The 288,358-nt window shown below is 42.6% G+C and overlaps 4 protein-coding genes across 5 annotated transcripts in view; 2 read left to right on the forward strand and 2 right to left on the reverse strand.

Moving 5' to 3' along the window:
- Window positions 1–32,715, reverse strand: part of PPP4R1 (protein phosphatase 4 regulatory subunit 1) — a gene marked incomplete at both ends in the record, with an annotated part of 72,208 nt that extends 39,493 nt beyond the window's left edge. The window contains 3 exons of the mRNA XM_082014525.1: window positions 6,279–6,385; window positions 15,577–15,712; window positions 32,631–32,715. Coding sequence (XP_081870651.1) covers window positions 6,279–6,385; window positions 15,577–15,712; window positions 32,631–32,715 — 328 coding nt within the window. The remainder of the gene's footprint in view (window positions 1–6,278; window positions 6,386–15,576; window positions 15,713–32,630) is intronic.
- A 21,725-nt stretch (window positions 32,716–54,440) lies between these two features.
- On the forward strand, window positions 54,441–119,210 carry RAB31 (RAB31, member RAS oncogene family; the record flags this gene model as incomplete). Of its 2 annotated transcripts, none has more annotated exons than XM_082014764.1 (7): window positions 54,441–54,479; window positions 81,853–81,932; window positions 84,491–84,572; window positions 99,183–99,254; window positions 101,137–101,243; window positions 107,624–107,733; window positions 119,113–119,210. In XM_082014764.1, 7 exons carry the CDS (start codon window positions 54,441–54,443, stop codon window positions 119,208–119,210), a joined length of 588 nt encoding a protein of 195 aa, XP_081870890.1. The 2 variants fall into 2 exon arrangements, with proteins under 2 accessions (XP_081870890.1, XP_081870889.1); XM_082014763.1 differs by lacking the exon at window positions 119,113–119,210 and adding an exon at window positions 108,211–108,543.
- A 19,465-nt stretch (window positions 119,211–138,675) lies between these two features.
- VAPA (VAMP associated protein A) lies at window positions 138,676–177,817 on the forward strand (the record flags this gene model as incomplete). Its single annotated transcript, XM_082014629.1, has 6 exons — window positions 138,676–138,751; window positions 164,269–164,421; window positions 170,617–170,720; window positions 172,744–172,824; window positions 175,663–175,839; window positions 176,799–177,817. The coding sequence occupies 6 exons, from the start codon at window positions 138,676–138,678 to the stop codon at window positions 176,955–176,957; spliced, it is 750 nt and encodes a 249-aa protein (XP_081870755.1). The 3' UTR covers window positions 176,958–177,817.
- Window positions 177,818–192,837: 15,020 nt separating this feature from the next.
- On the reverse strand, window positions 192,838–222,882 carry APCDD1 (APC down-regulated 1; the record flags this gene model as incomplete). Its single annotated transcript, XM_081996436.1, has 5 exons — window positions 192,838–193,295; window positions 197,056–197,377; window positions 211,594–212,125; window positions 213,447–213,630; window positions 222,825–222,882. The coding sequence occupies 5 exons, from the start codon at window positions 222,880–222,882 to the stop codon at window positions 192,838–192,840; spliced, it is 1,554 nt and encodes a 517-aa protein (XP_081852562.1).
- Window positions 222,883–288,358: the final 65,476 nt, after the last annotated feature.

Raw genomic sequence — 288,358 nt, forward strand, 5'->3', positions numbered from 1 at the left:
AGAATCAAAAGCAATGCAAGGCAGCACCTTTCTCGCTGCAGCTGTAACTATTCTAGGGAACTCACTATCAAAGACAGTGGGGAAGTCCAGAGTTCAGAAGAATTGAAAAATACCCAAACCCCACAGCAAAATCACAGACTTAGCAGTAACACCCAAAAACAACAACAAATACTAACACCAAAGAAAACAAGCCTTCCAAAGCACTGAAATTTGGAGAAAAAGTTTCTTTTGCAATTAAGGGGGCTGGAGGCAGCAGATTATTCCCCAGCTGCCACTGACAGTTTACCTCCACTGGAACAGCTATTCTGTGCTGCTGTTTACATACCGCAGGACATGATATCAGGACAGACCAACTCCTCTGTTCCGTCAGCACTGGGAGCAGCTCATTTCCAATGTGGATATTTTTTTCCCCAGTAGAAAAACATACTAGTGATCTTAAGGCTGCAAACCCACATGTAACCTGGAACTAATTCATTAGAAAGAGTCCAAACTGCCATGTCAGGAGAAGACCAACTTCATATCATTTGTATGTGCAGTTATGCAATGGTAGTCAGAACTCTCCTTCTCAAAATAAGTTTCACTACAATTCATCTGTCCACCTGCAGCCCACACACTGACTGTTGACAGAGAGATGATAAAACATCACTTAGCATTCTTTAGGGATAAGCAACACTTCGTTCTTCCCCTCCCAAGACACTTTCATAAATTAGTGATATTAATAAGACATTACTCAAAGAGTCCAAATGAGTTCCCACCAAAAGCTATTTCTTTCAGAATTTTTTGTCAACAGTTTTTTTAAAATAGTTTTAGAGCTGATATTTGCCTTTACCATGATGCCTCAAAAAGTTTACGTCATGGCTAGCCAGTATGTCAAGATTTGTGCCAATCATACAAAAACAGAGTCTCAAGATTTTTTGTGGCTTGCATCCTACAATCATGTATTTGTACCCAGATCTTTTTCTAGTAAATATTAATTTTTATTTCACATTAATGCAGTATTTACAGAATCACAGAATCACTAGGTTGGAAAGGACCTTCAAGATCATCAATCAACCATTAATCCAGCACCACCATGTCCCCTAAACCATGTCCTGAAGTGCCACATCCACACGTTTTTTGAACACTTCCAGAGATGGCGACTCCACCACCTCCCTGGGCAGCCTGTTCCAATGCCCGACCAGCCTCTCAGTGAAGAAATTTTTCCCAATATCCAATCTAAACCTCCCCTGGCGCAACTTGAGGCCATTTCCTCTTGTCCTATCACTAGTTACTTGGGAGAAGAGGCCAACACCCTCGTCGCCACAACCCCCTTTTAGGTAGTTGTAGAGAGCAATAAGGTCTCCCCTCAGCCTCCTCTTCCCCAGACTAAACAACCCCAGTTCCCTCAGCCGCTCCTCATAAGACTTGTGCTCCAGACCCCTCACCAGCTTCGTTGCCCTTCTCTGGACACGCTGCAGCACCTCAGCATCCTTCTTGTACTGAGGGGCCCAAAACTGAACACAGGATTCAAGGTGCGGCCTCACCAGTGCAGAGTACAGGGGCACGATCACTTCCCTACTCCTGCTGGCCACACTATTCCTGATACAGGCCAGGACGCTGTTGGCCTTCTTGGCCACCTGGGCACACTGCCGGCTCATATTCAGCCTGCTGTCAACCAGCACCCCCAGGTCCCTTTCCGCCAGGCAGCTCTCCAGCCACTCCTCCCCAAGCCTGCAGCGTTGCATGGGGTTGTTGTGGCCAAAGTGCAGGACCCGGCACTTGGCCATATTAAACCTCATACAGTTGACCTCTGCCCATCGATCCAGCCTGTCCAGATCCCTCTGCAGAGCCCTCCTACCCTCCAGCAGATCAACACTCCCACCCAACTTGGTGTCATCTGCAAACTTACTGAGGGAGCACTCGATCCCCTCATCCAGATCATCTATAAAGCTATTGAACAAGACCGGCCCCAGAACCGAGCCCTGGGGAACACCGCTTGTGACCGGCCGCCAGCCGGATTTAACGCCGTTCACCACAACTCTCTGGGCTCGGCCATCCAGCCAGTTCCTCACCCAGCGAAGAGTAAACCTGTCTAAGCCACGAGCCGCCAGTTTCTCCAGGAGAATGCTGTGGGAGACGCTGTCAAAGGCTTTACTAAAGTCCAGGTAGACAACATCCACAGTCTTTCCCTCATCCACTAGGCGGGTCACCTGGTCATAGAAGGAGATCAGGTTGGTCAAGCAGGACCTGCCTTTCATGAACCCATGCTGGCTGGGCCTGATCCCTTGGTTGTCCTGCACATGCCCTGTGAGCACTCTCAAGACCAACCGCTCCATGATCTTCCCTGGTACAGGTCAGGCTGACAGGCCTGTAGTTCCCAGGATCCTCCTTCCAGCCTTTCTTGTAGACGGGTGTCACATTGGCAAGCCTGCAGTCTTCTGGGACCTCCCCTGTTAACCAGGACTGATGATAAATGATGGAGAGTGGCTTGGCAAGCTCCTCCGCCAGCTCTCTCAGTACTCTCGGGTGGATCCCATCAGGCCCCATAGACTTGTGGGTGTCCAGGTGGTTTAACATGTCCTTGACTGCTTCCTCCTGGATTATGAGGAGTACATTGGGCTCTCCCTTCCCATCTTCCAGCTCAGGGGGCTGAATACCCTGCGGATACCTGGACTGGCTATTAAAGACTGAGGCAAAGAAGGCATTAAGTACCTCAGCCTTGTCCTCGTCCTTGGAGACAATGTTCCCCGCCATATCCAGTAGGGGATGGAGATTCTCCTTGCCTCTCTCTTTGTTGTTAATATATTTGTAAAAACATTTTTTATTATCCTTTACAACTGTGGCCAGACTGAGCTCTAGCTGGGCTTTTGCCTTTCTAATTTTGTCCCTGCTTGACCTAACGAGATCCTTGTACTCTTTGTGAGTTGCCTTCCCCTTCTTCCAGAGGTGATAAATTCTCCTCTTTTCCCTGAGTCCCAGCAAAATCTCCCTGTTCAGTCAGGCCAGTCGCCTTCCCCGCCAGCTCTTCTTACGGCACATGGGAACCCCCTGCTCCTGTGCCTTTAAGATTTCCTTCTTGAAGACTGTCCAGCCTTCCTGGACCCCTTTGTCCTTCAGGACTGTCTCCCATGGGACTCTCTCAATCAGTGACCTGAACAGGCCAAAGTCTGCCCTCCGGAAGTCCATGGTAGCAGTTTTGCTGACCCCTCTCCTTACTTCACTCACAACTGAGAATTCTATCAGCCCAAGATGGCCTCCGACCACCACATCTCTCACCAGTCCTTCTCTGTTTGTAAACAGCAGGTCCAGCAAGGCACTTCCCCCGGTGGGCTCACTCACCAGCTGTGTCAGGAAGTTATCCTCCACCCACTCCAGGAACCTCCCAGATTGTTTCCTCTCTGCCGTGTTATACTTCCAGCAGATGTCCTGTAGGTTGAAGTCCCCCACAAGAACAAGGGCCAGCGAATGCGAGACTTCTGCCAGTCGCTTATAATGTCTCATCTGCCTCTTCGTCCTGGTTGGGTGGTCTGTAACAGACTCCCAGCAGGATATCTGCCTCATTGGCCTTCCCCCTCATCCTTACCCATAAGCACTATACTTAGCATAACAGAGAAGCATACTCTATGTAGCATAACAGAGATGACATTTAGCTCCTTAAAGTGTTACCATAGTATACAAAGAATAAAAAGAATTATTGTTTTGAAAGTTGCTTGCTCTCAAACACTGAAATGACTGTCTCATCGTAACCCCAGCTTTTTTAAAAAAAAAAAAAGGTGGGGAAAAAACCCCCACATAAGCCCCCCCCAAACAAACAAAACAAAAAATAAACCAAAACAAACACAAAATGCCTAAACATGTTTCTTTTTCAAGCAAAGACCATGTCTGAAACAGACTTCTGAAGCTGCAAGGTATTAACAGGACAGACGACTGCTTAGGCAACTTCAGGACAATTGGTATTTCTAGTTCACTGCTGTACTCGTATTTTAGACAGCAGCAACAGCACAAAGAGCATGGATATGGTGTACCCCAACTACATTCTTCAATTCAATCCTCACTATACCGACTATTGAGGGGGGGGGGGGGGAAAAAAGTACCTCACTTGCTGTGACTTGATTTGACAAGATAAAACAAATACTTCTAAATGTTAAAAAACAGGCATAAGACTAATGAGTACCACCTATTAGAAATTAGAAGATCTGTCCATAGTTTAGACTTCCCAACAGTTTGTTTTGGGTTTTTTTTAATTTATTTATGCATTTAAACATGAAGGCTTGACTCCAGGATGGCTCAAATCATACACGTATCTGGCTCTAACCAAGCAAGTCAAAATGCACAGATACTTTTATACGGTTTTCTTATTCCAAATTCAGTTATTTATTTTGTTTTACAGAACAAGTTGGAAAAAATATCATAAATGGATAAAAGCATCAGATAAGAGAAAAATGAAAAGTAAGTCCAATAATAGCAACTGTAACACACACCAAAAAAAAAAAACCCCACCAACTAACAGAAAACACTGTGCTGCAGTTTGAGTAATAGTCAAGCACATAGATTAAGAAAACACAAAGCAGATTTAGTTCCCTAATGAATTTTCACATGGTTTAAGACACAAGAATATTCTAATAACCTGTCTTACAGAAACAGGCTAAGTCCAATATTGCAACTGCTCGAGGCACAAAAATCAGTTAAGTTTGCAGACACTTAATTTGTGGCGCTGCTGCAGAATCCAGTGCTACTAGTTTGGCAGTTCTGAGACAACTTCTACAACACAGGAAAAGCCTGAAATACTGCTTCTACTGATGCTGAGAAAATACCAACCCTGACTAGAAATGTACTCCACCTTGTTAAAGGAAACAAATTGATTTGAGCTCAACTCTTCCATTACATTTCTACCTAAACAAACTTCAATTTGGCACACTTAGCTGGTCACCAACGAGAAGCCTAAGGCTACAAACTTGCTGCACAAGGCTATTTTCCCCTGGACACATCTGTCCTATTTTCCAAACTTGAAATGAAGCTTCTCAAAGTTTCTGATGCGCAAAACTGTTAACATGATCACACAAATAAGCACTGTATATACACATTTTAGAAGAGGAGCTTTCTTAGAATGCTTTCCTAGCAACAGTAGTACACCACTATTCTCAATTAAAGACACATTTAATCTTAAATGAATAGTGACTTTTTCTGCCCCTGAAAGAACCCCTGGAGAGGTACTCAATACAGCTGAGAGGTACTCAATGTAATGCTTACAACAGGCTATTTTTATTGGCTAAACAGGGATATTCCCTCAGAAAAATAAAAACGTGCTTTTTAAATGAAGACAGTAATGACAGAAAAACAGAAATGAGTGGAATACCTTTTTACCCTTAGAAAGCATTATGTTCTGCAATTCCAGAAGAAGAGAGAAAAAACTAACAGACATTAAACAGAAGAACATTTTCTTCTCATACAAGATTTAATACAAATTTCTCTCTATAGACTCCTACAATGACAAAAGATTGAACTTCAGATCTTCTCTGATGTTTTGCCTCTAAAGCCTTCCTTCTTTCTTCTGGTACTTCAACTATATCAGCTATGTCAAAATCAAGCTCTTAATTCTTTCTAGAGCATCTTCAACCTGGAATTTTGTTGCAGCTTTGTCCTCACCATTTTTCCCTTCATTCACTCCCCCACTGCTGTTTAAACATTCCTTTTCTTTCACATTTGTTTTTCATTATTCTTCTGCTTTTGCTTTTTATTCCAAACACCCAGTAGTCTCAATACATTCACAAGCAAAAGCCCCTCTCTATCTGCAGAGCCCTTCTACTCATTACTTAAATCTTCTTCTTGCTTACCAATTCCTGCTGCCTCTGTTATCTTCACAACTGGTTGCCCAAAAGGGACCAAGGAAACAATTTCAGCATTTAAATTCTATCAAAACTAATGGGAGTATTGCACAGATGTTTTGAAAGGTTCTTTTCAAGGCAAGAAATTAATCTTTATCTACAAATCTAAAATAATCATGTAGATTTGCTGAGTAGCCTACGTACATAATAAAAGTTATTCAAAAATGTACTGATGGAAAGTGGTAATCCTACATTTTGAAGGGGCTGAATTCTGTTGATGAAAATTAGTAAGGGAAAAAGTAATCTTTGGGAGTATGATTTAGCAAAATGAAATTTTACAGCATTTTATTGCATTTGCAGAACCCTAGTTTGAATACTGAAGACAAGAAAGAACAAAATGGTCCTGTGCTGAACGCAGGTTCAGCAATTCTGACCTTCCCTCATTAGCCCAGTAAAATGTTTAATGCTACCTACCTGAATCATCAGCTAATCTGCTGATTCTCTCCAACACAGCAATACAATCTCTCTCATCATCACTGACTTCCTTCAAAGTGTCCAGCAAACTTCGAGCCACCATTTGCCTAGTTTACAAGAAAGATTAAAAATTAGCATTATTTGTGTCCAGAAATACAGCCGAATCAAAAAGTTATGCAATCATACAAGTTTCTTAAACAAAACAGTAAAATTTTACATAGATTCACTTTTAACTCAGTAAATTTAGTTAGTCCTGCTTTGGGAATTCTTAATCCTGATACCTGGTGTAATCCTAAAGAATTGTTAACTTTAAATGTGACATTAAAAGTGTCCCTTTGGTTTACAAGGATAAGGGAAACCAGCCACGACGATAAAAAATAGTAATCATCTGCTAAGTGGGCAAACAGGAGCTGAATGTTAGGCAGTCAGTGTCAGCCTTCCATCCTCAACTCTGAATTCCCTAACTTGTGTTGCCTTGCTTTGTATGGAACAAGAACAGTTTTAAACAGAATTATGAACTTATTTCACAAACAAAAGCATGAACACTCAAGCTGAAGATTTCCATTCTGATGCTGACATTTAGAAGCTAAACTTCATTCGTATATGCTGTGAAAATAAAATGTACTAGCCCATGTGTGCCTGTGACGTACATGAAGCAAAGCAGAAAATAAAGCATTAAGAAAATATTAAACAAGTCAGAATCAACTCAGTTACTACTTCTAATGCATCAGAAATTTGTCTAAGGATTAGCTTGTCAGTGACAAGATATAGTCAAATTTGGCTTTCTGCCCTCCAAGGTTCTGTTGCAGCCTATGTTACAAAGCCATACCCATCAGTTACTTAGAAAGCCCTAAACATTATGTTTTTAAACAACACAGCTGGCAATGTGTTGCAATCAACCTTTCTCCTCAAGGTGAGCCTGCAATGGCATAACTCTCTTTTTTCACCCTTTTAGACAGTGTGGGTTGGACATTAGTTCAGAGAGCTAGCAAGATTATCCCAACAGTGGAATGGGCCAAGGAACAGTGTCCAACACACGCTAGCTCTTGTGCTGCCCTGGAGCAATTTATCAAAATGCTGAAGCAGCAAGGATCAAGTGCCAGGTATTTCTAGAACAGACTGACAGAAACAGCATTAGGATGTAGCCCAGATATAAGCACTGTTGACAAACAGCAGTGCTGTAGACAAGAGCAGAAGCATAGCTAAACTTGATCATGTTCACTACAAACGGTGAACATAAGCGATGGTCACAAACTGGTACAGAAACAGATGGTTTCATTCCTAGTCTATGGGGAAAACTTGAGAACTTCACAATTCCATGCAACTGGAGAAATGCAGTAGGTTGTCTTGTATTCCCAAAGCTAAGCAGACATTTCCATTTTCTCAAACTGAAAATCAATTATTTAAATGTTTCACATTGGCCACTTGCAAAACTGTATGAAAACCATTTGCCTTTAACAAATTTCCTCTCCCACACTCTTTTCAGCTTGGTAAAAGTGCAACATCACTCAGCAGAGATCTTGATAGGCAGTTGGAAGTTCAGCTATCAAAGTCCTAATGGAGGGAAACAGACTATGTGACACACTAACCTAGAAGCAGAGTTGACTTGGTCTTTTAAAGGGCTGGACACCTCTGAAAAGAGAAGAGGAACAGATGAAGCATATTTCATAAACCAGCCTGCCTGGATGCATGTGTCTCCTATATATGAAATGTAATCCTGGAAAGCGAGAGACAAGTCAACTGACCTACTGAGTTGGCCTCAGCAAGTAAGGAACCACAATAAACAGTACTACATCCCATCTGGCTCCTGGGGACTACGGAACAGCCCTCTACTATGCTGGGATTTTGAGAAGACTGTCATCTCCTCACAGAGCTTTTTTAGCAGTATCCTGAACTGTGGTGGTGGAATCCCACAGTAAGTCTTTGTTAGTTCCTGTGAGTTGGACAGATGGCTATGCAGAAGTAGTCACCCTGTAAGCTGAAGGCCACAAACCTTCTGCTCAAGAGGTGGAGATGGAAACACAAATCCTAACCTGAAGTAGATATGACTTATTTATCAAATCCACTCCAAGATAGGAAAGGACATTCAACTTCTTCCCTGGACTAAAGGTAGATGATGGTCCCTACCTGCATCCAGGTGGTATTTCCCTCTTTGGCTTGTAAAGGAATCAATGCATCTACTTTTAGGTTTAGCAGATTCCGGTAAAAAGCATTACAACAAAAGGCAACAGGGCAAGCTAAGCTCACTTTAGAAAACCTAACTGGGTAGGCATCTAGTAATGACAGGGCAATCTCTTAACTCCATCCAGTGTTCAGAGAGATGATGTCCATACATGTCCTCCAAACATTATGGGCTCTGACCTAGTTCTGCCACTACCCCCAACAATCTGTCAAAATTCTTCTTGTGCCTCCAAGGCACAAACAGAGGACACAAAGCTAAACCTAGCTCGCATTTGCCACAGTCTGAGAGCTAGCATGTAGGCAACTAATGTGGAATGACTTGAGCCCTCCAAGGTCACACTTCAACATGCTCCACTTACTGAAGAGTACAGTAAGCAAGGGTCCCTTGTGCCCTGTCTGGCAGTCTGATCTTCCATCTCATGCAAGCATTGGTGGTAGAGCTACAAAATCTTACAACAGAGGACTACCATGAACTATCAATCCATAGTAGCATAACATCAGGCAAGCAGTAGCTTGCCCAGCAACTTGCCAGGTGAGTACCAGGTGAGCATTTGTGAAATTGTAACAGAGCTCTGAAGGACAACCTGTCTGGTCTAGACACAAACAAAACAAAAACAGGCAGACATGCTTCATGCTCAAGAGGCAAGGAGATACCTCCTGTGACAGGGAAAAAGAAGAGGAACAGGTTTCCTCTTGGGATAATGGCAATATGTGCCCATAAACTGCATTCTGACAAGGAATCAGACTCCTTCAAGTACGTATGTGACAGAAATGACTCCACCATTATTAATGATGAAAATATAAGTTATTTCAATGGCATATGTTCTGTTACCATACATTACTCCTGGTTATCAGGGCATGATTTGGGACTAGGATTAATGGTTTCTTGCCATTTCCCCTCTGCTACTGGCTTGGGTTTGTGCAGTGCTTGTCTCTAATGAGATATCAAGCTCCAGTAAGAACATCTACCTTTACACGTCCTCAGTGCCAGCAGAATTGTCTTTGCTGCAACAATTAATAAAAGTCACATCTTCTGACCCATTCAGTCAGATCTTGTACCTGATTCCTCCAGGTCCAAAGAGACTTTTGTTAGCTGCTCTGGCAAATGAAGCTTCAAATCAATAAACCTATAGCTGTGAATTCTCAAAGAAAATTATTTATTCACCATATGTGTCTTTGGTATACGACTGCCACCTAAGCAGCAATGCATCCATTTATCCATTAAAAAGCTTACAGGCCAAACCATAGGTCAAAGGGTTGAGTGTAGGATGCAGTACAAGCACTTCAGCTATTAAGTGCAGAAGTAGAGGATAACTAGCTGTCCTGGTTTCAGCCAGGGTAGAGTTAATTTTCTTCATAGAAGCTAGCGTGAGGCTATGTTTTGAATTTGGGATGAGAAAATGTTGATAAGGTGCTGATGTTTTGAGTTGTTGCTAAGTAGTCAAGGACAGTCCAGCTTCTCGTGCTGGCCTGCAGCGAGCAGGCTGGGGGTGCACGGGAAGCTGGGAGGGGACACAGCTGGGACAGCTGACCAAAGAGATATTCCCTACCATATAACGTCATGCTCAGTATATAAAGCTGGGACGAAGAAGAAGGAAGGGGTGGAGGGACGTTCGGAGTTATGGCGTCTGTCTTCCCAAGAAACCATTACGTGTGACGGAGCCCTGCTTCCCGGGAGATGGCTGAACACCTGCCTGCCCATGGGCAGTAGTGAATGAATTCTTTGTCTTGCTTTGCTTACGTGCGTGGCTTTTGCTTTACTTATTAAACTGTCTTTATCTCAAACCATGAGTTTCCTCACTTTTACTCTTCCGATTCTCTCCCCCGTCCCACCGTGGGGGAGTGAGTGAGCGGCTGCGTGGGGCTTAGTTGCCAGCTGGGGCTAAACCGCAACATTAGCAAAGTTCAAGTTTTCATGAGCATGCATGGGGAGAGCTTGTCCAATAGTAGAAAAACTGACAGTTAGGATACTGATAGTAGGCGCACTTCACTGCAGTTAGCAGCAGGACAAAATGGGGACAGATTACAAACACCCTGCCTTTATGTCCACATGCAAGGAACAGATATTTTGAAGACTCTGCATGCACAGACATAATTAGGATTTGCGACAATATACTCTGAGAAGAGCTATAAATATCTTTGCTTGGCTCATTCAAACTCCTTTTATACACTCCTTTCACCTTATTTGGAATCAATACTGGGAGTTCTAAGTGGTATAATTACTGTGTACCAATCACCATCATTAGCCCTTTAATAAATGTCTCCTATGGAGTTTAAATTAGTTCATCTGCACAAGGACTGCATTTGGCTAGTAAGCATATGTTAAAAGAAAAAACAAAGCAAAAGAGAGAAAGAGAAGGAAAGAAGATAATTTTTTCTTTGCCCATTTTTGCAGAACTTCTAAATCAAGATTTCATGACGTTTCGTGTTTAAGTGACTATCGAGCTTAGCTAGGTGCCGTTCTCCTCAAACAATCTCAAAAGATATTCTGAATAAACTCCCAATTTCAAAATCAACATCTTTGCACCCTTCTTAAGAAGAAAGGCTAAATACACAGAGGTGCATTCAGTATTGTTGAAGTAATTAAGACTTAGTGCTTTGAGAAAATTCTGTCCTTTGATAGTTCAGCTTACATCATTTTAATGTACACTCACAAGGTAAACTTTGGCAATCTATATAGTGAAAGTTAAACTTAAGTAATTTATTTGGTATGCCCCATTTGCAAATTTGTATGCAGGAAACATGTGTTTTGAGCTTTATTTCATTTTTACCGAATTTTATTCTTTGACATACAGTGCACTTGCAAACACTGAAACGTGAAAACAGAGCAAAGGAGAGTTAAAGATTAGGAGAGATAACCTCATTTATCCTAAAATGATGAGAAGTGTCCTAGTCAAAATGAATGCCATTATAGTTCTACCTGCATGGCTTTGGTATGAGTTTGGCATTTCTTTATTGGCAGTACTCAACATTAATACCCCAAAAAAGAGCAAGTTTACACTGGGTTAGGCTGCACAAACAGAAGGAAAGTGAGCGGGGAGAAAAAAAACCTGTAGTATAATCAAATTCTCAATTAACTTGTTGGTTATAATCTGATCATACGTAAATGAAAATAAGGAAAGGTCATTTCTTATACTTAAGGAAGGTCTTGATAAGATTCTCAACATCCCACTAAACACACTGTATTAGAGAGGTTTTTGATGTGCATTACAGCAGGGGATGAAAACAGCATTATTCTGTTTTAGTGGGGGTACTTTCTGCAGGCAAGTCCTAGTTTTTAAATCCACAGCAAAATTACATTCTTGACTCTGCAAAAGCGAGTGGAGAACTGGAAAGGCTTATGGTATATCCCCAATACATCTAAAAATTTATCGTTATCCTTAATTCCTTGTAAAGAAATTGATTTCTCAGTTCTTGAAACAGAACATATATTCTAAAAACTTCTAGACTATTTTCCAGAATTACAGACATGTAAAACCAAGGTTTATATTGTGACTGTTGGAATCGGGAACCAGATAACCACATTAAAATAATTCACTACCATACATGGTACAGCCTCCTTCCTGATGCCAATCTCTCTTCCATCTAGAGTCTAGAAAGCAAGAAGGCTACCTTCTACTGACCATATCAGAAACCACGTCTGTGCCATGAAGCCAGAGAAGCGTATCTTTTAACCAAAAAAAAAAAAGACAAATTACCCAGAATGCTTTAGGCCAAATCCTCACCTACAGTGTAGACAGCAAATGTGATACTAATAAGTTCTATGTGAGTACAAACACCTATGCTTAATCCCTCCTTGAGATCCAATATATCCTCAGTTACTGCTGAGTGCTGCTCTGAGTATTTTGAGTTAAACTGTTTTTTAAAAAAAACTATGTTGAAAGACATCATGTATTCTCCCAAGGGAAAAGCAAAGAAGTACTGCAGAACACAAAGAACTATGGCAAGAGAATAGCTTAAAAATGTCTACATTGATATGTAGATACAGTCTTGATATCCAAGGTTGATCATACTGATGAATGAGAGTCTGCTGCCAAAATCTGCTTTGGTTTGAAGAGAAAGGGCAACAGCAATTACGCAAAAAGTAGGCTGATCAAAAGGAAGGGTCTGTTGTTCCAGAACTGCCTCACTGTTCCAACAGATCTATTGGTGAGTGTTGTATACCTCTGAGCCTTTTTAATGAAGAATGGAAGCAAGTTAATGGCAATAAAGCTCAGGAAAACCCACAAAAGATTTTTAAAGTGCAAAGAGACAAAAGCTATACTCCAATATGCAGCAGCAATTGGTTTTTACAGCAAATAACAAAAGGGAATCCTCATCCACGCATGCATGCACACACACCACTGCTACCTGATACAAGGCAAGGAGACCTTGTGTTTCAGGGTAATGGTCTTGGCGTTCTGCTCAGCATCTACTCATGCTGCAATATGATACTGGACTATTAAGGCATATGCTAGAGATGCTTCTCAAATACAGTCTGGAGGCTGCCTCTTCATTTATAAAACCATACAAGAGGGGTTATTTATTTTAATATTTGTCAGGTTCCCTTCCGTTCTCATAGACTAAGACAAACATCTGTGGTGCTGAGCAGCAACTCTCAAAACAGTGAGGACAGAGACCATAACATGCCAAAAATTGTCACACAGCAACTCCATTTTCTCAGTTCATCTTGTCAAAAATCATATATATTTAAATGAAGAAGCAACTCCTATTTGCAAGTTCCAAGTCCAACCTGCTAAAATTTCTTAGGTTGCAGACATAGATCCATTTCCATCTCAGAGCAACTGGCTTTGGCCTTCAGACACCAGCTGAGAAATTAGGAGCACTCAAGGAATCCACTCAAAGGAGACTAGGCTTTTGTAGTAATTGTTACAAAGCACTTCAATCATTCCATATAGTCACACACTGCAAATATGATACGTATGAAGATAGCTAACCAGATAGAAAGTTATAATCAATTCAAAGAGAAATAATACTTAACATGAAATTGAAATATTTTTAAAAAAAAAAAAAAAAACCACCCCACACTAAGAGCAAATTCATCCATTTAAAGAAAAAAAAAAAGTAATTTACCCTAATTTATCCAGGCTCAATTATTATGTTTCAAGGGTTTGGACATCCGTAATTGGAAGGTTCCACACAAATGCAGGTTCAAGGTCACAGAAACAGCCAAAATATTATTAACTCAATCATAATATAAAATAATATTAAACTACACTGAAATAATTGGATGTGATTATACCATACTATGAGAGATAAATTAAATTACATTTAAGTTGTTTATTCTTATCTTTTCCCTATGAAATGCTCCAGTTCATCTGTCTAGCAAAAATCTCTCCAATTATTCCTGAGACTGACTAATGCCGAATCATCATAAACTGCTTGCAATAGTTACTCACTATCCCTTACAGTGATATAACTGCTACTCACAGTCATAGCATATGATAGCCGTTAGTGATATTTTCTGTATTTTCTTATGCTACATAACACAGTAGGCCTACAAAGAGAGCTAGGATTAAACAACATGCTTATGCTGGGGGGGGGTGGGGGGGTAGTGTCGCAGTGCGGCTCAAACAAGCAAACACAGAAGAAAACCCAGGGAAAACTATAGTTACTCCACCCATCTTCCCCTGCAGAAAAGCATGGGCAAGCACAGAATGCATCAAGCTGGAAAGCATCATTAAAAAAATTTCAAGCTTATGCATGCCCCACAGCCCATGCAATCCATACTGAGAGAATCAGAGAGACAGTTTTTTCTTAAATGTGCAAGTAAAATAATAGGACCACTATTCTTGTTTAAAATGCAAGTCACACAACTTGATTTCTGAGCTCGCTTTCCTCCCTACTGGCCTTTATTACGTAACTGTCACCTCTAGCCCTAAAGGCTCCTCTTCCCTCCCTCCCCATGAAAAGTCAAGCACACAAAAACTCTCTCCTTGTTGGCAAATTGATGATTTCATATAGAATTGTAAAATACCACAAACTTTGTACTTCAGGAAAACAAAACACTTTAAAAATCAGCATTTCAGAACTAACTTATGCATACAGATTTATGCAGGTTGTAGTAAGAGAAACCATTCTAGAATTGTTACTTTCAGTTCAATCAGTATGAAAACCTTCCAAACGAGGGATGTTCATACATGTAGTATGGACATGTAAGGATATTTTAAGTATACTTCACATGATTCAAGTTAAGCACAGGGCTAAATCCTTACAGAACTCAGGCCACAAAAAACAAAACAGAGGCTAATCTACGGGGTGGTTGATCATAGACTTCCGCATACTACTGAATTAAGAATTCAACATAAAAGCAAACATGCTTTATTAAAGATTTACTTGGAGCGCAAACTAAACTATGTTAAAATAAGCCATCAGAATCTTGTGATCTTCTAACTGTTTGCAGTTACAATTAAAACAAATGCTCATTTTGCATTTCTCCATTCCATTGCAGAGTGTCTGTATACAGGGGATGGGGGGGGGGGGCTGTCTGAAGTATGCTACAGTATCTGTACTTTTAAATGAACAACTAGCTCAGTGGCATTACAGAAATAAAAAGGGGAAAATGCAGATCACAGTATTAAGTGGATAAGACAAGACTTTCTTTTCAGCAGCTTTTCATCTTCAATAACCAGGAGCAGCAATACTCAAACTGTAAACTATGGATGCAGATAACATTTTTTGGGTTCCTCTGGCAATCTACAGTGCTGTTCACTATCCTCTCCTGACCATTCATGAAGTATTTTCTTAAAGTCACTTTCCACACAGAGTTATGGATACAGTTTACTATTATCTTTTAGTGTCAAAAGGAATGCTAGCATCCAAACAAAACCTAAAAGGATGTGGTCCAATTAATGAGAAAGTTCAAGTAGTTCTGAACTACAGTTGCTTAAAGGTAAGCAAATGTTTTTCTGTTATCATTAATATTTTGCTCTCTGTAAGTAGGAGTATCAGCAAACAGAAGGAGGAGTGGAAACTGAAGAATTTTGTAAAGTTGTTGGTTTTGTTTTTGGTTTTTTTTTTCAATTATTTGTATTTCATGCAAATTAACTTTGGTCAGATTTGAATCAGGTGAATAGCTTGCATACCATTAGCCAGACAGGACATTTAAAAAGCATACCTGTTAAATATGTTCTCACTTGCAGCGTACTTGTCCAGTCTTCCCAAAGGCGTCAACATTTCATCTTGTGAGACAAAGTCCAGGGCTGAAGGTATAATAATCACATCAGACTCTGAGCTGTAGTCATCCACACCAACTATCAGAGACACCAGAAATATTCCTTATAATCACAGTAGTTTAACACTAAAATGATGTCTGTTGTTGGTCTGAAATACAGAAGTCTAGGCAAGGTCCCATTGACAAAATATTTACTAAATGCACTACATCATCCCCCCTAGCTTTCCCCAATCCCCATGAAGCATTTTCTATACAAGAGGGATTGATTACGTATAAATTGGACTAAATAGATTTTGAGTAATTTTCTCTAAATTCCCAAATATGATGTTTCACTAAACATCCAAGGTTCAGATTTTTAGCTGACAAACAATATTTTTATACCTTATGTTTTTATTAAGCAAATGACTTTTAGCTAATTCTAAAGTCAGCTTTTTGAAGGCACATAGACTAAAATCGTAACGGCAATTAGCCCAGAGATAAATACTTAATACAATATCATCATCTAACAGAACAAAATTTTTTTAGAGAATAAAAATCTAAATTAAGCATGTTAAAAAGTTCAGATGTGTGTGGCTACACCCCATTACCAATTAAAATAGGCACAATTCACCTATCGCTTAAATACTAGACAGCACATCAATAGGGAGCTTCATATAAACAGATACCTTTATCAACATGGAACCACAATGAAATGGAAAAGGGGTCCATCCCTGCTCTGCAGACCAGCTTGAAGAACTAGGATCTGAACTACCATGTTTTCTGGCTTCCATATGCCCCCTAAACTGCTTGAAAACTCAGTCCCATAACAAATATCTTAGCCTGCAAATGCAATCACTTATTTGCTAGTACTGCAAATGCAATCACTTATTTGCAAGAACTATCCCAGGTCATGTGCTTTACTCCTGAAAATACAACACTACAGTACACTACAACTATTCTTCAGTCTAGCCAGTCTTCAGACACTCTTTCTCTGAAAAGCCTTTTGAAAACTGGCAAATGGAGATGGAGAGAAGACAAAGACAGATCTACAAGTCCAATAACAATTTTCAAAAAGTGAACTCTATAGAGGCAAAAATAAAAGATTATTGTCCTCTTACCTTCCATATAATTATACTGTGTTATGTAAATTGGTTATCAGACATTGTATCATTACCTTCAATATTCAGAATACACAAGCAGCTACCATTTTCTGAACACCTTCCTTAACATATTTCAAATGTCAAAAGATTTAACATCAAATTCTCCATATGAGTAATGTTTTTAGGCCTAAACTGAGTTAATGGCAGCCCTTTACCGACAAACTAATTCTCACATTTTCTAGGTAGAGAATCAATAGACATTGTTTAATTGGTAATAAAAGCCCATCCCTAGAGGAGGGGATCTGCAGTTGCTGATAGGACGTAAAATCCTTGCCAGAAATCAAATTAAGAAGTAATGGGAAAAGAGCAAGGGTATACGAACAATCTATGAGACAGGCACAACGAAGAAAGTACGCTAGAAGCTGTGAGACAAAGAAGATGGAAAAGCAATCTGGGGAGAGACACTAGTGCTCTTGGACATGCCTAAAGTAGAGGATAACAAACTGCAGGGGGAGGAAGGGAAGTCCCAAAACACACACACACACAAAAAAAAAGGACAGCTGCAGAAAGTTATTGCAACACAAAGGGAAAGAAACTTAGCAATCCTAGGTTTACACAACTGTTTGTTTGAACCTGTGTTTGGTCTGGGTTTGCAGGTTTGGTTGGGGTTTTTTTTGGTTTGTTTTGGTTTTTTGCAAGAATCAGTTTTATTTTCACAGGAAAGGTGGGGGAAGGTAAAAATGCACTCATAATGCAAGTTAGGATTTTATGCCAGGTTAAGTTAACAAGGAACAGGCTACATCCTTGGGTAGGCTCATAGGCCTTTAATTCAACCCATTGATCCAACTAAAACCAGAGTTTTTCCTGTGTTTATAATTATGCCATCCACCTTTCTCACACAGACTAGTCTTTCTAGACTAGACTATATCAGTTGAAGGGACCTACACTGATCATCTAGTCCAACTGCCTGAACCAATACAGGGCTGACCAAAAGCTCAAGCAAATTATTAAGGGCATTGTACAGATGCCTCTCAAACACTGACAGGCCTGGGGCATCGACCACCTCTATAGGAAGCCTGTTCCAGTGTCTGACCATCTTCTTGGTAAAGAAATGCTTCCTAATGTGCAGCCTACACCTCCTCTGATGGACACAACTGCGAACCATTCCCACGTGTCCTATCGCTGGATCCCAGGGAGAAGAGATCAGCACCTCCCTCTCCATGTACCCTCCTTAGGAAGCCAAGGAGAGCAGTGAGGTTGCCCCTTTTCTCCAAACGAGACAAATCCAAAGTCCTCAGCTGCTCCTCAGTGGAGCTCCTCATAGAACATTTTACTGTATGCAAGCTCCTATTCTTGGAAGGCTGACTCAAGACATACTCGGAAGCAACAAACACATTCTGCAGCATCCACACATGAAGTAAGTTACACAGACACTCCTCAATCCAGGAAATGAACTGCATAAATTTTTTTTTTTTTGTATCATTATAACTGCACCCTTCACTAGGGAGCTAAACCACTGAACCCAGATCGATTTCTAAACTACAGAACTTAAATTCATACACTTAAGTTGTGACATGAACAACTGGGAAGAAAAAAAAAAATCACTTTAATATTCAGTGAAATTAATTCTGACAGGGTCCTATTTTCCTATTTTAAAGTCCGTTGCTCACACTATACATTTAGAAGCATAAACTGAAGAATCTATGTCAAAATACCAACAAAATTATTGTCACCAATATAATTATTTTTATTTAGCTATCAAATGCATGAATAAAATAAATAAATGCTGACCTTTATATCAACGACCACTAGTTTTACTTCCTCCACTTCTCTCCTCTGAACTTCAATATTATGTTCAATGTTCTTCTCTTTCCCCTCTACATTTATTCTCCCATGATACACCTACAGTGAGTGGTCCAATGTAGATGCCATCTTAGATGGTGCAGAGCATGGCAGCTGCACACTCTACATGTTTTCACATATAAAACATTGTATTGCATTTGTGTGGCAAGGTTTTGGTAGTGGGGGGGCTACAGGGGTGGCTTCTGTGAGAAGCTGCTAGAAGCTTCCCCTGTGTCCAATAGAGCCAATGCCAGCCAGCTCCAAGACAGACCCACTGCTGGCCAAGGTCGAGCCCACCAGCGATGGTGGTAGTGCCTCTGGGAGAACAGAGTTAAGAAAGGGGGGAAAAAACCAGCACGCAGCAATCACAGCCGGAGAGAGGAGTGAGAATGTGAGAGAAACAACTCTGCAGACACCCAGGTCAGTGAAGAAGGAGGGGGAGAAGGTGCTCCAGGCGCCAGAGCAGAGATTCCCCTGCAGCCCCTGGTGAGGCCAGCTGTCTCCCTGCAGCCCATGGAGCTCCATGCTGGAGCAGATCTCCACCTGCAGCCCAGGGAGGACCCCACACCAGAGCAGGTGGATACCTGAAGGAGGCTGTGATGCTGGAGGAGGCTCCTGGCGGGACCTGTGGCTCTGTGGAAAGAGGAGCCCAGGCTGGAGCAGGGTTGCTGGCAGGACTTGTGACCCTGAGGGGTACCCAACTGGAGCAGTCTGTTCCTGAAGGACTGCACCCTGTGGAAGGGACCCAGGCTGGAGCAGTTCGTGGGAAAGACTCACGTTGGGGAAGTTCATGGAGGGCTGTCTCCTGTGGGAGGGATCCCACGCTGGAGGAGGGGAAGTGTGTGTGGAGTCCTCCCCCTGAGGAGGAAGGAGCAACACAGATAACGTGTGACAAATTGACCACAGCTCCCATTCCTCATCCCCCTGTGCCTCTAGGGGGAGAAAGGGAGTGAATCAGGAGTGAAGTTGAGCCTGGGAAGAAGGGATGGGTATGGGGAAGGTGTTTTAAGATTTGGTTTTAGCTTTCATTATTCTACACTGATTTGATTGGTAATAAATTAAACTAATTTTCCCAAGTCGAGTTTGTTTTGCCCATGATGGTAATTGGTGAGGGATGTCCTTGTCCTTATCTTGACCCAAGAGCCTTTCATTACATTTTTTCTCTCCCCTGTCCAGCTGAGGAGAGGAGCAATAGAGCAGCTTTGATGGGCACCTAGCATCCAGCCAGGGTCAACCCACGACAAACATGCACCAAAATTGACTACCTCTGATGCCTCTGATTTTAATGAACTGAAAGTTATGATGATTTTTGCCTCGCAAAACCAGTTAAGTCAACAAAACTGCTAAATCCACTCTATAGCTGTTGTAAATATCAATACCAAAAATACGAGCAGCTGCTTACAATCTGTCTGATGCCTTCTACTAGTTCAAAGAGAAAGTGCGGTGTGGGGATTTGACTCCACTGTGTGTGTGCACTGTAAAATTAAGTTTAGCACTACATTGGGCTTGATGTGCCTCTGCTACTGATGCTGAGCAACACTTATTATTTAAATCCAGTATCTCAGCTCATAGTCACAAAAGAGATCGCTCAAAACGGCAGCATCCTGATAAATACAACACTAACACCAATGGGGAAAAGAGGGGTGATATATCAATCGGTGAATGAACAGTTTATAGTTCTTTCAAAGTACTGTTACAGTTATCTTGCATATTAATTTTTGCTTTCATCATCAAGACAGCAATCCAAGTGAAGAGAGGCATCAACCTGGTAGAATTCCCATTCTAACAAAGCCCCTCAAGTGGATGTTTGTCTTCAACTTGCCCCAAATATGATTTGTCAACATTCTAGCCACTCCTCATCTAAAATGCATAAGGAGCATACTTTGCATTATTCAATAAACCAAGTCACTTTGATATTTCCTACACTTGGAAGATTATTCCAAAAAAAGCTATCAAAATGGCTGTTAACTGAATATTGCCTCCTCACTGACCTGTTGTATGGCACAAGCCAAGTAACTCCTCTCTCTACCTTCATTTTCCTGTCCAATCATTTGTTTGACTGTTGTTTATAGAAGTTGTTGTCTGGTTTAACCCAGCAGGCAGCTAGACACCACACAGCCCTTCACTCACTTCCCACCCAATGGGCTGGGGGAAGAGAATCAGGAAAAAAAAAGTAAAATTCATAGGCTGAGATAAAGACAGTCTAATAGGACAGAAAAGGAAGGGGTAATAATCATAGTGATAAAAGGATATACAAAATAAGTGATATACAATGCAATTGCTCACCACCCACCGACTGATCCCAACAGTTGCCAGTTCCCAAGCAGCAGCCCCCCCAGCCAACTCCCCCAGTTTATATACTGAGCATGATGTCATATAATATGGAATATCCCTTTCGCCAGTTTGGGTCAGCTGTCCTGGCTGTGCCCCCTCCCATCTTCCCATGTGCCCCCAGCCTACTTGCTGGCCAGCCAGCATGAGAAGCTGAACAGTCCTTGACTATTTAGCAACAATTGAAAACATCAGTATGTTATCAACATTACTTTCATCCCAAATCCAAAACACAGCACTATACCAGCTATCAGGAAGAAAATTAACTCTGTCCCAGCTGAAACCAGGACAGTTGTTCATGCTTGTCTATCTATTTGCATCTGGTCCATACTGTACCAAGAATATATTAACACTCCCTGCTTTAAGTTCTCCTGTTTCCCTTAAGTTCTCCTCTGTTTTATGGCAAGGATACAACAATTGCCACAATTATTAACTAACGTGGACCATGCAGCAACCTTCCCGAGACAGACCGTTTAGAGGTGCTTAGTCAACCATTGACAAGCTTGGCTGAGCATACAACAAAACAGAAGTCCATTTAAAACCCAGTCCCCTATGAAACCATAGTCCATAGGCCAATTTTCAAGTGAGTTGATTTTTCTACTACATATCTCATCATCATAGTATCTTTCACAAAGATCTTGATCATATTGTGTCTTTTACAGACAGGTGCACAAGATCATGTTCAAAAAAATAATTACTATTTTTCTTTTAATTAATAATGCATGAACTCTGCCATGGACTGTTCAGCAGCAAGCTCTACACATATTCTTTTTGTTCTTCTGTATCCACTATGGGGTCCATGGCAGAAACACACCCTCCCTCGTTTTGGCATGGGAACTCAGTAACAAGACCACAGGTATTTTAAAAATCTTCATTTCTCAAAGCTGAGCAACAAACAATTTTAAAGATTCAAGATTTCCAATTACTATTAGTTCCCACATTTTATCTTCTGCACTCCCAAAGATCTATTAAGAAGTCTCTATGGCAGTTGCTACAGATATACCTAGTAAAATGGACTAATTTTTATTCAGCTGTAGTACAGGCTATTTGCTATGGTCTACAGCAATTGTTACCATAAGCGTGTTCAGGTTAATACAGTACTTACATGCATAACGGACTTAGTTCTGCTGTTCAAGCAAGTAATTTTTCTGTTTAACCCTAAAGCAAAAATAGTAGTCCTACAGGCCCAAACATTTGATATCATAACCACAAAACAATAGCAGCAAGTTTTGTTCTAAGTCACCATCCTTTATGCTATGAAAGAATAAATTCACCTTACATTTGGATTTCTGCACAATACAAGTAGTGTTCTGAGCCCTTCAATACTGAAAATCATAGAATCATTAGAGCTGGAAAAGACTTCTAAGATCATCAAGTCCAACCATCAACCCAACACCACCATGCCCACTAAACCATGTCCAGGAGTGCCATGTCCACACATTTTTTGAACACTTCCAGTGATGGTGACTCCACCACCTCTCTGGGCAGCCTGTTCCAATGCTTGACTACTCTTTCAGTAAAGAATTTTTTCCTAATATCTAATTTAAACCTCCCTTGGTGCAACTTGAGACCATTTCCTCTCATCCTATTGCTAGTTACTTGGGAGAAGAGACCAACACCCACCTCACTACAGCCTTTCCATCTTATTTTATATAAGAAGTATATCATATATATATAAGATGTATCTTATCATATAAGTATCATCTCATATGTGTCATGATCTACATATAAGTATCATAAGTAGTATATATCATATTTATATAAGTATCATTTTGCATCATGATGCTCTACAAAGAGAAATCCACTCAGCATGAGCATAGAAGCTAAACATCTCTGTCCACGGTTAGGAACTTATTACTCTTACCCTTTCATACTACACTATATTCAAGCTCCGGTTCTGCAGTTGCATCACAGACCAAAGCATCAGTCACGCTATTTCAACTTCATTTGCTAACACAAATTTACTGCACTGCTTCAGTAACATTAATCAAGAGCTATTGCGATGACAGTTACACAATATTACGAAATGCATTTGTAATGCCGAGCTCCACCATCTTGCCTGCCAGATCCAGGTATCACTCAGCAAGGCTTACCTCATTAGCCCCTATGTAGCACTTTCATAGCGGAGCTTGCTAACACCTTGAAGCACAGACAGAGCAAACCCTTTAAAATACAGCTTCAGTACAGGCTTGGAGGGGAGCGGGGGGAAGCATTTAGCAGATGAAAGACAGACACACGAATCAAAATCGGCAGCTATTTACATACACTACTTACACAAGTATAGCACAGCAGATTTAAAAGACCCACTAGACTAAACATAACAGATTAAGAGAATATTTTCATTTAGCAAAGGCCTTCAAAAAAAGATACAGTTATCAAGCATGCCAAAGGAGTTGCATTTCTCATCAAGCATCAGAGGAAACAAGGGACAATGCAAAATTCTTTAAGCAACAAGGACAGGTGTTGCTACAGACCAGCCTGTCCTTGCAAGGCATACACAAGCAGCACTGAGAATCCTGGTTTGTTCTGAAACAAAGGAATAGTTCTATCTCATATTGCTCACTCGTCACTTATTTGCACAACGTGCAATGTACCTTCTACCAGTTAACGGTTTGACCTGCAACAAAAGCTGGTCCAGAGGAAATAGAAACAAAGAAAGGGACATCCAAGCTACCAGTTAAAACAATCAACAGTTTATATTTTATCCACCGATTTCCTGCTGGGAGCATGTCACGCCCATCACCATGGTACTCAAGTCCCCTGCTATTTATGTCCATACCTTTTACACCTTCCAAACAACTGCATACAATTAAGAATCGTGCCATGAGGCTGGAGTGAAGCAAAAGTCAACTAGTGTGAGGAAGAAGTTCCTCTAAGGTACTTTTTTCTCCTCTACAAGTTCCTTACAGTCGAAGAAAGGTATCCACCCTCTCTCTGCAGAGCACTGCTGCTTGTGGGGTTTTTGATGGCCTCCATGACAGACTGAGAATTTTGTAGCACTGAAAAGAGAATTCTACTTCCATCTTCAGCGAAGATGTTCCCCCTGGTCCCACCATGAAATTGCATTGCATTTGCATGGCAAGGTTCTGGTAGTGGGGGTGCTACAGGGGTGGCTTCTGTGAGAAGGGGAAGCTTCTAGCAGCCATGTCAGAAAGGGCCAATGCCAGCCGGCTCCAGGACAGACCTGCTGCTGGCCAAGGCCGAGCCCATCAGCAATGGTGGTAGTGCCTCTGGGAGAACAGAGTTAAGAAAGGGGGAAAAAACCAGCACGCAGCAATCACAGCCGGAGAGAGGAGTGAGAATATGTGAGAGAAACAGCCCTGCAGACTGTTCAGTTCAGTGAAGAAGGAGGAGCAGGAGGAGCTCCAGGTGCAGGAGCAGAGATTCTCCTGCAGCCCCTGGTGAAGACTACGGTGAGGCCGGCTGTCCCCCTGCAGCCCATGGAGCTCCACACTGGAGCAGATCTTCACCTGCAGCCTGTGGACAACCTCAGGGTAGAGCAGGTAGATGTGCCTGAAGGAGGCTGTGACCCTGTGGGAAGCCCACACTGGAGCAGGGTTGCTGGCAGGACTTGCGATACCACGCGGCGACCCACACTGGAGTGGTCTGTTCCTGAAGGACGGCACCCTGTGGAAGGGACCCAGGCTGGAGCAGTTTGTGAAGAACTGCAGCCTGTGGGAAGGACTGACATTAAAGAAGTTCGTGGAGTGCTGTCTCCCATGGGAGGGACCCCACGCTAGAGCAGGGGGAAGTGTGTGACAAGTCCTTCCCCGAGGAGGAAGGAACAGCAGAGACAATGTGTGATGAACTGACCACAACCCCCATTCCTCATCCGCCTGCACCGCTCAGGGGGAGGAGGTAGAGAAAATTGGGAGTGAAGTTGAGTCCAGGAAGAAGGAAGGGGTGAGGGAAGGTGTTTTAAGATTTGGTTTTAGTTCTCATTACCCTAGTCTGTTTTGACTGGCAATATTTCCCCAAGTCAAGTCTGTTTTGCCCATGACAGTAATTGCTGACTGATTGCTCCCTGTCCTTATCCTGACCCACACTCTTCTCATTATACTCTCTCCTCTGTCCAGCTGAGGAAGGGAATGATAAAGCAGGCTTTGGTGGGCACCTGGCATCTAGACAAGGTCAACCCACCACACAGGACATATGCATGCACTGGATGTGGGGCCATGCTCAAGTTCTGCCCCTAACTGGCTATCTGGTAAACACAAAAAACCATGAATTTCAAATTATGCTTTAACCTTGGACTAACTGGAAGGGAGAGGATTATGAAGAAAGGAGCTGAAGCTCAAATGCTCCAAAGGCTTGTGCTAGCTTGCAATGCTGATGTGACACCAAGAGTTAAAACACTAACCCAACTGCTCCACCTGAATGAAGTGTTGCTCCACTGTGCAGTTACTTCGTCTAGTTCAGTCACGGTAACTGAAATACACTTACTTGGGCTAAACACTGCAGAGAAGGCAAGTTCTGTGACTAGTACGTCCATAATCTATAAAACATGGCTTTGCAACATAAATCACCTTGAACTTCCTAACCGTACCTCTCCTTTCCCTACTTAAACCCCAGACAACATTCATGAGATGTTGTTTAACAGTAGTCAAAACTCTTGGTGGGATAAGTCTTCATGTTTCCTGAGCATTCAAAGGCAGAAATTCTTTCTGCAACTCTCCACACTTTTCTTCCTTCTGCAACTCCCCACAATTTTCCTGCTTGCCCTCAGTAGAAAGTATAAAACTGGTCTATGGGAGAAGATTGAGCAGTACAGAATGCAGTGGAGTCACTCTTAGAAAAAGAACAGCCATGGGTGTTAATTTCAGTGTTATTTAAACAGAGTTTCCTCTAAAAAAACATACGTAGAAGCAAACTTGTACAAGCAGGTATCCCTACAGACTAATCAAGATATTCCTTCTGCAGGCTAGAGAGGAAGGAAAAGGTGGTCTCTCTTCCATTCAAATATTTGGGAACTGTTCAGGCACTATGGCAACAAGACAAAAAATACTTAATCAGACTTGTTTATTGGAGAAAACAGCTCCAACAGTCTGCATTAGAGCTCATACAGAATGACACTTTTACGCATTAATATATTTAGCTTTTACAGAAATTGTATCCCAGAATAATGCATATTTACTGTACTATTTGCCTTTCATTTTTCTTTGTCTTAAAAATAGCAAAAAAGCACCACCAAACCAATACTCTCAACTCTCAGTGCAGTTGTTCTGCTGTTGCAAATGAACACCTTCACAAACATATGTTGATACTTCATTCAGCCTATACACTGGACAGGATTTTAACACCCTACTGCCAGAAAGAACCGCGGTGTCCCACCCAAACCAAGAAAAAGCCACATTAATTTTTCTTATGCTATACTTTCTAAAGCAGAGAGAGAAGCCCTGATGTTCTGGGTTCCTTTAGCTGTCCCTGCTTCGCTCTTCCAAAGATGGAACCGTTACTCCAGCTCTCAAAGCAGAAGCTATCCTTTCATCCAGTTCTACTACTGTTATAAGCCATCTCTTGCAGCTACTACTCTTACAATGAAAACTTCCTGCCCACACAGAGGGAAAGTCTCAGCAGCAAGAGACACCCACAGGAGAGGCATTTTACCTTCAGCGCACTGCAGTCTGCCACCTCCACAACAGGTCATCAGTCAGAAACAACTGCACGAACACCAAGGTTTCACTCCATTTTTAAGATTTTGAAAATTTCCATCTCTTTCCTAACTCATTCACACCTTCCCCTTTTTGTTTTTTTCCTCCAAGTGGGAGAAAAAGGGAGAAGGAGAATACCTGAAGCCCTAGGAGATAGATCAGAAGACAAAATTAAAAAAAAAAAAAAAAAAAAAATTTGGAGCTGACAACTTTAATTGAGGATTCCTGCCAGAGACAGGAACATAAAAATGTGGCTGGTGAAAAGCACATTTCCCATCAGAAATTTTCAGCCTTGAAGCTGAAAGCCTAGAAAATTACCTCTTCTTCAATCCTCTGGTATGTGTAATGGAGAAAATGTGCAGCATGAGGAAGGTTCATTAGCCTGTATTAAATCAAGCACAACCCTTTCTCACATCATCTCCTTCTCGCTAGGATCCTAAGAGATTGCTCAAGAAAAAGACACTAACCATTACTCACCTGAGACCACTAAAATCAGAACCCTGTGGGGACACAGCCATTCACCTGAGTCTCCCAGTTTGTATAAGGGTCAATCACCCCATTAAAAGACAAAGAAATTAAATGAAGAGTCTGGAGAATTAAAACCTGATCTCCAGGGGAAATGACAGATTTAACAAGTATGCTTCATTAGCATTAAAAACAGGTTATTAGATTCCCAAAGGAACAAAATCTCAGTCACAGCAGAGAACTGAAACAGAAAGTCTGCCATTAATTTGTTATTATTTTTTGCAACACAGACATTAAAGATTGCAGAGTACTGAAATGCCAACCCAGTAACTCAAACTGTCTCAGCACTCTTTCACCAGAGCTAAGACTCTGATGAGACCAAAAGGTCAGTACTGCAACATGGCATATGAATGTTACATTGGAAATTTAGCTGTACTCAAAGTTGGAATTAAGTCCAAGAAGTGACCTGACTTGTAGTCTATACGTAACAACTAACAGCATAGCAAAATTTGCTAATTCTTGTTCTGCGGTAAAGGAACAAAGAAACCACAATACAAAAGCTTCTGATATTACTATGTACAGCTGCGGGAAAGGTAAGGTGAATTTTAACACATTGAATGCAAGTTATCCCAGCATAATTCACTGCAAGGCAGTACAAACTACAACACAGCATGCAAGGCAGTACAAACTACAACACAGCATCAAGCTTTGATTGTGATTTGACACCACAGGGAAAACAAACAAACAAAAAAATGCCAACCTTCTGACTTTAAGTATAATGAACAAAGAAAAAAACTTCAAAGAAAAAAATTAAATTGAAATTAGCTTCTATTTGGGAAGAGACTGTGTGCTACCCTAAATCCAGAAGAGTAATTTAATTAAAAGTATTCAACCAACACAAGCTCACTGCTAATGCCAGAGGATTTGCTCTTCACCTGGAACAAGAACATATCATCAAAGATAAACCATCTTTTGACACCTGCAGATGCACAAAGAGTATTTTCTTTAGCTCAGCTAAATAACTGGTTCACTCACAGTTGAGAAGCATGCTAGGAGGAAAGGCTAGAAAGACCTGTCCTCCCTTTCCAATCAATGAAAAAGAACTCAATACTAAAACCAGAGGTGTATCAGATTATAGCAACTATATATTTTTTAAATCCTTAGAACTGTTTAATCCACTAGTAAAATCTAACCAGTAACACTAGATTTCCCAGTTATAAAAACCTTATTGTTAAATTTTAAATCTATCTTACTGTTAAACTCTTATGCTAAGGAAAACAAGTTTACATACAGGCATGTGTGTATATATATAGAGAGCGAGCTGTAAAAACTCATTTAACAGTTCTAAACTACAACTGTCTAAACTATCCTTAGATATTAAAATACCATTTTCTGCGGTTTTAGTTAAAACATCTGAACACGTAAGTGTACAGAAAAAGGTAACTATCACTCACCATTTTTCAACATGATAAAAGGTAAAGCTTCAGAATACAAATTTTAAGCTACATAACCACCAAAGCATGTATACAGTACTTGCAACTGTCAAAAGCTGTATGTAAATGCAGCTGCCAGTTATCAATAATAAACATTTTTTCAAAAAACACCAATGCAAAGCAATATTAAAACCAGTTATTAGATCAAAATTTCTTTTCTTTCATGATGCAATTCACAATTAAAATCCCCAGTTAAATAAAGCTACCCTCTTTCACAATCTGATTTCTAATTACAGATGGCTCTATTTTTCAGAATACACATCCTGCACACATCAGTGGACAGACTGAAAGAAGTCAGCATCATGGTACATTTGATTGCATTTATCTGTACTGATCAGTTCAATCTTCAGAAACATCCGGGGGGGAAGGAGGTGTGGAACACAAACTATCTAGGAAGAGTCATAAGGAACATTTTACTTATCATCAAAACTATACAGTTCTACAATCCCCCATGTTTGCTTTTCAACCATTTCTGTTGCTTATTTTCTTTTCTGTTCTATACTTAGTTTATACAGTTATGTTATTCTATTTTGATTTTGTATGCACAAAACAAAGATTTGAACAAAAGCCAAATTTCCCCCAACTTCTTTTCGTATACTGTGCAAGATTTTAGACAAAAGATCAAGGAAGCCAACAGTCCAAGTAGCATTAGGGCTAACTGTCCAGCTGACACTGAACTGCTACCTCAATTTTGCCACCTTATAGCAGACAGATGGGATAGGGAGTCTTCTTCAGGCTTCCACTTTGAATTTTCACCCTGTTGCCTTTAGGGTGGAGCTTTTTTGCCTCAATGGATGTCATGCAAGGATTCTTGTTAGGTTCACCTTCACACAGATGACATGCAATGATATGTTACCTTTTTGGGGTCAATAACAAAGTTGCCTTTCACAATAGAACTTACATTTAGGAAATTTTTTTTTTTTTATAACCTTCTGTATGTTCAGCCAGGATACATTAATTGATTTTTTTTTTTTTTTAACACTTCAAACTACCAAACAAGGAAAAGACACTGGCTGAATATGGGAGAACCAGAATTTCTTTAATTATTATCATAGCCTCTGACATCAGGGAGCTACCTCTACAGAAGCAAAATATTAGCTAAAATTGAAGTACTGAAATACCACATGCCAAGCTACGTTACTACTTAAAGCAATCATCTGTGTAATGTATCATCAGGTGTAAAGTATGCATTCACCTTGGAGGGGGGGGGGGGGAATCAGAGCTTTCCAGTGGTTACCAAGCAACCAAGAGCAGAAAATAATAAGAAGCTTTCAAAATAGAAATGCAAACCAAAGCTGCAATTAATTATTTAAAGTCAATCCAGATGGTTTATCAACCACTCTCTAAAAGCATTTCTTATAAAGCTCTTGTTTAATCTCTGACCTCTTAAACAAATAAAAAAAAGGCAATTTTTAAATAGGTGTCTTCCACAGCATATATTCTGAAGGTCTCCCACGGCTCCAAAAGAAGATTTACTACTCTGTTGAAATCTAGTAATGTTTCATTTAACCTAAATATTTATCAAATTCTCTTTGGGAAAAGGTAAACTTTCTTTTACAGGCAACTATTAAAACAGTACTCCAAAGATATAATAATTTACTGTTTTATATTTCAGGTTAATTAGCATCCAGTGAGTTGGCACAATAAATGAGGGAAAGCACAAATTGTACAGTTGTTGACTGAACTCCAACTTTCCAGTAAAATACTTAATTCCAGAGACCTTAAAGACAACGATCATAAAATAGCTGTTCTTAACTCTGCACATTTAAAGATAAGATGCTTGGTTCATTACTTTTATCAGCAACTGCACATTGTTGTTTGCTTGACTCCAGGACTTTCTCCTACTGCTTTAAAACATGACCAATAAAAGCTATCTATTAGTCACCTTAATGATTCTTTCTAATACAATAAAAGTACAAAAGAAAATTAAAATGGTTAATCACATTGTAAATTATCATTATTAAAAACAACCCACATTTTTGTGATTCAGAATCAAACCTAGACTCACTGATGAGTTACAACAGAACACCTAGTCCAGCAAATGGTCCTAAGCCATATGCCTCATCAGACATCAAGCTTCAGATGTCCAATCCAGATCTGTACACATGCATCTAGTCTTAATCAGTCCTGGCTCCTCCAGTGTACCTCACAAATGTTTTGCTATTACTTGATACCAGATCAATTAAAAGCCCAAAGATTTATTAAAAGCTAGATAGTTCACTTCTCAAAATAGCCAAACAATTGATCCCATCTCAGTCTTCTCTTATAATTCATATTATTTGATATTTACCTAATTTCTCCTCCTAAATTACACCACCAGGACTACAGGTATGCCCGCACGTCGCTTTCCTTGTTTGTCCTTAAATATAGCTTAGCACATCCAATAGCAAGACCATGGCTGGCAGAATCACACATGCATAAAAGCTGCCAGCACTTCCAGTTTCCCCAGAATTGCATTACTACTTCAGGAACACACCTCTAACTCAGTGTCCAACTCAACCGCTCGAAAGAGCTATAAATATTTGAAATATTTACCAGAGAGGCAGTGTAGGGCGGGGTTCGGGCTTGGCACAGCCAGGCAAAAATTGGAGCGTTTTGTCTTTTTTTGACACGTCTATTTCCTATTTGCAACCATGAAATGTAATCCCAAACAACACATCAATTAGGAACGCTTTCATAAATTGTGTAAGACCTGTTGTACACGGGTACAAAACATGGTTATTTCAAAGAAATACCACAGCACAAGAAACAGTGCTTTTGACTAGATATGTACAGTCTCCCTGGTCTGTACTATTTTTCTTTAGCTCAAACCCACCTCACAAGACAATAAAATGTAACACCATAAAAGACATTGTGTGATTGAACTATGTCCAGACAGCACATACCGATTCAAACAGATTCCTGTTTTTTTTCTCTTAAAACAATACACATAACTACTGAGCTATTAGCTTTTATCTACTTCCATCAAAACCTCAGTAATTTTTAATGAGGTTTCAACTTTTTAGATTTCTATGGCTCCTACCTTCAGTATGCTCTCATCTGGATTGAGTCATACCTCCACACATATATTACGCTTTTAAAGACAAGACCATAACATTCAAATCATCACCAAACCCACGGGTTCAGAATTCTCTCTCCAATGACTGCACACATATCTTACTTTAATTCCTGTCAAGAAAAATCACAATCTAAGTGCAAATTTAAGAACACACTTTTTTTTAAAAGTGTGTTAGTCCTTTTGTAATCACACAAAGTTTTCAAACAGCTATGCTATCAATCTGAATTTCAAGCAAGCAGAATTGAAAAAAAAAAGCCTTAGAGAAAGGCTACCTCTTTGTGCAAGGTGACACATGGTAAAAGCCTTTTAAACATCAGATCACAAACTGAAAAAGATGTAAAACGTTTACAGTTAAGCTCTGACAAGTTAAAATAACACTCCCCTAAAAATGTAAGACATAAAATGAAAGCTTTTTCTCCTGCAACGTAGTCCTGGTGAGCGGATTGCTGTGCAGACTGCACATCAGACAAAATACCTTCAGACAGCGACAAGGGTCTGCATGCCCACGGCAGACTGCGAGGCAGACGCCTGCGTTACCAGCTGCCTCCGCCTCCATTTTCACTTTCCGCCCAAAATTTATCCTCCTCTTGCTTCCAGGAAGCTCCCTCGATACTGACATTACCAACAGACACCTTCTCACCTGAGTAACATTTTACAGTCTGCCCAGCCAGGCTTCATACCCCTGAGTCAGTAATTTTGCACCACCGCCACATTCTGCAATTTGCACCCTGACATTAACTCTTTTCCACACATCTCTCCAGCGGGGTCAGGAAGAGGGGGCCTGAGGCGGGGAAGGAGGGAGTGGGACACAAAAAAAACCCACAAAGCCATACATATATAGAGAAAGATAGAGATAGAGATATAAAAGGAACGAGCAACCCACACTCTGCAGCCTCCGACCCGGCAGGTTCCTCCTCCCTGGAGGCATCCCCCCGTGCCCGGGCCATGAGGGGACGACTCCCCTCGGCGGCCCGCAGCCTGCCACACCTCCCAGCAGGGCGGCCTCCCGCCCGCCCGCGGTGGCCGTTAACGGAACCCCCGGCCCCCTGCGCGCGCGCGCCCCGCCGTCCCAACGCACCCCGCTGCGCGCCGCCGCCGCTGCTCCCCCGCGGGAAAGCCCGGCGGAGCCCGGCCTGCCCCACACGCGCCCGGGTGCGTGTCATATACACAGTAAAGCGCGGAGCATGGCCTCCTCCTCCTCCCCCCGCCTCCCACAATGCACTGTGGGCTCTCCCCTCTGAAGCCACTTCCTCGCCCGAAAGCCGTTCCGCGCCGCCGCCCCCCGGCCCCACTCACATCCGTCGATCTCCTCCTGCAGGTCCTCCTGGAGCAGCGACAGATCTGCGGGAGACACACCATGTACCAACGCGCCCGGCCTGCCGCCCCCCCGCCACGCGTGACCCGGCCCGCCCGCGGAGTCCCCGTGCCCCCCCCCCCCCGCCGCCGCCGCTGCTACGGGGTTCTGCAGGCTGCGCCCCACTGCCTCCCGCCCCGACGCCGCAGCCCCCCGTGCTCCGAGCCGGACAGCGGCGGGAAGCGCTCCCGCAAGCCGGGGCGGGGGAGAGGAGGGGGGAAGAGGAGGGCTGGCGCCTCACCGGGGAGGCGGCGTGTGCGGAAAGGGGGAGGGGGGGGGCGCTACCTACCCGCCATCTTGCTGCAGCCCCCGTGGGGCGCTGGGCTACATTTAACCCGCGGCCGAGCGGCGAAGGGGGAAGGCGGCGGTTCTGGGCGGCGGGAGGGGACAGGCCCAGCGCGGTCCAGGCCCTGGGCCCGGCGGCGTCTCCCCGCGTCCCCGGGAGAGTCGCGCAGGGAGGGCGGAGGGAGCGGGCGGGCGGAGGAAGGCGGGAGGAGGGGTCTGGGCCGGACACGCTGCCCCCGCCTCCGCCCGGTGGAACCGCGCTGGCTCCCTCGCACAGGCGGACGCGCCTCCCCGCCCCTTGCTTTGACTCATGCCCGGCCCGGTCCGGTCCGGTCCTGCCCGCGGGCGGCGGGGCCACTGGCCCCGGCCCGCTCACCTGGCCTCGCCGCTCCCCCGACCTCGCCGCCATCTCAGGGCTCGGGCTCCTCCTGCAGGGAGGGCGGTGGGGACGAGGCAAGGCCCCACCGCGCTCCCGGCCCTGCCCTGCCCTGCCAGGCCCCGTTTTGGGTGTTGTGAGGTCAGCTGGAGAGATGGGCCCCCGCGGGGTGGCGGCGCCACGATGGTCCTCCTCACCCTGGGCTGCGTGGGGTCGCTTCTAGAGGAGAGGGGTCTCGGCCAGGCAGCGGGGCCGCAGAATGCCCTGCTTCGGGCGTGGTGGGGTCACCTAGAGAGAAGGGTCCCTGGAGAGGTGGCCGTGCCCACGAGCACCCTTCCTGTGTGAACGGCCGAGTTTCAGCAGCTGGGAACCTGTGGCTTAAAAACGGGATGTTCTCCGCTGCTGTGTGTTCTGACTTCTACTTTAAAAATAATGCAATTCAGTTGCCCTTTTTCAGTAATTAAAGGGGCTTCTAAGAAAGATGGGGACAGACTTTTTTGCAGGGCCTGTTGCAATAGGACAAGGACTAATGGTTTTAAACTAAAAGAGGGTAGATTTAGACTAGGTGTAAGGAAGACATTTTTCACAATGAGAGTGGTGAAACACAGGCATAGGTTGCCCAGAGAGGTGGTAGATGCCCCGTCGCTGGCAACATTCAAGGTCAGGCTGGGACGGGGCTCTGAGCAACCTGATCTAGCTGAAGGGGCATTGGACTAGATGATCTTAAAAGATCCCTTCCAACCCAAACTATTCTATGACTACGTATGTGCAAATGTATCCACCATTTTCTGCTTTTGTTGGCTGTATTGTATGGTCAGTGTTAGTGGTTGTTGTAATTTTAACTGTTTTAATAGATTTTTCAACTGTAAATTGGGAGATTAGAAGTGTGGGATAAAGCAAATCTCTAATTAGTTTATACCCAGAGCACCTGATAAAGGAAAGGACCATTACTAGTACTGGTGCTACCTGGGAGTCTTATCTGAGTCTTCCAGAGTCTTATTTTTATCTTGGTAATAGTTGATGAAGTTGTTAATACACAGAAAAGCAAAATAAGTTATTTTTGCTCTTTTTTTTAAAAAAGGATGCAATTTCAGTATCTCTGTTTTTAACGGAATGTTTGACAGCATGTCTTGTGAGCTGCTTTTTAACATTATATGGTTGTTTTTATTTTGTTAGTTGGACAAGGATTAAATCTCTATAGTCATTCATTCTCTTTGCTATAGCGGCTGAAAATGTGTAATCTTCTTTTAAAATGCATACCTCGCTTTCCTTACAATCCCATAGAACAAGCTCTGCCCTGTTTCATACCCGCTCAATCTTTAGACGAGTCACTAGGGCCTACTGGATACTGATTATACAGTATTCCTTTTATTCAGACATATAACCTCAAAATGTGAGTAAGTCAAGTAAATTCACCATGACTAAGTTATGTGAACCATGCTATTCTCTGCCAGTGTAATTTAAGAGGAGATTCAGGGGAAATATTTTACATCACAAATCGCTGACAATGCTGGATATAATAGCAATAGACCTAGAACAAAAAAAAAAAGTGTACTTGAAGATCCCATTTTTAAAATCTCTATTACCGCGTTATTTTCAGGAAGTTTTTCTCTCATCTCCACACTGCATCCTTTACCACAATTAAGGCCTAGTTTTGCTTCCTCTGAATTCAAAAGCAACAGCCTAAAATGTGATACGCTTCGTTTTACTGAAAGAATCGAGGGGTTTGATTCCTTTTTCCAACTCTTTACGAAGAGGCACTAATGCACACTAACCAGAGATTACTGTGGTCTGAGAGCATCAAAGCTGCCTTGACCATTATTATTATTATCAACAGAATGAGAAATTGAACTTATTGAGAATCATCTACGACAACTGGCTTTCTGACTTCGAATGCACTGGAATTGCTGCTCTTAAAATTGTATTAATAGTGTGAATTATCCTCAATTAATTATTGCCCCATATGTAATGGTCTCTAGAGTATTTAGGATTTTTTTATTTCTATGTACATATTTGTTTAAAGAGAAGAAGTACAATTTATGCAATAAAGCAAGGTAATATGGTGATTGCAAGAGATCATACTTAACATAAATTCATATAAATGAATTTTGTATCTTCCTAGGTGCATGTGATGTTCTGAAGTGGTGGCTAGTTCTTTCTCTGTAGGCAGGACTGCATGGGTAGGAGGGCTCTGCAGAGGGATTTGGACACGCTGGATCGATGGGCAGAGGTCAACTGTATGAGGTTTAATATGGCCAAGTGCCGGGTCCTGCACTTCGGTCACAACAACCCCATGCAATGCTACAGGCTTGGGGAGGAGTGGCTGGAGAGCTGCCTGGTGGAAAGGGACCTGGGGGTGCTGGTTGACAGCTGAACATGAGCCAGCAGTGTGCCCACGTGGCCAAGAAGGCCAACAGCGTCCTGGCCTGTATCAGCAATAGTGTGGCCAGCAGGAGTAGGGAAGTGATTGTGCCCCTGTACTCGGCACTGGTGAGGCTGCAGCTTGAATCCTGTGTTCAGTTTTGGGCCCCTCACTACAAGAAGGATGCTGAGGTGCTGGAGTGTGCCCAGAGAAGGGCAACAAATCTGGTGAGGGGTCTGGAGCACAAGTCTTCTGAGGAGCGGCTGAGGGAACTGGGGTTGTTTAGTCTGGAGAAGAGGAGGCTGAGGAGAGACCTTATTGCTCTCTACAACTACCTGAAAGGGAGTTGTGGCGACGTGGGTGTTGGTCTCTTCTCCCAAGTAACTAGTGATAGGACAAGAGGAAATGGCCTCAAGTTGCGCCAAGGGAGGTTCAGATTGGATATTAGGAAAAATTTCTTCACCGAGAGGGTGGTCAAGCATTGGAACAGGCTGCCCAGGGAGGTGGTGGAGTCGCCATCTCTGGAAGTGTTCAAAAAACGTGTGGATGTGGCGCTTCAGGACATGGTTTAGGGGACATGGTGGTGCTGGATTAATGGTTGGACTTTATGATCTTGAAGGTCCTTTCCAACCTTAGTGATTCTGTGATTCTGTATTTAAATAGCACAGATGGCAAGGATCAGTGTGATTTAGCCTTGCAAGGCAAGTTACAATTGTTCAGGAATTGCAATATTTTTTGCTACATATTACCCATAGAACATCGGACTCTGTTCCTCAGGCACAGTTGGTCCTAGCACCATCGCTAGCAGCCATCAGGGAAGGTCTCTCTCTGTGAGTAGAAACTCTGTGGCAAAAGCTTTGGCCTATACAGTGACACACACAAAATTATTTGGCTTCATGCCAACACACAACACAAAATCCCACTTAATAAGTAGCCAGGTATTTCTAAACTTCTTGGCCTCAGTAAATTCCCACTTACGAGCCTGATCCAAAGTTCAAGTTGATGGTAAGATTCCCTGCCACTGGTCACAAGCAAGACAGACAGAGACCCTGTAAGTGTAGGACAGACCGTGACTCTTTCAGACAGCATGATGAACTGACATTCTAAAATAACATACCTAAGTATGAAAGAAAATTTTCATAACAGACTTATTTCATTACATGAGGCATGTCAGGGAGTGACCAGTATAGCACCTGCCAAAACGTTCTAACAGATTTTGTGCTGGAGTTCTCGTAGTCAATTTGAGCACACTTACAGGCACTGGGAAGTAAAAAAATGTAAGAAATAGATAAACTCATGTTCGCACGCTCTTATCTCAGGGAAAAACTCACTACAAAGGGTGGAAGCCAAGGCTATGGATGGAAGGATACAAATGGAAGGCTGCTTGGCAAGATCCTTTGCATGTGATAAGACACCTGTATTGCTATCTACATGATGCATCTCAAAAAAGTCCATAGCAATCAGCAAGACATTACAGTATTTACATAAATCCTTTCAAACCTACACAGGTGACCAAGCTAGACACAAGATACCCAACATCTATCTAGACATTTTTGCAACATGTTATTCTGTAGTTGGATTAGTGACATTTCTTCAGCCAAAGCCACTCCAGGCATAAGGACCTCAGGCTCAAAGACCCTGCAGCCCCAAGAACTCACCCATATTATTATATTATTATCTAGCATATTATTATCTGTTTTCTCTCATTTGCTGTGAAGAAGCAAGTCTGATCAGACAATGATGCCAGCTTTCAATGTCCACATATTAACTAGCTTTGCATTTCTCCCAGGCTACCCTTCATGTGTGGGAAGAGCTTCCCATAAATGTCTGCGCAGCCATCTCGCCATCCTCCTTCGGATTCCTCTGCAAAACTCTCTTTTCCTGTAAAGCCTACCAAAAATGTATCGGGGTTAGACTGCTGGTGCACAAAGGCAACTGCTATCTTCTTGAGTAATACTGACTCATAGTTTTCTTGCTCACCCCCAGGATTCTGTCTGCACGCATATGCTGTGCTTTATGGTTAAACTATACGCTCTTTACTTTTTTAGACCTTTTTTTTTGTTCTTTATAGAGTGCTTAACCAAAATTGGCCCATGACTAAATATATGGATTAAGATACATATACACACATAAGCACAGGGGCATCTGTAGTACGTATGGATGCACGTGAAAACCTGAGGGCTGAAGACTGGAGCACAGTCGATTTGCGTTTGAAAATATAGTAAAGCATTTCTGCTAAAAAGAGATGTTTGTCATAAAATCTTTCCTGTCTTCTCCTTTCCCTTTTCCTTCCTTTCTTTCCTTCTCTCCTTCCTTTCCCCTTCCCTATTCCTGTTCTTTTTTTCCCCTCCAATAAAAATACTGGAGGGTTTTTTTGATACTTCCCTGTGGTTGTGAAAGTTTTTGACTGTGCACCACTTGGTTTTGTTTCACTTTCCCTGCTTCCTGGGTAAGAGCTTAAGCTGGTGACTGTCCATGAACCTTAACAGCAGAGTCCAGCTGCCACTCCTCCCAGTGAAGAAAGGTTAGAAACATATTAGCGTGCCAACCATGAATAAATTAACACCTGAATTTGCTGACAAAGAGCGCAGTTAATACAAAGTTAAGTTTGTCTTGTGGATTCCTCATGTCATTCCAGGATGGCAATGAATTCAGTGGCAAGTTCAAGTGATGCTCATACCTCTGAAAACTAGGAAATACCCACCAGAGGTACATCCTGGTGTAACGTTATAGCTGAACCTGGAGCTCATGATGGCTCTTGGCATTAATTTTCAAGCAAATCTATTGCACCAATGGCATGAAGATGATAGCTGTGTGGGCAAAAGGAAGAGAGGCGTGTACATCAGGAGACAAGTCTTGATGCCTCATTTTGCAATGAAGACCACTACCAGTGGTGATGTCCCCAAGTCCTTTGGCTAGATGCTGCAAGAGGGTGGTCTGTGATCTGTATAGCAGGCAAGTGGAAGTCTATGTCTGCATCTGATCCTATGGGTGCTCAAGCTCACTGTGAAATAGGACAAAGAATTAATATATCAGAGGCTGTTTCAGGGAGCTGGGTCTCAGTGTTTGAGTGCAGCATACGTACAGGATTCCTTGTTTAGCAGCACTCGCCTAGACATAGGTTTTCCTTTAAGAGAGCTGTGCTACAGCTCTGAGATGCTCTGCTTCAGGAATCATATGTCATGCATATGTATGCTAGGGGAAGACTGAATCACTGATCAAACACAGCAGAGTTCAGGTTGTACCGATATACCTTAGCTCTGGATTTCCTGGTTCTCAGGTTTGTGTTTCACCAACATACTAGAAGGAAACAAGACTGGGCAACCAGAAACTGAATCTTTTCCTCACTGAATTGCCTGCTGAAAAAAATTTTTTCTTGAACAGAGAGGAAAAAAATCCAAATTTTTGCTATTTCAAGAAATTACAGCAATCACATATATGTGCAGCTGGGGTACTATTGTAGTAGATACTGATATCCCCCAGCCCTTCATCCTAGATCTCCAAATCATTTTGAAAGGAAATAAAAGCCATTATTCTTGTCTTACAGGTAAAGAAACAGAGAACAAAAGAAGCAAAGTGATGTGCCTGATACTGCTTGAGGCCTGAGATGGAAAATAGTGAATAAAATAAAACACACCCAGTGCTATTTTTCACTACCTGATGCCATTACTTATATGACAGGTGGGAATCTAATGCATGGTTCCTAATGTGCCAGCTCTGAGTTGTATGCCAGGCCAGACCCTGCCTCCCTGTTAGACTTGGCCTTGAGTCAGCCAGGCTTTCCAGCCTTTCCTGGAGCCTCCCTTCCCACCCAACCAGTCCCTACCTGGCAATACCTAACCTGATTTTTCAGATTAATATATTTGCATTTACGCACTCCTCCTTTTCCTGGTCTACTGAGTTTAAATTTGCATCGCTCTAGGTCTGCTTAGATATTGGCACATACAATCAGCTCACACTCTTCTTGTGAATCAGAGATGAGTTATCCAAATCCCAGAAAACATCTCAGAGGGACAAATGGGACTGAATTACTACTACCAACAAACCTGCTTTTTCTTTTGGCAGTTGTCTTCCAACATCAGTTTTACATCCTTCCAACCAGTCCCTTCCCATGATCCTTCCTCTTCTTTCTACGGCACCAGCTCTCCCCACCCTCTTGCTTCTCCATCCTGAACTCCTCTCAGCAAGCTGCTGTGTGCAGCTCTTTTAATTGTTTTTGTTGACAGTTCTTGAACCTTCTCACTGTTTTCTTATACTCACATTGCATTTTTCCAAAGTAAAATGGAAACAAAACCTAAATCCTGGCAGAAGTGGAGTCTGGCAACCTGTCTGCAGACTTTTTTAAGATTTGAAGTGGGCTTAGGTCAAATTCAAGAGTAACACTGTTCCACAACCCACGTGAATACTAGCTGGCTGGAAGTCTTCTTGGCCACCCTACTCAGCCAACAACAGTGTAATCCATTTAGTCAGGGAGAATTGGGTACCTGCTTATGCAGGCAGCTAAGCTCTTTTTTGGTTGATCTGAAGGGTAGTAGGTGCCAGTGGGATGCATGTCAGGAGAATGATTGCTTTGGGACATGGCTTGATATCCTGGCCTGTGTGATTGCTAGGACCTGTCAGTCCTAAAAAATGTGAGGGGTGAAGAAGTCAAGGGGTTACATCCTAAGAAGTCTTTGTTTAGATAACCCTGGCTTTTGTAGGAAGCACACTGAATTTCAGGGTCAGTTACACACGTGTATTTTAGACCTTTGGAGGAGTCAGTCTTTAGATGTGTGTATTTTTACAGTCTTTTGAGGGCAGATGTGAACTCATTCTGCTTGTGCTCCAACTCAATCAGCAGCTGTGTAATTACAGTTCATGTAGCACTGAGCCCAGACAGACATATGGACAGACAGTGGCATGACATTTGGAAACGAGTCAAATATATGCAAAATATAGCAGAGGTCCATTCACTGAAGAAATAATTGAAATCAAAATTGTTGGTCCTCTAAAAGTAGAGGCTGAGAATATTCTAAAAGGCTCAATGTGTGTCTTATTTACAGTGTTAGAAAATGATCTACAGACTATGAGCAAGGATTGTAGTAGAACAGAGGAAACAACCACCAAAAAGCTACCCAAAATAAGGAGGACAACTGAATGATGGTTCTTGACATATGCCAGTTTCTACACAGAACTTTCCAGCTATTGAACTGGGAGGAAATCCAAAGAATGAACGGATTTATCTGAAATAAATGTACACAAAACTAGAGGGGATATAAATAAACATAAAACCCCACATATAATCTCTGAGGAAGATGGTGATACAGTATGAGTTATGAAATCTGACAATATACACGGCCAGATGGTTTGTAATAGCAAGTATCAAAAGCTTAAAGGCCTGTCTGGTCCAAAAATAGTTCCTTTGTTGAGTCAAATTACCTAAGATGTGGAAGGGCAATTACAGTCCTAACATAGCTCCTGGTTAGGCTCATTGTCTCAATAATTTCCAAATCAGCTTTGCTTACTTGATATATAAATAACCGTTTCCTTGTTTCCTTTTTTTTTTTTTTTTTTTTACCGTTACATGGGGCTTGAACCACTGGGTGCTTGGTTGTGGTATAAATGTAAGCTGTAACACTTTTTAACTGTGGGAACAGTTAAAGGGTGTCAGGTATATTAAGAAGCTTTACATTACTGCACTTCAACTTCTTGGATTCGAGCACTGGCAACATTTCAGCTTCAAAGGTTTTTGTTTAAAATGAGATTTAATGTATGTAGACTGTAGCATTGCCAATAATATCTTGAACTGTGTGTGTTTTATTGGGTGATTCATAAAGAAAGTCAGACAAAGTATGCACAGTGGTATTGGAACGTGGGTGGGATCAAAGTTATGATTTAGTGGAATATGTTTGTCAAGCACAGCATACAGGAAATCTTCTTTCTGAATAAAGATGGATTTGAGAACCTCAGCATATTTCCAAGTGTCATTTATTGCAGTGAATCCTGGTGAAAATATCAAAGTAAACTGAGAAAGCTGCATCATTCACCCTCAGATATTCCATTGGCAATGAGACTACAGTCAGACTTGTTGGGAGTAAAGGGCAGGAAAACAAATAAAATTAATAAAAGTAACATTGACTCAAGGCAACGCTGTCTGCAGTTCCAACACAGAAGAAAATTCTATCTGTTCTCTAGCAGGGTGGCTGCAACATTTTTATTTAAATGCAATTTTGCTATTAGTTGAGCATCCATAAGCCTGCTGAGCTGGGTTTGTTGTGATTGTACATTTGCATGCATATACCTCACTCTCTCTGCACTCTTCCTGTTCACATCTCGCTCCAGGCAGCATTTTGAAAACCACAGTGTTGATTTTGTTTCTGAGACTAAGGAGCCACTCGTACTGAGAACAAGGAGCTCTAACACTGGGAAACTGAGTCCTCTAGAGGGTTTCATACTGGTATGAGTGATAATGTTGTCCTGAGTACAATTATTAAAAAGAAAGCTGTTATGTTTATAAAACATCTGTTTAATTTCTCTTTGGCTCCTGATCAGGAATTATGTCTCTCTGTTTTTATACTGCTTGCTAAACAGCATAAAATGCCTTTTTATAATGCTCTTATCCTTGCTTTCTCCATTCGGATGCTCTTGGAGGGCATAACCACCTTGGAAGCCCGGCCACGCTTTCCAAACACCGCACCGCAGGACTGAGGGATGTTGTGGTCCCATCAGCAGAACACCTCTGCTTCTGTGCATACGCGGAGGATGGCACAGCACACGCCGTACCACGCAGAGTACAGGCGCTGTACGTCAGGGAACCAGAGGAGATGGGCTTTCTCGTTGCTTTAACAGTACCAGCGCCATTTTTCAATGCTTCAGTACGGTTCAGTGGATAAATGATGTTATTACAGTGGTCCTAACCGCTTCCTTGGCAAAATCCACGCATTTGTGAGGTAGGACAGCTTACCTGAATAAAAGGAAAACTAGCAAAAGGCAGGCTGTGGATACCCTTGTTTCGTGAGGAAGAGTTTTATGGAGGAGAGAGAGCTTGCAACATTCCCAAAAAACAGGCAGAATGGAACAAGGTGAACTCTCCTGCTAACAGGAGCTAAAAGACAGACTCTGGCTCTCACCCTAGTGCTGGAAAGGATTCAGTATAGGAAACAGTGCAGATACAATGTTTTCTGAGGGCTTTCTACCTTTGACTTTGAAAGGCAGTCTGCTGTTTTTCAAGACCTGTGTAAAGAGAATGAATATTCCACAGATGCTATTTAGTTCCCAAAATTTCCTACCAACAGGGGTTTTTTAAGGGTACGAATGCTATTAACCTATAGGTTAATGCATCAGCTTTAAATAATACATGACATCCTTTCACTCAAATATACTTTAAGATTTAAATTACATTAAATATACAGGGAAGATTTTAGTTTGTAACCTGCCTCAGCAAGAAATAGATGAAATAGAAGGCTGTGCTTGCTGTGGTGTCCTTCACCTACCCATTTAAAGTTAATCTGTACAGTTCCCAAAATTGCCAAGGAACAAAACTTCAGGATTTTAGCGACTTGAGAATAAAGGGAAAGTTCTTTCTTTTGGAAAGCTCTAGTTTATATGCATTAATTATCTCATGATACCTTTTGGTAAGTAAAGAGAAAAGCATGCAGTGTACAGCATGCCAGCGCAAGTTAGAGGAGAGGCAGTGAAAATTTGGCTTATCTTGAAAAAACAAGCTGTGAGAGTGATTTTGTTTCTTTGATGCAGAGATACACCTTTCATAAAGATAGAGCTGGGAACAGCATGTCTTGCTTTAAGACAGGCTTTATGTGTTCTTATCCTCAAAAATCTCTGCATCCTTTTTTCTTCCACTTTTATCTCCTTAGATGCCACTAACGTAGCATATATACATTGAGCCTGATTACATGCCTATGTTAATTCTTCCCTTGAGCTAGATAAACAAATGAACCAGCCCTCAGTTTGAGCTTCTTTTTTGAGTGACCAGTCCAAGAATAGGTGTAGAATAGGTGTCCCCTCAAAGGCATCCTTATGTCCTCACTCCTGTGTTGGATTAAATAAGACGCTATGAACTTGCTATTGCTATGGGATAACACACCCAAGCAGCTCTGCATTTGGATAAAGTCTTTGAACTCACACAGTGTCATTTACCTCCCCTTCCTGCAGGATAAAGCCAGCCAGGAGTTCAGTTTTTCCCCCTCCTCTATGCAAATCATTTGGGACCCTGGCCCCCAAATCCTCTGTTGTTTCCAGAGGTCTGATTTCCTTCCTTCCCAGGGTGCTGTCTGTTCTGCAGTCACAAGCAAGTGCTACGACCTAGGTCACCCAGATGCCCAAGTGCTCCCATTCTCTGCGTAGGAGCCAAAGGGGATATTCCCACCGAGGTGCAGTTCATCTGAGCTTTTTTGGACGAGGGATTACACTCAAGACACATGCCCAGAAGTTCAGTGAACGATAGTAGCTTGAATAAAGTCCAAATTGTTCACGGGCTAAGGCTCTCCCTTGCTGATGACTGCATGAACACCCCGACCATGGGGCTGGGGACCACATCTCCATTCCAGCCGCCTGTCTTACTGAAAGGACTTATTTGGCTTCAGCAGGACTATCTCAAACGCAGACTTCAGCCAAGAGTTAAAGAGTTCAACCAAGATTTTTTTTTTAATATGTCCTAACCACAAAATGAGACTTTTGACTCCTTCTGGGGTTTGACAGAATGGTATGTGGTCTCTCTCAGAGTGTCAGATTTAATATTTTCTAATCCATTTTATGACCCTCCTGAAATCATTAGAAAGATTATGACTGTGATAGCTTCCTTCTAAGGTTGTCCCACAGATAGATCTTCACTTTGCTGACCCTATTACTGTAGATAACTAGTGTCAGTTCTCTTTAAACTATGCCTTCACAACTGACCTTTCCAATTACTGCTCTATTATTTTTATTCTAATCAGTTCTTAAAACTTTTCTAACTGTGAAGGTGAGAGATGTGATTTCCTGATCTACCTACTACTTGGTGAAGGCATGTCTGCATACTTATATATGTCTGCAGGCTTAGTATAGAACTTTGCTTGGCATTTAACTGTCCTAAAAAAATAACATTTAGAGCCTCCTAGTGTACCACAGGATCTTTGGACCTGATGCACCCATGACCATTCAATCATCTTTAGAGAAACCATGAAAAATTATTGAAGAGGACGGTAAAAAATCTGGACTGCTAAAATACACTGCATTGTGCATACTTCCAATTTCTGCTCTTCAAGAGAGTCTCTTAGCTATTAGTTATGTCAGGCTAATCAGCATCTGTTGGTGCACTCTATGCCCTGATAAGTTATTGCTTATTTGAAGAGATTACTATATTGACTCCTCATTAGAAAAATAAAGCTGATGATCAAGTAGTGCATCATTTTCCCCCTTATAAAATATTTTATTACTCAATATTCCAGAACCTATAAAACAAAACATACAGGTTTCTTATTTATTTTTAGGTTTGAACAAATTCAGATTATCTGTGTTGGAGGCAAATTCTGAAGTCCATTAACAGGCAGTACTACCACTGATGTACATGAAATTGGAATGAATATTAAACAAGGACTTGTCCTGAAAAGAAAAATACAGACATCATAACAGCAACAATTATCATTTGTGTGGTCAAGACTTTGCAAAACTGCAGACTTCTTTAAGGGTTAATTTGTCCTCATAAAGGACATAAAGAGGATTTGGAGTTTACATAAAACATCCTCCGCATTTCAGGACTGTTTAGACTGGCGCTGGGAAGAGGAGAGGCCACACTCCCAAACTCAGGCTTAAACTCATTCAAACACAAAAATTTTATTCATAGCAGAAACAGAAAAAAAAAAAAAAGTTAGGAACTCTATCTTTCATGCTGCAGGAGATTTTTCGGATTGATGAGTATTTCTCGATCAGATTTTTCTCCCTCTGAGATTTCTTTCTCAGATTGTTCTCCTATTTACTGTTTGGACTGCAAAGAACCCTCTCACTGTTAAATCTAAACAAATTAGTCAACCTTAGTCCATAAAGTAGGTCTCCTCAGTCACCACCTGGCTTACAACTGAATTTTAATTTCTCCTTTTCAGTTGCCTTATGATTGTTTAGAATGAACACCCAGTTCCACTGATGCAGACAAAAGGACGGGAATGACACCACAAGCTGGCTATAGACACCCTACTCACCACCTAAACTACTGCAAAGCCAGGATGGATAGATGCATTTTCATTTGAATATTTTAATTTGAGGTTTGTTTGGAAGATCCCTGTTTGGGTCTACTGTAACCAGAGGAAGCACCTATGAATGTGCATTCACTGCCTGAGGATTTAATGAGAAAAATCAATGTGAAGTTCAAACCTTCTCTGGCTGGCAGCACACACACACTGGGCATGTTGTAGACAAACCTGATGCCCACTTGGCAGGACAAATTTCTGACAGTATAAGAGCCCTGTTATCTCTCCTTGGCAATATGCACAATAGGAGCCTGCTTGCTTGACAATAAAACGCTGGCCTTAATATAATACTCTTTTCATAGTTTACAAGGCTAAGCTTAATTAAAAGGAGAATTGTGGAAGAATTGTCCTTTCATTTGGTGGTAAACACAGGCTCCTTCACACCATACAAAGCTAATGGTGGTAAACTGGGCAAAGTTAACCACTAGATACTATGCTATTCTGTATGAGAATAGTGTACTGTGGAATATACTGCTGGAAGGAAACAGCATTACTGTTCATTAAATCCAGTTGTAATTTATAATGCGACCCTGACTGGGCTGCTCCTGCAGTGAGCTGGGAGGCAAGAAGGTATCGATGTCCTGCTGCAAAGTGTCCCCGCATTTTGAAGTAGAGATCTCTTTCCAATTATTGCTCCTATCAGACATCATCTAGTTGGGTGAAGCTCATCTTTACATTCCCTTTTCAAGCAGCAACTAACAGGTATCAGCGATACCAGAAACATGAAAAGAGTGGAGCAAGCCAATGTCAGCACCACCGAAAGTAAACTGAGACGGTTCATGTCACCTCCGTGGACTCACTCAGAATAATCATCATGCTGTCTTTTCAAACTGTTCTCAAAATTGGCAGCCCAAGGAAAGGACCTGCAAAATGAAACATGTTACAATAGCTACAGACACTACCAAATTACAACCTTGAATGCCGATTTATCAGTGAGCCCCCTGTTTTGAACTGCACCTTGGTACATGAAATCACAACAACCTTTTCTTTGCATTGGTTCTTACATTGCAAACACGTGCATGCTCAGGCATATTTTTATATAGAATACAACATGACAAAGGACTCATCCAGCATTGTGGGCTCACATTAGTATTTTCATAAAGTTTCTATGGAGAAGGAGGTTGATAATAAGATATGAAGCCTTCAACAGGAATTGACTGTATGAATTCATCCTATACAAGTAATATACAGGCTGAAGGAGCTGGATGGCTTTTGCTGGACTAAATGAAATATGTTGGTGATTTCAATCTGAGTAGAAAGAGCTCTAACAGTTGGCCTCAGCCCATCGATCCAGCCTGTCCAGATCCCTCTGTAGAGCCTTCCTACCCTCAGGCAGATCAACACTTCTGCCCAACTTGGTGTCATCTGCAAACTTACAGGGGGTGCACTTGATCTCCTTGTCCAGACCATTGATAAACGCTAAGCGGGTCACCTTGTCATAGAAGGTGATCAGGTTGGTCAAGCAGGACCTGCCTTTCATAAACCCATGCTGACTGGGCCTGATCGCCTGATTGCTGCTGCTTCATGGCACTCAAGATGGTCTGCTCCATGACCTTCCCCAGCACTGAGGTCAGACTGACAGGCGTGTAGTTATGTCCTTCTAGCCCTTCTTGTATGTGGGCGTCACATTTGCTAACTTCCAGTCAACTGGGACCTCCCTGGTTAGCCAGGACTGCTGATAAATGATGGAAAATGTCTTGGTGAGCACTGCCTCCAGCTCCCTCAGTACCCTTGGGTGGATCCCATCTGGCCCCATAGACTTGTGTGTGTCTAAGTGGTGTAGCAGGTCACTAATCATTTCCCCTTGGATTATGGGGGCTTCATTCTGCTCCCCATCCCTGTCTTCCAGCTCAGGGGACTGGGTACCCAGAGAACAACTGGTCTAATTATTAAAGACTGAGGCAAAGAAAGCATTAAGTACCTCAGCCTTTTCCTCATCCTTTGTCACTATGGTTTCCCTCCGCATCCAACAAAGGATGGAGATTCTCCTTAGCCCTCCTTTTGTTGCTTATGTATTTACAGAAACATTTTTATTCTCTTTTATGGCAGTAGCCAAATTAAGTTCTAGCTGGGCTTTGGCCCTTCTAATTTTCTCCCTGCATAACCTCACTACATCCTTGTAGTCCTCCTGAGTTGCTTCCCCCTTCTTCCAAAGACCATAAACTCTCCTTTTTTTTCCCTGAGTTCTAGACAAAGTTCTCTGTTCAGCCCAGCTGGTCTTCTTCCCCAACAGCTCATCTTTTGTCACGTGGAAACGTCCTGCTCCTGCGCCTTTAAGATTTCCTTCTTGAAGAATGTCCAGCCTTCCTGGAGTCCTTTGCCCTTCAGGACTGCCTCACAAGGGAGTCTGTCAAACAGGCTCCTAAACAGCCCAAAGTCTGCCCTCCGGAAGTCCAAGCTAGCAGTTCTGTGAGAATTACTTCTCCAAGAATTGAAAACTATAATTTTATGATCGCTATGCCCAAGACGGCCTCCAACCGTCACATCACCCACAAGTCCTTCTCTGTTCACAAACAACAGGTCCAGCGAGGCACCTTCCCTAGTTGTTTCCCTCACCAACTGCGTCAGGAAGCTATCTTCCACACACTCCAGGAACCTCCTAGACTATTTCTTCTCTGCAGTATTGTATTCCCAGCAGACATCTGGTAAGGTGAAGTCCCCCACGAGAACAAGGGCTAGCGATTGTGAGACCTCCCAGCTGCTGACAGAATATATTGTCTGCCTCTTCATCCTGGTTGGGTGGTCTATAACAGACTCCCACCACCATATCTGCCTTGTTGGCCTTTACTCTGATTCTTACCCCTGAACACTCAACCCTATCACCACCATCATTAAGCTCTAGACAATTGAAACACTCCCTAACATACAGGGCTACCCCATCACCTCTCCCTCCTTGCCTATCCCTTCTGAAGAGTTTATAGCCATCTGTTGCAGCACTCCAGTTGTGTGAGTCATCCCACCATGTTTCTGTGATGGCGAGTGTATCATAGTTTTCCTGCTGCACAACAGCTTCCAGTTCCTCCTGTTTGTTGCCCACGCTGCGTGCATTGGTGTAGGTGCACTTCATTTGGGCTATTGATCCCGCCACCTTTTTGGGGAGCAGAAGCCCTAATTCCTACATGACCATTCTCAGGTGCTTTCATGGTTTCTAACACATCAATAACCCTTGCGTCCTTGCTTCCGCATGGATCTCCATCCCCTACCTCCACTGAGACAGCAGACCAAAGGATCTTGCTAGCACACCGTCCCTCAAACATCGACGTGCTGCCCCCAGGCTTATCTCTAGCGAGCCTGGTTTCATCTCTTTCCCCTTTAGCTAGTTCTAGTCCTTTCTTGGTGCTATACAAGTGCCGATAGTATTTGTAGTGTTCTCAAGTTGTACCTCACCTTCTGTTTTTCAGATGTAAGAAAAAAGCTTTTTTTGATTCTTTCCCCATTCTTTCCTAATAGCCTCAGTGGGGAAATGTAGTGCTATCACCAGCTTGGGGCTATGGCACATCACTTGCAAAGAATGAGAAAACTTGCTTTACTTTTCAGTACCATTCTCCTGCGAGAGGAGATTGCCCTGGGGATTAACAGCGAACCAGTAGAATAAATTTGACCCTCTTGACAAACATACGTCTACACTGCCAAAAATATTTCCCAAGCACTTTAGGAACAGCGCATCTGTTACAAGGTCTGTCAAGAAGCATGCCGGTAAGCTTTATACAAACAACCCCCAGGTTTTTTTTCAACAGCAATAATGCTGCTTTTCAAAGTACTTGGCAGTGAAGTTGCAAGTAGGATCTTGCAGAGGTTTACTTCCCTCTAATCTTTTCCAGCAGATTTTCTCTTCAGGAGGGAGTGACTGGACCATATAAATGCCACAAACAAGAGATGTTAAAACATGATGCAACACTACAATAAAATGAAATAACAGGCAGCTGTAGATTCTCCTGGCATTAACGCTGGAACCAGTGGGCTATGAAGGGGGTAATTAACTTTTTGCATGTGAAACTAAGTGGACTAACCCTACTCAAGTTAAAAAAAAATTGCAGTCTTAAGATCTATGTGACTGAAATCAGAATCAGGCCCTCAGTTTCCAACAGGTCATTCCTGTAATTCTCTGATTTTCATGTCTCAGGAGTCTCACGATGCATTTCCAGAGCAGCCCTTTTCTAACCTTCATGGTGATTAAGTAAACAAATGAACAAAAAATAGCGTCTTCCAGAATTTTGGCCATTTCGTAACCACTGGATTTTGCATGGGATCTAGGGTCTGAGCTGGCAGCTGCTCCTCCTGCTCGAAGAAATGCTTGCTCAGCAGCAGCTGCTTTCCTTTTAAGAGATTTTGGCAGTTCCTTCGGCAAGCACCGGCAAAATTTCTGTGGCAGCAGTCATTACTGTACTGCACGTTTGTGTCATCCGTGGGGCGCAGAGGCATTTCTCCCCAGGCAGCGTGGAGTTAACTTGCCTCCTGCTCCAAAGTGCCTTGGGAACAAGAGCTGGGATGGCAGCCCATAGTAGGAGGGCCTGGATTGAACTCGGCAGTGAAGAGGAGGGATAACATTTTTGTGTGAGGAAGATGCTTGCCAAGAAATAGAGAGGGAGAGCAACAGTGAGAGAAAGGAAGTAACTCATCAGGTGCTCGGGACAGACAACAGCAGTTTTGGGAGCTGGGTATGCATCAGGGTCTTGGACGGATCTTTCTCTACGTAGGTCATTCACCAGAGAGAGGAAGCAGGAGGAGGAAGGCAGATGCCTTCATAAGCCTGGGAACATTGCCAGCATCTCACAAGCATCCAGTTTCCTCCAGAACAGGCTAGATAAATACCACTACACCACTTCTACAGAGGAAGAGACTGAGGTTGTACAAAACTTTTAAACATAGGACTAGTTTTCTACCAGCACGAGCCACAGAGCGGCAGGAACAAGTGGGTAGAGGCAAAGAGGAGGGCAGCAGCAGCCACAGCTACCATCGCCCCAGACCGCTGGAGGACCACACGCTGGCCCAGGGCACTGCTGGGTACCCAGCCCCAGGTCTCACAGCAAGGCCACGCTGCAGGTGGGGGAATAACCTGGTCAGTCTTCCATACTCCTGGTCTTGTGCCCCTACGCAGGAGGCTGTCTTCCTTCCTCTGTTACATGAAAGCAGTGGTGTTACACTGAAAAAACTAGGGTGAGTGACAGGATAGTCCTGCTTTAGCTGTCTAAGAAAAAAAAAAAGCCAAAGTGAAGGATGAGTCAACCTTACCCTCCCAAGGCAACTAGTACTACCTTGAATTTCCAGACAGAGACAGGCCTGAACAAACTTTCCAATTATCACGCTCAGAAGCACCCTGAGCCAGATCACATCTTACTGGCTTAAGCCCAGCTCTGAGGACTTAAATCTCTCACACTAAGTAGTAATTAATTTGAGATCAGTGCAATTGCACTGTTATAGAATTAGAATAAACTAAAGTATGGCCTGGATCCTGGAGTTTCTGGAAAATGAAGGAAACGATTTCTGAGGAGGGAACAGATTACTTGACACTCTAAGGGAAGGCTGCTGAAAAACAAAGCTGCCTGGCTCTGTATTTCCCAAAAGCAAAATACAGTTGGGTAGAAAGAATTGAGGTAAACCATTGCTTATTCATTGAATAAGATGCTACAAAAAGGAAACAAAGAAAACCTTTTGGATAAGAAGACTTGTTTTCCTTTGCTTTTAACCAGCCATTTGAAAACACTGCAACATGACCAATTCCTCAAAAATGTTTTCCTGACCACAGCGTCTTGTATGCAGACAAACACAAGGATTATGCCAGTTCCTGGAAGAAGGAACGTCATTAGCTTTTTTTAATACTGGAGCACATGTCTGTTTGTATTGTTGTTTTTCTCTCTTCTTATCTCCCTAATTTCAGGGAATATTTTTTCCTTTTTTTTTGTTTTGTTTTGATTTGTTCCTAGACTCTTTGTTTAAATGAGCACAATAGGTTATTTTTTCCTCTGGTTGTTCTTTTTTTGTCTGGCTCTTCAGACTTTTTGCCTGTGCAAGTAAAACTGCCCTTCCGTAACAGACTCTCTTGTGCTGTTTCAGCCTGAACAGCTTCCACTGGGTCATCTTCGTGCTACCATTTTAAACAATTTGGTTGTTTATAAGTAGCTAATTAGTTATTTGCTATCTTCAGAAGTAAGCTTTTGAGGTCTGGGCTGTAACCATTTTTAGGGAGGGCTCCTGTTTCACCACTGTGTATTTGAGAAGACGTTTCCCCAGATAAGAAGAAAGATGGGAATCTGACTTGCTTTCCTGGGCAAATTTCGCGGCTGCCGTTTTGTATTACAGTGGTACTGATTCAAGGCAGCAAGCAGGCATGTACTTATATTATTATAAGTATATATATATGTATAACGTATTACTGTTTTGAAAATGGGCAGGCTTCAGCAAGTGCTCTCCCAAACTGGAACTTTATGAACTTGCACTTGCCTGCATTGAGAGGCTTTAGCAAGTTAAGGCACTTTGGTTAAAGCTGCAGTCAATGCACGCACAGTGAAGTGCATTAATCTATTCTATGGATGCTTTCATTACCATCACATCATTGCAGCTCAATCTGAGCGCACCGATGGACGAGCCCTCAAGATGTGCTTGTCACACTGAACAGCTTTGAACGTAGTGCACCACTTATCAGGCTCTTTCTGTAATCCACAATCTAATGCAGATTAGATTAGAATCTGATGTAACTCAAGTGTTTCTTGCTGAAATTAATTCAGCTGGTATAACGTTTCACGTGTACAATAACCAAAAATTCCCAAACTTCAAGGATTACAAAATCTGGACTAAAGAAAAGGGATAGATGACTAACGGGATAGATGCAAGTCACTGAAATGTTTAAACATGTGACAAACAAGAAAAGAATTTATGGAAAGGTGATCCTGAACCATAACACTGTCTGTGAATCTCAGTCCCTCAACAATGGAAAAGTCTGAATCAAAGTTGGAAGAGCAACATTTAACTCAGACTTAAAATTAAAAGAAAGGATGAAGTGGGACAGTGTAAACCCTTAAAAATTCATATCTCCTGTCAATTGGTAGAATTAATTACTGGCTGAAATGTCAAGCTGCTTTAAATTAGTTGTGCTATGAGTGCAACTGTAATTGTTCTATGTTTGTGAGTGTATCCTATTTGCTTATTGAAAGACTTTATTGTACAATGCATTCTTGTGGAAAGGCAATGAGCAGTCAGAATCCTAGCAATATTCTGTACTGGTTGTCTGAAAACATGCTGTGTTTTGCTAAATTCTCCTAAAAAAAGAGAAAAGCTTAATTAAGTCACATCATCTCTCTGATGAGCCTCTCCTTTGATCACTCTCTTCTGATACTCTCTATCCTGACAGGCTGTGATACTCCACTAGAAACGCTTTGTGTTCTCCTCCTTGGGGATAACAACTGCTGCCTTCCAAGCATTTCCTTGGCCTAGGATTCGGGAGCTCTGGAAGAGTGCACACATCTTCTTCCAGCCTGTCAGTGTGAGTGTCGGACCCAACGTGGAACTAATTAGTGACATAATGAAGGCCACAGGAGTTTATTGCCAGGAAGCTCCGAATGACGTGGCAGTAATCTCACAATGAGTAATCAAGATTTTCTTCAATTCCCTTTAGCAATTCTACCTGATAAATTAGAATCATAGAACCATTGGAAAAGATCTAAGATCGTTAGTGAAAAAATGAAAACAAAACACAGGCTGTGACTCAAAACACTTGACAGACGACGCTCTTCTGGGGTTCTAGCACGCAACTCTTCTCCATACATCCTAGGGCTTTGACTACCGACAGCAGAGCGGTGACAAACCCCCCTCACTGATTTCGGTCGATCGGTCCTACCATTAGAATCATAGAACAGTTCGGGTTGGAAGGGACCTTTAAAGGTCATCTAGCCCAACCCCCCTGCAGTGAGCAGGGACATCTTCAACTAGAGCAGGTTGCTCAGAGCCCCGTCCCGGCCTGACCTTGAACGTTGATGCCCCCTTGGGCATGTATGTTGAACGTAGATGCCCCCCTTGAACGGAGCATCTACCGCCTCTCTGGGCAAGGCACATCGCACTCCTCCGTCCGAGGAACCCACCCGTGTCCCGACCCGGGTCTCTCTCACAGACGGGACCGGGGTGGTGGTGGGGGCAGGGGTGAGGCGGGGCTGGGGCCGCGCGCATGTGACCGGCGGCGGCGGCGGCGGCGGCGGGGCGGCCCCGGGGCGGGAGGCGGGGGGGTGTGCGCGTGCGGCGCCGCGGCGGGGCAGTGCCGAGCGGCGGCGGGGGATGCGGAGCGGCCGGGCCCTGGGCAGATGATGGCGATACGCGAGCTGAAAGTGTGTCTGCTTGGAGTGAGTAGAGGGGACCGGCGGTGGGGGGTGTGTGTGTGGGGGTGCCGCTCCGCTCTGTTTCTTTCCCACCCCGCAGGTGGGGGGCTGAGGGAGACGGGGTGCTCGCTAAAAAGGGGAACACTTCCATCCCCCCCCAGCTGCCGGAGCGCGCCGCGTCTCCCCGACCCGGGCGGGGGTGGGGGGCTTAGCCGCGGTGAATTCCTCCATGTCGAGACTTGGCAGCCGCGCACCGGCCTGCGGGGTGGCGGGGAGGCTCGCGTGGGGGATTTGTTTTTGTTTTTGCCTTGTTTGTGAACTTTTGAAAAGTGAGAAGGGCATAGCGGGGGTGGGGGGGAAGCGTCCCCGCCGGAGAGCCGGCTCCACACGGACCCGATTCCGAGCCCCGAAAGGGACCGGTGAGAATTTTGCGGCCCGCCATCCCCGCGGCAGGCTTTAAGGGCTTCTCCCTGGCAGCTCTGGCTTCGCCGAGCCCCCGCAGCCGTGGTGGGAAGGGACACGGGGGGCGGCGGCAGCGCCCTGCCCGCCCCGAGACATTATTTCGGGTGGCTTCTTCTCCCGAAGGGAGAGACACCTTCTGTGCCTGCTCGGTGCTTTGTTTCATTACTTGCCTGGGTTTATTAAAATCTTTCGCTCGCTCGGCCCTTTGTAGGAATGTGCTTTCTGCCACTGCTTTTTTTTTTTTTTTTTTTTTTTTGGCGAACCCGTTCGTGTGCGTTTCACATCTGGAGCAGCAATGTGCTTAGCTTTGCAGTTCGGCTCCGCCTGCCCCCTTCTCTGCCCTGCACGCAGGGAGCTTCGCGGCAAAATGGGCTCGCCGAGCTGTGAGGAGGGCAGAGCCACCTCTTCTGACAGCTCTTGGCAAGAGCATTGCTACTGAGTGGCTTGGGTTTGGTGGTTTTTTGTTTTGTTGTTTTTTTCCCCCCTAAAAATCAAATATCTCAACTTATCAGGTATGAGTTAGGCTGCATTTAGGTCTGTATTTCCCTAAGCATTCAGAAAAGCTGCATGAATGAAAGCGTTTTAGGGTGGATTCTCTTTCATGTGGTACAAGCGAGTTGAACATTTAAAAAAACAGACAAGTTTCAGATGCTCCAATTCTCTCTGATTCGTGCTGACACTTACCCCAGCAGGAGTGGGTACCTTGCCCTGGAGTAAGTGCCAGGGCACTGGATAGTTCAACCCGAAGTATTTGGCAGTGACCACACCTCCTTTTGTGGTAAGAATTCCTGCCTTCAACTTTTAAAATGGCATAGAGACAAAATAAATGTGGTTTATACAAACCTGAGGAGTCTGTGGTAGATTATGTGGATGTGTCTTTATTTTTTCTTCCCCAGCAGAAAATCCTGTAATTTTATAGAGATGAAGTGGCTTGCAGAATGACATTCCTCTTGCCCATTATTTATTGCTGTTTTGTAACATTAAAATGTACTGGAGGTTTTGCAAGACAATTGTTTACTTCTTTTAAGACAGGAAAAGAAAACTATGAAGAGACTCTGTGTTACTAGGAATATGCAATTACTGTGTAGATTCATTAAAATGATAGGGTGGCAGTGGGAACACTTAGGAAGATGTGTCTGTAGTTACAGTCGCTTAGTAGTTAACTGAGATGTTCATTCCTGAGTTTTAATAGGGTGTAATCCTAGAAAACCATCTACTTGCGATCATAGACACCTCATTTACCATGAAAGTTGACACTCTTTTCCCAAAAGTGCAGACTCCTTCATATGGTACATCCCCTCAGGAGGCTCAGACAGACTTCCAGAACAGAGAGACTCTGTACCTGTCCATGTGAACAAGTGCAAGCATCAGTCTTAACCCAAAAGCGTATTTTCAGATCTATCAAAAGGAATCCTAACAGTTGTATTTTCGATAGGTCCTGGACATGGTAGGTTAATCTGTATTGTATCTAGCAGATCCCCTGATAGTCCTAAATCTGGCATGTCTAAGGCCCTAGATGAGTTCCTATCCCTGTTAGAAATAGGGATTAAATTGGCTTGTATCCCTCTCTACTTCTGAACAGAGCCCTAGACTGCACCTCTAAATCAGACAGGAGGATCACTGGTGGTCTGCAGCCCTCAGCTGTGCAAAGGGCATGTGCTTGGGCTGTTTCTACCATCTCAGAATTCCCCAGCAAGGAAAAATTTGCAGCTAGTGCAACATTGGCAAAGCCAACTTCTTCACAAGCCCTGGAGCCCTGTTTGGCTGTAGAGGGTCTAGATGGGAGGATGAGGAGAAAGGGGAATAATGAAACCAGATCTGTGCTCCATGCTGACAGCCCTATAAGCTAGCGCAGTACTCCAGGGCTAATGTTTGACCTGGAGCCATTGCAGTAGAGATGGGGAGTAAGTTATGGGCTCTTGGATGTAACCCCAGATTGCCAGGAGGGAAACTGGCCTGTAATTTTTAGCATAAATCTAACAAAAGTGGGATTTGAGTATCTGCATTTCACTTCCTCCTCCTCCGGAGTATCTTGGGATTTTTAAAACTCTTGTGGGTGTGATGGAAGCGATTTGCAGCAGCCTGGAGTAGTGCACAAGGGGGTGGTCATGGGGTTTGTAGATCTTGAAGGAGACACCAGCAAGAGAACGACAGAGAGGAAATCTGGGGCAGCTCAAGACTAGGTGTCAGCCAATTTGGAAAGCAGGCATTGTTGATGGTGGAGCTTTGTTATTCATGAACTTGAGAAGGCAGTGCTCTTCGAGGAGAGACGGTTCCAGCTTTCTGGTGGGCTGGCAGGAACAGGATGCCTGCCTGATTGTTCAGTGCCTCACAGCCTTGGATGTAAGAGCTATGGAGGTACAATTTTAATAGCTCTCTTGAGCATGTTGCCATGCAAGTGGCCTCAAGCCTGCTCCTAAACTACTTCACCCATTAAATTATCACTGCTGGGCAGTGAGGTATCTGCATGTGGAAGGTGTTCATCATCATAAGTGCAAACACTTGAGCATCTGCTCCAAGTTCTATCTTGTGACTCCAGACTCCTCCTGGTCTCTTGGTCCCATCTGCTGTTTGTTCACAGCAGTCATCCCTGCTTCTGGGGCTGAGCAAGTTTTAGCTGCAGCTCAGTTTATGCCGTGAAGTGCAGCTCCCATGTGACTTGTGTGATGTTTCTGTCCTGAGTGGGCGCTTTCTTGAGGGGGCTGAAGGAGAGAGGGGCGGAGGGAGGCTGGTGGGCTTCAGTGCTGAAATGCAGCTGGGCATGCAGCTCCCAGGTTTCCTAATCCGGCTGTGGCTGCTGAGTGCCATGTGCCTTGGCTCCCAACGTTTGCTTCATGCGAGCTGGAGGAGCGATTTACAACTCTCTGCCAAGTCCTGACATAATTGCGTGTGGCAACCGCAGAAGAGATTGCCAGGTTTAGGACTAAGGCAAAGTTTCTTGTCTTTGTCACTTCCTGAGGAAACTTTGACGGCCTTTCAGAGGGACTTTGGGAGGTGGCTTGCTAACTACCATCTAAAGTGACCTCCATTACTCCTTTCCTTTTGTTTTTGTTTATTACATTTTTATGTTGTGACTTGTTCATCACAGAACTAAAGGAGTTAGGATTGAAAGAGGCTCAGAGGTCACCCCTTGGCCCTAAAGCTCCTCTTCCAAGTTCCCTGATATATGTTTGTCTCACCTGTTCCTTAAAAAAATCTCAGGATGAAGGTTTATCTTCTCCCCAGGATTATGTCCCAGAGCTTAACTGCTCTCACTGTAGAAAGTTTTTCCCCAACATAGTGCCTGTCATCTTCCTTGCCTGAGACTTCATTTCTTCACCCTCCTGTTTGTGTTTCCATTTTCTTGTTCCTAAGAAGTCACTTGCTAGCATATGTTCTGCTAGCATGTAGTCTGAAAATACTATCTGAAATTGGTAAGCCCACATTTGTAAAAGGAGCGACATTTCCTCTGTGAAGGAAAAGGAAGTTTCCTCAGGAGTTTCTCCACAACTGAATCCCAATTGCTAGGTTTATTACCTGAACAGTTTATTACCTTTGACAATGTCATGCGCCTCGGTGTGTAGTGTTTGCACACGCAGGCTGTGGAATTTTGCTCAGAATTGTTTGATACTCAAAGTAATTTGGAATATGATAATAGTTTTCATAAAGGGAGAAATTTATCTGGTTTTCTTATCTTCATGTCATGATAATATAAAGCTCTGGATTCTGCTGGATGGAGAACAAATTCCTGTAGCAGAGCATATGCGTGCACGTCAGATGTTTCAGTGCAGAGCTTAAGTAGCCCCTCTTCTTCTCTAAGTAACTATTATACTGAACACATATGACTGAGAATCTTTTAGTTTGTGTTGATGTTTATAAAAGACAACAATTTTATTGCTCTTTTGACTCTGAACGGTTTGTCATTATTAATGCTTTTAGAGTCTAGATGTCCCAATCCAAATAGGAGCACTGCTGTTAAAAACAAAAATGCACCCCTGGATGGGCTGTAGCAGCTAAGGACCTCCCTTCTTACTAGGTGTGTGCAAGGGAGTCCACATGTTAAGGTGAGCATCCTACTGAAGACAGTAACCCTACACAGGTGCAGAAGCTGTGCATGCATCAACAACTGCAGTGCTGTAGCCTAAAAGAAAACAACAGAGACCAAAGTAGTGCAGATGACAGAGGGGGTTGTGAAGAGAAGAAAATTGTACTGATGAAGTAAGTGTATGCCTTCCAAAATTTTGTCCACAAAATATCCGTCTGAGAGAAGAACAGAGACTGACAAGTGACTTTTTTTGTTCCCCACCCATGTTAATGGTTCATCATCATCTACTTATTCATTCATGTTTTATGTAAACAAGTAGCTCTATCATGAGAGAAATTTTTGAGTCATGACTTTGCCTGGATGTCTGTCTTGTGGAGTTGTTGGTGTGAAGTGTCCATCATACCAGCCATTCCACCAAAAGGAACCCTCACCTGTGTCTCTCTCCTAGCCACTCATTTATTTGCATTGTAGTAAAACATCAATTCACGTGTAAAACTGAACAGTGATTTTAAGACCACGGGGAACTGAAAGGCAGACAGCCAGACACACAGTTAGCATGACTACATATGCCTCATTTCCTTGGGAAATGGTTTTCTTAGTAGTCTTCCTTGGTGAAGAATACTCTGAAGTTTGCACTTAATGTATGCACTTAATAGCACTTCCATACTCCATTGCCCTGCTATGCCATTCGAAAGAACAGTCTACCAGGATACTGAAGGAGACTGGGACTGTTGATTTTTGGGTTTTTTTTTGAACAATATTGCATAAAAATCCAGTTACATACCAAGTAAGAAACGCCTTTTCTCTTGTATCAATAAACAAGTATGTTCAGAAGCCTAAACTAGCCTTCTCCTATTAATTTATACAATATTTAAATGGATTTTTGCAATGTAGACATTAAATATGTAGGCAAACAATTTCTCAAAATGTAACAATTCAGGATTTTGTATTGATCTTGGCCTTACTGCTTTCCTGACGTATCAACAAAACTTTCTATTGACTTCTATCTTCCAAAAGTTTTGGGTGGGATTGCTTAGAAAAGTGAGTAGACTGGGTTATGACCGGAACACCCTTCTAGGAAAAGATGGGTACGGAAGCCACATTCTGCTTTTGTTTCCAGCAGCACAACTGGATTTCTGAAGCAGCAGAAGGCAGAACTTGAAGCAGGTTTTACTTTCAGTAGCTGCAAAGCCTCTGAAAGGGAAGCTTGTTACTACTAATCAGCTGGGCAGCAAAAGAATACCCTGTGGCTGGTGTCTGTTGCTGCCTGTGAATGGCTCTGATCCGCCTGTTGAATGAATCTGTGCTGTGGCTGTCATCCAGAAACCATATGCAGGCTGTAGCTTTACTGTCTCTCAAATTGTAGTGATTTCTTTTGTTTATAGTGTTACCAATTGCGGTTTTTTGGGGGGGGGGGATGTCCCCAGCAGCTTCCTTAAGTCCCTCTTTTTGATTTCTTAGCATTGGCTGAAAAATTGTGAAACTTCTTGTTGTACAGTAATTCTGAGAACAAAGTAAATTCTTTCTTTCTACCAAAATAAGGAAGTTGAATTGGTACTAAACTCCTTTTTTTTTTTTTTTTTTTTTTAACATGGATGAATGCAGTTTTAGCCCTACTCAGTGAAGTAGTGCTGAGGCAGACTATGTGAAGCAACCAGGAACTCTGCATGCAAGAAATGTGTGGGGGTGAAGGAAAAACCCTCTCATTCTCCTCAGACAATTCCTTTTAACTGGCTTAAGTCAAGCTATATTAAAAGGACATTTTTTATTTACATTTAAAGTATGTTTTCTGAGACTCTGGTTGATGAACTTGTTTCTAAGGTGATAATTTGCCTTATTGATAGGGTGTGTTGCAGTTAGAGCACAGTTTAAGGAAGTGGCAAAATAGGCATGAGCTGAGCTGGTCACGGGCAGAGGCTTCTGAAGGGCTTTTGTGTATGGTCATGTTTATAAATTACAGTGCTGGTAAATTTTGCTAATGTTGGGTTGTGTCTGGGCCGGGTATGTGGGCGCTGCAGATTGCAAGTGGACGAGCTGGGTAGACATATTCTTTCTAAAATTTCTCAAGCTAACTGCTTGTCTAGAGAAGCAGTTGCAGGGAGGCTGGTGCCACAGCCCTGCTCCAGCTGCTCGCAAACACTCACCTTTTCTTTTGCCTCCCTTCTGGTCCTTCTTCTGAATGCGATTTGCCCAGTCTGCAGGGCTGTTGGACCCTCCAGGGACTGTTGTCGATTGTGTATTTCCTGGCTGCGTCCCTCTTCAGATGAGATCAGGGCAGGCACCATTTTCTTCATTTCTTAGGCCTTGGTTTTGACAGGGAAGAGAGGGGCGCATTGAAATGGAGCATGGCTGGCTTTAGCAGGTTTGCAGTGTTGACCCCACCTTCCCCACAGTTCAGGTGCTGCCTGAGAAGACAAGCTGTTGATCGCAGGGTGGCTTGTTTCTCCTCAGCTTCAGTGGCTCATCAACCTCTGTGGATGGGGGCCTGTAGTTTAGAGTTGCGGTTTGACCGCCTTGCCGTCATCTCCGCCTCCATCTGGAGGTTTGGGGCTCCCTCTGCTCATGCTTTCCTCAGGCTGCTTCTGGGGCCAGCCGAACGCCCAACACATGGTGCCCTCCAAAAGGATTGGGAAAGGTGGTGGGGAACTGGGCGAGTTGGTCTACTGGATCCTGACGTGGAGGGGAACAAACGCATTTGCTCTGGCCCAATGAGGTAGCGTGCCCACCAGGCGTTTCAGTCTTTCTTGGGGTTGGTCTCGTTCCTTTACGGAGCTCGCCTGTAAGGCTGGGAGCACCAAGGACCTCGTTCTCCGGGCAACGATCACTTGCTGTCTCCAGAGCTGGCAGTGCATGTCAGTTCAGTAAGTATCTATTCCCTCCTCCGCTCTGCGGTTTCCTCGCCTGTGCCATGGACGCTGGCACACCGGCTAATAGCCAGGTGCTTCCAACCCTGGGTCATGGCTCCAGCTGCTCTGCAGCGGCCCTGCGGGTGAGCCGGACCCACAGCAGCTGGGGCCTGCAGCGTGTAGGGTAGCACGCAGACCCCCGGGCGCGGCCGAAGCTCCTGGCTGTGGGTCGCTCTGGCGTCCCTGGAGCTTTCTGCAGCGCTGGCATGAGGACAGAGGTGGGGACAGCTCGTTCTTGGGCGGTCGGGGCAGTGGCCCTGGCCTCTGGGGCAGGAGGAAGAGGAGCTCTTGCCACTTCCTATCTCTCCTAGAGTTTCTTGCCCCGGTGGGCTTTCCCCTTGGAAGCCACTACAAGCTAGCGTTCAGCCTGGTCTTTTCCTTCTAGTTTACGTGGCCTGGTATTTCTAAACGCTTAGCCTGCTAACCTTTACAGCAGATTTAAGGTGGTTTATTTTTTCCCCCTCCACTTCCTTTGGGTAATTGGCTGCATTATAAAATAGTTAAAAAAAAAAACCCACCCTACCTCCATTAAGGAAATTTCTTAAATTCCGTCTCAAATTTTAATACTCTGGGAAGGGCAGACATTTCAGTTTTCTTCCGAAACATCTTATACACCCTTCCTGTGAATGCGTGCAGTTTTGAACAGCACTGCAAGAAGACAAATCCAAGCTTTAGAAAGCCGCCAGTGGAGGTGGATGGGAGGCTGGCTCAGAGCACAGACTTGTGTAAGCAAATGCCAGCGGTTAGATTTACGGTCTCCAGCCTCGCAGGGCTGCTTGTGAAAGCTGAGCAATGGGCAGTGGAATAAATGCTTTTTATTTTTGCCTGGCTATTTTTAAACACAAATGCAAGTTAGTGTGTGGTTTTTGTATTTCTTGGGGGAGAGGGTAGAGCAGTTAAGGTTTTGCACTTTTTGTTTTGGACAGAGTAAGTTCTTATTTGGGCAACATGTGGAAGTACATGTGCATGAAATCCAGCTACTAAATACTTTCTGTCCCCGAGTTATTGTTTCCTCCTTTGTCAGCATGAGAGACAGGATGCTGCAGACGTCATCGGGTGTCCCGGCTGGACCGGTCAGCCTCTGCCGGGCACAACTGCAAGGGCGTATAAAAAACTGCAAGGGCAATCTTTTATGGTTGTAAGTATCAGCCTCTTGTAGGAATTCACCTACAGTTAGGGACTCTCTGAGGCAGATTTTCCTGTGCTTTAAAGCCTGTCTGCAGAACGAAAGTGAGTTAAAGAGGTTCCTAAAAAGGGTTTAATTTGGAAAAATTATTTTTTTTCCCCATTTAATTCTGGAGCAAACAAAACTTAGTATGTGTCAGTAGGATCTAACGATTCATCAGCAAAGCTGTGCTTTCTGACTGCTGGGATGTCTCTGAAGCTATTTGCGTGTCCTCCCATGCTCACTGGTGACCCATGAGATACAGTGGGCATTTGAGTAACTTTTAACCTTCTCAGTTTGTGCTTGTGATCAGTAGCTGGTACCTTGTCTCCAGTATTGCCGTTGCCTGTGTTCTCCAGGCATTTCCATTTCTTGCTTGTGAGGCTGACACTGGGAATTCAGCGACAGAGGAGGAATCCTTAGGTATTTGGTCAACGTGGTACATGCCACCACAGAGAAGCTGTAGTAGGGATCACCGGGCTTCCCAAAGACTGATATGAAGAGCATCCCTGAGAGAGCTCCCTTGAGTGCAGTGTGAAGTCACACCAAGGCTCATTTTGGCCCTTGAGACTAAGGGGAAGAAAGTACATTATTGCTATGGTTAGTAGTTTAGGAGTTAGAAACATATTACAACTGAAAAATTTGAGGTGTTTGTCCATGTGTGGTCACAATTTTAATCTCAAGCAGCTTCTGCTGTTTGTGGAAGCAAATACTATGTTTGTTTGCTTAAGACAGTCTTTGTTAATTTAAAAAAAACACCTCTGATTGACACACACCACTACCAGTCTGTAAGGGCACACTTCCACTTTGTGGCTGGATAAATCTGGTAGTTGGTTAATTCCTGGAGGGATTTGGGAAATGAGAAAGAACAGACTCCCTTTATTGGCTAGGAAGCCCATTACCTCTTCTTTTTTTCCCCTCTTCTTTTTCGTTTTTCCTCTTCTTTTTTTCCTTGGTCCACTAAATGTAAGTGGGTCTATTTTAAGAGTCATAAAATCAACACGGGCTATATATCTTGTTAAAGCTGATCTGAACTGGGAGCTTCCAACCACATTTAGGACAAGTCCTTCGTGGTGCATAGTCCATGCTGACTTCACCCTTTGCAATACAATGCAGACAATCTTACTTTTAGGATATCCAGTTCCTGAGTATGCTACAAACAAGGTTTTTTCTTACGTTATCCCTTAAGTCATCGTTTTTCTTTTTTTTGATGATACCACCCTTGTGGAAAAGTCAAAGAAAGTTGGACTTTGTTTTTTTCTTAGTTTGCTTGAATGTCAATGAAGGAATTAAACATTGTCCCCCGCATTTAATGTCTTCAACTGTTATAGCTCCAGCAGCAGAGTGTGGTTCGTGTGAATAGTCTTCAGAGTCAATTGTTCTGTGCTTTGATATCCCCCCTCCTTTGATATTTTTCTTTATTTTTTTTTCTGCAGGATGTGTTTGAAAACAATAAATGCATGCCTAGGCATTAGACAGACAGTTGGAGCACATTTTGTGTGACAAAAATGGCAGCTGCATAAAACCAAATTACATGAAGCATGAACTTAAGTTCAGTTAAGTTCTCTTAAGTGGTATCTATATAACACTTAGGGGGGCAGTGGAGGGTGAGGTGCTGATCTTTGTCTGGTGACCAGCGATAGGATATGAGGAAATGGGATGAAGCTCCATCAGGGGAGGTTCAGAATGGACGTTGGGAAAAGGTTCTTCACTGAGAGGGTGGTCAGTCGTTGGGACAGGCCTCCAGTCATGGCACCAAGCCTGGAAAAGTTCAAGGAGCATCTGGACGAGGAGGGAGTTGGACTCCATGATCTTTATGAGTTCCTTCCAACTTGAGATATTCTATGATTCTAAAATAAATGCTAATTTAAGATTATGTTACTGAAGCCCTAATTTGAGTAATGTCCTTAAGCATGTGCTTAATTCTAAGCATTGGGGTCTCTTCAGCAGTGTATTAGGGTACATGGTTCAGCCTTTGCTGAACGGGCTAAATTGAATCCCAAGCTTAAAGCTCAGCATATATTTCAATACAGAGCTGAATGCAGTGCTGTGTGGAGCACAAAGATAAAAGTGTATGTAAATTAAGTATTTGAGACAGCTCTCGAGTGATTCCCGTCATTTAACATTCAAAGCAGATAAAGTAGCTCTGTTTCACCTCCGCTTGGTTTTCAGCATCTGGTGAGATGGTGCTTTATTTGACCAGGTAATTAAGTTGATCCAGAGTTTTGTGGACGGGTTTGCCTTCTCCCTTAGGCTGGTGTGGAGAGAAAACCAAACCTTTGGCACCTGTTGGATAAGTCCAAATTAAAAAGATTTGTGTGAAGGGCAGTGGCAGCCCTACAGCCAAAAAAGTTTTTCAGGAATAGTGTAAGTGATGACCAGTAGAAAAAGGGGTGTAAAAGTCAGTGTAGAGGAGATTTGGAGGAACGAGGTGATAAAGAGAGTAACAGAGGAAGAGAAAGTGGAGGACTGAAACTGAGAGATGGAGGGAGAGCATTAGAGGAGCTTTGTGGGGGACCGGTGGGAGGGAATGAGGAACATGGGGGGTAAAGTCAGAGCAGGAGCAAAGGAAAGAGAAGCTGAGAATAAGGAAACAGAAAACCACACAGAGCAGAACAGTGAAGGGAATAATACATACAAAATAATAAGGTGGGGAGAAAAAGCCCCACCACCTCTCCTTTGGTTTTAGCCTTCAGTTTCCTTTTCTTTTTTTTCCCTTTTGAAGCTGTAACTTTGTCTTAGTTGGTGTCGTTTCATTTATGTTTCAAAACACTTTTGTCCAGCTGAACCTGCAGAATTGTTGTTGTCATTGCATTAAATTAGGCTGTATCTTTTGACCAGTCAAGAACACTCTGTTGCAGATCTGGTAACTGAAAGGGAAGCTCTGGTAGGATCTCATGGGCCACTTGAGATTTTGTCCAGAATCCCTGTGCCTGTTGTTCTGCCATGTCTGCAGGAGCTTTGGGCTTGGTCCCACATGGTCCCAAGCACTCAGGCCGCAACACAAAAAGGGTGTTGGGCACCTAAACAGTCTGTCCTGAGAGGGACTCCTCAGTACCCTCTGTGCGGCTCAGTCTCTTCCTGCTGCGGAGGGAAAGACTGAATTGGCTCTTCTTCTAGCCCAGCTATTCTTCTCCCTTGAGGAGATGTCCTTAAATGTACTAAACTTCGTGGTTCAGCATTGCCATTTGAAATGCTCCCAGTGTGTTTTCAATTGAGATTGGCAAAGTCCGTATGCTTTTGACCATTTCTGGATCCCTGTTTCTGAGTGGAGACGAGAAAAATCAGCCAGATGAATCAAAACTTTCTTCTGGGAGTCAGTTTTAAGTTAGATGCTTACTTCCTAGTTATTTTTGTGGTGGAGAGAAGGAGGTGCCTTACCTATAAAAGCAACAAAATCGATTCCTGCTCCTTTAAAAGTCTTTTCCCTGAATTCCCTGGTATTAGTGGTACCAGCTTTAGGAGCTGCTGAGTTTCATTCCTGCTGAAACCAACAGGAGGTGAAAACATTAAAGAAGTCAACTGCTTAAGGGATACAGCCTTGTGCTGATAATGTCTTCCGCTTATGAGCCTGTTCGGTGCAGATAGCTTTACTCTCAGTAAGTTCACAGCAACACACGGTAAATCTACAGATAAAAAAATCAGCCCTGGGTTTTATTATACCGTGCTTGTGGTTATCTCTTCTGTTTACTTGTATTGGGTGGCAGAGGGGAAAGCACCAGGTAGGTCCTTATATGATGCTGTTTAAAAGAAGCGGTGATGTTTACTGCATTAGGGAGAACTTCAGGTCCAGGCAATAGATGAAATGAACATGACATCACTACTAATCTAAGTTAATTAAACATGATAGTTTGGCAAAAAATTATCTAATGCAAATTTAGGTTTACGCAAGCCTCTGGTTGTCCATTCCCAGTCCTGCACATCAATTGAGGAAATGTAAACTCCAGTTTCAAGCATTTTAAACCTTTCCTTGATGCCAATGCCATTTAATGTCCATGTAGATACACATTATCTACATCTACATGATATCTACATTTAACTGTAGATAACAAATAATGGCAAATTCCATTAAATCTCAACTCACTCCCTTCCCCTGATGCCCCAGGGGAAGGCACACATTTTAATGTGCCTGGAAGGGTAATGATGCAGATTTCCAAAGGCTGCCTGTGTGATGGCAAATTTTAAGGGCAGCCTGAGTAAAGAAGATGCCGTTAGCAGCTGGCTGACCTGTAGGCTGCTGAGAATAGGAGGCTGCCTCAGACCTTGGATTGTCATCAGAGACTGCTGATTTTACATGTTGTTGTGTCAGCTAAAAAGGAACTGATAAGCAGAGGCAGAGTTTTTGGCGATAAAACCACTAACGAAATCCTTAGCCCCTGTCGTACCCGTGTGGCGTTTCCTGAACCACTTGAGGATGCTCATGTCTGGCTGCCTTTGGCCAGCAGAGAGGCAAGGAAGAGTTGTTTGCCTCTGGTTGTTGGTAGATGACATACCCTGTACTAGGGCTCTGCTAATTCGGAGCAAAGATCCAGGGCCATGAGGCTGCTTCCCATTTCTTAGGGGAAATGTCTTCACATAGATGCCCCCTGAAACTCTGCCTCCTTCCTCTCTGTTGCCTGTTGCTGCAAGATCAGGCTTGCTTTTCTCCAGGACTGAAGTTTTCAGCTGGTGTTTCAGTGGGTGCTCATAATTTATGTGGTGTTTTTCTTCTGCTTTGGTATGAAATGCAATAATAAGTTGCAGGTGAGGTAGTTACAAATTGGGAGGGGAATGTCTGAACACTGCATTGAGTTGCTTGCTGAGCTTGGATAGGCAAATTTGAAGGTAATTCAGCCCTCTTACAAATTTTTCGGGCAACCACTGGACAGCTTTTGTATTACTGAAATAGTAAAATGAACACCAAAGGCCATTTCCTCAAATGCTGTACTTACTTGATGTGTATATAGTTCATTGCATAAGGGCCACTGCCTTCATTTAGTAGAAGACAATGACTTTGTTGTGATTTGTAGGCAATCTGTAATATGAATCTGTAATGTTTGTGTTCCAGACTGGCTGGAAGATTTTGAGTAACTTCTGTGTGGGGACAGGTATATCAAATCTTCTTTTCTTCCTGTTTAGTAAGTGACACTAACAAGTCTCTATTTTGAAATTATGACCCCTAAGGATAGGATTTGACAGCAGAAGAGACAGGGTGCTAGAGTATGAACAGAAACTCGTGTCAAATGGCAATTCAGGTCAAAGATCATTTCCTCGTCATACAATTATTTTGAAAGTTTCAGTTGCTACAAATATATGTGGGGAAGGTTCACTTAGAAAAAGAATTTGTTTTGGAAAGAATAACACAGAATGGTTTATCCAATTTTTTTCTGCCAAACTGTACTAAAAACCAACATTTGTCAGGAAGCTGTTGCCTAACGTGTTTACTGAACTATGAAAGCCTCAGGTTATTTATGTATTTAGTCTGAAAATTTAATTTCGTTTCTCTGATCACTGCATTGCACAATGATGATGAATGGTATTTAATTAGATTGCTATGCTGGTGTGTGTGCATGTGGCCTTTAGAGATAACAGCCCCTGCAATCAATACTCATTATCATTGACAATGTGAGCTACAGTGACTTATAAGTTTACTTCCTTAACACTTATCCTTTACTTAATTTTTCAAGTTCAGGGCCAATTATCAGGATTCCCAAGCAGATACATTATTCACACAGATTTTTACTGTATTTTAAATAGGAATTTATCTGTGCAAAGAGTAGTACGTCAAGTGGATTTTTGTGACTGCATGTATATTTTGGGATAGAGTGAGTAGGAAAAGGATGGCAGTGTGCAGATGTTAAAAGGTCTCCTAAATTTGTCTAGAAAATAAACTCTGACCATTTGAATTACCAAAATCAGATGTTGATCTTGGTAAAATTCCATGAGCGTTAAAGTAGGACTTGCAATTTTTCTTTGTTTTACTTCAGCTTTATTTAGCTCCTCCCTATTGAGGTTTCACATGCTGGAGAGATCTGCAAAGCTTGCTCTTGGTTCCTACTTCGTTGGCTGGAGGTTGGGGGGGTGATGAGTGGTGACCACCACCCATCTGTGGCACCACAGTAGGAATTTTCCCATGGTAAACTGGGCCTCTCGCCTCCTCACCTGAAAAATGAAGTGGTGATCAGGGAAGTGATCACACTTAAGTACCTGTAGTGATGCTCATCTGGGAATCAGCAAGGCAGTAACAGGGAGAGGTCATTAGGGTAAACTGGGGTGGTGGGAGTGAAGAAATGTGAGAGCATACCATGGAGTGTGAGATAATATGCTCTTATCACTAGGTTTACCTGCTGGTCTGTGTTATGCCTTGGTCAAGAAGATCCTATGATTAAATGCTCAGTAGAGAGCAAATAGTGGCATGATTCTTGTTTGGGCGGTAGTGAAGTCCCACAGCTATAGATCTCCTAAAAATGAACACCAAAAAAAATGCCCTTCTGAGATGTAGAACATTGTTGATACTTTGCAGGCTTGCATGGTTTTTCCTTTCATGGTACATTAATACAGTGATTTATGGGCAGGATATGGGCATCCCTTTGCAGCTGCCTTTACTGCCTTCGCACCACTCATTGTCATGCCAGGCTCCTGAGGTGGTAGCAGCAGCGGGAGATGCTGGTGTTTCCAAGGGAGGGTGCTCAGGCACATTTCTTTCTATCTCCATCTGTCCCACTCCTCTTGTTCTTGTAGCTCCATCATGCAGTCCTCTTTCCCTCCTGACCCTTGCTCTTGGTTCCCAAGTCACATAAGCAATTTAGCCAGTGCTCCTTTCCGCTTTCCTCCTGTGCCAGTATGGCAAAGTGGACCGTTTCCTTCCCTCTCAGTACCAGGAGTCACCAGGTGGTGCTATTTCCCAATTAAATGCCCTCCTTTGCATTGCAGCACGGTCCAGCCCTTGTTAGAAGGGTTTTATGGGGGGCAGCTGTGTCAGGTAGCGAGGGGTCTTGCTTCTTGCCTTGTTCAGTCTTGAGTCATTTTTTTTTTGAAGCAAAGTTTTTCTCTGTGACTTAATCAGCCAGTGCCTTGTTCGACGTTGAGGTCCCCAAAAGGCTGGACTGCTTCTACACAGCTTGTGACCACAACTGTTGTACTTAAAAGCTGCTTTACTGTAGTGCAAAGCACGAGCAAGTCTCGCTAAGGATGTCCTCAGGCTTTGCGCTGTTGGGTCCCCCCATCCAGTGAGAGGGTTTTTTCCTCATTTGTTGTTATGTGCTGCTACTCCAAAGGAGATTTTTGTGTGTGGGTGGGGACCTGCTCCCTAAAAGGTGCTCCTCTTGTTTCTCCTTTCATCCTCTCATCTTATTAGCCAGCTAGATTGATACCACCTTATTTGCAGCTGCTTTTTATAGAGATCATGCTCTTACTTGAAACTGTAGAGGCTGTTCAAAACAAGAAGTTCATCACCTTAGTGAACTGCCAATGCCCCCAAAAGCCACAATTTGAGGTGAAGGAATGCAGATAAACACCAAGTTCCCGTCTTCCTTTTCAACCAGGCTAAGCACTTCTTCCTCCACAGCCGTCCATACCACGTGCTGTCAAGGGCATAGGAAATTGATTGAATGAGATTCTGCTCTTTGATTTCAATTTAAAACCTTCTATTTCTCAGGGCAGTTCAGCTACTGCTCTGAATGTGATAACTTGTGGGGAAAGGAGAAGGAAATGTCTTAAGAAAAGACACAGAGAATTATCTGGAAATTTGATGCTGGGAAGGAGTGTCTAAATAATACTGACTGAAGGCTGTTATCTTTGCTGTCCACAGGCTTGCTGGTGTGGCAGTGTGATTAGCTGGCACTTTGTATGGTAAGATTCAGTGATTAAACATATATATTTGAATTAGAGTATGGGTTTGGGTTTTTCTGTTGACCGAAGTAGATCAGCTTTAAAAATTGCTGACTTGGGCATTCCGGAGCTAGGTTGGCTGCAGCGCTAATTTGTTGTTATTATTTTTTAATATATTCTGCAGTGTTGCTGTTCTTGAGTCATGTTGCAGAGTAATGAACTGAGGTAGCTGGAGTACTGACCCGCAGCCTATGTTTTCTATATCTGTCACATTTCTGTTTTGCTTTACGGTTTTATTTATTTATTTTTATTCTGTTGGAGTTATTTTAAAGAATAGCTTTGAAAGAAACTTCTTTGTTCTCCCTTTCTCTCCACAGCCCCCCGTCTCGTAAATAAAAATGGCTTTATAATTCCCCTGCCAATTTTACACACAAAGAAGAGTTGGCAGATCGCAGAGAGCAGCACGGTTTGTAAGTGCTTGATGAGCAAACGTAAGGCAGACATGTGGACCACTGTGATTTTTTGGGTAGTAGATAATTTAACTGACCGCTAATCCTGACACCCACTGCTAGCGCTGTGTAAAACAAGGATTTGTTCCTTGCTGCTGATTTAATGCCATGTCAGTCACTGGACTATGTATGAAGGAAAGATCGCTCCCTTTCTGACTAGGTCGTCTTTCCAGCACCATCTTGCCTTCTTTTAAGTTGATAATGTTCCTTCTCTTGAGTTGCCACATTTGGAGAAACCTTTCCACACTTGGATTCAGATCTTCAGCTGCAGTTAGTGGGGTGCTTGCTAGTGCCAGATGAGAGAGAGCACTTGCAGTGAATCCATTTGAAAACCAAGTGTTTGGGGAAGAAAGAGGAGGATAGATGCGGTTGGTCCACTCATCTTCAAGCTCTTCAGGCTGTGGCTGTGACTCTCCATGCCTGGAACTCAGCATGAAGAGCTTGAGATGGGAGCCCTAGTTTATGATAGCAGGGTAATGCCAAGTATTTTGGAAACGCTCTAAGAGAGACTTTGTTTTCATATAATATTACATATACAAAGATACAAGTGTTTCTAGGAAAGTGAATTTATTGTTAACATTAGCTACAGACATGAGCTGCTCTTCAGGCTCTCTCATCTCTGGCCAGGCACATTGCTTTGATAGGACGATGAAGTGCTTTTGGCTCTCTGCTTGCTTTTCTGCTTTATAGTTTGGTGAGCCCATGGTGTTGCTTGGGGTCTCTGGGCATACCTCTGACAGAAGCAGATAGATGGAGAGGTTGTAACTAATATTGCAGTCTGGGGATGGGGAAGGGCTGGGAATACTCTTTTCTTTTTTTTGTCTATGAGAGTGGAAAGGATGCAGCAAAGTATTAAAGCAGGTGTATTTGAAACTTGGGCATTAGGGTTTTTTGTCTCTAAAAGGTAGTGGGCTGGGATCTGGTGGAGAGCAATGCACCTGTCACAGTGAATATGGACAAACTTACTGACTCCAGAGAAGCCTACAAAATGTCAGGACAAGTAGGACTGCGTTCCCTGGCTCCAAGTATGGCAGATAGCAGAGCAGCTATGTGCGCCCAAGTTTAATTCCACAGGAGGATGTGTACAGGATGCATGTGAAAGGGAGCCGCAGGCTGAATAATCACAGCTGGTAAGGGAGCCAAAACCTGGCAGCCGGCGTTTGGCTTCCGTAGCCATTTGGGAATGGGAGAGGTGGATGGGACTGCGGACACATTCAGCTTCAAGGTGAAGCAGATGGGCAGCTACTGTACGCGTTTTGCTAACTGATGTGGACAGAAGGAAAACAAATTGAGAGAAGGGATCAAATAATCATGTTACATGTTCAGAGGCCAGATAGTATTAAGCCCTAGCCAGCAGATATTTTTCTGTTTTAAAATAGCCATTAGGAATATACAGGTGGTATTGAAGATGCATATAAATACCAAACAAATGAACTTGGCACTTGACTGTCTCTCAAGGCAATTAAATGGTTCTTTGTCACTGTGCTGTCTGGACACTTTACAACTATCACTGATTTAAATCCTCATAATGCTGTTACAAGGTAAAAATCAAGTAATTATTATTTTCATTTAACAGCTAGTGAGCTGAGAATGATAGAGCCAAGAATTTCCCGTGCCAAATGCAGTCCTTGCAGCACTGGGAGGAAGGTTTCAATTCTAATATAAGAGGACTGACCTGGTTGGGGGTAGAAAAACGTCTCTGAGAACAAGCGGTGCACTTCCTACGTGCAGACGGAATTAGAGTTAATCTAACTCTAATGCCTACCAGAGGAAAAAAGCCTTATTCTGTAGCTAATTCATGCTCCACAACACCAGCATTGGCCTGAAATTACGCTACCAATTAGAAATGATGTGTAGGGTGTTTTACTGTGGGAGAATTGACACAGACCATCCTAACTTTATGGCAGTAATACTCCGACTGACTTAAAATATTACCACGTACTGTGAGTTTAAAGAAGGGCATGCAACAAACGGAAATTGCAGACAGGGATGTTTTTGTTTTGTGTTTTTTCACACGTGGACAGATGACCAAAAGAACTGTGGAAGTTCCTACTGAAGAAGTGAGACACCACAGAATAATCCTTCCCCTAAAAACATAGTTGCATCGAGATGCATGTGTTTGTGCTGGCATCTTGGGGAACTCAGTTCCAATATTCAATGGGAGTGTTACTGTTCATCCAGCAGGTACTCAGGAGAGTGCATGATAGCACATGGACAGTCCTGGAGGCCAACTCTGGTTCCAGTTCTTCCCTTTCAAAAATTTGCTTGGCAGACCTTTGCAGAGCCTCCTTGGACATCACTGGTGGCATAAGGCCATGTCTGATGTTGTTTGAGCTCTTGTTGCAGAAGTACGTTGCCAGGCTTTTCAGAATACCAGAGTTAATGAATAACGTCAAACAATTAAAGGTGGTGGTGATGGGGTAGGGAGGAAAAACACAACAGACCTCCTGTTTGGTAGAGGGGCTGGCTGGGAGTTGAAAAATCGTGGTGCCACGTTTGGGAAGCAGGCATGCCCCTGGGCCAGTTCTGTAGCTCTGGAATCACAGAATCATTAAGGTTGGAAAAGACCTTCAAGGTCATCAAGTCCAACCCCTAACCCAACACCACCATGCCCACTAAACCGTGTTCTGAAGTGCCACGTCTACATGGTTTGTGAATACTTCCAGTGATGGTGACTCCACCACCTCCCTGGGCAACCTGGTCCAACGCTTGACCACTCTCTCCGTAGAGAAATTTTTCCTAATATCTGATCTAAACCTCCCCTGGCACAGCTTGAGGCCATTTCCTCTTGTTCTAACATGGGGGAAAGAGGGATCCCAGCGAATCAACAGGACAAGGATCTCTGAAAATCGTGTTGCTCACAGGGGGAATAGTCTATTTCTCATTGTACAGGGCTGTAGCGAAAATTGCAATTTGCAAAACTTATTTGTGTCCTGAATGAGATGTGTATTCTTTGGACTGCAGAAGCGAGGCTTCAGAGCACCTCAGCCCTCATCCCTCTGGTTCAGGCTGGAGCCTCAGGCATTTTTGTGTTGGTGAAGCAGCCGAGAGCCAATGTGTCAGTCTAAGGGCTGCTCTTGTATTTTCATCTGTGCGCTTGTGCAGAGGTGGGATTTGCTCACTTGATACGTCTTGCAGATGGAAAAACTGAATACAGCGAGAAGCTATTTGCACATTCTCCTAGACACCACTCTGCAGCGCATGGCTGCATTTTCGCTGGGACAAGCCTGACGCTTGGCAGATTCAGTTCAGTCCCAGGGGTGTCTCTGAACCCGGGTCTCCTGAAAGGTATTTCTCGTTACAGCAGTGTCTTCAGACAAGTAAGTGATACCCAAATACAGGGAAAGACGAAGGATGTGTTTAAGGTTAGCAAAAGTTTATGAGGTAGAGTGATTCTTGGATTAAAATACTGCCTTTGGAAACCATGATCAGGAGTCTGTTGTGCATAACTCTTCCTTGTATGTTCATAGGGTTGATAAAAATCCAAAGCCAGTTTCACATGCTCTTCAAGCCGCCTGCCACAGCCTTCCAGAGCAGCTGTAACGGGATTAGTAAGACATGGAAAGTATTGCAATGCTGCCTGCATCTGATCGTCTGAGTAATGATTAAAATGTTAATGGCAGGCATAGAGGACTAAAGCAGGCTGCAAACTGCAAAGATTTATTTTGTTGTTCAGCTCGTTGCTTTTTTACCTCCAAACTGAATTTAAAAGACAGCCATAATCCTGTACTCAGCCTTACCAGATCACATCCCTTTGGGTTAAGGACTGGCATCTCCGAAAGCGTCGGAGATGCAGGTTGGGTATCTCAGTGCTGCACGCCAGACTTTGCCCAAGGGGTGACATTCTTCCTAGATACCAGGCTTGACCAGAACTGAGCATACATTTCTGCAAAAGCCCAGCGATACTTTACGGTGCAGGCCTAAGTGATTCGTTTGATGATAGCTAATAAAATGCTAACCATCTAGCAGTGCTGCGATGAGATTACGCTGCTGTGAATTTTCAAATTCCATCGAAGTCCTGCTGAGGATAATGGGAATGGGCCGGGGGGGTTCAGCTGTAAATCAAAAACTAAAGCTTGACCAATTCTGACAGTGGAAAGAACGCTATTTTAATGTGCAGAAGTTGAACTGCCAAGTCAAAACCAGCTGCGCTTTACAGAGCTACTAGAATGAAAGGTCTCTCTGCATCTGCATTTTTTGTGAGATTCATTGATTCTTCCCCTAAAGTTTAAACTGTGTCTTTCTACCTCAGATTTGCCTGGCCAGTTGCAGAGATTTTGAGTGCCTTTTTTTTTGTATTTAAGATATCAAATGTACTGATGATAAAGGACTTTTTTTTTCCTTTTTGGCGACTTCATACCAACTCAGATGTTTTCATCTGTACATCTTAATTACTTCAACAATGAAAGTTCTGCACTGGGCAAGGTGAGAACCTCTCTATCTGCTCTAGCACTGGAAGGAGTCAAGTCGGTGTAACAGAGGAGAATTTAGCTTGGAGGTCTTAGGCATAAACTGGCTCCTCTGTTTTTTTTTCAGTTAGTAATGAACCAGCCAAGGAGTTTGTCCGGTGGCATGAATATGTGACTGGGAGCCAGGAATTGTTGCTTCTCTCAATAATCAGGAACAGCCAGCTTCCTCTCTGAGCAGATCCTCTTCCAGGGACAGCTTTTTGACTGTACTCTTGTTCTGTATGTTTAATTGAGCCTTTTTTTTTTCCTTCTTCTCCCCCCGCCCTCTCTGTGTCTGAAAGACGACAGAAGGCAGCATTATCTCACTGGAAGGTGCACTGAGAAGACCATTGGTGGGCCAAATTTGACCACGGTTGTTTCTGGTGTATGCAGATGCTAACGGCATCTCTTGATGCTAACCTGTCTTGAGAAAACTTCAAAATAGCTTGCTGGGAGCTTCCAGTATTGCCTTCTGCCTACACCCTGGGTTTTCATTGGTGTGAGCATCTTCGTAATTCCAGCTATCTGCATGACAAAGAAGCTGCGCCAGGAGAGGCTGCCTGGGGGTTGCTCTAAATCAACCCTGACTGCCTCGGTTGAACTCTTTTCCTCTTGATCGGGGATCCTCAGAGGAAGGGCTGAGCTGTCAAAGGCTCATGGTGCCTTTGCAGTTAGGGTGGTTAGCAGGTAAGCTTTTGGGGACCCCCAGCACAAGCTGGCTCTGAGGTGCCAGGGAGTCCTGCCGAATTCGGTGGAAGCCACATAAGCCATGGGATCGGTTTCTTGCTTATGGGAAAGGATACAGGGTTGTCACTTCCAAGTGTTTCTCATATTTCTGTTGAAATAATATTGGCTTTTACCTGCTTTTCTGGGGTACTTGGTATTAATACCTTCCAGGTTGTTAGGGTATGATCATTCTTCTTCCGATATGTAAGACAAACGCATGTTAAACCCAGTCGGTTTTAGTGAGACCTCTGCCTGTAGATCATGTCTCCATGAATCGTGGTTATTACAAGAAATGCTTTGCAGGGACAGATATTTTTAATTTGTAAAAATTTATACAAATTGAAATACCGTGGATTGAATCTTGGCTTTGTCTAAGCTGTTGGGAAAAATTCCATCCTTCCAAAGGACCTGTGTATTGGATCCCTATTTTATAGAGATCAGTTCTCCTTTACTGCTCAGTGCAGATTTTTGTGGCACCCGTCTCCAGGGTATCTCAACCTTCTTTTAAAGCTGAAATGGGAAGTTAGTCATGAGATCTGTGGTGGTTACAAGCCAGATGTTCTTTTTTTTTCTTACTTTGCAAGTGGGAGGACAGAAGGCAGTTTCTTCGGTATGTTCGTTCTCAGTGTGCCATTCCCTCGTGTGAAATGCCGTCTAGTATTCTTGTTTTATTTGCGTTTCCAAAATCCTAGAGTCATAAAAGAATTTTTGCATGGTTTATCTAATTTTACATATATTTAAAAAGCCCTCTGTGTTAACATATCACAGAAATATTCTGTGTAGTCAAGAATAAAACAGCTGTTGCATCAGTGTGCGTAATTATAGGGCTGCTGTTTAGTCATCAGTCATGATATGGGTGGATTTTTTTTGTGACTTCAACATTTATTCCATTTCAGATGTGAAAAGAATTTACATGAAGAGTTTAATTTGCTCAGCACTATAGGACTTGCCCACCTGAATCTATTAAAAGTTATTATAATATCAAGACTAAAGACTAATGTCCTAATCAGGGACGTGTTTACAGGGTAGTATAGTACCATTCAATTTGGAAAAGTGCTTGGAGGACTGAGCCCTATGATTGTGCAGAGCTATAAATGAGACATCCAATTAAAGAGCTAAATTTTTCTGCATAATTTTTTTCTGCCAGGATGCACACATCTGGAACAGTGGATGTGCTGCCTTTTTGTAATGGGAAAATGGTTTTCTTTTTTAATATATTGCTCATATTCACCTTCTGCTTTCTGTTTTTTTAAATCTTCCTCTATGCTGCTGCAAATCAGCCAGAAGAAACCAGTGGCTCAGTTGTTGTTTGCCTGCAAATTAGTTGCCAGCATCCTGTAATTCTGCTGGCTTGATGAAATACAGTCTCATCTCCTTTATTGTAAAGTGAGCTGAGAAGAGCCAAGTGGGGTGGTTCTCTGCGAGCAGGAGTGTGGAGAGAAGCACTGTTTGTTTGTGGCATGCTGCTCTCCATTCTGGTGCTCTTAAAATCCTTGTGCCTAAATCTGCAGGTAAAGGATTTTAGAGGAATAGAGAATGTCTTTTCAGGGTTAAAGGGTAAAAATCAGGAATTGGTCATGTTTGCATTGGTTCCTTGTATTTATCAGAAACATCTGATACGGCTTCAGATTTCCCTATCTGTTTTGGATGACTAGTGAGAGATTCTGAAGTTGTAGCTACTTCTTGTGGTGAACTAACAGTGGTCCACTTAACTGTGGATTACATTTCTACTCCTGCCTCCCCACACCACTCTACCTCTTTTGCTTATCTCTGTACAATGCAGTTTATAGCTGATATTTTGTAAGTGTGCTATGAGGCTTATGAATAAGAAACAAGAAAAGCAAAACATGCAGTTGGTCCCATGAGTGACTCATCAAATGCATCATGAACACCTTGATTCAGAATAATTATTTCATATTTATTCCTTTCTTGCTGCTTCTTTCATGGAGTGGTATGCTCTTGATTGTGATGAGTCAATTAGTACAGTGCTGAAACCCTTGAGTTTCCCACGGATAAGGATTTTTCTGAAGAATTGCAGGATCTGTTCCTTAAAGTGCAGCATAACTCCTGAGGACATGTTCTCAGTTTCTGAAACTTGTCCAATCCACTCAGCTCAATACCACTGTGACCTTTTACATGAGCCGAAATGTTCTTCCTTGGTGTATGATGTTACATGTACACCAACATGGAGTCAAACAAAAAAGAAAAAAAACGATTAGAGAGTGTAAAAAGCTGGCAAAAAGCAGAACTTTGAGAACTGGAAAAATAAGTCATCTGCATGCCTGAATGTTACCCAGGCATGTGGCTTGACAAGTCTGTTCTAATCCTTTGAAGAAAAATGAACAAAACAAGGATGATCATCCCCATCAGATGTTAGAAAAATGCATGTATGTGGAGGAAGACCATATAACAAAGGGCAAAGATTGTAGCAGGAAAGCTTTCTGCAGCCGTAGCAAGGAGGTTTAATTTCCACGCATTGCCGAGAAGTGAATGCCTTTTCTACTTCTTCGAAGCAACCATGCTTCCCTTGACTTCTGCGAGATCGACCTGAAAGATAGTTCCCTATTGTCAGTAAAAGATAAGGTCTGATAAGCAGCGTGAGATTTCTGAGAACTTTTCAAGTTACTGTATAACGTGCATACACCGTGATTTGCTTTGCTTTCAGACAGGTGAGCGTCTTGTTTGATGGGTGTGAGTATGGAAACATGGACCGAAAACCATCTAAATAGTTTTAAATCCTGTGAGGGAATGATAATCACTGCCTCAAATGGGAAGTTTTTTCTTTTTTTACTTCCTTCCCCTTTGTGCTCTAATTATACTCCGGTAGCTGGCCGTTTGTATCCTCCAGGCAACAAAACAGAAGCTGGGAGTGCTTGTTTCAACTGAACCCCTTGGTGCAATAAATTGCCTGGCTCCAAAGCGCTGGCCACTGGCTACAACAGCAGTCATCCGGAAGACAGGTTTGTTTGTGGTCCAAGTCCATGGGTTACACTAGGGGTAAATTTATCCCTCTCGGTAATCCAAGCAACCCCAGGAGCAAAGTGTGAGAATGCTTTTAAGCTATTTGAGAGCTATCACTGTGCCTGTCACAGCCTTAAGTGTAGCCATGCTTGTTGCGAGAGATGCAAGGACAACAGAAACCTTTAAAGTTCATTTAACCTTTGCGAGAGATGCAAGGGCAACAGAAACCTTTAAAGTTCATTTAACCTTAGCATGAAACTTTAGTAAGATCCACGAACTGCAAGATGAAGAGGTAGGAGCTTCCAGGAAAATGAGCTAAGCTTTAATCTGTACTTGTGAGTGTCACATCCCCACCAAAGACCGGGCTCCTCTTGGTCTGGAGCTGCAACTGCAGTTGCTCTTCTGAGTGAGCTGCCAAGGGAGCTGAAGGAAGTAGACGAAATTAAAGTGTCATCGGGTCACAGGGGTCAATGTCTAGTTTCAAACACGGCGGCAGAAACTCTGTTCCCGCAAGAGGGAAGTGTAATTCTTCGCACCCAGCGGGTGGTAGTTGTGGCTTCTCCACAATGCTTAAAAATCCGCAATAATAATTAGATCCTCAGTTTCAGCACAAAGGACGACTTTTTTTTTTTTTTTCTTTTTTTTTCTTCTTTATTTTCTTTTTTTTTTCTTTCTTTTTTTCTTTCAAATGTGTTCTGCCATCCTGGTCTAGTAATTATACAGAGATGTCAGCTGGAATCGATAATGAAGGCAAAATTTGAGAATAGCAACAGGGTGTGTTGCTGCTATTGATCAAAGGCTACAGGGCTGGTTTTAAACACTGCTCCTCTCTTTGATCTTCTTTTTCCTATTGATTTAACACAGTAGATAAACAACCGTCTGTGTAGCATGAGCATTTATTATGGCTTTTAAGCTGACTAAAGACAGCTTTGAATTAAATATGAGAGTTTAAATGATGGTTTTCTAGTAAGTGCTGTCTACAAAGACTTTGCTTGCAGTGGCAATACAGTTTCATTTAAACATGGTGAAAGGAAATCTTAACTACAGGCCTTCTTTTTCTTTCATATTAAAAAAGAAGGTATAATACTGCAAAATTGATTACAGAAAAGGCAAAGGCTGCTTTTTTCAATATGTAGTTACGTGTGTAGTGCTGTTAACAAACTATATTCTCTTGTCACTTTTTGAGAAGTTTATGCAAATTCGTTAAGTGTTTTAAAATGTGGATACAAGTGGAACTACCAGGTGCAATCTGGTAGTTCTGCAGTCACTTCCAATGAAATTAATAGAAAACTTTCCATTGACTTTTTAATGAGTTAGATTGGACCCTGGACTGTCATTGTTAATGTCTGGGAAAGGTCAGAATCGATTTCCTGGCATTGTTTTTGTCTTGGAGGAGGCTTTTTGCAATTCTGTGTGAGACAGTGATATTGCTATTCCTCTTCCTTGATAATTCTCTGTATAATTTATGTTCTTCTACGTACCATCCAATGCTTCATGGAATAGCAGAGACAAACTGAAAAATGCAGCTTTTTGGGGAAGTTGTTCATATCTTAAATGCCTAAAATAGTATTTCTGACTAATGTCAAGCTTTTCTCCCTGCACCCCCCTGAGTTTATTTCATATTTTATTCTAGTACTGTATTGCTTTTATTTTTCCTTACTGATTTGGGGGGGGGGGGGGTGTTTGTATGTGTGTTTAAAAAAAAGAAAAGAAGAAAGACTTCCCACAAATAGAAGCAGTCTGCCTCATTGCAGTGTAGACAGCAAGTTGTGTTGCATTTGAAGTAATGGCATTTCACCGGAGTTCGGTAACACAACCTGCACAGGGATAGTTGTACATCTCAGGGGATCCAACTCTTTGGATTCCTGCCTTTTCAAAACCACCTGAAGCCTCTGCAAAGCTTCTGCCAAGCAGGCTTGGAAAAGTTAGTTCTACTAAGTTAGCGCTGTCAATGTACTAAAAGGTTGGTGTTAGTGATCTGTGTTGGAAGCATGCTTGGGCTGCCCTTGCAACAGGTCTGGATGAAATTGTTTTTCTGGTTTTGCTGGGTAATGCACCATTTGTTTGAAAGCACAGGATTTTCTTATGCAAGTAAATGGTTGTGCTTGAAGTACTGCAGTCCTTGAAACAGGAATGTAAAATCCACCCCAAAGAACACCCCTTGGAGAGAAGGGAGTGTTGGGAAGGGGACCAGGAAGCTCTAGTCACAATACTGACATTTGAAAAGGATAATCAATGTGCTTGCTTCTCTTTTGAAATGTTTAACCTGCCCCACTTGTCACTAGAGAGGATATAATTTCACAAACCAGTATTTGACTATTTTTTCAGGTGAAGTATTGATATCTAGGGTCTCCTGAACTCACTGTCATTCTTTCCTTTCTTTTCAGGATACTGGGGTTGGGAAATCGAGCATTGTTTGTCGATTTGTCCAGGACCACTTTGATCACAATATTAGTCCTACTATTGGGTAAGTACCATGCATAATACCTTTTTTTCTTCCATACATGTTTTAACTCACTGCCTTCTGCTGAGCTCCTTTCTTTTGCTTACTTTCAAGGCTCTGAATATTGTATGTCCTTTTTTTTCCAGTTCATTAATCCCACTGAACCCCTTCGTCTCCTTTAACAGCTTTCAGCTCACACTACCTGTTTAGAGAGTCTGGGGCTGCCCCAAACTAGGAATGCTCTGCTCTTCTGGGAATACTGAGGGGGCCTCAACTTAACCATATTGCAGCATAATATGTTATGGACAGGCTGACAGAACTCTGCCATTCTCCTCCTGTGAATGGCATCTCTTGAAATCACCTCTTCTCTGGGCCTGTCCAGAACCACACTGTATTGACTTGTGTTGGGCATAGACATGACTTCCAGCTGTTCCATTTTGTTTTTCTTTACCCATGTTACATCAAGAGGTTCTTAGATGCCGTACTTGGCTGGTGTCCTTTTCTTTTTGTCTTGTGAAGAGTTTCCCACTTTACACTGTGTTTTGATCATAGGGCCTTAGGATTAAAATCACTTTAGTTCCCACTGGTCAGAGGTATCGAATCTGGTCCTGGGAGCTTGAAGAACCAAAACTCCACAACCCAAGAGGCTGTGATCTGCACAATGACCAGGACACCCCATGGCTGAGTAATGGCAGGAGAACCATGGGGACTCCTTTAACCTACCTGCGTTGTGTGTCTTGCCAGGCTGGGCTGGAACGTGGACAATGTCTGTTCCCAGATGTGGACAGCCTTTCATCTAGGTTTAGGACATGTTACATTATCCTGTCTTTCTCAAAATAGGGACAATGCAATTTAAACTAAGTATAATTAATTCACATCTGTTATTCCTTAAAAACTGCCAAGCTTTCATGTGTCAGGCCATCAGAAGCCTATTAGTCCTGTAGTTGATTTTAATTCAAAAAAAATTTTCTTTTAACTTCTTAGGGACAAATCTGCCAAGTCCAACATTACCCAGAAAATTTTGAGAATTCTTGATCTCTGATGGGCAAGGAAGCTAATATGTAGTGTTCACACAGGAGTGGTTTGGGTGAGAATGGCTGATCTGGCTCGTGTGTTAGAGCTGTTTTAAATTGTCTGTGAAGGATTGGTATTGATTACTATGTGTTGTTCAGAGGGTTAGATGATATCTTCCAAAGCTCTGCCTTTTGATGCATGAAGGAGTCTCAGCTGGAAGTTGCACGTTGAAGTTCCAGGACAATTTTGGACTCCTGAATGTAATGAACAGAGAAAAATGGACAGAGAGAAAGGAAGCATGTAATGAATAACATTACTGACTGAAGGACGTTTGTTTGCAGTGAAGGAATTGATGGGAACTTCAGTGGTTCTTTACTTCTAAATCAGCAGCAGCCTTTTTCCCCAAGTTGTGGTTGCTAAGTAAATGTCTTCTGCTCAAATGAAAAAAAAAACAACCTTTTTATTTTCATAATTATGATAACAGAGAGAAAGTATTTTTCTATTTCACGGTTAAAATGTGAAGGCTAGGTTGCACACAGGTGATATTACTTGTCTATATAGGTAAGGTTTTTATTTTTATTTTCTTCCAAATTAATCAAATGTTTTAAATATACAATCTTTGCAATATATGGTAGCTGCTGCGGTCCTAAAGTTCCTGGTTTTGAAACTGTAAATTGTTGCTTAATGCTTTGAGAAGGACAGTGGCAACTGAAAGCACACACCCTGAAAATAACCAGAGAAAATACTGTGCTTTTTTTCCTGACTTACTATTTTTATAAGCAATGCAGCATTGTTAAATTTGAGCAATTTGCAGTTGGCTGTAGAGGAGAACTCTAGTATATCATTCTTAGGAAATGTTTTGATCAGTCATATGTCATTTGGTGTCATTTGGTGCTTTTGTAACGATAATGCATTTTATCAAATGCATCTTTATGAGCCAGGAAAAAAGTTACCACAACAAATTTTTCAGCAGTGTCTAGATAGGATGGGGGGGGGGGGGTCTACCAGAGTTTAGCAGTCTCTCCTAGCCAGCTTTCAACTGAAATGCTGTAGTACAGAAAAAGCCTATAAATTTGTAAACCTCTTTCCTAAAAGAAGAAAAATCACACTGTGAAAACATAGACAAATTGCATTTCCTACAAAAAAATACAAGAAGCCACAAAGATTTCTTCATCTGAGTTGAGAGGGGGAAGAGCTTTTTTCCATTTGTTCACTATGTGCATTCCAGCAGATGACTCTTCTGTTCCCTGGTGATCCAGTCTCCTAGGTTTAACTGAATAATTGCACGTTTGTTGCCTGATATGATGCTGGCTGATGCCTTTTTGTCAGGCGCATATCACTATGAAGATGGAGATAGCTAGCAGCAGAAACTACGTGTGAGTGGCAGGAGCATTTGTGTTCCTGGGCCCATGCACAAATGCCCTCTGAACCTCAGAGGCTTTTCCCTTCTTTTAAAAAACATATATAGGTATCATATTTTGTCTGAGAAAAGGGAGACTTGAACCTGTAGGGTTGCATATACAGAGTGTTGGTCATGTTACAAATTTCTGCTGCTTCCTTCTTTTTAGAGCATCCTTCATGACTAAAACTGTGCCTTGTGGGAATGAGCTTCATAAATTTCTGATCTGGGACACAGCTGGTCAGGAACGGGTGAGTAGTACTTTGCAGTATGTCTTTGTTATTCCAGTCTCTTTTTTAACATGTTGGCATACTTTTTCTAAACCTTTCATCTTCAGAAGACTTTGTAAGTACAAACCTACTGAGTCTTTGCAAGGCTCTGCAAAGCAAGTGGTCAGCAGTCGCCAAGTATATATGTTCCCATTTCAAAGGTGGGGGAAATGCAGTGGCAGGCTGACCATACCACTTACCTAAAAAAAACTGCTATGAGTTGTTGGCTGCTTTCTTCAAGACAGCTCAGGCGGTGCCTAAGCAGTCTCCACCTCCCCTCTGGTTTCATCAGGTTTACATGTGGAAGCTTTCATCGGTGTTGGAAAGCACTCGACTTCTGGCACATGGGCTGGAGGATGGTCTGAGCTTAGGTGGTGACTGAGTTGGGACATTTGATACGGGTTGTGTCTGCTGTTATTATTTTGGAAATTAGTACTGGCAACCTGAACCACTTACGTTTTTTTGTCTTGATTTTTCAAGTGTGTGAATTGCTCAAATTAAGTAGCTTTTCCTTTGGCTTTTCAAAAAAGCCATAACGGAGTTTGTGGGCATTGGTTCATATTGACCATATATAAGCCTGGTTGATAATTTTTTTGTTTTAGTAGCCTCAATGGCTATCAGTCTGATACATCCCACTCTATTCTCTGTACGTTGTATGTGAATTGTGGGCAATGAAGATTTTTGCTGTTAAGTGCAGGAAATGCTTATGCTTTTGTTTACAATGCACAGCATGATGTAAAGTGGTCCTGATGAAATCTGTTGACTCTTGGCAATTCAGTATGTTATTTATGATGGGAAAACGGATCTTGAAAAACATATTTGAAGTATAGCATAATTCCTTCCCTTGAATCTTGTTTGGGATTTCTGCATGGTCTGGAGCTGATAAGTGACTAATTATTGCAAGAGGTAGCAAAGGTTCAGTTTTCCTTCCCATGGTTTGTGTTTCCTTGCTTATTCTCTCTCTCACTTCCCTCCACTGCTCTGCTTTCTTTTTTTTTTCTTTTAGCTCTTTAGCACACAAAACTCAGTTCTTGACATTTAGATGTAGGTATTAATCTGTTTTCCCACATAGTCTTAAGACTCTCAAAGCTTTTTTTTAAAGTAGGTGAATATTAATAAAGTCATATTTACTGAACTAAATGATGCCTGATTGAGGCAGGAAATCTGTGACTGAGCTCTGACTCTTGGACACAAAATCCATCCTTCCTATCTAGTCCCTTATGTTTCCTCTGATTTTTTTAACTCATCACTTTTCAAACATCTGCTTTTCTTTTTTTCTTTTTTTTTTTTGTGTGTCCAACAGTGATGAGCAGTAACTACCACAAACCTTGTTAAACTGCTCAGATTCTATTACAGATATGTTACAGGTTTTCATGTGTAATTGTGAATTATAACCTCTTTAAACCAGGGACCACCTTTTTCTTCTGTGTTTGCACGATGTATTCCCAATCTTTTACTAGGACTCTAGGAAACCTGGGTGATACAGTAAACAAAGTTGATGGGTGTTGACTGCTAGCTACAGAGGCAGAGAAGTCTCCCAAGGTGAGGTCCGTACTGTTCCAAGTCATTACCTGTCCTAGAACATCCCCATTTTAGAGCTAAACATGTGATGCTTCTCAATAGCTTATTCACTTTAATTTGTGTCTGGGCTTTTGGTTACTTTGTCTTTTGTTGCTCCTTCTGATCTATTATTCAAGAGAAATGTCTCCCCTTTCCAATTTCTTTCTTGTTATCCTCTGAACAATGGTGATGACCCAAAGCTTACAGCCTACCCCAACCTCAGAGCCTATTGCTGTTTTCCACAGTGTACTAATAAATGTCTTCCAAGTGGTGTTTCAGCTTTGAGAGCTGTTGTCCTTCCCTGGTTCTTTGTGATTTTTATTGAGGCTTTATGTTCCACTGCTAAAGTCTGGAAATTTTGTCAGTACCCCTGTTGTCTATACTGCTGATAGCAGTGTTTAGGGCTTCCTGCTCTTTCAACATTGCCTTCATTTGGCTTTGTTCTCCTAAACCCAAGGCCAAGCCTAGGACTTCTTTGTGCTTATTCTGGAGTCGGGGTGCTCTGTGCTTCCCCAGCTGTGCCAGCTGTTGCTGTGTCTATGTGCTGATGTGAAGCCTTCACAGCAGAAGAGCCCCAGGTGAGATTTAATTGAAGCCTTACTTATGCCATGAAAGTTAAGCTCAAATCTTAACAGGAGGAGAGCGGGCAGGCAGAAACAACAGCAGCAGCACTTCTGGGCTCCTTGTTCATTAGTTTCTCCTTTTTCATGAGTTTCTCTGGGCAACAAACTGGGAAACTGCCAGCTTGGAGAGAGTAGAGAAACCACTCAAATATCTTAGTTGCAAACCCTTATTTAAGCAATGCTCTGTGAGAACCAGCATGCCTCCTGGCCACCTTCAGTGATCTGGGAGAAACTGGAAATTCATGTGCCTGCTTCTGAAAAGGACCCGAGCCCTGGGTGCTCAGAGAAGCCAGCTGGAAGCACTCAGCACCCCCTTGAGGTGTTAAATCAGCTTTCAGCCACTTGTAACGTTGCAAGCCTTCGGAAATGCTGGTCACTGTTGGATTTAAAAGCTTGTAGGAACACTTGAGTTAATTGAAGAACCTTAATATACAGGCCAGCCAGTCACAGGTTGGTCGTGGAGAAGAGATAAATTCTGATTCATATGGATAATAGGTATTTTATTTCTTTTGTGTCAGGAAACTCAGAATTGTAGGCAGAATAGAGAAGGAACCAGAATTGCCATTTTGTGGGAAATAACAAACAAACGTCACTTCTGCAGAATGACAATAATGCAGCAGAAAATGGAGATCAAAAGTGTTTCTGTCGTGGCCTTGGTGGGAGCGAATGCTCAGCGTGCTTCCTGGAGGAGACCCTGGAGAGGCATACGTGGCTCCCCAGCAGCTCTCGCTGTGGAAAATTCACATTGTACTTGATTACAAAAGGAGAGAGCTTCTTAATCCTTTTATCTTGTGTTTTCTTTTCCCTTTTTTGGGTAGGGAGAACCTTAAACTGGTAGCACACTTAACAAAATGCCCCTACTTTTCTATGCCTGAGTACCGGTCTCTGCAGACCTGGTTGCTTTGTGTTGGTGTGCTATCAGGCAAGCTCGCTTTCTTCTGTTTCTCAGAGCCACTTTCCCTCCACCCCACTATTTTCCAAATGTCACTTTTTTCCCTGTCTCACTTTTTCCCCATCAGCTTTAAATTGTTGCCATGGACTTCAGGACTTAAATGCATGACAATTACGTTATTGTTAGTAAAGATTCCCTCCTGTAAGAAGAGTCTCTTCACAAGTTAATGATGTTTTTATTAGCATATATTTTGGTTCATGGTGCCCTAAGTAGCTTCTAATTACAATGCTTTGTCTGAATACCTTGGGTGGCTGCCAGCTTTCCATTTTGCCAGCTGAGGAATATTGTAGCAAATAGTTAGGGAACCTGAGGGCCATGTTTCTGGGCCAGGAAAATTTATCTCTGTCCTTTTTAAATTTACTATGTTGAACTCTGGGATTTTTAATTTTGTTTAATAGAAGGAGCCTCAATTATTTGAGCCCAATTTAAACCTTGATAGGAATTACTCTGAGTTGTGGGATTTTGTTTGTGTGGGGTTTTTTGGGGGGTGGGGGGGAGAACTGCTCCATTTCCAGGAAAAGGCTGACTGATGCATCTGCAGCACTTTATAGCCCCCTCTTTTCTGAATGACAGTAGTTGTCCTGGTGATTCAGAGACCAAGTCACAAGGTAGGGGGTGAAAATGCTGCCTGAGAGGAGGACTTGTTCTTGCCGCAGTTTTCAGTTTTGACTGGGACGTTTCCCCTAAGCTGAGCAACCTGATGACAGAGCTTATGGATGCTTCCTCTGAAACCAGACTATCCTGAGAAGAGTTCACGCCAGCTACCAATGACTTGAATTACTTCTGCAGTCAAGACATGGCCTGGATTTTGCTCTACAGTTTTATATAGGTTGATTCTGATGATAGCCCACGGCTCAGTGTGGAGGTGGTTTCCTTGTGTGTTGTGTAAGGACCTCCCTTCAGTGAGCTACTGCTTGCATGCTGCAAAGGTCAACGGGAGACTTGGTAGTATGTGCATCTGTGAGAGTACAAGTGGCATTAGAGCTAGTAAGTGAATATGTTATTTTTACTATTTTTAGAGTGAGTGTAAAGCATGGTAAATCATCTGAGATGCATGTGAATGTGTGTTTTCTTAAACTTAACAAACTTGCAGCATGTGTAGCTTGACAGCGAGCTGTGGTTTAGGTGTAGTGTCTTTTTGCATTTTTTGTTTAATGACCGTAAACTTAGAAGAGCTAAGCATAGGTCACTTCTGTGATGTTGCAAAAATCTGTTTTCTGCTTATTTAAAATTTCTTCAGAAGATTATCCTAAAATGTTGGAATTTTTCCCTCTTCAAGAATTCTTGCATATTTGAGAAAAATGCTCATTCTTGTATCTTCTTCAATTTAACTAGCAAAAAATACCCGTGGGTTGGAGAGAGACAGATCTTTCCTGATTTATTCAGCTTGTGAATCCTGAGAACTGGAATCTCAGCCTTCAATCATGGAGGGAAAACTGCTCAAGGTTACAAAATGCTAAATGGTATCTGATAGTGGCTTCATGCGTAACATTTTTCCATTTGCTCTTTGCCAGCTGAGAATGTCAGGAATTTTGTATCCCTCCCTGTGCTGCTTCTTGTGCGAGAAGCTTCTGTGTCAGGATAATCTGTTTGATGCTTCTGGTTTTTGCCTTTGCTTCTCTCTACACCCCGATTTTCTGTTTGTTGGCAGCCACTGCCTTGAAGGTGACAGGAATGGGGCATGTAAATGCCCAGACTTGGGCAAGTAGAAGCTCCCAAGCTGTGGAACAGGTAACGCACGGACTGCTTCAATGAGCTCATGCCATGCAGATGCAGTGGTGGCAACCTCTGGCTCTTCCCTCATGGGTTCTTACCTGATCCACAGAAGCAGTTAAGACAGCTCTCCTAAACAGGCTGGCAGTAACGTGTTTCTGGCACTGATGTACCATGCTCTTCGCCATGAGAACCTCAGCAGTTTGGGTTGTAGGAGCAGGGACCAAAGCACAAGGGAGAATGTGCTTCAGATGGGTTTGGGGACAGGACTGAAGGCGTTTGTTGTGGTGGTGTGGCAGGAAGGGACAAGGACAGGAGAAACAGGACATCCAAAATCACCTCCAGAGAGGCTGGGAATGGACTGCTGAGCAATGGGACCGAGGTGCATGAACGTCCTAGTCTGGAAAGGTGAGTTTGTTTAATAAGAAGGGGAAGGAAGCTGCAGAGCTATGTCACTGCCCGCACATGTAAGCAGCTAGCAGGGAGCCAGAAGCTGTGGCTGTCCTTACTATTAAAGGGCACCCAGTTAAAGAAAGGGTAAGCATCTCTGACCTTGAGAGGAGCCAAGTGGTTTGGTCTTGGCCACTTGGATGCAACATATGTAGTCAGCAGCTTCTCAAGAATGAGAATGAAATCTAGTCAAATGATTACAGCTGTCAGTAATTGTGTGCTGCTGTGCACCTGCAAATTGTGTGCTGCTGTGCACCTGCAGATGCTTGAAAAGGCACCATGTGGAAAAAATCTTTGCTGAATTCAGCCCTTGATGTGAGAAGGTGTGTAACACTCGCTGAGCACTGGTCTGATTCTGCTTACTCTGGCATCCCTTTCCAGCCATGCTTATAGGCAGAATTATAATCCTTTTTCAGCAAGAACAAGTGATGTTCTTTACAGTCCAGGATGGTAAAAGCAACCCAAGCAAGGAGTTGTGGGGGTGATTGTTTTGGTTTTGGTTTTGGTTTTTTTCCTCTTGGCTGTAGAGTTTGGAAGAGACAGCCCTGCTGTGGCAGTAAGCCTGTGCTGGGGTGTAGCACTACAGGATGGTGCAAAGAGTGGCTAACATGAATTAGAGTTCCCTGGTGTGCCTGGCAGATTGAATGAATCCAGACTGTCTTCAGCAGCATTTGTCAGCCCCTATATAAATAGGCAGGAGTGGTAGTTCTTTATTTCTGTATTTATTTGGCCTCTGTTTTGCTTTCTAAACCAGCATTGCATAAGACATGTTTAAGAGACTTTCACTACCACAGCTTGGGTGTGATTTACATTGTGTTCCCTTGAATGTGTTTTTCTCTTCTAAGTATTGTGATACGGCTGCTCTGTGGGTTTTTCTTCTTTGCTGTTCTGTGCTGTTAGTACAGAGGAAATGTGAAAAGCATTACCTACAACCAAATATACCCCTTCATGATGAGATGCCCAGGAAACAGAAAGCAAAATACTGCGGAGCTTTTAAACAGGTGGTAAATTCCTTAACGGCCGGTTGGCTCCATTTTTCTGCCCTTTGCAAGGGCAAAGCTTCTGTTGACTTCGGTGAGATGGCCAGATGAGAGGTTGCAGAATCCCAAATCACTCCTGGAATCAACAAGAGCAACTGGTTCTGCTGAACTTGCATTTGCAGTGCCTAAGACTGAATTTGTCCTCTGTGCTGCAGGGCTGTACAGCTATAAAGGCTGGGCAGCTTCGAGTTGGATCCTGAGAGAAAAAGGGGACCGCCTTTCAGAGGAAATTTCATAATGCGTATGTGGCCTCACTTCTTCCTCCTTGGTGGCAAAGATGATGAACCACAAGTGCAAAGTGGACGTGTTGGTAGAGGAGCACGAGTACAAAGGTGCTCTGAACCCAGTTAGCATTGCACCAGTTCTTATGTGACTGTGTAGGTATGTAGCACACTGTGTAGCATGCTCTAAGGAAGAGAGTCTTAGAAGTCTGCACGAAGTCATTGATTTTGTTTTTTGGCACGTCTTTGCTAAAATAAGTTTCTTATTTATATTTTGAATGGCCCTTTCGGCCTGGCTGTAGCTGTTGAATTGGAAGATGCACCCCTCCCTACAACTTAACTATCACATTGCATAGTTTAGTGACCTCAGACTCAAAAGTTGTTATCAACCCCTGCAAAAGCAGAGCAGGCCTAATGAGTGATGAAGTGGGTCGGTATTTGCAAATAGGCAAACTTCTTGTGGATACGGAATGAGAGGCAGAGGACTTCTAAATTTCCATAGTAGGGGAGCTGCTAATGATGGTTTACTCATTATACAAAGATGGGAAGTATTCCCAGTACCTAGAAGGACATGGTGGGAAATGGTGGGGATGAAATTCAGTAGTATAAGTAGCAAGTTGCTATACCTTTTGACTCCCAACAAAAATGTATGCTATAAAGTTGTGGATGATTTTTTTTTTTTTTTTGAAACAGAGGAGGAAAGCCACCTGTGAATGTATTTACTGGTTAAAGGATGATCATGTGTATATGATGCAGCGATGAGAAATGTGTTACATGTTAGGGGAAGTGCAGTTAAGGCTGTTTCATGTCTAGAGTGCTACATACAAACCTGGTCACCAGCAGTCAGGAAGGATGAACTGAAGCTGGGCCAGGCACAGAGAAAGGCCAATAGACCCTGCTTTCTCCCTGTTATGTTATCTTCGGACTGGAAGAGCCTGCTTTAGCAGACTGGCAAAGTTAAGACTGCAAGACTGCTCTATATTCATATTTCAGCTAAAGGCAAACATTGATGCTTGATTTTTAGTAAATCAAGGTGCAAGTAAATTACAAGTAATTTAGTAACTAGGAATTTGTGATTTTATTAATCAAGAGAATAATATGATCCTTGTAGAAGTATCTTGGGTAAAAAAAAACAACATTATTTCAGGTTGGACCTTGATAAGCTTTTGAAATGGGTTAGGAGTGGGGTTAATTGTGATGGTGGGAGCTGATAGACAACTGTTTCAGGTCTGTGTTTCCCTGTTAGTTCAAGGTGATGTGAGCTGCTGCTGGCTGCAGGTAGGGGTGGCATCTGCCAGAGCACTGCTCTCTGCTGCGGGTTATGGAGGGGCTGACTCCCTGGCAATTTGGGGTTGCGACCTGGGTGTCCATGTGGCAGAGCCGGGGGTGGCTGCCTGAGCATTTTAGGTGGCCCTTCTTGATAAGCTGAAGTGTTCTCATGCCAAATCTTTAAATGCTCCTGTTTCTCCAAATTTTTTTGGTAATTACTGGATACAGAAATACTGAGCTATAAAGTCAAGGTTATAGACATTGTAACTTATAATACAGAAGATAGTCCTATGAGATTTAATATCGTGAGCTGATTTTTTGTGTGTCACTTGTTTTGGGCATCTGTCCCACATTAGAGATGGTAGAAGCCAAGATCAAGCTGATCACCTGTTCTAGTTGAAGATGTCCCTGCTCGTTGCAGGGGGGGTTGGACTAGATGACCTTTAAAGGTCCCTTCCAACCCAAAGATTCTATGATTAGATCTTTGGCAGGTGAAAAATGTGCACATTAGTGTTTTGTGTCCCTTTAATTAATTTTGCATGACACTCTTTTTCCAGGGAATTGGGCCAGAAAAAGATTCAAGAGGACTTTGCTTTTGGGCACTGATTTAAAAGAAAAAGAAAAAAGGCATCAAATAAATATTATTTGCATAATAATTTTACTAGTATGCTTGTGATACTGGAAAAATCTGTGCTCATAAAACACATTTGTTAAGAGTCTATTATTAGATCATGAAACTTACTCAGAGTTACAATTTTTCAACCCCTCTTGATTCATTCTGTGTTGCAAAGAGTCTTTTCCTGCTTTCTTGTGGACAACAGTGATTTCTTATGACTGAGACACAGTGTAGCACCATGTTTGTTTATTAGATTGTACAAAAGAATGACAAAGGGGATTTAATTTTGCTTTTATTTGATATTCTGTACTGTGATAACTGATAACAGTTGTTACTAGTGTACTTTCAGTTGTTATTACACAAAGTACTTTTTTTTATTTTTCCTCACAGACCATAGGAAATTGCATTAAGATGCACTTTGCTGAATGTGAAATATGAAATCTTGAGTGTCAGATTTATCCAAATAGGAATATAAACTTACATGCCAGATGAAATCTATCACTTGACGTTTAAAAAACCCAAATCCTGATGCTACATGCCCAAATATGGATGAAATTATTTCTCCTCTTAAAAAGCCTTATAGCTAAAATATTACTGTAGAATCATGAAAGAGGAAATAACTGTCCTTTCAGCTGAGCAAGTAATTAGATTTTCAGTAGAGTAGAGTAGGGAGGTCATACTTATATGTTAACAACTACTGAACCTGAGTGCTTTTCAAAGGCAGTTGCCTTTCTAGCCTAGCTTGCTGTGATCTTGCCTTCCCTCTTTTCAAGCTTGTGAGGAACTGGAATATTTAAGTAGATTATTTTGTCTTAAATAGCAGAGGAACTGCATTCCTCCCGCATGCTGTGCTTCTGGTTGCAGCTTTTTATGTTTCTTGACACAAGGAACAGGTCAAACATAGTTTGATGTTGTTTAGAGTTTGTTACCGAAATGCAACACTGTTGAGGTGATTAATTAATGTTCAAAAATGTCTCAAAAGAAGTTTTCTTTGTTTCTATGCATTAACTGCACTGATTTAAAATTATTATTGCTGCCATTATAGGAAAAAAAAGAGTAAAACTGGCAGTGGCAGTTGGTTTTACCAGCAGAGATGTGCACAAAATAGTTCTGCAAGTGCAGAGCTATTTGAGTGTGGTCTAAACCAATATCAATCTGGCTTCTAGTAGTCCTCTCCTTCCTCCTTTGTCTCGGCCATGCTTTCCCACCCCTTCCCTTCAGCTGAGCCTGGGGTTTATCTGATGTACAAGAAGCTGGTTTGGGAATACAGCTAAAAATTAATCCTACCCCAAAAATGGTAGTTTGCATCCTGGTTCCAGTTCATCTGGTTCTACTTGTCCAGGATCCAGTAAAAGAGGTCTGCTTTTCTGTCTGCTTGTTTCTTATTATTATTTTTATTTTTTTACTTTCTGGTCCTAACACTGTCAATATTCTTCAGTGTGACAGCTATCATGGAAAGCGTTCCTGTAACCTGCTCAAAAGAAAAGGGGAAGAGGTTCCCAAGATGTACAGTTTCTCAGTGTGCTTTCTGGGCCCAGTACTGAAGGAATTTGAAGCATGTGAGTTTAACTGCATGGCTCTTGTGAGGTGTGATGCTGTTATCTGAGAGCTTTGTAAATTCATGCATACCATGCAATCTAGATTAAAACCAAATCAGCATGTGTGTAGAGTATGTTGTTTTTTTTCCAGGAGTTACAGGCTGGGAGGAGTGTGCATACACCATGAAAGGTTGGATCTACCCTCTGCAATTAAGGTCCCTGATTTTCAGGCTACTTCAGTGCAACACAGGTGTTAATGAGCAGGTCTTGTGAATTCTTGAAGTTTGTAGGAGATAACTTATTCTCACAGGTACTCCGGGAGCCAATTAGGAAAGATGCCCTCCTACTGCCCTCCTTGCTATTTGTGAACAGAGGAGGAGTCGTGGAGGATGTGATGGTAGCTGCCTGCCTTGGCCACAGTGATCATGAAATGTTTGAGTGTAATGAGAAAAAAGGACAGCAGAGTTAGCTCTCCTGAAGTCCAGGGTAGCAACTTTAAGTTATTTAGGGAGTTATTTAGCAGAGTACCCTGGGAGTCTGCTTTTGAGGGCTTAGGAGTCCATGAGTGCTGGTCAATCTTTTAAGAACTACCTTTTAGAAGCATAGAAGGCGGCAATTCCACTGTGTCCTAAGTCAAGCAAGCAGAGCAGAAGACCAGCTTGGCTGAACAGGGAACTCCTCATGGAGCTCAAGAGGAAGAAGGAACTGTATGATGTCTGGAAGCGAGGTCAGGCTTCGCAGGAAGAGTACAGAGCTGTGGTTCATCTATGCAGGAAGAAGACACAAAAAGCCAAAGCTCAATTAGAGTTGAAACTGGCCAGTGTTGTTTCAGAAGGGCTTTTTTAAGTATGTGTCCTGGTTTCAGCCAGGATAGAGCTGGTTTTCTTCACAGAACCTAGTGTAAGACTGTGTTTTGGATTTGGGATGAGAAACTGTTGATAATGTGCTGGTGTTTTGGGTTGTTGCTGAGCAGTCAAGGACAGTCCAGCTTCTTGTGCTGGCCTGCCAGCGAGCAGGCTGGAGGTGCATGGGAAGCTGGGAGGGGACACAGTTGGGACAGCTGACCCAGACTGGCCAAAGAGATATTCCCTACCATACGACGTCATGCCCAGTACATAAACTGGAGTTGGCCGGGGGGCAGAAAATCGCTGCTCGGGGATGGGCTGTCAATCACTGGGTGGTGAGCAATTGCTGTAATGGGCATCACTTGTTCTTGTACATTCCTTTGTTGGTATTATTATTGTTGTTTCCTTCTCTCTTTCTGTCCTATTAAACCGTGTTTATCTCAACCCATGAGGTTTTTTTTTCCTAATTCTCTCCCCCGTCCCACTGCGGGAGGGGGAGTGAGCGAGCGACTGCGTGGTGCTTAGTTGCCGGCTGGGGCTAAACCACAACAGTATGTTAATAGCAAGAGGAGGTCTGAGGAAAGCGTTGGACCATTACGTGTTGAAGATGGTCATCTGACTAATAGGGATGAAGAAACAGCAGAGGCATTCAGTACATTTTTTGCCTCAGTCTTTAGTAATACTGATAGACCTTGGGCTGCCTGATCCCCCGAGATGGAGGACCATGAGTATGGGAACAGTGACTTTCCATTTGTGGACACTGAAATCGTAAGGGACCAGCTGTATCAGCCAAATGTTCACAAGTCCATGGGTCCTGATGGGATTCATCCCAGAGTTCTGAAGGAGCTAGCAGATGTTGTGACAGGACCCCTCTCTATCACCTACCAAAGGTCTTGGGAGACTGGGGAGGTCCCTGCTGACTGGAAGCTATCCAGTGTTACTCCATTTACAAGAAGGGCGTGAGAGAAAACCAAGGGAACTACAGACCTGCTAGTCTAACCTTAGTTGCTGGAAAAATTGTGGAGAAGATTATACTGGGCACTATTGACAGGCATTTAAAGAATAATGCAATCATCAGCCACAGTCAACATGGGTTCACAAAGGGAAAGTCCTGTTTAACTAACTTGATATCCTATGGTAAGATCACCTGCCTAGTGGATGAAGGGAAGGTGATGGATGTAGTTTTTCTTCATTTTAGTAAGGCTTTTGATGCTGTCCCTCACAGCATCCTTCTGCACAAGTTGTCCAACTGTGGGATGAGCATTCTTCACGCCAAGTGAAGAACAAGCTGAAGGGCAGAGCTCAAAGAGTTGTAGTGAATGGGGCTACATCTGGCTGGTGACCAGTCACCAGCAGTGTTCCTCAGGGTTCAATTCTAGGGCTAGTCCTGTTTAATGTATTTATCAATGATCTGAATGCAAGAGTTGAATGCACCATTAGCAAGTTTGCTGATGACACCAAATCGGGAGTTCCTGTTGGCTCTCTTGAGGGACAGGAAGCCTTGCAGAGTGATTTAGATAGATTGGAGCATTGGGCAATGATTAATGGAATGCAATTTAACAAGTCAAAAATGCCAGATTCTGCACCTAGGACAGAGTAACACCAGGCACAAGTATAAATGGAGAGAGGAGTGTCTGGAGAGCAGCCCTGCAGAAAGGGATCTGGGGGTGCCGGTCGGCAGCAGGCTCAGCAGGAGTCAGCAGTGTGCCCTGGCAGCCAAGCAGGCAAACCCCATCCTGGGGTGCATCAAACACAGCATAACCAGCCGGTCAAGAGAGGGGATTATTCCGCTGTATTCAGCGTTGGTGTGGCCTCACCTTGAGTACTGTGTGCAGTGCTGGGCCTCACCATTTAAGAAGGATGTAAAGGTCCTTCAATGTGTCCAGAGGAGGGCAACAAAGCTGGTGAAATGGCCGGAAGGAATGTCCTGTGAGGAGCAGCTAAGGACTTTGGGCTTGTCTGCTTTGGAGAAACAGAGGCTGAGGGGCAACCTCACTGCTCTCCTCAACTTCCTGAGGAGGGGATATGGAGAGGGAGGTGCTGATCTCTTCTCCCTGGGATCCAGTGACAGGACATGTGGGAATGGTTCACAGATGTGTCCATCAGGGGAAGTTTCGGCTGGACATTAGGAAGCATTTCTTTTACCGGGAGGGTGGTCAGACACTGGAAGAGGCTTCCTAGAGAGGTTGTCGATGCCCCAGGCCTGTCAGTGTTTAAGAGGCATTTGGACAAAGCCCTTAATAATTTGCTTGAGCTTTTGGTCAGCCCTGAATTGGTCAGGCAGTTGGACTAGATGATTGTTGTAGGTCCCTTCTGACCGAAATAGTCTAGCCTATTCTAACACAGTGGAAATTTCTGTCATGATCTAGGAGCCTGAAAATTCTGGAAGGCTTTTATTGCATTAAACATGCAAGTAATAAAGCCACACACTAAAAGCCCGGAAGACACATCTACCCAACTCCCTCAGGATCTTGGCTGATCCCTTTTCTTCAGACCACGCTTCTTGACCGGTTCTTCTTTCTTTTCTCATCCTCCTTCCTGCTGTTTTCTCCTATTAATGAGCTCTCCCACCTGCCTCGCTCCCCAAAACACTTCAGCACTTGACCATCTGCCACTGCTGCTGCTCATCCTTACTGTTATAAGAGGAAGTATCGACCTTGAGCTGGAGCATGTGATCTGTGATAAATAGCTTACAAACTGGTAAATGAACCACTGTCGCAAGTAACTCGCTTTATAGATTGCACGTGAAACAGCAAGAAATGTGCAAGCTGCTGGGTCTAAATGCTCAGGCTGTAAGTACAGTTCTGAGAAAAAGATGTGTCCAGTAAATCCGCAGAGGTTTGCAACGTAACACATAGATCTGTGCATGTTCACCGGGCAGTGAGATTCATACCCTGCCCTAATAATGCGTTTGATTTAGGGAGTTATTAGCTGCAGCTTTATATGAAGCTTTTGCAGTTCACTTTGCGAATAAAAATTTGTAGAATGTCTGTGTGAGTACAGTGAGACTGAATGTATTTTCCAAGAAAGATTATTTTCGTTTTGCTTAAGACTAGTTTTAGTTGAATCAGCAGAAGGGCTTTTTGACTGCCTTTCTCTGTGTAATTATAAGCTGTAATTCTAAATCAGCTGCTTAGTCATGGTAAATTATGCTGTTTGTTGGCAAGCTGTTGTTATAATAAACATGTTTATTGCTTGGGTTTTTTTCTTAAAGGATGTTTCCCTTGAAACAAAAAGCTGAAGAATAACTTAAACTGCAAGAACCCATGTTTTTCAAAATATCTGTCATAGTATAGGATAAGTAAATGTGACAGGTGTTCAGAGTTTTCTGACAAGTTAATTTTATCTGTCATTTGCTCTGTTTTATAAAACTCGAACCCAAGCTGAACCCAGTCTGTTAGAACTACAAAGGAAAATGTTGCGGAGGGGGTCTATATGCTGTCAGGTTAGGCCTTTAAGTCTAGGTGATCTTCACGTCAGAACTTGTCCTCAGAGTCCATACCCTGTAATGGAGAAGTTGCATTGAACCAGTAAGTGCTGATTTTGCAGGAATCCAGCAGGATGAAGAACAGCAGGAGATAAGGGAGCTCTGCTTCCTTGGCATTGGAGGAAAGTTAGAGGTGGTCAGCCATTGAAGAGGTCTGTCCTCTGTGGGATGAAAGAAAAGTCAGTGGTCTTGCCATGGCAAGTCTTTGTGACCTGACAAATTGTGTGATAATTCTGATTGATTAATGATATTTTTGGTTCGGGGTTATGTTTTAACAGTTTCATTCCTTGGCTCCAATGTACTACCGAGGTTCAGCAGCAGCCGTGATAGTTTATGATATCACCAAACAGGTAAGACCTTCTGTATGCTTTTTGCCTGTGTTAACTCGTCTGCTTGGGCCAGCATTGGAGTTAAACCCCACAACAGGAACAATCCCTGTTCCTGTCAGTGGGATTTATATGCTTCAGTAGTTTGTGTAGGTTTGGATGGAGGTGTCCAACTGCCTTAAAAAAATTAAATATTAGGTCCTGTTTCTGTGTTGTTTAAACTTCCTCTAGACAAAATGTTGGAGACTGCATTTTGCCAAAGTTTCTTTGGATTTCCTCTGGCTAAGTAGACAGCATAATGTCCTGCAATACCCCCTCCCACCACCACCATGTTCTCTGTATGGAATTGAATTTTTACTACAAAAAGCAGCTGGCTGCTTTATCAACTGAACAGAAATTCAGGTGGTTGCATATTACTGATTTTAAAACTAATTCTTTTTAACTAAGCATATCATCTCATGTTTGCATTGTGGGACTCATGTCTTAACTTTGAAACCAGTAATGAAATAATAAGTCTCTGACCTTTGCCTCAATGTTACTCATTTGGAGTGAAAATTGTATTTTCAGATCCTAAATTGCTTTTGCTCCTTTCTCAGGCAGAGGAGGCTAGGAGGTTCTAGCTGAACACCTCTTCCACTGCTTTTGAAAGAAACCCCTGCTGATAAAGCTGAGTTAGAGGAGGCGTTAATGGATGGATGGTCATGACAGTTCACTAGCATTTTATTTCTTTCCTGCCAACTGAATTATTTACTACTAGGTTGAGAGGGCTGGGTTGGTTCTCCAGTGCATTAGTGTAATGATCTGTGGCTGATGATGGTGGCCACGGTTGCACAGCGGTACTGTTCTCCTTTGCTAATTTGCCAAGAAAAGATGAGGAAGAGTGAATCGTGCTGGATTGGTACCTATTTTAAATTTAAATATCTTGCGGTTGATCTTGTAATGTGTTGTAAGAACAGATTTTTTTTTTTTTTGGCCAGCTTTTCTCCAAGCTTATGTGGAACAGCTCTCAGAATAAAGAGGGGAAAGTAGGAGAGGAAGGTCAATGTGTATTTCACTTTCTGATGCTTGATATTCAGCGTTGATCATTAGAACAGAATGGATGTTTTTTCCCAAATGACTGATAGTGCTCTCCTTTCAGTGATACTGCTACAGCTGTTGCTGATTTAGACACAACTCTTATATGCATTTCTGAAAAGGAAAAATTATTTATAATATATTTGGGAGCTCACTCAGAGTTTCAGTAATAATTTCAACCATGCATTGTAATTAGAATCTCTAGGAACAAAAGTGATTTTAATGCTATTAGTTCATTAGTGTAAAGAAACGGAGAATTTACTACTAAAAGGTAGGTAGCATTAAAAAGTGTTTGAATTTTGTACTTGGAAGGAAAAAGCCAAGTGAACTGTCTTTTCATTCATTTGGTTTCATGATGAGTAAAATGAGGTTTACCAGGTCACAGATTTGCAAATGCGGAGGGCAGGGACTCCCTGTGAAAGCTCTCCTGGATGTTTACCAAAAATATGACAGTGGCTGAGATGGTAATCCACTGGGCAGAAGTTTAAATTAGACAAATGAAGCTCACATTAAAAGTGAAGGAAATTAGTTACTAGCCAAACTTAAAAGAGCTGTGGTAGTTTCTTCATCACTGAAAATTTAAGAAAAACATTGGGTGCTGCTGGGGGCGGGGGGGCAAGGTGGGAAGTGTCCAAGCTCAAGAATTGATTTGAGGAAATCTTAAGACTTAAGTTTGAAAAGCAGATTACATAGATACAGCGATCTTCTTCTAGTCTTGTGAAGTTGTTATTGCATTAATACTGTCAAAGCTGTGTTCCTCTAACTTAAAAAAATTGGCAAATACATCAAGTGAGACTAAGCTGTTAGCTTATTTGTTATTTCTCTGACTTAGGATTCATTTCATACTTTGAAGAAATGGGTGAAAGAACTAAAAGAACATGGTCCTGAAAACATTGTAATGGCCATCGCTGGAAACAAATGTGATCTTTCTGATATCAGGTAATACATCCATTTTTGTTGTTGCTTTGATTGCAGTAACTATATTGTTTCTTTCCTTCAGGTAACCAATTTGTTTCATTGTTATAATAGCATATGATGTTGGTCAGCTGTATTGAGTCTTTCCCAACACCAGTGGTTCTACCAGTGTACAACATCACCAGCAGCAGCACAACTTGAATTATGTACTACTTTTTTTTTTTTTTTAAACCTCTCTTTTACTGCCCTTCCTGTGTATTTGTACAATCTACACCCTTTAGCGGCTGAATCATTGGGAATGGAAAAATATTCTCTTTTTAATTGAATTTAAAGTATTTAAAGTATTCTTTAAATTTATGTTAAAAGGTACAGAATGTACTAAGTGATGAGCAAAACCAGCAATGTAAAACTAGAAGGATGGGCCTGAGGTAATATTATTCACAGAGAGGCTTTGAGAACTTGTGCTTTGTGCTTTGCAGGAACTGAAACTGTCCCAAAATACTGGATGTAGAAAGTGTCTTTTTGGTTTTTTTAGTAGCCTAACCTCAAGTAAAACCTGTGTTACCTGTGTGAAGCAAAGAACCTTCTGGGTAAAAGAGGGGAGGGTTGAATCTGCCCTCCTGCAGAAGAGCCAAGATGATGCTATTTGGGATGAGAGTGAAGCTAGAGTCACTCTTCTGCTTGTTAGCTCTATTCTGGATTTGCATTTGTCCCTTCTGGAAATGGAAGCACATTCTGCTGTACAGTAGTGATCCTTTGTGTCAGTCCATGACTCTGTTATTTCTTGCTTCAGCTATGAGTACAGACTCAATGGCCATATTTGATGCTTTCCTCCTAGGACCTCATAGGGTCTCATGGTTGTTCAAATATATCCCCCCGTTGAATTCTAATCATTACTTTGGCCCAGGTTCACCAGGGCGCTGAAGCACGTGTGTAACTTCAAGTAAGTGATGCAGAGCTTTATTGAGTTAAGGCGTATACAAGGATTGGACCTGTGTGGTTTTGGGGCTGGTTTTTTTTTGTTCCCTTCCCCCATTTCCCATCAGCCATGAACCAACGCAAAACTGCGAGTCACTGCTTTCTGTAAGACCTGAACAAGCCCTGATGCTAGAAGACTCCTGGTTTCTGTTGGGCTAAGAACTGGGGAGCCAGATAGTATATTGGCATCTCCTGCATGGTGTTGTGATATGCTTGTCAGCATGGTGAAACTGAGTCCTATAAGACAAAACTAAAGGTTTCCAAATATGACGTAGAAAAAAAAGAGTAAAGGATGATTATAAAAAATAAAACAAAAAACCAGTTAGCACAAATCAGAGTTTTCAGTTGCCCTGAGAGTCACTGTAAATTTATTGCTTAAGTGTTCCCAGCAATGCAGTTGCCTGATTAAATCAAGGGTAATAAGTTTGGAGGTGTGACAAATGGCACCAATTGCAAATGAATCCCTAACCAGCCGTCCGCCTGCTTTTGGTAGCATTTGCTGTGGCAGCAAGCTTTTAAATGCTGTTCTACCAGAGGCAAGTTGACTTGGGGACATGAAGGAAAACGTGCACCCCAGAAATGTTGTGAGAAAACTGGGATTCCTGACAGAGCAACTGTGATGTTGCCACCACATTATTCTCAAATGCTACCTGTCGTTTACTGATTGCTGATCATGTGTTTCTTGCTCCTGTTCAGCCAGTACAGCTCTTCCGTGCACAAAATGTTCTGATGTTTGCATGGTCCTCATTGTCCTTCGTGAGCTAATGTCTCTTATTGGTTTTCTTGGGTTTGGTTTTGTTTTGTTTTTTTGTGAGGGAGGGCTTTTTTCTCCCCATAATTATGAATAGTTTTGAGAATATTTTTTTCATGCAGTTATTCTTTCTGCATCCCCCAGCCTTTTTTCTTTCTAAAGCCATCCATTAATGTCCAGCTAAAGAGATTTTTAGAGTGCATGATATGTTTTTGCAGTTCTTCCAGAAATCTGATTGTTTATGCAATACATGCAGCTGTATGCATTCTCTGAGTGCTTTATGTCTTCAAATTTACTTCAGTAAAAATGATTTTAGGTGAAATGTGTCACCAATTTATCAGATTGTTTTCAATGAGAAGAAAATACACGTGCCTTTGGGCACAGGAATTTAAAAACAAGATGATGTGACCACATGGGAGCAAGCTGCTATTTGTATGCATTTTTGGCATCTCTATTTGGTTTTGTAGAACTTTTGGCAGATGTTTTGCTGGATGTCAGACAGATGCTTTTAAGACCAACATGAATAGATGCAAAAGAGGACGAGCTGACCCGGTTCAAGTTGATTTGATTGTGCCATCTGTATGACTGTAAGAGATAATGGAAGGGGGAATGAATAGAAGCAATAAGAACTGATTATCTTCCTTTGGGAAAAGACTGGCACTATTTCTCATAGTCATTGACCATGTTACCTTCCTCATTTAGCATCTAAAATTTGGTTTTGAGCCACCAAGATGGATTTGGGGCACTCAGGTGTCATGCTGCTTTTCTCAGGGTTGATAATAGGCTATCAGCAGTTTTTTGCCGCTCTGTTGAAGTAAATTTCTTCTCCACTTTGAAAGAATTTCTACAGGTAGACAGGCAATTTTGTTTAGTATAAACCCTTATCTGTGTTATAGTATTGTCAACTCTAGTACTGTTGAGTGTTTGGCACACTTTTCAGTAATACTAATAGACTTTTCCTTCTAATATGTGTCCTGTCCTTCTGACAGGTCATTAAAAACATTAAAAAATTTCAAAGATAGGAGCTGAAATGTCAATGTTAAAATGTTGTTAAGTGTCCAAAATAATTTTTGAGCATTATAGAAGTCAGTAGTCATAACAGCAACTAAGAAGTGTTTACTTCCCTAAAAATATGGTGCACTTTCTTAATGAATTGTGTTCACTGGAAATTGCCAGGTCCTTGGTTAGGAGAATTCAGCAGAATTTCCTCTATGCATCTAGCATATTTCTTTATTATCCTTTATTCAGTAATTAGTCAGAAAATCTCAAGGGAGATTGAATCAATAGAATGATTTGGAAAGGATAAAATGAAATAATTGACATGTTTCAGAATAGGTATTCCTCGAATTTTCCCTATAGCCCTAGAATAACACTTTCTGAGCATTCCATTCATGGTTCACAGAATCACCAAGGTTGGAAAGGACCTCCAAGATCATCAAGTCCAACCATTAATCCAGTGCCACCATGTCCCCTAAACCATGTCCTGAAGTGCCACATCCACATGTTTTTTGAATACTTCCAGAGATGGTGACTCCACCACCTCCCTGGGCAGCCTGTTCCAATGCTTGACCACCCTCTCGGTGAAGAAATTTTTCCTAATATCCAATCTCAACCTCCCCTCGTGCAACTTGAGGCCATTTCCTCTTGTCCTATCACTAGTTACTTGGGAGAAGAGGCCAACACCCACCTTGCCACAACCCCCTTTCAGGTAGTTGTAGAGAGCGATAAGGTCTCCCCTCAGCCTCCTCTTCTCCAGACTGAACAACCCCAGTTCCCTCAGCTGCCCCTCATAAGACTTGTGCTCCAGACCCCTCACCAGCTTCATTGCCCTTCTCTGGACACGCTCCAGCACCCCTTCTTGTAGTGAGGGGCCCAAACCTGAACACAGTATTCGAGGTGCGGCCTCACCAGTGCCGAGTACAGGGGCACAATCACTTCCCTACTCCTGCTGGCCACACTGTTTCTGATACAGGCCAGGATGCTGTTGGCTTTCTTGGCCACCTGGGCACACTGCTGGCTCATGTTCAGCCGGCTGTCAACCAGCACCCCCAAGTCCTTTTCCACTGGGCAGCTCTCCAGCCACTCCTCCCCAAGCCTGTAGCGTTGCATGGGGTTGTTGTGACCCAGGTGCAGGACCTGGCACTTGGCCTTATTAAACCTCATACAGTTGACCTCTGCCCATCGATCCAGCCTGTCCAGATGCCTCTGCAGAGCCCTCCTGCCCTTGAGCAGATCAACATTCCCACCCAACTTGGTGTCATCTGCAAACTTACTGAGGGAGCACTCGATCCCCTCATCCAGATCATCAATAAAGATATTGAATAAGACCGGCCACAGAACTGAGCCCTGGGGAACACCACTTGTGACCGGCGGCCAGCCAGATTTAACACCATTTACCACAACTCTCTGGGGTCGGCTATCCAGCCAGTTCTTTACCCAGCGAAGAGTAAACCTGTCTAAGCCATGAGCAGCCAGTTTCTCCAGGAGAATGCTGCGAGAGGTGGTGTCAAAGGCTTTACTAAAGTCCAGGTTGACAACATCCACAGCCTTTCTTCATCCACTAGGCGGGTCACCTGGTCATAGAAGGAGATCAGGTTGGTCAAGCAGGACCTGCCTTTCATGAACCCATGCTGGCTGGACCTGATCCCTTGGTTGTCCTGCAGATGCCCTGTGAGCACTCAAGACAAACCACTCCATGATCTTCCTCGGTACAGAGTTCAGGCTGACAGGCCTGTAGTTCCCAGCATCCTCCTTCTGGCCTTTCTTGTAAATGGGCGTCACATTGACAAGCCTCCAGTCTTCTGGGACCTCCCCTGTTAACCAGGACTGCTGATAAATGGTGGAGAGAAATGGAGATGGTTCTTGCCTTCTTCCCTCTTCACCCCATCTTGTGTGTATTCATCTCTTGGCTTAGAGTTCAAGCATTTGAGCTTTTCCTTTTTGACAAGGTAGCATCTTAGCAGTGTTGGCATCCAGATTATAACTCCACTTGATGTGTGCAGCCTTCTTGGTGCCAGCAGTGCTGGATGGCATGATGCTTATTGCCCGTGTGCTGTGGATGTTTATAGGCTTCCTTTAGGCTTGTCATCAGAGAAGGCTAAGATGTTTTGTGATGCTTCCTTGGAATATTGTCACTTACTGTGGTTTTACCTTTTCCTTGATTCCTGAAGTTTGCATTCGTATCTAAATTACAGGAAGTTGAAAGTCTTCGTTACATAAACTTATGTTCTCAAATTTCTTTCTTTACTGTTGTTTGAATATTATGTTACATAGGTAAGTTCCCTTTTTTTTTATCTCCAGGGCCATCTGCAGATGATGGTACCTTTCATAATGAAGGCCAAGGTGGCATTTCAGAAATAGTAAGGGGAATGCTGCTTTCCCTGTGTCTTCTGCAATAACAAGATGCATGATACAAAGAAGCAAGTAATGGAAACAAGCTCTGAATCCAGATGCTGGAATTGCAAGCTAATTTTTTTATGATAATTTGTAATAAATCAGACAATTATCCTACCTTTCTGCATGTTTCCCACAAGCAGCAACTCTGATTTATTCAAAATACCTCCATAAACTAATTGTGAAATTGCATTGCTGTGCTCCCACCTAGGTACCTTCTGTTAAAGTCCAAGGCACTCATACTAGGAGGAAATTGTACTAGGAGTCTCTGGCTTGGTACATCGGAGCTGTGGGGTGAAGGAGTTGGTGCAAATTCTGCATGTGCAACAGACAGCTGTAAAGCCACGCAAAACATACCAGTTGATGTATGGAACAACTGAAAGAAAAGTAGTGCTGGCAGCCTGGTGTTTCAACATGTTCTCCCCTGATCAGGTGTACCTTGGGTGCCTGTTAGTGTGTTTAGTCTCTGATTCTGAGCTGTTGCTCAAAAATCAGGAATAGCAGTGGTTATGGGCAGCAGCAGACAGGGACAAGATTCAGCTTTGCCACCTGGCTCAGGCAGATACCAGGCCAATGTGGGGCTTCCTTTGTGTCTGAAGCAGAGGCCTTTTGCATGTTGAAAACTGCATTTACCAGCTTTTGGCATATGAAGTATTGGCTACAAAATGAGGATTTTCTACCAGTGGTTTTAAGATCGTGTCGCTTTGGTGACATGGCACAGAATGACAGTCTTCCCCCAGTGAATCTGGCCCTCTCAGATTGCTCTTGCCAGTGTGCTCAGAGTCAGTGGCTTTCATATTTTTTTCAGAATCTCTCTTGTTTTCTTGCTGCTTGCAAACACTTAGATATACGATGCTCTTATCATTTTCTTCCACAATAGTCGTACCCTATCTTGTTCAAACACTTGGTTTGGACGGTTCTCACTGCTGCCTGGATCAGCAGAGTTGTATGTCTTTTCTCTAGTGCTCTAATGGTTTTCTTATTGGGGTCAAGTTTACAAAACAAGCAAATGGGGTTGTCATTTAAATTACCTTCCTTTTTTCAAGGCATGGACTCAGCAGCAAGCCCAAGAAATCTGCAGATAGATCACTGGTGAAATTGATATTTTGAATATGATTATCTAAATGCCATAAGAAGAGTATAGATAGTACTTCTTTTGCAGGGAAGAAGAGCATACTAATGCTTTTCTGATTAGGCTGTGTTTGAGGTCTTTTTTCCCCCAAAATAAATAATTTTTTGAAAAATTGGTTTCTTTAATAGTAAATTTCTTCTTCTTTTGTAGGGAGGTTCCTATGAAGGATGCCAAAGAATATGCAGAATCTATAGGTGCAATTGTTGTTGAAACCAGTGCAAAGAATGCTGTTAACATTGAAGAACTTTTTCAAGGAATAAGTAAGTAAATGCTCCATTTATTTATTTATTTTTATTTGTGATTGTTTGGAGGTCTTCTGAAAAGAGCTGTCTGGTTTGGGTCTAAAAAACTTCTTTCCCAAGGACACCAAGAAATCCACTGGGCCAGTAGTATGGCTGCTGTTTATGCAGATGTAAATGAAGAAACTCTGAATACACCAGCACAAAACATAGTAGATAGTGGATACGGGATAAGTCTATTCCTTCTAAATCTGTATATAAATCCTGACCTGGGTCACATCATCTTTTTCAGACCAAGCCTGCTGTAGAGGCGATACTGTTGATCTTACCATCACGTTGATAAAAACTTAATGTTGAAAAATGTGCCTGGAGGGCTATGATAAGTAGAAAATAGTCATTGCAGTGGAATCCGTTTAAAAAAAAAAAATTCTCTCCAAGTCTTTTAAACAAGATGAGACTGACATTCCTCATGAGGAGAATTAAAAACATCTTGCTCAGTTTGCCTTCTAAGGGTTCCAGTTTTGGTCTCTGGCTGCAAGTGGGAAGGACCTTGCAGGCTGGAAGGGACCTCAGGAGACCTTCAGTCCAACTTCCTGCTCAAAGCAGACTTGATAGTGATTTCAGACCAGGTTGCTTGGGCCGTTGTCTGGCTGAGCGCAAGAGCGGAGGTTCTACGACTTCTCTGGGCAGCCAAGTCCAGTCTTTAAATAGTCCTCACAGTGGTATCCCCCCAGGTGTATCAAGTCAGAACCTCTCCTGAATCAATGCACAGCCACCATCGCTCATTGTCCTGTATGCGCCTCAGTAAAGAGCCTGGTTCTGTCTTCTTAGCAGCCCTCCCCATAGATACTGGCAGGTGGCTTTGTAGTCCCCCAAAGCCATCTCATCTCCAGGCTGCAGGCACCATTTCCTCAGTCTCTCCACACAGGGCAAGTGCTCCAGCCCCCTGACTGTCCTGGTGGTCCTCCTCTGAACTTGTGCCAGGCTGTCAGCATTTTTCTTCTATTGTGGGGCTGAAAACTTACCCAGCTTGTGTTAGACTGTATCTAGAAGGAGTTAACCACTTCACGTGATCTACCGTGGCTCTTGTTGGTGGGACTTAGGGTGCTGTTGGCCATCTTTGCTGTCAGGGCATGCTGCTGGCTCGTGCTCAGCTTGCTGCCCTCAGTTCCTTTTTGGTAGAGCTGCTTCCCAGGCAGCCAGTCCCCAGCCTGTCTCATAGCCAGGGGCTCTTCCTTCCCACAAGCAGGGCTTGGCATTTGTCTTTTCTGAACCACATCAGGCTCCTGTTGGCCCATTCCTTCCTCTAGCCTAAGGCCTTCTGAACAGCAGCCCTGCCCTCAAGGGTACTGAATGCACCTCAAGTTGGGTATCATCTGAGGGTTGAAGTGGATGCATATTTTTTCCTTCTTCAGGCCACTGATAAAAGGTATTAAGCAAGGTACTCCACTTGTAACTGACCTACAGGTAGATACATACTGTTAACCACTGGCCTTTAAGTCAGATCTAGCCAGTTTTTCCCACAGCTAACAGTCTGCCTATCTAGACTATAACATCCCAACTTGGATACACCAGGATGCTGTAGGAGAAAGTATCAAAAGCCTTGCTAAAGTCAAGGTAGACAACATCCAATGCTTTCCCTCAATTATAAATCCAGTCATACTATCATTTAAGGCATCTAGGTTGGTTGGACATCATTTACACTTGGTAAGTCCATGCTGACTGGTCCTGGTCATTTCTGCACCTTCATGTGCTCAGAAGCAGCTTCTGAGAGGATTTGCTCCATGGTTTTCCCAGGAAGCAGAGTGAGGCTAACCAGCCTGTAAGATCCATGGCTTGTTATTGCCCTTTTTGAAGACAGATATAACACTGACCTTTCTTCAGTCACAGGGCACCTCCCTCATTCTCTACAGCCTTTCAAAAATGATAGGGATGATAAAGAATGGCCTTGCAGTAACACTGGCTTGCTCCCCTTGCATCCTCAGGCTTGTATGGGTTGGGATTTCTCAGGAGCTCCATGACTTGATCCTCTTCCACTACTGGTGGTTCCTCCTCTCCCTGAATCTTGTTTTAGGGTGCAGAGGCCTAGGAGACAGCATGTCCAGAAACTCAACTTTGTTTCCCTAAGATGTTCTGTTTTGTTTTATTTCACATATTCATTATCTGCTCATATTACCTGCCATGCTCTGCCTGAGACAGAGCCTGTTGAAGTGTTTGCTTCACTTGCATTGGACATATTTGAAATGGTTAATGAGAACTGATATTCCTAGAATACACTACCTTTCTTTTACCTCTTTTACAAAAGGAGGAGTGTGTAACATGGCTGTCTGGAGGAACCAGTTCTTCCTTGTGATAGTTTACATGACTGTTTGCGTCTGATGGTAGTGAATGTTCTCGCAGAGGAACTCATCCTTGCTACGTAATTAGATAATTAGTTTCCGTCTTTGATAGGCAGTGCTGCAGCTGGCAGCATACACTGTCTCTAATAATGGATATAATAGATGAGGAAAATCAGCTAAATTAAGTTTAGTATGAACTAGATACCCAGGCAAGTGCACTTAATTCCACAGGCAATTTTTTCTATATATAGAAATATTTGGTCTCAGTGGATGTACTCGTGGCCTTATCAAGTACTCAGCAGAGAGAAAGGAGAGAGTTGGTAGTGTATTTTCATAGAAACATAGTGGAAACCAAGTGAAAAATGCTTAATTAGCAGGAGAATTAACTAGTATGATTGTGGCTGGGCAGAGGGTATGGATAACTTTCTGATGTTTTACACCACTTCAGTCTTTGTGCAATTTCCAAAAAAGTCTGTCTATGCCCAAGTTGCATGGCAGCATTTCTGCCTTTTCAGTGTATGAAATCCCTCTGTGGCCATGTCTCCTACCCTGTTGTCTAATTTTATTTGTTTGGTGCCCTAGAAGTCATGTTGCAGCTTTAGTTTAGCTTTCACGCTGCCGAGGAGTCCATGCCCTTCTCTTTGTGCCACTGTGGAAGGGCACGGTGCAGCTCCCCAGCCTCCGAACAGGAAGACAGCGGCTTCTGTTTACCTTGGGTCTTGTTGGCAGACTGTATGTGTTGCCTGTTTTCCTGGATTTGGAAGGATATTCCAACACATATGGAGAATTTCTCCATTAAAAACCTTCTTGAAATTGATACCCCAGGCAGAAAGGGTAGACTACATTTTAATTTAGCTAAAAAATTTACCTCTTGCTTTCTTATGCTTTTTATTTCCCAGGAGTATTTTAACATAATCATTCTTCCTTCCTAAGGTATCTAACAACTGTCTCTTTCCCAGGGAAAATGTTGTGAACAGAGTGAAATAGTATAATGGGAAAAAATTACTCAAGGTAATGATAGAAAGGAGGTGAAAAATAAAGGGGGAACTGGAATGTTTTGCTGACAACCAGATAAATCTTGGAAAAATGTTAGAGATTATAGCCAGATCACTTCATTTCTAAGGTTTTTATGTTACAGTATTTCTAAAAGACTTTTTTAAAATAAGACTCTCTCAGGATTTGAGGATTTGACTGCTTTGAGGGATGTCTTAATAACACAGTCTCAACACAAATCCGTTGCCCTTAATTCTTCTCAATAAAATACAAGATGTGAAAGACTAGAGTCAGTAAAATTTTCAGAATTTTTTGAAGATGGGGCAAATCTGGCAGGAGAGGGACTCTGCGGTCGGTGTACTCAGGCAAATAAGGCTGAGGAGACAGACTGAGCACAAGAGTGGACAAGGTTGGTGTTCTCCCTGCTGGAGAGTTCTCACTGAGCTGCGTGATGGGATGCAACTCCTGGCTGGCTGTTGGTACCCCTGTGATTTCAGGCAGCAAGCCACTACGCTTACCCTGGTCCCCTTTAGCAGCGCCTGACTGAAGGCTTGCTGTGATTGTGAAACATCACGTGGCTGTTTTATTTCTCTGTAAACAAGAAAAGAGTATTTTTAGTACAGTTGTATATTCCCCAGTTGGGCTAAGTTTTTCACCAATGTCTTTCTTGAAAGGTTTTTGACATAAAAAGGCTTAAGATTACAGTGGTTTTTTCATGTGTTCCAGTAGTTCTTTTTAAATATCTGCGTGTCTGTAGGATTAAATGTTGCTAACTTTTTTTTATTCTCAGCTTTAGAAGCTGGTACAGTGGCTCCTTGTCGCTGGTTTATACTTCAGCAGCAGCAAAACTGCCAATAATGTGTTATACAAGAGCAGTATAATACAGTATCAAGTCGTGCCTGTGCAGGGGGTTATACCAGTTCTACATTGCCCTTTCTTGGTTGTGGGGCTTTAGTCCACTGACCACTGCTTGTGCTTGGGAAGGCAGCTTAGCCATTAAAACCGTCTGGTTTTCAATGACTAAACAAGCTGCCTCAAGCGTACTGTCCTTTAGTAGCAATCACACCCTTGCAATTTTCAGGCACCTGTTCATTTAACAACTCAAATAAGCCTTAGTTACCTTATTCAAATTAGTACACGCCCAGCAGTTTCTCTTCAGCCTGCGTGGATTGCCTTAGCATGAAGGTGCCCCAGACACGAGAAGAAGATCACATAAAAGCCATCGTCCGTAAATGATAGAGCCAAGACTGTACCCCCCGGGTTAACACCCGTCTGCATCAGTAGGTCCAAAGGTAAACAGGCGGTGGGGCGAGTAAGCCACTGGAGAATACCTAGCCAAGTGAAATATGAAATAAACTTGTGCTTAAACAAAAAAATAAATGATGGGCAGGCTTTTTTTGTTGTTGTTTTTTTTGAGGTCTGGAAAATGTTTGGAGATTGGTGTGCTACCAAAGGGGGCAAGATTGAAGCATTTCAGCATCTTCTGTGAAGGATGAGAGGGAAGTGAGGAATAAAATTATGGGAATCATTCTACAGAAAGCGTAGAGTTGTTAGCACACTCGGTCTTACTGATGCTAGTAGTACGAGAAGGAGAGACAAGCTGATGTTTAAAAATCCTGATAAGAACATTCTTCCTAGACAAGCCTTTCTAATTAGAGCAGAGAATTTCTGTCTTGGTATACAACCTTTCATGTGGTAAATGCTCAGTTATAAATGTATGAAGCTATTGATTTTCTGATGCCTTGCCAGCAGCTCGTATATTGAATATTTAATGTAACCCAAATACTTGTTTCCTAGAAATACTGGGAGACTAAAAAAAAAAAAACAAAACCAAAAACCAACACCCAAGCTCTGGAGTTTACAGTTTAACCAGTTATATACTGGACAAACTAGAGAGGAATGTGTGAAATGTCTGTCTCTGGAAGGGGGAGGGATCCTTTCCAGCAGACATTCGATGTTTGCGCTGACTCAAAAGGACTTGGATGGGTGGAATTGCAGATGAACAATTTTTGAGCTTTGTGGAAGATGAGTTTGGTATTTTTCATCCTGTTATCTGCTGATGTGTGGATATCTGTAAACTACTGTAAAGAGGTCTATGAAAGACATTTAAGTAAAAGCAAGTACGTTTATGTTGCAAAGCAATTCACACATGCCATTTTTAATGCAGCCCAAGTTCATAACTGAATTTTTGTAGGGTGTATTCACCTGCTGTGGAAAGGATAGAGAAACATTGCCCTAACATATAAGTATTGGAGATTGTATTCTTTACGGTTTATGCTCCCTGTATTTCTAGGATTAGTTCTCCTCTTGCTTTCACATTTTAATAAATGAAGCAAAACTTACTGGCCTTTGGACTGCTCTTAAAGTTAAACTTGTGAGGTCCTAGATTTCACTCCAACCATAAGAGAGCTCTTCAACATAAACTAGTAAATAAACTAAAGCAGCCCAAAGGTAATTACAGCAGGACCTCAAATCAAAGTTGGATCTCTTAGTAATTAAATTCATTAGGAATTCTGTTGTTTACTTTGATGCTTATAAGATTTAAATTTGGTGGGATTTTTTCCTGCAGATTTTTATTAAATGAGCGAAATTTAGTTGTACTGCTGCTTTACCTAGCAAGAACTTCAGGGTCAGTAATCTATGCATTTGCTTTTTTTTTAAAAAAACTGCTTTTTTCTTGCATGGAGATGCTATTAGAAGTATTAAAATAATTGCAGCTTCACTATGTTTAGTTGTGCAATATCCTGTGTTGTAAATATGTGCTACCTTACATGAAAACTTACAACATGAAGTAAACATCAGTCATCCCTGTCAGTTGGGGAAATCCTGCTTCACTGCAAGTATGGGGGGAGAAAAAGAAACTAGAGACTGACTGGTGGACCAAGCTTTATAAACCACGTGAGAGAGATGGGGAACTTGTAAAATACCAGTGCAACTGGTTTCAAAGAGTGAAAGAATTTAGGGAGGTAGGAAGTGTGACTGTCTTAAGTCCTACAGGTGCAGAAAGAGTCTTGTAGGCAAAGCCAAAACTGTTGGACAAGATGTGCCTGCTTCATTCTGCCATGCCGTCACAGATGGCTGTGCTTTATTAATGAGGTTTATGGAGAGCAATGCTTTGCAGGGGCTCACCTTGCTGCGATACAGCCGGCAATTTTAGGAGGAGGTTCTGGGCATTATATAGCTGTTGTACCAGTACTTGAAGAAGTCTGCCTTTTCTCAGGTGAGCTGCAGAAGTCACATCTTCAGGACAGCGGCGGCTGTCAGGCTGCTGCTCTGGAGCCAAGTGAAATGGATTTCACATCCTGCACTAATAAAAATCTCCTCTTCTTTCAGTCCCCTAAAAAAATTAAGTTGTACACGATTTTTAGAGAACAAAAGGGACAAATGCACAGAAAGCCACTGTGCAGCACTGTGATGTCTTGCCTCTCACCCTTAGCAGCGTTGTTGTAGTTGTGTTAGGTATTGGGACCTTGCTTCTTTTGGGCTTGGACTTCATCTCTGGATGTGCCAGCTCAGGTCAATGACATCACATCTGTTTTCCTTCCTGCTACACACTGAATGAGTATCTGTTCAATGCACTGCTGTGTTTGTCCCTTTGTCAGCAGGGTAACCAGTTGGGGCTTTTTCCTTACGCTCCACTTTAAGGCTGTTTCCAACCTTTCACGCAGTCTCGTACAGATCAATAATGAAACTCGTTTAATATTAAAAAGCCCAAACAAAATCAAAATGCCCAACTCACAGCTTGATTTTTCTGAGCTAATGGATGTCACAGCTTATAACTGGAGCATCGCATTCAAAAAGGAACAAAGAGAGCAGATTTTATTACTATGATGATGCATCCTGCATCCAGCTGCGGCAGAGCAATCCCCATCCTCCTGCCTTCAAGTTCTGCTTGCAGAGCTGTCACCCAGTCCCTGTTGTCTCTCTTGCTTTGCTGCTCCAGTTTTCTTTTTTCTCCCTTTCCATTTTGCTTACCTCTTGTTCCATCCTCCCATTTCCCAAACTCTTTGCCTCTGGCACTCTCAGAACTGCAACTCCCACAGTTCTGATTAATCTCTTTACATTAAAAAGTCTCAGATTAAATAGCAGGAGTTGGAACTCTACCAGGCTTTGGAGAAGACTCTGACCTTTATCCTGGTCTGCCTCAGCCCTACTTCAACATGCCAGAAAAGAGGACATGCACTTGATCTAGTGCTTCCCACCTGTCAACCTGGATGGTTCACTTCAGAACCATGAGAATTTCCATAACCCTACATTTGAGCAGTCTCTTGTGACTGTTTTACACACCATGGTGTGTTTACTGGAATGAGATCATGGAGGACACCAAGATCTCTGCACAAATGTGTAGAGGTGCATGTTTACAAACATTTTTGTTGCACAAAATCTGTGAAACGTGGTCTAAACATGAGTGAAATGAAACCAAAATATATAATCAGATTTTTAATTAATAGAAGTGCAAAATCTAATTTTGAAATTGCAGTCACTGGACCTCACTCCATAGAAATATCAGCAATGGGGACCATATGGAACTCTTATGCTCTCTCAGTATATTCCTACGTTCCTCATTTCACCAGTTCAGCTGCGGAGTTCTTGGATAAATGCATGTGCGTCTCGTTTTCTCTGTGCAATTGACCGTTTCATCTGGAATCCTAAGATGTGCTGTTGGTGGTCTTTGGCAAGCTGGCTAGTTGTGTCCTGCTCTGCAAAACGGAGAAAAGACTCTATTTGTGGTCTAGTTTGTTGTCTTTAAGTTAAGCAACAGAAGATTTCAATCTCTTACGGACCTTTTGAGCTGACTCTATCTTAACAGAGCAGTCATCAGTTTGAAGAGGAATTGTCTTAATATATTTATTTCTTCAGCAGGAGAATTGCTGGGCTGGATGTCCGGGCACTACTGCTTCTTTCTGACATCAACTGCATGAAAGAAACGGCATAAATTAACAATGTTGTAGGTTATCTAATACAGGGGCATTTTTTATTGCTCTGGAACAGAGGGTATGTATGCCAGTGAGATACACATTTTAAATGAATATATTTTCTAAAATTCAGTTTATGCCCTCTGTTGATCTTGACTCAATACCAGCTATATTTGAGTTGGTGTCAGTAATATTGGTGACATATTTATCAAGAGCTGAATGACAAGATGCGGTGATCATGGTGCTTTCAGGTAGCAGTAGTGATTGAGCTGGCTTACAAGCAGGAGTGTAGGTGCAGTATTTCACTGCTTATCTTTAGTGTTCTGCTGCTGCTTAAACCTTTCTCTGTTACAGTGTCTGGTGTGAGACTAGCTGTCAAGGAGGCCCAGGGAGAGAAAACTGGTCAAACAGATTTCTGATCAATTGTTTTTATCCACTTCCCCTGACCCTTGGTGAAAAATCACTGTATCATTTGCTGTGGAACTGGTTCTCAGGTGTTGAGACTGAATGTTGCGCTCCAAGAGAGTTACTCCTGTCAACTGCACGTCAGATGGTAAAAGCTGCTTGGGCAGGGATATGTCTTGTTACTAAAACTAAAATGATGTAACTTGATGGTTTAATAAATCTGGTAATAAGAGAAATAATAAGTAAGATGAAATTCACCTACTAAAAAAAATAAATCTCAAGCTTGAAAAACTTTTAGACTGTTTAAAGCTTTATTTCCTTGTATTGAATTCAAGGGGCAGGGGGTATCCAAACAGCAGAAAACATGGCTAGTTAATGACAAACAGTCCTTAAGTTCAAAGGCCAGAATAACTAATCAGCAAATATTATGTCTAAAGATTTTTTCTTTATTATTTGTAGTTGTTATCTGTGTCATTTTTATTGTTTTGAGAAATGAAATAAATCAAGGTGATTCTTAACGTCATATATTGTGTCCTGGTCTGAACTGGACAAAGTGCTTGCTGACCTTGAAGCCAGCAGTGGTTTTGCTCCAAAGATAAGCTTGCCTGCTTCTTTGCATACACATCAAGAGTACTGCAGAAAGGACTTGAAACTCAGAAGAAAAATGAAATGCTGAATGAAAAAGAAATAGAGGTAACATAGTTGTTTAATGCGGACTTCTAAAATGAAAGTTAAGCTAGTCTGCATGTTAAAGCTCTCCTCTTCCGAACTTGCTGCTAGTAGAACCAAATGTTCAGACAGTATTTGCGTCGCGGTATGTTACGGAAAGCATGTCTGTACATTCCAACTTTTTCAGTGACCTGGGGCTCTGAGTCAGATTGACAGGGTTTTACTTTAGCTGGGACTGAGTTGAAAGCACTTCAGAAATAGTAGGTACCTAATGCAGAAGTTATCTCCAGGTCTTTACGACGGCGGTGTTACCTTCTTGGAAAGCCTCTCACAGATATTACATTCTTCATATTCTCTAGAGTTTTGTCTCCAAACAAAGCAAACAGAACCAATGCATGTAACAACTGTGTCTATAACTACCTATTGTGTTTTTTATTTTAGTTTGGAAGGGCACTCACAAACATGGAGTTCAAACGTAATGTAAGCAGGGTGTGAAGTTGATATTTTAATGACCTAAATAGAGTGCAGCATTGTAATGTCAGTGCTTACACATGCTTCAGCCCTCAAGATCGATGTTTCTCACTCTGTTGGACCAAATACAGTATCTTTAGCTTAGTAATGTGAGGAATTTTTCCCTCTCATTCAGTTGTACAAATACAAGATATATTGTGTTCATTATCTGCTTTGAAAGTTGTATAACAACAACGTTTTTGTTGTATAACATACCTGTTGAGAACTGACTAAATAAGGGAGGTGAAGTTTTGATGGGCTTGAGCAAAGGTAATTTAGGGGCAAGTTTTACAGATGAAATTTTGCTGTTTGATTTCATTGGGATTGTATTTTACCTGAATGCTTTTAACTCAGCCTTCCACCCCCCCACACACCCCGCCCCAAGAAATTTGTAGGACTCGGGCTTCACCATACATAATACATAGAACATTTGGCAAGATAGAACTCTGAATAAATGCAGCAAAGAATGAGGAAATCTAAACTGTAAAATCCACCTGGATTATGATGAGCTGTTCACAGGAACTTTGTGCTCTCTGAAAGTGGCACAGAACAAACAAATGTTAAATATTTTAACTCTTGTTATTTATCATGGGTAATAGTAAAACCAGGAATAATGCATGGAAAGTAGATTCAACTTCAGAAAAAATTTCCAGCAAGTCCACAAGGTAATGGGAAAGTACATTACCATGCCCGTAAGCTCTCCAAGATACTGACTGGAGAGCTCACTCAATGGGTTTATTGGAGAAGCCAGGCCCACACCAGCAACAGAGGATAGATTGGACCTGGGAGGGTCTTGTTTTTCCATTTATAATTCTCATTATTAAGCACATTATATATTGTCCATGAGTAAGAAGCCAGTTAGACAAAAGATGCAGCAGTACTAAAAGGGCACACAGGGGAGGGAGTTGAAGCAGTGCCTTCTGCCTCTGGGAGAGATCTCTAGTTCTCCTGTGATGGATGAAATTCTTTCAAACACTTAAAATGATCACCCTGTAATATGATTAAAAAGTCAGGAGGGTTGGGGGGAGGGTGTTAAGTAATCAAAGCTGTCAACTGGAAAGACACGGGTACCCCTCAGAGGAGGGAGGGATTTGGTGAAAACAGATTTGATTTTTTTTTTTTTTTTTCAAGTATAGGCAGCATGTGTTTAGGTACAGGGCTTTGTAAAAAATAGTGTACGAGGACTACATGCCATGCAGATTTAGGACAGGCAAGATCTTGTTAAACTAGCACCATTCACATTTAAGTGGATTTGAGGGAAACCTGAGAATTTTCTCTTTCTGAGTTGTAAGGTGCTCAGTGAGATAACTTTTTTTTTAAACACACGGATAACATAATGTCAGTGTACTTCATGCATTCTCAATAGCCGTATTTCTTTTTTTTTTAATGTGAAAATCTTTCATAAACAGGATGTGAGGAAAAAGATTCAAGGTACACAGGAGGCGGTTGTTTTCTAGTGAAGTTTCACAGATGTAATTCTTATGCAAGCTAAATAATCCTAACTGTTCTCTGCATGTGTTGTTACTACATCAGGAAAATTTAATTCACTGTCTCCTCATGTGTTTCAGGTCGGCAAATTCCACCCTTAGATCCTCATGAAAACGGTAACAATGGAGCAATCAAACTTGGAAAGCAGACTTCACAGATGGGTAGGCGGTGCTGCTGACCCAACTTGATCTTTTTAGATTTACTTGAAAAACAGTATCATTTGCTTTTTAACTGAGAAAGGACTTTGTGATCTCAGTGATGTGGCTCCTTATCTTGAAAGCAGTAACTTCAGTACTTCCCATGAGCAATAATGCAAGGACCAGAAGCAGAAAGCTTTACTTCAAAGGGATTTTGCAAAACTGAGTTGGAAAATCCTCTCGAATATCCTGTCAAAATTAGTGTCAAAATACTCTGATTCTTTGTTTAAGCCAATGACTGGTTTTGGGTTTTTTTAATAAAAAGATCCTTTTATATATAAATTTTAGATTTGCTGCAAAAACTTCTCTTCTTACATTGCAAAATGGACTTGGCATGTTTTTAGAGTTTTCTCTGTAATAATAGGGTGGAAAAAACCCATAAAACCTGAATTTTTACTTACGGTTCCTCCGCCATCTTTCTATCTGGACTCTGCTTCTGTATTTTTCTAAATCTGTAGCTTCATCTCATACTTTCAGTAAACATCAGCAAGAAGTGGACTGATTTTCTAACTAGAAAAAAAATGGATCCAAAGGATGAGCGAGTGCAATTTTTACAGGCTAGAAGTCAAAATCTGTGTCAGGAGGTGCTGTGTTTGTGGAAGGAGGAGTTACCATGAAGGAGACTGCTGGACCCCATGCAGTGCCCAGTCTGCTGCAGAAAGAAGTGAAGATGCAGCCACTGTGCTTTGCCTGGATTGATTCCCTTTCCAGGGTGTAGGCTTCATTAATTACTGAAATTGTAAACAGAACATAAATGCCAGCTTAATCTCCATGACTTACCAGGTTTCCTCCAAATCTGTGCCCCAGACCATAGTTGCCTCTGCTCAAAGATGCCACTTCCCTGGTTTCTGAGTGTGCCACGCTGCCCCGATCCTTCGTGGTCTCACTGCAGCACTCCAAGAAGTCTTCAAGTCGGAAGATCAATATTTCTGTACCAAAACAGCTTCAGAGAGCACAATATAATTTGGGGTTAAAGGCTGGAATCTAATACAACAAACCAGAGCGTTTCCTTACAAATGCAATTCTGTGAATTTGTGGAGTAGTCTCCTCACCCACGTGGGGATGCGGTACGGAAGACCCACTGCATGATACCTTTGAAGCTTGATGCACTTGAAAATATAGTGTAGAAAAAAACATTCAAGGTGGTTATGAACTAGAAATAATGTAAAGCTCTATGTATTCTCCACTTTCATCTTTCCTGAATGCATGTGACTGAGGTGGTAAAATATAAATTTATCTTCTTCATCCATTTCATTGGAAATCGGAACTAGGGTAAGAAATGCAGGCTTCAAAACCAAAGCCCAGCCTGCATTCCACAGCATTAATTTGCTCACTTACGAGGAAAATTAACCTCGCTGCACATTTGTTGAGGGACTTACAAAAAGCAAACAAAAGGGAAAAACAGCTTTCCACAATAAATCATGAACAAGCAGGGTAGAGCTGGGCTTCTGTGTTTATACATAAAAAAACAGATATTATTGCTTGGTTGTGAGATTGCTGTGATAAAATGGCGCTAATTATTAGGGCTTGAAACAGAGCCAGATGAAATCAACAGGAACATTTCTTTGTCTTCAGGGGGCTTGAACTAGTTATAGGTGGCAAACATCCCACTGGATTTTATCCTAACAATCTAAACTGCATTGTTTTTTAATATATAATCCATTTCTCAGATATTTTGGACTCCTTTGAAAGCACTCATACTTGAAAATATGCCCTTCGATAATACAGAGATTCAGACAGCTACCATGAAAAAGGGTATTTTGGGTAAACTTTCAGTTGTCACCTGTGCTGATATATGAACCGTGTCACTGCTTCATTGCAGCAACTGTTTTACAGATAACCCAGGGTTATTGAAGCGAAAATTCAGCAATCGTCATTGTTGATAGCTGAGGAGGGAGACAGGCTCCTTTAGGGAATATTTCATCCCATCCTAGTACAAGCAAGTTTGCCAGGGGTGCCTGGCTCTTGCACCTGGCTGTGGAGGGAGAGGTTAACCTGGCCTTCAGCACTAAAGAAATATCAAGCTTACCAACATCACAGATTCATATAATTTATGGGATCTATGACCCAATCCTGCAAGAGATCTAGTTCTTCCTAAATAAAACCCAGGAAAAGGCTAGACCTGTTGCCAAGAAAACAAGGTGAGATCAAACCCACATTTTCAAAGGTGTCTGAAATTTTAGTTCAACATATAGTAGTCATGCATAACTGATTTTTAAGCTTTCATAAGTCTTTGTGGCGTATTTCTTTTTTTTTTTTAATGTGACGTCTCAAAACTCATCAAACCCTACTTGAGAAGTCTGAAAGCTTTGTAGACATTTCTGTGAGTGCCTTGTATACTCTATGCTGTAGCTGGCAATTGATGCTGATCTGTATGGTATAGATACTGCCTTGAACAACCAGCTCTTAGAGCTGCCATTGAGCTGTATGTAATCGAAACAAGTGTGTAAGTTACATGTTAAAATAGTTTAAAATTGGAAGTTGTTACAATGGATCTCTGGCAGATTTTGAAATTCAAATGCTGGCTAGGTGGGCTGAAAGGTAAATTTGCATTTGGTGAGCCAAATCTAAATCACCTTATTCTGCTGTTAGTCAAGAAAAAGATTTAAATGAAGTAAGATTCTGATTGTATAAGTTCTTGAGATTTGGGTTATGGTGAGCTTCGGTAGGGAACTCTGAAGTCACAGGTGAAAAAACAACAGGCCACTGTGCTGTGCAGAGCAACTTGCGTTTCCTTTGAAGACAGGGCTTGCCTTCGACAGTAATGTTGCCTGTCTGCAGCTCATCAACGCTAAAGTGCAGCTTTAACATGCCTCTTCAAATGGGGGAACGGTTTGGTTTAAAAATTGTGATTTTCAAATGTAAAATTCATTATTTCTGCTTCCTTTTGTTGCTTGTGTTGCTTGGAAAATGCCACCACCATAAACAGCCAGGAAGATGACATACAAAAAACCCCAAACTTGGAGTCAAAAGTTTCAGAAGCAACCGGAATTTCTCTTTAGCAGTGAATGGCTGGTGAAAAGCTAAATTACTGTACAGGAGCACTCTCTGTAGCTGATCTGCCATAATAACAACAACAACAACAACGCTGCAGCTCTGTGTTGGCCAGCCGGTGCTGGGTTTGTCCAAGGCTGGTTTTCTCAAGAGGGCTGGCAGCAGGGCTGAAGCACCGGCTGCAGTGCCGAGGATGTTTGGTGGAGCTTTGTTTGCACAGTGACTCAAGACTGTGACTGTCCAGTTGTGGGCGACTTGTTTTTCTGGCTCGTCACAAACTAGTTTAAAAACAAGGTTATGAAGGAACTAGTCTTCATATATGCTCTGCATATGTGTGTGTATATAAGTACAGTTTTATGATGTTAACGCTGACATGTAGTGTTTTTTTCACTATGTCTGGTTCTCATATACTGCACATTGTATTCTGTAGGTACTTTTTTTTTGTTAATGATCATTTCACCTTTATGAACTTAAAGCTACAGACTGAAGGTAGCAAGAAGATGGAGATACACATAGGTACAATTGTTGACTTGCCATTCTTATGCATGAGAATGGCTTATTGTAGAAAAAGTTTGTCTTGCAGACTGAGAAATCTAAAAAAGGCCATTATTAGCCAAGGATTGGGACACAGAAGTAATAAAGTTACACTCAAAAAAAAAAAGAAAAAAAATTGACTATTTTTGTTCATGGTACAGCAGGTCTATCTGAAGTGCTACCCTATAACATGAGTCTGTATCAATGCCTAGAAAAGTTACCTGTCATCCCTTGTCTTCACTAATCCTTCATGACACGAGGTAATAAGCACGACTAGATAGATTATACATGCAAGCACTCTGACTATAATCAGACTTTTCAGTACAATGATGATGTATTTACTATCCTACCCTTAATTATTTAAACCAGAGTCAGTGATAAATTGTCAGTTTAAAATCACCTGCTAAGTACTCTTCCTCTGTTTTGTTTATATAAGGGCTTTGACTGGGCTGGACCCACTCGCTTCATGTATGGGATGCTGCAATCTGTTAATACTTCACCTTCTGTTTTACATATTAATTGTATCATACCTAACAATATTTTTTGCCCTAAAATGTAGGTTTTGTGTTTTATTTAACCTACAGTGATTAACGCTAATAAATGTTTTAAACACCTCTGATTTGGGGATGTCTCTGGTTTCAGTAAAGTAGAACAAAACAGGTCCCGTTTTTCACATAATTTGCTCTTGAAAAAGGGCTGTCTGCAGTCTGTGGATTACTTACCTGGGATTTAAATGCTGCCTGAAATGTGTGTGGCTGGCCTTTTAGCAGAAACTGAGTGCATTCCTGGGGGATCCTGCAGTGCAGGTGAACTTTCAAAAACCAGAAGAAGATTATCTGAAAATCCCTTTGCTACGTTATGTGATTTATCCATTAGAAGAGAGGTACCTGAGTGGCCACTGTCAGCTTGGAAATTTCAAATAGTAGCTGTCAGTAGAAAATGAGCTTATGGTTACCACTTGCTTTGAATAGCAACCATGACTAGTATGGCTCATAAAACACACTCTCTTTTGTATGTTTTTATTTAGGTGGTACATTTAATTTTTTCCCCCCTACTTTATGTCCCTCAAACTTGTTTTTAGGAGGCAAGAATTAACAGTCCCTTAAGAAGCATGCAGTATTTAATACCTCTTAGTGCTATTGTTTCAAGAGGTCTTTAAACTCACCAGAAGTTTTTTGCACTTTCTGGTTCAGATTTTCAAGGTTGTTACCACAGCCATGAAGACTGTGAATAAAGGGTTGGGGTTTTTTTAAGGGAAAAGGACAAGGTTTTTGGAGTAAGGCTTTTCTAACTACCGTGATAAATTCAACGCACAGCAGTACACAGGAAGCACAGTAACTCAACAGCACAGAACACCATTTCTCTATGTAAGGAGAAACGAGTATTTCAAAGGGGGTTACATAGGTTGTGAGTTTAGTTACTGCGTGGAGATACCTAGCAGGATCTGTTCCCTGCTTTAAAGCATTTATAATCACATTGAAAAAATTACGTATCTATCTCCAGCTACGTGTAAATAAAAATGAACCCAGGTACATACCTGTAAACTGTAAAAGATGACGTACTTAATTCAAGGAAGAGCTAAGTAAGACCCTCAACTATTATCAGTGCGTTGGAAAATCAGAAAAGAACGCTGTTTTTCCTTTCAGAGTGGAGAGAGACGTACGAGTCCCTGCATTGTCACTGGGATGTTTTAGATGGCTTGGAAGCATGTCCCTGTAGTGCTTTAGGTTAGTTTAGAGTTGTATTTAGCAGTGAGGGGGGAGCTGCACAATTGGCTGGAAAAAAACCTTCTCTGCTTTCCTTTTGAAGACTGAAGGTTGTATCTCACGGTACGTAAGGAAAAGTATTTGACATTTCAGCTTCCAGAATCCTCATGACTGCAGCTTCAGTCTTTTCTGCCAAGAGCAACCCAGGATACCCCGCTGTGATTTCCTGAGCGCTGTTCTGAAACCAGGACAGCAAGGCTGATGAAATAGTCTGTGTATCTACTTCATACTTCCACCCCCTCACCTAATCTGTATAAGTGTTTAGGCTGCTACCAGGCTTGTGAAAAGCCTCCTTTCCCTGAAAGAAAAACAGTAAGCTGCAGGTTGTTTTCGCCCCCTCTCCCCCCCCAACTTCTCGATGTTGTTTTACACAAAGCTACAGACTAATTTTCTTAAAAGCGTTAAAACACTTACAGGAGGATAGAGTGGCTAAAAGTATTTGTACAAATGCCTCCGTTAATTGGTGGAGGTTTCTGCCTAAGGACTTGGCACCAGCAATAGGATGCATTCATGTGTAGTGGGGTTCTTGACCATTAATAAGATCCACTTTTGATTACATCTATTTTTGAATAGCTGGACCTGGGGTAAATTCATTACTCGATATAAATGTTCTCTCAGTGTCCAAAAGTAAGACTCTTCACTAGAAACTGTAAAATCAATGGTTGACTGCTTTTAGCAGGTCAAGATGAGAAGGAGTAATAGCATAATGTAACATATTACAGCCTTTTTTGTGTCTGAAAACCTGTTTCAGATGGGTTTCTTCTCTCTCGATTAAGAAGAGTCCTTGTTGCAAAATGTCTGCATTTCTGAGACTACCAAGTAGGTCTTGAAGCAGACTTAGTTTGCGTTATCACTGCTGTATGTTTTGTAGGAATATGAGGACGGGCTCATGATACTAGCATTCATAATCGCTGTGTTTTCAACAGATACAGCGTAGAAGTGTTACTGAAATTGTATTGTAACACAGTTGTTGTGAAAACCTGCAGACAGTACACCGGCAGAACTCGAAGGGTAAGAGACCTGTACTAACCTGCATTTAGTGTCACACCAATTAATAAGTTTTCAATAAGATACCAGTACTCTGTGCAGAAAATCTAGCACGAGGGTGGAAAAGAATTTTGACGCTGCTGGTTAGGTATTAAATTATCAGCTTGGGAAGGATTTATTTTTTCTGGCTGTTAAATTACTCCAGCCAGAAATCATTTCTATCCCTGGGACTCCCTGAAGTATTTTAAAAAAATATGCTTTCTTTGAAAAGCTCTGACCTTGTTTTCTCAAAACTTCCCTGAGAACGTGAGCTTTATCTTTCCCATCATCTGTCAAAAGTTCTGAGACGCACCTTATTTATGATGAAACACTCAACCTTTCTGATTACCACACTCTGAGAATTTTAGAAAACAAAAATGCATTATCCCAAAGTCCATTTAATTCACATTTTACCTAGTCAGTGCCATTCCTTTTTTTTTTTACAACATTTTCACATTTTACAACAGTAAAATATATGTTTAAGTAAGAAGATAAATACCCAGCAATTAAATCCCCATTCCCCTATGGCAAGTAGAATACTCTGGGGAAATGATCTGTTACGAGCTAAGAGAAAGACAATCTGTAGGCTTCTGATTGCATATTGACAAGTACCAATCAATAAAGAAGTCAGCTTACATGTCTAAGAGATGCCCTTGAGGAAAATGAACATCACGTTCCTTCCTCTTTGTCAATATAACATGACTTGGGGGGGCAAGTGATAGCATTGCTGTTAGTGACTTTAAATAAATAAATGAGTAAGAGGTTAGTAACAGTTTCTCTTTGCTTGTTTAATAGGGTTGAAATGTACATTAAGCACCTTATAAAAGAAATCCCTGCTTCTTGTCATCTTCAAAGAATCTGGATGCTTTGCTGACGAATATATGTCAGGAGTTTTCAGAGAGGTTTAGCAAGAAAGAGCGATGGATGCAACCTGGATGACACAGTACCTTTCAAAATCCCTTTCCAATATTCTAGCTCTGCAGAAAATCAAGTCATCAGCAAACTTAAAATCACTACCCAATATCCAAGTTCCTGTCTGTGTTCATCATTCATCACGTGGGACAATTTTGCACTGTAGATATTTACCAAAAAGCATAAAATGTGTAGTAGGAATCTAATAAGAGCCCTTACAAAGAAGGACGTTCAAAACAAAGACTTAAATTTTCTGCACTATTTCTTGAGACAGCCAGGAACCTAAATGAGAATGAAATAGCTTTCCTGGCACCATTCCCTGTAGAGATACCGTTTGTCCTTTGAGTTTTACCACACTCTGTAGGTCATTCCTGGTTCTCAGGGAAAATTTGCTTTCAAGGTGGCAATCTGAACCGCCTGCTGGCACCTAACCAGCTCTCCTCCTACGGCACAGCCTTTAACACCGGAATGGTTCTCCACATAGTCACAGTAAGGAGGGACGGAAGTCTCATTAGCATCTGACGTTTCTAATGGAGGTGACTCAGTTTCTTGGCAGTTTTGAATACAAAGGAGGCTTTTGAGATACGCTGGAAATATGAACTCATAAAGATCTAGGAAAGGGCTCTCAACAGCTAAACTTGTTTCCCTGTTGCGGAGATACCAGAAAAGGAAATGCTTTTTTTAAAATAAGTTTTTCATCACAGTCTGGGGGTTTTTTAAAATGTTTTTAGGAGGTGAAATTTCTGGAGGTGAGATAGGTTTCTTGAAACGAGAACAAGGCCAGAATGTCACATTGATTACAAAATTCTGAAGAGGGAAAATAATGTTTAGAACTGGAAAGAAGGGACAAACAACATGATGATGTCCTACCCTGGAAGACATTCTTCATGGTGGGTCATAACCCCTTCAAGGTGATAGTGAAGGAACAAAAATGATGTCTGAGATGATAGAAAATTTGGATTTGGGGTAAAAAGGATGTCCCATTATAAATGGTCAAACAGTGCACATACATGCATTTCATGGTGCAGCCATGTTAACACCATTGTTACTTGAGAACCCTAGCTAATAAATGCGCATAAACAAATACAAGATTAAGAGTGCATCAGGTGCCTAGACTCCACCTGTAGAAAATGATACCGTATCTTTACCTGTGGGTATGCCTGAATTTACATAGTACAAGGTCCACTGAATAAAAGATGATACCCATCCATGTAGTCCATGACACATCGGTTACTGAGTCGGAGCCCTGAACAAAGGGCTTTGGCCCCCGTAATACATCCCAGGGCACTTACGTAGCCACCCTGCCTGCACGGTTTAGCTTTTCATGAAGCTTGATTCTGGCTGAACAATGTCTTGGAATGATGGGTGGTTTTGCACAAAAAGGGAAAATTGTTCCAGAGAAGACTGAGGAAGAAAGGATGAGGTGGTGATAGATGTATCCAAGTAGATTTGCATTGACTGATTTAATGGCAGTGTGTAGTATGTACTTAAGTACTTGCTACTTAAGTAGTAGTAAGTATAAAGGTTTTACGATAACACAACAGCCATCACTGAAAGATAAAATGGAGGGATTTTTATTTTATTTTTCCCAGGAGGAAACTGATGCCTTAGAAAATCCACAAGACTTGAGTCATCAAGTCATCACTGTCAGCAGGCATGTCTTTCAGACACCTCGCCTCATTTCACTGCGAATCACACACCAGTGAAAGATGCCTACCATGGCAGAAAATTGCACCCTTCCTTGTGTGATAGACACAGTGTAAAAAAATTACAGGGCCTGAAGCAACTACCAGATAAGGAGGAGAGGCTCTGTCTGAGAAGCCTGTTCCACATCACATCAGCGACAACGAGGTGAGGATGTCTGGGAGCTACGGGTTTCAAAGCTCTGGGAAAGTGGTTACTTGGCTATTTGGCAAGATGCCTCAGACCATGTTTCTGGTAGTGCAGGAGAGCCTGAAGTTACTGAGGCTGCCTTCTGACAGGTCTGCTTTTGAAGAAAACTAGCTTTTTTGGTGAAATGGTGCCAGAATTCCCATGAGACGTCCTCATTTCCTGAGACATTTGAGCAAACATGTTGTGTTCTGTGCTATTTTCAACCAGCACTGGACATTTTCCTTCCACTTCATGGGAGCTCGAAGGCATAACTAAATCCTGGATGTTAGATAATTCTAATGTGTATTTTAAACCAGCCAGCCACAGGCAAGAAATTGGAGTTCAGGAACTTGCGATTTTCTTTTGGTATCTTCAGGTCATGCTGGAAATGTAAGCAAGCCGTGTTTCAAGCTAGGTGGCCTATCTGATTTCATACACAACCTTATCATAGAAAGTGTGTGATGAGGTGATACAAAGATTCTCTGTCAAATTTCTCAGTCATCTGCAATTTTAAACAGAACCGTTACTATAACATCACAGTTGTCATTTACCTACATCTTTCATACTCAGAGCTGGTCTATGGAGAGTGAGATTTTGACTGATTATGACAGAGTATAAATTGTCTCCCTCTCCCACCAGGGTAAATGCCTCCAATTTAAGTATCCAACCTCTCTTCAACTGCCATCCTTCTATGAGGCCATTGAATAAGAGCAATTTGGGGTCAGGGCTTTGAGGCTGCGAAGCTTGAGGTTCCCTCAGTGTGTGGTGAATTATGACACTGTCAGGCCCCCATGGCAACTCCAACACTTTCATCAGAACTGGCTTCTGTATTGCCTCATACAAGAGTAGGCTTTGTGGGTGTTTTTGTGCATTTCTAAGTTTTCCTATGAGGCCACTGCAAATACTTGATTTCCATACCATGTCATCTGGTATCTGCTGGTGACACAGTAAAGTGTTGAGTCTTACCAGTTACTCAACTCACACAAAGGCAGCAAAGACAGTGAAAACTGGAAATGTGCAAAAGTCTCTTTAAGCTCATCTTGGGTAAACTCTACTGTTCGAGTTTCTAGAAAAGTAGTCAGGTAATTGATAGATGTTACTATGGTCATCCCATCAAGTGAATTACTTCTGCTTGCATTTAAGAATGAATCCATCTATGTTATCCAGGCTGAAACAATCGGAAGTTGGGTCAGTCATAATGTGGCCAGAAGCCCTCCCATCCTGTCTAGTCTTTTATAACAAGTTGTTTCTGAAATTTGTTAGAATTGAGGTCAGTGGCCCAAATGAGTCATTCAGAAACCTCTATCCAGTTCACTCTCTTAAGAGACGAACATGAGATTTAAAACCTCATTTAACTTTTCAGTAAATATAAAGGAAACAAAAAGTGAAGAAATATCATGCGTGATGGCACTGGAATACACAAACTTTCCCAAATGCATGACAGTTTTTAAGGAAGAGCCTAATTCTCAGATTTAAAACGTGACTCAGTAAAAATGTAACGATGCAGTTCCTTGCTTTGCTGTACATCCAGACAAAGCTATCCAGACTAAGCCTTCTAAGATATGCTGAAGATTACATGCCACACTTGGAAACTCAACTTAGAATGTGAAAATTGCCTAAAAAGTGATCTTTTTTGGCTTAACCATACCTAAGATTGAACATCCGCTATTTCAACTTGGTTAAAAGTTGTTACTGATGCATAATTCAAACTCCAGCTCAGTTGTTTCTGTATTGTCTCCGAATAGCTAACAAGAGCAAAATGCAACAATTTCTTTTTCGCCTTTGATGTGAGCAAAATTGAATTCACCTGGGGACTATTTTCTGGATAAGAAAGCACAGTTTTCACTAAGCTACTGTGAAAAGCTGAATTTTTACTGTTATAATAATGAAGTGATATGAGATTCTTTCCCTTTCACTGTATGTGTGAGAGAATGTTCATCAGTGAAAGCAAAACACATTTAAATCTTCAGGGCTGAATGCTCCCAAAAGTATGACAAAAATTGGTGGAGACACTCTTGCAGCCATTCATATTCATTCTGAACAAATATTGGTGCACAGGGGAAATTTCAGATGACTGGTAAAAAGTGAACGTCGCACATTGTAAAGAATAAATATTATGGGTTCGGATAATTGCAAGCATTACATAGGCCCTGGACAAAATATTAATAAAGACAGATATGGGAAACAAATAGAAATCAATTCATAGGTAGTAGCTTATGTAATGTTAATCAATACATTTTTACTGGAAAACGTGTATTCCAGCAACGAGACTAAAGTACAGTTGCTTAAGGTAGATGTATTGACTTAATATACATGGATTACTTTAAGTTATTTGATGTAACCCTGCATGACAATCTGGTAAAAAAACCCCAGTACTACACAAAATCAATTTACCTGTATCAAATGCTCTGCAAACCAATTAGCAGCTACATCAGCATGTTTCTACTTTCTTCTAATGTGTTCTTTAACAGCTTCAAAGGAGCCAACGCAGTTCAATGTCTTTATCAGTCATCTGGAAGAAAACATAAACTCTTGCTGATAACTTTGCAAATGACACCAAAATTGCTGGAAAGGAAGGAATGAAGAGAACAAAATGACATAAGGGTATTTAACATGGTGCTTCAGATCTTAAGCCTTAAGCCAGTATTTAAAAATAGGATTAAGTCTCAATGTGGAAGAGAGGCTATCCCCTGTCTGTCTATGGTGGGCATCTCTGAAGCCTCTGGTGCTGGCCCAGAGAGGGAGGGTGGTGAACGAATAGAAACTACTCTCCAATCCACTATAGATGCCCATTTTCCTTATTTCTATTATTTGCCTTACTCGGGGAAGGAAAAAATGCAAGGAATGGCCAGGCACAGGAAAAAAACACATTCCAGGTTTTCAGAGGCTGCCTCCGTTTTTCTATTAAATTGCTATTAATTTCTATTAAATTGTTTTTTCTCATACTAAGGACAACGGAGGAGAAAAAACACCTGCCTTATTTGAAGGTGAAAGGAGGAGAAGCTTGCTGGCCTGTCTGTCTGCTAGCCAGTGGGATGAGAGGGACAGGAGCAGTGTGGATAAAGAGAGAGGGAAGAGGGAAAAAAAACCCCAGCAAAATAGAACAGAAGTAGTTTTTGGGGTGACAGAGTGGGAGCAGAAGGGTCTCAATGCACTATATTGTGTTTATCTCTGAAAACCAGAATTGAAGCCGGGAAACCTGTGGAATTAAAACAGTGATTGCAGAGTGTCCTGGTTTCAGCCAGGATAGAGCTGTTTTTCTTCACAGAAGCTAGTGTGAGGCTGTGTTTTGGATTTGGGATGAGAAAATGCTGATAACGTGCTGATGTTTTGGGTTGTTGCTGAGCCGTCAAGGACAGTCCAGCTTCTCATGCCAGCCTGCCAGCGAGCAGGCTGGGGGTGCACGGGGAGCTGGGAGGGGGCACGGCCGGGACAGCTGACCCAGGCTGGCCAAAGAGATATTCCCCACCATAGAACCTCATGCCCAGTGCATAAACTGGAGTTGGCCGGGGGGTGGGAATCGCTGCTCGGGGACGGGCTGTCAATCGCTGGGTGGTGAGCAATTGCTGTATTGGGCCTCACTTGTTCTTGTACGTTCCTTTGTCGGTATTATCATTGTTGTTATCATTGTTGATTCCTTCTCTCGTGCTGTCCTATTAAACTGTTTGTATCTCAACCCACGAGTTTTTTCCCCAATTCTCTCGCCGTCCCACCGGGGGAGGGGGTGAGGGAGCGAGTGGCTGCGTGGTGCTTAGTTGCCGTCTGGGGCTAAACCACAACACACAGTTAAAGTCTGTATTAAAAGGCACGCTCAGAAAATATTTACAAGCATTTAACTTTATGAATTTAACAGTGAAGCTTCTATTTATTTATTTCTCTGCAACAGGTATGTAGGCACAGGACCAAAGCAGTGGGTGGGTGCGCTCTCCTAACCTTCCCTTGTACGTTCTTGGTGTTCAGGGGGGAAAATGGTGAATATTCATGGTTCTAGGTGGAGAGCTGTGCACAGGGTTGCAGTGCCCTTAGTGGAGGTGGGACCTGCAGAAGGGCAGAAGGGACTAGGTTGCCCACAGGGAAGGGGAGGATCAGGGAATTGTGCACAGCGTGACAGATCGCTGGTCGATGGGTGCATGTGGGTTGGGAGTGGAAAGATCCCACATGGGGTAATCCAGGTCAGAGCATCTTTTGCTACATGGGGCTTTCTGCAGGCCTTTTTACCCCTTGCAACTTCAAAATTGCTGTCAGGTATTCCAGCTTTGCTTCTGCAAAGTGTCCACACCTGTTTTAAGGTGACCCACCAAAGCACTAGAACAAAGTCTGAAAGACGTGTCCCTGGGTTTGCGCAGTGCATCAACTGCATAGTGCAATCTAACAGGTCCTCATGGGTATCATTTGTACAATTAAGCTATAAATAATTCAGTACTTGGCAGTCAAAGATTCCATCAATAATATTATGCAGACTTTTTTCTTTTTTTCTTCCCCGAATGCCAAGTAAATAAATATTTAATAAATGATCCCTCAGGTAGAGCGTTCAAAAGCTTGTGCGCAGACACAGAACACATCTGCAACAAACAAACTGGAGAGGGGAGATGATTCTAGAAATCTTGTGTCTTTACTCCTAGAGATAATGAATTAATCAAGAGCAAAGATCTTTCACGTGTGTATTAGCCACATATTAGTAACCTTATTCCTGCATCTGCTAGAAGGGCTTTTTGAGCACTTGCCTGTTTTCTGCCACAACCCAAGGGTAACAGAGAAAGAATTGCCAGGAGAGGCGCACAACCCATGAAGGCAGAGCGGCTGCGGATGCCCACAGGAGCTGTGATTTTGCAAATCTGCAAACTCTTAACTTCATGCATATTAGTATTCCTCCGGATCGCATAAACACGTGCAATTGCAGAGGCAGAGCTTTAGCTGGCATAAGTGCTTGTGATTTAATTGATCATTCAGAGTGGAGGAAAATCTTTATGTTATTTGGTAGCAGACTACAGGGGAATGGATCTTTCCTTGTCAGTCACTATACAACTGATTGAATCCACTGACAGCCTGAATTTCTCTGTGTCTCCCCTTCTTTTGCTCTGCTTATTTTCAAGCTCTCAGCTAATCTGGTCATTCAGCAGAGACAAACATTTCATTCTCACGTTCGTGATACCCATTTATTTTTCAAGTGTTGTTAACATAGTTTTTGCTGTCTCTTTCTGTCTGGCCCTGCTTAATTGATGTAAAAAATAGCTGTCTAAAATGTTCTTCCTTGAGACAAGTTGCTAATTTTTCCCCGGAGATCTTCTTGTGTTTGTCTTCAGTCAATTCCACTCTATTTTGTAAGAAAAATCTAGCACTGTTTCTTCAGCTTGTGTTTACTTTCTTTTGTAACCATTGCAAACTAATGTACCCTGGGAAAAGGAGTTGGATTCTTCTCATTTGCAAATAGCATTAACAGAATTGTGGACCAAATTCCACACACAGCTCCAAATTACACACTCGTTTAGGGCCTGATCCAATGCTTATTAAAATCACTGGAAAAATTCCCCCTGATTTTAATGGGCTTTAGCTCAGACCTTAGGGAACGGACATTTCCACTGCAGATGATCAGCTTAATCTTTGAGCACACTGGAATTTACACAATGATAGACTCATAGGGCTGGAAAGGACTTCAGAGGTCACATCTCAAGGCAGGCTCCGCTAAATTTGTATCTCCCAACAGATGTCTAACCTGTTCTTAAAGGTCAGTGACTGGGACTCCATGAGCTGTGCTTCCAGGCAATCTTTTTTGTTAATTATCCTTACTCTTAAAAAGTTCTTCATATCTGCTCTAAATCAGTTCTTGCTCCGATCTACGCCCATTACTTCCTGTCCCATTCAAATTAAGCGAGAGCAGACTATTTTCTTTCTCTTTGCAATAGTTTTTAATGTATTTGAAGATTATTACCAAACACGTGAGTCAATCTTGTCTTCCTCAGGCTAAACAACCTCAGTTTTTCAGTCTGGTCTTAATGTTTCAATCTGTCCATTTTCTGGACCTTAGTTATTACAGGTGCTCTCATCTGGACTCCCTTCAATTATCCCACACCTTTCCGGAAGGATAGTGCCCAAAACTGGACATAGCACTTCACTGCACGATTTATCAGCACTGAGACTGTGCATGACACATGAAGCGTGCATTCTATCTTTTTATAATAATGTCACTAGGTAAAGAAATACACTGTAGTTGAACAAATGTGAAGATATTCAACTAAGATCTACTTTTCCAGACTGTGGCAACATTTGAATCATGCCATAAGTCTTCAAAAATAAGTGTGGACTGCAATTTTTACCTTGATTTACAAAATAAGTGGGCCTAAAATTATATATGGAACTCATAAGCAGTCAAGTAAATGACGACTAGAGCCTGCTGTATGAATAATTTTGTTTTTCAGAAGATAAACTGCAGCACCAAAAGGCCAGGAGTTTTCTTAAAGAGAAATTAAAACATACTCTTACCTTTATACCTTTGGGTTTTGCAATATTCACTGACTTAGCAGTGCAGGATGCATGAGATTCTTTACTGAGTGAGATCTAGAATTTTCCCATTAACACAACAAGTAATGTGGCACTTGGTTGCTTTTCCTGACAGTCTTAGCAACACCAAGAAATTGTGAAGAAGGTTGTGATACTGTTTTATTACAAGACATTTTCAAGTTCATAATTGGTGGGGCTGGATAAACTACCTGCATAATAAACAGTGGAAAACAGTATTATGAAACTGAATCTACTCTGTTGCTGCTTAGGTATAAAGAGAGCTTACTTAAACAGTTTTGAAAAATGTCAAGCCATCTCCAAACTGAGATATTGCAACAACGATACTGAATTCACAGTGTGAAAAACATTAAGATCTAATCTAATTTGTCACACAGGACAAATATTGACCTTAGATTAAGCAAATGTTATCCTTTTGCAAGCAGTGATGAATATCCTGAAGACACTTCTGGAATGACATCATGATCTCACTGAAAGCAGTGAAAGGATTTCTGTTGACTGTAAGAAATTGAAGGTTTCATGCCTGAACTGTGCTATGAGGTGTTAAAATGAAATGAATCAGGTGTTGGAGAAGGTTGCCAGATATTGCTGATCAGCAGCACAGGTGGTGTTTAATATAAAAAATGACATCAGTCTGGATGAAATAAAAGCATTAGATCAGAAATGATACTAAACGCAACAAAACAGATTAATGCATTATTAAGGTTCTCAGTGTGTTCAAACAACAACAAAGACTACATTAAAAAAACATGTTCATACATAATTACCATTAATCCACCCACTCAATGTTTATGTACTAACTTTGCCATTACTCTAACACAAAATGAGCAGATTGAAGTTGGACAGGCAAGCACTGAGCCAGGCTGCCTGGGACGCTGTGAAAACTCTGTCCTCGGAGGTTTTAATCACCCCACAGGACAAAGTCCTGAGTGACCTGGCCTGAATTCAGCTTTGACCCTGCTTTGAGTTGGAACTTGAACTATGGCCCTCCTGGGGTCCCCTCCAGTCTCAGTGATGCTCCCTCTGTGAGCCACTGCCTACTTGAGGCTCTGCCCTGTCCTCATTCACTGCCTCTCCTATGATGGTGATAAGGATTAACTCAGTCCTCCCCCAACCCACGCACATCCCCCGATGTCAGGTATATCTGTCACGCAACCACGTCTAACAAGGCGTTTGCACTGAAAGCCATGCGTGGGAAAACCTGTAAGACCTGTTGTCATATTAAGGAAGGATCTTAACTTCTGATTTACCTTGGATTTTCTTATACAAGAGATGTACAAGAAAAGAATTTGAAAACAGAGATACTTCTGTTTTCTAAATCTGCACAGAGGAAGCTTCTTTTGAATTTGTACTCTATATTGTTATTTTTTAACCTCATTAAAAGGAGAAAAGACAGAACCTTTTGTGGCATTTAGTATTTTTCAGCAGTTCCCCACATCTTGATTCTTCACAAGCCAAGACCCAGAAGTTCTTTTGGTACATAATCACCAGGTAATTCTGGAGCTGAATTATCATTTCTGAGAATGGTACACTGTGGCTTAATCTTTGGTGGATTCATGAACAGAAAAAGTGTGGAGGTAATAGACTAAGTGTCCATGTTAACAAAAGAAGAAAAAAAAATATTGTGACAGAAAAACCCCTGTATATTCCAGTTTATCTTCCAGATCCCAAGGGTAATAATGCATAAACAGAACGGAACATTGGTTTTGCTAAGAAAGCCTGGCAGACCACCAGACAATGACTTTAAATATTGCACTGTAAATAAAAGATGTAATTTAAGATGCTGTTTTATGCATATCATAAAATAGGTCTGTAGCAGGAAAACTGCAGCCAGAATAGTTGCAGACCTCTAGCAACATTTTCACATACATGCCACGTAACTCCACCTATTGAAGCCAGTTCCAATCAGGTAAAACTGCTCTGAAGTACTTTTCTACAGCACTTCTCACTTCTTCTTCAGTCATTGATGGTATTAAGTCACATGGGTATTTGCTGTCCTCAAGAGAGGCATGGAGAAAAGTACTGAAGTAGGCAGGCGTGACAGTGGCACACCTGGAGGAGAGAACGGCAGTCAAAGTGCAAGGTGAAGGCTCTGTTGGAGCCAAGGCAGAGCCTGAACCTAAATTACTTGGAGGGTCTCCCCTGCTGAATGGCCTCAAAACCCTTTCTTTGTGGTTGGGGCTGAGGTAAAGGTATCTGCTAAAGAAATTATGTGATCCACAAGTCTTACCATGATGAGCTGATTCTGAAGGTAAAGCATTTAAGTAATTTCAATGTAGTTATTACCAGTACATGTTTTTCAGATGGGTTATTATGTCCCTATACATGTTCTTAGCACACCTACGCCAGATTGCAAGAGAGGAAAACCAAATGTGTTAATGCTTCTGACTTAATTTCCATCACCTGTACTCCAACCTCACATGAATACAGATTTCTATATCTTACAGCCAGATTCTTCATAAGTGGATTTGGGACATAGGAATCATCAAGGCTCAGATGGATTTGGCTGTCTATCTGTTTTTGCTTCTTTGGTTGCCACCGGTGTATTCAGATATCCCAAGATGCACCATCTGCTTGGAAGCATGGTATTAATGAAAATATCTACTGTGAAAACACTGACAAAATGCGCAAGAGGGATGGCAAATACCCTGTGTCCCTGCCTACTAATAAATAATAACTCTTATTTCTCATTCAGGTTTTGCAAGCGCGCAATCTCTCTCAACGTTGACTCCCTGTTAATATTCCTAAGCCTTCACCTAATGACAGTTTTCCTACTTAAGGAGAGTTTTTGGCCGGTTTTGAGGTCTGTTTGCGCACCGGGCTCATCCACCTCAGTGCCCGGGTGCTGCCCAGCGGGGTGGTAGAGCTGCCTTTAGGCTGGGCCGCAGCCATCCCGATGCAGGTACCTAATAGCAGCCAGGAGCTGGCTCCAACGCCTCAAGCCTCACCCGCGAGCAGCCTGGACCCAAGCCAGCGCCACCAGTTTGAGGCTGTTTGCCCGCTTTGCCCCTCTCCCTTTCCCAATTGCCCCTCAGGAACCCACCACCCAGGCTCACCCTCCCTCCTCCAGCGTCGAGGCCGGCCAAACCACCCGTGGGCCGTGAGGGCCGCCGTTCCCCACAGCCCCAGGGCGAGGGAGCCCGCCGACGCTGCCGCCTCAGCGTCCCGCGCAGACTACAACTCCCAGCACGCCGCACTCCCGCCCGGACACAGCCTGCCGCGCGGCACGCCGGGAGCGGTAGTTCTCGCAGAGGCGTTGCAGCCGCCTATAGCGCCGAGCCAGCGGTGACCTTCCTCTTCCGGCGATTCGCGGCGTATGCGTGCTGCTCCCGGCGCCTCTGCCCGAACTGTCTGTGTTTGGCGGGAGGTGTCGCTTCTTCCTGCCCCGTTCCTGCGCCCCGGCGGCTCCAGCGGGGGGTGGTTGTGAGGACCGGGCCGGGGGGGGTCTCGCTAAAACCGACGGCGCGGGGCGGGGGGGAAGCCGCCAGGCGCGAGCTGCGCGCGGGGCGCATGCGCGCAGGGGGCCCAGCCGCCTCCGCCGGCCTCGTGCACGCGGAGGGGTGGCGTTGCCGGCCGGCCCGCCGTTGAAGATAGTCGCGCGGGGAGGGCGGCGAGCGGGGTTCGGGGCGACAGCGCCCGCTCTCGGCCCGCGCCCCACCGGCAGCGCCTGCAGCCGCGCGGCGCCACTGCCTGCCCGCCGCGAGGGAGCGGCGCCGCCGCCGCCCGGCCTCCCCCGCCTGCCCCTCCTCCTCCTCCTCCTCCTCCTCCTCCTCTTCCTCCTCGTCCCTCCCCCCCAGGCCTCCTCCCGCCGGAGCAAGCGAGCGAGATGGCGGCCGCCGGGGCTCTGGCAAAGCACGAGCAGATCCTGGTGCTCGATCCGCCCACCGACCTCAAATTCAAAGGTAAGGGGGAGCCCGGCGCGGGGGAGGGGGGCAGCGGGATGTCCCAGCCCGGCGGCGTGTCCCGTCTCGCCCCGGCGCGGGGCTGCTTCCAGGCACCTCGTTCCCGCCGCTCCCCCGGGCCGCTGTGACGGGCCCTGCCCGCCCGGGTCCGTCGGAGGTGGGGAGGGTGGGGGGGCGCCGCCGAGCCGGTGTACGGGCTCGGTCGCCGCCATCTTGGGATCCCGTGGGGACTCGAGAGCGTGTCCGCGGCCCCGGCGGGTGTCAGCCCGCAGCCCACTCTGCAGGGCGCGGCGCTCGGGGACCGGCCGCACCCCTGCGGCCCCCGCCGGTCCCCATGTCCCCCCGCGTGCCGTATCACCGCCCCTCTCAGCCGGCCCGGCCCTGGAGTCGTGGGGCCCGGGGAGGCGACGGGGCCCAGCCCGGGGAGGGGGCGTCGCTCTCCTGTCACTTCTGTGGCCGCGGGGTGGGGTCTGGGCGGCCGCCGGTCCCTCTCCGTGAGGTCTCCCTCTGGCTGTAGCGGGAAGGAGATGCCCCGAAGCGGGCGGCCGAAGCCTTGCCGCCCTGCGAGGCAGCGGGGAGGGCGAAGCCGCTTCCCGCGGCTGCCCGCGGGTCTGGCCTCTTCCCCCTCCCGCGCCCTGCTGGGCCCAGCCCTGGCCCCGCCGCTGTCCCCGCGGGGGCTGGTGCGGTTTTGCACCATCACTCCGGGGGTGCGCGGGTAGGCGATGTGCAGGCACTCGCACCCTCTCCCCCACGGTGCAGCCTGGCCCGCTGGCCTGGCAAATGACTCCGCACTCTTCTCCCCTGAGTTGTCATGTTTCAGGCAGGTTCTCGGTACGTAAACAGGCAGCTCACTCCTTTCTTGGCAATGAGGGAAAGGAATGTCTGCATTTCGGAAGTTTCTGTGTATTGGGTATTGCGTGCCGACCGCATGACTGTGACCAGCATGACATGCTTCTGTCAAAATAGGTCCCAGCTAGTGCTGTTATCATGTGGGGGTTTTTCTTCTCCTAATAAATTAAATAGTTGTGAAAAGGAAGGCTCTTTCAAAGTTGGGTGATCCTTGAAAGGTAAGGGCATAAAGAAAAGCATGAGAGAATAAGTAGTTTTCAGTAGTATCCTGTGATTATATTTTATACCCATAAGGGACATTGAGAAAAATCTCAGAACGTTTCAGATTTAAAATCGGCAATAGTAGTTTTGGGGGTTTTTTTAAGGCTGTTAATGTCATCTGAACTTAGGTTTTAAATTTTGTGACTAATGTCAGCACATGTACTTGCCTAATCCTATAAATGTATCTATTTTATTTTCCATTTTTAGTGGACTCATTTTCATTCTTTTAGAGGGACAGGATGGAATTTATAATGTTGTAAAAATCTTTAAATGGACAAGTAGAGCAAATTAATGTTTATATTAGAGAAGTACATTGTATTCCCCCAAAATACCTTTGGCTGGCCTGGCTTTTAGAAATAAAGCTTAAGTCTGGTTTATTGAAGAGATTTTTAAATGAACTATGCTTGTTTTATTGATCCCTCAAATCAGTTAAAACCCCAAAATCTGTCTGATTATGCATACTAACTTCTTGATAGCTTCAGTTTTTAAGTTTTTAAATTCCACATTCACAGAGTCAAAACCATAGCGAGAACTTATCTTTTTCACTTCTGTTTTGTGGTGTTAAAATGCTGCCAGGTCTGGCTGCACTCAGAATTCAATATGCTGTATTTTTATTGCCAGAACAGGTTGGAGGAAAATGCATGATTTTTTTTTTTTTTTTTTAATTAAAAAGCTATTGTGTCTAATTCAAAGCTTTCAAACATTGAACTGTCTTCAATCTGGAAGTAAGCTGTGTTCATGTGATATGAAACAAAGTGTTGATACAGGGAATATAGAATGAATACTAGATTAGAAATTCTGTCTGTATGAAGTCATTGTCAGTCAGTGATATTTATTGTGCTGTGTGTTTATGTTCATAGAGAATGAAATGTGTATTCTTTAGCCATAAACTTTGGTTTCAGGCTAATGCATATGTTACGAGAATTTCTCTAGAGCAGACTAAGCAAAAACAAAATCTGAGGCGTAATGACTGCAGTCTTAATACCCCATGGAAAGCACTCTCTATTACTATGTTATTACAGTAATGTACTATAGAAAGAGCTATCTATTGCGAGAGCATCAGGTGCGCTCTAAATGAGTATTTTCTAACTGCTTATTATTCTGAGGTGTTTAAAAAGGTTTGCGGTCCACAAACTAATTCAGTTCTGAAGTACTGCATGGAAGAGTACAGTATTGGCAGAAGGGAATTACAAGTGTTATCTTTTGAAAAGTAATTGGTTTCTAAGAATGTATGACTCCAAATAAGTGTAACTTAGTGCAGGAAAATCATACAACCTTGTTTTTAAAAAAAAAAATTTTTTTCAGTGCAGCTGGTTATTCAAAGTTATTTTATTGGGACAATTATCCATTGTTATTATTAACTTAATCCCGTTGATGTGTATGTAACAGAGATCCAGTTTAAGACTAAACATCTGAAGTGGACAAATAGTTATGTTGGTTTTCTTGCCTCAGGAACTTATAATGGATTTGCTGACCTTTAGGGTAACAGTGAAATGTGTTAGCATGCTCCTATGCAGACAATGATTTAAATTAAAAAGTACATAGGACTTATCTTAAGGAGTTGTTGGCAAGGCTTTAAATTCATCATTGCCAGATTAAACTTTTTTTTTTAAATCTGCTTTACTCAATCAACAAAAAGAAGATCTAGAATACATTTATCCTGAATTTTATTCTGCACAGTTCAGAGGGAGGTCTAAAGAACATGTCCCATGGTGACTAACACATTACGTGTTTGCCTGTTTTTATAGTACTTTGCATTCCTAGAAATTTCAGTCATTAACAGCGTTTTGGATCATGGTTAATTCCCTCTGCTTCTATGATAGCTAGGTTTCTTTGGATTCTGGAACCATCAGGAATGCCTAAGGAAAACCACAAAACAAATAAGTACTTTTCAGAGTGTTGTGCAAATGAGACAACGGGAAAAATTGTACTTAAAAGTGATGAAACTAAGAGGCAGTTGATACAGTATGTAATATTGCTTTCAGTGACTTGATATGGAGCATTGAGAATTTGCCTTGTCGTTCTTGTATCCAGGTCTTCAGCCATATTACTCCTGTAGGTTAGCTTTCTTCTGTGTTTTAGTCTAATGTATTTTGTTTACCTTCTCAAATCCAAAGTTGTTCGGGTTTCTTTAGGACTGAACGGGAGGAACTGAAACATGAGGCACTTAAAAGCAACTAATTTGGAAGGTGGAACATCTTCTGCTTCTTATTGGGGTCTTTTTCATGTGACTCATGCATATAATCATTGTCTGTAGCTCTAGTTTAGTGAGGATTAGGGTAATCTGGAATTGGTTCCTTGTGAGTAAATAAATTTTTATTTAAACAGTTGTGTAGTTAAATAGCAGCACTTGAAGTTTTCACTTCAAAGATTTCTAGCATTTTTATGGAAACTCAGTCTTACTTAAGTCAAAGAATCCAATTTTGCAATTTCAAGTAACATGCATTTAAATTCATCTTGGATGATGGTCCTTTTTTAAAAACCTTTTCCAAATCTTTAAATCAGTCATAAACCATGCTTCTGCGATGCCTAATTGGAAATCAACACTGGCTCATTTGATGAGTCTTGGAAGATTAGTAGGCAGTGTTCAGAATTTGAATTTCATGTCATTCAGAGGTGTCTGACTATTGCTAGTCAGACATTGTAAAAATGTCTGAATATTCTAAATTGATATCCTTTATTGAAGTTCTTGCTTAGAAGTGTGTGAAATCCAGTTACATTACCTTTGTAAACGTCTCAATGAGGCCTCCTTTTCCTTTTTTCTTTCCTATTATTACCTTGAGGCTAGAAATAAGTCAGCAAGCAAGCAGACTAAAATCAACACGTCTGTGTGCTATAAACTTTCCCTTTGATGGTTTGAGTAACTGGGAGAGATCAGTATAACAGATGATTTAAAATTTCTGATTATTAATCTGGATCACGATCTAGGATTGTTAGTGTATAAAATCAGCTATCAGCTGGTATACACTCAGATGACTCCAGGTGAGGTAGAGAGCACTTCACTTAAGCATTATGGCTCATTCTGAAATGCAGATTTCAATGGCCTTTTAAATAATACAAAAATATTGCTGTAGATTATTTTGTAATTATTACACTGCTATTGGTAACATTGAAAGCCACAGGCTATGTGTTGCTGCAAATCGAGAAGGTGGAATTTAAAGGTAAAAATAACTCAATGTTAAATGCATCCCCTGCCCTCAAGGTCTGTTGCCAGAATTGGCTCAAGATATCTTTTAGTGTAGGCAGGGTTTGAAGTCCTCAAATGTGATCTTGCCGTGTTATTTGTGCGTGTCTTGATTATGTCAAATTCTATGCCTGTTTTCTCTCTATTCAAAGTACCAGCAAATTTGTGATGTCCCAGCTTTCTAAGACAGATTAACAAAAAGATGATTGGGATGTCAATTTGCTGGTATCTTCATTCAAGAACATTTTTGAAACTAAACAATGGGAGTGCAGAGGGGAAAAACTGGTTGTGAGTGATTACTGACACAGTTGTGGCTTTTTAATACTTTGAAATGATTCCATTTAAGTTAATGTTTTTGCTGGCTGAGTGTTGCGTAATGACAAAGATTGACCATCCCATAGAATGACTCAGTATTCAACAAGCAGTTTTTGACTTTTTTTTTTTTTCTTTCCCCAAATCCAAGAAGGATTCCTGGGATTGATTACTCTTCCTATATATCTGTACTTCTATCCAGTGTTCTCTGGCTCAAATGTAATATTTGTTAGTACTTTATTTTTTTTAATGATAGGTATTAATGAAAATTGAGACACAAAATGATTGGTGGAAATGTGTTGAGGAAGAGAAAGCAAGATAATTGTATTTACCAGGTGTTGCTTATGAGGTGATATTATGCTAATACGTATGTCTCTACCATGGTGTTAAAAATAAAAAAGGAGTTGTGTTGATCTATGAAGTCAGTTGTATTTTAGGTGTTGGATTATATTTTGTCAGATCTAGTTTGCCGTTTGTTTTAAGATTCAATAGTGGAAGATTTTCCTGTGATGACGGAGGTATACAGCAGTAAAGATTTGGAACTTTTATCCTTTACCTGCAGTTTGTAGGACTCTTTTACTTAATGTTGCATCTTCACTAAAGAGAGAAACACCATCCAAGCCTCACAATCTTATACTTCCAGTGTCGTCATTGATATAAAAGCTTCACCTTTACATTGTAATTAAAGTGTACTCATTCTGCTTGTTCATAGCCCAAGTGTTCTAGATCACTGTAACATATCATTATTAATATTGTAAACGATACTGTATTACATGTGAATGCTGTACTGTTGTTCAAGGCCAAGTTGAAAAGCAGAAACTTAGGGGCATGAACAAGAGCTGTTTTATACATCAGTTAATAGGTCTGAATATTTAGTGCACCGACTGTCCATTGTGGTATTATAAATTGTTCCTGTTTCAGCTTGGCTGTGGTTTGTGAATATGTTTTACTTTCTGACCAACTTTGTCTTTGGGACATGTTTGTTAAACCAGATCTTTGTGACCATCAGTCATTAAAGGCTTATTACATGCTCAGTTTACAAGCTATAAATTCAAGTTAGAAAAGGCTGCTGGAGAGAACTTGCTGTGTGTAAAGTGTGGAAAAAAAAATCACTGACTGATTAGATAAGTATTACATTTTCCAGTGTGAAAGTTGTCAAATTACAAGGCTTTTATTGTCAGATGAGCCAGATGCGTGTGTATAAGCTAATTTCTTTAAAATAAAAATCAGCAAAGTGACTACTAATAAAATTGCTGATGTGGTATTGTTGAAAATAAAAATGCAGAAACACAAGTTAGAATTCTAGTAACTTTGTTTTCCTTAGGGTAGTAAGACTTTATCTGATGCATAGTGATCTTGGCGTCCCTTAGCCTCTCTTGCCTCTTAGTGTTTTTTTTTGTATTGTATATAGTTATTTCATTGCATTGTAAATTATTTGGCAATGTAGATGTCATATTTCATTTTATGGTTTGAAACTATTTAGAAATACATGGTTATGTAAATTAAAATAAATATTTTCAGTTTATTTCTATAAATACAAATAAAGACCTGTACAAGGTCTTGAGAGTTAAGATAGTTTGCTAAATATTAGCCAGTTGTAGATCTTCAGATGTTTGGTTTTTAATAACATGAATAAGGAAGAAAGGAAAAAGAAAAATAATTGTTTGCCTGAATTTTAAAAGATAGTCACATCAGAATTTTTCCCTCCTGTGTTTCTCAAAATGTGGTCTCACTTGGAGTAATTCTTAATTTGACACTTCAATGCGTGAATAGGTCTGACCTCGATAGGATGCAAAGCCTTAGAGGAAAGAATAATTAAAGACATGGAGGTAAATGGAACGTGGAATAAAATGCATCATGTGTGTCCCAGGTGGAATGTGCCAGTCTGATCTGAGATGACCTCCTCTCTCTATCTGTATCTCTCTTCTTCATCTCTTCTGTGTGCATCCCCCAAACAAAATCTCATCTTACCACTTGGATTTACTGGAGATCACAACATTATTTCATAGAATCATAGAATGGTTTGGCTTGGAAGGGACCTTTAAAGATCACCTAGTCCACCTCCCCTCATATAGGAAGGGATGTCTTTTGCTAGATGAGGTTGCTCAAAGCCCCATCCAACCTGACCTTGAACACTTGCAGGGATGGGGCATCCACAACTTTTCTGGGCACCTTGTCCCAGTGTCTCATCACCCTCATAATGAAAAATTTCTTTCTTATATCCAATCTAAACCTACCTTCTTTCAGTGTAACTCTGTTGCCCCTTGTCCTATCACTGCAGGTCCTGGTAAAGAGTCTTTCTCCATCTTTCTTACAAGCTCCCTTTATTGAAAGGCCACAATAAGGTCTCCCTGGACCCTTTTTTCCTCCAGTCTGAACTTAGTCTTTCTTCACAGGAGAGGTATTTCAGCCCTCTGACCATTTTTGTGGCTCTCCTCTGGACCCCACTCTAGCAGTTCCATGTCTGTCTTGTACTGGGGGTCCCAGAGCTGGATCCAGTACTCCAGGTTGTGTGTCTCACCAGAGCGGAGTAGAGGGGCAGAATCCCCTCCCTTGACCTGCTGGCCATGCTGCTTTGGATGCAGCCGAGGATAGGGTTGGCCTTCTGGACTGTGGGCACACGTTGCCAGCTCATGTGCAGCTTTTCATCCACCAGCACCTCCAAGCCCTTCTCAGCAGAGCTGCTCTCATTCCCTTCATTCCTCAGCGTGTATTGATATCAGGGGTTACCCCGACCCAGGTGCAGGACTTTGCACTTGGCCTTGTTGAACCTCATGCAGGCCCACTTCTCGAGCTTTTCCAGGTCCCTCTGGATGGCATCCCCTCCCTCAGGCATGTCAACTGCACCACTCAGCTTGGTGTTGTCTGCAAACTTGCTGACAGGGTACTTGATCCCACTGTGGTACTGATGAAGACATTGAATAGTATTCGTCCCAGTACAGATCCTTGAGGGACAGCACTCATTACTGATTTCTGCTTGGACATTGAAGCATTGACTGTAACTCTTTGGACATGACCACCCAGCCAATTCCTTATCCATCTCACAGTCCATCTGTCAAACCCATATCTCTCCAGTTTAGAGATAAGGATGTTGGGTGAGACTTTGTCAAAGGCCTTAATCGAAGTCTAGGTAGATGATATCCATAGCTCTTCCCTTGTCCACTCATGCAGTCACTCCATCATAGGAGGCCACTGGATTCGTCAGGCAGGATTTGGCCATGGTGAAGCCATATTGGCTGTCTAACTCCCCATCTTCCATATGTTTCAACATATCTTCCAGGAAGCTCTGTTCCATGATCTGAATATTGATTATTTGATACAGTGGTAGCTGCAAAAGCTAATAAAAGTTGCACGTAAAAGATCTTAGTGGAAGACTTAAGGTGGAGAAGGGACAAGCTACAAACTGCTGCACAGCTGTTGGCCTTTGGAAGCTTAATAAAGACATTGCTGAAGGATGGACCAGTGTTGTGCTTGAACTTGGTTTAATACCTTCATTCATGACCTTGGTGTGAGTGGGACTGCTGGTAGAGCTCATTGGTAATGCAAAGTTAGGAGATGTGATGAACACAGAAAGTTTGTGCATTTGATGTGTGCTAATAAAAGAACTGCAGTTTTCTCATTTTAGTTGGAAATGATGAAGAAGGAGTAAAGCTAGAGACCAGTACTTAATTGCAGGTTTATTGTGAGTAGTGAAACAGGACAAATATGAGACTGTAGTTTTGTAGTGAGGGAAGTGTTAATGTCAAGGTTTATGGCTTGATGAAGCTTTATCTGAATGCATCCCTGGCAACACCTAGTCGGAGAAAATGAATGCAGATGGGAATGGTGCAAAGAAAAGTTATTAACATAAGTGAAGTAGAATAGCTTGGCTTGTTTATCTTAGCAAAATGAAGACTGAAAGGGGATCTGATTGCTCTCTATAAATACATCAGAAGAGGTAAGCACTGGGGAAAAGAAAAGCTATGTAGGCTAAAGGGTAGGATTGGTACAGAAATTAATTGGCATCCAGTGGCTATGAATGTATTTAGATAATTAGAAACTAGTTGAATTTCAAATCTGAATCATGTCAGTCTGAACCAACCTTCAAAAAACTATGTGGGCAAAAATAGTTTTAAATTCATCAACTACCATCTTAAAAGAAGGTTTGTTTCATGTGGACTTTAGAAGGCATCTCCGAGGTCATGAGATTACAACGTTCTTGAAAGTTTGGTAGGACAATGGTGGTACATAATTATGTACTTAAGCTAGAAGACAGTATGTCATGTTACATTCCAAAACATTAGAATAGCTTGAATGAGTGTTGTGGTTTAACCCCAGCCACTTGCTCGCTCCCCCCGCCAGTGGGATGGGGAAGAACATTGGAAGAGTAAAAGTTAGAAAACTCATGGGTTGAGATAAAGACTGTTTAATAGGGAAAGCAAAAGCTGTGCAGACAAGCAGAGCAAAACAAGGAATTCATTCACCACTTCCCATTGGTGGGCAGGTGTTCAGCCATCTCCAGGAAATCAGGGCTCCATCACGTGTAATGGTTACTTGGGAAGACAAACGTCATCACTCTGAGCCTCCCTCCTTCCTTCTTTTTCCTCCAGCTTTATATGCTGAGCATGACATCATATGGTAGGGAATATCCCTTTGGTCAGTTGGGGTCAGCTGTCCCAGCTGTGTCCCCTCCGAACTTCCTGTGCAGCCCCAGCCTACTCGCTGGTGGGGTGGTGTGAGAAGCTGAACAGTCCTTGACTGCTTAGCAACAACCCAAAACGTCAGTGTGTTATCAACATTATTTTCATCACAAATCCAAAACATAGCTTCATACTAGCTTCTGTGAAGAAAATTAACCCTATTCCAGCTGAAACCAGGACACTGAGATATGTGTTTAATGTTTTTTTTTTTAAGGAGGGATGTTAATAAAATCGTATACATAGGAGTAACTGCTCCATATGTGAAGTAAACTTAGTAATTATAATTCATAGGAGTATGCTGTTGGTTTAACATGTTAACAGTATGATGTTAATATGGCCGCTAAGTCAAGCAGATGCGATGAAAGGAAAAACTGTTTGGTTTTTAATTTGGATGTCTACTGGCCAACTACTAGACATGTTCCATGTTACAGCTCAAGTTAGAACTCTAACTTCTATAGAACTGAGCTGACTGGTCCTAGGAAGGGGTGGCTGCATTAGCTCAGCTCAGTATGGTGGTTGTGAAGGTAGTGAGGGAATGGAGTTTGTGATCCTGTCTGAGTGACAAGACTGTGACTGAACGCAGCTTTTATTTAAAGCAGGTGTTTGTTTTCCTGAGAAAATGTAGGATCTGCTGTACAGGGCTTTCAGAGATGTGGGAGATGGAGACCTGTAGTCTGTGCTTCCAGAGAATGAAAGGTCACCCTGAAACTGAAGTGTGCTGTTCATGTCTTTGCGAGGTAGTCCAGTATAGCTAGACCTGTCTGTAGGAAATTTTAATGTGTGATCTTAAGCCTGTTTAGACTGGGCTCTGTGTTATGTGCTGAGGTTGGACACCATCGAACAGTCAAACACCTGAAACTGTTTGGGTTTTTTTAAAAGAACTTTCTGGGCTTTGGCCCACACTGGGAGAAGTGTGAAATGTATTTATTTTTGAAGTTACTTTGTTACACTGGTGGGATACTACTTGGAAGAAAACAGGTTGAAAGCCACAAGAACTCTGGTGTTGGGTTTAATGATTGAGTCTCGCCTGTGATACCCAGTTCTTGGAGGACACTGGGAAAAGTGCTGTGTAATAGCTTTTGGTCAGGTCTTCTGTCGAAAGACTGATTCTCCGTGTGCCGCTACAGCTGGCGTTTGAAATGATTACAAGTATTCTGATTACTGCTATAGAGTCTGAAGAGTATCTTGTATGTTGCAATGCAGATCAGAAAGGTGTATCCAACTGGAAGTTTCATATTTGAGGATGCATACATAATTTTAAGGTGCTGAATATTTGAATATTTTAAACAGCAGATCTGGGCTTTTCAGCACCACTGAAATCTTTTGTAAGCTATAGCAGGTTAAAATACAAAGCAACTTTAAAAGGAAAAAGAAAGGGAAGAGTTATTTGTTTATTTAGTTCTGTTTTTCAAATCTGCTAGTTTTCTTTAAAATCTGAGAGCCTCTGTAATTATCAAATTCATTAGTTATCCTACCTTATGCAAGTAAAGAGAATAGTTGCTCCAGCAGGAAGGGTTTGTAACAGTCCTTACTGAACTAGTTAAGTTGTTAATATTGCATCTGTACTGAAAGGTTGCTTGTACATATTCCTTAGTTGTTTCAGGACTTTGGGGATAATTTGCTATAATATTATAGCAAATAATTTAAATGTTCATGTTTAGCAGTAGTAAAATATTTCTACTGCTCTTGTTATTTCAACGCTTAGAGCGCTTTGGGATAAATAATACTTTATCATTAGATTCTTAAGACTATCTAGTAGAATTATGAGCTACCAGTTTTAGTATGCTTTTAATGTGTGTTTGGCAAGAACAACACTGTAACCAAATAAAGCTAAATTGCAATAAGCAATTCACAATAATGTGGAGGTTAAAGTTAAGTAACAAACGTGCCTTTGATGTTAGTAACATGACAGTTCTTTAGTAATGGTACTCTTTCAATAGGAAAAATATCAAGAATAGACATATGTGACTGAATTGGACTCAGACTGCTAGATTTTAAAGCTTAAGCTAAATACAGGCATCTTTGGATGAAGTTATTCCATGTTATATCATCTTATTAATGGTATTTTTTTGTTGTTGAGGCTAAAGAAACCATTGTCCATATTTAACATTAAATGCAGGACCAATTTCCTTTTAGACTGTATTTTATCTAATATATAAAATAGATAATGTTCTCTTTGCCAGAATTCATGGTAATGATCTGTGGCTGTACTTTACCCTTGAAATAGATGCTTATTGCGTTTTTACTGTGTTTTTTGGCCACTAACATGTGAGTAACAAGCTGGGGTGAATATGAAATTTTGATCCAGAAAGAAAATGTAAGAAAAAATTTTGTTTGTTTTGTCTGCTTTGAAATGCCACTGTATTGTATTCCTGTCTTTTCTCTGTCAGAATGTCAGGCAAAAGCTTTCAATTCCCATTTCTCTTACACCAACCCCAAGTAAAGCATGCATGCCAGCATCTGCACAAGCACCTCTAGTAAGCTGTATAGCCATATATAGGCTCTGCTTGCCCGTTTGACAGAGGAGGATGAGCTCTTTTATGATTGAAAAATGGGCATTATCTCAGCAGGTTTAAAAAGAAATATCTTTGACAGATAGATCATCAGCATGAAATCTGACAGAATGTCATTGTGGGGAGCTCAGATAAAATCTGATGTTACCCATGGTAAATAGCACCAGCCTAGAATCAGCCTTCAGGAGCTGTGGACGTTGGGGTGTGTCAGCTTTCTTATAAAGCCTTTTTTGCATTCTGACTTTTACATGCAGTTTCATCAAACTAGTAACTATTTCTCAAGTGCCAGGGTAGAACAAGATATAAAAGGTTCTGTATTATTGCTCTAATATATGGGTATCTACCTGAGACCCACGGTTATTTGTAGGTATTATTAATCTTGCATCTTCATCCACTGATTATTCCTGATCATTTAGACCTATAATGTTGAAATATTAATCCATGAAACCTAAGCTGTTATGCTTCATAGATTGTGAATAATTTTAACGTAGGTGATTTGTTAGCGTTGGAATCTTTCTTCCAGTTGAAGAAGGTATTTGAATGGTCATGGTATTTCAGTACGAAGGAATTATGTTCATTGGCAATGTATGTTATGGATCTTTTCAGATTGTTTTCACAGAGGTCTGAATTTTAATTTTTTAAAACTTATTTATGGAAATAATGTTCCTCTCACTTTCTTTTGTGTCAGCTATGTTTTTTTCAGAAAGTACTGTAAAATTCCATTTGGGGCAATTAGGTGCTTTGTGTATATTTTAAGATTAGTTTTTTTTATCTGACAGTCAAGGTGGTTTTGACTCACTGCAGAACAGAAAATGAAAGAGTCACTACAGTGTTTAATTTTTAGACAACTTTCCTTCAGTACCCTTGGTGGAAGATGATCAGGTCAGGGAATACTTAAGTAAACTGGACCATGTGCATGGGCCCTGACGTAATGCACCCAACGAGTGCTGAGGGAGCTGGCAGGTGGAGAAACAGGCTGACAGGACCTTTGTGAAGGACCGTTGCACAAGGAGAAGTGCAAAGTCCTGCACCTGGGGAGGAACAACACCCCGTACACCAGTATAGGCTGGGGTCAGACCAGCTGGTGAGCAGCTTTGCAGAAAAGGCCCTGCGTGTCTTGGTGGACAGCAAGTTGACCATGAACCAGCAATGTGCCCTTGCTGCAAAGAAGGCCAGTGGTGTCCTGGGCTGCGTTAGGAGGAGTGTTGCCAGTAGGTCAAGGGAGGTGATCCTTCCCCTCTGTTCAGCCCTGGTGAGGCCACAGCTGGAGTGCTGGGTCTCGTTCTGGCTCAAGACATGGACATACTGGAGAGAGTCCAGGAATGGCCACAAAGATGATGAAGGGACTGGAGCATCTCTCCTGTGAGGAAACGCTGGGAGAGTTGGAACTGCTCAGCCTGGAGAAGCGAAGGCTGAATGGGGATCATCTCAACATACATAAATACCTGAAGGGAGGGTGTCATGAGGACGGAGCCAGGCTCTTTTCAGTGATGCCCAGTGACAGGACTAGAGGCGATGGGCACAACCTGAAACACAGGAGGTTGCCTGTGAACAGCAGGAAACAATTTTTTCTTTTTTTCTTTTTTTCTTTTTTTTTTTTTTAAATTACTGTGAGGATGACCAAGCACTGGCACAGGTTGCCCAGGGAGACTGTGGAGTCTCCATCCTTGGAGATATTCAGAAGCCATCTAGACATGGTCCTGGGCAGCTGCCTCTGGGTGTCTGTGCTTGAGCAAGGGGTTTGGCCCAGATGATCTCCAGAGGTCCTTCCCTTCCAACCTCAACCATTCTGTGATTGCTATGTCAAATGATGGGAAAGATGTGAAAGAAAAGTAGTTAAATTCTGGCCTAATTAAAAAATTATTTATTACAACATACAAATGCAGATTTCATGGGGCAATTCTTTCTAATTCTGGCAGAATGAGTTGATGGAGATTTTACTCTGTTCTTGTCAGGCCTATCATAAAAGTCATTTAACTTGCTGGCTTCATAGTATTACTGCTTGTTTTTATCCTTCTGACTTTAACTCCTTTCTCATTCATTAGTGCTCAAATTGTCAAATGCAGTTTGACATGCTTTTTCTTTGCCTGCCCAACATGACTTTATTGTGTGCTGAAAGAAAACCACCCTGCCTGAATTTGCTGTTGTAAAGATGCCTTGAAGTGTTCTGTATGTTTCAAGTGCTATTGGAATTTCAAAGATGATGAAGCAGTTGTGAAAAAACAGCATCCCACTTAAAGCATATAAACGCAATAGTTTTTGAAGTTAACCCTGTGACTTACACATGTTAAGGAGTTTGGATTCTTTTTGCCATTTTACATTATACATGTAATTTTTTATGTGTACTTACATTGTTTTTAGATGTGGCTGAATATATCACTTTACTGTGCCAGTTTACAGCTTAAACTTTAGTTCTGTGCATGAAATAGAGTGCTTTCTGGCAGAGCCAGCTTAGGTATTAGCTTTTATAACAGCTATGGTTCAGTGTCTTAAATCGAAGAGGGCAATATACTTAATGCTTAAACTGTTTCATATAAAATGCTGTTGAATTTGTTTAATAATGCATGCTCATTTTTGTACAACTCTACAAGTTGTCTGCCTTCTAATTAGCAAAGATTTTATGTAATTAAAATTATAATTTCTTATGCAATTTTAGGTAGAGGTGATATTCTATGACAGGCTCTGTGTGTACATTATGACAGCCTTACTAATTTTGAGTGGAGCTTCTTGATAACCAAACCTGTCAGCTTCTCAGTTCTTCGTGTTCGCTCTGTAGTACCAACAACTAGAGATATTGAGAGTGATCTCTTACCTTTCCCAGGGGTACCACAAGCTGAGGAGGGTTGTCTGAGCTCTTCCTTCCCACTCTAGAAAGGCATATTCATGTCATCATTTTTTCCCTTGTGTTTGACCATCCCAGGTGGTAGAAGGATGACTTTTAGAGTTGAGGAACTGAAGGAGACCTGAATTTGAAGAGAAAATGACACTGTTGATCAAAAAGATCTCTGTTACAAGTCCTACATGTCCAGTAATACACAGTATTTAGGTTTTACTGCAGTGTAACTGGCAAGCTTGTGGCAAGCCAGAAAACTTGGCACTGTGTTTCAGCAGTGGAAACTGGCTCTGCAGAATCTGTGTCCTTTCTTCCTGTCCACTAGTTGCTGTAGTCTGGGATGTGTAGTTGCCAGAGGCAGCCCTGGCATTAATGTTGTGGTGGCTGCACTGTAAGATGGCTGGAATAGAAATTCAGTGCATAGTGTTTTTGGAGATCTCTAGTATTTCTGAGTGTGATTAGGCAGGTGTCTGTCATTCCTTTCTAAGGCCCTCGTAAGTCAACGAGACAGGAAATAATCTCGGCATGGTTTGTCACTGCTCCATTCAAAACAGTTGGAACAACCTGGCACTCTCACAGCTTTTATTCTAGGAAGATACTGTAATTGGTGTCTTGAATTTACACTACTAAGTAGGTTGCTGAACTCCCTGTCCCCTTTAAAGTATCTCTGACTACCAGAGGTTGTTAGATTGAAATTACAGGTTTGTTAAGCAATGATTTGTCACTAGACATCATACTTACATCGGTATAGCTTGAGGATTTTATTAGTTAAATTACCACAGCTTCTGAAAACCTTAGTTACAGATCCAGAAGTCCATTGCCTTAAGTTGTAGAAATATAAGATAAAAGATAGTCTTAAGCGGTTCACAATGAAGTATTGGGCAAACAACAGTAGATGAGTACTCATGAGGTATTTTGTGTAGTGGGTACAGGTGGACATGAGCCTGTCTGTGGTTTAAGTGCCGAAATAAAAACCAGCTTTGACCTGGGTGTCACGTGAGCAGAAAGTGAGATGCTCTTTTTAAATGCTGTCCTAGTGTGGATGTATGTTTTTGAGATGAAGTTGGCATGCATTTTTGTCCATCTTGGTGCATGGGCAGAATGTCTGTATCAGTCTTGCCTGTTCTTTTCCTTGTTCAGATGCAGTCTGTACGGTGTGATCTAAAAAATTTCTCCTTTCTGGTTCTCCCTCTCTCCCCAGCTTCTCGTATTTTCTCAAGGAACCATCACAATTTAGGCTTTTGTGCTCAGGCTGTTAGTGTGAGCTTGTACTTTATTTCCCCACTGCCCCAAAGAGTAGCGGTATTTTAGGTTTGCATGAATGGGAACTCCAGAATCCTCTTCTGCTGTTACATGGTTTCTTTTCTGAAGCATATGTCATTAATTTAGATTGTGTGACTCCTCTGAATGGTAATAGATTCCACCCTCCCCGCCCCGATTTACTATCCTTGTGTCTGCTCCTGCCTGTCCATGCTCAGATCAGTGCTGTCAGTATGCCACTAAACTACCAAAATAGCTGGGTTCTGCAGGAACAGTGAAATTTAGTCATCTTTTCCTTTTGTACCGATTTGTTACCAGCTATTTATTAAATCTGATGATTGCAAGTCTTGAGAGGCTTTATACAGCTTTTTTTTCTTTAAAACTTTTAGAAAACAGGTGAAAGGTAAAGCTGTCAGAAGGGTGCTCTAGACCTTGAAAAGAATTTCAGTCCACTCTGAAAGAAATGTCTGATACTGAAGAATGTCCCTGAACTAAAAGCTCTTTTTTGGGAAGTATCCAGGATATGCAAAGGAGGTCATTGCATTCATGTACTTGGGGGACAAAAGCAGATTTTTTTTTTTTTTTAATTATCCATGGTGTTAGAACGGACAGTAAATATCAGAATAATTTGAAAAGTATTTTGAATCCTATCTCATGCGCTTTGAGAAGGCAGGCATAATGGGACCTTTCATGTCTCAAAAAACCCAGAACTTTTTTTTAAAGTTTAAAAACCAGTGTATCATCAGTTTATAAGTTCACTGCTTCTTTGTCTTGAAATAAGCTATTTTTGAATAGTATAGCTCCTTTTCTTGATGACTCTGCCTTTCAAAATGAACCTCTGAACTGAGCCTTTTTTTCCTTTGAGCAGAATTTCCTTAGTAATAGTAGTTGAGAAGCAGAGCTCTTCAGGTTGCCTAGAGTTACAATTTAAAAAAAAAAAAAAAAAGCAACCCACACCTTTGAAAGCCAGATGCAAGGTGCTGTACGTCGCTGGGCACTATAAAGGCAATGCCTCGGTGGCTATTAGTAAAACTTCCAGAATAACTTTCTCAGAAGTGTTCGTGTAGCTCAGAGAAAAAAGAAAAGGGGGGGGGAAAAAAAAAAAAGCTTGGTCTTTTCTGAGTGTATCACCAGTCTTAGATTTAGAGGAGTATTCAGCTGCCTGATTTTAGTTCAACTTGTGGTATGGGTGATATGAGTTATTTTTGGATCACGCTCTGTAAGTAAATGCAACTGGATCCTGCAAGAGCCATCAAGAGGCAAGTGGCAGGAAACTTTGTAGTTTTGTAAATCTTCCTCTTGAGGCCTTGTCAAATTTGATTGGATTGAGAGGGTGACTTTTTTGTCCACCGTATAAAACCAGATTAGAAATTAAGTTTCAGACAAGTAATACCAGTTACTATTTTCTCAAGAGAGTCTTGTTGAATGTAAACCTGTTTCACATGTATCTTCATCTACATTTTGGTTATTCTGGTTCTCAGTAATTTCGATTTTAGTGCTTTATTGATTTGTATCTTGGTATTTTGTGTCAAGACTGTTTAGCACACTCTCAAAATCAAGGATTTGGAATGAGACTGAGTTATAGAAACAAAGCCATTGGTCAGATAGTGAGCACTCTAGTGTAGTAACATGTTTGATAGTGACCAGTACCATTTCTTTCAGGGTAGTCCAGTAATCTCTGTGGAATAAGGTGTTCAGAAAATAATTTAATTCCTTTTGTCTCATTGTCCTGGTTTCAGCCAGGATAGAGCTGGTTTTCTTCACAGAAGCCAGTGTGAGACTGTGTTTTGGATTTGGGATGAGAAACTGTTGATAATGTGCTGATGTTTTGGGTTGCTGCTGAGCAGTCAAGGACAGTCCAGCTTCTTGTGCTGGCCTGCCAGCGAGCAGGCTGGGGGTGCATGGGGAGCTGGGAGGGGACACAGCCGGGGCAGCTGACCCAGACTGGTCAAAGAGATATTCCCTACCATACGACGTCATGCCCAGTACATAAACTGGAGTTGGCCGGGGGGCGGAAATCGCTGCTTGGGGACGGGCTGTCGATCGCCGGGTGGTGAGCAATTGCTGTATTGGGCATCACTTGTTCTTGTACATTCCTTTGTCGGTATTATCATTGTTGTTTCCTTCTTTCTTTCTGTCCTATTAAACTGTGTTTATCTCAACCCACAAGGTTTTTTTTTCCTAATTCTCTCCCCCACCCTACTGTGGGAGGGGGAGTGAGCGAGCGGCTGCGTGGTGCTTAGTTGCCGGCTGGGGCTAAACCACGACAGTCCTTTTTGGCGCCCAACGTGGGGCCCGAGGCTTGAGATGATAACAGTTGCAGGTCACAATATCAGTTTATTTGATTTGCATGATGCTCTCGTCTTTGTTGTACATGTTAAGGATCGGTGTTGGTCTCTGCGGGCTGCTGTACTCGCCTGCGACTTTTGTTTTTAGAGCACTGACCTTGAGCTTAATGTGGTATCATCTGAACTCTGTACTAAAGCCGTTACTGTATTTTGGCTACAGTCTTGTGGAGACGATTAGCAATTATACTTCTGCCTCTGAAAGGCTTTCTATGGAGGAAATGCAGAATGATACCTTTGCTACCCTCTATCATAACGTTTCCTCCTTCATCACAGTAATTTTTCCGTATTTTGAACACCCTTGGGTAGTTATAATACCTCTATTGCTACTTCTGGGGAACATTGTTTCGGTTTTGTCTAAGGTTGGCAAGCGATTTAAGAATATCACCCGGAGATCTGCCCCAAGGCTGGATAGTTATGAATGGCAGGGCGTGTGGAACAGCATGGGCAAATGCCTGGGGCGGTGGGCACCTCCAGTGTTTTGGAACTTCTCTCCCGAACAAGTGCAGAATCCTGATAAACTAGCAGAATATCTGGAAGAAGTATGCTGTCAGCCTGGCAGCTCCAAGGAGACACAAATCATTGCAATGTGCTGGGGCCTGGCCCATGCCTACCGAGCTCTATTTAACACTGTGCAAAGGGGAGAGAGGGTCTCTGGGTCTGATGGCAATGTGGCAGGCACTGTGACCACTCCAACCCCTGCAACAGGCACTGTAGCTACTCAGACTGTTGCAGCTGAACCAGAGAACCAGCCCATCCCAGTATCAGTTGCCCCTGTACAAAAGAAGAAATCTTGGAAGCGGAAGTCAGCTCGTTTAGTAAGGGAGGAGGAAGATTCTGCTAAGAGGGAGGCAGAGGAAGCGAGTGAGGAGGCAGAGTGCTCTGAAGCAGGGCCATCACAAGGACTGAAGAGGGAAGAGAGCAGGTCATCGCTTGAAGAGGAGGAAGAGGAAGAACTCATAAAAGAGACGGTAACTACCCGATCTCTATCACTGAGTGAACTGCGAGATATGCAAAAGGATTTCAGCCGTCGTCCAGGTGAGCACATTGTCACCTGGCTGCTCCGATGCTGGGATAATGGGGCCAGTAGCCTGGAATTAGAGGGTAGGGAAGCCAAGCAGCTGGGATCCCTTTCTAGGGAAGGGGGCATTGACAAAGCAATTGGAAAAGGTGCACGAGTCCTCAGCCTCTGGAGACGACTCCTGTCGGGTGTGAAGGAAAGGTACCCCTTCAAGGAAGATGTTCTGTGTCACCCAGGCAAGTGGACCACCATGGAGAAAGGTATCCAGTACCTGAGGGAGCTAGCGGTGCTGGAAGTGATTTATGGTGACTTGGACAATGGACAATCATCCAAAGATCCAGATGAAGTCAATTGCACGCGACCTATGTGGCGGAAGTTTGTACGGAGTGCACCATCATCATATGCCAACTCATTAGCAATAATGGCCTGGAAAGACGGAGAGAGACCAACGGTGGATGAATTGGCTGGCCAACTCCGGCAATACGAAGAAAGTCTCTCTTCCTCCCTACGGGCCTGCGTCTCTGCTGTAGAGAAACTGTCCCAGGAGTTCCGGCAATTCAAAGAGGATATGCCCTACCCTCCACCCGTACGGACCAGTGTCGCAGCCATTAGGAGTAAGCGCTCTTCTGTTCAAGAGAGAGGATATAGAGGGTACACACCGCGAGCCACCCTGTGGTTTCAATTGCGTGACTACGGAGAGGACATGAGGAGGTGGGATGGAAAACCTACCTCGACCCTAGAGGCATGAGTACGTGAGCTGCAAGGGAAAACAATTACAAAAGGGCGTTCATGTTCCTCCAGAAAAATCGTCGCTCCACTTTCCAGTGGGCAGTTCCCCAGAAAGAATAGAAGAGCTGATCTCACCTCTGATCCTCTTGAGGGGACTTCTGATTCCTATTTACAAGAAGTGGGTAACGAGTACTATGAGCAGGATTAGAGGGGCCCTGCCTCCAGCCAGGCGGAGGAGAGGGATAACCGAGTTTATTGGACTGTGTGGATTAGATGGCCTGGCACATCAGACCCACAGGAATATAAGGCTTTAGTGGATACTGGTGCACAATGTACCTTAATGCCATCAAGCCATATAGGGGCAGAACCCATCTGTATTTCTGGAGTGACAGGGGGATCCCAACAGCTGACTGTGCTGGAGGCCGAAGTGAGCCTAACTGGGAATGAGTGGCAGAAGCACCCCATTGTGACTGGCCCAGAGGCTCCGTGCATCCTGGGCATAGACTATCTCAGGAGAGGGTATTTCAAGGACCCAAAAGGGTACCGGTGGGCTTTTGGTATAGCTGCCTTGGAGACGGAAGAAATTAAACAGCTGTCCACCTTGCCTGGTCTCTCAGAGGACCCTTCTGTGGTGGGGTTGCTCAGGGTCAAAGAACAACAGGTGCCGATCGCTACCACAACAGTGCACCGGCGGCAATATCGCACCAACAGAGACTCCCTGATCCCCATCCATGAGCTGATTCGTCGGCTGGAGAGCCAAGGAGTGATCAGCAAGACTCGCTCACCCTTTAACAGCCCCATATGGCCAGTGCGAAAGTCTAATGGAGAGTGGAGACTGACAGTAGACTATCGTGGCCTGAATGAAGTCACGCCACCACTGAGCGCTGCCGTGCCAGACATGCTAGAACTTCAATATGAACTGGAGTCAAAGGCAGCCAAGTGGTACGCCACCATTGATATTGCTAACGCGTTTTTCTCGATCCCTTTGGCGGCAGAGTGCAGGCCACAGTTTGCTTTCACTTGGAGGGGTGTCCAATACACCTGGAATCGACTTCCCCAGGGGTGGAAACACAGCCCTACCATTTGCCATGGGCTGATACAAACTGCACTGGAACAGGGTGAAGCTCCAGAGCATCTGCAATACATTGACGACATCATCGTATGGGGCAACACAGCAGAAGAAGTTTTTGAGAAAGGGAAGAAAATAATTCAAATCCTTCTGAAAGCTGGTTTTGCTATAAAACAAAGTAAAGTCAAGGGACATGCACAAGAGATCCAGTTTTTAGGAATAAAATGGCAAGATGGACGTCGACAGATCCCAACGGATGTGATCAACAAAATAACAGCTATGTCTCCACCAACTAGCAAAAAAGAAACACAAGCATTTCTGGGCGTTGTGGGTTTCTGGAGAATGCATATTCCAAATTACAGTCTGATTGTAAGCCCTCTTTATCAAGTGACCCGGAAGAAGAATGATTTTAAATGGGGCCCTGAGCAACGACAAGCCTTCGAGCAAATTAAGCAGGAGATAGTTCATGCTGTAGCCCTCGGGCCAGTCCGAGCAGGACAAGATGTTAAAAATGTGCTCTACACGGCAGCCGGGGAGAATGGCCCTACCTGGAGTCTCTGGCAGAAGGCACCAGGAGAGACTCGAGGTCGACCTCTCGGGTTTTGGAGTCGAGGATATAGGGGATCTGAGTCCCGCTATACTCCAACTGAAAAGGAGATACTGGCAGCATATGAAGGAGTTCGAGCTGCCTCAGAAGTGGTTGGCACTGAAGCACAGCTCCTCCTGGCACCCCGACTGCCGGTGCTGGGCTGGATGTTCAAAGGGAGGGTCCCCTCTACACATCATGCGACTGATGCTACGTGGAGTAAGTGGGTCGCGCTTATTACACAACGGGCTCGAATAGGAAACCTTAATCGCCCGGGAATCTTGGAAGTGATCATGGACTGGCCAGAAGGCAAAGATTTTGGAATATCACCAGAAGAGGAGGTGGCGCGTGCTGAAGAGGCTCCACCATATAATGAACTGCCAGAGAATGAAAGGCAATATGCCCTATTTACTGATGGGTCCTGTCGTATTGTAGGCAAACATCGAAGGTGGAAAGCTGCTGTATGGAGCCCTACACGACGAGTCGCAGAAGCCGCTGAAGGACAAGGTGAATCAAGTCAGTTTGCAGAGGTGAAAGCCATCCAGCTGGCTTTAGATATTGCTGAACGAGAAAAATGGCCAGTACTCTATCTTTATACTGACTCATGGATGGTGGCAAATGCTCTATGGGGGTGGCTACAGCAATGGAAGCAGAGCAACTGGCAACGCAGAGGCAAGCCCATCTGGGCTACTGAGTTGTGGCAAGATATTGCTGCCCGACTAGAGAATCTGGTCATAAAAGTACGCCATGTAGATGCTCACGTACCCAAGAGTCGGGCCACCGAAGAACATCAAAACAACCATCAGGTGGATCAGGCTGCTAAGATTGAAGTGGCTCAGGTGGATCTGGACTGGCAACATAAGGGTGAATTATTTATAGCTCGGTGGGCCCATGACACCTCAGGCCATCAGGGAAGAGATGCAACATATAGATGGGCTCGGGATCGAGGGGTGGACCTGACCATGGACGCTATTGCACAGGTTATCCATGAATGTGAAACGTGTGCTGCGATCAAACAAGCCAAGCGGTTAAAGCCCCTCTGGTATGAAGGACGATGGTTGAAATATAAATATGGGGAGGCCTGGCAGATTGACTATATCACACTTCCACAAACTCGCCAAGGCAAGCGCTATGTGCTTACCATGGTGGAAGCAACCACCGGATGGCTGGAAACATACCCTGTGCCCCATGCCACCGCCCGGAACACTATCCTGGGCCTTGAAAAGCAAGTCTTATGGCGACATGGTACCCCCGAAAGAATTGAGTCGGACAACGGGACTCATTTCCGAAACAACCTCATAGACACCTGGGCCAAAGAGCACGGCATTGAGTGGGTGTATCACATCCCCTATCATGCACCAGCTTCCGGAAAAATTGAACGATACAACGGACTATTAAAGACTACACTGAGAGCAATGGGTGATGGGACATTCAAACATTGGGATAAACATTTAGCAAAAGCCACCTGGTTAGTCAACACTAGGGGATCTACTAATAGAGCCGGCCCTGCCCAATCAAAACTTTTACGTACTGTAGAAGGGGATAAAGTCCCTGTGGTGCATGTGAGAAATATGCTGGGGAAGACAGTCTGGGTTACTCCTGCCTCAGGCAAAGGTAAACCCGTTCGTGGGATTGCCTTTGCCCAGGGACCTGGGTGCACTTGGTGGGTAATGCGGAAGGATGGGGAAGTCCGATGTGTACCTCAAGGAGACTTGATTTTGGGTGAAAATAGTCAATGATTTGAATTGTATTATGTTAATTGTTACACAATACAGTATGTCATTACTACTATGGTTGCTATCTACCATATCGATGGTATTACAGTAAGAATCACCCAGACTGATGAAGAATGAGCTTCACCGAAACTAAGCAACATGCAGCAGTGATGGAACCAGAACTGGCTTCAGCAGCTTGCGCCCAACAATTTCCTCGAGACCGACATCTTCGACCTGCAGATCATGGACATGGACCGTGCCAGATAACGATCCAACACCACATACCATCTCCCCTGCCCTGAGAGACTGCTATGATGGATGAAGCCCAGAGTCATGGACTGAATGAACTACACAGACATTTTAAAGTGATGGCCCATGGACTAAGAAAGTGATATCTGTGTGTATATATTAAAAGACAGGAAGAGTAATAATGAATAATTGGAATGTATTGAAAGTACAGGACCTGGGCATGACGTAAATGGTATGGAATAAGGGGTGGATACTGTCCTGGTTTCAGCCAGGATAGAGCTGGTTTTCTTCACAGAAGCCAGTGTGAGACTGTGTTTTGGATTTGGGATGAGAAACTGTTGATAATGTGCTGATGTTTTGGGTTGCTGCTGAGCAGTCAAGGACAGTCCAGCTTCTTGTGCTGGCCTGCCAGCGAGCAGGCTGGGGGTGCACGGGGAGCTGGGAGGGGACACAGCCGGGACAGCTGACCCAGACTGGCCAAAGAGATATTCCCTACCATACGACGTCATGCCCAGTACATAAACTGGAGTTGGCCGGGGGGCGGAAATCGCTGCTCGGGGACGGGCTGTCGATCGCCGGGTGGTGAGCAATTGCTGTATTGGGCATCACTTGTTCTTGTACATTCCTTTGTCGGTATTATCATTGTTGTTTCCTTCTTTCTTTCTGTCCTATTAAACTGTGTTTATCTCAACCCACAAGGTTTTTTTTTCCTAATTCTCTCCCCCACCCTACTGTGGGAGGGGGAGTGAGCGAGCGGCTGCGTGGTGCTTAGTTGCCGGCTGGGGCTAAACCACGACACTCATGCAATTAGTTTTTTTGTTGTACCTTACCACTTGTTCACATCACATATTTTTCATCCAATTTAATAAAAAGTTTGCTTTCTTTGTGTTTTTATTTAATGGAAAAGTAGTTGTCATGTTCTCAATACTGATGAAAATTATTTTATAGTAATTCAAATGTAATTTTTAAAGAACAATAAGGTTCTTAAAATTTAACATACATATGAAATATTACTGAGTAAATTTCATGTTCATATGAAATTCCATTTTCTAAGTTACATTCTTTTAGTGCCTGTGCTGTCTTGCTTTCAAGTGACACAAGCATAAAGGAGAATAACACAGAACACTGTGAACTTTACTTGCTTTTGTGCTGTTACTGTATGGCATCCCATGGAGGTGATCTCTGTTGGAAGACATGCTTTTGCAGCTTGACATTGAAATTATGCCTCTTGTCTGATCCAATCTTAGAGGCAGTTCCTATCCTAATGGTTTAACAAAAACACAGTTTAGAGAATACACTGCATTGAATATGTAGATATGGCAAGTAGAACTTCTTTTCTGTGGATCAGTTAGAGTATGTGCATAAACAGAGTATCATCTCTATTGCCAATTTTGAGTTTAAAACATGAGGTTGATGTCTGTTTCTGTTAAGTCTATAGGAGCTCAGAAGCACAATAGAAGTTGAAATCTCACGAGCAGTTAGTATGTTTCAGTATCACAGTGTTTTCTTTCTTTAAACATTTGAAAGAGTTCCAAAGTATGTGTTGCTTCTATTCCTAAAGAAAAATCCAGCAAGATTTACTTTTGCATGTGACCATTACCTTCTAGATATTTAAAATGTTAAGAATGATTTGGTAAAATTAGCATATGTATATATAAACTTTTTGCACCAGCAGCTTGTGTTTGTCATACTATTTAAGAGTTTTGTTCGCTGCTGTAATTTGTATTATTATAACTAAGGTGATAGAGCATGCTTTGCATGTAACAGTATACATGCTTAACAGATGTATGATTTAACCTACTTTTAGAAGTTTGTTGCCATCAAGTTGTATTTTATGAGTAATTTGTACTGCATAAACAGATTTCTTTTCCAGACATACATGCATATTTAAAAAAACCAACCCTTTTTTCAGGTCCCTTTACAGATGTAGTAACTACGAATCTTAAACTACGAAATCCATCAGATAGAAAAGTATGCTTCAAAGTGAAGACCACAGCGCCTCGTCGATACTGTGTGAGGCCAAACAGTGGAATTATTGACCCAGGATCATCTGTAATTGTTTCAGGTAAAAACAAAATATATGCAGTTGTAGGTTAAGTGTTTTTAGTCCTATCATGAAGTTCTCTAATGCTTGATCTTAGAGGCTGTTTGAAGTATGTCAGCTTTTTAAAAAGATTTTTTAAAAATAAAACTGTTCCCCTTCATTAGTGCAATATCAACTTGATGTAGAGGTGCAATGATACATAAAAAACCTCCATACAGAAATACTTGCCATTTGTCACATTTATCTGCAGCTCTCTGAAAGGAGGAAAAGGAAGTTGGAAATGGGTAGTGACATTAACAGTACCTTTGCTTCAGACTGCTCATGCTTATATCTTGAAGTAGGGCATTGCTTGGCTGCTCTGATGTGTTTGAAGTTTAACATTTGATAGTTCGTTGCATTAAAAAAAAAAAATCATTCACGATTGTAGACGATTTTTTTTTGACCATAGTATTGGTCCCTGAACTCTATTGTTTCATAATTCTTCCATTTATCACAGTAGTATATGTTAAGTGGCAATCATTCAATTGCTTTTAAAAAATTGTATTTTCTGTTATTTTAGGTAGGTAGAGCAGTTTGTAGCCCTTAAATTTGAAAAATCTAGTACTTTTCACACCTTAATCTGTTTTTTGTTGAGGGGATTAAAAAAAGAATCCTTACTTTTCGGCAGAGTGTGAGCCCTGAAGCCAGACAATATTTTCTTGGGTTCCCCCCGCCTCCCCGCCCCGAAACTCCATGTAGATTAGGCTTACATACTGCGTTCTGACAATCTGCAGAATTTTGATAGCTGGAGGTATAATGGTCGAATTCTCTACTGGACTGTATAATGTCAAAAAGACCAGGTGTTAGTAATTGTCGGAGTAGACATTCTTAAGAAAACGGGGAAAGACTACGTATCAGTCTTCTGATTTGGTAAATGATTTTCGTAGGTCATTCACCTGATCATTTTGAGGTAGGAATCTCCAGTAAAAAGGGGATTCTCAAACCAGTGACTGTAAGAAGTGAGAAACTCTGTATTTTTCTGGACCTACAATATTTCCCAACTTGGAGAGAGGGGAATCCTCTTTTTATAGGCTGTGGTCTTATAGGTTGTAGAGAGCACAGAGGCAATACAGGTGTGAGCTCCTACATCTCCCAGGTCTAGAAAGCTGATTTTTGTAGAACCGTTGGAGAGCTGTAGCAAAGCAAAAGGGAAACATGGAGCAATCCTCAGAGCTTTTCAGATTCGTATGCTTGTTACCCTTTGGGAAGTTTAAAAGAAGCTGGGGAACTAGCTTCAGATATGTTCAAATGTTGCAAAGAGTAACTCAGGAAGACTTTGTATTTGATTGATTAAAACCTTTGAGTAACTTTCCTTGTAGGAGAGACACCAGTTTTCTAATCTAATATGATCTTTAGAATGTGACCCTTTAAAACTTCATTAATTGCTTACCCTGGACAGTCCAGCATCTTGTGGGTGAAAGATCATTTTACTGAGAATTGGTTCAAGATTCAAGTAGTCAAAAGCCTACTTTATTTCAGTCTTCAACTTTGACTTTCAGCCATTTTGTCTTAACTGTGTATTTGATGGGGTATCAGGGATCTTTCCCGTGGGTAGTCATACATCGTGATCAAGATACTGTTGGATTTTCTCTCCAGGGAATTGAATAGATTGAAGTATTCCATTTGTCTATTGTAAAGTGTGTTTTCATAGTTATAAATCATCCTTTTAACTCTTTGAACATTTAAGTTTTTCAAATGAGGCAATACTGGAGCTGTAAACAATATTTCAGCTTCAAGTTCACCAATAAAGGGAAACAGTATTATACTGCTCAACTCTTCAGTTTACATAGCAGGGAATCTTTGATATCCCTTTTTCTCTATTAATGGATTCTCATGGAGTTATTCAGCTACAGGGACCCCAAGATGCTTTCACGTGCAGTTGTTCAGTTATAGTGACTCCACAATGCTTTTCTGAATTAAGTTCTCTTCCCTAAAGTGTCAGCTTCATCCTTTTGTTTTTAAGCATATAATTTCTTTTGGGTCACTTGGTAAGCCAAGTGCGCAGATAATTTTTCTAGTGACCTACTTTGTTATCTCATCAATCTCTCAACTGAATGTTTTCAGTGCTGACTCATCTTTCGTATAATTAAAAATAGCTTTCTCACACATTGTTGTGCAGAGAGGAATCACTATAGCATACCATGGGCTGAAACTCTGTGTTCAGAACTAAATGTTGAGGTAGTGTCAGCTGTCTTCAGTCTGTATAATGCGTTGTCTGATTCAGAGTCAAGCCAGTTTTTAAATTCATTGTTGGAGATGTGCTTTAACAGTCATTTTAAGGAAATACATGGGCATTTCTAAAAATCCTAATTTGATAAGACCTGTTTTTCTTTACCTTGATGCCCTAAATTAACTACTTGTTATCCTATCATGTATGGCTTGTCAACTTGTTAACAACAATTGTGTATTGTTGATTTTTCGGAATATAATGTGACTCTTCTTCTTTCACAACTTGTTACTATTCTTCCTTCTGGTTTTCAGACTCAACCTTAAGATTTATTTTGTGGAGATAAAGCGCTCCTGTGTAGAGAACCTAGGCCTATTAACAAGAGGCTTGTTTTCATAACGTATTTGTTGCAGTTCCCCTAGAAATGTTTTCTGGACTACTCAAGGATTCCAGGAACATGTTGGAAACTGTGGCTTTGTATATTCATGAGATTTTCCATGATTACTTAAAACTATGAAGAGGTTGAAGAGCTCTTTGAATTTGTGGATTGTCTCTTTCTGCTGCTTTTCAATTAAATCAGATTTTCAGCTGTTACTGAGTGGTCAAAGAACATAAAGTTATTTAACTAGTTATCCAAGGATTCTGCCAGCATGTGAAGAAGTTCTCTGACGATGGAAAGCTGTCTTTGCCATCTTTCAAGTTACTCCATCTGTTCCCTTGGCTTTCGGAAACTGAAGTATGACATGCTATTCAGTAGTCTGTTGATGGAACAATTCTTAGAGATAAATTGCTATAGCATCCATACCTGGAAGAAGCATTTAGTTTGATCAGTTATGTTTTGGACCACAGTGAGACCAATGATTAAGGAGACCTGACTTTTAAACCTTGCAAAATAGGACTATTTGAAAGCATGTCAAATACTGCAATTCCTTTAAGTGCTTTATTTGTGAAATATGCCTGATTCAGATTATTCACTTATCCTTTGATTATGCTGTATGTAACATTTAAGGAAAAAAAAAAAAGATAGCCATCCTGTAGCAAATACCTGCAACTTCTAACTAGTAACTAGGCCTACAGTTAGGTGGCAGTGTAATTAAATTTAGAAGTAACTTTTTCTTAATGGGTACTAGTGATTTGGAAAGGCCAAGTTAGTAATTTTGAAACCATACTTATTATTTTATAAACTAATGCAGTACAATCCTACCATGAAGAATTTACTTTCTGTGTGAAGGGAAGCATGTTGAACTATATATCCAAAGAAGATTCAGAATTGCGGAAAATATAATTGAATTGTTGAAAACTGTAGCAGGATTGAAGTCTACAGACTGAATTGGTTTAGAATATATGGGAAGGTTGTTCAGAGCATACAATGTGCTTTTCTAGCTAAATCAGTATTTCTGCTATAACTTTTTCATCGCTGCACTTCGGCCACAACAACCCCATGCAACGCTGCAGGCTTGGGGAGGAGTGGCTGGAGAGCTGCCCAGCGGACAGAGACCTGGGGGTGCTGGTTGACAGCTGGCTGAACATGAGCCGGCAGTGTGCCCAGGTGGCCAAGAAGGCCAACAGCGTCCTGGCCTGTATCAGAAATAGTGTGGCCAGCAGGAGTAGGGAAGTGATCGTGCCCTTGTACTCGGCACTGGTGAGGCCGCAGCTTGAATCCTGTGTTCAGTTTTGGGCTCCTCACTACAAGAAGGATGTTGAGGTGCTGGAGCGTGTCCAGAGAAGGGCAACGAATCTGGTGAGGGGTCTGGAGAACAAGTCTTACGAGGAGCGTCTGAGGGAACTGGGGTTGTTTAGTCTGGAGAAGAGGAGGCTGAGGGGAGACCTTATCGCTCTCTACAACTACCTGAAAGGGGGTTGTGGCGACGTGGGTGTTGGCCTCTTCTCCCAAGTAACTAGTGATAGGACAAGAGGAAATGGCCTCAAGTTGCGCCAGGGGAGGTTTAGATTGGATATTAGGAAAAATTTCTTCACTGAGAGGGTGGTCGGGCATTGGAACAGGCTGCCCAGGGAGGTGGTGGAGTCGCCATCTCTGTAAGTGTTCAAAAAACGTGTGGATGTGGCCCTTCAGGACATGGTTTAGGGGACATGGTGGTGCTGGATTAATGGTTGGACTTTATGATCTTGAAGGTCCTTTCCAACCTTAGTGATTCTGTGATTGAAAGTAGGTAAATATACAGATACCTGTTGATAGGACTCCATAAATGTAATTCTTGGGGGTTTTTTAATCATTATCTGAAACTAATTCAGCTTCTCTTTTCATTTTGTATAAAGATATACTGAACTGGAATTCCCATTCTGCGGAAGACAAGTGTATGTACACTGTCTTAATAAATTATTAAAAATAATTTGTCCCTACAGTTCGCTCTGAGTCCTCATCCTCTGGTAGACCAGGTTGCAAGTGTACCCACATACACATATTTAAATATAATTTGTATGGCCCTGTACTCCCATTTGGAGTAAGGCAACTAATTGTCTCTGAAAGGAGGCAAGGGGGCTAACAGGATAGTTTGTTTTGGGGTCCGCTCCAGACAGACAATCTGGTTGGAGGTAGTCTCTGCTGGTTGCGTATCCATCCCTCTGCTTCAGTAGTCCCCCAATACTACCATAACAAACCTTGTGTATTCAGGTATTTCTGCAAACTCTTACATTATGCCCCTGGATATGCAACTATATCCTGTAAAAGTTCTAATCTCCTAGTCTGTTTTGTAGACATCATGTTATTTCAGTCCTTTGAACTAAAGAAAGCACACACAAAATAGTGATGCCAGGGTGACCTTGGACAACCGCTATGTGGTGTAAAAACATAGAGTCTGCTCCTGGATGGCCTTGTACAGCTTGGATGGTTGGAGGTGCTGTGCTTCTGTAATTAAAGCTTTAATTTAAAAGTATCATAGTGCTGTAGAAATAATGGAGGCTATAAATATTGACAGTGATGTAATTTTTTTCACTGAGCTTGTGCACACTTTAAAAGAATAACTTTAGAAATCTGAGTTTCTGTTCTTGACCAACAGAGTTTTCAACTTTGGAAAGCAGAAAGTACAGTAAAAAGGCTGTCATTCAGAAAGTCTGAACTGCTTGCATACTCTACCTCTGGTATTTGTAGCACAAACTATGTTGTGTCAAAAATGTCTGGTTTCATCCAGAAGATTTTTTTTTTTTTTTTAATCTACATTACAATATGTTGAAAGATGAAAATGCAGTGAGAAAATAATAAGGTAAAATGCAAGGAGCTGGTATTATGAGTCTTATTTTAATGTTTCACTTAAAGCTGCCTTTACATGGAATCCCTCTTTCTTTGCTGGTAAAATGCAGTGGAGGCCCAAAACTTGCCATAGAATTGAAGTGTGTACCTGGATTTTGGAGTACTTCTGGACAAACGTTAACTGTTAGACTGGACTTATGGTTAAGAATGTTAAAACCTGAGCAAAATGTGTTGTGTAGTTATTGCATAACTAAACATTACTAATGTAATAACTAATTAGTTATTATGTAACTAATAACTAAACCTATATTTTGCTCCCATCTTAGGTTATTATACCTTTAGAAGTCAGTTGAACTTGCCCTGCTGCTTGATGGTCTACCTAATGTGGGTTCTCTCTTTCCCTTCCCTCCCTGAGTAACTATCATCATGTATGCTACAATTCTTTAACTTTGCATTCACTTAATCATAAAGTTTATTTATTCCAAAGAAAAGTCCTGTGGTGATTGCTTGGATTTTTTCGTGTCTGTCTTACAGGATCTGTGTTTTCATCTTTGTATATGAAATGTCTTTTAGCTATAGTAATTACAGAAATAATGATGTCAGCTACACCAGACTGAAAAAGATCTTTCCTCTCAGTACCTTTTGCCACAGTGTATATCTGCTCTATTTTCAGCACTGCTTTTGCTTTTTAACTTTCAGTGTCTGTTCAGTGAGAAGGCAAATCTGAAGTGGATAGCATGCTTGTTACAGTGATTAGCTGAAGAATCACAGTTTTATGCTTTATTTTTTTAATTTGGAACAGTAATGCTGCAGCCTTTTGACTATGACCCAAATGAGAAGAGTAAACACAAGTTCATGGTACAAACAACCTATGCACCACCAAATATTTCAGATATGGAGGCAGTGGTAAGTAAAAATGGGGTAGAATGACTGTTGTATATTTTTTTTCTTAAAAACTCAGGCTTAAGTGTAAAGGAATCATGTTTTTGCAATTTACTTTTGGAGAAGAACTGGGTTTTCTCTGAACAAGTATGACTTCCATATGTGATTCGAAGTTTTTAATATTAAATACAAGCTCAGTTCTTAAAACTTGGCTCGTGAACTGGTTGAATGGAAATAGTAGTGAATCTAAGGTAAGGTCAATTCAGTGTTAAAATATGGGCATGTTGTACCTTACATGCAGCTAATCTGAAGGGAATAAATAGATTGTATTTGAAGGAATCAAGAGTATATTTAAACAACAAGCCTGAAGCTGTATGAAATTGGTGTGTTTGGTCTGAAAAGTGTTTAAGTGAAATGTTGAATGGGATTATAATGAATGAAAACATTTGGAAGACTAAGATGTGTCTCTCTACAAGATACCAATTGGCTAAACAGCACAAATGATAGATTTATTTTCTGTTTTAATAGAACATGTTGTAGATGCAGTTCTTAGGCTGGATTAGTCTGATGCAAGATCCAAAAAGAAGATACTTAGGTTTGTGCTTGTTCAGAAGTAAGGACACCTGTTTCTGATGTTACAAGCTGGCAGCAATGGGAAGGAAGCCTTCAGTTGTCAGAACATGCCCTTTTAGGGTATATGTGGACTCTCATAAGCATGTATATTAAGGTGGAGGGGAGTGATTTACAGGCTTCTGTCTCTAGCGACTGTTTTAAGGAATGCCTGAGTGTACACAGGTATGTTCAATGTTCACTCAAGGCAGAGGAGGAGAGGGAAAACAAAGGATAACAATGAGGTTTTAAAGATCACTAAAATCCACTAGACCTCTGCAGGTTTAGGCTCTGTCCCCTTATATGAAGGCAAAGACTACTGTGGCATCACTTTTCACTGGAAACAGTGGAAAACCTTTTAGATTTTGTTAAGCTTTTGAGACATGCAGTTAGAAAATTTACATCTCGCTTCCTTGTTGGTCTGGTTTACTTTTTCTTAATATACTCTGATAGCTCTTGGTTATATGTGGTAAGTGAAGTGTAACTATTTGTTGAGGATATAAAAATCCACTTTAGAAATATCTTTCAAATAACTGCTTTCTCAGTGTGTTCAAGTATAAAATACTGAGAAACAGATCTTGCAGAAAATCTGTAATTGTACTTACAAGTTACTGTACAACTAATGCCACTGGAAAAAAAAAAAGGATGTTATGAAAAGCCTGGATATTCTAGCCTGTAAGACCTGCAATTCTAAGGTAACTTTATAGGACCTATTGCTGGAAAAATTGCCACAGATTTCAGATCAGTCTATGAACCTAAAGGTTTAAGGCAACTACATGAAGTGTATGCTTTGAAAGTTAATTGTCAGTTGAGCAGAGAGATTCCAGCATATTTCACAGTTATTTAAGTATATTGATAACCATTAGAATTTAAAATGTTTTTATAAACAGCTTTGAAAAATTCTCTAGGCCCAAATTGTAATGTATTATTCAGTAAAAGGAGGAACTGGTTAAAAATCTAAAATACGAAGAACTAAAGAAATTACTCTGGAGCTAAATATAGTCACTAAAAGGTGCCTTTCAATCTTTTAATTAAAATTGGTGCTTCCCAGATAGGACATAAGGAGTACATTTACCAAGGAGTAATAGGGCTAGAACTTTGTTCTTAAACTGACTCAGATGGTATTTGTTCCTCATTGTGTGTTAGAGGAACCGCTATATTGCCCCCTTCCTATCTCCTGCAAACCTCTGGATGCATCCTTGCATTCAATTCACTCATTTCCATTTCCAGACTTAATTGACCATTTCTAGCTTTCATTACTTTGCAGTAGTCAAAGTGAACAAAAAAAACATTGTTCAGAAGCAAGTCTGAAAATTGCAGCTAGGGTAAGGACAGTATTCAACTGTATAGTAGGGGAGTACTAAGAGCAAGCTTACGAACTGTTCAGATGTTTGCATGAGTCTGGCATGTTAAATAACTATATTAATTTTTGTGTTAGTGGAAAGAAGCAAAACCTGATGAGCTAATGGACTCCAAATTGAGATGTGTGTTTGAAATGCCCAATGAAAATGATAAACTGGTAAGTAAGAGTAAAAAACTGTTGTTTTATGATCCTACACTGACTGGTAGGATCTCATGGAAATTTGTTTTGAAATTTTTTTAAACCTATTTGATTTGCTGATTAAATGGATTGTAGGAATTTGTGCTAAATTAGACAGGAGGGGTGTTCAGTATATAACTTTTCAAGGATTTGTAGAATCATAGAACAGCCCAGGTTGACAGAAACCGTGAAATACCACCTGGTCTAACCTTTTGTCAGAAAGGGAACGCCCTGTCCAGCTGCATCTTAAAAACCTCCAGCAATGGAGACTAGTGCACAAAATTATTATCCTTTCATTATTTTTATTATTTATTTGCTTCAGCATTTTATTGCCGTCAAACTAAAAAAAAAAAAAAAAAAAATCTCCAATACTGCATACAGTGAAAAATGAATACCGTCATTTCCTTTTTAAAGTATTAAATGCTTTTCAATTTTAAAAATTCTGTTTCTAATTCAACTGAATTAGAAAAGGAAGTACTGATTACAAAGTAATGCATGCTTTGGGAATCCTAGATGCATTTTTAAGGTAGTGGTAAGGACAGATCATCAGATAGAAAAAAAAAAATTCCATTACCATTTTCATGCTCTTGCCTTCAGACAAAATCTGTTCCAATTGTATAGGAGATGACAGTTTCATTGTGTATAGGCTGAAGATACCTGTTTTGTGTTGCCTGATATTTAGAATAATAGGTGACTGTCAGTTACCTACAAGTTTTGCAGAATATGCCTAAATTCTTATGCCTTAACTTTTTTTTTTATCCTTATACTTGAAATTCTGATTTATGGAATCTTCATACTGTATATTTGTCATTTTTTGGTTTGGTGTTTTTTTTTGATGCTGCTGTTAGCGTTGTGAATTAGAGTGCTAAAGTAGGATTTCTCTAAACAGCCTTATTCATTTTATGGCCTTGACTTTTCTTTTTTAGTACTGCCCAGTTTTTATAGTAGTCTGTAAGGCATCTTGGGGGAAAATAGCATGAATCCATGCATGTAAAAAACATCTTATTATTTATATGCATAAAGGGTCTCAGTGAAGGCTACTAGCTGGCTGGTAGCTGATTTTGCAACCATTCTTTAATACAGTTTTTGGAGTGTGATGTAAAGATGTTTTTCAGACGTGATGTCAGTATAATGTTTTTGTTTGTGTTGTTTTTATTCAGGTGTAAGCTGCCTAAGTGTGTGTTAAATGCTAAAACTGTAAAGGCATTTAGTTGTCTACTTCCTGTGTTTTTTACCTTGTTAAATTACGTCTTTGATATTAGAAAAATTATACTCATTTTTATTTTATAAAATGTATAATGTATTGAGAGAATTCTTGTGGATTATCCAAAACTACCTCCTTCTGTACTTTCTTTTAATGTGATATCTTTGTAGTATTGACTGTCTGTAATATTTGTATTTTTCCAAGTAGCAGCATAGGGCTGCTTTGGCAGTTGATTTAGTCAATCCCTTAAACCTGGCAGTGAGAAATTTGCCAAGTCCTGAGGGTAAGCCTAACCTGCCACCTCAGGATATACCTACACCAGGACACAAGTATCTCACAACAACTTTCAGTATCAGCAACAACTTTCTTCAGGTGCCTGCCAGTCATAGCCAGAAGATTGACGTGAAGAAACAGTCATTGAGGTCAAACAGCAGAAGGAGGTTTGTTCCAGGGAGATAAGACTTAGGTCTCTAGTGAGGTTTCGGTGCTACTAAAGAATTCAATTCAGCTAGCAAACCAATTAAAAAAGGAACAGATCCTGATCTGCTCTGATATCTTTACTCTGATATAAATATGATGGTCTTTTTAAATCCAGTTAGGAGTATCTGTGTGGAGAGCAGGATCTGGCTCTTAGGCTATCTATGGCTGCATTGTCAAGAATGTAAAATGCAAGTAGGTGCTGTAGACCAAATCACTGCTACTTGCATAGGAGCTAAAGAAATTCTTGCATCTTTTTTAGTTGCTTTGTTATTACATAGATGTGTTTACCTTTTAGTAGGTTTTCTGTTGCATTTAATACTTACCTTAGACTACTCTGGTTATGAAAGATGCAGTATGGTGTGGTCTAAATGACATAGCTGTGTAGCCAAGCAAGTAGGAATACAGAAGCCTGAATCTGAATATGAGCTGTTTCTGAGTGTATTGCCATACGAATGCTGTGTTTTCACAAATGGTATCCCTGGCTATACAATTGAATCCATTGAATTATTACTGTCTAGTGAAGATCACGGTATATTTTGAGCAGAGCTGTGGGAACTAGATTTTTAATTTTATTTTTGTCCTTTTCATAGCTTTTTATGTGACTTTTCACTTGTGTTCAAAATTGGTGATGTGTATTTCAGAGATGCTGCGAGACTTAATTCCATGTTTGTGCAATATTTTGTTTTCCTTCAGTAAAAGGTGCTATAAGTGCAAAATATTCGTGCCATACATACTTCATACTAGCTTGTGACACAACCTGTTTTCTTTTTACTTTGTTTTGTTTCTTACTATTGCAGGATTACTTTCTTCCTTTTATTTTTTCTCCTCAAGTTCAAATGCTGTTTGGTATATTTTACGCCATCTTTTGGATGCCTGCTGGGTCAGTGTTAAGCAGCTAAAGTATTAATTTTTGTCTCAGTAGTGTGTAGTACCAAATGTAAACAGTGTAATCTTCTCTTGCTTTTTAATATTTGAGCTAATCAGAATTGAACTTATAACAGAAGTCTTTGTTCAGATTACTGTAAATATAAACTTAATTGAACTATATTAGTAGCTGCATTGTTTCAATTTTAAGCTGTGGATGATTTTTCTCTAGGTAAGTAAAATTCTCAAGTTATTCTTAATATTTGTAGAATGATATAGATGCAAGCAAACCTGCCCCAGTACTGAATACATCTAAGCAGGATGGACCGATGCCAAAACCACATAGTGTTTCACTTAATGATACTGAAACAAGGAAGCTAGTGGAGGAGTGCAAAAGACTTCAAGCAGAGATTATGAAGTTGACGGATGAAAATCGGCACCTGAGAGTAAGTTCTGCTTCCATGTTTATATTGAAGTGGCTTCACTCTTCTTGATTGAAAGGTCTGGTTTGTAATTAGGTGAAAAGATGTGTATTCCAGAAGGTAGTTACAACTGTTAGAATGTCACAATTGATTTGTAATATGATTTTTGCTGTCCTGTATATACTGTATATTTTGAACTTCACGGTGATCGAGATGTCATGGATGAGATACTGAAGCTACATGATGTTCTCCTTCAATGAAATAGTCCTATTTAAGGTGGTTTTAGTTATTTAAGTCTAAATCAGAGATACCAAATTAGTAGCTTTTAATAAAAGTGCATTACTGTTCATTAAGAATGAGTAAATGAGATCCAAAGTGGTAACATTTTGTATCACACATTGTTAGTGAACAAGAATGATTGTTTGGCTGGAGGAGGTAAGCAAACACTACTCCAGTACTGTTATGTAAAGATGCCATTTCAGTAACCCGTAACTAGTCAATACGTGACTTTATGTGACTTTTCTATATATTTGCTTTTGGGTAGCTGACAATTTCATTGGCCATGGTAGCCTTTTAAAGAGCCATGAAATAATGACGTCTCCCCACCTGTCGTTCTGATAACAATGAACATTTGGAGAAACACTACACAAAGCAGATGTTTCTCCTTAGCAATAAAGAATTACTGCTATTTAATTCTGACACATAGTAAGTAAAAGCAGGATTCTTCATTGTGCCTAGCAAGAATTTCAGAATCTTTCTTAACCAGAGCATGGAGAGAGACTAGTGGATTACCTGCCCTTATTTGAAATGTTATGGTTTGCTATGTTCATATTTTTGATTTTGAGGTGGTGTAATGTTATTTTTTTTAAACTTTATTTAAATGTTCAGCAGTAAATTTGGGATTTGAGTTCAGTTTTTACATTTGTAAAGAAGATGTGTTCATAAATTCTTTTCCATTGTTGTTTGGTTTTTCCCCCCCTCAGGATGAAGGCTTGAGGCTCAGAAAGGTAGCACACTCGGATAAATCTGGATCACCCACATCTTTGGCCCTCAGAGATAATGGCTCTAATTCTCTTCCTTCACTTCTTGTTGTAATTGCAGCCATTTTCATTGGATTCTTTCTAGGGAAGTTCATCTTGTAGAAAGAATGAGTGAGAGAAGCATGCAAAATGCAGCTTCTTTTTTTTTTTTTTTTTTTTTTTTTCTTCCTTCTTCCTTGGTCAGAAAAAGATTTGTTTACCTACCACTTCATTGGTAGTATGGCTCAAGTGGCCAGTTTTGTGTACAGCATCATAACAGGCTTTGCCTTTAATGATCTTGCACGGTTAGAAAACACAATCTGAAAAGACAAACTGTTCGGCTACTGGACAAAATTGTACATTAAGTCATCAATAGCAGGTGTCAGTTGCACAGTCAGTCATTTATGAAAATTCATAAATAAAGAATTGTTCTTTCTTTCTGTGGTTTTAATAAGAATTCAAAAATTGTTCAGAGTCTTGTAAATGTTATTTTAATAATCCTTTAAAATTTTATCTGTTGCTGTTATCTCTTGAAAAATGATTTATTAGATTGCTAATCCCACTCATTCAGGAATATGACAAGAGGTATTCTGGGGGAAATGGTGCCTCTTACTTGTGTAAATTTTCTCCGTACCTTACCTTGCTAATATCATGGCAGAATTTCTTTCTTATCCCTTGTGAGGCATTGTTGAGAGTTCTTCATCCTTACAATCCTGTCCCATGATATTTAACATTACACAAGAAATAAAATTGTTAACAGATTTTTCTGCTGGGTAGCCTGTTTGTGTGTGTTGTACTTTTAGAAGGGATTCCTAACAAGTTCATTGTTCATGGTAATTTGCTACTTGTAACAAATGGCTATTTTGAAGTTTATTTGCTGAAGTCTCTGGCTTAGACTGCTGTAATTGAAGCTTGGGGTGGGGGGGAAGTTTTCCGTTCCATTTGTTTAAAAAAAAAAAGAACAGCTGTTTTCTGGCTGCTTTCAGCTACAGAGAGGGTGGTTATCAAACTTGTTTAGGGACAGAATGATTTGGATATCCAGCGGGTACAAATACCAGACATGGATGTTTTCAATATATTAACAATTTGCTTGGATTGTGCAGAAGTGTAATAATCAACCTTCTGTTCCATCTTTGGATCTTCTGGGTGTCTTCCAGGAGTCAGCATTATTCTTTGATTTCATAAGGGTACTTAATTCATGTATACTAACTTACTCGATTTTTAATTCTGTTTTAGCAGATATTCAAAAATGCAATTTGAATGATTCAGACACCCATAGTGAATTCCATGATGCAGAAGAGTTGATACTCGCTGAGGTGAGCCTCAGTTGCTCACTTTTTGAAAATGAAAATTTTTATGCAAATCTTGGCAGATCTACCTGTGTTAACCATGTAGAGCTAAGTTTTAAAGAATGCATTTTTTTGGGGTCTGAAATGCTTCCCTGCACTTAATCTGAGTCTTGCCTCATCTCTGAATATGTCGTAAAAACAAACAGTAGTATTGGGAAAAAATATTATCTGTACTTCTGACTAAGCATAATCTAATACAGAGAATTACTTGCAAACTGAAAAACTGTGGAAGGGATATACTCCTGTAAGCAAAATTGTGTATGCTTTTGGACAGCTTGTCTTTGATGTGGTGCAGCTAAGTGTGTTAGACCTTGGTATATGCACACCTTATGTAGCTATGTAGCTGAGAAAAATGTTCTGGAAAAGATGTACATTATCTTGGTTGCCTTTGATTTCTAGTGCTTTTTTTTTTAAAAAAAAAGGAAACTATAATTACATCATGTTCTGTCATTGCTCTCTGTGATAAACTTTTTCACAAATCTTGCATATGTGCAAGGAAGATGATGAAGAAAATGCAAATACTGCTTATCTTTTCACTTAAGCATGCAAGCACAGATGTTTCTGATTACTTGTTCCAGTGTCTGCATTCAAGTCTCCTTCCATCCCAGTGACTGGAAAAACCATGTTAACGTCTTGATTATTTTGATTCCGCTGGTTCAGAATGGTGTAATTATCCCAATTTTTTTCTCTAACAGAACATTGCTGCATCAAACTCTCATAGCCTGTTCCAAACTGATTACGTGGAAGATAATGAAAGCAATAGTGTGCAGGATGTATTTTGCTTCAGACAGAGCAGTCATTCCTGTGTTGAAGGGTGTGTGTGGGGAATTCCTCTGGAAGATCTGAAAGTGTTTACAGCACAGGGTACAGAGGTTTTAAAGAGTAGCTAGCACTTCCAGTACTTGAAAAAGGAGTCATTGCTCAATGCAGCTGACTCTGGTTTTGATGTCTGGCAGCAGAAATAAGGTAAAAATAATGATAAAATCAGATTGAAATAACTTTTTTCATAAGTAACAAACAGGTGGTGGTAAAACTTGGTCATGGTTTAAGTAATGTCTTCGAAGTAAAATTGTGCAGCGGTCTCATAACCAATGTACTTACTAATGGTATAAGGAGACTGTCTTGGTTTCCAATAATCCCTTCACGGCTGTATATAAAATGTAATGCTAAAACTATTTTGCTCTCAGGAGCCACTTTGGATGAGATCAACTGTATTCAGTGAATTATGTAATATGGATTAAATTGTTTGTCTTTGTTCCTGAAATGGTTAGAACTTCTTGCTTTGTCTGCCCGCTTACCTGTGTACGTAAGCTTGAGGAAATACAGTCTCTCCACTGCTACTAGTGATATGATCAGACAACGATGCCGATAAAGTCATCTGAGGCTAAATGCATAATTTCAGTCAAATATGCATTGAAGGTTGCCCTTCTTATTTCTCAAAAGGGCAAGATGGAACAAGTATACAGTATCAAACTAGTATTTTAAAGTTTTTGTGAATATAGCACTTTAAAAAAAGGGTAATATAATGGTTCAGGGGGGAAAAAACACCTAATTAAATAGAAGATACAGCTTCTGTAGTAATTCTGGGCACCAAATTCAAACCACTTTTTCTTAAATTAACTTCTTTTTTGTAAAGTTATTTGTATCAACGCACAATACTCATTCTCTAAAAGCTGTTGACAAACACTGTTGCCCAGGCTTGCATGTTTCTGCTGCTACGATTGAAGCCAATTTACATATAAGAAGCAACTGAACACTAGCTTGAAACTTCGTTATCCTCTTGGGAGGAGGGAGCATGGAGGGAGGAGGTGGAAGGGGAAAAGACAAAGTCAATAAGCAAAACTTATCTTTCAGGCCTTCTTCAAAGATATTAAAAGTTGAAGTGTTAATAAACCATTAAAAGTGTAGTAGTATCCTTTTTATTTTGGAACTTCTCCCTGACGATGTACAGTCTGCAGACTGCTGATACTGCACATGCGTATCCAGCCCACCTTGCAGATGGTGTAACCGCCCTGCTTCTCCGTGCTGCTAGCAAACAACGTGAAGCTGGCATGGAGGAAGATTCAGTGTCAGAGTGAAGAGCAGGTGCCTGAATCCAGGCAAGACTGAGGATGCTGATGGTTCATCAGGTTTATAATAGTCATCGTGACAAAGAGTTTTCGTTTTCCTGTTTGCAGTCCCTGGGTATCTATGCTTGAACTGACTTGCCAGGGCAAACACTTGGTTCAGCCTCTGGCAAAAGTTGGAATGAGAGCTATGCAGTTACGGACCAACCCTGATAAACATTTACTGTAACACTGAAATACCCTGCTCTTCATGTTTACAGGTGGGATGAAATTCTGGAGCTCGTCTTTTTAGCCACCTGGCTGTGAATGTAGTGGTTCACTGCTTCGCTTTCTGCGCTGGTGCCTGTGCAGTGGCTTTGTGGGGTGTGTCCTGGAAGGCTCCCTGTGTAGCACTGACTACTGCTGCCAAGGAGGCTCTTGTCTGTGCTGATCTTGAGCTTCTGTGGCAGCTTAGTCTGGTGGCACACTTCAAGAGGGGAGGCTAAATACAGGAGTCGGTTTTCACAAGGATTTGAGCTCCTGTAGGAAAGACTGAATGAAATCTGTGTCTTTAATCTTCAGTAGTTTATTTCCAGTCTGAGCTTCTTTTCTAGGGGCACTCAAATAACGTAACCAAGTATATGATCAAAGGTGGTCTGTTGTGTTTTTCTTTTTGAACACAGGTTGTGTATGTTTAAGGAAATATTCCTGATTCTGGTAAGGTTGCATAAGCAGAGGTAGTGATAGCATCCTCACCTTTATTTATTTGCCCTCTAGGTGACAAATAGCTATGTACAAATGAGGTCTTGTGCAAAAGCAAAACAATTCTTACCTCTTATCTGGCTTTATCATTACTGCTAGATGGTAAGGTCAGTGCCTGTTTTCCTGGGACAAGGGTTTATGTGTTTGCATGGTGAACTGGATCAAGGATCCAGTTTGGATGAAATATCATTTGTAGGGAATGAAAGATTTTAACTAAATTGTGGTATAAGCATCTCCCACCGTGTTAAAAGTCCATTTTATTTAAAGCTTGGTAGCCGTTTATGTAATGTTGATAACACTGCCAGCAGGGTATTGAATTCCTCTTTATACAGGAGCTACTTCTCTTGCTGGCAGTGGTGGAATGCTGCTTCTCCCCTCCCTCTTCTTTAGAAAAGATTTAAATGCTGTTATGGTATCCAGGTGCAGAGGCGTGCGACAGCTATTATTATAGTTAAGCAGTCTGAGCTCAGACACTTGAAAAATTAATTGAAAGGTGACTGAAATAGTTATTCTTACCTTTTAAATTTGTGTATAAGAAAAAAACAGTGAGGTTTGGTTTTTTGTTTATAAGTCTGCTTATCATCCAAGTTCTGCAAAAATAAAAAAAAGAAGCCATAGTCTGGGAATAGTTATTTTAGGATGTTCTTGAAAGTTTATCTTTCTACTTATGCTGGTGCAGGTTCATGTGCATAGATGAATGAATTCAGAGAGATGGTCACTGGTGATCAGTATCTAGGCTGTTCTGCGAGTGGGTAGTAATTAAATAGCAATGTTTGTGAGTGTCTCAGTCTGCCTTGTATGGCAGGATGGCTTATCCTGGCTTTAGAGATGGGGAGACTGAGGCATGAGGGTTGGGACAAATGATTGGGAAGCGGTGGTTTAGGCACAGCTCCTGTTCTCTAGCGCACACTCCATCCCATTTCTCATCAAGCCTTCCTTGAGCCTTGTTAAGTCTCTCTTTTTTGTTTGTTTGTTGGGTTTCCAAAATGCTTGGAAATTGTTGCTTGGAAATTTTTCATAACCTTTTAAAGCACCTTTCTAAAGACAGCTGTTGCCTTGTCTGTTCCTGAAGGTGAGTGTTAAACAAGCAGAAAATATGGCTGTTGGAGAGGTGTTTAATGGTGGATCGTGCTCATGGGGATTATAATACCTGACCTCTACTAAAGACGGTAGCAGGGGGGAAAGATGCTAAACATTTGGGCATGTTGTGTTTGTAGTCTTGGAACATAAAAGTGTGTCTATGTAGCCAAAAAATGTTTGTGGAGCCAGTGCTGTTCATACTTTTAAAGTAAAAGAAAGCAAACAGTCCTAAGTCTGTACAACTACCGTGTTAGTTGGTGGTATATATTGCTCTACCCATGGGAGTGGCAAAGTATTTTTCCATTGCTACTTTGATAGTCCAAATACAAATGATACAGGCATCTATGCTCTGATTTTTGGAGACGCTTCCTTCAGAAAAGCCAAGGACTTCTTTTTTTAAAACCTAAACATGTTTGATCCCTGCAAGCAAAAGTGCTCCAGCAATAGTAGGCTCTTAAAGAGGTTAAATCCACTGATTTGTTTTCACTCAAAATTAGTAAATGCTTTGCTGTTATTCCTGCTTTTCAGACTGCAGTGCACCTCTGCACTGGTATGAGGGCTGGTTTCAGGAATATTAGTAATAACAATCTAGTAATTATCTTAATTATAAAGATTGTGCTCTGTTTCTTAATGGTTGAGAGGCATTGCTTAAAATCATTGTGTAGGGTGGTCTAGTTTAGAGAACCATGTTTTGGAAAGGCTTAGAAGGAAAGTCCACCGTAAACAAAACTTGAACCCTGGGTCAAAGAGAGAGACAACCCTCTCTGGAGCTGTAATCAGAGGTGCTGAAGACTGTGGCTTTGATAATGGAGTGGTTCATAGAAGGTGAAAGCTCATGCAGTGGCTAATTTTCCTTGACTGCCTTAATCACCTCATGTTAGTATAAAATTTTGAAATTATAAACATGAGACACCTGTCCCACATCTCACATGGGAACTGGGGAGCGGTTGGTGTCAAGTGAAGAAAAAGGGAGCATGGCAGGAAGAGACGGTTGTGGCACTTAGGGACATGGTTTAGTGGTGGGCTTGGCTGTGTTAGGTTAATGCTTGGACTTAATGATCTGAGGGTCTTTTCCAACCAACCCAACTGATTCTGTGATTCTATGAGAAGAGCGAGATGAACTGCTTCAAAAGTGGCTTTGTTGTTGTCTATGTCTTCCCAGGACAGCTGGGCAGTTAGAAAGGTCTGTATGTGCTGCCTTCTCCCCAGACATACGCTGCAAGTTGCTGTGGCCTCCAGGAACAGGGTTTTCTCTCCAGCCCCGGGATGTAAAGCCTCAAGCATGGTGACCTGGTCTTGTAAACAGGAGAATGCCAGGAGAAGGATTTTCATTGTCTTCATGCCCAGGATTGTCTAACCTCGGATTTCCAATGCAGCCTTCAACTTCATGGCACTGCTTTCAGACTTCACTTTCTTGCCTTAATACCTTGAAGCACTTTAGCCCTTGGGCCTCTAATTTCACATCCCAGCTTTGAGAAAATCAAAACAGATTGCTTTCCTGATTAGGTGAAATTATCTCTTCATCCTGCCTCCACAGGAACCAGGTTACAATGGCAAAGGAAGGTCAGTGTATTTGTGGAAAAACTTAACTTCTGAAAAGAGGAAAGGTTTATGTAATTGCAGCATCTTTGTGCTGCTTCTCCCTGTGTGAATGTGAAATCTGATTCAAGCCACAGTTGATAGAGAGGTTGATGTTTCACAGATACCAACTGTCTCCAATTACAGGAAAATTTAGACCCGAGATGAAAGAGATTTGAACTGGTGCTCCCATCTATGGCAAGCCTGCACAGTGAACTGGAAAGATAACCTGTCCGGCATGCTGCTGTTTGACCAGTTAGTCCTGGCGTGGTTGCCAAGCTGCCCGCATGGGCACAGATGACCCCCTTGGCAGCTGCCGGCGGTAGCCCGGCACTTGTCAGCAACGTGAATGAGAGACGAGTGTGTTCTGAGGGAGCAGGTTAGCAGGCGTGGCGGGGGAGTACTCGAGCTGTAACCCGTGTAAGCTCATGGAGGGTGTGTGGGGTGGGACAGGAGCTTGATTTACCTGGGGACAGGGAGGAGGAGATGCAAGAAAATGCTACATAATGGGGTGAGAAATGCTAAAAGTTGGAAGAAAGTATAACCCTGCATGTATCTATCCTTACTTCTCCAACCTGCTCTGCTCGGGCACTTTGGAAATAGTAATGATTTAATGATTGCAGATGGGTGGGAGAAGGAATCTGGTCTTCAGGGGAGCTGTAACAGACCTTGAAGCTTCTCTGAGACCAGTAATTTAAAGAAATAAGCTAATTGTGGTGTTATGAGTCCACTTCTAGAGCTATGTAGAAGTTGCATTTGTGGAACTAGAGGTACAGCAATGAAGCAGCTAACCCAAGAGTAAACGCTTTCAGCAATGTAACCAGCAGCATATGGACAAGGTGCTTCCTGATCTTGGCTACTGCTCTGAGCCTGCAGTGGGGAAAGAGCAATGTGTGACCCGAGTCCTCCAGAGCTCTGTGCACACAGCACGGCTCGTTAGGCGAGCTACACAAACATTAATTCCCCTGTGGGCAGGCATAATAATAGGGTTGTGCAAAACTGTTCTGTGTGTCTGTGTACACTCATGTTTACATCTGATCTGTGAACAGAAATCTTCCTGGGGTGCCTGTATGTGAACTGGTGGTTACAGCTAATTGAGTTACCGTGGGACTTTACGTTGTATCACGTTTGTTAACTGCTTCAGTTGCCTCTACTAATCTATTTTCCTCATTTAACTGTTCCTAATTTTTGAGCTACTTTAAAATTACAACTTTTCAGAGTGACCAGGTGCAGAAACACTTCCTTCATTCTTGCCAAATGGGAGCAGTCTTGTCCAAAACCCTCTCCCAAATGCACTGTGAGCCTCTGTGAGTATTAATTTGAGACCTTCAAAGAGAAACGGGAGGCTTAAGCAGGAGGATGCTGACACAAGGTGAACTTCAAACATCCAGAAGTATTTGCTGCTGCTTTCGTGAAATGCAAAGATCTCAGCTGTCAATGCAAAAACATTTTTAGTTTTAAAGAAATGAAGCTATTTTTATAGGAAACCCTTCCTGGTCTCATGCCTGATGGCCACTAAGTCCTGTGTGCTCCCTTTTGTGTAGCTATACATTGATAGTTATCTCCTAGTCCTGGTTGGAATCATGGAAGCTAAAGCATATAATAGGGTGAGCCAATAATAGTCCAAGATTTAAAATTAGACTGTCTGTCAAAATGTAGTAGTATTTTTTTAGCATATATAATGCATTTGAGAGTTTATGTAGCTCTTAGAAAGTTTTAGTGACTGTGTGATACTACTCTTGAAAAATTTTGCTAATTCCATGAATAAAGTACTTGCACATGAGCTGTATATATATCTCATTTTTTTTTCCAGTTGCCATTTATATATACATTTTTTGGACAGATGGGAATTCGTTGAAGCAATGCAAATTTTACAGTCTAGTAGTGGTATTTGCCTTCTAGTATTAATTTAAAACAAAACCTGCAGAAGTGGTTGATACAGCTTAGACTATGCAATCATTTATCCAGTATCCCTTATGGAGTGTGGAGAAGAGATTCCTTCAGTGCATATTGTATAGGTTCAAACAGTTTTGCCCTGACCGTATGCCACTGGGCATGCAGAAGGGGCTGCAGTGAAGGCTGCAGGGGCAGAGCTTCATTTTGGCATTTTTTACCTCTTGAAAGCAAAACTTCACATTTCTTTGTAGCTCCTGTGATTCCTTTTATTGCTACTGCACCCATGGACGGTGTGCTCCTCCGGTAAAGTGAGAGCGTCACGTGGAATAAAATTGTAGTGTTAGTCTGATCCTCAGGGAGAACTTGTAAAATATCTTTAAAAGATGCGTCTATGTTTTATTTCCTGACCAGGGTCTCAGACCATGGGCTCAGTAGAGAAACTAGCTTCAGGACCAAGATGCGTTTCCTGTTAATTTACCCAGTTACCCAGGCTCTGATGCTCCTTTCTGCCTTTCAGGAGGGATGATGGTGTCACCCTCTTACCTTGCTGGCACCCCTCTGCTCCATAGTGACTACTCTTTCCTCTCAAGTGGACGAAATTAATTGCCATCATCAGACCACGGGGAAGCTTGCCTGGCCTCTGTTTAACTTGAGCTCTGCCTGCTGCTGCCGCTCCCTGCTGTTCTCGATAAAGGGGGCTGAACCGTAAAGCATGGCTGGTTTTGGTCTCCCCGCTCCCCTGACCGTGTTACCCCTGGGGTTTTTCTGGGGGGAAGGCTGGCAGGAGAATCCATGTTCAGGAGGTATTAGCCGCCAGATGGCAATGTCTCCTCGGCCCTAAGCGCTCCCAGCCCGCGCCGCCGCCTCCGGCCTGCGGCCACGGGCTCCCGCTGCGGCCCGGCCCGGCCCGGCCCTGCGAAGCCACGGGCTCCCGCTGCGGCCCGGCCCGGCCCTGCGAAGCCACGGGCTCCCGCTGCGGCCCGGCCCGGCCCGGCCCTGCGAAGCCACGGGCTCCCGCTGCGGCCCGGCCCGGCCCGGCCCTGCGAAGCCACGGGCTCCCGCTGCGGCCGGGCCCTGCGAAGCCACGGGCTCCCGCTGCGGCCCGGCCCGGCCCTGCGAAGCCACGGGCTCCCGCTGCGGCCCGGCCCGGCCCGGCCCTGCGAAGCCACGGGCTCCCGCTGCGGCCCGGCCCGGCCCGGCAGTCGCTGCACGGAAGCCATGGGCCGCAGTCACACGGGCCTGCTGAAGGATTCGGATTGATGTAGCTCATATTTATGGCAGAATTTTTTAGGTTTTGGTTGTCTCTTGTTTATGGCCATGAAACTATTAATTGTGTTTGCTTGAAGACACAGTTGTTTCCAGCAGTGCTTTATAGGGCAGTTAATAAAGCTGATGCCTATATATTGTTTTGATTATCTTCGGGGGTTGTCAGGCTACTGTTTGGTGCTAAGAGGAAAGCGATCCAGTAGTTGGGCGTTTATTTAAAGAAATTAGTAACGTGTCTGTCCAGCAAGCGCCTGTCCTCTGGATGAAGGTACGTAGGTCTGATCCCGGGCTTTTTCTGGGGGTGGGCCTGCGGGGTTCAGCAGAGTTAGTGTAGGGGATCTAATTCCTAACAACTCCAAGGGTAAATATTTTTACCCAAACTTTTCTCATTTCTTTCTCTGAGGACAGCAGTATCCTGCGCAGCTTGTTTTCCCATTTTCCAATAGACTGTCTTGGAAATGGCAGCGGACAAGGACTGATGTGGTTCCCATGGGAAAGGGATGTTGGGAATCGTGCCTGCCTGCTTTGAGGCCGCGATCACGGGCAGTCCCCATTACTGGAAGACACGTAGGAATTAGTTACTCTCATTGGGGTTTGGTAGCACTGTAACTAGAATCCACCCCATGGACTGGTCCTATACCCTGGAGTAGGCTTGTGAAGAGGAAGGGGTGGCGAGAAGGTGCCTGATAAATAATTGCTCAGGCCAACAGCGCTCTTTCCTCAGCCATTGGGGGTACTTGTACTTTGATTCCTTGCAACAATGTTTGTTTTTGCCTGATTCAGTGGAGTGGAAATTTTGTTTCTTCATTTCCTTATTATTATTTATTGCTGGCAGCAAATAGTAACTGAAAAAAATCAAGAGTGAGTGCACTACAGAGAAGACTAGAAGGAAAAATTTCTTGGCAAATACTTGTAGTGAGAGGGAAAATTATGGAAAATTAATGAAAAAATTCAGAATGAGTGGTGCTGAGTTTTATTACCTAGTCTTCCCTGTTGTGTCAGGAGTAAGTAAATTATATCACGTAAAATCTATTTATGCCTAAATTCATCCATACCCACTGCTTTATGTGGAAGAGAGGCCACGTCTTCACAGGCTGTGGCTACTGCATTTGGAGTGCCTTGTAATTTAGGGCATGCTTCCTGAAAACCAAGTTCATCTTTCAGGGATCTCCTGAGTCACTTCTGAAAACTCAGCAACTGGTTGGCTCCAGAGCTTTTGCTGGTGGTGGCAGAAGTCTCATTGGCTTCATTTCACCTCTTCTTTCTTTGTGCAAGTGAGGCAGGAGTGAAGCTGCACAGCACTGAAGAAAGATACTTTTGTTATCCTGTGGTTTTCTTTCCATTCTCAGTTAATTTGCAGTTTTTCTTCCTCTTTGAGAAAAGTGTCTTTTCTAATCCCTCCCTGCTCTCTCACTGCCTCCAGGTTGTAGCCCTTAGAGCAAGTGAGATGGAATAACAGAGCAGTAATGCTGTTTTGTTTGCTTATATCTCATTTACAAAAAATATTTTCTTTCTGTTGAGCCACACCCTTTCTCAACACAGCTACTCTGAACCTACTCCTTGCAAGCCAATGCCGTCACTACTTGCTGGGCACTTCCAGCCCCCATTTTATTCAGAGGACTTGAAGATGTGCTGTGAAACCCAAATCATCCCAGCAGTATCCATCAGAGCTGTTTCTAGTGATGTGTTGTCAACCAAAAATGTTTTCTTGTGCATATAGTAGGAAATGAGCTTTTCTGTGTACAAGTTACTCAACAAAGGGATTTTTGGTTATCGCTTTCCGTGACATCTATAATTTTTTACAGGTAGAAAGCCAACAGAACAGAAAAATAACATGTATAGGAGGCAAAAAAAATCCTTAATTTTTCAGTTAGGCTTTTTTATTTCAATCAATAGTTTAACAAGTGCTTAAACTTCCCCGGCAGTTTAATCTGGAACATAGTTGAGAAGAAAAATATCCTCTATAGCTTTACAAAAATAAAAAGATTTGTTTTTTTTTTTTTAAATCCTGCACTTTAAGCAAGCACACTCCAACTCAAGCAAGACAAACATTGTATCTTAAAATATGGACTTCTTTTCATAAAAATGACATTTTACACCAGGGCAGCAGGCACAATATGTAAATGGTATAGAAACAGAGTAAGAGCACTTGTTTTGATTTTTCTGATCCCTTTTGTCCTTTTCCTTAAATAGAACCTGTTAAAACAATTTGCCCAAGAACTTCTTCAGGTTACCATTTCTTCTGTCAGGTGGCTCCTTAAGTAGGATATTACTGGGAGAAAAACTTTCACCTGTCCTGGCAGCACTGGCAGTTATTGAATATACCAACATTAATTGTTTCATTTTTTAAAGCTGCTGCATTTCAGTATGGGACAAATCACTCAGTTTGTAGGTCTTTTGCTGCTAAACCACTTGCGGCTTAGCTTCTTTAGCAGCCAGGACTGCCAGCACATGAGGTCAGGTTGGAGAAATAAAATGAATGGAATATATTGCATCACAAATGTATATGGAGCTGTGCAACAGTTAATTTAGTGCATGATGAAATCAAAAGATCAGGGAAGCTTAGCTCCTAATTCTGTGCCTGTAGCATAGGAGAAGCCCTGCAGAGAACGTGGATTGGCAAATCAACTGTGCACTCTGAAGACTTACATCTTTGTCCAACTTGGTATGTATTGGCTAATAGAAAAATAAAGAAAAAATATACAGGCACAAGGAGGGAAGCTGGTGTAGCATACGCTAAGAACCCAGATCATAAAATGTATGTTTCCGGTCAACACTACAAATAAACTACAGGAGCCCCAAATCAGGTTTCTGGCAATGCATTATGAAGGCCTTTTTCAAGTGCTTCCTTTTTAACCATCTCTAGGTGACTGAAAAAAAAATGCAGTTCTTGTACAGTTTGTACATTGTGTCATGTTTGCATTTAGTGTAACAGTAAGCCTTGGGAAACCTAGATCTTTGCAAGTCTGTGATTCAAAACACCGTTGAGACATGAATGTGCTTTTTAGAGGCAAGAACTAGATAGGTCTTTCTCTTGAAACTGTTGTAGTATTTCTGACATTAAGCAATTTACAGGAGAGCCATGAAGCACTAATAAACTGTAGATCTTGCTCTGATGAGTATAGAACATGGTGCTGTGGAGCAGTTCCTTTGCTCTCAGCTTCAATCCTGCATCACAAGCATGTGCAGATTTCAGCTGGGACCAAGTTGTGTGTGGCACTTGCACAGGGAAGGAACGGGGTCTGACAGCTCCTAGCCATTGATATTTTTTCTAGAGATGAGACTACCTAAGGTGTAAAAGGTCAATGGTGGTGGAAGAAGCTTGTCTCCTGTGATATGAGGAACATTATGCCATACCCATCCTCATAAATAAAGACTAACATGAATTCAGTCGTGCCACTGTGTCTTGAACAGAAGCCAGAAACAAAGCTATTACTTGAAAGGACTTGTTGAACTGTCTTGTAATAGCTCAGTAAATCAGTTGGAGATGTGCTGGTGTAAATCTGCTGAATAAAACACTCAAGTCTAGCTAGAGAAAATCAAACTCCGTCCTGGTTTCTAGTTTCTGTTTCAGAGGAATCAAGTCTCCTTGACCTTCTAGTTAAAACTATGCTCCTCATGCCCGCAACTGATCTGGAACTGACTCTTCAGGTAGGTTTGACTGTGTGGATCTGAAAACCATCAAGAAATGCTGATCAGAGCAGCTGTTGTTTTGTTTGTAGTGCCTGATTCACGGAATCACAGAATCATTAAGGTTGGAAAAGACCTTTAAGATCATCAAGTCCGTCAACCCAACACCGCCATGCCCACTAAACCATATCCTGAAGTGCCACGTCCACATTTTTTGAACACTTCCAGTGATGGTGACTCCACCACCTCCCTGGGCAGCCTGTTCCAATGCTTGACCAAAGCATTCGTCATGGGGAGATGGCTTTCAGCTCTTTTCAGCAGGCTGAAGGAGGATCTGTATCGGATGGATGAACATTTTTTCTAGTGACTACTGAGCCATCTTGAGCTCTGTTCCTGACTCATAGTGAGTTTTCCGTGACTTTTCATCTGTCTGAGGAAAAAATGTGAAAGATGTGATCTGACCTGGCAGTGAGTCTATGATACTGTTCCTTCTTCCCTTCCTCCTGCTGTCTCAAAACCAGGTGCATCTGAGGAAATTCACGTCCAAGGCTGATACCAGCTTGGAAAAACTGCCAAGGCATGGACTTTGAGGAGATAGGGAGCCTGAGCATAGCCATTTGCTGCTCAAATGGCTTTTTCCTGCTGTTTTTGCTAGCAAGGTCCATGCTGTCACTGTGTTTTCAAAAGAATGCTTTTGCTGTAACAGACAGTATGGGCAGTCATCTATGTAGAGCTGAAACACCCTTATTCAAGACATACTTCTCCTACAATGCTGAAAATAATATATTACAAGCTTTTTTCTCCCGTAGTACTGGACTGGGCAGCTAGAAGCTGTTGATACTGCTTAAGGAACACCGTGACCTTACTCCTTGTTTCTTACACAGGTTCCTGCCCCTCTTGCGAGCCAAAACACGTGTGTATATTGGTAAAAGCCACAGCCCAAATGCCACAAGTTCTAGCCATGCCCTCAGCTCACTCCCCATTAAAGCAGGGGAGCATGGTTCATCTATGAACTTGTACCTCCTTGCTGGCCTTAAATATCTCCCCTGCTGCCTCCAGAGTCTGCTCTGATTCGCACCAGTGCACACAAGGACATATTTGCCACCGGGGCAAACTCGAGGGCTTCCAGGGCAGGCGCTTGTTGAGGAATGCCCCGAGGGGCTGTGCCTATCCACCTTCCCAGCAGTCGCTCCCCAAACCAATGCCAATTTAAGCTCAGTGAAATCATGGCAGGTGTTGGACAGTCCCGCAAGGAGAAAAGGGAGGGGGCAGCTGCATTTGTGCAGCTCTTGCTCCTGCCTCTGGTACGACTGGTCCAGTCGCTCCCTCTCGGATGGATGGGGCTGTTTCTGCCTGCTCTCTTGTTTTACTAGGGGCCGTGGCGCGCTCGCTGCTGAAACACTTTACTTGTTCCTACATAAGGTCACATCACTAAAAATATGCTGCTAAATAGGCTTGCAGAACACCTTAGATCCCACGTGCTTCTTTACTTTGTCCACCTGGCTGCACAAAATCCAAGGGATGAATACCGCACCTGGAGTATGTAAGGCCTCAGGAATACAAAAGCAGAAGACGACCCTGCAGCCTTGCACCGGCAACTTACCTGGGCTGTGTGCATCTGACAGAAAAATCCTGCTTCTGTCTGGCTTTAAGGGGCTTGGTTGTAACTATTCACTAGATACAAAGGGAGGCCTCGAAGCAATTACATAGCTAAGGAAATTGAACGAGAAAATATTAAACCACTGGTTATTTTTACAACTTAATGATTGTAAAATAGTTTAAATTACTTGAAATATTTTTTTAATTAGAGGTATTAACCGTTTAGCACTATCTGAACAGAGGGCTATTGATTTGCTGTTTCTTTTTGTGTTAGGAGCTGTGAGATAATGACAAGATAAATCTTTGTGGATTTCCTCCTTATATACATATCTACATCAGAGCTGTGAAGTCAGAGGGGGAAGCCACTATCACAGTACTGGCATGACACCGAGCTCTTCCCCAGAGATAAATTCTGATGAGAAATCCAGCGCTGGGGAGAAGAGTACCACAACGGTAAGATGGCAGAGACGACTGAAGCAGGATCATAGCGTCACCCCAGCAGTTAGAAAATAATAATAAAAGGAGACCCCTTCCCTCCCCCCAAAAGTCTGCAGTCCTAAAGTGCAATTACTTTTGTGCAGTCATGTCAGGCCAGGGATCAGACTGGATGAAGTTCAAAGCACAAACATCAAAAGAGTGCCGTTCGGGATTCGAGGAGGAGGGGGGAAGTAAGGAAAAGAACAACGGTTCTCAGGCATTCAAGTGCATCAAGAAAATAAATGTCCCTTTCTTTTGGAAGAAAAACAACCCCCAGTCTGGTGGAATCCTGGCTTTGTAGTCATGAAAAATAAGTTTTTTTCAATTCGAGCTGAGAATGTCCCAATACGACACAGTACAAATAAACAACACCAAAGCAAGAGCCAGGGCGCTGGGATATTTTTCCGGTGCCCTGCTGCTATACAGCCTTATTTTATTCTCCTCTGGTGACTCTTCAGATCTGGGTACTGATGAAGCACACTGAATTAAAGGCATCTGGTAGGAAGTGGCTCTCTTCTCTGGTCGATCGGGGCTGGACCCGTCGCTCGGTCTCTGGCCGTTGTACAGCAAGTACCTGCCCCGGGCATCCTGCTCCATTTTGAAGATTTCGTACTCGGTGTGAGGTAGGCGGATGCCGAGCGCGATGCAGCCATTCGTGTGGGTGACATCTTGCTGAACCCCAACTTGCCAGGACCCCTGTGCTCCGCACTCATTCCCGTTGAAGACATTGAGCAGAGAGGCTGTGGATATATCCATGGGAGTGACCTTCATGTGATTTACTGCGAGAGAGGAAGAGAAGAGCTATCAGCAGAGGGACAAAAACAAAAGCAAAGACAACATGCGGATTGGAGTGTACCTGTGAAATCAGAATTGTCTCTGCTTGTTCATTAAATCACTTAAATCGGCTTTTCATATTGCAGGTGTGGCCAGCGACCCTATTTGCATCATTTTACATCTTTGACGTAATTGCTTCTCACGGAGAACACACACAAACTCAGTTGAAGAAAGCCTGATGGCCACATATCTCTGCCAGAGGTGAAGCAGAGCTTTTCATAAATTCCAGACAATCCTTTACAGGTAAAGCCTGGTTGGTTATATTAGGAGACAGGTAAAAGAAGAAACAATAAAACTTTACTCATTTTTTATTACCATATGTATTAATCCATAAGTAGGGCTGTTGGTAATGTATTTTTCATCATTTTTAAACATCTGTTACCCTGTAAAGCTAATGAAATAATTAGTTCCAATTGGAAAATCTGGAAAGCACCATGGCTGCGCTATCTTCCTCTATTACCTATCCTTTTTTGCATGAACTATAAAGTATTGCTAGACTACAGATGCTAGACTACAGAGAGATGCTTTTTCTCATATCTATACAGCAGCTGCAGCTTGCAGTATTAAATGTAGAAGTGCTGCAGCTTCTGCAGTTCCAAGTTGTCTGTATTTCAAAGGAGCTTAAGGCACATGAAGTTTTATTTTTCATCAAAGTTAAAAAAGTTGGGAAAAGATAAACTGAATGAGCCTATGGAAGCGAAATAGAGGTTTTTCCTGGTGTGCATTTGACACTGTATATCAAGAAAAGGGGATCTGAATGGATCAGTGCTGACCAAAACAGAAGCTAATGACCAGCCCTCAGGCCTCCCAACACACCAAAACCCCAAATTCTCTTGCAGGTCATTTTATAGTAAGATTTGTTGGGAGTTTTATTCTAAGCTTTTATAAACAGATATTCAACTCAATGGCTCTACCAGTCCTGGCTGATGTAAAGGGTAATCTATACAAAGTGAACCTAAAAGTTTTAGAATTATAGAATCATAGAATCCTTGGGTTGGAAGGGACCTTTAAAGGCCATCTAGCCCAACCCCCCTGCAAGGAACAGGGACATCTTCAACTAGATCAGGTTGCTCAGAGCCCCGTCCAACCTGACCTTGAATGTTGCCAGGGATGGGCCATCTACCACCTCTCTGGACAACCTGTGCCAGGGTTTCACCACCATCAGTGTGAAGAATTTCTTCCTTAGACCTAGTCTAAATCTGCCCTCTTTCAGTTTAAAGCCATTAACCCTTGTACTATTGCAACAGACCCTGCTAAAAAGTCTGTCTCCATCTTTCTTAGAAGCTCCCTTTCAGTACTGTAAGGCTGCAATAAGGTCTCCCTGGAGCCCTCTCTTCTCCAGGCTGAACAACCCCAACTCTCTCAGCCTGTCCTCACAGGAGAGGTGTTCCAGCCCTCTGGTCATTTTGTTGGCCTCCTCTGGAGCATCTCCAACAGGTCCATGTCTTTCCTGTGCTGAGGGCTCCAGAGCTGGACGCAGGACTCCAGGTGGGGTCTCACCAGAGCAGAGTAGAGGAGTAGAATTGCCAAAACCAAATTAGTGACCTCGATGTGTGAGGTAAGTTGGCATACCATAAACCAGAGATTCAAGCAAAAACTGGATTTCACCCCAGGAGCTGAGCTGGGACATGCTGCATGCAGCTGTAAAGAGCAAAAGCTCTGATGGGCAACGGTATCTCCTGCCTCCTATGAAAACCCCAGAGTAGTACATTATTTCTTATAGTTAGATGCTTTCCTAAATTGGAGCCATGCAAGAAGCTATATGCTTCTCACATGGTAACTGAAATAAGGAGAAGAGCCCATAGAGTGCTTGGGCCTTCCAGAGGCTCCGCTGGGGCTGGTGCCACGGCGGGACATCATGTTTTGGAGATGTTTGTGTGAGTGGTTAAAGCCACTGAGCCCCGGGTGCTACGGGGCTGTTGGCACAGGAAGGCTTCTCAGCCGCAGGGACGCGGGTGGCGTCACCACTGAGTGCTGCTTCCCCAAGTACTTGGGGGGTTTTAGTTAGATACAGCTAGTCCTCACTGTGATGGGATTAATCAGAGCTGTCTTTAGGGACATCCTTACTTGCTCTAGGGCCCCTTGGAAGCTGATGAGAAGACACATACTGCTGCTTGTACTGGGTTTGCATGGCAAGGTTTTGGTAGCAGGGGGGCTATGGGGTGGCTTTTGCGAGAAGCTGCTAGAAGCTTCCCCTGTGTCCAATAGAGCCGATGCCAGCCGGCTCCAAGACGGACCCACCACTGGCCAAGGCCGAGCCCATCAGAGACAGTGGTAGCACCTCTGGGGAACAGAGTTAAGAAGCAGGAAAAAAAAAACAACAAAACAACTGCACGATCACAGCCAGAGAGAGGAGTGAGACTATGTGAGAGCAACATCCCTGCAGACCCCCAGGTCAGTGAAGAAGGAGGGGCGGGAGGGGCTCCAGGTGCCGGAGCAGAGACTCCCCGGCAGCCCCTGGGGAAGCCCACGGTGAGGCCGGCTGTGCCCCTGCAGCCATGGAGCTCCACGGGGGAGCAGATCCCCACCTGCAGCCCAGGGAGGACCCCACGCCAGAGCAGGGGGATGCCCGAAGGAGGCCGTGACCCCGTGGGAAGCCCATGCTGGAGCAGGCTCCTGGCAGGACCTGTGGCCCCATGGAGAGAGGAGCCCAGGCTGGAGCAGGGGTGCTGGCAGGACTTGTGACCCTGTGGGGGACCCACTCTGGAGCAGACTGTTCCTGAAGGACGGCACCCGTGGGGGGACCCGGGCTGGAGCAGTTGGTGAAGAACCGTGGCCTGTGGGAAGGACTCATGTTGGGAAAGTTCGTGGAGGGCTGTCTCCTGTGGGAGGGATCCCAGGCTGGAGCAGGGGAAGAGTGTGAGGAGCCTTCTCCTGAGGAGGAAGGAGCGACAGAGACAGCATGTGATGAACAGACCACAACCCCCATTCCCCATCCCCCTGTGCCTCTGGGGGGAGAGAGGGAGAGAAAATCAGCAGTGAAGTTGAGACTGGGAAGAAGGAAGGGGTAGTGGGAAGGTGTTTTTAAGATTTGATTTTATGTCTCATTATCCTACTCTGATTTGATTGATGAAATTGGTAAATTAAAATAATTTACCCAAGTTGAGTCTTTTTTTACCCATGAACTGTAATTGGTGAGTGATCTCCCTTTCCTTATCTTGACCCACAAGCTTCTCGTATTTTCTTTCCCCTGTCCAGCTGAGGAGGGGAGTCACTGGGTGGCTTTGGTGGGCACCTGGCATCCAGACAGGGTCAACCCACCACACTGCTGTATCTATCTTTGCCAGAAAATGATTTATACGACTTATGACCTGGAATGCCTTCTGAAGGTGCTTTTTTCTCTCTGCTGAATGAGCCCTAGGACACAGATCTAATCTCAGACACTTAGCTAGATGACTGAAGTCCGGCCACAGAACTCCAAGACTTAGTGATGTGAAATCTTATTTTCTTGTGCTGTACTTAAAGATCTCTGCCTCAAATGCGTCAAATGATCTCAAATGCCTCAAACGCTTCATCGGTACGAAATACCATGCAGCTGTACAGTCTGGCTGGGCATTCACACAATGCCTGTGAGCTTCCCAAGAAATGACTAATTCCAGAAAACAACAGAATGAAATCATCAGCCATCAAATTGTTATAAGTGAACGCTGCTCTGGTCTGTAACTACGTGACCACCTCTGCCCCCAGTGTTGTGAACCACTCTACCTTTGAACACAAACTCCGTGCCGCCCATCACTTTGGACGAGTGCACTCCCCGGCTGTAACGTCCCTTGGCGTAGATGGTGAAGGTGGGATGCTTGCAGATGGGGTCGGAGTAGTGGTAGTAGTGACCTTCCCAGGTGTTGTTGTTGTCATGGAAGATGAAGTGGCGAGTGAGGAAGAGGACCTCCGGTCGCACCTCGCAGCGCTGGCTCACCCACTCTCCGTGTAGCCCTATAGTCAGGTCTGCCTTGGGGGGTAAGATGGGAGGATGGTGCTCATCCGACCGGTAGATGATTCTGCACGCGATACACGTGCGGTCGTGGTTCTGAAATGAAGCAGAGAGAAACCCTCGTTAGGCATTATCCGTGACGGAGGGCGGTGAGTCAGGCCGTCCGTTTCGTGTTGAAGTGACACCAGCTCAGCGTTTTAAGGAATATGTTATTTCTTATCTTCCTAATGCTCTCCTGCAGATTCTCACCCTTCAAAGCACCTGAAACATGGCACCATTTGGTTTTGTATGTATAAGACTGCATAGCAGGAGCGGAGTTAGGAGATTAATTCCCTCATCTGCATTTCTCTGAAATGAACATTTTAGTTCAGCTTTTTATGGGATCTAGAAAAGCCTGACTTTATCCTTCAAATCATACAAGAAGCTGGCAGATGGTAATTTACTGTGCTAGGGACTTGGCAACTCTTGTGTTAGAAATGAGTACATTTGCTGAGCTCTTATTTTGCATCTGTCTTCCTTTTAATTGTTAACTTTGGTTACCGCAGATGGACACGGGTGTCCTAAGTACATTTTTCAGTTGGGTAGCAGCCTGGGAGAACAGTAACCAGCAATTTTAAACTTTTTTCAGCTTTTCTGAGCCCTAACACAAGCTTGTGAAGCATACGACGTGGCCAGCTACCACCGGACACGGTGAAAGCTTTATGGCCCTCTCCAGCGGGAACGGGGTCCGTGGCGCCTGCTGGGCTCCACGGCGGTTCACCGCTGCGGGCCGGGTACCCTAGCCCTGTCCGTGGGTGCCGGGGGTGATTTACCAGGGGCACGCAGGCTCTGAGTCCCTGGCAGGAGGGGAGGGAATTTTGTGCTGAGGCTTCCAACTCCTGACATCAGAAAATAAAACTGTATACAGAGACTTGTATGTTGTTCCTAAGGCTGTTTCCACCACTGCAAGGTTTTGTCTTCTTGGCAAAAGAGTTTGGCTTCGCTATTCTCTTTTCAAACCGTATTTTGCACTTTTTCAATGGCAAGAGAGACAGCAGCATTAGCATTCGTCTCCGCTTTGCTAAACTTTGCAGTAAATTTTATGGACCAATAAAGGGTTGCAAAATGAATTTTTTATCTCAATTTATAACAAATAATTAGATCAAGAAGAATAAATGCAGCGTTCCCTGTTTTACTTAGTGCCCGTTTTGGGTTGGTGATGTGCTGTTTGTTTGCATCTCAGATTCTCTAGTCGGCCGGTGGTGTGTGGAGGGGCTGCGCGCAGAGCTGTAAGCAGGCTTATACTCAGAGTGAAAGGCAAAGACCACGCAGGCAGCTTGTACCTTCATCTTTCAAGGACACTCAGTCCTTCCTGGAGGGAGAGGGATGCACTGGGTGGGTTACTCACATCCACCTTGGTCAAGCTACGAGGTGTTTTCCTGAGGTGCAATTCCGAATGCACCGAGTTAAGAGCTGAAGCTCCCCACGCAGCCATCAGGGAGACAGGTTTATACAAATACTTTTTCTTTACGCCCCTTCCCAGCCCTCTTTTCTGAGATGTCTCTGAGCTCCCTCCATAACGTAAATGCTCATATTCGTCACTCATACTGTAAAGTCCACCTGAGCTGCTATGGAGTCAGCGTTTCTCCACCCACTGCCTTCAGCTCACGGCACACTTTAGGGGAGGCATTTACACAACCTTCATTAGTGCCCTGAGTTGGTTGCATAATATGACCTCAGATGGCTTCACAGTCAATGTACATCTCGTGCAATATATCCCTTCCACACGTATTAAACAGGGTTTATATTTGCCTCCCTGCCCCAGACCAGATAGACACCAAAAGTCAGTGAAATCAAGGAAAAGTCTGCTGTTCTACATCCCTGGGATGTAGAATAATGATATATGTGCAAAATAACTATAAATGATGTATCTCATGTTGATCTGAATCAGTCTCGGCCAACAGCCCTGCTTTGAGGAGGAGGTTGGACTTGGTGACCTCCAGAGGGTCTTCCACCCCAAAACATATGGTCTTCTGGGAACCACATGTCAGCATGTTATTAAAGTGGATGCTGTTCTTTTGCACAGTGGAGCTTTTAAACTACTTTTAAGATAAATTTTTCAGCTAAATTCTGCAAGCAGGTGCAAGGGCCATTAGTATCTTAGTGAAAATACAAAGAACATTTAATTGAGTCATTTAACTGCAACTGGTGAAGTTAGTACAGATTTGTTCCATAGTAACTGACAGCAGGGGCTAGTGCAAAACATCTGGTTCCCCTGAACACTGAAAGCACAGATAACGCATCAGGATTGTGAATCTGGGCCATTTTCTGAGATTGCAGGTTTCAGTTTGGATTTTCTGATGGCCAAGAGAGGAACCAAGATCCAGTCATGTTTCCTATTTTGATTTCTTGTGTGGCCTTCCTGTGTGACAATCTCACTTCATACAAACACAGACAATTACAGGTCTTCTGTTTGGGACAGGACTGGTAGAAGGCTAAATAAAGACACTGAACTGTCAGAAAGCAGACAGAAATTTTAGGGGCTTGTATATGATTAAAAATAAAATAATAGTAATGATTATTATAAAAAATGTGTGTAACTCTATTCCTGGAACAAACCTTCAAATACCATCTGACAAAAGTCCCGTGTCCACCTTCCTCTTGCCTACAATAAAATCTCACCATGTTTCATCTGCAAGCTTGTTTGGGACTTATGAAACCAGTCTGTTGAATCTCTCGCTCTCTTCGGAGGACGTCAGTCTTTTTCTCCAGAAAGAGGTCTGGTTTACTGGGTGGTTTGTGGCTTGGGATTGCTGGGGGGCAGATGACTTATAAATGAATTGGAAACGAGCTGGTGCTGGGAAAAGGTGGAGACTGCCTTGGCAGGTCTCAGGCAGCGGCACAGCCGCCCCATTTCCCTTCAGCTCCAGCTGTGAACGGGGATGCCAGAAGCTGAGCATCCGCCCTGTGCTGGGCAGCGCTGCCGGTGCTGCAAGAAAACTGTTGGATAAGGCGTGCGACTCCACTCGCTGCCAACCAAAGCACCAGCGAAGCGAATGTTTTTTGAAGTGTGATAGAAATAACGCTTTTTCTTCTTGGAGATCGACGTCCAAAAGATGCTGCCGCTGCCTTGCATGGACACCTGGCAGTGATCCAGGCCAAGGGAAGATGCTGGTGTCTGTCAAGCACTCGTTTCTCCAGCATGGCTGTCCTGCCGTGGGGCAGGCTGGCCTTGCTGCTCCCTAACATTTTAAGGGCTAATAAACTGCACTGATGACTAACTTTATTGCTGTGATTGCCCCACTCACATAAAGTGAAGCAAGAAAGTGAGGAGAAGACAGTGTTTTAAAACTAAACATGAATTGGTCAATAGTAGGAGACAATTTCTGCTACAGTCCCTTCTCTCTTTAAGTGAAGTTGAAAGCTCTTATTTCATAGAGGAGACCCTGGCAGAGCAGTATGGGGGTTTGGTTTGTATTCACATTTCCCTCTCAGGAGCCTGTCCTCCACACTCAGTTTGTGAGCCAAGGCAATTTAACCTGGGAACGGGTGGTTTCTGTTGCCCTTGTTCAAAATCTGAAGAAAACCAAACAGAAACCCAGCCTGTTGTCTTCTTGGTCACCCTTGGCTGTTTGTGGGATTCCTCTGTTGTTTCTCAGGTCTACTGAATGGACAAGAAGCAGATTTGGAATCAGTCCTATTTGCAGCAATGTTATTTTTTTTACTTTTTTTGACTAGGAAGCACTGTCAAGCAAAAGTTCTTTCTGCCATTTTTCTAGCAGAGATTTTAGGTTTCTTCACTCTACAACATTAAAAACCACGGGTATTATGAGTCAAGGCTCTGATGCTGGGCAGGGAGTATTAGCATTGTTTGATGTCTTGTCCATCATACTGGGAGTGCAGAAGGTGCAAACTGGTCATACCTGCTGTATGTCAGGTCCCTTGGCTGTGGCCAGCAGCACAGTGCATAGAAAAAGGTCCATGGAGCTCCACAGAGCAAAAAAAATAGGAGCAGCCCCTTTCTTCTTATCAGGGGTGGGTTCATGTCCTGAGGCATAATTCCCAAAGCTTTTAAAATTTGTGCAGTGTGACTATGCTGGCTGTCATTACAGCGTGAGTGGAGGTGACTCCTTGGGCAAACTCAAGGAAAGTCCAAGTTAACCCATGGAAGTCAAAATGAAGTTTAGCAGTATAAATACTTGCCTGTAGCTCATCTGGGTCTTGGACCTCTGCGGTCCTGAACTGCTGTAACTCTGTGCGGCCCCTCTAGTTCGAAGTCTTTGCATCAGCTCTGAAGGTCTGGCCAGTTGCGCTGCTAAGAAATATCCAGCCTTCTAGTTACTGACAGTGTGCCTGGATGAAGGGGCTGAGGTGAACGAACACTCTGTGCAACAAAAACGGAGTGGGACAGGGAGAGGTTGGGGTGGTGAGGATGGAAGCAGAAGGCTTCCAGCTTTCGCAGGCTGGCTCATGCACCTCGTATGAGGTGCTCATGCACCACATACATACCCTGAATGCATCGCTTCCCCGAGACCAGTGCTTGAATCTAAGCTTACAGAAACCTTTTTTTTTTTGCTGTGATACTATCATCTTTCACAGAGTTATGAACTTCTTAATGGAAGAATATGCCACATGTAAACTCTCTCAGTGTGATTTTTGTCCACATAATGGACGAGAGAAAGATCTAGTTTTGTTATAAGGCAATTGGAATTAATTATGGAGTAATTTATGTTTAACAATTGACTGTATTCTTCATTGTTGCTTTTTCAGGTCAGCTGCTCTTGGCTCTTAATTACACTAGCTGAGGCTTTGCAGATAACTCCCTCTCCATGTGTCTTAGGGAAAGATTATTTTATAAAAACAGACGTTCAAAGAAAATAGGGAACAGCGGCAGAAGACATTTGAGTCCAAACACGATTAAGTACTCTCTAATAAAAAGCTCATTTGGGCATGACATAAACTAAGAAGCAATAAAATGAGCAGTGTTCAGGATGAACATCTGTTCTATGTTTTGATTATCTGAGGTGTACAATGCAATACTTTGAATAGCAGAGTTTTGCTAAAAGGACTGGCCCCTGAAATGGCTGCTGCCCAATGACTGGAAGGTCTCTTCCTATGAAAGGTGCCACCTTCCAGCTCTGCGATGCCGAATCCGTGGAGCCCCAACTCCTCACCCTTTAGAGCCATTTTCTGAATTATTCCATGAAGCCATGTGGGCTGAAATAAGCCTGAACCTCTGGCTGGAAACTCAGTTCTTTTACTTGGGGAGAAAACAGTCTGTGATCTGAACATTTCCACCAACATTTTTCCTTATCCCTCCCTCCTGCTGCCTCAGCTGAAGTGGTAAGAGGGCCAGAGAGCTCTGGAAGCCAAGCAGAGAGGTTTCTAATACAAAAAGCAAACAAGGATGAGATTCCTTGATCTTTTTCCCCAATTGCTGTGGATAGTCAGAAACATAAATCCTCTCAGCATAGTTTAATTTTCTCTTACGTTCTATGGGATTCTATGGCTGCCTAGGACTAATTTGCCTCTAATCAATTCATAGTGTTTTTTATGGCCCAGGTCAAAAAACTATCACACGACTGGGATGCTCGCTGAGCAATGGTGAAAAGAGCTTTGAATAACACCTAGAAACATCTTTTTGGAAGCTGTTCTAGTTTTCTTAGAACACCTTTGTATTTTGATGCTGTTGTTACAGAATAAGACATCTAGGGACCAAACAAATTTACAGAAAATCTACCTTTTCCTTATGGTTCAAGCAGAAGCTGAAATCAATGCTTAATATCAAGGAGAGGACCTGCAGGATATACGGCAAGTTGTATATTGGAACAAAACAAACAAGCACTAATAGTAAAGAGGGGGGTGAAAATATAGTTATTTTCAGCTAAACAACTTCTTCAAACATACTTGCTCTCTCCTGTATCTATCCATTTATTCTTTATATCCTGAAAATGTGTCTGTATTTCAATAAAAAAATTTTAAACCACTATTTCTCTGAAACAGCTCAAATTGTAACTCGACTCTTCTCTTTTAGAATGATAATAGATGGCTATTCTGATATTTGTCTATTTACATAATGGAACATTAACGTTATCTCAACTATACCTTACTGTTTTTTAAGGGAAGATTCATTGCTCAGACCACTTTGAGTCTGAGAGAATGCAATGCATTCTAGCAGAACAGGCTGAGAAGATAATGTGATATTTTTCATTAGATTCTTATTTTTAAAAGGACATGGGAAAATATCTCATTGAGTATACACAGTCTGGAGGAAGAGAGCTACAAAGCAAAATTTTGTTTTCTTGTATTCAACTTTTCTTGGAAAAGCAAATTTTGTCCAAGTAATGGACAAGAGAAAGATCTAGTTTTGTTATGAGGCAATTGGACTTAATTATGGAGTAATTTATGTTTAACAATTGACTGTATTTTTCACTGTTGCTTTTTCCTTTTAAGAAAATTAGAAAATAATTTTTAGGGTTTTTTTTGTATTTTTAATGGAGAGTTTTGACTATTTTCTGACAGGCACTCTCTCTCATCTTTTATAGTTGCAAATAGTTGGTATTTTACCAGACCAGACACATTAAGAAAGCAAAAGCATAGAACGTAGCATTGTATAGTAAGCTCCTAAACCACCCAAAAATATGGAAACTCCTGTTATAGGAGGACGGATGTTGGGGCAGATGTGGGACTGCAGCTGTTCAGAGCTGACTGGGGCTAAGGAAAAGTAGCAGACAATTTGGAGAAGTGGTGAGCCTGATTAGATTTCTCAGTAGCAATTTGTTTTACACCTGCAAAGTCTTTAAACTTACATGAAATTACCCAGCAGTTTCCCAAAGTAATTTGGGAAATCATCTCTCCTTCTGTGTTTACCTGGAGCCACTGCGCAGCGGACGCAGCCCCTCTATACCTTACCCGGGCTGAAAGATACAGGTATCAGCTCTGCCTCGGCGAGACGGAAAAGCACACGCTCTTCGCAGTCGTCCGGGCTGCCGTCGGACTCCTCCCCGCTCCCCTCTTCCGCCCCAGCAACGCCAGTGCCAACCCAAAACCTAACCCCAAACCCTTGGCAGAGCAGTGGCTTCTGTCTGTCACTCCTCCCCTGGGGCTCAGGCCTTTCAGCGTTCGCTTTTTATTCAGGCCCAGATACTGGAGGTGGCTACTCGAAGCAGGCCCTTCCCTCCCCCCGCCACCGTTGCTAGTCGGGCCCGGTCCCTCCTCAAGGGCTGCTGCCAGCCCCGCTCCGCTCAGTTACAGTAATACCATGCTGAAGTCACTTCAAATTTCTGTAGCAATAACCTGCCTTATCAAGGCACGTACTGACATGGATAATACTTCTACAACACGCTACTTCTGCTGTCTGAGTAGAAGCATCCCGCCCCGCCCCCATCTCTGCTGGTGGCTGTAGCATGGGAAGCCTTTTTGGAAGAGCCAGGTTCTCAGCGGATACAAAGCCACCTTTGGCCAGCCCTGATTTGCACTGGTTACCGGCGCGTGGCAAGAAAGCAGGTCTCGTTCATGGCTGGAAAACAAGGAGAGGTTACGCCTATCGCAAGAAGCAAGGGCTACCAAAAGCGCCAGTGCTCACCCCGGCTCCCTTCCGCACCCTCCCATCGGTGGGGAAGAAGCTCCTGACCAAGCTGTGGAGCCTGCATGAGGCAGCCCAGGCGCTGGTCGTTCACAAGGTTGTGTTGCTTTTGCATCAGGGGCTTCTCTTTTAGGCTGGATCCTGTGGCCAGCTTGTCTGACACCACTGGCTATGCAATGTCCCCGGATGGGCCACGTAGCAGTGGCCGGGCCCGGCATGTTGCACCCAGCATATCCTTGTTGCAGGTAGATGTGTGCTGAGGGACCAGCCATCAAGTTGCCTCAAGCAGAGGCTCAAGCCTGAACTGCGTGTGCAGTTACAGACCTAACTGGTGGCCGAGGGTCTTGTAGGGTCCAACAGTCGCAAAAGCTGGGGCAGCACACCCCTGCCACGTGAATGCATGTATTATCATGAGGGAAAGCACTGAAGAAGAGGGGAAAGAAAAGCCGTGCTCAGCAATGATCTCTCACACCCACCCAAATACCGTGTGTCACGGGCAGGGCTAGATGGGACTGGAACAAGGCATGCCTGGTCAGGACCCTTTAAACCTTCCCCCCCACCCCGAGAAAACCAGGTGCCAGGTTTTAGTGTTAGTAACAGAATGCTCCCAGGATGAGTGCAAATGGAAACCCTTGGGAGAATGTCAATTCAAAGAAATGCTTCTGACTCAACAAAAAAAGTTGGATGGCTTTGCCTCACATTGCCAAGGAGCCGAGTCCGCAGAAAGGACACTTCTATGAATTGCTCAGTATAGTATCAAGCTCTGCTCCTCCACTGCTCTAGATAACTGCAGACCAAGACAACGCTTTAACAAATGGCTACGATCTCTCTCCACCACAAAAGTGATAATTTGCAGGCTTTCCATGACCTCATATGAAGCCGAGTTGGCTAATGTGCATTAGACTGGCTCTAGGGAGTTGACAAGCATGGTTGACACAGTTATAACTCAGCCTGCCAAAGGGAATGAAGAATAACAAAGATTTAAAACTTTAATTAAAAATCTTGAAGCAAGTGAAATGCTGCAGAGAGAGGTAACTCCTTTGCAGGGTTGTCAGTTTGGGATTTCTTTTGGTGGGGAGCAGAGGAGCTGCAAGCAGGAAGGAGGGTGGAGATACGTTCAGATTTATCTGAAAATGTGTACCATATATTTTATGATATTGAGGAATGGATTTTATTAACTGCTCCCATGAAGGGAAAGATAGTGAAGGAATCCAAAGGCACTACCATTACACAACTGTCTCATCTATGATGTCGATTCTGTTGCACAACCCTGCATAAAACTGAAATAAACACAACTGACTTGAAATGCAAAAGCATTCTGGTAGTTCTTTTCTGATATAAAATACTTTAGCCTGGGGAAAAGACAAGAACAAAGAGAACATCAGCCATTTTCTCAGATGAATGTGCTTGCATGTCATCTATCCCATTAAAATGATACCAATTTATGGCGACATGAATATTTTGGGAAGTATCAACAAAAAAAATCCTGGAAAACCCAAAGGGACAGCTTGAATGTCCATCTTCAGTAACAGAGTATTCCAAAATAAAGCTGCCTTATGTGTTTACTATGCCTTTAAAAAGCAACCTATATAGCCCTCTGAACCATGTAGCAATATAACCAGTGAGTCCTCCCTCCCCTCTTACAAAAGATGAAGCAATTGTGGTTAGATGCCAACAACAAGGAAGGTGTCAGTAGTTTAGAGACTCATGTTGAGTTGATCTGAAGGCCTGTGTTTTATTTTGCTAGACCGAACAGTTAATTTTGATCCCTGGTACCGTATTTGTGTTGGGGCAGGCTTTCACTGCAGTTGCAGGACAAACAGTGATAGTTAAGTCAGCAAAGATGAATAGGGTTTTAAAAGCGACGCTTAGACTTTGAAGGTTCACAACCTTTTCCTTCAGCCCTTGCCTAGCACTAATGCTGATGTAGGTAGTAAGTGCAGAGTGGCACCTTCAAAGGAGCACTCTTCTGCTAGGCCACAGCCAACAGTGCTGCCGAGAGCGGCAAGGACCAAGCTCAGCTAGAAGCCATTTGCTTCTCTTATCTCTTCAGGGCACCACATGCGCTGTTATTGTTCACAAACGTGGAATTAACCTATCTGAACACTCTTCTTGACGTTCTTTCTTTGCTACCCTCATAATTTTCCTAACCACGAGTCTTTTGCAAGTAATAATGAACAAAAAACCCCCTTCAAGTATTGGCTTGTATTGGCAAGTATTGGCAAGTATTCTGGCAAACAAAGGAGTTTTGTCCTCAAGAATTTGACTTTTTGGTTGAGATAATGTTTTGCATATTTCTCTCAGATGCTTCACATGTTTAACATCTATTTATTAACTTATGCTTACCTTTCCCTGGGAGGTCCTCAAGTACATAGTGTTCCCCTACAGATGAAGTCACTGTTTCAAAGAGATGAAGACCCAAATTTTCAAAAGCACAAAAAAATTTGTGCATTTTGTTCTTTCACTGCCTGGCTAACGCAAAGCCCAAGCACCAGTCTCCATACGTTGAATCTGTATTAGCTGCAAATGCCAGGTGCTGCTGGCAGTCAGCTCCCAGCGGCAAATAAACTCGTAATAGAGAATCGATCCATTGGAATTGCATTTTTGCCTTACTGAAAAGTGTGTGGTCAGCCAATGTTTGAGCATGGCAAAGGCAGAAGGAAGGTTATCTGAGCACATTTTAGGCTTCTTGTGATGTTCTAGACTATTATTCCTAAATAATGATCTAACTAGAATGACCGGTCATCACTGCCTTGCCCTCATCTTTCCCATTACTCTGTCAGATGATAAAATAGCACAAGGAGGTCTTTGTTTAAAAACGCTATTGCTGAGGCAATTACACATGAAATAAGTGTCCCAGTATTGCTGTTGTACACATTTCCTGTAGTTTTAGAGCAGATATTTCTGAAAACACCTTTATTGCATATTGCACTAGCTTGAATCCTTTGAGAAACTTGCAACATCAAGAGACATCAAAGATGTTTAGCCCTGTTCATCAGCAAGTCTTAATTGGTATCTTGAGCAAGGCTAGAGAACCGCTAAGATAAATCTATACAGTGACCTATTCATCAGCTGCACTCAAGAACTTCCATGTATTTTACAGGAGGAATTTGTTTAAGGTATGCTCTTATCTAAGAGAATTCATAAAGCCTTAAGAGATGACATATATATTTTTAAAAGCTCCCTGATTTTATATGAACACTTGAGATACGTTAATCTGTGAATTTATTCACATTTGTAGCTCAGCATAAAGCTGTCTGGTTTTTGGACGGCCCTTTTGATTTACCATCCTGTGGTGAAATCGCTGCAGGAATCTGGAGAAGGTCCAATTCTATTTGTTTAAAGTCTTGATCATGTGGCTTTGGCATTCCTAACATATCCAGCAATCATTTGCTTTTAATTACCATTCATTTCAACCACATAAGTAATGAATGTGGCTACCACATCCAACTTACAGGCTGTGTAAACTCTTGAGCTGGGTGGAACTTTCTTCTATATAGAGGCTTAACTATAAATTTAACTCAAAATGTGAATCCTCTTAACTTATTTTAGGCAGGCCTTTATAAGTTTAAAATAAAAGTAAATAAAAAGGAAATGAAAAAAGCCTTAAATGAAAGATTCCACACAATACACCTGATTCACTTCAGAACCAATTTCCTGGCCTCCCCAACCTCTTGGTATGACTGTAGAAACCTTAAAAAAACAAGTTGATTTAATGTTTCTATTTATTCATGGTGTCCAGTTTCCAGAGGAGTCTGTGACTTGTAGCTTTAAACTCAATTTAGCATTTAAACTCATTTTCAGCTGGGTCCCAGTGGAGCAACAATTAGAAAAGGAAAAGAGTTCAAAGAAGAAGGGTTATAACCTTTCAGCAGTATGTTTGCCTGGGCTTTAAAAAAAAAAGAAAGCATCTCACTATTCTTCCTACATTTGGCAAACACTAGGTCAGATGGCTGGGTTGCGAACCTGTTGGTATAGTGAACTTCAAGATTAGGTACAGACCAACACCCAGAAGTCTTTCATGGCAGCTGAGGCAAGGGTTCATTTTTCACAGGTACTGCTATTTGTATCATGCTGAAAGCCTAGTATCAGCAGGCCCAACTTCTCTTGGGAAAAAAGAAATATCACATCAAACCTGAGCAAGAGGAACCTACCAAAAAACGCAAAGAGAAGCTGTGCTGTTGCATACTTTAAGCTTGTGTTAAGCCTATGCATCTTTTGCCATTGAAGGCTCCAGCTGAGACTGGTGTCCCAGCAATCCACATGCTGGATATATACACTGTGGGAGCCAAGCAGGCCTTGCAGGCAATGGTTGGAGGAGAAACAGAGCAATCGTAACTCTCCAGAAGTCATAACTGGACAAACTGGGAGTTAAGCGGTGGCCTGCAAGTCAGGACTTGGGGTCCCCATTTATTAAACTACAGCAGTTTCATCACAGAGAGCTGGAACCTGAATGTATTTTGGTGTACTCAGAGTTAACTTGTGCTTTCTATAGTAACAGTACTTTCTGAACCAACGCTACTCCTAGGAATGGGCTTCCAGTGTCATAAATTCAGCCTCAGCCAAGACCTGGCTACCAAAAAATATATTTTGAAGCACCGTACTTCATGAATACCAAGAGATAACTAGTTGGCTTGTTTGCTTTTCCCTTCCTCCGTTTCTTGTAAATACATGATATGGAAGCCTCCCCGGGCAGCCACACCGCAGGCTCTTCCCGATCGGAGCACACGGGTACCCTCGGGCAGGACCTGCCCATCAAGACACGTGGGACTGCGGGATAACGGTGTGCGGGGTGACCCAGGCAGGCTGCTCTCACCTCCCACACAGAGGTGTCACACACTCAGGTCAGAATGGATTGGATCATGCCTGAAATAATGGACTTTGTGAATGTAAATGAGAGTTCTCGGTGCTCTCTAAGTTTATTTAGCTAATCTGGTTCAAGAAAGAGACCGCTTCTGCAAGATTTGATCCCTTAAATTTGAGCATTGTATTTTAGAGGCATTATATTTTAGAGGGAAAAAGCGATGCTACAGCAGCAGAAGAGACAAGCAGGAAAATCGTTACCAGTGTGTCCTAAAATTACAGCAGACCTGGACAAAAAGTCTTATTTTTATAGAGCTGGTTGACAGTACACCTGATCATTCTGACTGTAGTGAAATTACTACAAGGTGGAAGTGTAAGCATTTACTACGTTATCTATCAGCCCATAATAAGACAACTACATATGACCAGAAAGAAATTATCAGCTAGGGTGAATTAAATCGAGATTTTTGTCTCTGTTTCATGTGGTCAGAAAAAGATCTACCATATTTTCTAGAACTGATACAACAGTTAGCTGGTGTCAGATAATTTGTACCTGCAGACACCTGCAAGGAAGAGATTTAGGAAAGAACCCTCACTCCCAAACAAGCAAAGAGAAATCTGATGTGCTTGCTTGAATTAATTAAAGTAAAATTTTGATGAGGAATGTGCTGTTGTTCATCTGCTGCTGCTGAAACTCTCCATTTTGGGAAGACATGTTTAAAAAGAAAACACAAATTTGTCCCTGGTCACTTGAAGAGAGCATAAGAATGACAAGACATGACAGCAGCTTTCATACAGAGACACAGGTGACTGTGGATTAAAACTACCCCTAGGCCAGGCTACTAAAACAATTAAAGGCAGATCCTGTAAAGTCCTGAACTATTGAAATTTGATGTTCGCAGGAGGCAGACGCAACCCAAGGCGGATGGTTTTGAATGGAAGGGAAAGCCAAAGCTTTCTCATCAAAACTCTCCCTTCCCCTGTTGTGATTCCTGCTATTGCTGATAAGCTGCCGCTGATTTTTGAATCAGTTGCGACGAGATGATGAAAAATGGTGATAACCCATTAGTTGGAAGTGATGCTGCGGCAACGCCCGGCTGGAGCACGTCGACAGCAGCAGCAGCCGGCAATGTGGTTCCAATCGCCGCCTGCCTTTGAAATGTCACCAGGAAAGATCGATTGACAGCCCTCCTGCTACAGGCCATCGGTGTCTACTCTTCCCATTTGATTTCTGGTTAACTTACTATGGGCTGATCAGTTCCCAATGAAGCTGAGGGCACTTTGAGGCCCCTTTGAAAACTGAATTATCAAATGGAATTAGAGCCCCGTTCAGAATTCACCTGTTTTTCATTTCATTAATGTGTGTGCCTGCGTCTGGATCCATGACCTGCGCAGCCCATCAGTATTTTTTCCCCTTTGTGCTGCCCCTTTCATGTGTCTGCCTTCCAATTTCCCCTTTTTCTCTTCAGGTTATGGGTCACCCAACTGCCATGTGCTGATACAATTTGATTACCTCTCTCCCTGGCACCCCTGCAACTACACAAGCATCCACTGATGCCTGTTTCTCTTGTCCTTTCTCACTCCTCTATCAAACTTTCTCTCTTCTCAGCTGCTAGCCCACAGCTGTGGTCCCAGCCACCAACTCCCACCTCTGCATACAAGTCTTTGATTCCATCTTCAGAGTGGCCTTTATTGACCTTAGTTCATCAGACTTCTTTCTGCACATTTGACGCAGTCTCATAAACCACAGAAAAGTTGCTATTCTCATGAAATACGTTCTGTGATCTTTTTTTTTAATTGGCTGCATCACCTGTAAGGCTGCAATCCAGCTCTTATCTTAGAAGAACATCTACATTTTAGGTCACACTAGTGCGCTGACTCAGAAGAGCTGAATGGGCTTTGTCACTAGCACCTTAAAAAGAGAGCATATAATACAGACACATACCTTGGCATTTTGAAGAGGAGGTTGGTAACTAGAGGGGCGATAGTACCGCCTCTGAGTAGCATCAGTATGAATATCTCCAAGAAATAGCTCTTCCACAAGGTGGTCCAAATTGTGATGCAGGTACTGCTTCTCCACACGGATCAGCTGGAGTTCGTGCATGGCGAAATTCAGAGCTTTGGTGCATTCACAGCCATTCTCTTCTCTCAGCAAATCGTAGCTCACATCCTGCTCCCAGGGACTATCTTCTGGTATAAATCCAGGACATGTATGGTTCACCAACTCACTCAATTTTTTGGCTACTGCTTCGTTGTGGCATATGATCTGTATGTTGCGTAGCTGATAATCAGCTTCCGTACCCCCTCGGATGATCCAGGATGCTTGGCGGAGACGTATTTTGCCACGTATGACTAATGTGTAGATAGGGTTTGTGCAGCGATTGCCACCGTAATAAAACTGATAGGCTTTAAATGTATTATTGTGGTAGAACCTGTAAGATCTTGTGATGAACTCTGGGCCTGCTCTAACTTCGCAGCTGTGGGAAGACAGAAAGTGATGGAAACAAATTTTAGCAAGGTGGCACATCATGTACACTACAGGTAACAAGACTAAGCAAACCTTCATGGGTCCACAGAGACACTTGGATGCTAACATCCCTCTAGCATGAATGAGAGTGAATAGGAACTAGGCGTCTGTGGCCTGCCAATTAACCAACAGTTTTCTCTTGTTATTAATATATTTCTTCATGGTGATGATATCTAACTAAGGGCTCTATCTTTCTAGGTTTAAATACTTTGAGTCATGTTTTTCGTTTCCTTTTTGTCTAGGGACCACCATGTGACTCAATTCTTCTTTGAAAAAAGTAGCAGCTTATTAAATGTCTATTCATCTCTTTAGCAAAAGGACTGATAAACATCAGAAAGTTAAATGCCAAACATCCACAGAACAGTACAAAGAAGTGGCTTCTATGCTGCTGTAGAAACTTCTCAGTGGAGCTCCACCAGCTCTGGTCTGCAGAGGATGTGCAGGATCGTGTCCTCAGCTTTTCCACTCAAACTTTCAACAGGGGTGGCAGTTAATGCAAACTTCTGACTGTTACTGCAAAACTTCTATTTGGTTTGAATTTGGACCATGCAATATTCAGGTTTTGTGTTTTTTCTTTGTGTTTGGTTTTTTTTTTTCCTGAAGGTGTAAATGGCAGTTAAATTCCGCTTCCTATAGAAAGTCATTTTGTGCATTCAAAATTGTCCCCTTTCTCACATCCGCACTGCTTAACATAAATACACTCCTTTCTGTTAAAACACCCCAGTGTTTCCTACTACGGGTCACTTTAAATACGCATGTGAATATTGTCTACTGAGACACATAAAGCAAAATAGCTCTCTGAATTACAAGTCATCATGTACAGAGAGTAACAGAACTGGTGAAATATAGCATCTTAATTTCTTTTGCTAACAAAACCTGTGCTAGACACATGCTCTGAAAACAAGGACCCATCAATGGATCTAATGCACGTAGCCAAAGATAGTACAATGTTATGTTTGAATAAGCATCCATTTTGGCAACTTGGGCTCCTTCGTAGTCAGAGATTTAAAGATACTTCACAGCATGCTATTTAAAATCCAGACTATAAATTGATTCATCAGGACAGCTTTATAGCATGCTCTTCTACTGTACATAACTACTCCTTTTATGCATAAACATACAGAAAGCATCTGGAATTTAGAGCATCACCATAGTAAAGAAAATATTTCCCCTGCTGCTTAAAGTGGGAATATTTATCCTTCCCTCTCTGCTTCCTTCCACTCTACTCTTCCACATACATCACTCAAGCATCTTGTTTTATCTCTCCTTACCCAGTAGAGACCCAGTGTCCCTCAATATTGGGAGGCATCTGCACAGTGATCCGGGCTCCATTGTGAAGGTGTTTCAGCATATGATGACACTGTGACTCCTTGAAAGCCCTCCATGCACTCTTCTCCAAGGACCGAGGGTGGGACCTGCTGTCCGGGTGAAGAAGAGCAGAACCTTCTCCCAGCCCTGTGAGAAGAAAAGTATAAATTATCATGAGACCCTGCTGAGAAGGGCTTCAACATGATAAAGGAGGTTGAGAACTTCTTGTGTTGAATGACACTTGTTTGCAAAGTTATGTGTCTAGGAAAGTACTGTTTACATTTCTTTTCTCATCTGAAAAAAATAAGTAAATATGGGAAGCTCTTCCTCTCTGTCAGCCCACTGACAATCCACTAAATAAATTTGCTTTATGAAATACACTGGGGAGAAGGGGTTGAATCAAAGTGTTGCATTTCCACACCCCAGAGATGCGGCTCTGAACCTGAATTTTATAGACACCTCTGTAATCTCTGGTCAGGACAATCAAAAACCTGGACTGTGGAACTTTTAGAAAGTTGCATCCAGATCCGGACATAGACTCTGCGGTTTCAGCCCACCTCTAATTTGAATGCTTCTATAATAAACTTGCAAATAAAGACTACTCTTTAAAGACAAGGGAAAACAGATACTAAAAGCAAAGCACAGGAAGCCTCTGTGATGACTGAGGTGGTCAATTAAAGGCAGATTCTGCTATTTTTATTTTAAAGGGGAAAAAGAATTTCAAAAGCTAATTTTATCTCCAGCACACAGTAATTTTGGTTTCTAGTAATGTATACATACAAAACCCACCAGAGCTCTCTCTACACAATATTAATTGAACAAAATGAATACGTAGCTTCAGAAGGAATGTGTCTTTACTCTTTTAGGCACAGCCTGCTCTTAGATATGTTGGAAAACACGGATCAAAAGAAAAACACACATCTAGAGGTTAAGAGGTGACAAACATGAACCTTACATAATGGGTTGGAAACTGTATTACTTTGCCAGAAGGAATTTAAGAACCAGCGGGCTATAAAACAAATGTGGGGTGGGGTGGAGGGGCTGGTTGCACGCCTGGGAAGTTGGGGCGGCCGTCTCGGGAGAGGGATGTTTCGCTAACACGTGCTCCCAGGGGTAGGGTCTAGGATTCACCCCATCTCTTCTGGTGCCCTCTTGGCTGAGCCAGCTCAGGAACCGGGCTGTTCGGGATCACCAGCGCGTGGTCCAACCCTACCCCGCACCGAGCCGCCCAACGCCGGATCCTGCGCTTTACTCCCCAGGCTCTGTCTAACGCTTAGGCATGTGCTCAGGCAGTACACCGCATCGCTACAGAAATTACAAGAAAATCAGTATTATTTGTTTTTAGGTAGACACTGTTTCAAACCTTTGCCATTTCCTGTTGCAAAAAAGAAAACAGCGTCAGTGATTCGTTAAGTTGGCTAGGTCTTAGATCTTCCGGAAGAAACTTGGGTAACACCTGGGAAAATGGCATTGCTAAAAATATAAATACATATCAACCATTTAAAAATAGCCATTCCTAAGCTAAACAAAGGCAAAGACTTATCCAGGAGGCAGGGTAAAGAATGATCAGAATGAATGTAATAAATACTTCAATGTAAACAGTGCTCACCACTGAATGATCTCAAGATTTAATGAGATTAATGAATACAACCTCACAAAGTCTTTACTGGAAAACCTGGTAGCTTTGTTGCAGGTTACAAATAATTCTTCCATGTGAATGAGAATTTACGGCCTTATTTTCTAAAGGGTAATAAATACTAGGGATGCTTTGATATTTGAGCTCACCATCTGAGATGCCCTTAAAGGAGCCTGATTTTCAGAGGGTCAATACTTCTCCCTTTCTGGAAGTCAAGGCTTCTCAGGTATTTCTACATCGGTGAGCAGAGTCATGCATGTTAGGGCCAAACAACTCCCGTTCAGCAGCCAGAAACGGTACGGCCACTTCAGAAATGGTATGGCCATGGCAGGGTGACTCTCTGCTTGAGCTAAATACATCTTTGGAGAGGCAAGATTTACTAGATACGGTCAGTGCTTCATGTACGTGGTGGTACAGCCTCCTGGGCTGAAGCCAAGATCTCAGCACAGCTCTGTGCTGTGCTGTGTCTGCAGCCCACTTCACCTGGAGCAGCACTTGACACTGTGAAAAACTTGGGCTTATTTGGTTTATCTGAAACCTTGCGTGCATGGGTCAGATATCACAGGCCTTCACACTGCCAGGAGAACAAGTTCAGCCTGGTACAGGTAAGCTTACCAGTACATTTATTTTTGTCATTACGAATCACAGCTAGTGATTGAGAGCTTGCCTTCGAATATCCTTCTCCATCACTAAGTCTCCACAGGCTCAAAAAGCCCACATCACTCCAGCACCTCATTCTGAAACGGAGTGAGTGCTCCTGTCCATGGGTTCAGAGCACCTTTGGTGTCAGAAGTGACACCTGCAAGGCACCTGGTAAGAGGCTGTAGCCATCAGTACTAACATTCAACAGAAACATAGCTGTCAGGATGTCTCCTGCAGACAAATCATCTCACACTGAAAAAGTCATTAAAAATTTACATTTCTACTTCAAGCTGTTAAACATTTGCAATCTGCCATCATGAGGAGGTTTTGAAATGGTTCAAGTGACTATTTTCCAAGGCATATTTATTAAATCGTTTGTTTTTAAGAAGTTGTATTTTGCCTACCTCATGTCATATGAATCATGAATACAGATGCACTTAAAAATGAAGGATTTATTCATTTAAGCATACTTGGGCATGTAATTTCTCCAAGCAAATCCTCCTGTGGGAGGATACCATCTAGAGCTGTGCACATATCAAAGGAGAAAATGCAGTAACCACATTATACATTCCCAATTATTCCCTGGAGGAAATAATGAAAAGAAGGGCGTTTTGAAAAGGAGTCAAACTTTATGTGGTATTGTACAGTGTCTTTTCTTTGATATAGCTCAAAAGCAATGGGGTCCCAGCTCTCGCTGTCACGTGTAGGTAGTTCTGTCTGCAACTTGCAAACGACAAACTGCAACCAGTGTACGGCAGGGAGATTTGCGTCGATGGCTCTAGAGATCTGAACCTGCGCAGAGGGTATTTGTTTGGGACTCTACACATCCACCTGTGACAAATGAGGGCAGGAACAAGTTCAGGTAATCAAGAGAGACATGAGAACATAACGAAGGCTGCAGAGACAGAGGAAGGGATGTAGAAAACACATACATGCCAGGCAACATCACATAAACAGGACGTGAATATCAGAATATGAACTATGGTATAAAATTAAAAGGCAGTGATGGGACTTTTGCCTATGTTTGCATTGCTGAGGCAAGGAGATAATTTAGCACAGGGTCCTTCCTTACCAAGTAATCATTTCAATGCTTTTATCTTTACTGACATATGCCTGTACATATGACTACCATACAAAGGAACCATAACTTCCCCTTGTACCATCTGAAGATCAAACCCAAGGCCGGTGATAGGCTTCCCACATAAGGCAGTAAACTGATCACTGTCTTCCTATGCTTTTCCACGCAGCGGATGCTCAGCGGCCGCGCAGCGTCCCCCTGCTCCGCCCTCGGCGGTGCACAACGAGGTGTTCTGCAAAACCCGAGGTCTTGCAGGGGTGATGTCACTAGTTTTGCTTTTTAAGTTTTTGGGCCATGTTCAATGGGGCATCACTGGAAGGCTCGAGGTTAAAATGGGCTTTCATGGAACCGGGAAAGGAATTTCATGGCTCTTTAAAAGCCCACTTGAGAGCCTAGATGCAGTTGCAACATAGTTGGAGTCACTGCTTTCATTCAGAGAGATCCAAGTCTGCTGTTCTCTACAGCGCAGGCAGATGGTAGGTTTCAGTACCTCCATGACAAGCCATGTAAGTATCTCAGACTCTTTCTGACGGACTTCTAGAGTTTTGCGTGTTATGAAGGAATCTTACCCGCTTGTTAAAAATAAATAAAAAAATAAAATCCACCATGTTCTCACTCAAAAGTGTGACAGACTGCAAACAAAAGACAATCTTTGCACGAGACTAATAGCACTAATTCTGTGAAGCCTCTGGTTGGCTTTCACTTTTACCACACTGCAACCAGAGGTCATAAGATTGTACCACCCGTTCCATAGTGGCTGTTTATGCAAAGGAGCAAGTCCAAAAGGAAAAGGAAAATTCCAGAACCTATCAGAAATGCCATCTAGAAAATCAAAGCAAACCAAAGGCATTTTCTGATGAGTTGATACCCAACTTCTCTGTCATAATCAAGCCCTAGCAGTGTAGATCACAGCTTTAGCATCAAACTAATTGAAAATAGTGTAAGAGGTGCTAGAGCTAGCTGGGGATCCCTGCCCAGGCCCTCACAGATCACACCTGACAGGGGTATATGCAACATCCATCCGAGTGGGAAAGTGGAGGTCTGCACAGCTGCCACTCCAGTAACACGTGGATAGAAGCACACACTCCGCCAGACAGAGGACTTCAGGCTCTCAGGTTCACCTACAAACCTGTATCTGATGTGGGAACAACTATTCAAGATAAACATAATTGTTAAGGGAAGATAGGTTACTTTCAAGTTCTTCAAAGATTCCTGCACATAGCTGCGAGTGAAATACAAATCTTAAAAGGGCAATCTGTTGGCAGCCTGTTAACCAAACGTGTTTCAAAAATGGCTATGACAAAGTTCTCCACCAACATTTCTGCAAAAAACTGTGAGCTGCTAGAATAAGTGTTTCAGTTTTCTGAAAAATAGTATGCAAATATTGTACAATGGCAAAACAGATAAGCAGTTGTGCTTGAACGCAAATTCATATAATTTAATTCATGCCTAAACACCCCAGCCAGATTCTGTTCTCAGCTATGCCAGATTGCAAAAGTACAATTCAAATAATCTTAAATCTTAAACTGTTCAGATTTAATCAGTTTAATGAACACCTCTGCCAGAATTTAAACCATAGCTTCAAACATGGCCAAATGTAGCACTTCAAACCAGACTACTAGGCGTTCAGCAGGTTCACCCTTTGTTAAATGGGAGAAGAAATGTTACCTGAAAATAGCATTCAAAACTGGATTTAGATTGGGATTGCTCAGCAGACACCACTTCATTTTTTCCTTTCATTTATAGCAATGTAAGCCCAGAAGAGTACCATTTTATTATGAATTAAAACAACCTTGAGTGATAGTACAAGTTCAAAATATGTGATGGTTTCATCTCCGACAGAAACATTTTAACATTCGTACTTTATTTCTGCAGCAAACTCTTTTCAAGTTAGAACTTGTTTGAAACTCAAAAAACCTTACAACAGATAAAGAATAATTGGCTGGATTAAGTTTATAGCTCTCCTTATCTGGGCAGTTGCCCTGCACAATTAAGTAAAGAGACATTTGGATTACGCTCTTTCTTGATGTGGGATAGTGTCAGATAACGCCCATGACAGGCTTTTAGCTTCAGTGAAAACTTACGTAATTGCCATGGAGAATATAATGTCCTGTTACCAAGCCACGGTCTGTGTTTACCAGTGTTTTCCCTGCACTTGAAACTTCAAAGAGTCCTCGCAGGATTGGGACCTAAATTAGCTACTACAAACAAAAGGGTTGGGAAAGGAAAGCTGGGTCCTACGGCTATGGAAGCAGACAGGACAATGATTTCCTTTCACGTCTATCTGTTGCCTTCCTCGTGCACACAGCATTTCCAGGTACACCTTTCAATGAACGTTTCAGAGTGTGGAAGATCCTGAAGAGAGATCTAAAGTATGTTTAGATGCGACAGCTTGGTCCTTACCCAATGCCCCATCTTGGAAGAGGTCAGAGAAGCAAGCACCAAGCACGTTACACAGCCGATAACCTCTGCTGAAGTTTGGCTCTTAATTGGGATGACTGCTGCTACCCACGCAAGGTGAAATGCCATTGCCAGGAGCATGGGCTTCTTTACGAAGCCCCAAAGGGTTAACGTCCACTTCCCTTCAGGGCAGCAGGAGCTCTCCCACTGGCATGAGTGGGTGCAGCTCTGGGCCGTAAGTGCAGTTCAATATCAACAGGAGTTTGTTCTTGCCCTCTTTGAAGGAAACATCTGCTCTCTGTCAGAGACATGCACCGCGCAGCCTGTAGACCTCTGCCCTGTCCTCCACCCACACCTCGGCGCCGGGATTCATTCAGGTGGAACTGCCCGCAGCACCGATGGGACTTGTGTCTGAGTAAAGACAACGCTAAACAAGCTCACTACGTATAATCCTACCGTCTATCAGCCCTGCTTAAAGCACTGCGTCTGAAATAAAATACTTGCCTTGCCTTGAATAGCTGACGGCATTTGCCTTCAGCACGGTTGCGGCTAGTTTTGGGCTTCATTGCCTGGCAGCCCACCTCCTACGGACACCCTATAGAGGGCAAAAATTGCCCTTATTGTTCATGAACCTACGTCGTACCCCTGTTAGCTCACAGTCAAGCTGCAGAAATGAGTGAAATCAAATTTACACTGATGAAACTGTGAATAAAACTGAGCCCATCTTCTAACTCTCCCTGCAAAATCTGCAAGTCTTACACTAAGCAGCGTGTCCTCCCTTCTTTCTCTCTTTATTGTCTTCCAGATTTCCAAATGCAGTATTTTACTGAGGGAGCAGATCACATATGCCTCTAGCATAGAGTGCAATATTTGGTTATTTTATGGATATGGGTGTTTATATCTTCTGATACATTTACTTACTATTTTCCTGAATGGGTTTTGAAATAAAACACTTCTATGTAACTCATTTAAGCAATATTGCCAGAGAACTTTTTTAAAAGCATAAACAGTTTTGCTCTGGAAAGCCTAGCAGTCCTGTCTTCACCATCTTTATTAGTACTATTTCCATAATGTTATCAACAAATCGTTTTACTTAAAGTTTCTAATTCATTACTCTAATAGTAACATAATCAGAAATACACTAAAGTTTCTTCTTAGCATCTGTATTTGTAAAAAAAAGTTTACATTTACAAAAGAAATTAGCTAAATTTGTTTTGAATCCACTTGAATGCAGCTCATATTAATCAGGTTTTCTGGAGCTGGAAGATCTTAGCATTTGACATCTGAAACTTCTGTGGCTTTTTGTCTAAGCAAAGAAAACAGTGATAATGGACAACTTCCAGCTGCAAACTTTTTTTTTTTTGACATTGTACAGGTTTTATTTTGATTAATGAAGACAAGTTTTTCCAAATTTCAATTCAGTGATGTTAAAGTAGGTGTTTCTTAATGTAATGAAAGCAGAAGCTTTAGCCTTACAGGACATTTTAACTTGTGTTATAAAGCTTTAAGCTCTAAAAATCCTCAACCACCCACCCTCACTCACTTTTAACCCTTAAATTGCCACGTGTAATAGAAATGCGAAAGAAAACATCACATGCTGTAAAGAGGCTTAACACTGCGATCCCCTGGGCTAGCTGGTTATTCTTACATATTACCAATCTGGGCTACCCGCTGACCGAAGGATGTTCCTATTGACTCTATGGCACAGAGAGAAAAGCTCTAGTCCAAGTTGAAGCTAACAGGGTAAATACATTTAGATGGGCTACATTTCAGTGCATGATATGCCACTGATGTAACTTTCAAGTTTGTTAGAAGGCAGTAGCTTCCCAATGCTTGAAGCTCAGATCCAAGCCGCGCACTGCTCCATTACCGAGGCATATATCTTTATATACTAAGGCGCTGAGTTATATCTTTCTACAAGAACTTAGGTTTATGTCATTTGGTGAAATATAACTGCAGATAGAAGAAATAGATGATTTTCCTCCTTCATCCTCTTTTGGCAGCTGCTGTTTTGATCTGATCACTGGCCCCAATTTATTTCCTGCTCCAGCCAGGGTTCAACTCTGCTCTGTAATTCCAAGCAGATGAGCTGGGGAGTCCAACCCTGTAATTACACCTCCTCTCTTTACCCTCTAACTTCAAACCTCCCATTTCGACTTTTACATCTCACATCACAGAGTTTTAAAGAACACCTCTGGCATTCCGGCAGGTCTGGCTCAACTAAAGACGTTTCTACGCTCTCCGGATTTCATAGCTGAGCTGTGGGAAGGGTATAAACCCCCTCTTGGGGAACAAGGTCTCTTGTTCTTTCTTTCTCAAAACAAAATACACAATCAGAAGCCCATGCTCTTTATTATTTATTGAATACCATCTGTGTGCTTAGCACTTGTACAAACACAAAGAGAGACAATCCCTGCTCCACAAAATCAACCCCAGAAACGGCTTTGAAATCCTTACCCCAGCTCATAGATCTCACACTGAATCCATGAAGGTCACTTGCATTTTAACAGTTAAAATAAATTCCTCTTTTTACAAGTAAGCTTGGGGTCCTAAGACATTTAGCTGAAGAAGGCTGGATGCTACAAAGTACTGCAGAATTAGGAACACTCTTCAAAATGATGCTGTAACCGAGTAGGTTGAGGCGCTCTTTCAGAACAATATCGCACCCGGATTTTTCAAATCTGGCTGCCAAATGTTAGACATACCTAAGCAGCTCATTAAACAGCCTCCTTGTCAGAAGTTGCTCTTGAAGAACACTGACCTTCTGGAAAGATGGGTTATCTGTTTAAGCACCTAAATACGCATTTATGAGCTGAACTTGTGAGTTTAAGTTTAAATACGCTGGCTTTTCTCACTAAAACTTTGCCTACTGTGCAGTTTCAGAGAAATATCGGTCCTGGGCTAAGCTGAGAGAGTGTCAAAGCAGGACTGTGTGGAATGACACCCAGAGTCTCTCTGCTCTGTAGCAAAACATTTTTAGTTGGGTACAGGACCCAGTGTTGGCAAACTCTGCTGCTTAAACCTTCCCAGCAAATACCTCCAGGTCAAAAACCTCTTCTTCACCTGCAGGTGAAACGTGGGTCCTGTGGGACATCTCGGCCACACTCCCCGGGGTTGGGTAGAGCCAGAGGTGAGTAAAGCACCTTTGCGTGCGGTGCCCGGACCAGCTGCTCCATCCAAGCGGTTAGAGGCGTGCAACGACAACGCCGCCGACGCGAACTTCTCCGGAGCGGGGTGCTTTCTGCGTGATTTTACCCACACCGGCTGGCTGCCGCTCTACGCCGCACCCACACGTTTCGCGAGGGGGTGCCACTAACAAGGGGGGGCTCAGGCAGCGCGAACAAGGTCTCTGCCCGCGCCGGCATCCATTCCTTTCCTCTGCCAGACACCCCGTCCCGAGCAGCCGGGGCCCAACGCCCACGGCGGGAGAGTACATCCACCCGCAACCCTCTCCCCCCCGCACACACCAGCGAGGTTATGGGGCCCAGCCGGCTTTTCGGGCGCACCACGAGGAGTCACCCAGTTCGGGAGGGACCCCCAGGCAGCCGCCCCGCCCCGCCCGCTCCGCCCCGGCCCCGCACTCACCGTGCAACAGTAGGGCTGGGAACAGGTATCTCATCAGGCTGCCGTACGGGGCGGACATCTCCCCGCCGGGCAGCGCCCCTTCCCCGCGCCTCCGCTCCGGCCGCCGCCACCGCCCGCCGCGCCGCCCGCGCCTCAGCGCCGCCGCGGGCAGCCCACGGCCCGGCGCTGGGGGGCAGGCGGCTGGCGGGGCCGGGGGCCGCCGCGCTCCCTCCGGGGCCGGGGGCCGCCGCTGCCGCCCCTCAGGGCTCCCGCCCCGCACGCCGCCGCCGCCCCGGCAGGGCTAGGACTCCGGCTCGGCCGCCGCTGAGTGCCCGGGGACGCCCGCTCCGCCACCACGTCCCCCGCCGTCTCCGCGAAGCGCAGCAGTGGCTCCGCTTCATATTTCCCCTTCCAGCAGGAGGAGGAGGAGGAGGGGTCGGGAGGTGGAGACTCCTCCCGGGGCGGGGAGGGGGGCGGCCCCGCCGGACGCGGCTCCCACGGCGAGGGAAGGGGCGCCCGGGACCCGCGGGGACTCTGCAGGGCGCGAGCTGGCGGGGAGGGGAGCCAGCGAGCGCCGGGCTGTGGGGAGCGGCGGGCAGCCCCGGGCGGGGGGGAGCTGTGAGATGGGGCGGCGGGTGGGATGAGCCCATGGGGGGCTGGAGGACGCGTGGGAGAGCGTGCGGAGTCGGCCCTTCCTCAGCTGCGGGGAAAGAGGCCCGTGCCGGGACGGGCGGTGCCGGCGGGGCTGCGGCCCCCGGAGCCTGAGCCCCGCTTCCCAAAAGGGGTCCGAGACGCGCCCTCGCCCGCTGCGCCCGGAGGCTGGGGAGGCGGAAAGCTGGCGTGTGCCCTTGCCTCGAATAGCCACTTTTGTGTGCTTGCGGCTTTCCGCGTAAACCGGGCTTTTAAAAAGCTAAGGATAGACGCCTAGGTTGCCGCCTTTGGTGCTGCGCTCTCCTGCGCGCTTTGCGCCGTGTCTGGTGTTGATTAGTTTTGCTTTTTAGTCTAGTTTTAGGCCCTGGTCATGCAACCGCTTTACACACTGGCTTGGTGTCGTACACGTGAGTGGCTCATGTGCCTGAGTTTAAGCATGAGGCCTTAGTTTGTAACGTCCTCTGGACAGGGACACCGTGTTTTCTAGTTTGTGTTTGGACTCGTGGGCTCAGCTGTAGGGCCTCGTGGCAAAGAATGTGTAATAAATTAGAGGAAATTTTGAGAAAATCGATGTAACTGAGTTTTGAACAGCTTAACTGAGCTCAAGTGTTTAACATGCTGCATCCTTAAAAAGAAATACAAACAATGATGATTCTTTCCAACTCCCTTGAGAAGAAAGAATAAATTTGATCTTCCTCACTTATATAGGGAGGGAGGAAACTGAGACAGAAACAAGTAAATGGTGAGTCAGAATTAGAGCTCCGGTGCCTTGGATTCTCAGGGTTATGCTTGCACCCTCACGCAACTTTTTCAAGCCAGAAAGGATGGTTTCCAGAGCACTTGGTGGCGGTCTGTACAAGGCTGTAGTGGTCAGATATCCTTCTCAGTGACCTGGAGAGAGATGCACAGAGAAAAGCGACATCCCTCGAGAAACAGTGTCCATGAACATGAGCAAGTAACACTGTGTAAGGCTGTAAAAATACCTTTACCCAATGTTCCTTGCTCATCTTCAACCCATTTCTGTAGTTGCCACAGAGGTGTGTGTGGAGGGAGGTGATTCTTGCTGTAGAAGCAGTGCATTTGGAAAAATAGTTTGAGAAGCCTTGTGTATCCACTTGGCTGTTTTCAGGACTAATCCAGGTAACTTGTAACAATCCTACAGTGGCTGAGACACCCAAATAGTTTTTCTTCACCTGCAGATTCTGTAAGTGAAAGAGTGAGCAAGGAAAACAGTGATGTTCGCTTAAATACAGTACAAGCATCTGTGTTTCTGAGTCCTGGGGACCTGTGGTGTACTTCACATCCGTGCTTGATGGTTGCCTCTCCTAAGAGAAGTTCCTGCCAGGGTGATCAGTGAGATAATCTTCTTTTCTGGAGAAGAGGAGGCTGAGAGGAGACTTTATTGCGCTCTACAACTATCTGAAAGGAGGTTGTAGTGGGGTGGGTGATGGTCTCTTCTCCCAAGTAACTAGCAATAGGATGAGAGGAAACGGCCTCAAGTTGTGCCAGGGGAGGTTTAGATTGGATATTAGGAAAATTTTTTTTACTGAGAGAGTGGTCAAACATTGGAACAGGCTGCCCAGGGAGGTGGTAGAGTCACCATCACTGGAAGTGTTCAAAAAATGTGTCGTTGTGGCACTTCAGGTCATGGTTTAGGGGGCATGGTGGTGTTGGGTTGATGGTTGGACTTGATGATCTTAAAGGTCTTTTCCAACCTTAATGATTCTGTGATTCTATAACACCGGGCGTGCAAATGGGTGATACAAGGAGAACTGAAAGGCAGCATTATGTTCTATAGAACACAACCTGCTTTACCATCCTTAGATCAAGCGATATAATTATCTGCAAAAAGATGAGACTGAGAATTGCCTGCAAAAAGTCACTTATCCCAAAAGCCAATTATCCCAGGAGCTGTTGGTTTCGCTCTGGGAAGTGACAGCCCTCCATGGCAGCATCGCTAACAGCTTTTCATAAGAGGAAAGGGCAATGACTTTACTGCTCCATTGGCCAACTTGGTAAATGAGGCGCTGCTTGTGATTTACTATCAGGGCAGCTTTAGATGTGGTAATGACATAAGATGAAATCAATACCCAATGGGCTCAGACACAGGAGAACGTTCCAAAACCAACACAGACTATACTTTGTCTTTTACTTGTCTTTTTTATTTTGTGTTATTTTAAGGATATGGGTTTTTTCAGCCTGATGCACAATGTATTTTTTTTTAAATGTGCCCAGTCCTACTTGTTTCATTACTGTGTCCCTCTTCAGAATAGGCTGTAATGGGAAGCAGTGACAAATAACAGCTTTTTGCACTTTGATCTAAGCACTATGTCACATCAGTACTCATTAAAAATTGTATTAACCAACCCAACCGTGACTTTCTGAACTTGGAGTCCTGCGGCAGGGTATATACCTAATGGAGGTATAATGTAAAATCATTTACAAAGGCATCTCTCGGCCATGTTCTCAAAAATGTCATAGGGGTGAATGTATTTCAAAAAAGAAGAAGTTTGCACAGAAAGGAGCTGGTTTGAAAAAAACCCAACTCTGATGGTTAATATACTCTGCGGCTGGGGGCCTCTGCAAAAAGTATTAAAATAGGAAGAAAACTAACTTGTTGGACTTGTTGTGTGACACTTCAAAGATCTAGGCATATCAGCACAGCACTCGCCTAGCTAAAGCGCCGGCGGGTTGGCTGGCCGCCAATGCCAATCTGGCGGTGAAGGATATTTAAAAGAGAGAGAGGATGGGAAAGAATGGAGGCAGCAAGCATGTGGGACACTTTATGCTATGGAGAAGAATGGGATGGGGCAGCACTGTTCGACTTGGTAATGCTTTGATGGTGCCACAACTATAATTTGCTAATGGCTGTATTATCTTTTTAAAAAGACAATATGTTCTCTTGAATAAGTCAGAGGAGCGGGAGGTAAAGATTTATTAGAAAGGAGTGGAGTGACTAATTAGCGAAGAATCAAACGCCTGTCAGATTTCTACTAGTGAATTGTCTGTGACAAATTCATCAAAATAAGTGAAGATTTGGAGACAAGTTTTCCTACATGTCCAGCTTGAGTTAAAACACATAAGATGAGCCAGGAGCCTGTCTGATACATAGAAATATGCAGTATGTGACTTCTTATTTTGGCTTCAGCTGTTTGAGCGAGAAGTTAAACTGTTTTACAATGTGAAACAAATGGCAGTCGGTTTGTTTCTCCTTTCAATTTGGACTGAAAACGTTATAGTTTATGGGGTATAGCAGGGTTTATCAGTTACTGCATCTACCATTTTTCTATTTTTAGCATAAGGTGTTTAAGCTGCTGATTTTTTTCTTTGTTAAAAAAAGTAACTGAAAGAGCCTTTGACAATATTTCCTAGGTGTTCGGCTCCCAAATTGTGCAGAATATTTCACCTTCCCCTACCAGAGACTTGATGTCCAATGCAGCCACTGAAGCCAGTGGAATTTTATGATTATTTTAAGGGACGCTGAATCTGGGTTTAGTTTTCTCAAGCATGTACATGTGGTAATGCTCACCTGCAAACTGTGGCTCTGAGATGGTGCAGGTTACCACAAAGCTATCCTTTATTGCTCTTCCTTGTTTAGGTAGATAACTAGTCTGAGAAGTATATTTTGGAAATTAATTTATTTTAGTCATTTGAGACACAATGCACATGTTGAAGCTCTGCTACATGGTAACAGGCATAGACAATATAGACCAAACAGTAAAATAAGGCTTTGTCTCCATTGTCAGATAGGTTCTCTTCCCTCTATTTTTTTTTTAGATACATGCAGAGACATGCATGCACATGCATAGAGAAAGCCCATCTGCTAGAATAGACTTGCTGGTTTCACAAAAATGTAGTTATCTGAAGTAGGTTTTTTAGTTTTCCTAGAACAGTTTGAAAAATAGGTGGGAATAAAGGTATAAAATGGCATGAAGAGGAGACCCTGCAGAGCTGGGGCCAACCCAGACAAAAAAATTGAAGAAAGACGTAAAGAACTCAAACAAAGCAAATGGCTTTCCATAAAATAATCTCTCTCCTTCTTGTTTCTCCACTTGTTTCTGGCATTTAAAATGTGCTTGTGATTTGATTGCTCAGAGCCAAAGAGGAACTTCTCTGTGTAGAATTACTTTACTACAAGCACGGACAATTTCACGGTGCTATTGCTGCAACCAGAGCTTTAGGGCCGGGTCCAGCTCCCAGAGAGCTTGGTGGGGGTCTTGCCATTGACTGTATCCGGGGCTGGATCAGGCCCTGGATGAGGCTGTTGGAAAGGCCAGCTGGAACAGCGAGTGCTTGTTGCACGCTGACGGCATTCATCTGGAAAGACGGCAAAGAGGGGCCAAAGGTATTTCTTCATCCAGCGTACGTATGGGCAGCCATCATAACCCTCTCCAGCACTGCTGATTTCATTCATTCATGGCACTCAAATACCATGAAAATGAGCGTAGTAAAAATGCCTTCCTAAGTGTTGTTTATGCCTTCTATTGTTTGCACAGTGGCTTTCTCATATTGGGAGTTTAAAAAAAAAACCCCACACAACCCCACACAGCCAAACCAGCAGATTGAAAATCTGTTGCAGTCTGGGCAAAAATGTCCTCCATATATCTTCTTGCTCTGCAGCATTGTGCAACTAGTTGGAGTAATGACGGTTTCCATTGCTGTAGACAAAAGAAAACTTCTGGAAAAATTTAAACACATGTCTGGTGTTGTTCATTCCTCCTTATATTTTCTCAGAGTGAAATCAAACTTTGATTTTGATTAATTTCTCAAAGAAAATGGAAGTTCTGGCAATTTTTATAAACTATCCAAAGAAGCAGATTTCATTTCCAAATTGAAAAATGGATTAACATGACTTGCCAAGCTTGTGTGAGAGTCTCAAGTAGCAGCTAATGCACCTGGGAGCTGCTTTCTTAGTTTATGTTCTTCTTGTAGGCCCTTTGGGCCCAATGCTTCTCCAGGTTAATAACATCCTCGGGGAAATGGGATTTTCATCCCTTGCAGAACACTGCCCATGGTCTTCCTTCCACTTGGCAAACTTCTGCAGCAGGGGAAACACACAGGGGAGAGACAAAGAGTGGGAAACTGAACCTATTCCACACAGCCCTGTTAAAGAGGGAGCCGTTCCTCAGCAAGGAGAGGAGGATGCCCTCCTGCCCTTCTGCCCATAGCTGACCTGAGTGCTCAGCTGGACTGGGTGGATCCTGAGTGTTGCCTTGAGGAAGCAGGTGGGAAATTTTCTTTCATGATTTTGTTCATTGTTTGTATTCAGTGATGGGTCTCTTGTAATGTGCCTTAGATACACAAATGGCCAAACACAGGTTGAAAGTATGACCCTGTCTCACAGTGCCCCTGGGTTTTTGGAGTGGCCCTTTGGCCAGCTTGTATCCGGTCTCATTCTCGTGCTAAGGTTGGTTAATTCTCAGTGCGATATTACAGCAGCCAGTTTCAATCTTGATCTCAAATCACAGGTATCACAGTCTTGCAGGTCTGCAGATATGTCAAACATACTCAGAGCAGGCATTTTTTCTTTGTTCATTACAAAACTGACTCTTGTTCAAAACCTTCACTGAATTTTAGACTCAGGGTTCTGGTTCTCAAAACCACTTGTGTGTTCAAGCACAAGTGCACTTTGTCAAAGCTCCTTCCCAAAGGGGGCTAACCAACATCTTTCAGCAAGTGAATATCACTTCCATGCACTTTGAAGCAATGACATAATCACAGTGTCATCATGGGCACCGAGAGCACAGCTGGCTCCAAAAAAACATAGAAGCATATCTTTTCCCGAGTAGTTTGAAAATAAGGAGGAGGAAAAACACTAAATGACAAGAATTCTTGGAGAGTTACCGTTTCTAGTCTCGGCAGCTGGGGTGGAATGGAGGCCAGGGGCAAGCCTGTGCTCTGGTTTGTTGCTTAAGGCTAGTGCACAACCTTTGCCTCAGTCTTCACTGACAGTTTCTCTTCCCACACCTCTCGAGGGGATGGCCTGCAAGACGGGGACTGGAGGGGCAAGGTCCCTCCCACTGTAAGAGAAGATCTGGTTCGAGACCACCTGAGGAACCTGAACATACACAAGTCTATGGGACCTGATGAGATGCATCCTAGAGTCCTGAGGGAACTGGCTGATGTAGATGCCAAGCCACTCTCCATGATATTTGACAAGTCCTGGCAATCAGGTGAAGTCCCTGGAGACTGGAGAAAGGGAAACATTGCACCCATTTTTAAAAAGGGTACAAAGGAGGTCCCTGGGAACCACCATCCATAGCCTCACCCCTGTGCCTGGGAAGATCATGGAACAAATCCTCCTAGAAGCTCTGCTAAGGCGCATGGAGGGCAGGGAGGTGACTCAAGACAGCCAGCATGGATTCACCAAGGGCAAGTCCTGCCTGACCAATCTAGTGGGCTTCTATGATGGAGTGACCACATCAGTGGACAAGGGAAGAGCTATGGATGTTGTTTATCTGGACTTCTGTAAGGCCTTTGACACGGTCCCCCACAACATCCTTCTCTCTAAGGTGGAGAGATACAGATTTGATGGGTGGACTGTTTGGTGGATGAGAAATTCATGGGATGGTCGTATCCAGAGGGTAGTGGTCAATGGCTCAATGTCCAGATGGAGGTGGGTGACGAGTGGCAATCCTCAGAGGTCCATATTGGGACCAGTACTCTTTAATATCTTCATCAATGACATAGTGGGATCAAGTGCCCCCGCATCAGGTTTGCAGATGACACTGAGCTGAGTGGTGAGGTTGACAGGCCTGAGGGACGGGATGCCATCCAGAGGGACCTGGACAAGCTCGAGAAGTGGGCCTGCATGAGGTTCAACAAGTCCAAGTGCAAGGTCCTGCACCTGGGCCAGGGCAACCACTGATATCAATACAGGCTGGGGGATGAAGGGATTGAGAGCAGCCCTGCCGAGAAGGACTTGGAGGTACTGGTGGGTGAAAAGCTGGACATGAGCTGGCAATGTGTGCTCACAGCCCAGAAGGCCAACCACATCCTGGGCTGCATCCAAAGCAGCATGGCCAGTAGGTCGAGGGAGGGGATTCTGCCCCTCTACTCCGCCCTGGTGAGACCCCACCTGGAGTCCTGCATCCAGCTCTGGAGCCCTTAGCACAGGAAAGACATGGACCTGTTGGAGAGGGTCCAGAGAAGGGCCACAGAAATAACGAGAGGGATGGGACACCTCTCCTGTGAGGATAGGCTGAGAGAGTTGGGGTTGTTCAGCCTGGAGAAGAGAAGGCTCCAGGGAGGCCTTATTGCAGCCTTCCAGTACTTAAAGGAGACTTCTAAGAAAGATGGGGACAGACTTTTTAACAGGGCCTGCTGCAATAAGACAAGGGGTAATGGCTTTAAACTAAAAGAGGGTAGATTTAGACTAGATCTAAGGAAGAAATTTTTGACAATGAGGGTGGTGAAACCCTGGCACAGGTTGCCCAGAGAGGTGGTAGATGCCCCATCCCTGGCAACATTCAAGGTCAGGTTGGACGGGGCTCTGAGCAACCTGGTCTAGTTGAAGATGTCCCTGCTCGTTGCAAGGGGTTTGGACCAGATGACCTTTAAGGGTTCCTTCCAACCCAAAGATTCTGTGATTCTATGGTTCTATGACATCACTTGGATTATCAGGGCCTCGGTTTCCCAAACAGTGGGAAAAAAGTACAAATCTGTGGATAACTTTGTGGAGTAAAAGCAGTGCATGTACAGCATGAACGGTAACTTGGTGTGGGAGTTCACCCACAGATAGAATGGCATTGATGTGGCTTTAAAGAAGATATGTCACAGAATCACAGAATGATTGAAGTTGGACGGGACCTGTGGAGGTCATCTAGTGCAACTCCCCTGCTCAAGCAGGGTCACCCTGAGCCAGTTGCCCAAGGCCGTGTCCAGATGACTTTTGAATATTTCCAAGGTGGGAGACTTCACAGCCTGTACAGGGCAACCTGTATATACATCATCTCAGGGTATTCCAAATCAACTGCAGTTAAGTTTTGAATTCCTTCCATCATTTCCATCTATTTACCAATGTAAAATGTATGTTATATGCATATATTTGTGTAGGTGGTGTATGTACATATACAGCATTTATATATGTATAAAATATGTCTTTTCTATATGTATAAAGTCTTTGAAACATCTGGATAGTGAATTACCCAAACATACTTTTCAAGTCCATACGCAGCCAGCCAGCTTGCTGACTGCCTGAATTAAACTGCAATCTCCCCAGACAATTCTGTCTGCCGCTGTAAGGTGTTCTCTAGGCTACTTAAAAGCTGCCAGGCTCTGTAGGAAAACTGCTTATCTGCTGAGGAAATACTACCTGCAACTTCTTGGAGAGAAGCTCCAAGTTTCTCAGAGCAGTGGCTAAGTAACAGTTGTAGGTAATAAAAAGAGAAAAGAAGGAAAAAAAAAAAGGCACCAACCAGCTGAATTCTGGCTCATTTCTTTGCGCTCACATTTCTGTGCTTGGTACAAGAAGCAGGAGTCTATCAGCCGGGGTGGTGTAAGAACCTCTGTGTTTTCTGGGGAGAATGCTATCTACGGTCCGGCCGATGCTGGTGAGTTACCATCCAGAGTAAGAGAGAGCTGCTCTGTCCCCTTTTGTGTCTTTGTGATAGACACAGCTGCACAGAGCAGTCGCATGGTCTCCATGTGCAGGGGGTACCTCGCACCTCCTCTCCTGCCTTTTATTTTTGGTCTGGACAAAGTTGCAATTAACCTGTGTCAAACAGCATGTAGAAGTACCTTATCGTCCTGCTGTGGGAGGAATTAACAGCAGCGCAGAAGCCTTTTGTCCCGATCCCATCCGCTGGCTGCAACCCTGGGAGCTCCGGCAGCCCCTTCCCCAGCCCTCCCCTCAGCCCCTTCCCTTTGGGGCAAGGAACACGTACCTGTGGAGGATTTTAACAAACACCTGGCCGAGGGGACACGCTCGCGCCTCCGTTGCCTTGCGCGGTCGGGGGCTGCGTGTGTGGGATGCTGGAAGAGGCAAACAGAGCAGAGATGCGGGGAAGGCAGCCGAGGTGTGCTGACCCTCACGCCGCTCTTCCTCTGTTGGACACGCGTGCGCACAAGTAAACACCCCACGTATGGGCGGCCCATGGAACTGTTTTTCCCATCGGAATGATCGCAGCTACTCTAATTATAACCACACGTGTGTGCGGCTTGCTCCTGGTGGGTCATTCAGTGATCTCAAAGCTATCAAGTTACTAAAAATAGCCCTTCAGCCCACTCTTTAATTACCGAACTGTTCCCCATCACACTACAGAAAGAAAAAGTACATTTGGTAGTAATGGTCTGTCGTGAAGGAGTCTACACACAGAGTGCTCTGCTCATCATGGAAGTGTGGTAAAGTCCCTGAGATATATTTAAAGGAGCATTTTGTAGAGGTTGCCTCCATTGCGAATCAAGGGGCAGACAGCTGCTGCTGCTTTCACTTTGGTCTCTACGCTGCCAGATCTGGAGGAAGCTGATGTGGTCAGAGTGAGCGGCCGGTCGGTGACTCTGCATTGGCACACGCGTGGGGAGAAGAATTTTCTTCTGAGCGTTGTTGTGTGTGAAATGGGAGCAAGCTGCCTGTGATGAATGGAGATGTTTGGAAGGAAAAGGAAGGGGTGAAGTTCATACAAATTCCAGGTCATACCAGATTTGCCCCGTGGATTTTCATTTTTCCATGGGGGGCACAGAGAGACCCAAGCAGTGGATAGGAGCTAACGTTTCACTCACAGAGTGTAAAACAGAGTGCCATCCTGTAGCTATTGTCTATTCTTATAGCTGTATATTATGAATATAGACAGTAGCACAGCTACTAAATCTTCTGATGTTGCCACCACAACGGGTTCCACAGGCCAGAGTAGCCTATGGGCTACCACCTCTGAGGAATATGGGAAGATGAGTAGGGACAGCTGGGTGTAAAGAGCCCTCTGCAACATGTTCCAATGCTCACAGACTCTCTCCTCCCTTGAACATCAAGACTGGGAAATCAAGAACTCGGGAGAAGTGCAGTTTAATTGCTCATACGCTTTCATGGTCAGCCATTACCAGACTCTTATTACTCATCTCATTCCTGTCTGACATGAGTCTGCAGCTATTTATGAACTCTTCAAACTAACTTTTACTGGCTTGTACTTGGTTTTGGGCACCTTGATAGTACAGAAGTTTGCTCTGAAGAGCTATGTATTCCTTATTCACTGGTGAAACGTCCTAGATGTAAGCGCTGTGAATGCTTTATTGCATGAGAGTCAGGATAACTTGTATCCCAGGAGCAAAGTGGATCCTTAAATAAAGGACGGCAATTAGCCAACTTTTTATCAACCCTGATGATGATGATGAAAATATTTATCCCTTTACTTGCTTTTTGAACTTGCAAGCACACCTCTACCACCAACTGTGTTGTTCCAGGTTCATACAGTTCAGTACTGTCCTATTGCAGTCAGTGGGAGTTTCACCTCTGGTTTCAACAGAAGTGGGTTAGGTTGTAGGGCTAGTGACAAATCCTTTATAGTTCAGTCTGAAAGCAAGTGCAAACAACTAAAAGAAATGTCTTAATAAAGATAATTTGCATGTTGAAACTTACATTGCGTAAATGTGCCATTAATATCATTAATATCTTCCTGGAGATAAGATGCAATGAACTTCTTTGAAGATGAATTGCTCAAGTCACCCCTGGCATGACTTCAGTGGAATCTCACCCACTTCTGACAGTGATTTATTTCGTCTGGAGCACTTTCCTCTGGGAGTCCAAGATGTCTATCTTTTCAAATCCATACAATCCAACATCAGAGAACTCAGAAGCAGGACTCTCAAGTTCCAGTACTAGCTCAGCCATGAACTAGCATTATGCTGGTTATCTCATTTAATTTCTGTGGGCCTTGGCTGAATCATAAATCTCAGAGGCATACTTATTTCTTGCAAAACTTTTCAGAATCTCACTTTGAAAGATGTACTCATGAAAAATTTAAATTACCACAAATTAAATGCTTCTAAAATAATTTGCAAGTAGAGAAGCAGATTCATTCCCACTAAAAAGAAAGGAGGAGATGTTCCCTGAGGCTGTTGTAGAAATTTTTAATCGTGCCTAATATGATGGAATAGCAAAGAAATATTCTTGGGGTGTTTGTTTGCAAGAGAAAGACGCCTTGTCCTCAACTTTTTCTGTTGCTGTATTGGTGTTTGTTTGTATATTCAAAAGTTAAAAGTGTTCACTTCTATTGTAGGAGAAGTGGCAATGGTTCAGACTTGAGCATGAGTTGTGATGGGATGTATTTAAAATTTGTAACATTTGACATGGAACAAAAAATTGTCTGTAGAATGTTAGTTTAAGAAAAAATTGCCAACATTTTAATCCTTTACGTTAAGTGAACAGTTGGGTTTCTTTAACCCACTTTTATGCCTCCTTGATGTTGGCCAGGAGCTGGTTTGGATCTGAAATTGCTTTAAGTGTTCATTTTGAAAGCCCTACGCTTTAATGTATGCTTTGCATCTTGCCTCCAAGCAGATATGAATAACAAGAGTGGGAATGCAGGCACATTTCCACAGTCTTAAGTTTCAAGGAAATTTGCCTGTATTGCGGCAACGCAACACGGAATTTAAGAGTGGATGGAGCCCTTACTGGTCCTGTGCTTTTGCACTTCCACTCTTTTTTCATACCTTGACTTTATGTTATAAGAGCTCCGGGCCCTTTTTCTCTTCTGAAGAGAGGGGTTGTGATGATAACACTGAGGAACCCCCGGTCGAGCCTGACCTCTTGCATAACAGAAGGCTTTTAATTAATTAGTTCAGTCACTTGTTGCTGAAGTCAATGAAACCACTATTTAACTAAACAGTCGCAGACACTTGGACAGAGCAGAGACAATTCAAAACACTCATAGGCAAAAAATATTTTATTATAATGATATAGGGAAGTAACACCCTCAGAGATATGGTGACAGTTAACACTTAGAGAGATGTGCTAACAAGTAAAGTTTTACAAGCTTTTTTTGTAAAGAAATATTTATCTGCTGATGAAGGACACTTGGTAAACAGTTGCAGCTGACGAAACTCTAAGTGGAATGAGGTACAGTTTAGCATACCAACTGTGTTATATTCTCCTGTTACTATTTCTCTTCTGCATATGAATATCAGTGTTAAAATACTTAAGCTACATTTTAAGTATGTGTCAGTTCATATATGTGTTTGTGTATATATATATACACACATATACATACACACACACACATATATATCTATGCCAAATCCTTTTATGTCTAAACTATAGATTGTGTCACAAGATTAAACAGCATGGTTTTGTAAAACTAAAATAAAACATCTGTTTGGAAAGGCCCTGGCATTGTAAGAAATTTTTGCAGGCTGTATCTGCATTGAATGAACATTAGCCCACATAAGTTTTTATAATTATTTCAACTTAAATAATCTCATCACATACATTCGGAAACTGAAGGTGAAGGATCTGTTGAACTTAAGCAAATGCTTCTCCTGAATTCCAGTTGTTAGATTTCCATAATGTTCTCTATGGTAAACTGTTGTTTTCACTGGCTCATAATTTTCTTAGCTGGGTCCCTACTTTAAGGTGAAATGTGTTTTTCAGGGACTTCAGCAAGAAATAATTCATTTTTCACCACTTTTGTGAAAAGCAAGAGAATAAGTTCACCTTACCTGTCAGAAAATGCCCTCTGTGAACCTAGTGAAGAGGTCTGGGGCTAAAACAGGGAACCTGGGGATCAGTCGCTCTTGTACAAGGGAACTATGCATCTTTAAAAGACATTTATTAAACATACAGGAAAAAATGACTCCATCTGAGGCGTCCAGAATTAGTGGGTGTTTGAAAAATAATCTACATGATTTATCCCAGGTCTTACAGTCAGGTCTTGGTACCCAGCTTTCTGAGATGCACGGCACCGTTTTGTCTACAAGACACCGTTGCTTCTCAGATGGAAACGATTCCAGATTCTGTTCAGCTCTGTTTCCTGGTGAGCAGAGGATATATTTACCCACCTGGGACAATCACTTTATGATCTACCAGGGAAAAACACTTTGTAATTGCCATACTTTCTTACTGCTGTTGATACAGATTGGCTGCCTGATATACTGATCCGCAGTAATTGAATAGCGCAGTGGGTGGAGGTCTGCTTCTCCTCTGGAAATCAGATCACTTCATGTTACGCCATAATTTCTCACTCCTTTCTGATTCCCCTCAGATAAGATATCTCATATTTGAACGCTTCTTCTGAGAGCAAGGTGAGGACAGACAAAACCGTTGTCTTTTCATCAACATACCAAAATCTGTGTCAGGGCAAAGAAGCGTGGGGTCTGAAGAAGAAAGTTGTTTCACTCTATCTGCCTGAATAGAAATGAAGGCAGGAAAACAGCAAATTGCAGTTTCCTATTTTTCCAGCTATAATTGTCCCTTAGTGAAATGTACAACCTGGGAAGCGTGACGGATCCAGTTCTGTGGGTGTTTCAGAGCAGAGCAGGCTGGGTGGCAACGCTGCGTGCCTTTTGCCTTTTGCAAAGAGGCTCAGTCAGGCTGAGGGGCTCTCGTAGCTATTTCCACTCCACGCGAGTAATTTTGCACGCTGTTTGTTGCATCCTACCTTTGGGCCTTGGAAACATGATAATTTATAAGCAGCTCCGAGCTCTTAGTGAAGCTTCTAGGAGTAAGGCTATTCAGCCTTCCTCATAAGACTCCGGATGCAATGACGTTGGACCAGGTCCCAGACCTTTTAGATGTACAGATATAGAGGAAACAAACATGAATAGAAGCTTTTAGAAGAGCAGAGACCTAAATGTATACCATATTGGTCTACACATGCAGGTGAGGGTCCCTTCACATCATTACACATCCAAATAATTGCACTAGGCTTCCAATTCTTGCCCTCTTATCCCTACACTCATGTCCCCTCAACCACACAGACTAAACAAAGTAGAGAATTCCTGTTTTTTAGTTTTAGGCCCCCTTCTTTCCCATATGCTTTGTGTTTTGGTTAGGCAACTGGCTAAGACTTTAGAGACTGCTTATTAGTATCCATGTGGATGTAATTTAACTGTCTTTTATTCCAGTCATGCTTTTATTTGAAATTTTAAAAGATAGTGGTACAATACTAAAAAGAAACAAAGAAAAAAAAATTAACATGTGATTCCTTTCAGAAAAGACATTATTCTATGAAATGGTGAACCACTGTGCAAACTACGTGAGGGTATTAAAGAATAAGAATTAGAAAGGAAAACCAATAAATAATAGCAAGCATCAGTGTGCAGCAAATACTAATGTACTGGCTAGGCACCACAGAGAAAGTTTAGGCTCCATTCTTGCATGTGTGTATGTTCTTGAATAGACTTACATATTTATGGGGAATGTCTATACCTGTGGCTGGAGGACATGGCTCTGTACGTGGAATGAACTGATGCATCGGTTTCACTGTTGGCGCTGTAGGTAAGTGGCACTAAAGCATTGAATTAAATTCAACCACATTAAAACCTTGTCGTAATAACCGTAAGGAGTAAGTAAGCATTATCACGTACATACAGGAAAAGATGAAGCACGCCGTGTATATTCATGTGTGTACTCTGTAAGTCAGGCAGCTAAATTAATTCTGACTAAGGTCTATTTCCTGTCTTTGTTAAGTGTGTTGGATCCAACAGTGTAATATATGTGCTTTTTATGTGGAATGAAGCAACATCCCATATCCACATAGTTTATTTCTGATGAAATCTCATATATTTGTAAACATTACTCTTTCCTTTCTGGAAGCTCCTAACATGGTGCATAATTTCATCAATTTCTGGCATAACCATTTCTGACATAACGCGTACTTGGGCATGCAGCACACGCACACGGAGCCTTTACCGAGGCCAGCGTCAGCTGCGCTCTCGTGGAAGGATGAGTTTACCTTTTCTTACAGGGATTTTGGGTTATGGGGAGGCCAACACGCTATGCGATGGTGGAAGGAGCAGACCTGCGCCTCCCCCTCCTGGGGAGCCCGGCTGGGTGCTGCCGCTCCCCCATGTGCAGCCGCTGGCATCCCTGGGGCCAGGACCAACCTGCTCTCGTGGTGGGAGTCGGGAAGTTCAGCCCAGCCTTCCCGGAGATGGGGTCTGTAATTTAACAGACAGGCGCTGAAAGAACTGAGCGGGATTTTCTGCTTTTGGATTCTTGTTCCCATCTGGGAGAGCAGCTGCCTCTGCTGGCCAGCACGAGCTGCTCCCTGGTCACCTGGTGACCCTGAGCAGGGAACTGACCTGCCCAAAAAATCACCACTGCTCAGCCCAGTCACTTTTTAGCATGAGGAGGTAGTGCCTATGCCAGCGCCAGGAGCGTTGGGAAGGACTGGCCAAGGGTTAGGTGGTATCCCAAGGGGCACACCCCTTGGAAACAGGTATGAGGGTTGCAGAGCACCACGAGTCCAGGACTGAGGGGAGGTCCAGGTGAAATGGACTTACAGCCAAGGCCAGGGTTGTTGTTTGACTGTTTCTGCTCTAGGACATGGTATGCATGATGGGTGAAATGAGACAGATTTAGGTTCAGTCCTTTGCCTATTTAAGTGGAAAAAATTTAAAAAATACATTTAAGTTGTATTTTAAACAATTTTTGGTTGACATCTTTGTTGTCTCATCAGTTTTCCAGAGTTGGGTATAGAAAGATAAAAATATCAATTGTAATTTTTATCTCTTTTAATTTTTTCTTTCCAGTGCAAAGAAAAATTTAACAAAGATAACAGAGAGAGGATCAGGAGTTTTCTTGTGCTTTTAAAGTAGAAAACGTCAAAGCGTTTAAAAAAATAATAATAAAAAAGATCAGTTTGGATTGTTTAAAAAACACAAACATTAAAACTCTATGTTTACAAAAATCACATTTTTTGATAGAAGAAAACCCTCTTTAACTGAAAAAATGGCTGCCATCCCACTGACTGAATTAGACAACGGTTTGGTGACAGTTCCAGAAATGAAACCCAGAAAATTTAGTTCTTCACGTCAAGCAGGCCACATTGCCCCATTCTTTTTCCAAGCAGAGCCAGTTCTTAGTTCAGAATATCTCACTAGTGTGGCAGGTCTATTTTGTGTCTTCTGAGAGGTTGAAGTTTGGGATCAGTCCAGGATAAGTTTTCCTGATTCTTTTTAGGCTGAATATTTATTAAGCAAGCCCAGAGGATTTTTAGCTTGACTCTATCAAATTTAGCAACCAGGATTGTTGTTGGATGTTCTGCTGTTGCTGCATTAGTGTTTATGCTTGCAGTGTGCATAAATAAATTTAAAAAAAAATGTTTTGAAAAAATGGGGGAATGTTTGCATGTAAGTAAAGAAGACAAAATGTTCACAGGCCCTGAATTTTTAATTACAATTAGAGAAGTTTGAAAATACCATAGTCCATCTTGACAATAAAAAATATTTACCCATTTCCTCCATAACATCTGAAGTTTTCTCTGTAAGAAGTTTGTTTTTTAAAAAAGTTACTTTTCTTTACCCTGAAAGACAAGAAAATCCAATGTAGGTCTTGAAATATCATACAGGCATTTATACAGGACATCAGTAAAGCAGGATTAATCTCTTTTTTTTAAACTGAAATATTTCTCTTTAGCTTTAAACCTACAGGTTGGGTTCAGCCCAACCTATCATTTGGTTGTTCTCCTCTGACATGTCATGCCGATGAAGTGCCCAAAGCACGGGGAATCAGGTATTCTGTGGATTAATTTATCCATTTTTTACACACTTTCTGTACATTGTAGTGTAAATACCAAAGACTGTTTGTCATCAAGCATGTGCGGTTCCTCTTGACTTCAATACGCGTGCAGTTCTTTATCAATGGCTGGGACATTCCTCAGATGACTCCACAGAAGACTTATCTCCAGAAAGGTCCTATTCTGTGGTAAAGATGAAGGACAGAAACGTTGGAAGAAGGGTGTCTAAAGCAGAAGGTGTGGCAGGTAACTTGGATATGAGATGGTTGAGATGCCAGCAAAATTCTGTCACTAAAAGTAGTTTTCAACATCAGAGAGAGAAAATACGAAGATAGGAATGGCAGTGCTGGTCAGACCAGGCACCCATCTAACCTAGGGTCCTCTCTCTAGCGTTGGTGAGTCATGGATGTTTAGGTAAGAACAGAGCTTAGGGCTTAGTGAGTGGTACTTGCCTGCTATGTTCTCCTACCAGCCAACGATTGATTCGGGGCTCAAACCGTCCCTGAGCTGGAAGTTGCATCTGTACAATGCAGCAGTCCCCTGCAAACCTTTGTTTCCTGAATTTGTCTGGTTGCTTTTTGAAACCGCCGGTATCCACAACATCCCGAGGCAAAGTACTCCAGAGCTTAACAACACGTTGTGTGGAGAGCCGCTGCCTTCCCGTTGTTTCCAACCTGCGTAGGGTGCTGAAGGTGTAGACACGTGAGAAATACGCACAGTGGCATAATAATGGCAACTTGTTTTGGTCTTTTCTTTAAAAGCCCCGCTCTTTGATTTTACCTACTGATGGCTTCTTGATACCAAACCTTTTTGTATTTAGGTGAAAATATCTACATAAAGGATTGTACTCTAGAGGGGTAAACAGCTTAGAAGCCATAATTTTAGACTAGACCAACCTAGCTGAACAGCGCTAATACTAAAAAAAAAAAAAAGCTTGCGTTAAGAAAAACAGGATAGGAAGTTTTTTCTAAAACTCCAGAATGAAAATATTTTTAGGGCAATTCACACAAATTTTTTTTTCCACACTGTTGTTTGAAAAAGTTTGGTGTGAAAGTTTATGTTTGTTTGTTTTTTTAAGAATATTGATTTAGAGATGATTCAGGAAGTTTCAGGCCATGAACTTTACATTCAGGCTTTGCAAAAGACTTTGAACTAATGAAATAAAATGACCCTGGAAGATCATAATGGTTCTTTGCAGTTGGAGATTGTGCTGGGTGAATTCTTGGACTTCTTTGAGTAGTGAGTAGTGAGTGGATAAAGAAAAATGAGTCAGTGAAATTTATTTAGACTTTAAAAGACCTTTGACAGCGGCTATTAAAAAATCAAGTAGTCACTGGCTAAACGTCAATGAGTTGTTATTACTGAAAAAGTGGGAAGGGATCAATTTCCACGAGTGATCAGTTTTCATTATTGCAAAATCCTAAGAGCAGGGTCTGACAAGTTTCCATATCAGGGCCAATGTTTAGTGTATACAGTAATAACTTGGAAATGATGGTGAGCCCAGAGGCAGTAAGTCAGCAGATGGCCCCCAAATAATTCAGGTTAGTCAAGGTGAAAGAAGTAGGTAGGAAGACAAAGGCTGGGACAAATTTGGAGAACCTTAAGAAATCTAGACAAATGAACTACTGGTAGTAAATGAAGTTCAGTATTGCTAAATGCAATTTATAAATGGAGTAATAATTATAAAAACAACGGATAAATGCAGTGCAAATGTAGAGAAGTGCTCTGTACACTCTATGTTACAGGAATTCAAGAAAAATCTCTACTCAGCATGCAACTACTAAGCCGCTACAAGTAGCATATGCAGCAGGCAAAGTCCTACCCACACAAGAAATAGAAACTATGCAGGTAGTCAAATCACTCCTTTTTAATTTAATAAGTCCCTGAACCACACAAGTTTGAAAGACAAAACATTCCTAAAGCATGTAATTTTGAAAATGCTGCTTCCCTTTGCAAAATTATAGTCTTGGTAACTGCTAGAAAAGTGTTCTGACTGGCCAAAACCCCCACTTCGACTAAATGAGGTTAATTATCATTATAAGTTGTTTGAAGATTTTAAAGATAGCTATCTTTTGGTGTACCGATACTGCCAGTAAGTTTGAGAAAGTTCTCACATCACAGACTTAGTTTACTTAAGACTCACAGAATTTTTTCCATTTTGTGACTGACCAGTGTAGTAATATAATCCTGCCTCTTGTAGAGTGAGGGGTAAAGCACATTTAAACTTTGTTTTTCCTCAATATACAACCTTGTGTATTTCTGCCTTCTACAAACATTTGAGGTAGTAAAACCCGATATCATAAATATCCAGAAAAAGCAAAATTAAAAAGAGCAAAAAACAGCTGGGAAACATTTGTTAGAGGGTTAACGAAATATTTGCAACTTTTTTCTCTTTTTTTCAGTGTTCACTCTCCTGTGTAGGCACAGACATAGCTTTACTTCTTCATGTAGGCAATACTTTCAATCTAGAGAATTCCAACCCCTTTTACAAACCAGGAGCGATAAACGAACTTCGATTCAGCGTGACATTGCTGTCATCCGAACTGCGCTTGCCCATGGTGTGAAGCAGGCAGGGCACACCAGCTCGAAGCAACCTCCCTTCGTTTTGAGAGCGTGCCGCTATTGCATCGAAGAGGCAAAGTAAATGGTGGAAATGGACTTTGACCAGCAGACTCGAATCAACGCTTTCACTGCGGCGAAGGACACCCTGGCCCTTGCTGTGACTGCACGTGGCAAGGGGCAGCGTTTCAGCCGGACCTGCTGAGTGATTCGCTGGGTCAGGGAGGGGATGGGGAGAAGGCGCAGAGGGCTGCGGCATTTGGGTCAGGAAGCCCTGCGGTATCGGACAGATCCGTTCTGGCTCTTCCTAATGCGGGAGGAGGCACGTAAGGCGTTAGAGAGCGGTCGCTGTGCGTTGTGCACGGGGCACTCGGCGGACTGTTGTCTGTCTCTTTTCTTTTTCCTTTTTCCTTCTTCTGCTCCTTCTTTCCTTCCTTCATCAATCAGGTAGATTTGCCACAGCTTGAATCGAATGGATTCCATTTGTCAATTTTCAGGGTTGATGCAGTATCTTGCCTTACATCTTGATTGACTTTTCACTCTGTGCTTTTTGCTCTGCAGCTGCTCACAGTTCTTTACTGTAAGTTGTCACAGATGTAGACTTTGACTCACATGCTTGCAAAGTGAATCAGTGGCAACATCTGTTCCCCCAGAGGGATGGGTGCACCAGCCTCAAACCACCCACAGCGGCAGTGCCGATGGAAGTTGGTATTTCCTGGCTTGCGTTCTGGCAAACATGTTCGTTAAGGGGTGGGGGGGGGTGGGAGGGATATCAGTCCATGCTGCTTCGCTTTTGTGCGTAGCTGTGAAGATCTCCCCTGTATTCGAAAAGACAGGCTCAGAGAGAGGGAGTCATGTGGCATTACTACTAACATGCACCTGGAAGTTCCAGCTGAGACCAAGGTTCCCTATACGGTCACCGCAGTCAGAGATGGCATTTTTTTCACGTGCGGCAGATGTTCCAACAGCCTGTAAAGGATTATTTGTGATTAAAACAAAGATCATTTTGTAGGATGCATTTTCCCCTCTGTTGCTTTAGTGGACCTGCACACGTGTACCTGAAGCTGACCTGTGTGGGTAGTCCATGCAGAACTGAAGGTGGATCCTGGTGGGGTCCTACCAATCTGCAGTGGCATCTGCAGGCTGACAAATGAAACATGGTGGGATTCCGGGCAGTTCAAAAGAGGAGGTACCGAGAAGAGGAGAGCATGTGTGAGGCTGATTAAGCATCAGTTTCAGTCCTAAATCGTTAGCCAAGTCTACAGTTCTTCTGCCATTAACTGTGTATTCTCCTGTAAAGACTGCCTCTGAAAAAGATCATACGATTGAAAAATCTCCAACTTCAATGGTAAAATGGAGGGAAGCCAGAGAGAAATGGCCACAGAGTCAGGAGCAGAGGAACTGATTTATGAGGAAGGATTAAAAATGAAGGGAGGTTTACCAGGGTGGCTTAGTTTCCCCTACCTGCTCTTAGGGACACAAGGGACATTGCGAATTGCGGGTGAAGTGATTGTGAAAGCGTTGTGGCAAGGTGTGGTTTCACATCCTCTTTGGGGCCGCACTCAGCCCTGCAGCATCCTACGTGGAGGTCCGGGTGGTCAGCAGAAATGTCCTTTTGATTCTGAGCAGTGACGGGCCGTGGATGCAGGCTGGCCAGGGGAAGACTGTGTGGGCATCTTGTCCCACATGTATTTTGAGGGTTTAAACACCTTATTTCTAGAGTTTTAGGACAGAGTTGCATACTGTCAGGACCATTATTCTCCAAGACAAACTCTTGGGTGTAAATATCTTCATCTCTGGTATAAGCAAATACAGTCTATGAGCAGGCAGCCTGAGATCTCTGTGGTTTGCTGGCAGGAGCTGTGCTGAGGGAATCACAAGGGAGATACCTCCTTACCAGACCCTTAGGACACTGGTTTACAAACAAGAGGACATGGCACGTAAGAGGTGGCTTGATGGGAATTCGACTGCAGTAGTAGGGCTTGCAATCAGAAGTGGGGTCATAAGCCTGGAAGTGCACTGGAAAGTGAGGTCATGAGCAGAAAAATTTGAGAAACTGCTCTAGGAGCTGTGTTTAGTGCACAGTTGCCCTTGGCCTCTCTTACATGCTCCCATCACTGTGTCCTTAACGCTTCTACAGAGGATTAAAAAACCCCTTCCTGATCCATGAGAATATTCACTTGAATCCCGTTTCTTTGGTACAGTTCAAAACACTTGCCAGCAGGCTAATAACAATCTCCTTTGTCAATGTGAGGAAAAACCTGGGAACTTTGTGATCAAGGACTATTTCTCATTTTCATGAAAGCAACAGGAAAGGGTTGAACCACAGGGGAGACATTTAGAGTCAAAGAATAGAACTTGCCTCAGCAAAGCTGTAATGCATATACACACGCCAGCCAGTGGAGCTTAGAAATCACGGTGTCTTGTAGCACCAGACCAGCTTCTCTGTGAGAATGATCATGCATAAGAAATGAGACTTAACAGCTATTTGTAATTTAAAAAAGGATATTTGTTTTTATGTACTGTTCTCATGAATCCAGAAGAAAGGTAGTTTTTCTCGGTCTAAATAAAAGAAAGTAAAATAATCTCTCATATTTGCCTTTGGACTGTGTTAATAGAGAAACTAATATAAAGCATGTAAAAAAGGTGGTGAGATGTTTAATTAATATTAAAACGTTAGAAAGTGAGATGGTGCATTGTTCTATGCAAGCAATATAATAATTTTATATGATAGTCTTTTTACTGCACAATATTTATGGCCATGTAGTTTATGTTTTATTAGGAACATTTTCCTGAGTGTGCAATAAGATCCTTATCTGTACATATTAACAATGTCCCCTTATAAGGGGGCCTTAGAGGGGGTTGTGATCTTCAGGAGAAGCAAGTGAGATGCAGGATTTCCTTAGAACTGCATTTGATCTATAAACAAAGTTCCTCTCCGTACCTCTGAAAGTTTAAATGCAACCTCTTAAGCGAGAAACAATAGGAATATCTCAGAGTTTGCCAGTTTTGAATAATTATTTTAACTGAAAGTGTTGGACTGTGTTCCCATTCCTACACCGAAATGTCTTGCAGGCACAGAGAAGAGGAATTATTTGTGGAATGCAGCATCAGCCAAGTCTCAACACACATGCTGGGAGGAATTGGCGTAGGCTCACCTGTTTTTGTGTGCCGGGGAGCATTGAAGTGTAGGAGTCTGGACTGGTTTTTCTTTTTAATTCTTTTCATTAATGTTAAAGAACAGTAGATCCAAATTGCCCATTCCTTGCTTGTTTTTCACATTTCTCTAAGTCAGAATAACTGTGGCTGTCAATGGGACTTACCTCGTTGCAGACAGCATTGGACAATTTCCTCCTCTTCTCTTTTCTCTTCTTCTCTTCTCTTCTCTTCTCTTCTCTTCTCTTCTCTTCTCTACTCTCTTCTCTTCTCTTCTCTTCTCTTCTCTTCTCTTCTCTCTCTTCTCTTCTCTTCTCTTCTCTTCTCTTCTCTTCTCTTCTCTTCTCTTCTCTTCTCTTCTCTTCTCTTCTCTTCTCTTCTCTTCTCTTCTCTTCTCTTTCTCTTCTCTTCTCTTCTCTTCTCTCCTCTTCTCTCCTCTTCTCTCCTCTTCTCTCCTTCTTCCTCTTCCTCTTCTCTCCTCTTCTCTCCTCTTCTCTCCTCTTCTCTCCTCTTCCTCTCTCTCTCTCCTCTCCTCTCCTCTCCTCTCCTCTCCTCTCCTCTCCTCTCCTCTCCTCTCCTCTCCTCTCCTCTCCTCTCCTCTCCTCTCCTCTCCTCTCCTCTCCTCTCCTCTCCTCTCCTCTCCTCTCCTCTCCTCTCCTCTCCTCTCCTCTCCTCTCCTCTCCTCTCCTCTCCTCTCCTCTCCTCTCCTCTCCTCTCCTCTCCTCTCCTCTCCTCTCCTCTCCTCTCCTCTCCTCTCCTCTCCTCTCCTCTCCTCTCCTCTCCTCTCCTCTCCTCTCCTCTCCTCTCCTCTCCTCTCCTCTCCTCTCCTCTCCTCTCCTCTCCTCTCCTCTCCCTCTCCTCTCCTCTCCTCTCCTCTCCTCTCCTCTCCTCTCCTCTCCTCTCCTCTCCTCTCCTCTCCTCTCTCCTCTCCTCTCCTCTCTTCTCTCTTCTCTTCTCTTCTCTTCTCTTCTCTTCTCTTCTCTTCTCTTCTCTTCTCTTCTCTTCTCTTCTCTTCTCTTCTCTTCTCTTCTCTTCTCTTCTCTTCTCTTCTCTTCTCTTCTCTTCTCTTCTCTTCTCTTTCTTCTCTTCTCTTCTCTTCTCTTCTCTTCTCTTCTCTTCTCTTCTCTTCTCTTCTCTTCTTCGCTTCGCTTCGCTTCGCTTCGCTTCTCGCTTCTCTTCGCTTCTCTCCGCTTCTCTTTTCTCTCCTCTCCTCTCCTCTCCTCTCCTCTCCTCTCCTCTCCTCTCCTCTCCTCTCCTCTCCTCTCCTCTCCTCTCCTCTCCTCTCCTCTCCTCTCCTCTCCTCTCCTCTCCTCTCCTCTCCTCTCCTCTCCTCTCCTCTCCTCTCCTCTCCTCTCCTCTCCTCTCCTCTCCTCTCTTTCCCTTTCTCTTTTTCACCTGTCTTACAATAATCATATTGTCTTCTACTTAGATGTACTTGGCACATCTTTTCCCGTTGCAGCAATTTCTTTTTGTAGCCTGGAGTTCTTACAGCAGCTGAGCAAGTAAGATCTAGCAATTGCAATTGATTGAATGTATCATTAAGGCTATGTGAAGAATTCATATCTTTTCTCTGGTGACTGTGTTAAAAAAATCAAGATTTTGGTTTGGATTAAAATGACTCTAGACTATTTTCCCCATTTTTTTCTCCCCAAGGAAGAATGAAAACTCCCAAAATTACATTTTATGTTGAATGAAACATTCTGTTCAACTCAAAATGAAACATTTCGTTTTCCAAGCATTTGCAAGAAAAGCAAAGGAAATGAAGGGATAGATTCACAAAACTGGAAAATGAAAAGGAGGAGTCGGACACTTTTAACCTATTGCCAGAGAACTCTTCTGTTTTGTCACTTTTCAACTTTGTATAAATATTTATTGGAACACAGAAACGAGCCCAGAGGAGTGTTCCAACTTGCAGGCTACCTACGCCTTCTCCTGTATCTATTTCCCTTGAGGATTTTAAAAAATATTTAACAAAAAGTAGACCAGAAGGCAGCACCTTCATTCCAATCCCTATTCTGGTATAGATGAAGGGTGAGTTTATGCACGCTTTCTTTGAACGGCATAGCCTTTAACCACTTCTGACATGTACAGCTCGACTTTCCTGTGCTACCAAGCCCCTGAATGAGAAAGCGGTGAATTTAAAGTCAGATCTCTGTAGTAAACATTCAAACCATCAGGTTTTAGTGGGGGCCTCTCAGTCACTTCTGTCGAAGTTCTTCTACCCTGTATGGGCTTTTTAGAAAGTGAGACAACTAGAGCAAATGAATGGGACTCCCTACCCCAACGGGTAGGATACTCAGCTGAAACCTGCAGTTTAGTAAGTTTTTTCATTTCTTAAGTTCTTCAATTACTAATGAAACTAGTTAGCAAGGCAGATTGAGACAGATACCCTGCCCTGAATACGAAAAGGGTTGATATTATGGGTGAACTTCCGGGAGGTGAGGGCTATTGGTTACACCTCCTCTGGTACGTGAAGGAAACTGGTGTTTTCTCACATCCACCTGAGTTCTCAGGCTGCTATAATACTAGTTAAAAGAATACCACAACTAATGCTTTCCTGAGTCTGGCTTTTTTAACTTTTCTTCAAGCCAAAACGATTTGGTGAATTTGACCAGTCTGCCCTTTGCTACATGTATTATATGACAGATATTTCACCAAATAAAAAAAGTCCTTGAACATGTGTGAATTTACAGTACGAGTCCAGAGTAAACAGTGGGCTGAATGAAGCCTTTAAGGTGAAATTCACCTTTTCTTTCAGTAAATCTCTAGAAATCAAGACTATACATGACATTTCTCTCAACACAAATAGAGCTATAGCCGAGTGGTCTATAGGCAGCGAAGGACTCTGAATTGTAGATTTTATAGGATAGATACTATATCCTCTAGGTATAGTTTTGTACTTGGTCTAAGACGTTGAATGAATAAGCTATGTTGAAGTTGGTTTTGGCATTTGTGTGTCTATGGAGAGAGTATTAAAGAAGAATAAGAGGAAACAGCCATTTCAAACTGCTCTACCAATGAGGATGAGCTGAGGGAGATCTGGTTTGGGATTGACTGGATTTTTGAGAATTGTACCTCTCTGTGGCAGCATCTTCATGAACATGGAAACTTCCCTTGTTTTCTTGATGCAGACAAGGAAAAAGGCTGAGTCAAAGCCAATTGCTCTCCATGGAAGCAAGTTTCTCATCCTTTAAACTATGGAGGCTTGCAAGCTATTTCCAATTCAGTTTTAAGAGTTCATTATTAAGAAGAACTCTTACTGCATTTTTGTACAAAATGGTACTTGTATTTGTGGTTTTTTATATGCAGATGGAGAACTCCTGTTGGCAACCTCAACTTATGCTAAGAAAGTCTCATGTAAGTTGAGCAAGCTGCATTAATAACAGTCAAATACTAACGTTCGTAGCTGGAGGGTAAGCAAAGGGAGAAAGTGAGAAATGAGATTTTTCCATTCCATTTTTTTGCTAAAACTAGAAGATGAAAAGTAATTTTGGAAAAGCAAAGAATTTTCATTTTGTCCATAAAAATTCAGAAAATTTAGACAAAAGTGAAAAGGGAGAAGCAAGCCCTGACCCAAGTGTTCCATACAAGATCTCCACTGAATTTTCAGTTTGGTAGCTGAATTGAGGGCACTGGAATAGACTGTTGCTGTAGTGGTGACCCTAAGTGAAAAGTTTTTCCTATTTTGCAAGGAGTCAACATTGGGACTTTCTTGTGGCATTGAAATAGAAAATTTCAGTATATTTCAGAACAGGTAAAGAAGAAAATGCTCCTCTCCACACTTTACCACTGTGGCTGAGTAAATAGATACACATAATTTATTTTATGTTTGATAAAACTGCATATGTTTATGAAATATTAATATTCATGCTAAAAGCCGCATACCCACATGTAATTATACTATAAAAACAAAAATAATTTAAGATTGATCAAAACCTTAAATGTCAAACATTCAGTTTCCTTTGTGGGATTTTAAAGTCTTTTAAAAACTCTTTAAAGTAATTGGACAATTTTAAAGTAAAAGATACCATTTTGAAACAAGAAAGGAAGGAATACTGAAAATATAAAACAAAACACTTCACCCTGTTTTTCATCTTTCTGACATTTCACTGCCCAAACTATGAATTAAATTGAACATACCCTTTCACCTGCCCCCTTGCAAAAAGTGTTTTTCATCAAGTGAAATACTGAGAATAAATAACCTAATCTACCCTAGAGTCCTTATGCTGTACTCCGTTCTTTGGTACACACCATATTTGCTATTATTTGCATGCTCAAATAGCTGCCCTGATATTCACTTACTCTCTGAGATATGCTCAGAAATGGACAAGACATACTCTTCAAAACTTTTTGCACTATTTATCTTAGAAAAATCTAAGATAAAAATATACTATGACTGCTGCAGAATCTGAACAGCTGTCCTAATGAATTTCCAAAAGTGCAGTGGGCAATGTTAATTTACCTGCTGATAACTCCATGCTATCCTGCCTCCAGCGACCTGCCGCTGGTGGGTCTTTCTTTTCTGTATGGACGACCACACCGGGTCTGCTGGCTCTGCTGAACTTCAGGTTTAGGTCTGCGTGCTTGCAGAGGAAATGGGATTATTTTTTGCACATTTGTATGCTTGTTTTTTTTTCTTCTGTCAAAGCCATTTTTTACTTGAGAAAGAAGGAGTTAATAAAATTAGGCTTTCTGCTCTTGAAATGTCAGCCACAGCTTCTCATCACCCCATGAAAAGCCCTCTTGTTTCCTCGCTCAGCTCCTCCTGAACTTCAAACAGTCCTATAATCCCTTTGACCTTAGAAGGTCAAAGATATATAAAAAGTATCATTCTTTGTGTAAAAGCACATTAATCATTCTTACCTAGCCCTTTATTCTCTTTTGAGGGCCTTGTGATATTTTAATTTAAGAACTACCTTCTGGCATTAACATATATAATTTCAACTCTTTTCTTATGCAGGTAAAAGGAGAAATCCTTTCGGTCCCTGCTTTTGCTGACTCCCTGAGTACAGGCGTCTAATTTATGTTAGTAATTCATTTAATTGCATAATTTAAAATATTAATATTCACTCAAAACACACATGTGTATGTCCAATTGTACTATAAATATTGTTTAATTAAAATACTTTAATGAGCGAAGGTTTTTAAGCATGCTGCTCTCCATTCTATGAATTTGGCAGGACTTGAAAGTCTTAGGGCTAAATTCTGGTGTCAGTGCAAAACTGGAGTTTAATCTAGGTCAGTGAAAAAAACCTCTGGACTTTCACCTGAAGACGGAATTCGTCTCCCCTGGAGAGCTGTATCCTGCAGTGGAGGGGGAGAGGGAACAGGCAAAATGAAGACCCCACCAGAAACGAAGCAACTTACAGCCAAACTTAACGAACGGTGCGGAGCCCGTCACAGGTCAGGGCGAGACCACCACGGGAAACGCAAGCGCAAGGCTGGAACAACACCGGAGAGCGAGGGCGCAGGCAGACAGGAGCCCTTCAGGCGGGCACGGCTTCGTGCCGGAGAGGCTAGCGCGCCCGCGAGGGAAGAGCTCCTGACTCCTTAGGTCCTGCCTGTAACACGCGGCTCGGTGTGTGTTGATGCCGATGGGCAGCAACCACCCTTCTCATTAAACACGTGCTCGGTGCGCTGCTGCATCGGGCCCTAAATTCAGAGCAGGCAGTGGAAGGAGCTGCACCAAGGAAGGTGGTGAGAACCGGGCAGGCGCTGACGTTGTTTTGAGCCCGACTCTTGCTTTCTCGGCTACCCGTACTTGGTGCTTTTGGAGGAGTAGCTGCTTTGAACCGAATTACCTGTGCACTGGTACTCTGGTTTTATTTTTTTTTTTTTTCCTTCCTTTTTTTTAAGCAGGATTGTTTGCCAGTGGATTGGCAGGACAGTTTTTAACTCTAGTTTCATGAACCGTGACGAGACTCGTATGTCTGATTGCGTATTTGAAGGATGTCTGTGATGAGATGCTCAGAAAGGGAGTGTGCAGAAGCCTTTCTGAAACGTCGTGGTCCAAAGGAAAACCACAGGCTGCAGAGCTGCACCGAAGTGTCATCGCTGGGGAAGAAAACCCAAGGTGATTTATTCTACCTTGTGTTTTGATTTTATTTTTTTCTGTATAAACAGCCTTGCACTAAAAGACTGTAAGTAGCAACCTGTTGCTGTGTTGACGTGCCAGAGAGATTATACTTATGTGTCCAGACCTGCCCACCTTTTTCTGTCCCTGCTCTTTTAGGACTGGAAACCAGTTCTGGGGACACACGGGGGCAACAGCACTGCCCTGAAATTTGGGTATCTGTCTGACACGGCTATGTCCTTCAGCTTTCCTGGCATTACTCCAAACCCGGCATAAAGCGCTCACTGATCTCCTTAAAACTTTGGAGAGGGACAGTGAGATGGTGAGAGAAGGACCACTTAAAATACATGAAAAATCCAGGGAAAAATGTCCATTTTTAATGTGTTCTCTTTCCCCAGCGGGGGAGGCAAAATGTCTGTCGCTGATCGTTGTTTCCTGCTGGCTACGGAAAGGCTGTTTCTGACAGCTGTACGGTTCCGTGGTGTTTTTATCTTCCCTTCTCTCTTCCCCTTGCCAGGAAGCAAGGGGAGCTGCTGCGGCAGCTCTGGCTTTTCACCAGTGAATTCTGTATGCTGAAAATGAACCAAATCACGGAGTGATGCCGGGAGGGCTAGTGTGCACTAGAGACAAATAGTTATCCCGGCTGATAACATGCGCTGACAAGGCATTGGGCTCTTCGCGCTGGGGGGAGCACGTTGCAAGCCAGAGGACCGGACGGAGAATAGGAGGAAACATTCTTGTACCTGCGAGAGAGTTAGGTGGCTCTGAAATTCTCCTGCTCCTCAGCAGGGGATCCTGCTGTCAAATGTATCTCAGACCATCGGCCCACCACCCTGTCACACGCTTCTCAGCCCGTTGGCACTGCCACCCTTGCAGCATGGCAGCTTTCGGGAGCTGTTAGGGGTTGGTGCCCTAAGCTCAGACCCACGGCTGCCTTTCCTCCCGAGCTTCTCTGTTAGCCCTTTCTTCCCGGTAGCATGGTGAGGCCCGGCCTCCTTCCTGCTGCAGCTGCCTCTTCTCTTTTCCCAGTATCAAAACTCCAAATTCCCACCACCAACACCCAGTGGGATAAATACCACAAAGGGCTCTTTCCGTGGGTCCTCGCAAGGGTACAGTGCTGTGCCCCTGGGCTGTTTCTACGGGTATTTTTATCTTTGTTCTTCTGAAGCTTCAGCTACTTTTTTCCTGAAAGAGTTCAGGCGTCTCTGTGCCCCCAAGGGATGTGATCCATTTTAACCTCCCACCTTCTGCACTAAACCTGGCTTTTATCTACCCTGCTGTTACACACTGTTTTGGCCACTGAGCCAACTGACTGTACAGGAGGGGCTTTTCTCAGTCCTTTTCTCATATACGACGACTCAAAATCAAATCGCGGGACCTGTGTATTGACTGTTCCTGGTCAACAGGTATTCCTTTGTCCAAGCCATTGAGTGGCTTGCTGTCCTAATCCTGCTAAAGGTACTGTCTGAGCTGGCCCAGCCATTACAAATCCCCACCTGGCTCAGACATCTGATATTGGGCATGAATTTCTCTTACTTACCTCCCAGAATTTGAGAGAGGTGGGTCAATAGTTCAAGCCTGATTTGTGATCCCAGCCCAGCTTGGAAAACCATTGAAATCAAACCCTCCCTTAAGGTAGAGAGGACAGAACCCTCCTCCAGAGACTTGTTGAGAAAAGTATGTAGTTGCCTGCAGGTTTATTGCAGGTAAAAAAAAGCATAAAAATTAACCCAGGAACTGTCAGGCCAGGTGTTTTACCCGGTGTTACGGGTTTCAGGGTATTGGCAAGCTCCAATGTTGTTAATGGACGTCCCAGGTTTCCTGCTGGGACACGGAGAATCAGGGCATTTATATTTTAGCAAAAAGCATTTCCAGATACATGTGTGAAGGAAAGAATTGAAATTGCAAGGGCTTGCATGAAAGCTAAAGAATCTCGTGTTCATATATTTGTGAAGAATACACAGTTTATTCTGGGTACTTTGATGTGCAGGAAGAGTCCTGTCGAAGACTCCTTGCTTCGGTGGGAGCTCTGACACACTGCCTGCCTCCTCCTTGCTCAAATCTTTCCCAAATCCAAGAAGCGTGAACACAGCCTGAGACACAGTGTGCCACATACCGAGCTCCTACCTGTTTCTGGTGGATATGAGCAGGAGTTCAAGGGAAGGTTTTGAGCCATGCTCCTCATCCAACCCTTTTGCTTTCTTTTCACTCCCCTTTTATAGCTGGGGAAAAGCTAATAAGCCTGCCCATGAGAAAGGCTTTTCATGTGTTACAAAGAAGCTGGCTGGAGGAAGTTGACAGTTCATTGGTATCCAGGAAGAGGTCGATTTCCTTCTTTATAAACATCTCAGAATAAGGCTATAGAAGTAATAAAATATTAAGCCTCCACCTATTTAGTTTCTTGTGCAGTCTGTTAGGAGAGAAGTGAGGGAGAAAGTCAATCATCAGTGTGCCAGTGTGTACAGTTTGGATTATTTCCCCAGAAAGGAAAGAAAAATGTCAGTCTGTGAATATCTTCTATGAGTAAGGAGGAAAAATACACAACTTCTTGCTGTTAGATTCACGAACATCCACCCAGCCCTACTCCTTTACTGGAAAGGCCAACATCTTTTTGGATCACACAGCTTCACAGATATTAGGAGACGATTAAAGGAAGGATTTAGTACAAGCTCTAGAACTTACTAAAAGTTGCCTGCAACTTTGAGAAGGTATATCTTTGTGCAGCCTGGCAAAGAATCTGTGCATAGTATTTGCCTTGTTCTTACTGGTTTTCCTAATGTTTGTCAGAATAATTTTACACCTATTTTTGAGTACCCATACCCTGTGTATGGGAAACTTATTCTGAATAGTCAGGACTTCACCAACAGCGGCTAAAGCTAATTTTGCTTGAGTACCTTTGAGCTGATTCTGAGTTTGGTGGTATGGAAGAGGACAATGCTTTTCCCCAAGTCCGATCCCCAGTTTACAGTGTGATCTAATTTAAGCTGTTTGTGTGTGTTGTAGCACCCAGACTTCCAAAGGTCTTGGGCATGCAGACAGGAAGCATCCCACCTTCTCCACCTGATGCCACTGGAGAGAGATAGCAGATCCTGTGAGGGTGTGGACAGGGGAGATGCTTTCGTCAGTGGGGTTGGACTTCTCTTGCTCAAGAAGGAGTAGTTCAGGTGGAGAACAGGCACCTTGAGTTCCAGAGAGGCAGACCAAAGGAAGGTCAATGCCCTTGTGACTGCTTGGTGTCCAGCCACTCTGTGATATTGCCAAATATTCAGCTGTGTGACAGGGACCATATACTGTGCAAGGTGGGACCAATAACCCCATAAGAATCCTGTCATGGTCAACACACTTGTTTGACTATGAAGATCAGGATGGAAGTGGGAAGGAGAGGTAAGGTAACACAGGATAGTATCACAAAAGATATGATGAGACCGTAAGGGTAACATGAGACTTGAGCATTTGAGTGGTTACCACTGTCTTGGGCTGATGCTGTCCATTGCCAGAGTAGGAAATGCTTTTTGTAACAAAACATAAAAAAAGACATCTTTTACTTGGAGTGTGCAAGGTGGGTCCAGGATATCTACTGGTAGTTCAGGGCCTCTGCTGGATTCAGATGCTTAAGTATAGGAACGTAAAAAGAAATGCAAACAATTTCAGCCAAAAAAATCTTCTCAGAAGGGGGAGAATTTTTGATGTGGAAGAGATGGGGTGACTTAGCAATGACTGTAGGCTGGGTATTGGTAGTCATCACAGATGACTCAGGAGCTGCCCTGCCACGTTCCTCTGCCCTGGGAGGTAAAATGCATGCAGTAGGATATGGGTAATCAAGCCCCCTCAAAAGAGTCAGACTGGAATCAGGTTTGGACATAGGATGAAGGTACTGCAGTCAATGTGAGTACGGAAAATAGGCTGCACTTAGCCAGAAGGTCTGGTCAAGAAGGTCCTCAGAGGCTTAACCACAAGATTAGGGACTATAAACTGCAGAGCAGATGAGATAAAGTTTAAGCAATGTAAGACAAGCAGATCAGGATTAGGAGGAAGAAAATGAGCAAAGGTCAAATCAGAAATATGTGAAGAAAGGTCAAGAGCTAAGTCGGGAATTACAAGTGAGGTTCAAAGGCCAAAGAAAAGACTGAGCAGACAAGGAGCATTGTATGCTGAAAACTTACATATCCCCGTGGCAGAGTCTACCTGTACTGGATTAACTAGGACCAGAACTCTGTTTTTGTGCTGGGTCTCAAATTCTTACAAGAATCAAACTTGGGGGCTGCACTTGTCTGTCTTCAAAGAAAGAAGATTTATTTATCACAGACAGAATCCTCTGAGATTCTTCTTTTTGTAGACTTTGTGGAGATAACTAGCTTTAAAAAGAAAAATCTCTGAGGCACATGATGGTAGTTCTTTCTCCTTGCTTGAGGCAAATATGCCAAACGATTTCCAGTGTCCAAACCCTTCTAATCTAGACCTTCCAAGTCACCCAAGGGTTGTGGTCTGACTGCAGGAATTGCTGAATGACTTCTGTGGTCTGCATGCCATAGGCTGTGATCAGAACAGTCCCTCTTGTCACCATATGTCAGGATGCTTTGGAGAATGTCACACCTTGTGGCACCCGCAAGGGCTCCTTACCCATTGCTGCTGCTTATTCTAGTTAGTCTTCTCTTTCATCTGGTTTAAAAAGTGGCAAGCAGAGAAAAGAGGGTGAAGTCATTGCCATTTTTCTTGGCCTCAACAGGCTACAGACCCGTATTATCAATTGCAATAAAAAGATGCTGGAAAGGAATTGAATATTTTGGTGCAAAGTACTTGAATAAGCTTCAAAATCTTGTGTGTTCCAGCTGAAAGATCAACATCATTTTGGTTTGAAAATGCTGACGCTGCTCCGGAGGGCTGCTGTCGTTATGACTTCATTAGCGTGGCACAGATTCTTTTCTCCCTCACCCTGGTTTTACGCTGAAGTAGCTCTGTCAGCTCACTGGAGGTACATCTGACTTAACTCAATATAGCTGAGAGGAGAATCAGGCCACAAATGTCCTAGGCCTAACTCTTTCAGACAGGAAGGAACTTCTGGTTTGGATCCCTTTGGGTTAAGAGAGAAAAATAAAAAGAAAAAATGCTTTTAAAAACCTCAAAAGCAAACATAACCTTCCTTTCCCCTCAGCAGCAGGTTTTGCTTATGAAGTGATAGTATATGATTCTATTTAGCGTGATGGAGCTGCCCCACAATGATACAGTACGTTTTCTATTTTTCTTCTGGGAAAGGGCCGGCAATGATGTGTGGACACAGTCGGGTTGGCTGTTGAACCAGGGAACAGTGGGTTTGCAGAGCTGACGCACTTTGGCTACCTTTACCATCTTCCATCCTCTGATGGCATAGACAAATTTCATTAAGGCAAACGTGACCTAGAAGGATGTTTATGAAACAAAACAATGAAGTATTTGTTTCAGGCAGCTCTGATGACACCGAAATGATATCACTAGAAAAGCATCTTTTCCAATGGTAATTGCAGCCTACTGCTAGATCCAGATCTTGACAGAATTTTATTAGTCTTACTGCCTACATGACCCAGTGTGGGTGTAGTGCAAAACATCAAGCTAAAGCAGAGGCGATGAGAATGGCAGAACATTGACATGGCATGGGTACGGTCCCACCTCAGAGCAATGGCAGAGCTGGCAGTTTGTTCTGCGTTTCCTAAGTCACAGCACCTGAGGTCTGTGTTCATGAAACCATGATTGCGGTGTACGAGTCCAGTGGTTTGCCAGAGGAAGACAGAACACATCAGCTCTGCTCCAGTGCAAACTCCCTGCTGGTGGGTGCAGCTGAAGATGTTGATACAGGTTGCTGTGCAACAACCTGGTACAAAGGCTAATAGACTCAAGGATTTTCGATTCCTTACACAGGTTGGAGGAAGACCTTTTGAACTGCTACTTGTCTTGTCAAGATAAATGAGTGGATTGTTAGTATAAACAGTGGATTATTAGTATTTATTGATCAACTAATGGTAGATCTTCTAATTGTAGATCCCAACCAACTATTCTTAAGAAAACTACTATCTCTGCAACTTTTTGTCCCCATTGATCTAGGAGAGTTTGAAGCTACTGATCTTCATGAGACAGTACAAGGCTCAAGTCACTCCCAGTCTTCTGTCTGATGAATGGGAGTTGTTGCCTGGATGTTGGTTTTATTCAGTAATTTGGTTTAAACCAATCTATGACATTATCTATACACACTCAGAGGCTTTGGTAGTAGAGGCATCTACAAACCAGTCAGTGTACTACTTGGCAGCCTGTGCTAGAGCTCATGCAAGCCAGCCCTTTACTACACAACACAATAGGCTGGATTAATCAAAGTGATATCAGGGTCAAAAGGATAGAGTTGCTGAGACATAACTCACTGTACTTTAGAGGTAATTTCAGTTTTATTTCCTTTTTGATTAATGTTTAAACTTTGATTAAGATTTTCCATGGGAGAACAATAGAGCTGTGGGATAGATGTTTAAGTCCAAACTGATAATGCGAAACAATTAAAAAAAAAAAGTCCCCCTAAATCTCTCAGCAGAATTTTTTCTGAGAGGAGTCCTTCATGTCAAAACTGAACAGGCTGTTCCCCTTCCATCTCTCTTGTTCTGCAAATAAGGACTGTCTAAACAAAACCAACATGTTGCTCATCTGTTCTGCACAGCTAAAGGAAGTTTAAAGACAATACTACTAGAACTCCCAAAGATACCATCTCACCCTGTAAATAATTTATTTTCACAGCTCAGATCAAAGAGCTCATGGATATTGGACCCTATCCGTCGGTGGCATGTTCTTTGGAAGAAACTCCCACAGTCATGTGATTGTTTTACCTCTGAAAAAGTCCTCGGGTTCAGAAGTTCCCTTTGCTCCATGTCCCTCTCCTGTCCTCCTGGGTTATGTTTCTCATCACTCATGCTGTGGCCGTTCACACTATCCTCTCTAGATGAACAGGGGTTTTACCTTTCCTCAATGGTGCTGAGATCCCCTCGAACTTGAAGAAGGAAGTTTTCACCCCAAAGCGGGGTGGTGTTTCTTGCCCTTAGTCTTACAGAACTGGCTGCTGAGCTGCACATAATGCCGCTGAGATGGCTTGCCAGTAACCTTGTCTTAAGTCTACCAGCTTTGGGAGGCTTTTTGAAAACGCTGGTGCCATTCATACTTCTAGATAAAGCGAGGAGGGCTTAGGCTTTCTCTTTGAATGATGCCGTGGCCCAGGCGATCAGCTCTTGCATAGTGGATTAGGTGTGATGTCATGTGTCATGATGTTATCACACATAGGAGGCTTGCACCTGTTGCAATGTTTTTAAAGCTGGCCAGAGCACACAGGGCTATGTGTTATGTTGGGTTACGTGTCAGGTGCGACAAGCCACAAAAATGTGGAGAACAGGCTGCATGGAGGGACAGACAAGTGTCAGCTCTGACATACTCGTGAGGGTCCAAGGCCAGCGCAGTATGAGCAACCGAGAAATTGGCATTCCAGTGGTAACTGGGAGCTCTGTGGCTGCTCTGGATGGACAGCCTAGGATTCACATCCAGCGGCGGATTAATGCAGAGGAGCCACACAGAAGCAGTATTCTCCTTTCCGGTTAAATGGTCACTACTGATTTTCCTCATGAAATGAGGAATAGTGCTTCATCTATATGGCAACCATGTATAATGGCTGTCATACTGCTCCCAAGCAGTACTTTTTGGAAACTGATCCTTTAAATTTAGCAGAGCAAAACCTTGGTCTAAGACGGGCGTTTTGTGACTTGATCTTACTCTCAGCTGGTAAGCTTTCTTAAGTCCTTTTGGTTTTTTCCTTGCTTTTCTTCAAAGCGTTGCTGAGAAAACTTTATGATTTTAATACACTGCCTGTGATAGCTTTGATAAAATAATCTCTGTAGCAGTCTTGAGTCCTCTGAGATTGCACGCCCATCACAGACAGCCTGGAGAGCTCTGACAAGAGCAAAATGTGGCCGTGGCCTGAGAGGTATGGTGAAACAAGTCGTATTTCAGGTAGCCTGTTAAAGGAGGAGGGGTTGAGGAGAACGGCCACACTCAGATGTATTTTGGCAGCTACTTAAGTATCCCTATTCTTAGACACTTTTAATCCTCTGGGAATCGACGACTTGGTTTGGTGGACTGGGAAAATCTGCTTTGAATTGCCATACTATGTACGTATGTCTAAGCGGTGAGATGAACGGTAAGGCTGTCTGTAGTGCAGATCAGCATACATTATGTTAGCCCTCAAAATGCCAGGAATGGGACTACTTATTTTTGAAAAAGCTCTGCTATACCCTCATCTATGTCCTAGTTATTTACACATACACAGGAACAGAGCAGTTTCTTAACTTTGTATACTTAAGGCAGTATCTAAAGATCTCATTACTTTAAAATCCTTATTGCTCTAATTTACCTGCTTTAATTTATTTACTGTGTTGGATCTGTATCTTTTAAATGGGCAAAAAGCTATATGAGTAATTATAGAGCAGCAACATCTGCATTGAGTGATTCTTCTTGCTTAAACAGAACACTGAAAGTGAAATAAAAAATTGAGACTATCATGATATACTTGACTGTAACTGGCACAGGTTTTGCAGTCTATTAATAAACTTAGATTGGGTCATAATAAAATAACAGATAAAGGAAAGTCAGCTTATACTTTTAATTTAATCGTTCATCTTGGTATAAAGCCTCCACAAAAGGTTTAAACAGTCATGGTGTGAGAAAAAAAGTGTTTTGAGAAAACAGGAGTGCCAAGACCCCTACCTACCCCGCCAAACCCCAAGAATATTATAGCAAAATATTTACAAAAAGGGAGCTGAATTCATATCCTGGGATAGAAGTTACATTATTTGCTAATGATATGCAAAAAGAGACGAAAAAAGCCATGTAATGGTACAAAATTATTTCAATGTATGTGACTGGGGAGCACATCAGACGGACTTAACTGACTTGAGTGAATGACAGATAAAATTCAAGGAAAGGTATAAAGTAATGTGAAGAAACATTTGGAACTCTGAATTAACCCCATCACCACAGAAAAAGATCTTAAACTAAAACCAACCAGCAGTGATAAGGAAGATCTCCAACACGGGAGGAGGGAAGATCATCGCAGTTTCTTGCTGTAGGTCTCGTGTGTTTTCCACTGAATCACCTAGACATCGTTGGAAACAGGGCTGTGGGCTGAGACTTTGACTCTTACCCAGTATGGCAGTTTTTATATGCTGAAAATCAGTATTTGCGTGTCATTGTGAAAGCTTTGTCTACAGCATAGAAAAAAAGATCAAAATCAAACTTATTGGTCAAATGCCTAAGGAGTAGGATGGTAACAATTAAATGCTCTGATGTCTTCACAGTGATGTGGTCTCATCGGAAATACTGTGTTCAGTTCAGTCATCCGATCTTAGAACCGGTTTTAGAGTTTAATCTAGAAAGGAGATAAATGCCTCTGGAGATGCTGATATGGACAGGTCTTGAAGATATGGCTGTGGACTAGCTGGAGCAATTCCTCCAATTTGGTTTGATAGTGATGTGCTTCCTTTGTCTCTAGCATGTTAAATATTTAGTCAATGACTGTTTCATTTCCTGAACTTGCATTCATCTTGTTTAAAGATGCACTTAACTGATGTTTAATAAAATATCATGGATAGTCTTGAATTTAATGAGTTGCCATGTCAGATTTCATTTAAATCCTTTGATTTTTGTCTTAGGTTTATAGCCTAAAGCTCTGTGTTTCATTTTGACCAGAATTATTGCTCTAGCTATTGGCACTGCATTGCCTGTATTTACATACCTACAAAATAAAGATTGAGCCAAAGTAAATTAAAACTTAATAATAATAAAAACCCCTCAGAAAACAAAAACAACAACCGAGCTCCATACTTCACCTCCTCAGAAATCCTAAACCACAACACATCAGCAAAAAGTACCTTTTTTGCTTTATTACTCAAGGCATGTTTATGTATTTTGGGCCTGAAATGAATGGGCCCTTCTTAAATACGACATCTGTGTATTTTAAAGCAAGCTAAACCTTTCTGTGGGGATTATGCTAAACCGACACCCACAGAGATTACAGACTCCTCTTTTCATGTGGAGAGGATGTCACCCCGCGTGTTTGTTTTTGTATGCGTGTGTAACCCATGCTCCTGCAGTGCCTAAAATAGCTGGTTTGCTGGGGTGGGTTGAGCAGCCCGTGTTGCTGGAGCTCCAAGTCTGCTCGTATTTGCATGCATGCCTTTGCACGTAAGCAGTCACAGAATCACGGAATCATTAAGGCTGGAAAAGACCTTTAAGATCATCAGGTCCAACCAAGACCACCACGCCCACTGAACGCGCACGTTACACGCCGTATGCGTGTGTAGCCCTCTTGCTGTGACCTGTGGCTGCAAGCACCCCGGAGCTACAGCCAGGTGTGAAGGGCAGTGCCATACCTGTGCCAATAAAAAGCAAGTGCAGGGCTGTGGTACTCTGCCAGAAGCCATGGGGCCTTTTGATAAGAGGTATCTTAGGATACCTCCTTAACAGGAGGAGGTATGCGCAGCCCTTGCTGCTAAGGGGCTGGTCACAGGTGTGACTATGCGACTATGTGACTGACATTTTGTTTTAAAAGCTATTTCTGCTTGAACGGAATTTTTGCAACCGAGAATAAGCTTTTAAAAATGCTTGAGATGATGACTTTTTTTTTTTTTTCACTAGAGAAATTCTTGGGTGTGTTGTGGTGTTTCAGATTTCTGAGGTGGAGAAACTTGTGGCTCCAACCTTTGAATTACATTTTTATTCTGTTGGGTAACATCCTTATTTTGCAGCTCTGTATACACAGGTATGTAAACAGAGACGTCACCAGTATGCATGCGGAACGGCACAGATGAGCAAAAACTCCAGAGTTCGCAATGTGAAATTCTAGTCCCCAAGTCTGCTCTTCATTTTATATTATACTGTATTATCTGAGAAACAGAAGCAGGCATGTCATTAGCTGTAGCTGTGATGCAGATGAGCAATCCATGCAAGAGAGCCTTGTGGAGACTAAGCTTTGGCATTTCAAATTCTCATATTTGCCCTTACCCTTAAATCATGAAACTGGATTTTCTCCTAAATTAAATTTCTAATGAGAAAGTTGTTTACAAGCTTGATGCTGATTTAACAAAGTGACTTTGTGAGTGTATTTTTGGTCCCCTGTCTGAGACCTTTTAAAGTACTGTTTGACAGGCAAACAGCAGCTACTGCAACCGTATTCTGAAGAAGCAGATGCTCAGGTGTGCTCTGGTCAGATAGAAGCAGCCTGTGAAGTTAATTGGTGCATGTAGCTATTCATGCCATATTCATTGTAAGATGTATTAGCTGCTCTTTTCTTTACCTTTGATGTAATCTCTTGAGAAAAAATGATCTGCTGGAGGGAATGGCACTACAAATTCTCCTGGCTAAATCAAGAGCCATGTTAAAGTTGTAATCAAGCTTTTCCCCCTGCCCCAGACTCTGTTTAATGAAGTAGCTCATGGGAGAGGTTTATTCCCCTTTTATAGTGAGTTCAAGTGAGACAAAGGATTTGTGTGGCAAAGGATTAAAAGGAAAAGACCAAGGTAGCCTTTCTAGCATTGTGTCCCTCTCTAAACCAAAGACCAAAATGGTATATAAAACACTTCCCTTCTTGCACTTCAATAAATCACAAAGTTATTTCCCCAGTTTTCCTTTACCTCAGCATAGGGCATTTTACTTTCAAAGCAGAAAACATTATTTATATACCTCTGTATTGCCCCCTGCCCCTTTCCTTTAAAGTTTTCCCCAGGATTACAGAATAAGCAAGCCCCATGAAAGTAGTTTGAGAAAGTGCACTACACTTCCCCTTGTTAATGAAGAAGAGGTGATTGAAATGAAACATAGATGTGTCTGGGGCTTACCCTTTCAGGGCTGATAATGAGATTGGAAAAAAAAAAGATAAGTAAATGCTCCTTAATTAGGTACCTGTTATGTTCCGTCGTGATCAGGGCTGTATGGGACAAAAATGCCAAATGCCAGTGACATTTTGCACAGTTTTGAAAAGAGAACATTTCTCCTCACCCTTTGCTTAAGAAGCATAATGAGGCTGGCTTTGATTTTCTAATACATATTTTTAAATCAGTTTGGGAAAAGTTATTCCATGAGGTAAAGATCCTGTTTGAAGTTGAAGCCGTTCATCTGAAGAAACATCTGTCACAAGACATGAAAAGAATGATTTCTTTGTGACTGGGAAATCAATGAGACATCTGTTTTAATGTACAGCCCAGAAATAATGCAGCTAGTTCAAAAGGGAATCATAAAGAAGGCTGCTTTTTGTCTCTTCTCTCCAGAGTGTTTAGGATGGGATTCAGCAAGGTATTTTGCATGAGCAGGACTTCTTGAGTTTGTGTCCTTTAACTACGTGGCTGAGGTGGATCTTTTGAGGACGCTGACTTTTAGGGCTAGATGAGCTATGGGGATTCGTGTTTACTGGCCTCTTCGAAGAACCCCATTTGGGGCTGGATTTTGTCCCTGTTTTCCAGGCACAGATTGCTCAAATGGCTGGTCCCGTCCCCATTCCCTGTGGGGAGCGGGAGCTGGAGGCTGCACAGCCGCTGGGGTGGCCGGCAGGAGGTTGAAGCACCGGTTCACTGTGGGCTTGCTCTTCCTGGAAATGCCGTGCCTGGGCTGTAAGGCTCCCCACCCAGGGAGGCAGTGGAGCACGTACGCACATCTCTGCACCATGGTATGATTGTGTCCGTTTGTCCTGCTTGCTGCTTTTCTCTCTGGAGCGCCTGGAAACTTTGCTGTGTCCCTGCCACTTGTCTTTCAAGTGTATATGCAATGAATTCAGGTTTTCCCTTGCAGGCTGTTCTTTGCAGTCTCTTTAGCTTTCCTGAACAGTAACGGTATGGGAAGCAGCAGAAAGAAGTTTAATAACAGTATACAACTCCTTATATCGGAAAGACCCTCCCTACAAAACCTAGATACCCTGAATGAGACCTAACCCCTTATTCAAAAGGTTTTTTGAGGACAAGAAGAAAATAAACATTGAGGACTCAGTTACCTCAAGGCACATCGGATTGGTAGTGTTTTATAGCTCCCTGGTGCATACGCACTGTATACGATACAAGACCAAGAGGAACCTCCAGGCATTAGGTAACGGGCTTGTTAGAGCCCCACTGGTGCGTGTAGTACGGAGTCTCCTTACAACACAATTGGGCTCGCAGGCATCTTTTTCCAAAAGGAGGAGAGAATAGCGAGAGGATACGCAGCGCTGGCGATGTTTGAAATCTGAGATCAATGGTCGCCCTGGAAACAGCATGTTGAAAGTCTGAAAAACCTCCTGGCAGTGGGTGGGTGGAGCAAACCCAATCCTCGGGACTGTGTGTGCAATTCCAGCAAGTTGTGCTCGGCAGGAGGGAAGACAGCTACTGAGGGGACACACGCACGTGTTCTCCGGGGAGCCATCTTATCGCCCCTTCACACAGAAAGCTGCTGAAAATGATTTTTGTTTAGGACATGCTTTCCCTTGGGAAGTGTCAGCGAAATGAATGCATTTTTGTTCCTGTCAGCACGTTCCCATGGAAAAAAGTCTGCGGAGAGATGCACAGAACAATAAACCAAATAGTCAAAGGTGGGAGAGCTGTGCCCTACCAAAGACAGAAATAATCCCTTGCCGTTCCCACTGAATAAGACGTTGGCATTGCATATTCCCGCCTCGCTGGCGACAGAAGAGGGTCCCAAGCCTCCCTATGCCCTGATGTCATATTTACCTGTATTGGGGAATGTTTTGATCCAACGTTTATGGATTGACTGTTGAAGCAGACCCGTGGGAGAGCAGGATCCATCCAGCCGTTCCTCATGTGCACATGGCTCAGTGGTCTGACTTCAGTGCTAGCTGCTACCCACCGGACGGCTTGTAATGATACTTCCCTGGTGCACTGTTCGAGGTTCAGTGAGATGCCGTTCAGGGGTTTCCTGAGCCAGCAATGGGTGTCTTGACATTTGACAGCTCATGAAAGGTTTTTCTTCCATGGATTGGTCTAATGATATAACATTTATATTATATAGTTTATATTAACAATATAAACTTTGGCATCCACAATATTGTCTGACAATGATTTCCCAGTTTAAGCATACGATGTTTTAAAAGATAACCTCTCTTTCTCTACTTTGAAACTACCACCTGATAACTTCTTCTGATGCCTTTATTTGCTATATTGTTGAATATAATGAAGTCTTTGCTCATATCCTCCTTTCCACTTGTAATTTCATCATTTGCCTCTTTTCCGACGTAAACAGTCCTAGTCTTTTAAATCACTTTTTTGTACAGACATCACTTCATGCTTTTTGTCATCCTTGTTGGTTTTTTGTGGGCCTTTTCTAGCCTTGTTACGTCCATTTTGTGATGGTGGGATGAAAACTATATTCAGTATTCAACATGTAGGTGCACATAGACTCATGCAATTGTGTAACAATATGTTTTCCTTTGATGTCTACTCCTTACCTAACAAATCCTGGCATTTGATTTACCTTCTTGATGGCTATGGAGAAGTCAGGTGAATGAAATTAGCTAGTATGATCCTAAAATCTTACCCCGAAGTGGCAATAGTAAAGGTTAAGTTAGGATTTGTTTTGCCCATGTGCATTTGTTTACACTGAATTTCATTTGCCACTCATTTGTCACTCAGCCAGTTTTATGAAACCCTTGTGCAGCTCCTCAGTGTAAGCCTGATCTTCACTCTGAGCATCTTTGAAAGTGCAGTAGTCTCATCCCCTTTTACAGGGGCATGAATGCGCTGGTGGATATGCTGAAGAGCCTAGACAGAGCCTCGGGAAGGACACTGAGAAACTGGTAGTTTGTTCCTACCTTGTGCTTCCTGCCTTTGAATCAGCTACTTCTGCATGGGAGTATGTCTTTTCTTACCTTACTTATCCAGTCCAGATACTCAATTGTTTTAAGAGTCTTTGATGAGAGACTTCTTGGAAATCCAAAACAACCAGATCCATTTGATCTCCCCTGGTCCACACTTGTTGAGTCCTTCCAGGAGCGACATCAGCACAGTAACGTGATTTCTTCTACAAAAGCTGCATGGACTCTTCCCAGTGTATTGTGTTTATTTCTGTGCCCCCCTAATTCTGTTATTTAGAATAATTTTTACTGATTTGCCTGTGTAGCTGTGCAAAGGAAGTCCCACAGCATTAAAATTTAGTGACTTTCCTTTTGAGCATTGGTAACAGGAAGCTCTATGGATAACATAGGGGAAATCACATTATTATGCAAAGGAAGCTGGTGTATTTTCTATGCATGTAAAGCAAATCACATTTTTCCACTTTTTCATCATCATTCAACATAGCTATTAGATAGAGTATGGGTGGACAATACTATGATATTCCTGTTTTTGTTGTATTGGTTCTTAAGCAGCCTTGTTGGAGTTAACTAAAGCACTGAAGACTGGAGTCCTGTGCTACTTGTGAATACATCCCATCGAATCTTTTTCTTTTTTTTTTTTTTTTGGTGAAATAGGTAAATAGTCTTTAGGTTTTAACAGAAGTAAAGACTGGTAATGAGGCCAGTGCTGAAATATTAGCTGAGAAATGCAAGACCTGAGGGGAGATTGAAGTCTTGCAGAACGAACTTGCAATTTCTAATGTTCGCTGGGTTGTTTCCTGCAGAGACTTCCTAAAGAAATAGAGAAAACTGTACAAAATTAAAAACGGTTACTGTTTCTTGTTTCACTATTTCCATACACTGTGATGATTAAACAGTAGCATCTTGCCTTGATTTGCCATCTTTTTGGGGAAAAAAAAAAAAAGTTTAACCAAAGTAAATGTAATTTCCCCAGACTTATGGGCTCCCTTAAAACATAATCTTTATTTGGTTTTGCTTTTTCTGTAGACCTGGGTAAAATATAGACTACACTAAGAAGAGTCTGTTTATTTGATACCTCAGAGACTTCCTTGACATGTGTGAAAACGGCCTCTGTGCCGAGGATGCACAAGTCTATGTGGAGATGAAATAAGCAGAAAAAAGGTAAGCTGAGTGCTTTAAACTAGTGAGAAAGAATGATGTACGTTAAGAAAGAACAAAACAAAAGAACACTAGCGCTGTATTTGATGTTCAGCTTGTGCTCTGAACATTACAGATAGGTGTGATGCAATTTATTTTCCTGCTGTTGGTCCTTCACTGCCTGGTGAATCTGTCAGCTAGGGAAGATAGAATAAATCTGATACTAAATTTACAATGCATGGAAAACACCACACTTTCATACTTTATGGAAATACACGTATCAAACCTTTCTTTTATTTATGCATGCAACTAATCCCACTGACTTCAAAATACCTCAAGTGAGTAAAGCTATATAGACGTATGAACATTTGCAGAATCCAGACTTAAGCGCTGACTTTGTTCTATGGAACCTAATATTTTTGTATGTGTCCTGTTTGTGTTGTTTCTTTTTTTTAACAAATCATAATCTATGATTTATGTTCTGCGAGAGACTATATTTGCATTCCCCCACAGCACATTTTATTGACTGCAGTGATTGCTTTAAGGAAAGCGTATGTTCTTTTATTTTTCAGTGGAATTTGGCTTAGATGGAGCATCTGGTTTTCAGTGAAGCTGTTTTCTTACCTAGTTTTCCAGCTGAGCTGACTGAGGTGTAAGAAAGTTGAAAGTTGGGCCCAAAACCATGCAATGTGTCAGAGGCTGAAAGAGGATGGCCTTTGACTGTGGGGCCGAGGGCCTTTTGACCCTGGACTCCTTTGTTTAAACCTTGGCAAAATGTATCTGAAACCCTTCAAACTGAGGGGAATCTGAAGTACAGATTTGAGCATAGGCCTGGGTGGCTTTGATTAGCTCTCTGTAACAGTCTCCAAGCCAGTAGATTTTGCTCCCTGCTGTCAATGAGGGTGACTTGACTTACCTGTATCTAGTTCAAACATGCCACTTCTGCAAGCACTGGGTTTTACTTCACAACCAAAACACCCATGGGAAAAAATAAAGGTAAACTTAACTTGCCTTTTCTCAGGGTCTCGGCAGAGACTTCAGAAAGCAATTCTTTCTAGAGAATTGTTCTCGCCCGCCTCCCTAATTTATAGGGTTAATAGGTTTTATTAACTCTTTGTGGAGAGTACGAGATCTTCATATTTGTTGATGGGCTGTTTCACTAGGATAATGTTGGTATCCTTTTACATGGCAAAAGTAGAACTCCTTATTCAATAGGAAAGATCTAGAGAATGAAATAGCAGTTCAACTAATAGGATTCTGCTGACATATTTTTTCCTATTTAATTTTAGAAAAAAGTGAAAAAAACCCCTCTAACCGTAAAAACCAAACACGTGAGAACAACTTACAGTAAGATTCACTTTCTGGATTAATCTTCATAGGCTTGTAGAGACATTAAGCATTCTTTACTTTTTTAGTAGTAGAAATTCAATTTTCTCATATAATCTGTGGAAGTGCATGTAACTTAGTTCTGAAACCTGAATGTTTCAGTTGAACACTTATAGAATCATGAAGTCATAGAATGGTTTGGGTTGGAACGGACCTTTAAAGATTACCTAGTTCAACCCCCCTGCCATGGGCAGGAACATCTTTCACTAGATCAGGTTGCTCAAAGCCTCATCCAGCCTGGCCTGGAACACTTGCAGGGATGGGGCATCCACAGCTTCTCTGGGCAACCTGTTCCAAGGTCTCACCACCGTCACAGTAAAGAATTTCTTCCTAATATCTAAACTAAATCTACCCTCTTTTAGTTTAAAACTGTTATCCCTTGTCCTATCACTACAGGCCCTGGTAAAAAGTCCTTCTCCATCTTTCTTATAAACCTTTTTAAGTATTGAAAGGCTGCAATAGTTGGTTCCTCTCTAGTCATATCCAAACTTGCCACAGGTGTTTACAATCTTTGCCTCTGTGGTAGTAGCCGTTTTCCCTGCTGCTGACTTTGGTGTCACAAATGCTATGTCAGCAATGAGGTATGGTGCCATGTGCTCCATAAACACTACAGAAGCAATAAGGTATGTTGCCCTCCACTAGTTGTCATCTGTTGCTGGATGCCAGCGTACGCACATAACATGACAACACTTTCCAAGTTCTCAAACGAACCCTTGTATGAGGGTTCATTTTCAGCCCATGTGTTTATTTGTAGGAGTGGGGCCTCCTAAGGAGCTTGCTAGTAATTCCTTTTGCCCTTTGTTGGATAGGAAAACATTTGCAACAAATGAACTTTTATTCTTGGAAAACATATACTTTGCCATCTTCAGTCTGTCCTGTTCTTGCATTGTACACCCCTCTGACTCTATAGGAAAGATGTCTTTTGGGTTGGTGGAAAAGAATATTAATAAATGAATGATCTATAAATAAACAAATAGAGACCACTGAAAGAGGAGTGAAGTTGTTTAAATGAATAGGACACCAAAGTAGGATAATTGTTTCCGGGAATAATCCCCTATTACAAAACACTTAACTTTTTCCACATTTCAACTTCTGGATACAATTGTCCTTTAACACAAATTTTAGTTCAGAATACAGCATGAACTCATGTGGCTTCATCTAAAGTGCTGTGGAATTCGATTGCTTCATGATTTTTCTTTTTGCTAATTGTTATTTATTACCATGTGGACACTATAGAAATGCATTTTAAATTTATTTATTCAAACAGAAATTAAAACGTGGAAAATTCCTTCTAGCACAGCCTAGCACTGGGGCTTCACAGAGAGAGTCTTGATCGTGTTGAATCAATGTCTTGTGGATTTTTTTAAAAATGAATTCAGGTGGCTGAACTAGTATGCATCTAATTCTGACTGAAATTAGTCACTTTGAAAGATTAGTGATTATATAGTTGAGTCTGAAAATCTTAAGAAAAATTCTTGGCAAGAAACGCAGAAAACCAACTTTATAGATTATGTCTCCCTTACACATACTGTACCACAAAATAATAAATCAGTTCTGTCTGTATTAATTTGGCCTGAGATAGGCCTCAGTTTGGCAGCTTACTTGATCTAATTTGCCAACTTTATAACATACTGGGTTTACTTATCTTTTTCTCAGCACATAGGAAGCTTGGATACCTATTTACTAGGAAGAATACAAAAGTATTCTTCTTAATAAGAAGAATGGACTAGAATGGACTTTCTGAGTTGCTGAGTGCATCTTGTAATGAGTTATAGTTTTGAGGTTAGGGTCAGTATACTGTTTATTTTTTAGAAAAATATGTTTAATCTACAGCTTAAATGCGTTCATGATTATTTTATACCTTTTGCTCTTATGTTGGTCTTGTCTTGCATCTTAAGTAACTTTTGTCGGTATCTGCATTTGATGTTCCCTGCTGTTTTTTACAGACAGCATTCACATCTGCTTTTAACCTCCGTATCGTAGCGTGTATAAGTCAAATTGTCTTAGCCTCATCCAGCCTAGCAATCCACACCTGTTCCAGTATGTGTTTTCATGCATGACTGGGACTGTATGATATTACAGAGGTTGTTTCATAAAAGTGTCGTATAATGAAATCTGCATTGCTGCTGGATAGGGAAAAAAAATGCCTCCATATCTATCAGGACCACATTTTTCTTTCACAGTGACATCATAGGTGTGGTTCTTGCTCCTCCTGTTACTGATTGACTCATTCTCTTTTCTGCTCCTCCTCAAACTAATGAAATTCCAGCCTATGACTGAAAATCTCGGGGATTTCTAACTGCCTGGCCTTATGCTTGGCATTGCTGAATGCTAACCGATTTCCAGAGCTCCATGCCTCAAGGTCATCTAGTTCTTCTCAATGTCCAGAGGGAGAAACTAGGATTGCCTTCCTCCCCGTCCCCCGCCACCAGAAAGTGACAGCAGCTTCAGTAGCAGTGGTGGGCATCCGGTGGACCTACTGGTACAGCCAGTGACAGCTTCTAGCAGCATGCCATGCCACATATTATCTACTGAAAGATGTATAACGCAGGTGGTGCACAACACACGCTTTTTAGGTACCCCACTCTTTGACACTCTGGCTGTCCTCTTGATTGATAGGTCCATCCTTCTGACATTGCTTTTTAAGCCAGAGGCATGAACGAAAATATATAGTTTCTTGAAGAGCTCCAAGACAACCTCCCCCACCGACCAATTGTTTTGCTGTCAGCACATCCGTCCCTGTAGTTAGTTTCTTACCATCTTACAATTGTTGAATTCAATTCCCATTTTCTACAGCATAGTCTTTTCCCATACGACACTGTAGAAAGAACTTTAATGAAGTCCAGATATAGGAAAACTGGTTCATTTCTCCCTTTTGAAAATCTATTATTCTGAAAAGTTCAATGTTTGGTAAACCCATCTTATTTTATTCCCCCAATTTTCCACTTTCTTCCATGTCTTTAATTTCTTTCTTTTCTTCAAAGTGTGTGCTAAAACTGTGGATGATGTGGTTTTGCAGTTCAAAGGCCTTTAATTGTCCAAATCTTTTTCCTTCTTTTCTTATAGACAAGGTTTTCTGTCTGGTGTTTGCCAAAAAAGTAGACTTAGTGTGTCTTGTTTTGAATTAGATGGCAAATGGAATAAAAAATCAAAATAATCACAGTATCATGAAGCAGAATAATGCCCCAGTCCAGGAATCAGGAACAGACAAGCTCATTCTAGTCTTACAAGGGGACTTAGAGAGGCTCACATCATCAAATATTCCTATAATAATCAATATTCCTATAATAACAATATATTTATTAAATTAAGGCCTAACAAATATCTAAATCTCGTATGACAAAGAAAACAAAGACTGAGTAGGAAGGCATTGATTGTGGAGCCTGGGAGATAACACCCTTCAGCAAACTTCTTGCTGGTATCAACGCAGTTGAGGCTGCCGCAGCTCAGAAAGCACTCATCAAACCCAAGTAATCGTTATCTGCATAGTCTGGAGATCTGAATGCCCTCTTCTATGTTCCCTTAATATTCCCACCCTCTTTTGAACCCATTGGCCGGTTTGAACCAAACTTGAAAAGTCAGTAATAATCAGAAAGCTTTTGCATCTCTGGAAGTTTGGACAGATGGAGGAGGGAGAAATGTTAGCACTGACATTTAGGGAGAGGCCAGAGTATAAGCAGTGGTACCATAGGTAAAGATGTCTTGAAATTCCCAATGATGAGAAGAGTTGCAAGTGGACCTTGCATCTGTATTGGACAATGAGGACTCCAAAGATGAGACTGTGTGTCGTTAGTCTTTCTGCCCGTGAAACAACTAGTTTAAAACTGTTGACGGGGCCTGACTTTTGCTTTTAGCTTCAGGCATTCCCTATACTGCACAGATACCTCCTGTCAAGTGATCATGTTTGAGAAAGGCCCTATTCAGAGTCATGGGATTGCAGGCTTTTGCCCAGTAAGTGTCTCAAGGTTTTCTGACATGGCTGATGGTACCACAAGATTTTCCAAAAGGTAGGATGGTAGCTGAACTATGATAAAAAAAAATCCTCTTATGGCTTTCAGATCTCAGGTTCCTCTGTCTTTGTTTGACATTGTCTGGAACATTCATCTGGATAATTTAATTCTGCTGTTCCTCCATACACAGCTATGCAGTAGAACAGTTGTTTCAGGAATAAACAAAATCATGCATGTCTTTGTCTTTATCAGCTGCCAGGTTATTCCTCCATGCTTGAGGGGTCATATTGATGACAGATTATGGGGTTAAATTGTCTGATTTTTATTGCTTCATCATTAGAATATGCAAGGCATTTAGAAAAAAATACCTTTTTCTTCATTGTAATCTGGAGATGGGATTTTTCTCTTTTTATTCTTACTGGAGAGGGATAGATTTTCCACCCTTGTTGTCTGTGCCTATGGAATTTATTCTTGAGCATTAGTATCTCGTTTCCTTACCTAGCATGCTACGTTCCATGTAATCAGACATTTGGCAGGAGTGTTGGTCTGTGAAAAAGGCCAGCTACCCATAAGTTTCTTATCTTTTTTCTCATTCATTTTTCTTCATTTGTGTTTGGCTTAAATTTTCCTTATTGTAGTAAAAAAACTCCATAATAACTGCGATTTATGGCTAGGAGATCTCTGCTGTTTCTTTTGAACGAATAAGCCTATAGAACTGTATTTCTGATTGGAAGTAGGAGGGTAAAGGAGTGATTGGGTTAACCAAGGGGATGCTTGGAGAATGGACTTAAAGAAATGGCCTGAGGGAATGGGATTGAATTCATTAACTTCAAAATCAGTAGCATAGTAGTAGTTGCTATTATAAATCCCGGGTAGTATAGTTAAGCAAGAGCTACACAAAGAGGATAAGAACAGCTAGTTAGATAGCAGCTCTTGCAGAAAAGGGTTATTTTGTGTCACAATTGGAATAAAAAGTTGTGATTGCCATGTTTTTTTTCAAAAAAACAGACTTCATACTTTAATTTGTAAACTAGTTTTTGCCTGCAGGATGTGTGAAGAAAGTTCCAGCTCTATTCCAAAAGGGTTAGGATTCAGCTGGAGTACTGTGTCTGATTTTGGGCATTTCACCTAAACAAAAATGACAGGGGTTGAGAAAAAAAAGAAAAAAAAAAGACTGAATTAAAAAAAATTACTGTAATATAGGAACTAGCAAAAAGTATTCAGCACTGGGGTTAGTTAGCTTAAAGAAATGAAGTCTGAGAAGAGAGAGGATTACAGTTTTAAAGTGTTTAAGTGACTAGCACAAAAGAATAACTTTTTCTCCATGTCTCTGGCAAAGAGGGGCGAGTTACAAAGGTTTCAAAACTGCAGCAACAAAGGTGCAGGCTAGATATTAGAAAAATTTTCTAACAGACATGACAGTGAAGTACTAGAATTAATTGCCTGGGGAGCACTAGAATAAAGTCTGGAGCAAGACTAGCTCAGAAAAACATCAGTCAGGAATGACACCAAGAGGGTCTCAGGGACAGAAGGTGAACGTGATTATCTCCTGAGATCCCTTTTGGGGCTGTTTTCTCAGTCATTGTGGCTCTGCTGTCTTATAAATCGTTACTAGCTTATAACATAGCCCTCTATTACAGCACTGAAGTATCTATTGCTGGAGTTAAATAGGTATTTTAAGAACACAGCTGGTTTAGTTGAATATGCATCAAATCTAGCTTAAAAGCAGTTTGAGTTCAGAAAAAGGTATCATCTTGAAAAGCATGATATGAGACGAGTACAAAATGCATTTCAATGTTGAAGCACACAGAATTGTGTGGCATCTTCTGACTGATCTGCACATGACATACAGTATTTGCAGTTTAGTTACAGATGAAGGCGTTGTTTTCGGCTTTTTGAGCAGCTGAAGAAAGCCCTGGTGAATACCCCTCCTGGTTCCCCTGAGACTGCAAGCAGGGTTTGAGGACTAGCAATACTTTGATTGCTGTTTGATATGTTAAACAACAGAGTTGACAGAGGAATCCTCTAATATTTGCCTTTTACTCAGGGACTTCTGACTAGCTCAAGTTTTAATATCAACACTCAGGAAAATACTTTGTCCCTTCTCCAGATACGGGGATATTGCAGAAGGAAAAACCAGCAGACTCTAGCTTTCACCTTGAGATCCAGATGAAGTTTCTCTCTCTGACGTATTTTTATTCTGTCCCGATCAGATTTGCATTTACAGAAACAATGCTATACTCGTCGTCTTTATTTTAAGAATCATCAGGCATAATTGCTTATGTTGCTTCTGTCTGATGAGGATGTGGCTCCAAATCTACATTTATTAACAGAATCAATAAATAATGTAGAACAGCTACACGGATGTATTTCTACACGGCAGAAAGATCAGCTTTCAGTGGCTTAAAAAGCACTGCTCTTGCTCTGTTAGATTTCCAGTGTCTTCAGTTTTTTTCCCCTTGTTGTGAGAATTGCCATTGTCTTGTGTGCAACAAGAGTCTCTGGGCTTGAGTCAGCTCTGCCTCGCCCTGGGGTAGGCGAAACCCATTTCAGTTCACAAAATGAAGTTGAAAGGGGATAGGCAAAGCAACCCTGCTCGCTTCTGCATATGAGTAACTTTTCAGAGCTCCCATGCCATTGGAGAGCGTACAACTGTTGGAAGGAAGAGCGTGTTAGCGGATGGCTTGTTTATACGGTTTTCAGTGGAAAAGCATTTGTTTACAGCAGCCTCACGATAAACTCTGGAGGAACTTTGGCCGCAGCAATCAGCCAGACCCAACAGCGGGTTGCCAGGTCGTGGTAGAGCACTTTCACAAAGCTGGCTAGTGGGAGAATGATCCTTTCCATCTTCCCGTTCCCCACCCGCACGCTGATACGCAGTATTTCTCTTCTAGCCCCTGGTAGGTTTGTTTCACGCTTTCTGGGTTATTTCTGTGCCGAGGGGCATTGCAGGCGCTGCCAGCACCTCTGTGAGCGATTTGCTTCCTGTTGTGCTCTCTTCTTAACATCTCACAACACATTCATTCAGTAAATCCTTTGATCTCCTTTAATCCCCCCCTTTACAGTGATATATCTACTAAGACTTCCTAAGGTTCTTTTTTCCCTAGTAAAAAAGACCAAATCCCCTTTTCTAATGGAGTCAGCGGTTTTATTTCCAAAGGGCTGAAACAGTCCGCGCATGGTGCAGGCGCATCTGGAGGGACATAACGTGAACTGCCTAAAGCCATCGGATGGGACTCCAGAGAGACACTGGTGCCTTGGGCTGGTGGGCTCCACAGTGGGAGAGAAGTCCGACATGCGTTTAGCGTAACACATCGCCTTACGGTACCTTTGGCAAGGACTTGCCCGGGCTTGGGCGGGGATGCTCTCTCTTCTCTGTCTCCATGGGCTGGAGAGTCTTAAACTCACTGTCGATGAGCTGAGTTACGTACAGGCTTCAAGTGGTTGTGGGATGGGCTAGTTTCCTCACGAGGTCCTAAAAAGTGGGTACTAGTAGGAAAGGATTAGTGCTGTTCTGAGCTGGGGTTTAGGGAAGCAGGTAGGAGCAGAGTGGAGGTTTAGGGCTGGGGGGAGAGCAGGAAGAGTGGTTTCTAGACGAAAGCACACAAAAAACCAGCAAAGTTATGAGTAAAACCAAAGCCTCGAGTTAATGACTTTAGAGAGAAATGCATGCAAACTGGTACGGGTGTTTCTAATAGTACTTTACCAAACCTGTTAACTTTAGTACAAAGTAGCAGCCAAAATGCTTTATAACCAGATGTTTGCAATTAGAGAGGGAGTCCTTGGGATAAAGGGTGGGGTGAGCCTGTGCACACCACTTGGTTTTACTAAGATGGAAAGTAGCTTTGGAGCCTTAGGGAAACCATGACGGGTCATCGGGTGGGTGGCTCCCTGCTGTGGGGATTATTATTTTTTCAGAGAAGGCACATCTTGGTTTTGATTTGTGATGTGAACAGAAGCCTCAGGCTGGCTTAGGCTTTAGACATATGATGAGTTGGGAGACGTAGGGAAGGCAGATTCTGACAGATCTGTGTGAAGGGTGTCTATAAAACGGGTGGGTTGCTTGTTACTGCAGCACTGTTTTTAGCAATAAAAAAAAAAGTTGCTTTCACCTTATTCTTTTGAAATCTGCTCCTGCCCCCCTGCCTCTCATGTTGACCTTCTTGCCCGTGAGAACTGCAGGATGACCTTCTCCACACAGTAGGCACGTGCTCCTGGCCATTAGCTTAAGGCTCCTTGTGACTTAGCAGTGCTCAGCCTGTCACTGCCATGTGTTTATCTCTGCCACAGTCCCAGAAAAGAACTAAAACCCCATCTTAGCTCTGCCAAAGGGTCAGCCCCCATTTTCTGCATTTCCTTACACTTCGAGCATACTTTGCCCATTACGCCTCGCAAGAGGAGCAAATCTGTCCGTCTGCAGCTCTTCCGTTACATTAAACCTATAACCCTGAGGAGGCTGGAGGGTGCTTGAAGCGGACCTCTATCACAAACTCATTGGCTTTGAGCAATGTTTGGCTTTGAGCTCTGTTGACTTGCATGCTGCCGCTCTCCCCTGTGAGGCTTGCTCTCCACCAGCAGCCGGTTCTCAGGAGGGCACTGTGGGACCTGAGATGTTCTCCTGTAGTCTGCCTTGGCCTAACACGTCAGGCAGCAGGTTCAGGGAGCACACCTGCTCCCCAGGTTAAGCCCAGCTGCTACATCCTAAGTGATGTCGTCTAGAAGGGTCTAGGTAGTTGGAAAGTGAAAATCTGTCTGTCTCACTGTGCTTTAAATATGCTTATGCCCTCTCACTCCATTTATTCCATGTTTTGGCTGTCTTGTTATAAACCTGGATCACGAGCTCCTTAGTCTAGGAAATACACTCTTATCCTGTGGGTGGAGATGCATTTCCCTGCTCATTTTGTTCTTCAGTTGGGTGCACAGGTGTCATTTTTGTACAAAAATGATACCAAACTCGCGCTGGTTAAAAAGAGGAAAATTTTCTGTCAATCAAGTAGAAGGTGGACCAGGATTGTTTATTTAAAGTCTGCTGTTGTGATGCTTGGATATCTGCCTGTTCTTATTTCCTGACAAAATGGTGAAGATGTTTGAAATTCCCTTCTCACTGATAGGAACTAGACTGTCAATACATAAGGAACCAAGACTTTTATACATTTTCCAGTGTCACAGTGGGAGCAGCAGAGTCATAAATGTTCTTGAAAATCTCATCCTGTTCGGAGACTACATTGCAAGACATGGCAGACAAGCGAAATGCTGTTTCCCATGTGACCAACCTTTTGTGGACAAAGACTCATTTAAGCAATGTTATGTTCCGATCAACTAGGAAACCCACCTTTTGTTATGCAATGCCACAAACATTTCTTTTTGTGATCCTAATTCTACAGGTCGGGTTTCCTCAGAAAGGGTCTCATACAAGCACTTATGGAGAGAAAGAAGAACTTGTCCCTGTGACTGAGTAATCTGCCCTTGCTTGCTTCCTTGACAAATTTGCACCCGATTCATGTTCTTAAGCCCTCCATCGTCATCAGTTCCCCAATCCTCTACCTCTGCGGGGAGAGGCAGGGTGTGCATTCAGTGATCATTTGGAAGATGAATGTGTTGGATAGTTTTGATTACTAATTTGTTATTTTAAGTCCACATTGTTCTTTGATGGCTTTTATGGAATTTTTCTCTCACAGTAAGGGACAAAGATCTAAGGGGGTGCCTGTTTAGTTTTTCTCATCCTGTAACAATACAAAATGTCATCTTGGCCTAAGTAGATACACATGTCTCCAGCCCCATGGCAGTGTACTGAATAAAAACATTACCTTTCATACAAATACTTGAATATTTATGTCTACTTAAGGGAAGGGAACCAATAAATGAAATCCATCTAGAATACAAAGTAATCCGCTATTGCCTCATGCTCGGTTTAAAAGTAAAAACCTCTTAAAATATCTCCTTTTAATTTTTTAATGCTTATTTTTAAGCTCAGAACAATTAAGAGAGACCCATTTCCAGGCCAGTGTATTTGACAGGTTTATAGCAAAAGGCCAGTTTGCAGATGACACCAAGATGCGTGGTGCAGTTGATACACCTGAGGGACGGGAGGCCACCCAGAGGGATCTGGACAAGCTTGAAAAGTGGGCCTGCATGAGGTTCAACAAGGCCAAGTGAGGGTCCTGCACCTGAGTCGGGGCAACCCCTGGTATCAGTACAGGCTGGGGGATCAAGGGATCGAGAGCAGCCCTGCCGAGAAGGACTTGGGGGTACTGGTGGATGAAAAGCTGGACCTGAGCCGGCAACGTGCACTCACAGCCCAGAATGCCAAACGCATCCTGGGCTGCATACAAAGCAGCGTGGCCAGCAGGTTGAGGGAGGGGATTCTGCCCCTCTGCTCCGCTCTGGTGAGACCCCACCTGGAGTCCTGTGTCCAGCTCTGGAGCCCTCAGAATAGGAAAGACATGGACCTGTTGGAGAGGGCCCAGAGGAGGGCCACCAAAATGATGAAAGGGATGGAACACCTCTCCTGTGAGGACAGGCTGAGAGAGTTGGGGTTGTTCAGCCTGGAGAAGAAAAGGCTCCAGGGAGGCCTTATTGCAGCCTGCCAGTACTTTTAAAAGGGGCTTCTAAGAAAGACAGGGACAGACATTTTAGCAGGGGCTGTAGCAATAGGACAAGGGATGATAACTTTAAACTAAAAGAAGGTAGATTTAGACTAGGTCTAAGGAAAAAATTTTTGACAATGAGGGTGGTGAAACCCTGACACAGGTTGCCCAGGGAGGTGGTGGATGCCCCATCCCTGGCAACATTCAAGGTCAGGTTGGATGGGGCTCTGAGCAACCTGGTCTAGTTGAAGATGTCCCTGCTCATTGCAGGGCAGTTGGACTAGATGACCTTTAAAGGTCCCTTCCAACCCAAACTATTCTATGATTCTATGATTCTGTGATTCTATGATTCTGTGATTCTATGGTTCTATGATTCTATTAATTATATGTCATGTTAAATCCAAGTATTTTTCTCACTAATCCAATTAGTTTTTAACCAGATATTTCAATCTAAATATAATATCTAATTCTGAATTCAATTACTTTAACTGTTTCCTCCTCCCACTGTGAAGTATTCTTGGTTTTTACTTGCCTCTCCTCTTGTCTAGACCATAAGCTTGCAGTGATGGGAGCTACTCGTTGTGCTATATTTAAGATGCTACCATACTTTTCTCTTGTTGCCTATTAAAACAACCTGTATTCAAAATGGTGATTTGTAATAACGCTTTGTATTTACATGGAAAATATTTACTTTGAAGCTAGGTCCTACCATGCACAAATTGAGAAGTACTTTATTCTGTATACAGTCTGTATGCTGTATTTGTTCACTAAAACCCTTTTCTGGTGTAAAAATTGAGTCTGTGGTTTGCTTTAATGGAATCAAGATTATTTGAAGTCTTGAAGTTATGCATGCACTTATATGCTTGCTGAGTAGGTGCCAAAGACACTACTTGGTAATCTTACATCGCTATACGGGTGTCAGTATCCAGTTCTCAACCGGGGTCCGATGCTGCAGTTCCCTTGTGCCTGCAGTCTGTCTTACCACTCTGAGTAGTCTAGCTGAAGCTAGCACATTACTTGGATTGTTAGTACTTGGAGGATGACTCTCTGATGGCCCCAATCCTTTCAGCACTTCTGCATGTGCTTAATTTGGGATTACTGATGAGTTTACAATGAAGCGCATATGTAAGAGCTGGCAGGATTTGATGTTCTTAATTTGTTGCTACTAAGAGAGATTTCTTAATATACCTATTGTATTTTAATTTAAGATGATTTTTTTCAGTAATCAAGACATGTTTACTACAATCAGTGAGTATTTGCTGGGACCAGGACACTCCATATTAGCAGAAACAAATATGCCTGCAAGAGCTGGTACTATTTATTTTCCTACAACCAGCATATATTTCAAGAACCCCTATCATCCTGAAGGTTTCAACTCAAGCTAGTGCACCAGGGTGAATCTCAGATGCATAATTTAAGAGGCAGAGCAAGTGTATATCCCATGAGCTGTACTTTTTATCCCACTTTAATGGGAGCCATTCCTGAAAACAGCTCTTTGACTATCTCGATGCGGTTTGATGAGGTTGGTGTGTGTCCTTATTTACCTAATACTTGCTAACTGCTGACTTAAATAGAGAAACAACCTTGTGTATTTTGGATTCTGAGAAAGTTTAAATTTAGAGGCATTAAAACTTGGCCTTTTTAGGATGAACAAGGGAGTCTACGCTATTGTTTCTGTGTGTTGTTTTTTATTTTGACAGATGTAGCCACATACTATTTCCCCAACTGTTGACCTTGTAAAGCCATCACCTTTGCCAGATGAAGGCCTGTGCCTTTACATGGCACCCACTCTGCGTAAACACTGAGAAACAATAGCTGAGAAATCTCTTGAACTCATATTTTGTTTTAAAAGCAGCCCAGTAACTTTTACAGATGGTGATGTTGGGCAGAATTCTCCCCTATTGTGTATCTTCTGTAGTCGCTGCAACAAAGTCTAAGTAATTCAGCCGCTTGTCATGGGTTATGTCCCGCGCTGCCAGAATGAGTGGCGATGACATGATTATTGTGGCTCATGATTAAATGGGGTGTGTGATGATCATCATGATTTATAAAAAAAAAAAAAGAAGAGAGAAAAAGCACAACTGGCTGATATAGAGGATGCTAATGTGTCGTGTTGGGAGATCTGTATAGCAGTCCTGTTGGTTGGGTTTTTTGGGTCTGAAAAAGGCATTGACTGTGTGGGCTTCTCTTCTTTTTTGTCATTTCTTTTCATTTTTACTTGTGCTGTGTGGTCCTGTGCAGATCCCACTGTCAAGTCCTGAAGCTCCTTCCCTGGTGGAGCAGCTTTGTAGGTTTGGTTCCTACTGTCATCTGATTCGTACCCTTGGAGCGATAGGAAGGGATGGGAGCACTGCGGTACCTGTGCTGGCTGCCGCTCTCCTGCAGCCCTGTCCTGCCACACCAGCTCTGCTGCGGGCTGTGGTTTCCACCTCCCTTGGGGTGGTTGTGCTGAGCTAGTAGAGACTGAGGTGTTTTTACAAACTAGAGCTACAGGGAGCCTGGATATCTTAGTGAAAGGCTGTCATGCACTTCATCCCCCCTGGCTTTCAAGAAAATGATTCCTTTCTTCTCTACACAAATTTCACTTACAAACTTTTTTTGTAGGTTCAGCCACCCCAATGAGAACTTTTTGTTTCTCTGCCTTTTTTTTTTTTTCCTCTAAAGGTGTACTTAGTGAAAACTGCTGGATTGACAGCACTGGAGGAAACAGTTCACAGGAAAAAAGCACCATAGGAAGAAAGATGTAATCTCCACGTAGTATGGTTTGATACCGCACCTGGGGTCCCCAGTCTCCTTGGTCCCTCACACAGCCCGTTATGCAGACCAAAGGGTCTGGTGCTTTGCAACCATTAGGATATCTGTTCTCACAGCAGCTGTGAAGAGGGGTGAGCATTACTGTGAATATACAGGCTGGAAACAGACCTCATGGCACGCCTACAGAAGCTGCTAAGCTCAACGCAAGGGAAAGCATATAACGAACAAGGGTCGTATGGCTCAGCCTTCTGAGGTGGCTGCCGCCACGTGGGAAGAGGGGTGTGGAAAGAAGGCGACAGTCAGCAGAGATGCTGGTGCCGGGTGAGAGATACCCAAACGTCCCACTACGGCTCAGTTTGTGCTTTCCACCCACTGCTTCCCACCACTGCTGGGCAGGGATCGTGTGTGTGAGCATCGCAGGGTGCGGGCGGGGGAGCTGCAGTGTGTGTGCTCTCTTCGTTTGCTGAATACACAGAATTAAATATTTACCGCAGTGCTCAGTGTGTAAGCCGTGGCGACACGTGCTCTGGCCCTCTCTCCATCACCCTTCCGTGACACGTCATCATCTCTAGTAAACGTGTTTCATCCAAAATGAGGCGCACGCCTTTTCACTTTACTATTAGTAGATAGACGAGTAATGAAATCATTTCTTTACTCCTCATATTCTTCATTATTTGTTTTCAGTACGTTCTTACTGATATATAGATATATTTTTGTGGCCATGTTTTGAAATTTATTTTTAAAATAATACAGAAAAGGAACCCTTTTGGTAAAAGTTATTTTTATTATTTGGGCATCTGAAATGTTCTTTAAACTTGTCAGAGGTCGGCTTCATTGCATTACAATGCTTACCCTGGGCACGCTGTTGGTTACAGTGGTAACTCATGCCGCTGCACTGTTAAATCCTGGAAAAAGAAATGAGTGAAGTCTTTCCAGCAGGAGATGACTTGGTGAAATACATTGTATTTACAAGCAAAAGCAACATTTAAAGTTAAAAGTTGAAATTAAAAATGAGAAAATTGCACATGCTTCAAGGAAATTTTTTTATGGGGACCAGATTTTAGGAATATCATAAAAAAACCCAGAACATTTACAGTAAAATCAGTAAAATATGAAGTCTTTTTAACTGTACCAGGGTGGAATAAGTACCCAACAGGAAGGCATTTGTCTGAAACCACCACCATGACAAGAAGACAAGGTTAAGAGCTGTGGTATATGTGTTTATACAGTAAACTTGGAGAAGGGCTGTGCGGAAACTGCAGAGGACAAGTTAGTATGGCTGAGCTGCAGGAGTTACCTAGGGTTTCCATCTTCTGCTGAACTCTGCATTTTTATTGTTTAAGTTTTAAATGTGAAGTTTTTTATTTCAGTGTAGTTGTAATTCTTTGCTTATTATATACATGTCCCTTCCTTCTGCCACGCTTTGCAGAGCAGTGGCATGAGAGGGAGCAAGTTTTCCCTATAGGGCACAGACCAAACTGGTAATAAAGTCCTAGTTAATTTTTGTTTATTTTTTGGCAATTAAGAGGGAGATCTTGTTTTTCTCATGTTTTGCTGGGGTGCCCACAATGTCCAGTGATGATAGGTACTGCATGAAACGCATGCACCAAGAAACATTTGGTTTATTTCAGTGTAGTTCCTCTATATTCTGGAGCAAACATTCATCTGTCCTCTAAACAGCCCTAAAAAAATAAAATCCCCTCACCCCCCCCGAACAAGAGAAGTTTGCCTTCTCAGCAGAGCATCTGTTATTTACCAACATCTGAATTTCCATAAATAATCCCAGATTTCCCCTGCACAAAGATCTAAACAATAGTTCCACGCTCAAGCCTCCCCCGTCTCGCTGCCACCCTGCACGAGGGGAGCCGGAGAGGAGCTGCCGGCGGGGGGGTCTGCAACGGGACCCACGTCGGGACAGAGGTGGGGCAGGACCGAGGTGGCTGCTGGGCCCCTGTGGGGTGGTAAAACTCTTCGGTTCTGGGGAAGCCCTCCACCAGAGGGGATTTCTGAGACTGCTGGGTGTTTTGAACAGCCAGCCTGCCATGTGGGTTGGTGGTCCTGCCCGGCTTGGCCATGGGTTCAAAGGGCAGTGCTGGGATGGGGATGGGGATGGGGGGATGCTGCGCTCCTCCGACCGGAGACGTAAGACCAACGTCTCCCGTAGGGGCCCACCACAGAGCTGCTTGGGACTGCAGGCTTCCCACTAGTCCCGGCTCTGGGTTTCTTTAACATAATATTTCTGCAGGAGGAGGCAGAGGGGGAGCTAACATCTTCTGAAAATTCTTTCCTTTATTCATACACTAAAACGTTTGATTATTTGGGGTTTTTTTAAGCACTCTGTTAGCAGGTAATTAAAAAGAGTAGTAACTGAGCAACAAAGGATAATGGCACAGAGAGAAATGAGCAGTTCTAAAGGCACCAACTGCTTCATAAACTCATGAAATTAATGAAATTCTGCTTTTGGCTCCCTGCTGTAATGATACTGTATTCTTAACACATGAATACACAACTTGAGAAACAACTTCCTTTAAGAGGTTTGTTTGTTCCCCTTGCCAGAATGTATTTTGTTTCTTCTGCTGGGATAAAGTTGCTGACAAATTAAACCACGCCTTCAGCTAGCTTAGTTTTTTCCTCCAAATTATTATTATTTTTTAATTGCAAAATGTCAGGATGCTTAAATTTCTTCAGTGATTCAGTAAACAAGGACACTACTTTTTTTCCATTAAGGTTTCAGGATGGTTATTTAATATGTCTTATACGTATACAAGAAAATAGATTTATCCATTGTGTTGTTTCACAGAGAAGCTAATTTTTCCTTGCATTGACCTTGTCCCATGATTATTTATCGTCCATTCTGTCACAGGTGATTGCTCCAGCCATCGTTTCTACTCTTCAAAAATATTCCAAAAATTAATTTCATTATTAGTCTCAATATTACTCCTTGACCCTTTAGCGGATCCCTCACCTGCTGACAGCTCTGGTGGGTTTTTTTGGGGCCGCAGTACTGATCTTCCAACTTACTTCCATTGGCACCAATTTTCTTTTAAGTGTGAGCTATTGTGCACCGAATACAGCCTGAATGACCGTGCCTGTTCAGTATTTGCTGTTGGTTTGCTTGGAGAACAGCAGGAACGAATCCTGAAGTGAGGGCTGGATGGAAGGGCTGGCGGAAGCTGCATTTGTATGTATGAAAATCTTGCTGTTGGAGTCCAAGCCCTGTAAGGGCAAAGTGTAGAGAGAATGACATTCACTTTGCATCCTAACATGGCAGAGCAAAGTCATCCCACTTTGTCAGCTGCTAAAGTTGATTTGATTTGAATTCAACAGAACCTTAGAAATGCTTCTTACTGCTGCTTTAATATTTTTATATCATCTTAAAAAACTTCATGTACTGGTTCTTGGTTGTTTCTTTTTCTTTACAATTTCATGACAATGAAATAATTGGCTCTGATATGCAAAAAGAAATCAAGAGTATCTTAAGCACAGAAGTTTAGCCCCTTTGAATACTCTCTACTTTAAAAGTTATGTACCCATACATAAATTAAATAAAAATTATAAATTTGTGTCAGCTGAAGTTACCAGCTCAGCAAGAAAGTTTTGACTTTCTGTGCTACCTTTTATTCTTGCCAATGTGACTGACTGCTCTGAAAAACTAATTATTTTGCACTGGTACCTGAAATGCATCTGTGAATAGGACTCCTAGTCTCCTGTTAGCCAGACCAGCTTTTTATCTCTTGGGTCCTGCTGCTTCTCTAAATATTTCTCTTTAATCTGAAGAACTTGTTTTTCTAGAGGAAGAGATTTCTGGGGAGGGATCCAGGAATTACCGGTGTTCAGCTGGACTTGGAGCTCTTGCAGTGTGCAGGATCAGCAGCAGTGGGTGAGGACCTCTCTGATGCTGTGAGTTAAGATGGGAGGAAAAGATTATGAAGCCTTCCCTTACCCCAGGCCTTGAGCAACAATATTTCTCATTCTGTGCCATTCCAGAGGGTGCGGGATGTGGTCCACTGGCCCTCCTTCCACTCCTGTTGTAAAAGCTCATCAGGAAGCAGTGTGTTAAGAAAAGTATTTTTTCTCTGAAAAACCTGACGTATTGTTAGAAATAAAATTATTTAAAGCATCGGCCACCTTCATTGTTGCTTAGCTGTTTCCTTTCCCCCCCTGCCCTAACCCCAAAAAGGGAATATGATCTTAAAGATGAGCACTGTTTTTCTTTGGCAGCACCTGTGGCTTCAGTCTGTGTATTTGGATTTTTGCATGTCATCAGTTGCTGAGGTTTTGGTGTGCCTTACCAATGTATGAAATGAAATTCAAGGTCTTGGCTTGGACATGTGAATGGCCTGAGATCTAATTACCAGGGAGACTGCTCTTTTCCTCTCCATGCTGCTGCTGCTGTGGGAACTGGCAGAGATGACCAAGTGAGTGCCCTTTCCACAGAGGGGAAGTCTTCTGGTTGTAAATAAACCCTCCTTTTCCCCAATGACTTTTATAGCCTTCTCAGTGAGCTTCAAAGTCTTATCCTTTCTCACAGCCCTGCTGAGGGGACTGGCTGGCTGTTGGCTTCACTGGGCTTCAGATCAAGAACTGTACCCAGAGTCTTCTTCTTGAGCATCCTAGTCTTCCATGGTGGTGAAAGACACAAACTTTTGTTGTGATGCAAAAGGTGTATTGATGGAGTCTGCATCAAATCTCTCATGTATAATGTCTAAAGCCTGAGGGTTTCATGTACCGTGTCTGAAGAAGTAAAGAGGTAGAGGTGGTTAACGTGTGCACCTTGAATGTAGGAGGTATACACGTGTACCTGTGCCGATGCCTTCCTCTGAACATCCTGCAAAGGTGGCGACACATCGGGGTTATACAGATAGACAAGTTTGGGAAGATCCTTGGTCAAGAAGGTTTCTCTACTAATGGGAAGAAAAAAGATGAGAGGAAGATAGTCCATGCCCACCCCAGCCTTGCTACCTCTTCCAGGTGGTGATGTTTTGGCGAGCTGTCAGGGTACCAAACACGGAACACCCCATGGACGTGCCGGCATCGGTGCTTTCTTGGGCAAGAGAACTGGGGCAGAAAAAGTGCCCACGAGCCCTCACTTTGCAGCTGTGCCAGCAGCTGTCCCTTTTTGGGTGCCGGCATGCGAGTAAAAGCCCAGTGAGCTGGAGGGCACCAAGGGACTGGCAGCTGCTGTGTGCAGGGCGGGATGCTGTGCGACTGGAGGGGAAGAAACCGTAACATGGAGGGAAGGGATGGAGGAGGACTATGGCACTAAGCCACACAGAACTCAAATCCTCAAGTGTGGGCTTGGCTGTAGCAAAGATGTGTCTTAATCTTTGTCCAATACTTGAGCCCACCCAGAGCAGACTCTTTCATGAGGTTTGAAAATGTTCCATTACTTTATCATGATTGAAAAAAAAATGCTGTTCTGCTCAAACACACCCTCTTCTTACAGGACATATATGATATTAATTTCTGCTGATGGGGGAAAATATTTGTCTATTTTGCTTTGAAAACAAATGCTGAGACTGTGTGATAGAGGTCCTTTTTGCAGCTGTGACTTCCCCACCAAAAACTACAATTTTGATACACTTTCTGGGACAATCTTTTCTGAAAAGCCTCCCTTTATAGTTTCTTTTCTATGCCCTCCCCAAAACAAAGCCTCACAGACTTGGTTTGCCTGGCTAGGATTCAGCTCAGCTTTTGATTCTTCATGACATTTACATGAATTCTGCACTTACGTGTTTCATTCACTTGGCTTAAGAGCCCTGAGAAGGGATGGAGGGGTATGTCCATCCACTG

This window comes from Phaethon aethereus (genome assembly GCF_964289735.1).
Source record: "Phaethon aethereus genome assembly, chromosome: 2".
Lineage (NCBI taxonomy): Eukaryota > Metazoa > Chordata > Aves > Phaethontiformes > Phaethontidae > Phaethon > Phaethon aethereus.